The sequence below is a fragment of the Zosterops lateralis genome (assembly GCF_965231275.1).
Source record: "Zosterops lateralis genome assembly, chromosome: 1".
NCBI lineage: Eukaryota > Metazoa > Chordata > Aves > Passeriformes > Zosteropidae > Zosterops > Zosterops lateralis.
The window spans coordinates 26,722,531-26,978,734 of record NC_139762.1 but is presented as its reverse complement, the minus strand read 5'-3'; the positions used below and the strand labels follow the sequence as shown (position 1 = coordinate 26,978,734).

At 38.1% G+C, this 256,204-nt stretch overlaps 6 protein-coding genes and 1 long non-coding RNA gene across 17 annotated transcripts; 3 read left to right on the top strand and 4 right to left on the bottom strand.

Moving 5' to 3' along the window:
- Positions 1-30,449: 30,449 nt before the first annotated feature.
- Positions 30,450-108,376, bottom strand: UMAD1 (UBAP1-MVB12-associated (UMA) domain containing 1). 5 transcript variants are annotated; one of them, XM_083871933.1, is made up of 5 exons: positions 108,323-108,366; positions 105,429-105,480; positions 101,219-101,337; positions 49,034-49,119; positions 30,450-32,210 (listed from the first exon to the last, which is right to left on the bottom strand). In XM_083871933.1, the coding sequence occupies exons 3-5, from the start codon at positions 101,298-101,300 to the stop codon at positions 31,953-31,955; spliced, it is 426 nt and encodes a 141-aa protein (XP_083728059.1). In that variant the 5' UTR covers positions 101,301-101,337; positions 105,429-105,480; positions 108,323-108,366; the 3' UTR covers positions 30,450-31,952. The 5 variants fall into 5 exon arrangements, with proteins under 5 accessions (XP_083728059.1, XP_083728062.1, XP_083728061.1 ...); XM_083871936.1 differs by having other exon boundaries at positions 108,327-108,347; XM_083871935.1 differs by lacking the exon at positions 108,323-108,366 and adding an exon at positions 107,838-108,219.
- A 30-nt stretch (positions 108,377-108,406) lies between these two features.
- Positions 108,407-111,823, top strand: RPA3 (replication protein A3). Its single transcript, XM_083871922.1, has 4 exons — positions 108,407-108,540; positions 108,755-108,829; positions 110,271-110,379; positions 111,271-111,823. Exons 1-4 carry the CDS (start codon positions 108,442-108,444, stop codon positions 111,351-111,353), a joined length of 366 nt encoding a protein of 121 aa, XP_083728048.1. The 5' UTR covers positions 108,407-108,441; the 3' UTR covers positions 111,354-111,823.
- Positions 111,824-113,847: 2,024 nt separating this feature from the next.
- Positions 113,848-127,143, bottom strand: MIOS (meiosis regulator for oocyte development). Of its 2 annotated transcripts, XM_083875236.1 has the most exons (12): positions 127,044-127,112; positions 126,394-126,474; positions 124,750-126,116; positions 124,455-124,553; positions 123,303-123,560; positions 122,314-122,483; positions 120,512-120,577; positions 119,751-119,909; positions 118,825-118,977; positions 117,441-117,645; positions 116,239-116,368; positions 113,848-115,998 (listed from the first exon to the last, which is right to left on the bottom strand). In XM_083875236.1, exons 3-12 carry the CDS (start codon positions 126,044-126,046, stop codon positions 115,902-115,904), a joined length of 2,634 nt encoding a protein of 877 aa, XP_083731362.1. In that variant the 5' UTR covers positions 126,047-126,116; positions 126,394-126,474; positions 127,044-127,112; the 3' UTR covers positions 113,848-115,901. The 2 variants fall into 2 exon arrangements, with proteins under 2 accessions (XP_083731362.1, XP_083731363.1); XM_083875237.1 differs by lacking the exon at positions 126,394-126,474 and having other exon boundaries at positions 127,044-127,143.
- Positions 127,144-137,875: 10,732 nt separating this feature from the next.
- On the top strand, positions 137,876-194,285 carry COL28A1 (collagen type XXVIII alpha 1 chain). 2 transcript variants are annotated; one of them, XM_083873922.1, is made up of 36 exons: positions 137,876-138,079; positions 138,787-138,939; positions 139,430-139,989; positions 140,626-140,646; positions 141,305-141,361; positions 142,608-142,661; positions 143,181-143,222; positions 143,869-143,895; positions 144,956-145,000; positions 146,599-146,643; positions 146,945-146,998; positions 155,077-155,145; positions 156,604-156,672; positions 157,105-157,173; positions 158,115-158,183; positions 158,972-159,040; positions 159,656-159,724; positions 161,022-161,090; positions 162,045-162,116; positions 162,556-162,624; positions 163,192-163,263; positions 163,900-163,968; positions 166,766-166,834; positions 170,155-170,226; positions 171,820-171,888; positions 177,945-178,013; positions 180,127-180,195; positions 184,978-185,046; positions 186,969-187,049; positions 187,140-187,175; positions 187,356-187,392; positions 187,694-188,248; positions 189,484-189,671; positions 191,612-191,828; positions 192,279-192,451; positions 193,064-194,285. In XM_083873922.1, exons 2-35 carry the CDS (start codon positions 138,807-138,809, stop codon positions 192,449-192,451), a joined length of 3,507 nt encoding a protein of 1,168 aa, XP_083730048.1. In that variant the 5' UTR covers positions 137,876-138,079; positions 138,787-138,806; the 3' UTR covers positions 193,064-194,285. The 2 variants fall into 2 exon arrangements, with proteins under 2 accessions (XP_083730048.1, XP_083730047.1); XM_083873921.1 differs by lacking the exons at positions 189,484-189,671; positions 191,612-191,828; positions 192,279-192,451; positions 193,064-194,285 and having other exon boundaries at positions 187,140-187,183; positions 187,373-187,392; positions 187,694-189,313.
- On the bottom strand, positions 189,570-199,454 carry LOC310916413. 3 transcript variants are annotated; one of them, XR_014591294.1, is made up of 5 exons: positions 199,205-199,454; positions 194,334-194,421; positions 193,654-193,713; positions 191,950-192,169; positions 189,570-190,994 (listed from the first exon to the last, which is right to left on the bottom strand). It is a non-coding gene; the product is annotated as an uncharacterized lncRNA (long non-coding RNA). The 3 variants fall into 3 exon arrangements; XR_014591295.1 differs by lacking the exon at positions 193,654-193,713; XR_014591296.1 differs by lacking the exons at positions 193,654-193,713; positions 194,334-194,421.
- Positions 199,455-205,706: 6,252 nt separating this feature from the next.
- Positions 205,707-220,054, bottom strand: C1GALT1 (core 1 synthase, glycoprotein-N-acetylgalactosamine 3-beta-galactosyltransferase 1). Of its 2 annotated transcripts, none has more exons than XM_083869835.1 (4): positions 219,978-220,054; positions 213,656-213,895; positions 211,302-211,969; positions 205,707-210,096 (listed from the first exon to the last, which is right to left on the bottom strand). In XM_083869835.1, the coding sequence occupies exons 2-4, from the start codon at positions 213,876-213,878 to the stop codon at positions 209,887-209,889; spliced, it is 1,101 nt and encodes a 366-aa protein (XP_083725961.1). In that variant the 5' UTR covers positions 213,879-213,895; positions 219,978-220,054; the 3' UTR covers positions 205,707-209,886. The 2 variants fall into 2 exon arrangements, with proteins under 2 accessions (XP_083725961.1, XP_083725960.1); XM_083869834.1 differs by lacking the exon at positions 219,978-220,054 and adding an exon at positions 219,475-219,598.
- An 11,754-nt stretch (positions 220,055-231,808) lies between these two features.
- Positions 231,809-248,847, top strand: ASNS (asparagine synthetase (glutamine-hydrolyzing)). 2 transcript variants are annotated; one of them, XM_083878685.1, is made up of 12 exons: positions 231,809-231,875; positions 233,507-233,789; positions 236,901-237,138; positions 238,605-238,790; positions 239,102-239,203; positions 241,260-241,387; positions 242,112-242,238; positions 243,596-243,702; positions 244,040-244,140; positions 245,578-245,659; positions 245,925-246,080; positions 247,376-248,847. In XM_083878685.1, exons 2-12 carry the CDS (start codon positions 233,541-233,543, stop codon positions 247,583-247,585), a joined length of 1,686 nt encoding a protein of 561 aa, XP_083734811.1. In that variant the 5' UTR covers positions 231,809-231,875; positions 233,507-233,540; the 3' UTR covers positions 247,586-248,847. The 2 variants fall into 2 exon arrangements, with proteins under 2 accessions (XP_083734811.1, XP_083734812.1); XM_083878686.1 differs by having other exon boundaries at positions 231,809-231,905.
- The last annotated feature ends 7,357 nt before the right edge of the window (positions 248,848-256,204 follow it).

Sequence of the window (256,204 nt, the reverse complement as noted above, 5' to 3'; positions counted from 1 at the left end):
ACGACGAGGGGACACGCAGCCGGAGCGGGAAGGGGGGAAGGCGCTCGCAGCCAGCTCTCGCTCCAGCTCCTGCCCCCGCCGGCGCCCGGGAGCCGCTGCCAGCACCATCCGCTCCCCACGCCGTCCGCCCTCCGAATGGCACCGCGCAGCCCCGGCACCCGGCCGCGACGGGCAGGGGTGGTGGGCGCGCGAGCCCATTGGGCGCCGCCGCGGCACCAGCGCGGGCTCTATTGGCCAGGGGCCCCGTCTCTCGTCGCTCTCAGCCAATGGGTGCGGGCGGCGCGGCGGGGGCGTGGCCGGCGGCGGAGGGGCGGGCCGGGGGAAGTGGGATGTGGCGGCGGCGGGAGGGGCGGGCACGGCCGGGCCGGGATGGGCGGCCCCGGGGGCGGTGCGTGAGGTGCGGGACGCGCTTCTGAGGGCGAGGTGGGCTTTACCGGGTGCCGGCTGAACAGTGACTTGAGAGAGCCGGTGCTCTGGACCAAATCTTGCGCTGTTCCCATTCCCAGAGGACTGTCGGCCTCTTCCCACTTACTCCACTCTCATGCACGGAAGGCTCAGAAACAGCCAGAATTTCTCACAACAACATCTGTTCACGTCCATCAAACCTTGACAATATTTTTTACTTTCGTTTAAAAATCAAGATGTTCTTCAAAGTCTAAATAAGTGTGGTTTCACGTTTCCTATAAGTGTATGTAGAATACACATTTTTTTCTAGTGCACATCCAAAAACACTTCTCAGAGAATGTCAAGAGGAAAATAAAAGGTTTTATAGTGATATTTTTAGAAAGTGCCTTTGTTCTTGGAAAAAGAGCTTCCATTAGATGAATTGATAACCTGAGACAATGAGAAACAAAATGAAGCTAAGAAAATAAATGGCTGTAAGATCAGAAAGATAAGTTGAGCTGAGTCCATCAAGAAAACAGTGCTTATCCTGGATCTGATGCGAATATGATGGGGAAGGGAAAATGAAGGGAGCCTTGCTGTGTGGAGGAAGTCAGCTCAGGGATGGCCTCTCAGATTCAAACATTAGGAGAACAAAAAGGACGTGGAATATACATAGAAGTAGAATGTTTAATAAGATATACTCTCTTATTTTAGATACTGCCTACCAATCAGTAATCAATTAAAAGTGTCACAGAATTAACTATATCCCTTGTACCATTTTTTGATTATGTAACAAACACTCATTTTTGTTTTGCACACTTCAGATTGCTGCACTTACATACTTCCAAAGCCGTCCTTATCCCTTGGTAGCACAGGAACCAGTCAACAGTCCCAATGAGAAACCGTATTCTCAGAAAATGCTTCTATTCATGGACTGTTAGTGAGACTTTGTTTGCACTAGCACCATGTGACACAGTCACCGTGGTTATGTTACAGAAAGGGTTGGAATAATACACCACACATCCACGTGAACATGTGCTCAGCCAACAAAGCCACTCATATAAATTAATTCTAAGAAAAATCAGCCCCCATGTATTTTTCCATTAGTCCTGTCCTTTTGTTTTCTGCTTGCATGAGCCAATTTTTTTTGTAAAAATGGGCTGTAGAGACTTTTCCCCCCAAGGATTTTGCACTGAGTTTAATCACAGCTATGAAGTCCATCTAGTTTATTTTTTTCTGCTTCACTGCATTGGGCTCAAAATGACTGGAAAGCATTCACCTGTGGTAGTCATCTGCCAAACAGTAATATCAGTAGTGTTTTAAACAGTAAGCACGTTTTCCTATATCTGTACCTTTGCCAGATAACATTGCTGATACAGTAGTGTCTTCCAGATCTGGTGTCAGCTGAGAAAGAAAGTACACCTTTGACTAACAAGAGTTGACACATTCCAGCCATTGCTAAGGGTTATGTCAGACTAAAATAAGGATGAACTAGTATAACTCTTGAATTTGTCTGTTTTGATACTATTTTACAATAGCTGAATTTTACAATTTCCTTGTCTTTGCACATCAAACAAGCAAGGCAGGAAGAATAGATGTGTAAAGACAAGGTAAATGTCTGACGAAGAAAATCCCACTACTCCAAAGCAAGAACATCCACATGCACCCCAAACCACAGGGCATGTCAGTGTAAAACATCAGCAGCAAGTCTTCCTTTCCAAACAAGCTGAGGACCATGCCACAGCCTTACAGTCAGAACTGAACCACCACTTCACTCACCTTCACAGCAACCAGAGAAGAAAAGATCCACTGGAACTCCTTGTGGCCAAACTGTTACCAGGCACATCAACAGCTGTACTGGGAGATTTCACTCCCCAAAAGTTATCTCCATCCAAATTCCTTCTAAACTACAGTTTGAATACATATTACAACACCATGCCATGCACTTAGAAAACAGTGATTTCAGAAAAGATGAAGAGAATATTCTTCTGTATTTTAAAGTGGGATACCAACTGATGAATTTTTCACTGTTTTTCATCTAGATTCCAAAGCAGTTCCCTCAGGGAATATCATTGCTCTATAATATCAAGAAGATGTTTCAGAGAAAGTGAAGTAAAAACTGAGCTCCTATCAGAATCTTCATATCTTTCAAAAACCCATATTTGCCTTAAATACCCTTTTCACCTTTTCAAAAGTCACATTAAAGGCATTTCTTGCTTCTCTTTTCCACTGTAAGGAACTACCTTGTCATCTGGCATGTGCTTAAGGGAGTTTTTACTGGAGGTAACAGGTATTTCTGACTCTTAAATCCTTCTGGGAGACAAGGACATCCTTAACACAGCTTCTGGAAGAGGCATCTTGAGAGCAGTGGAAGTTATATATCACAGCAAGGGAGTGAACTCAAGGAGTGGGGCAGTAACAAGAGTGAAGCAAAGTTACTCACATCTCTCCTACTATTATCAATTTATAATGGGTTCATCTCTTGAGGTCAGAAATAAATTTACATGAGTGCCATGAGCCATGGAAACTGAGAAGTTTTAAGCAGTCATTAGACACTACGCAATCCTAATCCTTATTTTTTTCCTACTTGAAGGTTTTAGAGAGAGCAAACTTCAAATCTGGATATACCTTTTGTTTCTAGGCTCTTACTAGGGCATAAGGCCGTCAATACTCTGCTCCCAGTGTATCTACCTGCTTGTCTCATTGTTTTTATGTCTCTCTTATCTCCCTCTGTCTATGTTTTCTTTGCTGCCCTTTCCCCATTCCACTTAGAATCAAGTCCTTTGTGACTGTCTCTGAGGTATTCACACAGCATCTAAAACAACACAGTAATGAGAAAGGGTGCATTGATCTTCCCGTTTGTTCAGGTCCATTCCCTGTGTTTCACTTATTTGTAATGAAGGTACAGTTGGGAATATTACGTTTGGGAAGAGAGAAATAACAAGAAGTATTTACACCACAGTAATATTCTGAAAGAGATGATGACCAGAAAGCATTATCTGTGGCCAAAAACTAGAACAACCCCTAATAACCTAAACTGCAGCTCTCAAATGACAAAACTGAGGCTAAAATAGGCTTGCCTATGTGGACTTGGAGCATCCCTAGGCAGGAATGGGAATGTCACCTGTAGTAAGGGCCTCCATGTGAAATGCAACTGCTATCTGGAATTGAGCAGCTCTGCTGTAGCAGCAGTGGTCCATTTTCCTAGAAAATATCTGTCTCAAGCTGTGGAGATGTTGGTTTAGGTTTTGGCCTGTTTTGCTTTCAAACAAAGTTCTAGCTAGAATAAGACAGTAACGAGGAAAAAATATACATGGAATTATTTTTACTACAAGGATTTTTGACAGACAGATACTGCCTTCATCAGCCATACCCCATCTTCTCACAGCTCCCAAATGTTCAGTGGCATAGATATGTTCTCCTCAGATCAGCCAAGCAGTCTCTATTCCCAAGCCTCTTGGGATTTACCTTGCATTCAAGCCCTTGAATTCTCCAGGGATGCTGATACAACATCATTATCCCCGTTGCTGGCTTTGTTGACACCTTGCCAGGGAAGGAACTTCCAACTTATAACCCCTTTAAGTCTCTACATGTTCAAGTTATCTTCCACCAAAAAAAGGAAACCCACTACTGAGGACTTACCTTAACACTGCTGATCATCCAGTTTAGAGTCAGGCATGTGATCAAGTGTTAGATTTCTTTTTCTCGTGTCCTTTTTTCCCAGACATGGGGAAAATGCATTAGGTAAAGGGCTGTTAGACCCATGGTCCAATAGTATTTATACTAGGTCAAATTTAGTATTTCTGAATACTCACAAACTGGAAAATTTCAGAATCAAGTTTACAATCGAATTTCAGCCAGAAGGTATTATGGTACTTTCTTTTTTGTCAAATGCTATTGTTAACATTATTTCATTCAGTGCAAAGGATTGTCACTAGGAGTGAGGACTGCATAATGAACAAGCCAGGAAACTACAGAATAAGAGCCAGCTGTAAGATTTTCCCTTAAGAAAATTGAATACCATTTTGGATAATTGTCTTTTTTTTCCCCTATCTGTCAGAAGTCTTTTTGTGATACTGAATAACTCACTTAAACCAGAACCTGCCCATTAACATTACCTTTGTTATAACAAAGTCTTATCTCATCTGGAATCAGACCTAGTGCTACATTCTCTTCTCTTCTTCAGGAAAATAGGCCAACCACTTTGGACTTTTGAATTATGTATTCCTTAGGCATCTGCTTTAACATAAAGGCAAACATTCAACACACAGCTAAAATCACCAAACCTTCCTTCCAGCTCTGCATTTAGTCTGAAGGTTTTTTTCTATTCATTGGTACAGGTAATTCCATTCAACACTTTCCTTTAGCTAGCAAGTTAACCATGTCAGACCATATCCCATGGGAAGCTGAGTTTTCTCCAGGCAGCAATCCTGCCCTACATTACTATTCAGAGTTTGGTTACTTGACTCAACCACCATCTTCATCTCCCCCCCCCCCCAGTTCATCATCTGGAAAAAAAGTCTGATTTGCACAGCTGGGACTAAGCCCAAGTTCTTTCAAATGACAAGTGAGGGATTTTGCAGGTTTATTTTCCCTCTTTTCCATTTTTGGGCATTTGGTATGAGGACACTTTTGGACAAGTATGTGTGGTTGCTATTCTCTGAAGTGAAAGTGATTGAAACACAGGTAAAATGGCTGGTATTTTGATAACCTGCTATGTTAAATGTAATGGACACTTCTAGCAGTTCTTTACTATAATTTCTCTTGACAGTCTCTTATCTAAAAGAGATCAATAATAACAGCAAAATAATGCAACACTTCATGTTGACATAATAAAAGTAATTATTGCTTAAAATAGCTTCATGCTATATCATAGAACCATCTGTGAGGCAAAAAAATGCTTTCAAAGTACTTAGGTAGTGTATATTATTCATAGCAATAGTATCTTTAATGGAAAAGGTAGAAACAGTAAGCAAATGCCACTAGCAATTTGCATATAATGATATTGTTATATCTATTGCCATTTACACCAATAAAATAAAAGAAAGGAGAAACACCATTTCATGTGAGGAGTTACCTTGCTAAGGATATTAGGAAAGCACAAATGTACTGTATAGTACTTTGATTTATATGACATTTAACTTTTTAAATAAGCAGCATCCCCTTAACGAGGTAGATTTTAAGCCATTATGATCCATTAAAACAGTAATAAGTGTCTGATAGTACAGTCCCTGACATCTTTCTATTAAAATTTCTTGATTTGGTCTGTATCTGGTTTTATGGGTTTTTTTGAATTGCATTAAGCATGAATGCCCCTACCACACCAGTGCCCTAGCTGTCAGATTTGTGCTGGTGTTAATAAGGGTATATTTTGACAATACTGGTTTAAAAGGCAGATCTGAGGGTTAGGGAACTTCGACCTTCATTTCAGAGAGTCCTTTCCTGGGTTACTTCTACCCTTCTAGTTTTCCTACTTCACTCTTTCTGACAAATAGAGCCTTGTTCACCACGACATTTCTTTCCAGGCACAACAAACAGCACTAAATTTTATTTGAAACTTATCATCACTGTTCCTTTACCAGGCAAATGGGATGCTGTTGAGTGATATGGTGCACTCCACAACTACTGCTGGGAGGTAAACATGTTGGGAATCTTCAAAGCAGGTAAATATTCTCTTTTTAAATAGATTTTCCTGTCTGGTAAGAATAATAACAATAAAATGCATTAGAGAGACACATTTAAAGAACTTTAGGGTATGCTGCTCTATAAGCAAAGTATTCTTTGTAAGAATGTTCCATTCTGTGCATACAACAGGTTCTGGGGCTAGAGCAGAGTCACAGCACTGAATCAAGATGCTGGAAATAATTATTATTTTCAAGTAGGTAATATACTCGCCTGTAGAAACAAATATTTATTTGTAAATGTGGTTTGTTGGTGTGACAGCTATAAAACAGGCTTTAAGAGTTTGCCTAATGCTAATTTACATACAACAAAAGTGCATTTACATAACAGTTAGGAACAAACTTGTAAAAACAAGGAAGTGTGCAGTTAGCTTAAAAGTCTTCCTTTGTGGTGGCATGGTATTTAAGTGAAAAATATGATGCATTTCTGTTTTAACTGCATGTTTTCTTGGATTTCTGAGTCCATATCAACAGCTTTAATTGCATTTTAAAGCAAGTTTGGGGATATGAATTTCCCTTGTCTCTTTTACATCCCAAACTAAAATAGAATACAAAACTTCAGCATCATTAAAAGAGAAAAAAAAAAAAAAAGAAAGGGAGCTGATAGTAGGTTCTCAGCAGCTGGAATAATCTCCCACGGGGAGAGGTGGAAACCTTATTCCATGAGTCATTTAATACCAAATAAACAAAGCACTGGAGAATAAATTGTAAGGCATGATTTTCTTTTTATTGTTCATTGACAGAGGGAGGGCTATTTGACTTAATGGAGCGTTTCCTTTTTTAAAATTCTTTAGTAATAGAAAGTGTGGACAATGTTACAGATACAGTTTATTTCCCATTGTCACTTTGGTCCTTACTGTCAGTGTAATAAAGGCACCAGTAACTTTAGCCCCTGCACACTATGAAGTATGCAAGATCAAGTCCTCAAGAGCTGCTGAAATTGAGGATCCTCTTAGGCAGTGCCCCTCACTGATGTAGTTACACAGTGGCTAAATTACAGTTCCATTAAAGGTTTTGCACACCTGACTGTCACAGGTCCTGCTATTAAATGCTATGCTTTAGTGACAAAGCTCTGAGGAAGGCAGCTGAGTAAGCTGTGTATGCTGGCACAGCCTGCTCTTGGTCTCCACTGGAATCCAGGACTGATAGAAGGCAACAAATAACCTCCTTGCATTGCACAGAGCCTGTCTGTAATCAAATATAATTAAGGAATCACTACCAGTCAGAGCTGTTATAGTCTTGCCTGTAATCAAGAACAGCATTATTGCAACATTTATTACTCTCAAAAGTACTTTGAGATTTATGGGTCCTTGGAAAGAAAAGCATTGTTTGGCAAATCTATCTATAAGCATTATTTGGCCATAAAGAGGGTTCTTTCTCTGAGAGATCAGAGCAGTTCCACTGAAGCACATCTATCTGATAATTTATTCAGATTCTTTTTAGTCTTAAATGACAAAAAGCACTCACATTACTTGAAGAAATTCTACTTGCCAGCCAAGTAGATGTAGACATGTATTATTTCCTTGATGCTTGAGATACAATGTAACCACTACTGGTGGAGATAGGACATTCCAATTAACAGTGGGAATCAGTGTCACCATGCAGAAACTGAACTCTTTGATGTAATTGCTAAGTTATTATAAGCCCATGATGAAAGGTCTCAAGGGGAAGACCTTCCCTGATAGTACTGAGTTATGGCTTTGGCTCTACAAATAGACAGGAATGTTAAATAGAAATGTATCTGGAAAAATGATGACATGTCACATAATTCATAAGGAGTCTAAAAAAAGGGAGCAATAGATGCAGTTGATCATGCAAGGGTAGAAGAAGCAGTATCTCTTAATTTTGAAAAGAAAAGCAAAAAAGAAGATTTTTTTGGTGACGTCTTAGCTCACAAGGAGACAGAAAAAAGCTGTAGATTCAGAAGTGGATGTGGGTGGGAAAACAATGGGTGAAGAAAAAGCTTGTTATCTTGAAAATGTTACCTGAAGAGGTTTGGAAAGCCATTAATAAAACCACCTCAAAGCTCCCCAAGGAAACAGTGTTTTCTTCTCCAAGTTACATAGGTGATCTGTGAGTTGATCTGGAGGGCACAGGAGCTGATGCAGACTCCTCCCCATACCAAGCCTCTGAGGTTAGGAGAGTCAGCTCCTCTGTTTGTGTGTGTGGTGACAGTTCTGCCAAATACTTTTCAGATACAGCAGCTTTATCAGTGAGAAGGATCTGGGCTGCCCTGCAAAGATAATCCTCCCAGTGGTGTGTCAGCCTCAAAGAAGGGTGTGATTATCATTCCAAAGGAGTGTAATGTGAACCTGTGCCTCCCATTCAGCCAAGTGATGGCTAGATCAAGGAGGCTTCTGCTCTTTGCTCACTCTTTCTTTTGTTTTTTCTCTTTCTTTCTTTTTTTTTTTTTTTTTTCTTCCAGCAAACAATTTCTCTTCATATTAACTTCTTTTATTATGTACGTTTAAGATGTCCAAAGAGTGAGCCAATGTCCCAAGGCACAGTGGTCCTTAGAAACAGATCTCCTGCTGGACCATCAGCAGAGTACTAGGTGGATGAGTTTCTCATCGTGGGATGCTTGGAAATTTGCTGGCTCTGATTAGCATTTTACAAAGATAGTGTTTCTCTGCAGTCTAGTGGAGTCTTTCACTGTACTTGCAGCTCTCCTAAATCTGGTGTTTCAAGATTTTGCTACCAGCTCTGCCCTGGGACACACAAAGCTCCAGGCCCCATGTAAGGGTGACTCAGCCCTTTGATTGAACAGGTCTTAGAGATGGATGTTGTCTCTTCTGTCACTTCAAGACAGAAGGTCTTCATATAGTGAAATCAGGTGTCTGATCTCCCAGGTCTCCTGAACATGTGTGTTCATCTGTTGCTGGTTTTTTTTTTTTTTTTTTTTTTTTTTTTTTTTTTTTTTTTTTTTTTTTTTTTTTTTTTTCCCACAGGAAGGACAAGCACATCAAACAGCAGATGGGAGAACAGCCATCCTCTAACCATATTGAGTGATGTTTATTCATGGGTCACAACCCAAAACCAAATTATTTGTGCTTTTCTGGGGTTTTGTTCTGGTATTGCAGCAATGATTGAGTTCAGCTTGGAATTTAATACACAAAAAATACAGAAAAGTAAGGCTGACGAAACTCAAGATTAAACAAATAACTAATGCATGACAACAGCAAGTGAGTTTGATCTTTAAAACCAGAAAATTTTCTGTACCAAAGTGCCTTTTCTCACTGCAGTCTGCATAAAGGAAGGAGCAGAGGCAGCTGCAACCACACCTCAGCTTCAGAGATGGAGCTCCCAGTAGTCAGCCTGCAAGAAAACACCTGGCTGGCCTTAACGAACATTATTTTCTAGAATGTTCCCAGAGCTCTGCTGGCAGGGAAATATACCTGCCTTGTAATGGAGAACATAAAGAGGCAGTTCTCCAACAGCACATGGTTTGACTTATAAAAGCTTTCCTTACGGGCAGAATTAATTATATATCATAAAGATCTGTTATATATTCTGTTTATACAATTATAAAGCATTATGGTTAATTAGTTGTGGTGCAGACTCCCAAAGCAGAATCTGGTTAGAGAATAAACAAAACGCTCAGTCAGCTGTGACGGTGGTTAACAACTCGCACTTTCATATCACCTTTTACACTTAACTCTCTTGAAGTGATTTATAAGTTATGCAATCCAGTGGGCTTGAGCTTTGTGTATTTGGTAATTTTTTGGTTTATGTAAAATTAGAATATGCTGATCAGAAATGGTCTGAGATTCTCACACCTTTAAGAAATTAAATTTAAAATATTTGCTAACCAACTCTATTTCAGCTGTTTTCTTACCTATTATTTACTTGTGATCCTATTATGTCTGGCATTGTATATACACAGAAAATAAATACTTCTCTATCCCCTTTTTCTGTCCTGATATAGACAGTTCTGACTGGCAGCAATGTGAATCCCTATCTACATCACCTACATTTCAAATAGGGGTGAAATCCTGATTGTGAAAGGATATTTATAGAAGTGTGCAATACAGCAAATATTTGTTTTCAAGCTACATTTTTACTGTATTTCAATGCTTTGAAATGACTTAACAGTATTGATGTATCAAACCATCTGACATCTTTGAACTTTATTACTTTTTTGCCATCACATAATTTAGCACTGAGTCTTATTGTTGTGCATGTGGCACTACAGGTATCTGGACAGAGTAAGTGCTTTTTGAAACCTCATCAGTGTCATGTGAGTAGAACAAAAAAAATTAAGTTAATATTATTTGTCATGTCACGGGATACTGTACTGGTTACTGTGCATGCCCAGAAAGCACTTCTTACAGCAAAAAAAGCTTGCAATACTGATAAGAGAAACTGAAGAAAAAAGCCCACAAGATGGGAGAAAGAGAGGAAGAGTATGCATTTAGTATAGTCTAGGTATTTATAAAATGTAGCATACAGTATTTTCAAAAATCTGCAAATAAATTAAAACAAGCAGTCCACACTGAAAATGCCATAGCCTGGTATCAATCCTGTTTCCTGAATGCATCATGAAAGTAGTGGGATTTGAGATAACTTTGAAGGAAGGCCTCATAGTCTTTTTTTAAGTCTATTTTGGGCATAGTTTTCTAGAAGAAAGCCTGAAATATATATATAGGAAAGAATTTCTGAGAGACAAAGATGTATGGGCGAATAAAAATGGCATTGTCAGCTTGGAACAACAAACTGCACAGTAATATATGAGGTAAGATTATAGATGAGTACCCAATGGATGCTCCTAACTTCTATTCAAAATGGCACTGAAGGGGAATGAGTGCCAGGAAAAGATACAGAGAGAGGCAGATAAAATCAGAGAGAACATTGGGAAAGGTGTCTTGACTCCAGCGTTTTAGGCTCAAGGGGAAATCCAGTATGGGTAATGAAAAGTGGAGAAGTTGCATTCTAGATATTACAGTTGCGTTGATGAAATTGGAAGAAATCATCTAGAAAAACACACAAGCAGAATAATAAGAAGCAAAAAAAAGAGCCTGGTAAAGTATCTGTTGAAATTCAGGATGGAGATCTCCCACAGCTAAAAGAAAGGTTAAGGCATTGGCAATAATTTGAAAAGAAAACAAGAAAAGGGAAAAAAAACCCCCACCCTTTCTATCTTTTCACTAGTGAGTCAAGAGAGGACAATATTTCTGAGTCACAGTATGATCAATAACATCACAGGCCGTGGTGGTGGACGGAGTCCTGAGATTTGGTCACATCACTAATAGTGACCTCAAAAGAGCTGAGTGGGGTGTACACAGCTGAAATTAAAGACAGCTTGGGAAAAGGTGAAGTTGGCAGAAAGCCATCTGAGGTCATAGTTTCAGGCAATGTATTATTTTATTTTAAAACTTATAGACAGGAGGAAAACTCAGCAGAAATATGAGAGGAAAATTAGGTCAAATGTAAGATTTAAAAAATATGGATGAGACAGATATCATCCCATGTACACTGGGATGTTTGTGAAGAGTTACAAGAAACAAAGAACAAGGAAAAGAAACCCTACAAATAGAAAATTACAGGATTACTGGTAAAGGAGGGATAAAATTAAAATCTGATAAGAATTGCCAGGAAAAGGGATTGGGAGTGAGAGAAGAGAGTGGGAGAGTGAATGAAAGGAGAAAGAACATGGATTTGTTAATTAGATCTTCTCTTGAAAAAGAAAAAACTGATAAAATGGATAAGAAGAGGCAGAGATGTGTGAAGCTGATTTCAGGATAGTATTATTTGAATTAAATGTTTGTATTTATAAATTAAACATATTTTTAGGTTTTAAACATGTAGAAACTATTACAAAATTTGAATCAATATGACAGATATGTAAAATTCTTTTATGTCATTTGAATGAATGTGACAGTTATGTAAAAATTTTGAAAGTGTTTTCAGTCTCATGTCCAAATAATACTTAGATCTTTGGACAGTGACAAAATATTTAAATATTACCTTGGATTTGTGTAGAGACTGATTAGTTTTCAAGCAACTTTCACAGAGCCAGTTTTAGTCTTCTGCCGCTCAAAAAATGTGAGTCTGTGTAGATGAAAGCAAGATGACATTTTCAAAATTGTTGCTCCCTGTCAATAGTAATAATTGAGTTTACACAAAGAGATTTTGAAAATAAATTAAGAAGTCCTATTCCTGTGCTTTATGGAAGTGGAAGTCCACCTTTACTGTTAACGTTTTGCCAGCTCCCAGGCATTTCCCCATTCCCTCAATATGGATAAACAACATGGAATCCCTGTGAATAAACAGCCCATAACTGTTGTGTAAATGTCATTATCTGCTTATCATTCTTACATTACTATAAATTAAGCTTCTTGCTGCCTAATTTTAGCAGTGGCATGATCAAACACATGGAATAGGGAAGGTTTAGTAGCTCACCTTATCCATCCAACAGTCCGAAAATCTGGAACATATCATCCAGTGGACGTCTAAGTTCCCAGATGAAACAGCTTTCCTTCTTTCAAGCAGCAAGCTTTCCAAGGAAGAATTTTCATTAACAAATTCTCCTCAAACAGTTAATTACATTTAAATTCCTTTATTTTGTTGCTATTTGCCATATATATAAGCCAGCTATGCTAAACAACACTAAAGATATCCCACTTTACTATATGCAAATAAAGAATTTTAATTGGTATTTGTCTCATAGAAACTCTCAAGAACTTAAATAGCTGTACAGGAGGGACTTTGCCACTATGTAAAAATGACCATAAAGTTTATGAGAGCAAAGATCCCATTGGTTGGGCTTTTGGAATAGTAATGTATTTAGAAACAGTAATCCATACAGGAGTGGGATCACTTTGGTCCTTTGATACAGGCATTGGATTCCATGCATGGAATGGACATTGCTGTGACATCCAAGCACCACATTAATACACACCTCTCACTTTTAAATGTTTACGTTAGGCAGGTAGGCTTTTAGTATTTGTGTATTGGCTTTGAGTGTGCAAATAGTCCAACACCATCTCTCTGAGGATACCTTAGTGTTTGGAAAATCCCTGCTTTGCCCACAGCTAGCATAGCCCTTGGCAGCCGAGCTCAATCCCCCAGCTTGCGTGGGCTCATGGAGCCTCTGGCACGCAGCTTGGCAGCCACAGAAGTAAAAATAACTTTGCTTCCCTCCCACCGCCTTTCCACCCCAGTGCAGAGTGAAGGAAAGGATATTTAGTGCTGAAACTACAGAGAGTTCAGGTAATAATAGCATCTGAGGAATAAATTATGAAGATATGCATATTTCAGGCAGTTCCAACCTGCCCCTAAATTACAGCCTGTAGTGCATCACTCCCCTTCACACTTGGTAGAAAAGTACTGGGCTGAACCTACACATAAACTAAAATTCAACATGTTCAAAAGCAGCATAAATTAAAAGTACAGAAAAGCTGCTATAAGACATTTAGGTTTATCTTGAAACCACCATTTTCTTTCAAGATGTGTAGCATACTCACAAGCATACACCAGCAGCTCCAAAAAACATCATCCTCCAACATTCCAGTGTTTATGGGTGTGCCTTAATTAAAAGTATTCTGCCAAACAAAGTATTCTAACATTCAAGGAAACCTAAATCTTTAGGAGAAAAACATTGATTATATAAGGACACTATTATGAATTCATACGGATTCAGGAGACAAAAGGACTTGCTTATTGTATTTACATGACAGGTTTTTAAGAAACACAAGGAAGTTAGTTGATGTGCCAATTTCTGTTATATATCAGCATATATATCTTTGGAAAGAGAAACCTTGATTTCAATCTACTGCTATCCTACAAATAATAGTGGTACATCAAAAGTCTGGTGTCACCCATGGCTTATTTGAGAAACAGCCTTCCACAAGAAATTAATTGGATGAGAGTCAGAATTATGAGTTAATTTTTGTATCCACATATCTTCTCTTCCTGAGTTGTTGAGCATGTGACATACATAGAGAAAACGTGTAGCTATTCACAATAAAACATGGCAATGGATTTTCTATGAGATGCTTTTTCATGTTTCCTAAATCAATCCTAAATGGTTCAAAATATATATGATTTCTTAGAAGATGTCTGGTTATAGTGGTACTGGTATGTTTACTCTGGAAAGACAAGGAAGTCCCACCTAAGGCAATTCTGTCCTTTTGAAGTGTTTATTTTTGCATATACTTATTGCTCATAGTACATACTCTATAGTGGTCCCAGTGCCTTTTTTTTTTTTTTTTTTTTTTTTTTTTCTGAACAGATATTTCCTGTCTCTCAGACAATATATTGAGATTATTTTGCACTTTTTGTGCAAGACAAATACTGCTCTACACACAGTGGGCTAGCATGGATTTTCAATGGGAACAGAGTGTTTGCTGTATCTTAAAGTAAGTCATCTCTCTCTTCATTGGTCTTTTTATAATCACATCTAGAAGATCAGAGAGAGCTTTATCATGGTCCCTTCCTTGCTTTGGAAAAAATCCTTCAAAGGTCCACCCACCTGGCCTCACTCCTATACTACCTGTCCTGGAACAACGTTTCAGTCTTGAAATAAAACACTTTGCATGAAATTATTTGCTTAAAACTATATGACATATGTGGTTGACACATGTGGATCCACAGCTGCAAGATAAGGTTAGACCTCACTCCACAGAAACTATCAAGGTTGATTTCAGAGGAGTGTTGCAAGAGACAAAAGTTTGCTTTTCTAACGTAGGAAAATCAGAATAAAATTCATCTTTGCACTGGGGCATACTCCATAAATACTTGCTAATATTGAGATGGCCTTTTTCTAATGATTTTCTTGATGAAAAGAAAAATTTTGTCTCCTTTTCACAATTAACTCTCAAATAAGTCAGATCATAAATACAGAATCTACACATTGTAAGCAAAAAAATTATCTGTGACACTACCTGAATAACACAGTGGAACTGAAGGATTAACCTGCTCCATGTTTTTTGGGAAATATATCACTGACATGAAATTCAAGCACAGCACAAGCCCTTTGCACAGCACAGCTGTGGTCAGCTCACAGCTCCAGCACTGCAATGCATTCCTGGAGGACAAGCACAGGGAGCAAGTGCTTGGGCTTCTCTCTCCCCACTGCAGGATGGGGTTCCCCCTCACCAACCAAAGAATGGTCTGGGCTGGCACGTGAGGACACACCACCATAGAAAGGACCATTTCTGGAAAGAGTAGGGAGTCAGAAAGTATTCCTCCAAGCAGCACAGCTCATCCAGCTGATGCAGCACTTTTGCAATGGAAATGAATCTAAAAATTCTTTCTTACCTCTCTGGCAGCAGCTTTTACCCTGATAAGAGCAGCTGCATGTCACCTGTTATCAAGAGAGTGGTTGCTAGCCAGAAGACATGTGTACTTCTTTCTGGTTTTAAGTTTTAATTTTCACCTGCCGTGGAGAGATAAAATGAATTCCAGTTTAGCTTGACAATCCTGCCTGCACAGGTGTGCTGTAAGAATACCAGTGTGGTGTTCAGCTGGGTGAATGTTTCAGATGACTACAGTAATTATCACAAGTACTGGGTTTAGTTTCCCCCCACTTTAATCTGCATCAGATTTGCCAAATAGTTTCAGCTGGCTTTTTTACCTAGATAAATAAAGCTGGAGGAGGAAACAAAAGGACTTGTGCCTCCTTTGATGCGATAACATGAATAATGCAGAATTTGGGACCTGTATAGCCAAGACCTTCTTCATGAGATTATTTGAACTTTTTTATTTCCTGCTGAAATCAGTCCTTTAATTACCATGTTATATTCCTTTCTGAGGTGAGGTCCCCAGTCCCTACTCCTGATACTGGTGTATTTTTAATGCTTGTGAGTAAACATCAGGCTGGAGCAGCACCTCTAAGGGCAGGGCACAGGAAGGGGGAGGAGGAGCTCAAGGTCATCACCCTGAAAGTGTCCAGCTGCATAGTCCTCTTCAGACTGGGAAGAGAGGCAAGAGCTAGTGCCTCTTCTTCTCTGCCATCATTCTTTCCATCTCTTTGATCCTTTGGCAGTGGGAAAAAAATAATGAAGACCAGAAGTAAGGAGTTTTTGTCTTAAGGGATGGGCTCTAACCTAATATTTATTATGCATCTTATATAGAGGGAGGATGGAAGAGTAATAGCAGGAGAGACTGAGGGAGACTCAGCTCTGAATATCCTGGTCCTTGAGGTTGAAGGATCCCTCCAAATTTAACCCAGTTTTTTGCATCTCAGTGAGTGAAGCAGCATAACCCATGCAGGTGTTCAGCAGGGGGTACCCCAACTCCAAATGTTTGTGAACTGAGTGCTTTGATTCCTCTTGTTCTACTTACTTCTCAATAAAACAAGCAATTTCCTGTCAAAAGTAACAACTTATTTGAATTGGAACTTCTGCAGTTTTTCTGTTCTTAGTGAAAAAAAAAAGAAAAAAATATTTTGGGTCAGTCTAAACAAAATATCTCCTAATCAATATAAATTAATTTGCACCCTAGAATTAGTACAGAAAAAAACCTAGGATACAAAAGTATACCCAGATGATTTCTCTCTTAGTACCAGCTGTGTCAGTCAAGTTAGGCCATCTGTAACATCCTTGTAACCTACAATTTCTAAATTCCCATCCAGCTACACCTATGCCACTCCTTTGTTTCCAGTAGCATTAGATGGGATTAACTGAAGAAGGAATTAAGCCTCCAAAGTTAATTAAAACATTGTTGATGATGACCAGGAAGGCATACTTTGCAGCTGTAGGTGGAGAGATATAAGTGCTCAACAAGGGGCAGTTTTGCCCTGTCTTTAAAGCTCTTGGTCTGAGAAATTAAAATGCCTCTGGCTTCTCGTGGCAGTGTGAGCTAAACACAGAGTTAAACATAGAGTGAAGTGTAGCTGCTTCAGCTTCTCCCAGAGGCTCCCATCTTCTCCTTCCTCTGGAGGCTCCATCTTCTCAGTCTGGTGCTGTTACATCTTTAATAAGATCAATAATCTTTCTTGACTTCAGCAGCTTCATGAATTCTGATTAAGCTCCAGGACAGCGGCTGTGTATTAAGAGTAATAGGCAAGAAGAAGACTTTAGTGTCTCAGTCCATGAAGCATGATAGTTTTTTTCTTTAGGCAAACTGATATTGATTTGATTTTGGGTTTTCTTAGTGTGGCCTCTGCAAATAAAGTGCCAGCACACAGTACACTCACTGTTCAGCTCCTCTTCTCTGCAGACCAGTTCTTTCTGTGGAAGACTTACATTAATTGTTCCATGACTACTAATGTGTTTAATTAAGGCTCACGTGGTTAAGTCTTCGGTGAGAAAATTAGACATGCTTACAAGAATTAATATAGTAAGAAATCACAAAGGTACAATCAGGAACAAAAAAACTGGAATGGTCTCTACCACTGCCTTTCAACAAAGCACTGGTGTGTGAGATTCTGCACGTCATTAAAATTCAATTAAGTATTTTGGGAAAAAAAGCCTGGCACTGACAGGATACGTCATCTGACCACAGGAAGCTGTGCTGACAAAAATTCATAAAGTGGAAATTGGAAACCCATACTCTGAAGCTTTCCAGGATTAACAGTTTAATGTCCAACTATGTAATATATAATTTATGAGAATTCTATAATGTGATCTAGCCTTGCATCTTTTGCAATTTATTATTCTTATTTAGGAAGGAGTGAAGACAAAACTAGTCTTTCTGATTTCTAGAGCCATTTTTTATCATTTCTAAGATATACATTTTGTGGTAATTTTCCCAAGACCTGACCAATTTTTAGTTCTCACTAGTGGGTTCATTTCAGCTTGATTCTTGGTCACTGTTTTTCTTCTGAAGATGGAATTTTTCAGGAAATTAGACATCTTGGGCAGGGAATGATGCAATTATACAGAAACATATATAGAAGTATATATTATATATAGAAGTATATAGAAGTATATATTGCTTCACTGTTTTTCATGGAAGTGTCATTTAATGGCAGTTCTGGAATTACTCCTGTAGTCAACTTTTGAGATTTCCTGTAGCTGGAAACAGCCACAAATCCTCTTTCCATCTGCTGAATGATTTGTTTTCTATAGTTTTGTATATACTTTGTGTTCCAAAAGTGGATCTTTTTATTGCTTATGGTCCTTCCGTGGCTACAGTAGTACCTAAGCATTGTGGTTTAACAACTTTATGGCTCTCATGTATTTAAATGCTTTCATTTCTGCTACTTTTTCTGAAATACATTATGTGGAAGAACATTCTTTGTAAATCCCATTTTTGTTTTTAATATCTACTCCTAGTTGTAAGTATCCACTGCACTAGGAGCCCTGAGAGATACAACACATGCCAAAAATACCATATTTGGGAGTAAACTTACAGTGGAAAAAGAATAAAAAAATCATTAACATACTTTATTTGGGAAGGAATCTTAAAAGTGCCTTTTAATAAATAGACAGAGAGGAAAGTGGCCAGAGAGTATTAAAATATTGACTAGGCTAACAGGCAGTACCTTACTGTTTAAAAAAATATGCAGGAATGCAAGGAGAAAGAGCAGTCAGTGAGCCCTCTGGTAGCTGCCATGGAAAAGGTGACCATGTCCTTCAGGGCAGTTACCTCTGCAGCTAGATTGGAAAGCAGATAATCCACAGCCTTGGGGAATAGCTTGTGGCAGGATAAATATTCCACAAAGATGAGGCATGGGGAAATTGAATTCAGAAATAGGAAAACTAAAAGTAAATGGAAAAGAACCTGATAAGAAAAAGTCAAAGAATAATCAGTGTGTGGGGACTAAGAGAGGTATTTTTCTTCTAAGTTATTTCAATAAAGAGGCAAAAACTTTCTCCACTAATTTCTGATTGCATTTTAAAGCAGTTAGAGAGCTTGGACTCGAGCTATCCAGAAGAGGACTAACCTGCTTTTGGTTGGTTCAAAGGTGACATAGAAAGATATAAAAAACATTTTTGTTTAAAAAGTAAACTCCACTAAAGTTTGCTTTAAAATTTCCCACACTGTTGCTCCAAGAACTGTCTGAGGTTACTGTAACTGAAAAACAGAGATAATGGTGTGGGAAAGCTGAATTTTAGGGTACTTAGTATTATATGTGTAGGTATTTTTATGCTTTATTTTTAAATAATTATAATAACAATAACATTCCTGTAGGTTGTCTGGGTCTTCCATACAGCAAGAAGAAAACAAAATGTTTAAAAACTTAACTATACAAGGCTGAGTACTTACCACTACTTCAAAGTGCCATTATAAGGGAGTGACTCTCAAGCTGGTGATATTCTCACAGCTCCCAGTATGACAACAAGTGAAAAGTTCCAGAAAGGTCTATAACAACACCATGGACAAAGATCAGAATCTAAATCTGACCAGCACACCATGAACTTCAGTGCACTCTTACTTGCAAGAACCTGGTTTATGGGGTTTGAGTACAACATTGCTTTTTTCTCACTCACTCCTCATGTGAAGACGAAAAAGCTTTGCCACTTATGCCAATGTGTAAAATAAAGGATAATTATCCTTCTTTGTCTTTTATAATGATTCCCACATTTCCATCCTACTCTGGCTTATGCTGCTTTACACATGCAACTGGAGGATTTCAGTAACCATGGAGATTAGGGATCAATAATATAATACTATTTGTTTATAAATTATCTATAGCCTAAATATCCTTCTGTAAAAGGGAAATAGGCAAGTGAGATCCAGGCAGCACGCTCAGTTCATTGGTCTTTTCTAAAATAAAATGTGATTATACTTTCTGTGGGTGACTACCTTCCCGTTAATAATGTTATTTTCAAATTGTTCCATACAGTATGGATTAGGGGAGATGACTGTTTACAGGAGAAATACAAAGTTCCTCAATATAGAAGCCAAATAAGTATGGGAGTCATATAAAGCTGCATATATTAATATCGGAGTCCAAAAAGCCACATCTGAAGGCTGTATAACAAAAATTGCTTCTTCTTTGAACCAAAACCCTTAGTAGGCACTACCGGGCTGTGCTACATCTCATGGTGTGATTAGGAAAAAGTAATAAAAGCATGGGTATCATACACAAAACACAATTTACATTCTAATTCTTTTTTTCAGTTAAAAAATCCCCGTCACAAAGCTCCCAAATGGTGGCAGTCATAATTAGAAGATTATCTCAGATAGTGAGGGTGAAGAACCTGGAGGAGGTTTTAAAAGTTTGTAGTTGCTTTTCCTTTTGGATAGCTAAGACATTTTCCAACGAAATATTGCTTATCTTCCTGCTTGCTTTTAAAGAAGCAACTAGTCGGTTTTACTGAGAATATTTTCCACTGGAAAGTCAATAGTCATCAAAATTTAAACTCTTCATGTGCTTTACTATTCTGATAACTTTCAACTTGTAAGGAAAAGAGTAGTTTGTCATTTAAAAAAACTTTAAATGTTTTGGTTTATTTTCAAAATTACTTTGCCAAAACCCAATATTAAAAGTGGAAAAGACATGTTACATTATTTTACAGTTTTAAGTAATGTAAACCTAGAAGTGACCTGTTTTATGTTTCACTCCATGTTGAGTTTGTTTCCTTTCTGTTTGGAATAGTAATTTTAAAAAATTGTCGAAAAATCCAACATCTGTCTCCACAACATTTACTTGTATAAAAGGCAAAGTATGAAGAAATAAGAGCAATTTCAAAGTAACTTGTTGTAGAGTTTCATTATATCCAGAGAATGAATTAATGTAGGAAACCAGATAATATTCTTGAATAAAATCATTGTTATCTGATCTGCATCGAGAAGCTAAGAGGATAACTGATTTTATGACAAATCTCACTTTTGTAGCAATTACATAATTATTATGTTATTGCCATAATAAATCCCTGGTTTATGATTTCACAAGAACAACTTCAGCATCTCCTGAGCTCGAGTCTGAGCTTGCTGAGCTCTTGCAGGGAAGTCCTGTTAAAACATAAGGGATGTGTACATGTCAGCAATTCCGCTTGGGACTTCGTCTCCAGAAAATTCCAACTCACCAGGTTTCCATTTCAATCACAAAGTCATCTCAGAGCAGGAAAGCTGGTTTCCCTTTGGGTGAAACTAAACCAAATTATGTGATGTGGAATCCAGAGGACATTCAGCTTACAGGGCAAGAGCAACAGCAGTCTAAGCTAGAAATATGTGTAAGAGTGGATGTTAAGCCTTCAGCCTTGGGTTTTTTACTGTACAGATCCACTCCCCTTGGGCAGCATTACTTGCTGTAACATGAACATGGCTAGTAAGAAGCATTACTACTCTAAATAATTGCAAAGTGTGGTACCCTGAGTGTCGTCCTAAACTGACCTCTATTTAAGAGGATGGATAGGGCTCCAAATTTTCTGAAATCATCCAAGGATGCAAGCCTCCTGTGTGAATTTCAAAGCCAGCTATTCCATTACTTGCTGCTCCCACTGCATCCTTGCTCCACAGGTTAAGAAACTGCCATTACACCACATCCACCCAGAGACAGCTTACAAACTCCCCTAGTGAGCAGCAGATTGAGCTAAGTTTACTCTGCTGGCTATCCAAGTGCCCAAAGGCACTGGTCCTGGTGGGATGTGAACTCTTGCCAAGCACCTCTGCCCCAGGAGCGGCACTTCCACTCCATGTGGGGATTGCTCTGGTCTGCCTGAGGCACGGAGGGAGCCGCAGGGTTGCTGTGGTGAACCCAAGCGTGTAGAACTTGTTTGCCCATGCCATCAGGCTTACTTCATCCTTCACTCCGAGCAACACCTGGAAACATTTGTTTTCTAATGGTATTTGGCTATGAACAGACTGTACTCAAATGATCTTTCTCAAGTTGTTTTTCTTAAACCCTTCATTTTTTTATAACCAGTTATATAAAGGTTGAACACATATCCATCTATTTAACAGGAGGAGGAAGGTGAGGATTTAACCCTGAGGATGAAGAGCCCCTCACTGAAAGCCATCAGACTGCCACTGAGTGTAACTTTGGGAAGGGATGCTCTGGGATACAGGAAGCTGTGTCCTAAGGCCTGGACCTCTGATGGTTCAGGTGGGGATTTGATGAAATGCAGAACAACTCCTCCTCTAGCTGCACACACTCCTTCCAAACAAAGGCAAAGTAGGGAAAAAAACAGCAGATGCCACAGCCTTGTCTTGTTGTGCACCCAGGATACAATTTGGGTGTGTGTCTCAGGAAAGAAGGAAGGCTTTCTGCCCCTGATTAAGATGCATAATTACTAGCAATTTTGAGGTAGGAGTCTGTCCATGAGAAGCAGAGTTCAGATCCAGCAGGAGCTTGGAAATGGGACACAGTCATGGGAGCAAAATTTTGCCTTAGTAATCAAAAAAACTTCCTGGTTCCCAATTGATCTCCTTGCTTCCACTGAGATCAATGATCACTCTGTCTGCAGGATCAGCAGGTGAACCCAGTGAGGGGCTGCAGGCTCCAATCTGTGGCAGTGAAGCTGGCAATTAGCAGAATGTGCTGGCCTACAAAGCACAGCTCCTGCACTGGATGCCTTTTAGGAACCCCAGGTAACAGCCACTTTGCTGAGCTTCTGGAAATACTCCACATGGAGAATATTCTCCCACAGAGCAGCAGAACTCCTATGCTATGCTTAGCATTGCAATATTCATGCTCTTTTAGATTAGAATGAAATGGCTTTAATGGTCTACATTTAAAAAAGAAAATCAAGCTCAGGACAACACGAATCCAGCTCTTGCCCCAAAATCCATCTCATTGGCTCCCAGTGCCAGCCCACCTGGGCTATCAACAGCACTGGGGCTCAGCTGTCCCAGCAGCCTGACAGTTGAAACCAGTATGAAAAAGGCACAGATGACTGTGCTGATGAAATTCTCAGATATTTGCTAAGAGCAGAGAAAAGGTGAGATGTAGTTGCCCGAAAATGGAGATGAGATGCAACTGAAGGGCGTGCACTGTTGACTGGAACACACAAGATGCAGACAGACTCCTTGGCAGGCATTGCACACACAAACAGCACATTTTTAAAAAGCATGGAAGGCAGCCATGTTTTAATAGACTTTCTCCTTGTCCTTTTTTTAATCTTACTTCAAAGAAGAGGTCAGCACAATTCCTTTCCCCCAAGCCTTGCACTTGAAAATATCTAAGTCATTTAGACTAAAGAAAATAAAAAGGAAAATGTAGACTACAAAAAAAGAGTTGGACGTGATCCTCTACCAAGAGGGATCACTGTTCTTGACCAGATTCAGCCAACAATTTCATAGCGAGGATTTTCTCCACATATGACGCTTAGTCAACCATGGGGAAAGGGATAGAGAAGGGGAATGAAGAGAAGGCAGCAAAATAATACATTATTTGGTGCCTGCTTGAGAATGATTTTGACTTTAAATGACAAGAAAAAAATAGTAATGTGTTTTCACATTAGGTCAGTATTGACATTTTAAGAAAGCTTTAAAGCATACAACCAGGTTTTGTAGTTAAGATGGGAAAATATTTTAAATTGGAAATGTGAATTTAATCCCCTCAATTAAATATAAAATATTTAGATACTTAACCTGATTGCTGCCAACTGCAATTTCCTATAATAAGGAATTATGAGGATAGAGAGCAGTTCTTAAAGGCACATGGTTCACACAGAATGAGCAAAGATTCAGGTCTGGAAACTGCATCTTTGTCGGTGTAAATAGTCCATTTGCCCCTTCACAGAAATTATAACTGCGAAAATTTCAAGTACTATTTTTTATGTAGCATTAAAAAAAAAACAAAAACAAACAAAAAACCCCCAACCTTGTATTTTTTTTCATGTAGACTGTCTGGTAACTGTTATTAATAGAAGATATGGCAAAATAACACAGGCTTTCAAGCCATGTGAGTCCTCTGACATCTGAATTAAAGTACATACAAAAAGTTTTCTGGAGAAACTTAGTTTCACTCAATGCGTAATTCACTCTTTGTGAACAATCACCTTGTATATCTATTCATACCTACATATATAGACAAATACATAACATATATCTACATTCTCTGTATATATATATGTACCCTTTACATTAATTTTGCTGTGATCTTTAGGACAAATCCTGTTCTTATTCATGATGGTGTAAAATATAACTTTGCTGAAATACAAGTTCATATAAAAATCTCTTTTCCTTTCTAGAACTGCTTTTTTTTGTCTGTGCATAAAATATCACTGTGCTGAGGGCAAGATGTAGGCACCAACTGGCAACTGAGCAGTTATGTGAACCCACAAGGCTGTTTTTTCACACATTTGGAGGAAGCAGCAGATTGAAAAACTCTGATTGCTGGCCTACAACTAAGCAATATGTTCTGAAATCCACCTCAATCCATTTTAGGATGTGGTCATTATAAATTAACTTCCTCTACATCTCCCTTCTCTGAACTGCAGTTCAATTCATGAGTAAAACTGTATCTACAGAATTAAGTTTTATTTTTATCTGACTTTTTCCTTAAATGCTGCATATTCTAATTTCCTCCTCCTCCCTCCTCCATGGCTGGCAACAGACCAGCTCTTTCATTATATTTGGAGCAAAGAAACAGCCCACTGAATCTTCCCTAGACCACATCATCAGGTCTTAAACACTTTGAACAAATCAAAATACTTATTTAAAAGTGAATTAATTCCTATTTATAATACAGCCTTCCACTGCTAGTGACAGTTCTGAACTCTGCAGACATAATTCATAGGGAGAGAAGAAGGACAAAATAGCTGAGATAGATAACTTTATCCTGTTCAAGGCGTGCTGCTGGAGCTGTCTCTGGCAGCAGCTGGCTCCCTGCATAGACAGCCAAAGGAAGAGAGGACAAGCCAGAGGGTTATTCTCATCTTAATTGTGGACAAAGAGCTCCTCTTTCCCGTCCCTCCTCTCAGCAGATGGAAACTAGGATGACTGGGATTGTAATTAAGCACATCAGCATGGAGGAAGCAGAGAAGAGAGAAGATTTGTGTCTGAAAAATTCCCTGCTCAGACTTTCTGGCCTGGCCTGAGCCAGTACACCATCAGGCACTTAGGAAAGGCACCTCTACAGCCACTTTCGATGTATCTGGGACAAAAGGCTCAGGGGAGGAAATCCTCAGATAAGAATCATTCCTCTTCTTTGTTTACCTCAAATTTCATCATCTTAATAATGCAATAAACACTGTGGAAGAGGCTTTCTCTAGGCCAGAGGAGTTTTATGATCAATAGATACATACAAGAGGAAAAGGTAAATAGAGCAAGCCAAGAATTGCTTTGTTACTGTGTTCTTAAAAGCATTTCTGTCAGCTATTGCAAAGTAGACTCTCGATACTTTTAAATATAAAAGCAGACTGCCAAATTGTCATCTCTTTTTTTTTTTTTTTTCTTCTCCCTGATCAAAAGCTTAGGATATTCCAATTTTTAATGTCACCAGTGCTCTACACTAAATCTCACTGTGGGGACGCCTTCTCTCCTCTTGTGTTGCTCTGGCAATGCCTACACTGATCCAGTTTGCTGAGATTGTTCTGCACACATTACCTGTTTTAGTATCAATTTCAGTGTAAATCCTAAAAGAGACAAATTACTGGGTCATGATCTCCAGACTACAGTGATATTATCAGAAGTGATCTCCAGGCTACAGTGATATATCAGAAATGGATGATGTTTCAAAGGAGAAACTTTTTCACGTTATCTTCATCATTTCTTTGGGGGAGCAGAATATTAATTTGTGCACAAGCCAGAATCAACTCTTTGAAACAAGATGAGGCAGAACGTGCCAGGAAGGCCTTGTTCAGTTAATTGCAATTTATCTAAAACCAGAATAACCTACTTGCAAATTTCCAAGTAAGATTTTATCCTTCAGTTGTATTACCTCATACATTTAAGAAGGGTGTAGTAGGTGATTTTTATTCTTCCTAACTATATAGGAGAAAATAATCTTTGTAGAACTAAACTGCTGTTGCCAAGGTCACACTGGGAACACTTTTCTTGCTCTGTGCCATGAAGACTATAAAACCCAATCTAATAGCAAAAAGTAATGTTTTGAGACACTGTGCATGTAGTCTTATGAACAGTCAGAGACTTCCATTGCTACAGGAGATCCTGCAGAGCAAGTCCTAGCTGACTTCATTTTGATATCTATGGTGAACAGATCAGTCTTGGGATAACTTCCTGTTCTAGCATCATGTCTGAGATCTCCCCTTCTGGTTTAGGCAGAGTGAAATGGCACAGGCAAACTGCTAAGACTGGCAGATCACCAGAAGATGAATTTGCTTGGTTGAAAAAAAGGCAAACTGTTTTCCAAGAAGACAGAGTTTGACTTCAGCAGCACCTCTCATGCTTAGAGGAGCTGTGTCAACTATCTGTGATCACGTGGCTGGTCATGTAGGAGACAGGAGTGGAAGTTGGTCAGGTCTGCATTGCTTTTACCTGCAGGGTATCTGTGTACAGCATCCTTTTCTTTAAGGAGTACCATCCCGAAGTTGTCTGTCCACCATTTCTCATGATGGAAATCATCTGTCAGTCTCAGCTGGATGGAGCAGACTATCTCTCAGGTCCTGATGTTTCTAAAATAGAGTGTAGTTTTCTTCAGAAGAAGAGACAGTCATCGGAGGTGGTGGTGAAATCTCTGAGTTTGAGAAGACTCAGAAGTCTTAAAAATGAAGGTGAACAGTTTTGGACAAAACCTGGAAATTGCTTTATTCCTATAGTTTCTCTCAGATTTGTACAAATCAATAGCTATAACAACAGTGTTACACAAAATTTCTTATGGGAATAACTGCAACATGAAATAATTTAGCTAGCTAGCCTCTAAGTAAACAAAAATATGTCAGCCATCTTCATTCATTCACTGACTCCATTTTTTACAGTGGTCCTAGGATTAAAATTTGTCTTCAGTGTATGATATTAAGATTCAAGATGAATTGTAACATCATACATGGATATAATACTGACTCGCACTGTAAAGCATTTGAGAGATCTACAGCAAAACACTACATTTCCATTTCTCAATCAATGGCCTCTTAATCAATGGCATTTAACAACAGGATGGCAACTTCTAGTTTTGAAGTAATTGTTTTAACTTGATCATTGGTTAGGTGCATATACTGCAAACTACATCTGGTAAAAAGGAAGTTTTAAATTCCTCTATTAACTCAGTATCAATTGCCATTACAACACCTTCCTACTTTGCCCCCAAAACAGAAGTTAAATTACAACATGAACTACATTAAAAGATAGAGAACATTAACCCCATGTGTCCACTTTTAGCCATACTTATACTATGATTAATATGTAATACCTGCAAGTACTGTACTATTACTTGAAATAATATTTGGCAGTCCTTTCTGGGATAAATTTAATGCCTATGTTCTATTCCACCCTGACAAATAGAGGGAGAAGTGTAAATGTATTTTATTTGAGAGACAACTGAAGGAGAACTAGCCAAACTGCAGAAGACATAAAAGTCAAATAATAACAACAAAAAGATCATTTGAATAAATTGATAAGACAAATATTAAGTCTTCAACATAAGCCTTATCTAAACATAACATAGACAAACTCAGAGGAATCTAAAGGAACAAAATGCAGGAATCTAAAAGCATCTTTAAGAGCAGAATAAGCCAAGCAGATGCACCAGTAGTTTTTAAAAACAGCTGAAAAATGAAATTATACTACAGCTCACAATATGTCACATGTTGCTTCATTTTCTTAAGGAAAACAGACAAATAGCAGAAAGGCTCTTCACAAAACGGCTGACGGAAGGTCAGACTAAAGTTCTACTAGTATCAGTTGCTTTAAATAAGTAATTCCCATCTCTCTGTCATGGGCTATTCCACCTGGGGCTTTGTTTTTGGAGCCCATCTGCTTCTTTTCCAGTGAGATTGAGATGGATGCTCAAAGCTGACCTCCCAGAACACTTACATGAACATTTGGACGTGAGAGGCTACTCTAACCATAATGCTGATAGCCACAAAGAGTTGGATGAAGGATGTTTATAATCAAGGCTCATCTTTTCTTTTTTTTTTTTTTGTTTGCTTGTGAGCAGTTTCTTTCATGTTCTGTTATTGAAGTACATGTGTCAACTGACTTGAGAGGACAGCCTTGTAAATTAGATCTTTGATCTCAAGAGTTTATTTTATCTTTGCAGCAAGGAAAAGTGAACTGAATTGGCTAGCAGAACTAAGCCCTCTCTTGTCTCTGGTCTACAGCTGCTGCATCATTCTGGGGTCACCATAACTTCCACTTCCATCACTAGATACTCTTTTTTGCTACAGAACTAACAAAAGGCTTCTCTAACATCTCATCATAACCTGCTGAAAGCTTTACAACTTCTGGTTCATTTTATGAACCATACAGCCAGACTTTTGCTTCCGTAGAAGGGAGAAAACACTGAGCTGTGATACAACAAAGCTCTTTGAGCTGATACTCTGATACTTCATCAGAAAGTAAACTTAAATTAATATCCACTGACTTTTTTGGAGTAAAACACAATTTAGAAAGAATACCACGTGGAAGGCTACAGACTAAAATGAAGTATCTGTTCCAAAATGTTCAATGAATATGTGATCACTGTTAACCTCCCACTACTTATGTTAATGTACAGAGGCATTAGGCACTACTGTGCTGTCTACTACATGTGCACAGAAAGGACTATAGAACATGATATTGATTTATGTCCTGAGTCAGATCACCAGTATGATAGTGTCATCATGTTCTTACCATCTGCACTTCATTCATGTTTCCATGGCTGTGATTCAGGCAGGACAGCTATGAAAGGGTCTGTGGGAACTCATCTCTCAGAAGGACATTGAAAAGAAGAGGTAGTAGTTCTCTAGGAGACTCAAAGTACATAAATATCTACTGCTAAAGAAAGAACACGGTTTCATTGGAGGATACAACGAGTTAATTTTTTTTTTCTTAGTTTAAGGAATTTGACATTTGACAGGAATAAGTCAGGCCTAACACACATGCTTTCTAATTTTGTGAGCTCGTTACAGAAAGCCAGGTTTAATGTTGATGAAAAGCTGCAGCCCAGCAGGGTAGGCTGAATGAACTCAGCTTGGCTTACTAAACCTTTGTCTTCCTACAGCACCAAACAGGAGTCTACCTTAGGAATTTAAGGAGGATATTCTGCCTCTTTGTTGTTGTACAGTCTCTGGCTTCAAAAAGAAATCTGGTAAATCTGGAATTGCCCTGTCATCAGTAGAAGAGTTGCAGTTACTCAGGAAGGGAAGGAGTTACCCCTAGGAGTTGCACTTCTGGTTCCTCTCCCTAGCCACTAGGCTGAGCAGAGAAAACCCAAAGCAAGATGAATTATCATGTCATAACAAAAGGGTGGTTGTGGGGATGAGGGCAGTTTCTCAAGCTCCAGTTTTAAGCTATTGTTCAGAACAACCCGCTCATCTTGCCCAGGAGGCTACTTCAGTGCTTTTGTGAACATAACAGGTTCTCCAGCTAAAAATGCAACAAACTGTGTGTTATTTTGGGATACTGTAATTGCTGTGGTGAATATGCTCTTTGAATATCTCCTTTAGGTGCTTTAGGGTGAAACCCTCTCCTCTGTGACCACACAAGTGTATACTTGCTGACTGTCATATCAGGGTTTGGATCACACTTTACAGAAACAGCAGAAACTGGATCTTTAAGCACTACCTTGACTGACCTTCTGGACACAACACTGTCTGGTTCCATTTCTGACTCTGTCACCAGGGAGTTGTCTGTAGGGACCATCTCCTAGTCAGCCTTCTGTCAGGCTGCTTTGGAGGCACTTGTTCTTTGATTTACCTTTGAACGTGTGCCATAAGGCATCAATCCAATTTTAGGGATGATCTCAACCAAGGTAGAGGTTTGAGCCCCAGCTTTTGCTAAAGGGAGGGCAGTCAGGAGACACATTCCCAGTACCCTTGCTCATTAGTGGTACTTTGCTGGGTGTAAATTTTACCCTTCACAGGAGACAATTAAGAATGAAGACCAAATGTTTAATCCTACTATCCACATTTCTCATTGTAGTGAATACAACCTCCTCCCTACTCTCCTTTGCTGCTCCTTTCCTTTTGAAAGGACACCTGTGAGTGCAGCAGAGCTCAAATCTGACAAGATGTAATTATTTTAGATAAATTGTCTAACTTTAGGCAAAAGATTATTGCAAAAAATTACATGCCAAGTCAGCTAGCAAAGGAAGAACCAGTATTGTGAGTTTGTTTGGTCTTCTTTACAGCTCTGCTTCTAGACCAGCTGAACTGCAGAAACATTTCAGATTCAAAATGGACAGCCTGAATGGAAACATGCTATTTGTAGAATGATCAAATTTTTAACTGCTGGATATAATATAATAATGAAAATTATTTTAGTGCTTTGAGTATGTGTTAATTAAAAACTCTGAAAACAAAACAGTTCTGAACAACTTCAAAAAATTAATTCTTCCTTCTAGGAGGCCTGAGTACTTCCCAGTTTCCAGCCACACTATTCTCCAAGCAGTGTCATGGATGCCACCTAAACCACTGCAAGTCACCAACACAGCACACAGAATCCATCAGATGAGACTGTGGTATATTTTATTAGAAGGACACTAATTTTTAAATGACACTGAAAAGATTTTCAAACTGAATTTCCAAGTTTGAGTTCCCATGAAAGCTGAATGGTCAGAGCTGTAGTAAACAATATCGGTGAAACCACATAAAAACTCTCACATATAAAAAATAACTCATTATTACTTGGCTTCATTTTATTGGATGCAGCACAGATACTCCCCTTGAAACAATAACTTCAAAACATTTAAGAACACAGCTGTCAAAAATACTAAATATGCACATTTAAAAATATCTAAACCATGAGTATTTAACAACCTACGACATATTCACAACGTAATTTCTTCATCATTTTACAGTATTTATCTCAAATACTGTAAGAGGATCCAAGTCTGAAAATATATGCACTTTAAGCAACCACAAGAGTGTAGGAGCATAAAAATATAAGAAAATATCCACCAACATTTAGCACAATATATGTATTGCACCCCAAGAGAGAAAACAAGTGTGTGCCTCAGATCATTATTCATCACAAATCGTGATGTGACATCAGAAAGCTGTTGCTGGTGGAACAGCAGCTCTGGTCTTAGTTGGCAAAAACATGCTCAAAGCTTGTGAGCAGGGACACAGTGGTCTGTGAGAACGCATGTTTAGGTATTTAGCAGTTTAATTTAGTTGGATAAGAAACAATGTAATGTTTTCCTGTTGTTAAACATTGCCATCTGTACCTCTGGCACACAAATTAAAAAAAGAAGGGTGTGACCATTAAAAGTACGTGTCCTGAGATTTCCTTCTTCAGGGGGCAAAGAGGTTAAAATGGAAAAGCTGATCTGTATATAAATCAGGAACACATGTGGTAATGAGAACAAACAGCAGCCAACAGGCAGGCGGGGATAACTTCTCCAGGCAGGCACAAAATGAGACAGACAAAATACCATCTACTGGAAAAGGGAAGGAAACAACTGATTTTCACTTTGAAATTGGTAAGTTTAACTAATTCTATTAAGTCTTAATGATTACTTAAGGGTTTGTAATTAACTCTGAGTTTTAAAACTTGGTTTCACTGAAAAGCTCTCTGCCCAGTAGTGCAGAGCAGAATTGCTTTAGCATTAATATTGGTTTCTATCTGTACAAAATCAAGAGGTGATCTTAATATGTGTAACAGGATCTATGTGTTTTGTAACTAATTGAAATAACAAAACAGCTGAGACATAGACTTCCTCTCCAAGTCATGAAATGTTTGTGTCTGCAGCCTACCTGCTGGAAGTAGATACCAGCAGCCAGTCTCCTACAGAGGGTGAAACACTTTTGCTTGATTTCTTTGGAAATAAATGGAATATTTAATGTACTAAGTTATAGTTCACTTAAAGCTAAGAAATGTATCACAGTTGTGAAAAGTTATCCATTTGATATACCAACGGCAGGCCTCCAAAATATTAAGTCAATTAAAGTAAGTCTTTATCTTCACATTAAGACTTGTTTCTTGACAGAGGCAGAAAAAATAAAGAGAACATTACGGATCACAAAGCACTGAATTTTCAAGCGTAAAGTCATACCAAAATCTTGATAAATTATCGTTGATGTCGTAGGTGAGCAGCCGGTCAGGAACGTCACTGTGGGTGCCCTGCACCGCTAACACATGTGGTGCGAGGGCAAAGGGGACGTCGCTCAGGAGGTCTGACATGAAAGGGCTGCTTTCCAAAGCCTGACTCCTTTGATTTCCCATCTCTGTGCTTGATACAGTCAACTGTGACCGGTGCCCTGTATTTATCTAAAGAGAACAGAACAACAGAAATTTACACACTACAAATCAGGCAGCTATGGCTTTGTACTTAGAACCACAAGGACCTACTAATAAAGGGAGACAAAAAAATCCAAAGAAATAAATAAAAGCAGTTTCAGAGTTCAGTTTAGGTAGATCTAAAATAGAAGTTTTTAATACATGTTGATATAATTCTTTGCCTCAGTCAACCAGAATTAAGGCTAAAACAAAAAAAAAAAGACTCTTTGTAATGATTACTGAGATCATAGAAACACAGAATATGCTGAATTGGAAGGGAAATTAGGATCTTTGAGTCCAACTCCTGGCCCTGCACAGAACACCCCAAGAGTCACACCATCTGCCTGAAAGTGTTGTCCAAACACTTCTTGAACTCAGACAGGCTACCCAACATTACTCTACATTTATGAAACCCATAAGGCTCATGGGACTTTTTGTCATTATGTTCAGTCTTGTTTAGGGGAAATTACTTCATACAATTCGTTTCATAAACTGATGAAGCTCCATCTTTTGTTCTCCTGTGCCTTTCCAGAAGTTGTCCAAGAAAAGCATGACTTTCATCATAAAGAACTGTCCTATCCCAGTTATTTCAAGGATTAATGATGTTGCTTTCCGGTGTGAAATAGAATTGCATGACTGGCTGGTAAGCGCTATTACAGGGAAATATATGCAGTACCAAACATGTTCTTTATAGAAAAACACAGTTAAAACTTAAAAAAACCACCAACAACCCAAGAACCAAAACCAACAAGGAAATAAAAAACTTGCCATACAGAAGTAGTCAACACAATTTAGAGAATAATGTTGAACCCAATCGACTTGCAAGCTTTGATCCTGACCTACCAATATGACCTTACTAAGTATTTATCCTGATACTTTTGCTGGTTTAAGAACAAAGAAAATACTACTTACTTTACCTCTAGAACTCAAATTAATTTATTTTACTATTTATAGCAATAAAATCCTATACAAAGTGATACCTCTCATTAGGAACATAATAATGTTCCTGATAACAGGCTCTGAGCAATCTGGTCTAGTGGAAGGTGTCCCCGGTAATGGCAAGGGAGTTGGAATGAGATAATCTTTAAGGTTCCTTCCAACCCAAAACACTCAATGATTCTGCAGTCTCTAGGAAGGAGATGTTAGTTATGAGGATTTCTACTTTGTATCAGCACACATACAGACATATTCAGTAGGATGTTGGAAAGTGCTTAACAAGTCATGTCAGAGCCATGAACACGGATAGGAATTTCTGACTTTGATGAAGTCCTGACTTCTTCCTTTTAATCTCCCATATTCAACATGCAGCCAGAAAACCCCAAAGCTTACACAGCTATTAAGGAAGGAAGAGCACTGAAAGCTTTAAACACTACTTTGGTGTTCACCTGATCCTGAATGAAATGGGAGACTGATTGCATCCATGATTTTTAGGGGTGTTGTGCTGCTCAAGACCTGACCTGAAGTCAAATATCACAGATCATGATGTCCCAGAGAACCTGAGGGTCTTGCCGTCTGACAGAACAGTTTGGGTGGTGGGGTGGGGGTGAGTGCTTTGTTTTCTTGCCCAGAGTATTTAGCCAGGGAAAAAATATGCCATCTTCTTCCCAAAGGAAGGACTGGCTTTGCCTGGAACAACAAGTGCAACCTGAGCACTAGTCATTCCTTACACAACCCAACATTTCATCTGGTAGGACAGATAAACTGATGCTAAACCTTCAATTAACCTGCCAACAATGAGTCAAAAATGACACAAATAATCTCGCCAGTCTGTGTCACAGCCAGTACCTGCCTTGGGTGGCAGAGGACACGTGCTCCTCCACAGCCTGCTGGGACACAAGGGTTAGTGGTGCTGCACACTCTGAAAGGGATCCTCACTGGGAAGCTTTTGTTTGTACTCACATTGATTTGAAACCTAAGGCTTAAGATAAACTTCCCAAGATGTGTTACTATCATGTCGCAGGATAATAATCTAAAATTTCTGAAGGTTAAGTTTATTAAAAGGAATGACTGATGCATACAGTTACTAACCTTACTGGTTATGATCCAATACACAAGAGAAGCAATATTCCCCATGCTACTGTAATACTGGTATGTCTGTTACTACAAAATTCCTGCAGCTACAGTTTACAGATATTTCTTTATTTTCCCTGGCTTTCCTTTTCTCAGTTCTTCATCTTTAGATGTAGTTAACAACTCTTCAGAATGCTACATGCAACAGCAAAGGCAAGAGATGATAGAGAAGATTTCTTTTGGCTTTTCTTACTGATTCCGGTACCTTTAGAGGACAAGGAAAATAGGAAAGCTAGCAGAAAAGTCAGGACAATAGCCTGTGTAGTTCTCCTATTCCAGCTTACCAAGCTGTGAGCAAAAAAACATGGGCAATAGTACTGTAAGTCTATAAGTTCAGGAAAACACTAAAACACCTTGTACTTTCCTAATTAGCATAGTTATCTCCAAGATGAAGACCATCAGCTCTCACTTTAAGAGGTATTAGCTTCTATGGCTGCTCATTGCTAACACTTTGAGAGAAGTCTTCCTTCTTGCCAGGGCCCAAGGTATGTATCAGAACAAAAGTCATAAACATCTTCTGGTACAGACATATTCTCTTGCTAAGAACACTGCCAAAGAGACAGAACATTTATTTATGTTAATATTTATCTGAAAGAACACCCCACAACACTTCAGGTGTGTCCTTACATTTGTTGCTGCTGTAAACTTTAAAACTTCTCTTAATTTCTACTCTGCATGAATTTATTACATTCCCTCTTGAAAGAAAGAACTTGTGGATCATTTATTGAGGTGCTGGTATTTGGTTGTCTTTCATTATTCCATATTCTGAAGGGAAGCCAGAAAGCCCCAGCTCAAAAACCGGGTTACACCTAGGAATCAATTAAACTAGATCTTCGAAGACCTGTCTGCCTCTCTCCTCTCCCACATTTCAGGGAAAAATAATCCCTCAATCACTGTACTCTTCCCACCATTCAGATGATAATCAGAAATCCCTAGGGTCTAATGTTTATTTTGATTGGCAAATTATAGTTTTATGAACACCTGTTTATATCTTAATTGTCCCCCAAGCTGGGTGAACACAATTTACAACACAAATTAGAGCATCACGTGGCAAAGCTAACTTCAAAAAGGGAAAAAAAGTCAGAGCGAGAACAAAGCATCTTGGATCTTTTTTCCTCCATAAACCTTACATTTGTTAGAACGGTGCTAAATGGGCAGACCCAGAAATTAAAACCCTTTCTGTACACAGCAGATACCATGTACTGACAGTAATGGAGCAAGGACCAGCTTTGCTAACTCCCAAGTCCTACTCCATAGTTGAAAGCAAGAATCCAGTTAGGAAGGATGACTTACATAAAAATTATTTTACTGTGAAAGCATCATTTTACCAAACCCAATCACTGTGTACTGTCAGTGAAGTTCTTAACAGTCTAATAGGTTATGATACTATTTGACTAGTCAAAACAGTATCATAAGGAAAGCCCAAAATGGTTGACATAAACATAGTACTGGTGAGTCTGAAACAAAGGAAAGTGTCAGGTCAGTTTAACAAATGCCATGATCTTATCTTAATTCCAGTGGTCTTCAGGTCTCAGTTTACTCAACCCCTCATGAAAAGGTCCTGGGCCTAATATGACAAGATGAATTCACAACATAAATGTAAAAGGAGTCTAGATTTTCTATTTCAGTTTCACATTTAATCCACTACTATTACTCCCACAAAAACAGTTATTTTTAATTATCTTTAAAAGTTCGCATTCTTTTCTGTTTATAACAAGTCATATTTTATATTACTTATTTATATGAAGAAAAATGTTTCTGTCCTGAAGAATTCAGGTAACAAGTAATTTTTCAGTTCTGCCTAGAGCAGTCATCACAGGCAGTCACTGCCCTTTGCTATGCAGAGCTGTTTCTGAGCATTCCTGTAGTGATAATTAGATATTGGCCTCCTGTGCAAGACCCTTTCAAACTAGACATGCTTCTATGCTTCCAAAACATGAAGATATCCTTTAAATGGGCTAACATGTATTTCATGCCTATGCTGAAGAGCCCACAAGAGTGAAAAGGCCTTGCTGAAGCCAACCTCCCCAGCAGGTTTTCAGGTAGTGTGATGAAGAACTGGGCACTCTGGCAGAGAACATCAGTCACCCATCAGTGCCGAGGTCACCCGCGCTGCTTCCAGTGCAAGCACCAGCACAAAATGATGTGATGCAACCGAGGTCAAGGTTATGAAATGGCTTCTGCTTTATGCATGCATTCTTCAAGCATATATAGAACTGCAAGTCCTAGAGAATTTGATATTGCACATTAGTCACACTGGTTTCTACTTAAATGCCTAACTTACTTAGCCAGAATACAATCCATTCAGAGCATATTATCTGGACATTAGCTAAACTAAGCACTGCCAAATGCTATGACACACAATCCTGTTATGAGAAATATTAATTGAATGGACCAAGAAGATCACTGATTTACATTTAACCATACACCAAAGAGTCAAAAAAATTTGTAAAAATTACATAAATTATGACAATAAAATTTAATTCAAATAAGCCAGGTGTCTTCTGTATTCTTGGTTTGCAATCCAAAAGAACAGAAGAAACACTATGTAAATATATATAGTAGCTGGCCACCAGATACTAATCATGCTCTGAAAACAGTATGTTATTTTGAAACTAACAAAATATAAAACTACTGTCTAAAGTAAATTATTCCTTTTTTCTCTTTGTTAAAAGATGTTTCTCAGCTGTTTTAAAAAACATCTTACTTGCTGTATGTCTTTGTATTAACCATAAAGTTTGCCAAGAGTCTCATAAGGAAGAAAAATACACATTTTACAATGTACTGGGAAGCTAGATTTACAGTGCTCTGAAGGAGAATCAAAGATTAATGCCAGCGTTATTATCATCCAAGCCCTTGAACAAAGTTTTCTATCAAAAATGATTAATTTTTAAAAATTTACACTTTCTGTAAAAAAGAGGGCTTTTTCCAGAAACAGACCTATTTTTCTTTAGAAAAAACCAGTATCTTCAGTGTTCCAGAATATTTAGTAAATATCCAGCAATATAATACATATGACAGACACCTGCTATGTGACTGCTGGTAAAGAATTATCTTTATTTCACACAACTTTGTGGTATTACAGGAAATAGTGAATCATAAGGTATCTAGAATTTATTTAGCACTGTGCAGTAATTACTGATTTATCTAGAAATGGAAATTATCATATGGGAATGTTTCTCCAATGTGTTTTGGTTGATGCTTTAAGGTACTCACTGGACCTCCCTAGAAAATTTGTAGAAATTCTGGAATGAGTATCTCCATTGATGACAACAATTCAGTTTTCAAATAAAAATGGTAATTGCAAAGATGAACGGAGGAGGAAAGAAAAATTACTCACAAGGTTTGCATTCAAAATTTTAACCTATGAGAACAGAATCACAGAATCAATTAGGTTGGAAAAGACCTCTGTGATCAGTGATTCCAACCTATGGCCAAACACCACCACGTCAACCAGACCATGGCAGGGAGTGCCACGTCCAAGCTTTCCTTGAATACCTCCAGGGATCATGACTCCCTGGGCAGTCCATTCCAATTTTAACAACCCTTTCTGTGAAGAAATTCTTTCTGATGTCCAGACAGGATCAGTAGAACCTTGCTGATGGGGGGGAAAGTGCACAACATGATAATTTTCAAGTATCACAAAACCCCCAACCTAAACCATTAACAAAAAACACTGAAACACACCAGTAAGTATGTGATCTGCATCCTTACAAAACTCTAAGAAAGGAACAAACCCACCTGGACAAGTACAATACAGATGCCCTGTGGTTTCAGAAAACCACATGTGAATAATCAGAGCTGCTATTCTCTCATGGTTCACTTGAAATTTTAATCAGCCTTCCCCTCCAGAGACACAAGAGAAAAGCTACTCCTAGCTGGGGGAGCAAAATTAGATATAAGAAGTGCTGGAGACCCTGAAGTAGCTTGTTGCTATATCCAAATTTCTTCTGGTTGCTTGCTTGCTTTCTTATCAGAGAAACAGTGTCTGGGATTGTAGCAGTGCCCAAGGATTGGTGTTCTCAGGGGTTGCAGTAGGGCAGACCTACAGGCTGAAAGGTTTGGGTTAACACTGAGTCCTTGGAGAGGCTTTTAAAAGCAAGAATGGTTCTCAGTGGAAATCAGCTTCCCCATTTGCTTTGGGCTCTTGTTTCCAAGCTTCTTATAACTCTAATTTTGTAATACAGCAGTAATTTGTCTTTCTTAAAGAGCTCCTGCTAGCTGTACAAGTTTATCAATATTGCTATTCAGAGTAAAATAGAACTAATTTTTTTAAAATAAGAGTTTAAGAATATTTTTAGTTATTTTTTTACATACATTTTAGGTATTTTTCTTTCTCCTCTAAAGCATGCTTTTCAGCTGTTTCTAAACTAGAATGGAATCAAGGTCAGGTTAATGCCACTGAAATCTTAAAGAAAAAAATCCTAAAGAAACAATGAAAAGAGGTTCTGACATTATATAGTTTTTCTTTATTACAGCAAAGCTCCTCATGGAGTATCTTGGCCTGGAAAGACCAGGAGGGAAATCTTTGCTAAACCACACTTTCAGTATCAATAGTGATGTACATTTCTGAATCCTTATTGGCATTAAAGCAACTGGAAAAGTGTAATTACTAGAACAATTCTATAGTGTAAATGCAGAATAAACTTGCTGTAATTAGATGTGATTCTTGCCCTCTCAAACAGCCATAAAACTGTTAACCCCTGCAGAGGGGGAGAACTGCAAGGTTGCCATTTGAACTCTGGATACTCTGAACATTCCACAGTTAAAGTGTGTTAATTTAAAAAAATTTACACTTTCTGTAAAAAAGAGGATTTTTCCCAGAAACAGACCTATTTTTCTTAATTATTCTAGTAAATACTAGAGATGCCTGTGAGTTTTATTTATGAGATACTTATAGGATGCAATTCTACCATGAAAAGTATTCTAAAGTACCGCAAAAGACTTCAAATCTAGTGTATAAACCAATTACCTTGTTTTGTCATCCTAGAAGAAAAAAACTTATTTTCTTTGTTACCAATTTTGCAAACTCAAACTAGTACAAGATGAAGGATCTGTTTTTACTCAATCCCCTATAACAATACATCACGGGAAATATTTTGAGGAGGGTTAGTGATAAATTTAGCAAATATATTGAATTTAATATAACCAAAATTGTATAAGGATATTTTTATTTCTAATTCCTACTTTTATTCCTTTATTCCTAACTCCTATTCAGTAATTGTTTGAAGAGAGAGAACCAAAACATCACAAATGTGGGCATCTATAATGAGAAACTATGAAATTGTGAACAAACAGGGATAAGATACAACATGAAAAGAAGACTGCAAACCTAAATAAAAGCAGGAATAAGAAGGAAGCAGAAAAGATTCAAAAACTTTATTAAAAATTATAAGGCTTAATTTCCCACCATTAAGTAAAGTAATTATGCTCTTATCTTTCCTTCTGTCCCAACCTATTTCACCATTCTTGGGTCTGATAACTGAAGACCTGTATCAACACTTATGCCCCCTCAATAGCAGGATTCCTTTTCTTGCTGCCTCCCCATCCCTCTCTGGAGGCCCATAAGTTTTTGGGCACCATCTTTACAGTGCATTCCCTTCTGTGACATAATTATTGTGATAAAAATTATCTTAGAAGAATGACAGGGGTGTGGGTTCAACAAGGAACAGTTTATCTAGATCTCCTGTTCCTTCAAAGTACTATGCAAGCTATTCATAGCAAAGATCTCAAAATAATAAGCAACATGAACAATATTTAACATATTGTGCTTCTGCCACTGCCAGGAAATGTTATTAACTAGGCCAGATTTTTTTTTCCCTTTTTCCTGTAGCATGTATGCTGGAAAATTAAAAAGTTAATAAAAATTACTATAGTAAGTGAACTGCAAGCCAGACTGTAATTGAATATGCACACAGCTCTAGACATCCAGCACTGTGTTCCACCACCACAAATCAGAAGTGAAGGACAAGTCAATATATTGCAAAATGAACAGGCAAGTCTGATAAATGCTGATAATGGATTTGTTTTGTAACTTCAATATCATCCAGAAGCAAAAAGCCTTTACATTTATTTGGCTGCTACCTTCATTCATGATGTAATTCAAAACTCAGATAACTAACTTTAAACGTAGTTGGAGAATATACTAAGACATTAATTTAATATAAAACTTTACCAGCATAATTAAAAAAAATTAAAATTAAAACCAGCATTTAAATAATCTGTTCTAATTTAGCAGCTACATTTGGTGGATGTACTTAGTCACAACAAGGTATGGTATTTTCTCTACTGCTTCAAGCAAAAAAAAAATCCTAAACACTTTTGGGAGGTTGATCTCCTGAACAGCAGAAGCTTAGACTAACTGGGTCTTTGCATTCATACCTCCGACCTCTTGTTCCCAACCTCTGCTACTGTAGAAGCTCCAACAGGGTAACAGGAAAAAGATGACAGCTTCTCTGAGATGGTAGATGCCCATGGAACAGAACCTCTGAAATGAGGGCTAATATTGCATTCTCTCATAATGTACTAATCGTGTGAAAATCCAAGGATCTGAATGCAACAAAAAGCTGTCCACCAAAAACAAAGGAACTTTGGCAATTAAACATAAAAAATAGTAAAAAAATATTTAGCAAACATAGTTGCACACAAAAATAAAGCCAGTACATTTTCCAGCAAATTAGAGCAACTGTGGAAAGTGTAGATCAGAAGGCTGTTTTGTTGCTGGTCTGGGGTTTTTTTAAGAGGAAAGGAAATCTCTCCTTGAGTAACATGAGAGAGTCAGCAATATCAATGAAATATCTCCCTAGAATGTCAATATCAATCAGAGAAAAAAGACAGAGGAATAACAATTTCTATCAGAGGAAAGGAAAAGAACATTATCTTGGATTTGGTTTTCAGAAAAGAAGGTAAGTAGAGGGAACAGCAAAGAATTACTAGTCTGAACTCAGGTCAGTCTTCCTGCAGCAGTACCTTGGAGCAACGTCCTCAGCTGTGCTTTCAAGAGTTTTGTTTAGTAACTGAAGCCCTGGATCTTAAAAGGATTCTCACACAGATGCATGAATAAAAATTGCTGTACTAAGTGCTATGTTCTGAGGATTTTTTCATGCTGCCTAAATTCCAAGCATGTGGCAAGACTAGCAATATGTCCTGTTTACAAACTTAAAATATTTTAATGCTGAAAAAAAAAAAAGAATTAAGCAAGTATCTTTCACATAGCTTTCCACCTGTGCTCTCCATAGAGATTTGAGTCAGTAAAAGAAAGGAAGGATGGGTATTTGACTTTAATTTCCTCCATAAACAGTCTGTAACTGGAGCACTTGTCAACACCACCTTCAGTAAACAGGTTACCAGGAGCCAGTTTGTAAAAGCTTCAGTCTACAAACAGCAACAAGACTGAGCTGTCCTCAGCAAGTATTGATCAGGCTTTTCAGATTCAGGAATGAAAGTGTCATGACTCTTAGAGCAGCAAAAGGCAAAATAATTAATTATTTAAATAAGAAGGAACTAATACTGGTCCACTTCTTTTAAATAAGGTGGCCTCTTTGACCCTCCTTGTTCTCTATGGATGGAAAATAATTGGATTGCAATGAAAAGGAAGACGGGTACCTTTTTTAAAAGATCTGGTTTTATCTAGCAGTATTGCTAATCACATTAAAACAGTAGAAACACATTCTTAAAATTTGCAGTACTATGGAAGCAAAGAAAAGAAAATTGTAAAGAAATAATTTACATTTTATTTTGTATTTTTAAAAAGTGCTTTAGAACAAAATTTGAATATTTGCTCCCCAGAGCACAGTCTCACAAGAAGGACAGGAGCTGTGAAGTTCTGTTTTGGTTTTGGTTTTTTTTTTTAGGCAAAAAATTACAGCAGAAGTACAGTGCACCAAAAGGATCAAACAACACTGATGGAAGATACAGAGAAATATATTCCTATTTTTCCAGTATTAGCATTCTGGGCTGAAATGGGACAATTTTCATGTCATGTTTTCTTTCCATTAAAATGGACTGCCCACTGCCATTTGTGTTGAGTTTTATATTTGGTTATTTTTTTTCCCTCTGAAAGTGGCAGTGCAACTAAGCTAAAGACATTGGGTTTTTTCCTTACTTGCTGTTTAGAGTGGTTGTTAACAAGCTGCCCTATGCTACAGGACCTCTTTCACCCACCATTTTGTGCTAATGCATCACGTTGTAAATATCACTGTACCATATTTGTGCACAGTCTCATCAAGTGATGTATGAGCTACACTGCATTTTAGATCAATGTTAATATTGGGAAAGCCCAGAAGGTTTGCTCTGAGAGGCAGGATGACTAACTGATCAATTTGTTGACAGCAGCAAAGTGAACCAGTATTACTGCCTTTTAGTCAAACCACATGTATTTGGGGAAGAGATAAAGGATAAACAGTAGTTTTTCTGGGATTAAGCTAGTCAGAAGATCCCAAAATTAGAGAAAAGCTGAAAAATGTGATGGGAACATCTGAGCACCTAGTCTGAGCATCTCTTGCTACAAATAACCAATCAATGTAACTGAATAAGCAGGCAATTAAATCAAACATACAGGAGTCTTTGCCCAAACTACATAGAGAGTGTGCTCCTGTATACATGTGCCTTGATTACCATTTGGTGCATATGTCCCTTTTAGTAAAGCCTCGTTCTTAAAGTGAAGAGGCTGCAAATCAGGCCAATTACACTATTTTATGAACTTTTTACATGAGGGTACATACTTTGCTATCTATAGGCAAAGAATTATGAAAATATACCATGCCTGTGTGTCACTCTTTCCCTACAGGATGTCATTTTGTCTTCTGCTGCTCAAACAACACAAATTGTGCAATCTGACTGCAGCACTGACTCCACAGGCAGGGCTGTGGGAGAGGGGGCTGCTCCAATCCATTTGTTGTGTTTACATGTATTTACTGGCCAGACAGAAAATTCATGTCCCACCTTGGAAGGCTGTAAGGCTTCCTCAGTCCTTGTACTGAAATCTCAGCTGAAATTACACAAAGGGTTTAACAGTATTTCACACTTGCAAAGTGCCATAGAAAAGTGTAAGACAGCAATGCATTGCGTTTTTTTAAAACAAACTGTTTTCTAAGTTCAGAGAGGAAGTTGGTGACAACCACGTCAATTCACATCTCTCAATTCCCACTCAAGTTCCCTATATCTAAAACTATAATGCTTTCCTTTTAAAAAAAAGACAATGGACATAGTATTAATGATGTTACTGTGATTACTAAGTATCTGAATAACTCCAGTTGTGTATCATGTTACACAAACAAGTCCAGCTATTCACTTTAGAACTGAGAAAAACTCTACAAGGTGATAGTCTTTCAAGACACCCTGGGTTTTACTGGTTGACTCTGGGTCAATAGCTTGCACAAGCTGCAGTTTATTAAATGTTGTTTGTGAGGCTACTACAAGTAATCCTTTATGACATGAGGAGCAGATTTTCTCATACATGTATATATACCTAATGTATTTATACATAATATGTATATAAACCCTCCCCTGAGTTGTCCAGCTGATGTCCAGTAAGGGCAGACAGAAGCTAACTGGTCTACATGTTCTGGCAATCTTCCTAGAATGAAAAGACTTCCTAAATATTTTGGTAAATTATGTAACAGATAGCAATATGAACAATACAATATAATGAAGCTTTACAAAGTAAATATGTTATTGCACAATAATAGCTGAAATATCTAATAGTTGTAACATGTAATAGATGTAATATACAATATTTGATTTTTTTTTTTTAGCTGAAAGAGCTATTTACTGCCATTTTCAGTAAGATCACAAGCATATACTGTGCCTTTCTTATCATATGCCAGCTCTACTTCATATGTACTTTCCATCTGTGGCTGCACATGGACTTCCTAATGAAGTCCCAGCTATTTACTACACACAAAGGATGAAGGAAGATAAGAAAGGTGATGTCCATTGCAGCTGCTAAGGCTGAACAACAGTCATTCTTATTTAAAGGTAATGTTAAAACTTCACTTCTTACAGCTTATGATCATGCATGATAGTTGAGTTAAACATAAGATCTTTCTTCTGATGGTACATGCTTGATGACTTGCTGCAGACAGTCTTATTCCAGTCCCTTCTAAGAGTGGATAATTTCATTAAGTGATTATTGCTTACATACGCAATTAAGAGAGAAAATATGGACCAACACGCTTTAAGGGTTTAATATATAAAAAAGAAGATCTTAGAGTTAATATGACATATGACAAGCAATTAGTCTAACCAGGCCATGAGTAGAATTCTACCTTATGAGAACTTAAAAAAAAAAAGGCAAAAAAGCACCAAGCTAAGCAACAACATTTTTGATAGATACTGGATTTTGTCAAAAGAGAGCAAACTAATCACAAATAATGTGATTAAAATAATTTTGAAATATAAACCACTTTCTCTAAAGTAAATGTAGGGAATTTAAACTGATACAACAAATATAGCTCAGAATACCCTTGTTAAGATTTTAAATATGGGACCCCCTGAACCATAAGCCAAGAGTCAATAAGTGAACAGAGACATAATCGGTAATAACTCCTTTTCCAGTAACTTGTAAAATAATCCAGACAGACAAACTTAAGGAAAAAAAAAAAAAACAGCCAATAATAGGTCTGATAGAAGCAATGAATTTTAATTAAAAAAAAAAAAAAAAGGAAAAAAAGATAACAGTATTATTATTATTCATGCCTTGGAGTTATATCAGCTGAACTGCTCTACAGGATATCCTTAAAGTCTATCAACTTCAGCAATACTTGTTAATTTCACTAGAAGGGTAAAAAAAAATTAAATTTTTTCCCCCCTACTCTGTGGATTCTCAACTCCCATTATCTCTTCCTTGATATTTTATATTTCCTAGTATTTCTGTCTTTTCAATTGACTCATATGTCCTCATACCAGATGTCTAGGAAACTGTTATTTACATCCAAGCAGAATCCTTACACAGAAGCTGTATAAAGGATGACTTTAATGAGTGAATGCCAATTCAGACATTAAAAAAAAAAATCCCAATTTATTTAGATACTTGCCTAAAATGGTGCATACCTGTTTCTATATGCTTAAAATCATAGATAATTTGAAATTTACTTCAGGAACCGTGGGGTTTCTATCTGCTATGTTCTCAGCTTTTAACAGCAAATTATGAAAAGAAAGGTTACAAGAATCATAGCAGAACTATTACAATTCATAAAGAAAACTAAGTCCTAAGATGATAAGAATCACAGCAAGGTATATAATTAGAGTGGCTGTAACAACAACATATAAATTAGATAATTATGGATTAAGCAATCCCTTGGGGATTCTCTCTTGCCCTAGAAAACGTATAACAAGCTCCTTAGATAGAAGGCAATAACTATTAAGTGTTTAAGGGAGAAGTAGGACTATAAGGAAAAACAAAAAAAAAAAAAAGAAGACACAGCAAGATAAAAATCCTAATTTAAAATCTAAAGATGGCTTTCATTTTTGGTAGTTTATTTTAATACACTTACTGATCCAGTTTTCCCCCATTAAATCTGCTGACATCTGTTGGCTAAAGAGCGCATGTCAGATTATCCAGAAGTGCAAGATCAAATAAACATGAACTGCTTCTTAAGGTGACAGTAGGGAGATACAAAACACTGTAGCGATTACCAGAAATGCAATTTTTTTTGTTGTTGCTTCTTACATCAATGTAATAATCCCAGGTGTCCTGGACACCAGACATACAATAATCTTCATAAATCCTAATTCAAAGCCATACCATCTGTCAAAAATATTTTTTATGTCTCCTAATAGATATGCTACATAATTGCTCTCACAGTAGGGCAAAAATACATGGTTGTACTAATTTGCTTTACCAATGGAATAGCTCATTATCAAAAATAACCCCAACACATTACGGGGGTTTCTAGTATTGTTCATATATCAAAACTAACCTTTCCATTATGCTATTTTCTATAACCTCAAATTCCCAATGAAAGCAGATAAAGACTGAATTATCTGGAAATTGTACGGTAATAATGGAAAAATCACAAGCATAAAAAAATAAAACCAGTGTCTCTTTCTATTTTGATTGTGTTGCAGTTAAAATTAGCTTTGTATTTCATGGCACTAATTTACTAATTTAGTCACTAACAAGACTAATCTAAGTTCTCAGCCCTGCAGAGCACTAACCATTTTGGACCCAATCCAGAAAAGCACTTAAATGTGTGTGTGACTTTTAGTTCATGAGCCTGAAGCAACTTCAGAGGGATCAGACATGCCTGATTAGGCTCAGAGCACTCATTACCCTGCTGGACAACACGTCCCCCTAGGACGGACCAGCATCAGGAGATGACCCTCCCAAATCACTGTCCATCCTCGTGGAGATGGAGAGGACACTCCCTATGGGATTGTTCAAAGCAGGACCTTCTGACTGAAGCAGAAGACAAAATGTTTGGGTTAAAGTTGGCCTTTGAGAACAGCCTTCCTCCAAGGAGTTTTTAACTACCTGCAATTCCCCTACCATGCGTGCAATATCCAAACAGCTGAAAACAACACTGTGGTATGGGGGGTTGCAAGGGCAGAGGGTGCAAGAGGTTCTGTTACATGTTCTTAGTTGCACCAAGACGATCTTGATGCAAACTTTTATTTGTGTATTAGTTTAAATAATTTATACAAGATTATACAAATATATGCACTTGACAAGTCAGTGGTTGTACAGCAAACCAATCCAATAGTACCTAAGAAAGTGGGAAATTCCAAAGATGATAGCCATTACCAAAAAATACCCCAGAAGATAATTTCTTCAAAAAATCAAACTCTCATTTCCCCTTTGAAAATCCACGAACCAAGTATTACTTCATTCTTCTTTAAATCACATTTTCAAAAGCACTTTTCATGTTCTTCGAAGTTTATATCTAATAAGTAGTGAAAAAGTTTATGTTTAAAAATAAAAGCACATTTCCAGCAACTAAAATGATGAACTAGTGGATAAAATAAATCCCCTCTTGTTCAGTTCTGCATGACAAATATCAGGTGCCACTCTGCAGTAACAACTATATTTTAGCATACTGTTCTATGTTTATCAAGAATTTGTGTTTTTATACTAACAAGGTTATTATTTCAATTGATGTTCTATGTCTCTGTGACATGTTGAATATGTAATACAATGCTTTTCAAGTTTCTCTAAATTGGTAAAGTTCTCCCACGAATTTACAAAAATATACTCACCACTGCAAGGAGGAATATTACTTTCTTAATGGCCAGAATTATCCATTTAATTTCTGTGAATCGCAATTATTCTACCTAATTTGAGAACTTGAGAATTCCTTTGAGTAACTATGAAGTCCACTGGAATGAATTGCCTAAATACATCCAAGTGCTGGATCTTCATTTAACTGATTCTGTCACAAGCCAGTTCATATGAGTATTTATGTGACATATAACTATTTTAATAGAAAGGTAAAAATAAATCTTTGCTTCATTTTCACTGTAATATCTGCTATTTTATTTTGAAAACTTTGTTTCTTCTCTCTAACTCATAAACTTAAAATCTATACCAGTTTCTGTTTTCCTGAAATTCTACAGAATGGAACAAACCACTGAGGCTGCAGTAACTTGCAGTTCTCCATCCCCAGAAAGAACATCACATTAAGGGAAACTACTTTTGTCCAGTAGGTAATTACGACATCAATTCATTATACTTCCCAGATCTGCAGGACTTCAGTTGCAAAACACGCTGGCTCAGATGTGCATGGATTTAAATGTCAGACTAAAACTTTGTAATTGGTTGGAAAAAAATCATACTTTCACATTATCAGAAGGCAAACTACTCATTACTTAGGATGAATTAAAGATTTCTGTATAGGACAGAGTTTTAATTTTTAAATTAAAAAAGAAGACTACAGGCCACACATACACACAGACCACTCTTTGAGACAGAAAAATTGTCATGCACACACACTATACCGAGGGACTTAGCAATAATATTGAAATGGCATTGAAAAGACATAGACAGATAGACAGTTAGTACAAAGGTGAGATATGGAAAAAAGAGACAAGATAGAATAAGCAAAAAAAATGAACCACCACAAAAGCACAAGAAATATCTAAGCCAAACATCTTCAGTCACCTTGCAAATGTCTAAAACTGTATGGCAATGGAAAACAGGCTCATATTTGGTACAAAAACATTTTCACAGTACATGGAGAAGGAGATATATGTACATCATATGCAGAAATATTCTGAAAACCCCTTACCTGTAAACATGTATCAAATATCAAATAAAACAAAGAGAAAGAAGTTCAGACTTACAGCCAGGCAGTAGAGAAACAGAAAGGGAACATACAATAAAGGCAGTCTATTATACTCACACATTTACATGTTACCCATAATGGTAGTTGTGGAAATTGATGACTTATGTAAATGTGTGACATTTGCTGTCGCTACTCACCACACTAATGCTTCTATGCAATTCATTAACATTCTACCTACAGCTTCATGCTTGCACAACTCAAGTATAAAAATAAGATATTCAGTAATACCATACAGCCCAGCCTTCTACTATTTCCTTTTCAAATCCACAGCAGTGGGCTTGGTATTATTGCCATCTAATTAATAGCAGTGCTGCTTTTATGACAGATGACAAGGAAGGCTGAGAGTCATTCAGCCAGTGGAAGATGTGAATGTGGTGAAACCAGCTTCTGCAGGACATTCACGCTTCTTAAAAAAGCTGCTATGAAAGTTTCATCATGTGTGCATAAAGAAAAGTCTCCTACCTGTGGAGGTTGACTGTACATTGGTCTGGTCTCTGGAAATGAAGTTTTATCCTTTGAGTTTCTACTTTGATCATCAGCTGTGTCACCTACCAGAGTAAAAAAAAACCCTTTTAAATCACTGAAATCCTTCATATTTTACAAAGAATAAGAAAACCTCTTCAGTTTTCCTAAAATCAAATTATACCCTGAGAAAAGGGAAGTCTGTTGCCACACTTATATTTACAATTTTGAATATAATAGAAAATGAGAGAACTGAGAAATTTTGAACATAAAGAGAAAAAGTTGAGAAGTGATCTGCAAAATCCAGGACCAAATCTCTATCAGTTATTTAAAGGAAAAAATTCTTGGGGAAAAAAGGGAGAAAAGAAAAAAGCAGGGCCCCTATTTTTGCATACTTTGGGACCATTAAGTATTAGTAATTAGCAAGGGGTACATAGCAGTGTGACTGTGTATGCAAAGGCGATACCAGGCGCGCATCTATCACATCACAATCCAATGTCGGGCTAGAAGCATTGTTACTCTATCCTCATTCGTAGTCTCATTTCCACACAGTTGGTATCTGTGCATGAGTGCAGAAAGAGACACAAAGCATTCTGAGAAATGGCCTGGTTTTGACTGTATGGGGACAAAGGCTGCTTGGCAGGCTGAGCACTAATCTCTTCCTATTGCATACACGGGGCTACCTCTGCCCAGGATTTTACCGAGAAGACACAATTCAGTTTATCCCAAAAGCTACATCTGGTACTGATCTAAAGATGGGCAGATCATAGCAATAAGCTAGAGACAAGATTATTTTCACATTAATTTTTAAGAAGGTACATTATCAATTTTATTAAAACGTAGAGGTGGTAAAAAATCCCCCCAAATCAGAATTTGTTTCTCAGATGTTGCAAAAAAACCATCCACCTATCCCATCTTCTCCAATTTTCTTTGTCAATGAAAAACTGTACCAGAAGTTGTAAAGATTTTGCAGATTATCTCCTTCTGCTGTTAGTATTAGTCAGTAAACAGTTTGTAAGAGCAGGCAACTGAAAAAGATTAAAGTATGAATTACATAATTTTGGTTTTATTTTTATTTGAATTCATACTGCCTTCTGTAATGGCATATTTTGGAAGTCCACATCTTTAAAAGCCCTGCAGCAACAATTCAAAATGAAAGGGTTCAAGTTACAGTAGTTTAACTTCTTTGCTAAACCAGTGGCTCTGGCTCCCCTGTTCCATTTTCTCCAGAGGTTTACTCAGAGCTAGCGCACCAGGCAGAAGCCTTTGGAAATGGCAGCCAGCTTCTGCCTGTGCTCAGTTAGGCTGAAAAGCCAATGACACCCAGGTCCATGCATGTTTGCTCCATGTGGTCATGGCCTCTCAGGTCTGACTGGTCAGATCCCTCAAGTACAATGCAATATTTGGTAAAGTTTCTTAATGAAAACAAGCACTAATATCTAGGTTTTGTGTCTGCTTTTAATACCCAAGTATTTTTCCTAGCATTGTATGCAAATTATCATTGTCTTTCTCATGGGTCTTTGATGGCTATTAATTTCATTAATGTCTACACTTTCCAAGATCTTTTCTGGAGTTGAAAGATGCTTCTCAGTAAACTAGTAATTCTCTGCATAAAATACTCCAAAGCACTTGTATTCACGAGAGCATTAAAAAAAAAAAAAAAAAGGGTGTGGGAGAATAAAGGAAATGGAGATTCAATTAATCTTCCATTTCACTCCCAGTACCTTGAAAAACACAATTTGTAAGCATCTATAAGATAACGAGGTAAATAACAGTCATGAAAATCACTAATGTTAAACAATTAGTTTACATTTGTAATGAAGTAGAGGCCTGCAAACAAAAATTATTACTAGCCTTGTAAATGCACCCTGCCTCAGGGAGATGTAAAAATGGTTAACAGATACAAGAAGAGGGCACTAAGGCATATTATTGGTACACTGGCTGTGGATGAGACCACAAACAGATTTAAATTGTACCAACTTTAGGCTAGATCCGTTTCTCCAGGAGTAAGGCTACTAAAGCACTTTAAACAATCTAACAAAGTGGTTTCTCTTAACAGTGGTTAATCTCCAAAAGGACTTCAGAGATAGGCTGAAGAAACATCTGTTGTGAATGGTTTCAATCATGCCAAGTCAAGGAAGATGAATGACCTTTTTGTGTTCCACTCCAGTCCTACATTCCATGATCAGTGCAGGAGAAAAGACTCCCCAGGATACCCTTTCCCAGCATCAGGGAGCTCAGCTGTTTGATGGGGACTTGTGAAGGTGCTAGGAGACTGCAGTGAGTTGGGAAATGACTCACCAAGTGTGTAAGGGCAGAGCTGTGTGGGCAGTCAGTACCAATGGGACATATTGGGTGAAGTTGAGTGTTTGCATAAACATACTGAAAAAAGTTACAGCAGGGATTCAATAAACACAGGAACCAATGTTCCACTTCGTGTCCTTAGAAACCATTCCACCATTCCTGAGAAAGCATTCAGAAGTTTTTTTTAATGAAAAAAACACAAAGAAAACACAATTCATGTATGTTAATGCTATCTAGAATATACTTTCCCCCTGTGGTTAGTTTTCTCTAAGATGAAAAGAGTCTTCATTTGTAACCAGGACCAAAAGGTCAAAAATTATCACAAGAGAGGAAGAATAAGAGTAACTCATTTAGAGAGAAATGAATTTTTTTACTTAGAACTTTGTCATCCAGCTCCCAAAATTCACAAATTCTTATAGAAGCCAAATATAGGAATACCTGTCAACTGAAATTCATCAGAACTACAAATATGTCCATGGATAAGGGCAGAAGGACCATGGTTATCACCTAGCCTAAACTCCTGTAAAAATATAGGCCATAAGATTTCTTGAATTAATTTGTTTGAACTAGGGCAACTTTAAAGCTGTATTTTAATCAGGAGATAAAAGACGAAATTATTTATTTTAAAAAACACTTAGATTCTGGCTCGTATATTACTTGGTTTAAGTATTGTGCAAATTTCAGTCATAAAACTTCTCTTAAAAATGAATCTAAGTCATATATCAAAAAGATGACATATACTGTTTAAAGTCTGTAAGAATTAGAAAGGAAGGGCATTTCATGCAATGTAATATGGTTTAAATATCAGCAGCATAATCTGTAATATGCAGTACATTGCTGGGAAAATTTATCAGGAAAAAAATAATCATGCTCATTGCTGTAAAATATTACCTTCCTTACCATTGAGAAAATATTTAAAGTTTGAAGAGAAAGTAGTAAGCGTATTTATCCTACTGTCCAGATAAGCTTGTATTTCAGATCCTCAGTCTTGGGAGGCTGTTTTTAAGTTATATTAAGCCTTTTCCAGGCCCAAATAATCAGTGTTGCACTGAAAGGTCAGACATACGTTTCTCCTTTTGCTAAGCTGGTGCTGGATTTACACCAACATTCTCCAAGTTCCACTGGTATCTTTTTCCAAGAACTGCAGCCAGGTGTTCCATAGGAAAGAAATACCTAGCCCAGTCCTCAGGATGTACTATGTATATCCTCCCTCAGAACTCAGAGTTTTTGGTGTCCTCAGGAATCTGCTTTCAGCTGCCTATCTGGACCTCAGTGAACTCTCATATAGAAAGGTTCACCCACAAGTTTGGCTTCTACTCAACAAGGAAGTGGTGTTTCTATTTATACTCTTTCCTCTTCCAGCATTTTGTTAACCTCAAGCTGTGTAGTCTCTTGATCAACAGACAGCATTTAAAAGCCTAGCCCACCCTCAGTTTAATAAATTAAAACCAATTGTAAATGTATTTTAGAGTCTTCTATAATATTGACTGCCATTTGGCCTGGTCTGTGCAAAATTCCTGTGAGACGCTGAAGCATGTACAACACAGCAAGCAGTAACTAGCTACTGAATACATGGATTTTCAAATGTCACCTTCAGCTTCAAAACGAAGACAGCTATTTTCCATTATACTTTGGTTAGTTGCTTAACTCTTTGTCACCTGTGATTATCTTCTATATCCTGCATAGAGGTGGCAAGAACTAAGAATATTCTGGCTTCTACTTGGCAGAAAGAAGACAAAAAGTTTTAAGAGAGGATTAGTAACATCTGAAAACAGGAGACGATTGACTCTGTGGAAGCATCAAGGTTTTACTACAGTTTTTTTTCCCTCTTTTTTACTCATAAATCTTCTCCTCTCTCCCTGAGATAAGGAAGAAAGGTCAGACACAGCAATTTTAAGTTACCCTGCTCCAGGATAAACTAGCAGAACCTCAGTCCATCAATACTAACAGTGTTTTCAATCTCAGGAGGTATTTGAGAAGTGTTGTAATTCCCTCTGAACATCTGCAATTTGGGAGTTCCTGTGATCACACTTCCATGCAAAGGGGTTTGATAGCACCACTTTTTCAAGTCCTGCTCTCCTCTCAACCTCCAGGTCTTCCACCAGGGATGAAATGTGTTTCTGCTCAGTCTCTTCCAGCCCTGCTTGCTTCTCTGCACTCACTTCCAGGGTCTCACAGCTTCCACTTACCAGCCAGTTTTTACCCAGTGAGTGAGCTGGGGACTGCACGGGGTGGTCCCAGGGAACCTTGATGGCAGTACCATAAACACAGAACTGTACTGATTTTATGGGATCAAGACAACTAACAGGAGACAGGGAAGACAGAGGGAAGATCCTTAGAAATTTTTGCTAATGAGCACAGAAACACTGAATAGTTTTGGTTGGAAAGGAACTTTAAAAATCATCTATTCCATCCGCCCTGAATGGATTGTACACAATAAGCTGTAAGTAATTTAACAGTTTCCATTGGTGATCAACAGATCGTTCAGTGATCCATCTGAACCAAATAAGGCACTGGCCAGTGCTGTCCTCTTCAATGACACAGATGGGGACATTGATGAATAAATAGTTGGTTCCTCCATTTTCTTAAAAGTGGGACTATCACTCTGTCTAGTATTAGTGCTATAAAACTACATATTAATCTTCATTATCTTCCACATGTACATGGCCAAGACATAATAGCCTTATAAGAATATATATAGTTGGCAAAACAATGAAGTCATTCTAGTTTCAGGTCACCTCATCCTGGTTTCATATTAAAGCTTTTCATATCAACAGCAGTTTCATTTCAACAAGCTAATAATATCCCCTAAAAAAACCCAACATATCAGCAGAAAGATTCTCCACAGCTGCAACTTCCAGCAAAACAAGAGTTTAAGAGTTTATGCTGCATAAGGGTGAGTGAGAAGGAAGTCTGTGTAAGTCCATGCTATGGCAGAAGTCTGGTAAATGTTTGGCAGTCTTACACTGAGTTTCAATAGTGCTTTAAGAGGTCCTACAAATAAATCCTTGATTGAGAGTAGAACTTAAACAGTATCTTCTCTAATTCTCCTGATGAACCACGAGAAAAATCTATATAAACCCCACAAGGAGAATCCTTAAACTGATTTCTTCACACTTGTAAAAGGCAGGGGGGAAACTGTAACAAGGTAAACATTACCCTGAATGGTTTTGCATTTGCAGACATGAAGCAACAAGGTTCAGTCCTTTCCCAATTAAGAAGAATAGCAAATCCAGCTACAGCACATGCCATTGAAGATTATGGGAGTGGCACCCCACATTGCTTCCCAGTCTGATTTTGGTATCCCATCCTTCTCCAGGCAATCTTTATGTAGAATCTCCATTTTCCTAAACAATTCTGTCAGGGTCTTCTCAACTTGCATCCCATTGTCAAGATCACAGTGAAACCATAGATTAAAAACTTCCCTATGAAAAATTTTGTCTCCCCAAACAAAAACTTCTCAGAAGACAGCCATAGAAAAACAATATGAGAGGATTAGAGGGTCCTATAGAGTTTCCATATCTCAGATCTACATATTTTTAAGTTTGCAAAAAGTGTTTTATTTCTGTGCTTTTCTATATTTCCAATTTCTTGAAAGTTTCACTTCTTTCAAAGCTTTCCTGAATACAAAAGCAAAGGACCCTTAGAGTTCAGATCTAACTCTATCTCCAACTACTCCACTGTAGAATTCCAATTCCTCTGACCTCCATTGAAAAAGCTCTCTTTTAAGAGGTGCCCAACTCTTTCAGAAAGCTGATGAAGCCGAAGTTTCATGGCAAAATTTTGGCTGGAAGACATTCTGGAGATCACACCAGTCCAACCTCCAGTTCAGTGCATGGCTAACTTCAAAGGGAAAGAAACTACTGTTACCTCCAAGTTCATAGTCACATTCAAAGCAAGCTGTAGAATTCATGTGTCCATGAGCCACAATCCCCATGATGAAATGTTATTTTATTTTGGTTTTAAGTTATGAGACTTTTATGGCAAACACAAAGAAATGCCAGGAATTGAATTAATCTCACTTGGATTTTCTCATGTGATGCATCCATGCAATACTTTTCATCCCTTTTATGTGCATGCCAGTCTTTCTCAGTAGTCCACCACAAGACTGAACCCCCCACCACAGCATATCTTTCCAGAGATCTCATTTTTCCATTTTGCTATTTGGAAATTCTGTTCTAGAGTTCATTATCTTAGATGCTGCCACACCTTTCTTATCAAGTTGTATTATCAGAGTGAGCAAGTGATGTGACTTACCAGCTACTCAATACAACCTTAGGACTGAAGCATCAACAATATAGATCCAAGTAAGGGCTTATGACATGTTCAGTCATTTTATAAGGAACAAGTTGAAAGAAAAAGCTAAACAAGAGAAATGTATATCTTCTAAGACTTCTGACCAAAGATTTGTGCTTATCTGAGTGTGTGTGTGCCAGTGCCTCAGGGAAACCCCAGAACTATTCACTGCTCTTCCGATGTTCAACTGATACTGTGTGGATAAGCCCCCAGCATATCTATTGTATGTTGGTATTTATCATGAACATTGGCCCTAAAATAAAAAAAAATCAGCAAATCTGCCTAGAAGGCATAGATGAGATGCCATAGGCCAGTCTGTTCATGCTTTAGTCACAGTTCTTGACATTCCTAGAGAACCTTTAAATCTTCCTGTTATTCAGTTCATCTGTTAGTTAAGCCACTCCTCTTCACATCAAAACAAATGTAACCTTCCAAGGCCAAGTGAATCACACTCTTCTGGGGAAGCAAACCATTTAATCTACTTTCTTGAAAAGAAAAGTTTTATAAACTGTTTTGCTCTATTCTTATTTTAGACATAATCACTCAGTGATACCGGATTGTCACAGTCATCTAGACCAGCTCAATCAACCCACAGAACAAGTACACTGTTCTAAGACTAGGAATAAATCAGAAAGTCTCTTAAAATTTTAGATACTTAGAACAGTTTAATATTAATTTATATAATCCATACTTTGCTCTCAAATCTGCAGTGGAAGATGTCTACACTTCATATAATCCAACTTTGCTGTATCAATAGGCTGGTATGCAATGAGTGCAAAAGAAGCCTCAGTTTGCAAGCTTAATTTTCTTCCAGGATTACAATCTCCCACTAGATCCTATTTGCTTTTCCAAGGGAGGGAGATAAAGACAACATTGTTTCCCTTTATTTGTTCTGTTTCTCTTGCCTAACTTTCTCTCGTTTACTTCTGAGAGAACGAGACAGTCACTATCTTCACAATCCTTCCTGAGTTTTCTTATTTTGCTTGTCAGCATGATAAAAAGTTTAATCTCAAAACAATAGAAGTCTTTACCTCTTCAGTTCCTGATGAACGGTAAAAGGCTTTGGGGAAACATCAGTAATAACAACAAACTCATAGGAAGACAATAGCATAGCTCACATAGAGTAGTACTGGCAAGCAACCTTCCCTTGAACATGTTTTAGCAGCATCATTTCCTTGTCACTAGTTAATCCAACCTATAAGACCTATCTCAGATGACAGGCTCAGTTGTTTTTCAAAGGTAAATATATATTATAATATTCCACTTCTCACTATGAAATTAACATTATTTTAGCATCCTCACTTAACTGTAACATTAGAACTCCCTTCCTCCTGTTTCATTCATGATGTGGTTCTAAAGGCAATCCTGTCCAGAAAGCAAACAGCACATGTTGGAGCCCATTTTGATGAGGACAGAGATTTTCCTAGCACTTAAAAAAACCTGCTGCATGGTTTGCCTGTTCAGTGTCTTGGTTACAGTGTGCATCTTGCATTTCAGTGGGTCCAATATGCATTAAAATTATTTGCCTGTCAAAAACTGAGGTGCTGATAGCCTGATATTTGCATATAAAGCTTGCTACATAAATGTAAATTATGTTAGAAAACAAACAATGCAAATTTAAGCTGGTTTCCTATGGAATTATATTTACATGACCAATCTTCTGTCCTCGATAATGTAGGAAAATGTTGTCAAATGTGGTTGAAACTGGCACAGACAGAGAAGATCTGGAGATATTTAGCATTTACAGAATATAACCATTTGCAGCTGGGTAGTAAAAAGAGACAAGGAGGAAGTTCCCCAGCTGAAGGAAAAGCCCATTGCTCTGTTATTATCCTTGGCCTGCTGGTCAATTGGCAAATACTGCTGTGGTTGGTCACTGGGAATGAAGGGAAGACAAGGGAGGCCACTGTAACAATGCAGGAAAATGCTCAGGCTGCTCTAGCAGGGTAGAAGAACTAGGAAATCCTCAAGGAGATACTTGATAAACTATTCCAGGGAACACTGTGTTTTATTTTCTTGATAGTATTTCCGGTATTTGAAACAAGAAATATTTTTTTAATAAAGAGGAAGAGGGGAAAAATCCCACCTAAAAATTTCCAAATTGATCATTCAGTCGACTCATATTAGGGCCACTTTTATCTTTGTCCCACAATGCGCTGAGATGAATCCATGATCACATACAGCCTCATCCCAATAACCACCCTTCAAGTGAGCAGCTGCCTACAACATTCATCTTAGTTATGAATTTCTTGTCATGTCTTCTAGAAACTCTGAAAATACCAGAAAGTTAAGTTAATACTTTGTGGGAGAAGAATTGATAATAGGACAGAACACTCATTTAAGGTAACTTTTATGTAGAATGGCTATGAGAAATCTCCGAAGTAATAATCATTTCATACCCAAGTGCTACTATCCTCTCAGAGGCATGGAAACCCCACTAATTCTGAAACAAAGTTAAGCAGAATTAATTTAAAACATAAAGACCACACACCAAGTTATATAGATACCCTGGAACACACTTATGTCTGCATGGCATACAGACACAATACAACCGATGGAGAAAGCTAAATCACAGTACCTAAGATTCCATTAGAAGGCTTACAAATACTGTGGTTCAAAAAATATTCCTTCCCCACTTTTTTTTTTTTCCAAGTTATTTTCTAGACAGCAGCCTAGAAATCTTATGTCACTGTGACTATATAATGTCGATTTTGAGCAAAAACCTTACAGTACATCCACTGCTGCTTCTGCCTTTCTGAGACATGCTTGCAGACTATTTCTGAACAGCGTGGGTTTTTTTCTCTAAAAAGTATAAATTCACTGCGTTCTTTCTAGTGACAAGCACAACTTTATAAGCATACCTAAAATTGGTACAAAGAGGCTTTGAGTATTTTTAAAAAGGAAAACCTACATCCAAAATAACAAATAACAATAACAAAGTATTTCTGCTTCTATAACTCCTTGAAAAACCACTTTTGACTTACACTGTTAATTCTGTTATATTAGTACCATCTTCTGATCTCAGACTTACAAAGGGATCTAAAACTAATCAACCAAGTCTCCTCACAAACTAAAACATAAATCCATTTAACGTGTCCTCAGAAAGGACAAAAACCTGCATAGAGGCTGAATTTTGGATCGTCCCTCTATCATGAATAACCAGCTCCACACTGATGATTAAAGGACTACCTAATTTTATTTATTTAGAGCACATGGGTGAATAATGTGGATTAACTAGGATTAAAGTGTTATTTTCTGATTATTTTTGTGCTTTAAGCTGGTTTAGTATTTCTAGGAACTTTATTCTAAAGCTAGCTTTGTAGAAGAAACTACACCACAGAACTTCGGGATTACTCTTGACTTGTGTGTAAACAAAATGGAAATGTTCATTTCAACATATTACTGCTAGATTCCTTGGTTTTAAAGGAAACAACATAAATACTATTAAATATTTACAGATATTTAGTATGTCTGGCTTCATTACTTTAAAATCTTTCTAACTATTCAACTGCATTTTTGCATTACACAAACGTAGTAGTACAGATCTGTTAGGAAAAGAAATTAATTATCAGCACAAAAAAGAACTAGAATAATTCTTTAAAAGTATCCAAAGAGCACAGCAGAAGTCATTTAAGGGAGGAGAAACAGAGATGAATAAGAATTCCTGAACAAAGGAAGTTGCTTTACAAAGTCTAAAAAAGCCCAACCACATTAAAATATCCACTTACAAAGACACAAGAGCAACAGATGTAAAAGTCCAGCTGATAAGTTTTTGGCTGTATCATTCAGTGAAATGCTCAAATGTTTGCATGTGGACCAAAAAGTGACATTAACACTGCCCACAGAGCGAAGAGGAAAAAACCATAATTGTGCATAGTAATTCTTGATTAATTCTTGAATAATTGAATAATTACTTGAATAATTGATTTACTTGAATAATTCATTTTAAAGAAAAATCTGTCAGGACTTTGTACCATATTCTTTTTACTTGCAGAGAAAATGAAGAAAGGCCAGAGCAGCTGTAAGTTTTTTTATCAGCTGTTCATGGTGTGAAACTGAGGGCTATGAACACTTATGCTACGTTATGCCTACAGTGTAAATCAGTGCCTTCCCTAAACCCTGCATTGCAATGGAATTTTCCAGCTGAATATTAAACATTTCAATTTGTAAAAAAAGCAAAGCCAAAACCCATGTAGGACATGTCAGCTTCAAGAGCACAAAGGCAGATGGGCTGTTTGCAAAAAAAAGCACTTCTTTTTTCCTGAGATGGCAAGCATCCCCCCACTTCTGCAGAGACCCTGGGGAGCCGAAGGCGTGAGCCACAGTGGATTTCAAACTCTGCAGCCAAGGTTTCAGTGGAACTCCAGGCTTACAGGCACTTAAGAACCATGGTGATGTGTAAACTACATTAACAGGGGCTACCAGATCTTCTGATTAAAACTTCACAATGTTCAAAGATGAAGGTCCACACTTTGACTCTGGCTTTTAAGCTTGCAACACTCAGTAGACTAGAAGTACAAGGGTTTCTGAATGCCTCCAAATGCAACAGGCAAATTGTCCCAGAAACTAAAGTACAAAATTTCCCAGGTTCTGTGGCTCCTTATCCACTTGCTCAACATCAAGTTCCCAGACAGGTCCGCCCTGCACATGTAATTTTTCTGCAGAACTTTTTCATGCAATAACACGATTAGAATAGAATAAGTATCTGTTTCAAAACACAGCACACTGAAAACAGACAAGGCCACCCTACAAAAACAAACTGCGTACAGCTGGTAACTCCCTTCTGGCTACTATTTGAAGAACTGTCAGTCAGCCTGTAGTGTGAACATTATTACCTAAGGGTGAGCTTTCACAACATGGCTGAGTCAGGCTAACAGCTCAGTGCTGCCAAAAGGAGCAGTCCTGCTTCTCTTCTCATGCTCTTTCCTTTGCGCTGGCCCCCAGATTCTCCCATGTGCTTGTGAGCCACCTGAGCTCACTGAACTGGCTAACATAAACATAAATACATACTCCCTATGTTGCTGGGGTAGTTTTCTGCTAGTTTCATGAGCTAAATCAGAGACATCAAATGAGCTGGCAGAGCTGGCACACAGGTGATGGAAAGTAATCCTGCTTCCAGGAGCAAGAAGCATGGTGACCCTCTCTTCAGACAGTTAAGCTGCTCTGCAGAAGCATACTCTATCATACAATCAAGTTTTGCTCTCCACCATGAAAAAGCAAGAGGCAATATTTCAGATCTAAATGTAGTCTTCTCTCCAGACATAAGATAAATCATCATTGAAAGTTTCAAAGGTGTGCTAGACCTCGCTAGACAGAAGCTCTTAAACACAGGGAAAAAACCAAACAAGTTATTATATTAGGAAATGCTCATTTTTGTTATTACCTGTAGGCTGAAGGAAACTAAGTATTAATATGTATTCTTAGTTTTCCTTCTTCCTAAGGGTTCAACAGTACAACTTTTTGTCTTTTGCTTTCTCCTCATGAAAAAGCTGCATTCATTTTCATCCCATCAGCCCAAGGAAATCAGACAAGTGAGCACTTACTACACAGTGCTGCACTGCTGTGTTGAAGGAGCCTTCTGTGGATGCAAACAGTATTAGTCTGGATGACAGCTCTTTTGGGACTTTCACAGACTGGCTTGAAAAAATACCATGGATAAAGTGATTTTATGAAAAATCTAAAATCTGGCTTGGTCAGTGCAAAGAATCCATCCAAGTATTTCAATTTCTTACATATTAAAAAAGTAGATGACATAATACAATTTTTGTAAATTCTGTTTAAGATGCACTGACCTGAACGCTAAACATGAAGATGAGACCTGAAACAATCATATTACTATTCTTTCCCATTCCTAGCCATGCTCCTTATCACCTCCTGCTTGAACTCAGTACTCAGAGAAAAGCACAGACCAACAATGTCACCCTGATGTCCCCCTACAAAACAAGCCACTGAACCAACCCATCCTATGCACAAAGGGCTGTGCTACCACATACTGATTCAACTGGCTGCAAATTGGCAGATGAAATTCTAGGTCACAAAGACCTGTGCTCCTGTATCTGATAGGCAGCTGCTATGGCACATTAATGATTTTTCACAAAACAAGAGAGAATTAAGTTTCCATGATGCAGTTACGGCTTCGTGTGTGCTCTACTCCAGAACGTGTCCTAAATTCAGATCACACTGTAATTTGCCCACAATCATCATGCAGCCTGATATGCAGAAAAAACTAGAAGGAAAAAAATCCAGGGCTATAAACAACATGGCACCCTTTTCTTCTCCAAAGATACAGCTTCTGTCTGGAAGACAACTGATTTCATATCTTCTTCTGTATCTCCTTCATACCTTCTTTAAGGTGAGGACAACAGATTTAGGGCCTGGAGTTTTATACACACAAACACTGCAACAGGGCAGAAAATGTACATAGATGCCAAATGCTGCCAAAATTAGTCACCTGTCCTTCTTCTTCACTCTGAGCTGTTTGCTCTTGCCATTCCCCTCATCCATTCTGAGGGCAGTCTGGCTCCTTAGGGTGTCCATTCCACTCTCTAAACCACAAGAACCATAGCTGCTGGCTGAATTTGCTCACACCTCAGTCCTGGTTCCAGACCTGGCTCCCTATCAGATATCTGGGGACAAGACATTCAGAGCCAACTGAGCAGCACCAATGATCAAGGAAGCATTTCCATTCATACCTTCCACTTCTGCCTTCCCTCTTGCCATATCTGCTCCATCATTCAAGCCCTTCAGACCAATTCACCTTACTAGAACAGCATAACACTAACCCAGAATAAAGTTGCAGGAAAGTTAAATTAAAAAGGACTGGTCCTCCTTCAGGGTGACAAAAGATCAGCACAGCTACATACAGAGCTAGCCCAAGACAGTGATTTTCTCAACAGAGCAACTATTTTTGCATGCAATATGATCAGTCATGTTTAATTGTTGCCTGAATAAAGGTGATGTTGTGTTAGACCACAAGAGCTCATCTAATCACTCACCACCTCTAAGAAAGGGAATTTCTGTTCCACTCACTCAAAGGCCCTTCCCTTGCACTGACTCTGACAAAAACAGCATGAACTTTCTGCTTATTAACCCATATTTCTCTGGGAACTGAGCCAATTGACAAAGTCCAGCAAACACCAGAGCTGGAGCAAAGTAAGATTCACTGAGGTGGAGGAAAGTAGCACCGTTGCTTTTGGGTGGTGGTGAGCTGATAAAATCTAGATTATCCTCACTTGCAAAACCACTACTGGCCAAAAAACTCTTAAGTGAGTAAGATCAGAAATGGGAGAAGACAGTGTACAGGATTTTGCCCTTGAGATATCCCACACTTCTTTACTTTAAAACTTAGTGGTTAGAAAAAACTCTTTTGCATTACTGTTCTGCCCCAAAGGGATTAAATAGGAACAAAGGCCTGAAAAACAACCAGTCTCAAACTTTCTAAGCAACTTGGAGGTTAAAAGACTGTGCCTGTTGTTTGTCAAAATGCAGGTGTAGTGTACAAATGTAGAGAACGTTTTGGGGATAACTTGTTGTGAAAGGGGAATAGCTGCAACATAGATCTCTTATTTAGGAGATCAGGCTCCCCACAAAGGTATTGCTAACAGGCTTTTCCAAAAGGTGCCCAGGAGGCACCTATGTTAAACACCTGCTCTGTATGCAGGGAAGCATCTTTCATCCAGTAAGTAAATTGGAAGAATTGCTCTCAGATGAAGACATTTGAAGTCAAACACTCCTATAAACAGCCTAATCCATGATTTCTACACCATCCTCCAACACAAAGAGTACACTAGACCTAGGCAGCTGTTCTGAAAGGTTGCCATTAGAAGAAAAGCTCTGCTACAATATGAAGTTTCAGATATGGGATGTGAGCATGCCTCTAAGAGCACCCCAGCAACTCCAGAGATTTGGGAAGGAAGAAAAAGCTCTGGCACCTGTTGAAAGAAGGTCTAAGAGAAGTATTTTGAGTTTGTCTTGCTGGAATTTGTTTCTAAATTAATAAAAAACATTGTAAAAAAGTAATTGGACTGCAAGTGTATCCTGAAGGATAATATCCTTTTCCCTACCTGCTTCTATAATCAATTTACAGATGTAGTTGAATTAGTGTACCCTTATTACTGTTCCAGAATCTCAAATTAAAAGTTCAGGACGGACCACAGAAACATTATCACTGTATAAATAGTCAATCAAACCTTTTCAAAACTTTGTCACAAGAGTTCTGGCATTTAAGAAAGGGGCTCTCAGTTGCACAGGCATGCCTATAATTACTTTCTTTCACCATCTCACTTCTAATGTTTGGGTGTCAGGTGAATATCTCCAAAGCTCAAATCCCCAGCAGCATACCAGAGAATGGAGCTCAGACAACCTGACTGCCTTTTGATCTATCACGTGTAAGCGTAAAACATCCCTACCATCACTCTCGGTGTTCTCGGGGGTCCAGTAGGACAACAGGATTATTTCTGGTCTCAGCTCACATGGCATGGATTTATCTACCTGTACTAACCTGAGACCAGGCTGTTCTCCTCTGAGGTCTGCATTACTTACAATCCTCATAGCTTGCTTCCCACAAAACTAAGTGTCATTTGTGCTAATCGCTGCTAAGTGAACCAGAAATGAGAGAATGGCAGGGATCCAGCTGACTCATTAATACCAGTGTAACGGATTAACCCTTTTACATTGTCTTCCCACTCCCCCCAATTAGTCAGCATCAAAGAGGTCTGAGACTGCACACACTGGAAACATAAAATGGGACAAAGTGTTTGAAAACAAAGGAGGACATCTAGGAGCAACATCATATTCTACCTCAAGACCCCTTATTTTCATATTACTTGGGAATAGGGTTTTTTTTAAAGTTAAGCCAAGCTTTACTTTAAAAGCAGCAAGGAAATGAAATAGCCTGTCTGAAGAAAGTGAAACATTCTGATATGTATAATAAATCCATAACAAACTTGTCATGTAAATGAAAAGTGTATAGTTCAGTACAAAACATACAACTACCCACTCCAAATTCAAAACAGTTATTAACTATGACTATAAAATTACTACAAAATGTTAAAACTTTTTTTTTTAACATATGGGCAGCACTTTTTGATTTGTGATGTGAAACAAGATATTTTTGAGTTAGTCAAACTGCTGTTTAGAAAAATCCCTTCTAAAACAAACTGTCAGTCTGAGGTTTTACATGGAACACTTATTTTCACAATACTTACCTGCTTGAACAAGTTTTTCTAAATGTGTAACTGCCACCAAAGATTAATGACTCCTCTCTGTGCCTCCAGTGGCTTCCTATTCCATTTGATAAAATACAAGCATCTTTATTTCTTATAATAAGCATCTGTATGAATGTGTGATATGCATATCTGCATTCTGACAAACAACACATCCCAGACAAATTTAAGAAAGAGACCTCAACTACATTTGCAATGATGTTTTCAGAAAATTGTGGCATTTCTCATTATGCAGCTATATACACACTTCACCAAAACTTGGATTACTGCACTGTATAACTTGAATGCTAATGCTGAAGATTTAAACTCTGGTTTATGCAATATATGCAACAATATCACTATACACAAAATGTTTCATCATGTAGTAAATTCTTGCCTGTATAAAAGCTTCTCATCCTTTTAAAAATTCAGTTACAGTTTAGTGAATATGCTGCTTTTAAGACATCCATCCAGCATTTATATTTGCTTCACATAGTCTGTCTCAATTATACTACAGCTGTCTCTCAGGGCAGAGCTGGCCATCTCCATCATGAACAACCACCACAGAATCTGAAGTTCTTGATTAAAAAGCAAATGGTTTTGTGAGCCAAGCTAAAACTACCGCAGCTGCTCCATTTCACAAACCAGGCGCCATTCAGCTGGGAAGAATGGCACCGACTCTGAATTGTTCTTCCTGAGAGTTTTCACAATAAAAACAAACCACACTACGTCCAAATTTTAAAAGACTGGAAGGAAAAAAAAAAAAAAAGTCTTCACTATTCTGGAAACAAGTGTTTTCTTTTTACTTAGAGCTTTTGATTTCTACATCAATGTTCCTCTAAGAATAAAAAACGAAAACTTAAGCCAACCCCTCCCCCAGGCATGCACACACCAAACGGCTTCCTGGAGATGCTTTTAATGACCATCTACAGCAAGTCTGCAGATGTATTAAATAGAAATTGCAATGCTTAACTTTAAAAAAACTCCCAACAACCCAAGTTACTACTCACTGACTGATCACTACTCATGCTGTAAAATATCATATTCACTGACAGGAAAAGGAATGAAAATAATAGTAACAATGATAACAACAACAACAACAATAATTTTTTTTATACACATTAACGCAATTATAAAAAATTGTAATTTCTTTCATCACGACGAAGTATCAATCAACTCCTGATCACTTCCTCTCCAAGAATATATATTTCTCTACAAAAAATGAAATAAAACAATCTTATTCCAGTGAAGGTGCAGCAAATGAAGTTGCAATATATATTTTGAATGAAAGCTGTGTTTAGTACAACTTATGATGCGCAACCTCTGTATGTGTCACCTCATTTCTTAAGTAACCACAAAAAAATATAAGTGTTGATAACAAAAAAAAAGCAATAAGACACTCAAAACATATTTACAGAAATGCTGAAGCAGAATTTTTTCTTCTGTATTGAAACCACTCTAATGAAAATATCAGAACCAAAACCATTACATAGTTTTCCTACAATATCCTAATAACACTTTCTTGGTGGTCAGGCCAGGAAACACTTTGCACCTCAGTTAAATTTTATACTTCAGGGATAGTGAATGTTTAGTCAGGTTTTTCGGGCTTAGTTATTTGGCTACATTAAAGTTATTTGATGTCCTGGCCAGAAATAAATTGGATGTAGCTAAAAAGAGCTCAAATTTTATTAAAATGAAAATATTTGGTAGTTTTCCTCAAGCTAATGTTGACTGGCTGATGCAAAAATGAGAACCAACTCCTTCAAGTTGTTTATATTCACTCATTTCCCAGTAATGGAAAAATAAATCTGAGTTGCTTTAAGAATTTTTCTTTAAAATATTGCCTGTTGCTTTCCTATGACTATTTCATATATTTTGCCTTTATCCATATTGTATTTGAGCCAGATTAGAAACACCAGGTTAAGGACATACCAGACAATACACAAGGCTTCACTATATTACAATTTTTAGCATATAAAAAGAGTAAAACCCCAAAACTTAGTCTACCTATTCATTCTACTTTTAGAAGCTGGAAAAGATTTGATTTTGTGTTGCAAACTAATGAGGGCTTTAAGGTTAATGAGTGTTTTATGCTGCACATATCACTGCAACATTTAGAATGATTACAAGCAAATTTTACACATTTGTAGGATTTTTTAAATGAAGTCTGAAAGTAATAACTAAGAGTAACGATTTAACAAGACTGAATAACTTTTGAGTATATCTTTAAAATCTATCAGTATTTTAAGAACTTGATAGATTTGACTTTACAAGTCAAGACATTCTATATGAAATGGTTAACAGATTTGTAAATTATTTTTACAGGATTTTTTTAAAGTTGGTTCTGTAAACAAAAAAAAAAAGGCGTCCTTAAAGATGAGACCAAGTAAATGTTTATCTGCAAATTAAAGTTACTGATTTCAATGGGAATACTACTTTCACTTTCAAACCTTACATTTCACAGTACAGAATGATTTGTTTGGGGCTTTTTTGACTGCTTGTGGTTTTGTTTGTTTTGTTTATTTATTTTTGTTTTGTTTTCTTGAGACAAGTCCTGGTTCCTGTCACGAAGTTACTGTATTGCTTCCAAGCTGTCTGGCTTTTGGGTTTGTTTTGTTTCCTTTTTTTCAAGTCTTCGAGGCAGTTGAATTCAGCACAACTCTCCAGCTTCTTGAAGCAAAATGATTTGTTTCATTTTGTAGATTACTCCTTAGTACCTGACCAGCTTATGTTCACTTTGGTAAGATTGCATCTAAGATAGCATAAGTATTGAAAATTCATACTTCTAGGAGCAAAAGTTAACAGCTTGAATCTAGATTTGATTTTTGCCATGCTTCCAGCTTTCAATTTTGCTACTTAAGAACAGAGAAGCCACAGGCTGTCTGGAAGACCCAAAAAATGGCAAGGAAAAGTCTGCAAATTGTTACTGCACCTATCAAATTCAGGTCAATGGATCTGATACACTGGTGTTCCCCAGCCCTTCCTCTGACATGAAAATGTTTCTGGAATTCAGGTGTTTGTAGAGTTATATGTACTTTGTTAAACACTAGCCCAGTTAAGAGATAGTATTTAAAACTTCTCTCAGTTTCCTGCAATTTTCAGGCCAGATTAAGAATGAGAAAAGTGAACCAAACCAGATTCAACAACACAACATCCCCTCTTTCAGGCTGGTCTTCTAAAAGGAGCAACCATCATATTTCAAACAAATGACTCAAGGATAGAAGTCTAAAATATTATTACACCTTCAGAGACCTCATGAACAAGGCAATGGTGCAGACAAGAATTAATGTTCTGACCAAAGGAAAACTTTCAGGCAGATTTTGCAATAAATCATAAGAAAAAATCCCTAGAAATCAGGGCTACAATAATTCCAGCCCTCTCAGAAACAGCTGTGTAGTTCCTACTCTCAGTAACTTTTTTTGTGTGTTCATTTTTAAGAATAACTAACATCCAAGGAACAGGAGGGGATTTTTTAAAATTTCTTAATAGTTTCTTACTGCACTAGATCGCTTAATAATGCTTACTTGAAAAAGTTCTAGGATCCTTGCCTCCTCCAAGCCCTCCAGTAATTTTACAGAGACAAAGTTACTTATTTGCTGGCTGTTCCCCTGTTTTGAATCCCTTTTTTCAATCAAGTAAGGGCCTAGACCTTGTGTGGGCATGAAAAAGACTCACATGAATTCATCAGGGAAGAGGGTGGGGGGGAGTAAACCATTACAAATTTTTAATGAAAAAGTCTTCAGATGGAAGACTTGCTACTCCAGCAATGTTAGTAAGATAGATCGGGTGACATTCTTTAAGAGCTCAAAGAAAGCTAGTTATGGCCTCATAAACTAAAGTCAAAAATCTAAGTGAAACTTCAAAACCCTGTTGAGGCAACATTTTCAAATATATATGCTTCATAATAGTTGCATACAAGGAAGCAAACATAGACATTTAGATGTGCAAAGTAAAAACTAACCCCAGTCAATATACTTTCAGAAACATCAAAATGCATTCTGCATATACAGCAGTCATTGTTAGGCATTTAGCAGGTCTGAAAGGTTGTACTGGGCAGCACAAGGACATAAAATACCTGCTTTGAAATGTCAGCTATTCAGGATTGACAGGGATTTTGTGACAAAGTGCAAGGCAGAACCTGCAAAGTCTGAATCAAAAATAAGATCAGAATCAAAAATACACAGTCCTAGCAGTATTTCAAGAGGCAAACAGTATTTCAAGAAGAAAACAGAAGTGTTTGGATCCAATTTCCACTTTGATAAAATACCCTGGTATTAATAGAATCAACTGGATACTATCATAACCTTTGTTAAGAAGTAAATCTAGATAAACGTTTTTAAAAAGTTAGATACATTATCATTTACTATGAAAAGCAGTAAAATTTCCAGCATTTTCCTCCCACTTGGTATTACTGTATTTTAAGGTCTACTTCTGACTGAATAATCCAGGACTAAAACCACCGAAATCACATGAGCTCTTTGTTCTCAGTCATCTACACTTCCATTAATTTGAAAGTGGCAGTGCTGATACTGATATTTGAAAGAGTATAATACCATCAGATTCAAAGGCTACAACACGGTTTTCCATTACAAGCCTCTTACAAAAAAGTCCTTTTCAGTATGGACAACTGAAAGAAAGAGGTAATTTCAAGAGGCAATAGATAAGCTTCAGTAGTACAACACTAATGTTATCAATAAGTGGATACACGTAAAAAAGGATCACCAGTTTCTTCTTAGTGCAATGGAACGTTTTCCACACTGCTTAATGGTAAGGTGATGGAGTTGGGTGGGTTTTTTCCACACAGTATTTACAGACATTTGTTCTGAAATAGGTGAGTAAGTCTAGAAATATGCCCTGCAAGTGGCAAGCTGAAGAGCTGGAAGACAAGACCGAGAGGCTGAACTCACTGACATACCAGGGAAGCAGAGGAAAGCAGAAACATAGTGCCTTTGCAAGACAGCTTGCATGTGAAAACTTTGTCTGTGTTATGTGAGTCACCATCCTGGACAGGTTTCCACTTCCAAATTTCACAGACACTCATCACCTGGTTTGAACAGTGACCTCCCTTCTCAAGCATTAGATTGGTGGCCACTTGGCTTCTGCACACTTTCATATACATTTCTCACTAAATTTGCAGCATTTCACAGAACTGGCAAGGGCTGGTCTTACCACACATACGTTTTAGACATTAGAGAAGTGAAGTAACTAGTCCACAGAATCAGCAAAGCACTGCCTGCAAGCTCCCATTTAACTAATAAAACATTTGTTCAGTGATCAGTTTATGGTTTAAGTCTCCTCAGTTAAATGAGGCAATGCAAATATGAGGCTGCCATATTTGAAAGGGCTAAATGCTTTTAAAAAATGCTTCTATAGTAATGGTACAGCAGAAGAATGTACAACATTTCTGCTTGGTCCCATGTAAAAGTTAAGGCCAATGGGAACCAACATTTGGGGAGATCATATTCCTTTAGACTATGAGATACAGCTTAAATAGGCTTCTCTTAAGGGAAATATTTGTCTTTGATGGCTATTTTAAGTATGACAAAAAGCCAAAGCCCTCCTTTCATTCAATGCCTTCTGTCTTCTTTTGCTTTTAACTGATCCCTTCTATGCATTTTTATCTTCCAGTTATGCCACTTCTCTTTTGCGCTCTCATTAGTACTTTCCATCTTTATTCAAATATTTGTTCAACAGCATTAGAAAATCTTTGTGTTTTTACTGCAAGTCAACACAAAGTCTGAATGGCATCTTCAGCTGGTTTTACACAGTATTTATCTAAGTAACATAATTCAGTTTCTTATAAATTATGTACCATGCAGTCATTTGTAGGCTGTAGTTTTAAGACAGCTAAGCCACAGTAACATTTCACTGAGGGAGCTGGTCCTTCAAACTGCCTGTTCTGTTCATCTGACACTTCAGTGAGACAGTTCAGATTATTAAGCAGGCAGGAAACCCCAAAGCATGTGTGTGGGTGGGTGACTTGTTTTTCACCAGCTTAGTGAAATGAATCAAATCACCAAGAAATCAGACAAATGGCTAGACTGAGTCAGGTGCAGGAGAGAAGCAGCCAGCTTCTTGCAGTGGCAGTGATATGTTAAATGAACTTGTCAGTCCTATCTGCACCTTAAGTGGAAGCCTCTTGGGCAAAGCCCCATGAGATTATTCTCCCATTAAACATAAATTTACTCTCCTGGTTTTTTAAACAGAAGGATGTTATAAGAATGGCCCTTGAAGCCAGTGCTAGACTGTGCCTCAGGGCGGGGGTGTGTGAACACTGATGGACATTTATTGCACATCAGCTAAAAATCAGCAATTCACTGAACTCTAAAATTTCATCACTTATCACACAGAATGCAGCAATGTTTATTGCATAAAGTTTTAATATGCAAACATACCAATCAAGAAGCACCATGTCTTTGGAAGTTGAAGTCAGCTACATTATATTAAATATTTGTGATGGTTATCTCCAGGGGCATATATGAAGGTTTGTTTTAAAATTTTTCCTCTGGTTTTGAAATTATCCACAGATAGAATGTTTCTTTAAAATTCTCTGCAGTAGAATCTATTGGCATTTTAAAGCTGCCATGGCAGAGTGAAAAAAAAACCAAAACAAGCAAAAAAACAACTATTAGAACTCAGCTGAAAGTAGAGAAATTTAAAAAAAAAAAATCCAAACACTCTATTCCTGTCCAATAGAATCCAAATTACTTTTCCAAATTGCAGTCTGGGATTTAGTACAAAATGCCACATTGTGTATACCCTAAATTTCATTTGCCTTTGACTCTATAGTGTCTCAAGATACCAGTACTTTTTCAGCCTTTTATTACCAAGTGTTTTGGGGCATGCACAATTTCCAAGATATTGCCACTGACTTTCTTTATTACATTTAAAGTACTTCTACAGTGGACAAATGTCTTAAAACACTGCAGAAAAAAAAAATAAACAAAACACACTTGGAAACATGCAAACCAAAGGCAAAGTAGTGAAGTTAAACATTAACTGTTGGACAACATCTGCATGCATGTATCGGGCTGCAGCAGCACCACATCAAGCACATTACACTCCGTGTATGACTGCTGGATTGCATTGCTGTGTCTCATGAACACTGTGTTGCTGCACTGGCCCAGAAGCAAATATAAAAATCATTGAAAAAAAAAACCACCTACTCAGACAGATTTATTTTATTTTTTTTGTGGTCTGAGTAGGATCACTTTATTTATTTTCCAGCAAGTCCATATTCCTGTTGGCAACATTCCTCTGTGGGGAAAAGAGGCAAAGCAGAGTCAAGTTGTGTTCCCCCTCTCCCTGTTCCCTCCTTATCCACTGTTTCTGGAATTGATTTACATTAGCCTTCTTCTCTCTGTTTTAAATGAGGTTAAATATTTTCCTTCCTTCCCTCCCCCCCCCCCCCCAGCCTTTTTTTATTTGGGTGGTGAGAGAGAACAGGGAAGGAATTGAGGGGTTTTCTCCAAATAACCAAGGGAGTAACACCAGGTTAAATACGCTTTGTAATAAGGTATTCAAAATACTAAGTAAACAAGAGTAAAAGCAGCACAATCAAAATCCATGGCATCACTAGCCAACTTAGCACAGCTATTAAAAATCTACTGGATATCTATTTGGCATCTCAAAATAACCCCAATTCAAAAAAATTGCTAAGCAAATCCCTGCATGCTCTGGGGAACTAAATGGAAAATTGTACCTTTCTCAACTGCCCTGACACGTGATGTTTGGAAAAGCTTCAGAGAAGTAAGCCAGAAATTCCAGATAACAGAACATTTCCAGATAATGTTATTTCTTCCCTTAATTGTGTTACCCTTGAAATATCCTTGTATCCTCTCACGGGGCTTGATTCTGGTCCTAAGAAAAGTAATAACCTTTTGTATGCAAGATCATACTATAGGAGGAGAAAGCTTCTACTGTTTATATACTGAAAACCAGCTTATTACAGACATCCAGATGATGCAATACAAGAAATTCAATGCAAGGACCTGAATTGGAGCCTGGTGCATTTACATGGTCACCAAAGCTTTCTGGGGGCAATTCAAGATATTTAAGCAGATATGTTAAATTTTTCAGTGTAAGTTTCATCTCTATTACAAGAGTTTGAGCTCTTGATTTGCTTATAACTACTTTCTCTTTTCATCTAACACAATGCTGCTGTGCCTCTCTGTTTATCCATCTTAGATCACTTCCATTATTCTGGTACTGAGGAAAAGGAAGGAAAGAAACATTAATCATATCCTTACTAGCTAACTTTGAACTGATAATCTGAGTTTTCTACAGTTAGTTTGAGTAATGATGGCTATGCCTCGGTTATCAAGCCTACAATTACCTCCTACATATTATTTACCACAACATACATCCCCAGCCATGCTTTTTATGTGTGCTTCTTTTATATAAATTGCTATCATTCATATTCTATACAAAAAAATTAAGTCTATTAATTATTGCAATATACAGAGATAGATTTATTTGCAAAGAAATACAAAGTCAGTCCTCTCTGGTTTTTTAACTTATGACTTTTGATCTATTAATTGCCTCAGTTTTGTGATTCTTTGTAGAGACTTTATGCTGTAGAGAGAGAGATGATGTGTCTTTGTTAAATGCTTTGCTGTTTCCTGTTGTGAGAACTTAATTGACTGTTACTATTCAAGTCCTAACAAAACAGCATTTCTACTGTCCTTTGCTAATTATGCCTTGCCTGCATTTTCCCTAGCATTTCACACTACATTTGTTTTTCCACTTTATATTTTAGGGCAGCTTATTTGTAAGAATGTGCATTTATGTTCATATTATCTTGACCTAACAGACCAGATCTGATTGCTTTTTAAACGTATGCAAATAATTGGCCTGGAAGCAGCACAGAAATACAAGTGCTGCATTTAGTGTGAGTGCAAGGAAAGTTAAATTTGGCTGGCACTTTAAATAAGTTCAACTTGCCACTGTAAGGGCACATTTTGCTTTGGGGCCAGTACTACAATGGGCCCATCTTTGGGATAATAACAATTATGTCTATCTCACAAAAATAAGGAGCCTAACCTGGTGGAGAACCCAAACAGTAGATTGTGTTAAATGTAAAATGATGGTTAGGAAAGAATAAAGGGGGAAATATCCAAGGTGCCTTCTTGATATTCCCACACATGGTGTCAGACAACTACCAGAATAGTCTAGTTTGTCTAATGATACTCATGTTTAGTAGGAGATATTACCTCTGCCTATAAAAGTTGTTCTGCCTAAAGGCATTTTACCAAACAAGCATACAAAATAAGTAAAACAAAACATACATGAATAAAATTCAAAAATTCTGAAAGACAAACTCTATACCAGTTTCTGAGATCAAGTTACCTCAGAGTAACAACTGTTCAACATTTCCTTTGAGAAGCAGAGAAGGAATACAGAAGCTTTCAATATAATATGTAAGTACGTTCTCGTGTACTGTTTAGCAACAGAAATCTGAACTAAAAATTCAAAGGCTAATCTGCTTTTCAAACACATGGTAAATTCAATTAAATTTCTGCAATTTTAAGTTCAAAGACATTAAAGCGAAGAATCCATAGCATAAGGCAAAGATAATTTTTAAGCACAGAAAACAAAGTACAGTCACATCTTAGCCCTTCCTATTTTTAAAAAGGCTGTTGTCATTAATTACAGCTGTTAATACGATGAGTATGGATAAACAGTTAACACAGTGTAATCAAGCCTTAACTTCTGTATTTCCTGAGGTCACTTCTTGGTTCCATAACTGACACCATCTGGTCAAAACCTCAAACAGAGTCCTGCATATTATTGCAGTAAGGGTATGTGACACCAGCAGTCCCCTTCCCTACTGCTGCTGGTCATCAATCCTAAGGAAGAGCCAGCAGAAGAGACACTACTGATGTTCTTTATCTCTTTTCAAAGCAAAATGTTAGGCCTATTTGCACTAGAAAATACTGTGACTATGACTTGCAGGAAAATTAGTAATAATTAGTCATGTGTGGGAAAAAATTCCAAAAAAACTCTTTAGAATTTTCAAGACAATTCCCATAATTCTGCTCTCTGCAGCATGTACACCAGTTGCCATTTAGCAACAACCACACAATTTTTTTTTTTTGAAAAGAAAAAAACCTACAAAATCTTTCATATTTTTCTTGATTTGTGCAATTCTTAACCTGTCAGATGACAAATATTGGCACAGGGACACTTTCTATAATAACTGCATTGTAAAGTTGGCTACCTGACAAAACCAAGTTATTACCAAACAGTTATTACTACTATGCAATGATATTGTTTAAATCAGAGGTGAAATTTTATCACAAAGACTAAAGGGATGGGATGAAAAAGAAGATTAAGTAACTGCAGCTGCAAGTTTCTGAAGGCCATGTACAACTAATTTGATATCATTCCTAAAGTGAAAAATGTCTTGCTTTGGCCTTCAACATGTTCATGTCTAAAGGAGGAATTACACCAGTTTATTGCCTTGTATTTCCTTTTAATGGAATGTTTCTTTTCAAGCTTTAGTTTTAGTCCCTGCACAAATCCTCATCCCCCTCTCACCCAAAAAAACCCGCATTTTGCTTCAGCAGGGACTTCAAAACTAGATGCGCTGAAAATAATCCAATGTCCCTTCCTCTGATGACTAGCCAGGAGTGCTCAAGCACAATGTAATCACTCCTCCACTATACCCAGCAATATTGCATTAAACTGTAATTTAGTTGATCTACTTCTGGGAGTCATTTATTACATTCCAAGTCCTGTGGATAGTGATAAGGCCAAAAATAGAGCTATAAAAATCAAACTCTTATCAGCTGGACATCTATTTCTACTACACAAAAGTTTGGTAAATACAAAGATTTATGACTTGAGCAATGCTCTATGAGAACATTGTTTATTCAGTAAAGTGGAGGTGATTTTTCTTTCATTCTGCAGTTTCCTTCATTTGCTACTTGCACACTGCTTGAAAGTGGTTACAGACTTCTAATGTACATGTATTTCTCAAAGTGAAATTTCATTCTTGACAAACTGATACAGTTTTTTAAGGCATGTCTGTACAAGATTAAAATTACAGTGTCCGTATCTGCATGGTTTCTTTAGGTTGGGGAGCAGTGACAAGTGAGAAATGCTATCTGCCATGCACCTAGTCCCCTATTCTCTGATCAGAGCTTTGTGAATGCTGACATTCACAAAGCTAGGTCAGGTTAGATCAAAGCTCAAATCTTTATATTAGAGATATATTTAAAGTTATATTAAAACTCTACATTCTATATGTGTCAAATAGTTAGAAAAAAAAAAGCTGCTTTTTCCGTTTTAAGGACTAAATTATTTTTGTTGCGTTTAAAAGAACTTTTTGGCAAAAACAGATTTGGAAACAATCTGTCATTTAGCAGGAAGTTGCAATCAACTAACTAGACAAGTGAGACAGTATTCTTCAATTTAAAAAAATCCCAAAATATTTATTTTACATTCTTCAAAACATCCCCACTGTCACTGTAAACAAAAGTATACTACTGTGCATATAAAAAGTGTATTAGTACATACATCTTCATTGACATTTAAGAATCTGCTCCATTTTTGTGATACTAAACAAAGCTGAGAAGTACAAATATATGATTAGGAAATGTGCACGAAATTGATTTAATGCAGTAAATTTTAAAAGTAGAAAATAATAATAATAAAAAAATTAATTCCTCCACTAGTACCATAGAGCAGCAGCTCTTACAGTTGGGATGGGGATGACCCTCCTGCATGCAGACAGGGAAGTGTACATAAATCCTATACCTGCACTACTTTTGGTTACCTTGAAATATGTTGTACACCACTGAAGCATGATGTAAGCAAGCAGGCAGTTTTAATTAGGGCTTTCCTATATATATACACATACATATATCATGTGTACATATATATACACACACATATATCCTTAATTTTGCAAGACTTACTATGAAGCAGTATTGTCCCAGTTTTAAACTGTTCACTGTAACTGCTTGAAATCTTTACAGTTAACCAGCATAGAAGAAAAACAGTTCAGAAGGATAAGAATGTACTAATCTTTGCCCAGTTTAGTGATACCCTAATGCAACATTAAAAGACAAATTAAAAAACAAAATAAAACCAACAAAACCAAACAAAAAACCCACATACACGCACACACACACACAAACACACACACACACACAAAAACCCCCAACAACAACAACAAAAAAAAAAACAAACCAAGAAAAGATACTGCAGGAAAAACACCATTACTTAAGCATCCATAAATTGGCAAAGTGAACTATAAATTAATGACTTTGGACATTTCAGTTGGTATGACTTTTTTTACGGAAGAAAAACTTCTGGTTTCCTACCAAGAATTTTGCAGCTGCTTAAAATATGCTCCTTACTAAGAAACCAGGGTTCATATTTGTCTTAACCCACGCCTGGAGAGAATTTTGCATCTACTAAAAATTCTGAAATCTCCACCTCTTCAGTGATTTAACCTGACACTTATAGTTGGGTAATACCAAAACAAAGCAATTCAGTAAGAGCAGCAAGCCACATAACGGAGTCAACTACTGAATAACTATGTTAGTGAAATCAACACAGTTACGATACACTAGCTTAAACTGATTTTTCATTTATTTTGAGTATATTGTCCACTTAATTCTATGGTATGTTGCTAATTATTTTTAAAATGTTTTTTTTAAAAAGTGATCAGTTTACAGAAAAAGGACTACTACTGAAAACAACTCTTCCTCGCATTGTGGCCTACACACATTTTCTGATTCATGCTTGTGAAAAAAAGCAACTTGTACTGTGAATATTCATACAACTCTATTAATTATTTTATTTGAAACACTGGATTTTCTTCATTCCATGTTTGTTTATAAAAATGTAGTAAGGACACACATGTTCTATAGGGCTGATTTCACAATTTAACTGACATTAAGTGCAAGCTACAGCTGAAATCCCCTCTCCTCTGCACCCGGATCCCATCCCAGCCAGGCTGCATCATCACCCTCAGGCCAGACACTCAGTGTGTACCTGATTAATTGATCAGTTCCCAGATCCAACTTGTGTGCAACCACATCAGCAATACTGGCACATGAAATCCATGAGCTGCCACTTTCCAGAGGATACACATACAGACATCCATGGAACTGTGGACTGAAAAAAACCTATCTGCCTGCTTATCCCAAAATAACATGCGAGACAGCAAATATCATAGAAAATATCAAATGATATCTATAAATTTATATAAATTGTCATATATGCTATTTGGAAAATACTATATTGATTTTCTTTATATAACTTATCAGCCCTACAAGCCTTTTACAGAAAGTTTGACATTGCATGGACAAAAATCTTACGAAAAAAACCCCACATGTCTTATGACAGGAGTCTCATTTGCTTCCTTTGAATTTAATTAGAAGTCTAGTGAATGTGTCCCTTATTATCACACAACAATGAAAATTCCTGTTTAGTCTATTACAGAGTCTGTATAGCGTCACTTAAGCTACCTGTGTTATTGCTAATATAAGTGTTGAACTTCTACTGCAATACAAATGCACTGTAGCTGACTACTGATATCTTCAGTCAACAGACAGATACTAAGTTTAGTATTTTACAGAGATCTGGACTTCATTAAATTGCTACAAAAGAAATCAGAATTTTCAACATTAAATTACTTGTTTTCAAGAGTATACCACATGGATGTATGATTAAAAGCCAAAATAGAGCTTAATCATATAGCAACACACTACAATGACTCATTGCATATAAATGTCAACAGACGACCTCAGTAACGTTAGTTTATTTTTAGTATGTTATTCAGGAGCAGCTGAACACAAAAGTGAAAGAGAAAGATCAAGGATGAGGATCTTTGCTAGCTAAACGTACTTATCACAGGCTATAAAAACTAACGTGGTTTACTATATAAATTTATAATTTAAAAAACCCCAAACATAAAACTCACTAATTGGGATATAAGTCTAAGAGAGAAACAAATGGTGGTGAGAGCCTGAATTCTCCCACACCTTCCAAACTACTAAACGTGGTCCTTGACATCAAATAAATAGTAAAGAATCAAGATATTTAGCACACCCAAGCTTCAAAATTACAGATAAACTGGAGTAGATCCATGCTCTTTGTTAAAGAATATATCTCTTGGGCAAACTAAGAAAAAAAATTCAAACCCCAAATAAGTCTTTCAAAATATTCCACATCTGCATTTTTAGTGGTTCTCCTAAAGTCAGCAGCTGACCAGAAATGCTATGGCGAAAATCAAATGTAAATACACCTGACAACTATTTACAACATGTTGTATACAATTTAATTATTTTATCTTTAAAGTTGATATCTACAGGACTTGCCACTTAATGGAAAACTTCTCATAAGATTTCTTCATCAAGCCCTGCTAACCTGGCTAATTTTGCTTAGCTACGTTAAACACAATCATGTTAAACATAATTTTTTTTCCTGTTAGTTATTAATACGAAACACCTTTAGACCAAGATAAAATGGAAATTACTTTCTTTTAATGTTAACAGTGTTAAAATAAATGTTAAAGAACATGACAGCATCTGTGGCAAAATATTCCAATTTTGAACACCATGGTCACATCTGTCTAAACTGAACATAGTTGTACCCTGGTATCAGAATCATACAGCAGGAGAAGCCCAATCTTTTCCAGTTCTCTCAATCAAGGCAGTTTCCATATACATTATATTCAGCTATAAAACCTGTGATTTTTTTTTTTTTTTAAGGAAGTGCTGAACATATCCTCAAACAAAAATCAACAATTCATTTCATTGGGAAGTCTGTACATCATCAGATATTAATTTCTCTCCTATTCTGGACAATCTATAGATCTGAAGATTGGGCCAGAACTGTTGACAATGTTAAAATAAAACTAGAAGATTCCAGGTAAAAAAAAAAATGGGGAAAGACACAGATACTCAACTGTTCAAGACACTGTGGTGTGCCTGGATAATGTGCAGGATCTGCCTTTAAAAATAGAGATTATAATGAGCTGTAGTCTACATCTAAGTAGTTTCTTCTCATTTCTTCTGTTTACTAATGCATAGGAAGAAATGGTAAATACTAAAAATTAAATTCTGTGTTCTAGTCATTTGATTAATTCTAAGATGCAATAAAACAATTTAAAAACCACTCAAAAAGCACAACTCTGCTTTCAGATTCTAAAGATGGAACACATAACTGAAGAAAGGAAGTTTGTCATGACATGTGCCACTTAAGAAAGACAAACTCTTAAAAGTGTTTTAATTAGATCCTAAACTTTAAGGAAAACTCCCAATTTCAATTAAAAGGATTGACTAAAATTATAATTTTGGAGAAAATTATACCAGTGGACAAGAGATTTAAGAGAACTTACTAAGCTAACAGGTTTAGAACAAGACCGATGCCCAAAAAAGGCATTTAATAGGACTTCCTTTTCATAAACATGCTCAAAAGACTTAAGACATATGATCTCAGTTGAAATACAGCCTCTTTGTGTTACATTTTACTGGACTGACACTGTAAAGAAAGTTACAGTATAATATTTGCAGCAGACACTAGTCAAAAATAATTTTTTTTCACTTCCATTTGGCTCTTGAACCTAAAGAACCACCTAATCTCAAGAGTCTTTTAAATCAATCAGTTTCCAGACAGGAATGAGTAACACATTTGCCCTTGAGACTGAGGATGTGCTGATATAGCTCCATGCTGACAAACAAACTCCTGTGCCAACCCTTGTGCACTGGCAGGAGTCGCGGCAGCTCCAGCCCAGACAATGGAGCTCCATTACCGTGTCACTCACGTCAAGGCAACCAGACCTTTCCTCCCAGCTAGCTCAGCAGCTCAGGCACAGCTCAACACTGCTGCATATTAAAAAGTACAAAAGTCCCAAGTCCAGACAGCCTACCAAATTCAGGCAAAACGAACCAGGAATCTGTCTGGACTCATACATACAGATAGACCAGACACACTGAGGATATACCTAAAGTTAAATCAATTGCAAAGTCCAAAGGCCAGCCAGGCAGAAAGGTTTAAGAAAACCCATAAGAATATCACTACCATACTCTTTCCTACAAGGTTTTACTAAGGCAATGGTATAGCAGCAAAAAGTTAAAAATACAGTGATGGCCTTGATCTCCACTCAGGAGTACAAGAAACCACCCACCACTCCAGTCTTGATTCTGACACACAAAGGTGTCAACATCATATTGTACTCTCTAGGTGCAAGAGACTGGCCTAGGCAACCTTCTGCTGGCACAAACCGCTTCTTTTCCTGCAAACTCTGGTGTTCATCTCCCTCTGGTGGACTGTGTACACAGAAGGGAAACTGCTCCACCTAGAACAGCTCCACCTAGAACTTCACCCTCTAGGATACCAACACAACTCCATTTGTCTTCCAGTTATTAGGAAAATCCTCGCCTGAGATGCACCAGCAGGCAAAACCAGCATGATGGCTCAGAGTGGGCTCTGAGACACCAGCGTGGCCAGCATGTGGCCAAGTAGGGAAGTGTGGCTCTCTTGCTCTGCAACTCGCTGAACACTTAAAAACTCCAACTATTTTACTTCATATACACAGATGTCTTCTACTTACCTGCTGTGCAACAGAAAACAGAATGAGAGTTCATTTTGTACTCAAGCAGGATGAAATGGAACATTTCATAAAAGGAAATGGTATGAAAGACTATCTGTAATTATTAGAGACCTATAATGTGTAATCCAGCTCAGTAACACATAAGAGTGTAGAGACCCAGAATGCCCAAGAGACTTTCTCATATTCTTGAAAGATGCCAAACACCATACTATCACCATTGCCCAAATCAACTGAAGTGCAAAACCAAAGGGAAAGACAAGTCAATCAACCTTTTCTCAGCTGACTCTAAAATTAAGCTTCAGTCAGCAGAGCCAACAGAAGCTCTCAATGCCAGACCTACACTCAAACTTCTAGACCCATTCAACACAATCCATCTCACGAATTATTGCAGCTCCCTCATTTTTATACTGAGCATTTCCTTGAATTGCTCTGCCTCCAAATTCTGTACAAAGATTTCGGGAAATGGGCAATTGTTTGGCATCTACTCTGCCCTCAGTCAATTATTCTATTCTATTATTTTCTAGGTCCCCCAAAATTTAGCACAGTTTACACAATAAAAAGAATACAGAAATATAGACAAAGTACATGGATGAACTATTTTGATATCAAACCAGTTCTACCAACTGCACTGTTTCATTCTCGCAAGTCACTATTATGAACAGAAACTGAAAGGAAGGTCTTTTTTCCCCAGTCAGTTAGTACAAGCTAAAACTTGCCACTGTAAAAATTCAAGGTGACAACTGCTTTGTTCACCACTTGGAAATTCTTAAATACTTATATTTTACTAAAAATAAATTTGAAGGTACTGTATATTTGAAATATTAACCACCTTATCTCAATGCGTCAAGTGTACAGAATTGTTTCACATTCTAAAAACCACTTAATCATATTAGACTTTGCAATTCTTAGGGAAAGCTGTGTTGTTCAACAGCGAAAGAGAAAAAAGACAAGTCTGCACATGGAGTAGGAATACAGATGATGACTACTCTTTTTGGAGACTAACAGGGTTTTTTTGCAGACTTACAAAGTTCCAACTTCACCTGAGTCTGCTGATAACCAGACATTTTTCATGCTAGCATTGGAGTAAGTTTTCCAACTTCCCCCAACCTGAATTCATTGTGGGATGCAGTACTAAATTAATTGTGGAAAAATTCATCTTTATATTTAAAGGCATTATGTCAGTATTTTCTCCAACAATGTCCATGGACTAAGGGATCTACTTTCTTTAAATGACACTTAGCTTTAAAGCTAGATGGCTCTGAGGCTATCAAGCAATACCTCTGCAGACTTGACTTCTATGTATCACACTTCATCCATCCATCCTCAATCACCCTCACTAAAATCCTAGGTGGGAACTTTTGATCTTGGGAAAAATGCAGTGACATCTTCCTCATAATTTATAGGATTTTTAAAAACCATTATTTTTTGTTTGGTTTTGGGATTTTTAAAAAATGTTTCTCTTGTATACTTGCCTTTCCTTCTGTTGAAAGGACTCCATTTGAGCTATCAAACCATTCAGGTTTCTAGGTAGTGTAAATATTTACAAAAGCAAACAACTCTTTTTTATTATTATTATTTCCTCTGTGTTTTTTTGGGTTGTGTTGTTTTGTCTTTGTTTTGGGTTTGTGGGTTTGGGGTTTTTTTGGTTTTGTGGGGGTTTTGTTGTTTTTTGGTTTGGTTTGGTTTTGTGTTTGGCTTGTTTTTTATGGAAAGATATATCCATGAAACATCATTGGTTCATCATACTCTTAGGTCAGCTCTCAGACAGGTCTACTATAGCTGTTTCTACTCAAATAAGTAAGCTCACTAGTGACAGGCTTTGAATTCACCTAATAATGTGATTTTAGAGACAGCAAAGTTCCCAGCTTTATTTCAGCAGAAAGTCAACCTGATCAATCTACATTCCAGCGTATTTATTTCAGGGCCTACCCTCTTGTTCCATTGTTCTCAATGTCTTGCACACATTCTCATCTACTCTGAATTTCAGGATTGCAGCAAGTTGCACAACAGGAAGACACACCCCTTAACATCCAGCTTTTTTATGGCTAGATGGCTTGTCATCTTCCCCTGGCACAGGCACAAATGATGGAAAACTTACTTGTCATGTAAAATACTGAGAATCAAGTCCCTGGGAACAATCAGTGCTAATGTTTTCCACAAAATCCATGCTAATGTTTTCCACAAAATAACCTTTTTGCAGCTCTCCTGAAAGTTACTTTCTTAGTAATACAGAGGCAATTATAGACTTGACTACTCTTTATAAAACCAAGCAGTACACAACTAAAATATCTTTTTTTTTTTTTTTAAGGCTTTTTAGTTAGATGGCCTACATGTTTCCCTTTGTTATCCATAAATAACTTTTGTGATCATTGGCCTGTGCCAATTAAGCTTCAACCAGGTTCCTAAACCAGAGCTGCTAAGCCAGATCAGCTAAACCAAAGGTTAGAGGGCTGTGAGCAGCCTCTGGAGTCAGCTGCTACCCATCAGAGCCAGCGCCAAATGCTGCATTAGGTTCATCTGAGGGTGGCACCATCCTGCGTGCTGGACCAGCAGGCCAGCTAGTCCTGGAAATGCCATTCCTTGCCAAACCATGAAAGGAGAGATCTGTGGGAGAAGGGATGGGACTGAAGGAAGATGAGGGAGTAGGGCTAAGGGGAGTGAGCAGTAAAGCCATGGGAAGAGCAGGCTCTGGAAGATTTGCTCATAATGGAATGAGTACTTTTGGAAGGTGCTTTTCCTTTCAGACATGTCATGCATGGCGTGTTACTGCAGCCTGTGCTTCTCTGACTAATAAAATGCATAATTTTCATACCTAGTTAGAAGAGAGCAAATCACATAGTTTAGCAGATGATGATACATAGAAAGCATTACCACCCTCTTTAAAGCTTTTCACCTAAAAAAAATTAAGTTAGAACTATTGTAAAATAATTTTTATGTAATTAGCTTCCACTAGAAGGACAAAAATGAGGACTGAAATCCTTTATTTTTTCCTACTAATGCAGAAATGTATCGCTTAGTTCCCAAAATAACTTTTTATGGTTTTAGCACAAAAATAGATTGCATTCTTGCTTTCATCACAATCATCTGCAATTATTAAATTCCTTACCTCCCTAAAACAAAAGAGTAAAACATGCCCAAAATATTTTCATAAGGTGCCTCTATTTCACAGTTCTGTTTCTCAAATATAGATACCACTATGTGTTTTAACCTTACATTTTTAAAATAAAAATATAACACTCCACTTTTGGTTACATCATGTGTTACAGTAAGTAAGGCATATGACAAAAATAAATGTGGAGAGGAAATGAAGGTATTTTCTAGACCTATTTATAGTAATCCAGTCATGCTGAACTGATTGTATTTCCTCCTATATTGAAAATGCACAGACAGCTGCACATAAAATACATGTCATCAACTTTCAGCTTTCATCCAATGAAAAAAGAACAAACAGGTAAACATCTTCCTAAGTAGACTATCATTGTTTTCAGTTTATACACAGAAAGAAAACTTTGCTGTGGTCAAATCTTGAAATTAAGGTTTTGAACACATAATCATATATCTCTGTGAAATGCATTCACATGAAAGAACTCTTAAAGATTAGGCTCACTTTCTAAAGAACTAAATTTTCACATTGATACAATATTTGTTTTCATGAAAACACTTAAGACACAAGTAAATTGTGGTCAACAAGTTGTTTCTAATTTTTTTTAATTAAAAGAAGCTGTAAAGCATAATTATAACCTAAAGGTTCCCCCACGTGTCTGGAAACTGGCCAAAAGCTATTGGTTTCCATGAGATGCAACTCTTATGAACAACAGAAGCTGAATTTTGACCAGGGATAGCTAATACTTTCTACCATGTCTTAATAAGATATTTTCTATGTGTCTACCTCTTCATTTTAGAATTTGTTACCTTTGGGGCCAAAAGAGCACTCTAATTTACATGAACAAATGAACCTACTAGACAGGCCACCTGAAATCAGTTAGCTCAAAGGTAAATCAAAGACATATTTGGTGCCTCTCCCATTTCCTCTCATGTTCTAAGCCATTAATAGCGGATTTAGTTGCAGTGGTTCCATCAAACGCAATGTTTAACATCCTGAAATTCCCCTCTGTCAAGAGAACATGATCATGGAAGATGCTGACACACCTGACTCTATCCTGGTATTTTCTCATTGAAGAAGAATAGCAGGCTACAAGAGCTAAATGATGCTGTGAGACCAAACCAGTTTTTCAGTCTTTTTTTTCCACCGTTTTCCTGTTATTTGACTGCTTGAGAACCCTCCACTTAGAAGATATCACAGGAGGAAGTCAAGAACTCTGGAGCTCCTCTCCATTTATTAACTCCACATTTATCTTTGAATCTTTTCCACTTTAATATTACACTGAAATTATTTCCACTGCACACACTTATTTTAATTGAAGCTATTCTTTCAGTTCACTGTTCAGAAAGCAATTAATTGGCAATAGAAAAGAATATACGTATGGATTGCTAGAAATAGTTTGTTCAGAAGCAGGTGGTGTACATGCAGTAAAGTTTTAGTAGTGCTCCATAAAAATCAATTCCACTGTCTAGTGTTTATGCTCCATTGTGTAAGCAGGGAAGAAAAAGCCAACAGATGACCTTCCCCTGCTAAAATACAGATGGAACTTACAAGGGAAAAAATGGTAACCAGACATTCCGTTTACAATAAGGTAAAATATAACAAAGCCTCCCCCATCTGCAATGCTGTTCCTTCAAACTGTATCAGTTTGATCTATCTACAAAATTTACATCTAAAACATCCAAACACTTTCACCCTGACTGTAGCATGAATTATGTTCACTAGCAAGAGAAGCTCAGGTTTATCAACAAAAATAACCGTACCTAAATTTCACTTTGAAAAAGTAGGAAGGCCACAGACACAGCCCCAAGTAAACTCATCCTAAAAGTTTAATGGGAATCTACAAACCATTCCGGAGCTGCTTCACTGCATCTCTTACAAAGACTCCACCACGGTTATCTTCAGGATGTGTAGTAATGCGTACAAATAAGATGTTTTCATTTAAGAACTAAAAAACTTTTTACTAGAATATGGGGAGTTAAGAATATAGAAGGCTTTTGGATACCTCTTTCTCCATCAAGTGTACAAGCTGAAACTCTTCTGTCATTTGATAATAAGTATGTCAGAAGGAAGAAATATCTAAAGGTAGACAGGATTTTAACAAATGGCCAAAGTAAATACACTTCAGGGCATTTCTGCTTCTGCTTGACTAGCATTTCAGCATGTTTCTAAAGCAAGTGAGGTCACATTACTTATCCTGTTTACCTGCACGTTGTACTTCATAACACATCATTCGATTCATAATTCAGAATATGAGCTCTAGTTGGAAGCTGTTGTCTTGAAGGGAAGAAAGAAGGACAAGGACCCTGTAAACATTTTGTTTTGACCTTCAAATGATTTCTGGAGGCAGTTCATATAGCATTTATCTATTTAGTTATCTTAAATAATACACTTAAAATCCTGACCTCAGAAAATGTCAGCTTTTTTCAACACTGGCTCTGTTCTTTTGGGTGGTTTCACGGCAATAAAAAGCCTACCAGACATAAAGCAAAAACAAAAGCCAAAGAATATCCTCACAGTACATCAGCTATCACCATCTGCTTGCAGCATGTCAGTGTAGTATATGGTTCAGTCCTCTCAAAAGGGCAGAATATACAGGGCTCCTGAAACACTACATCAATCAGCTGGTCCTTAACACTGCAGGTATCACATCAGAGCACTTATGCCACTTAAAGTCACACAGACAGATAACAAAATTAAGTGCTGGTCACTGTGCAGTTGGCAAAAGTAAGAGGGTCTACATGAACAAAGTCATCAGTAGTAGAATGGAAATAGGAGGACTAGAATAGAAATAGATTTAAAGCAAGAGCCTCTTAGAGTTTGTTCATTTGTACCCTGTGTTAAGCCAGATCTCCAGAGTCAAGATCAAAAGTGCCTAGACATGTTCTCACCAGAAATGTCTTAACTTCATAATTCATTCCCTGCACAAGAAGTTCATTGACTTTAGCTACAGAATGTAAGCAAACAGATGGCTTATACTGCCAGGAATGTGCTGAAGACTTAAAGAAATATAAACCCAGAGGATTCAGAAGTTTCACTGGACCCAAAGAAAAGGGTAGGAAAAAAGAGAAGGAAGTAGTAGACAAGACCACTTACAGATATCACACTTTCTGAAATACGAACACAAAAGAAAACACAGACATCCTTCGATTTACATCTGATTGATCAAATAGAAAACATTTCTTGCTCAAGAGTATCTGTTACAAAGGTCAGTATGCAAGATGTGCGGCTGAAAGATAACTGCTGACATTAAGCAGGTATGAGCCTGTACTGCTCAACCAGTAAATGATATAATGAAAAATTGGGGGGGAGGGAAGTTGTTAAAAGAGAAAATAAAAAGCTTGGCCTTTTTGTTTTAAAACAGAAGATGGCAAAAAACCCCAAACATTGCAAGACAAATTAGCTCAGGAGTGTGTAAGCATAAAGACAAGACAAACACTACTGGACTATGGCCCTGAACAAATTTAAAGCAACTTCCACAGCAATTCTGAGTGCTACAGGTTTAAAAAAAAGCAAGATGCAGGTAAATAAAATTTTAAGAACATTTAATCTGAAGTTCTTAATAACTTCTTATAATCAAACTTGAAATCACAATATGCTGGACAGCTTTTACCGTACTATAAAGCTTTACTTTACCTAGTTGATCAAGGGAAGCCAGTTGATGTAGTCTTTTTGGATTTCAGAAAAGCTTTCAATACTGTCTCTCAGAGGATCCTTCTGGAGAAAATGTCCAGCATTAAGCTGGATAAACACATCATATGATGTGTGAGCAGGTAGCTCAGGGGTCGGGCACAAAGGGTGACAGTGAACGGGGTGACCTGTCACTAGTGGGATTCTGCAAGCTCCATCCTCAGCCCTGTGCTCTTCAGCATCTTTATTAAAGACTTGGACACAAGACTTGAAAGGATACTAAGCAAGTTTGCAGATGATACAAAACTGGGAGTAGCTGTTGATCTCTCAAAGGCAGGGAGACCCTGCAGAAAGACTTCAATAAATTACAGAACAGGGCAATCACCAACTGTATGAAATTTAACAAGGGAAGGTGTCAGATTCTGCACCTGGGGTGGGGCAACCCTGGATGTACAAACAGACTGGGGAATGAGAGGCTGAAAAGCAGTGCCACAGAAAGGGACCTGGGGGTCCTGGTTGACAGAAAATTAAATACAAGTCAGCAGGGCCCTGGCAGCTAGGAGGGCCACCCATGTCCTAGGGGCATCAGGCACAGCATCACCAGCTGGGCAAGGAAGGGGATTGTCCTGCTCTGCTCTGCACTAGGGCAGCCTCACCTTGAATATTGTGTGCAGCTTTGGGTGCCACAATATAAAAATGACATTAAACTATTAGAGAATGTCCAAAGGAGGGCAACAAAGATTGTGAAAGGCCTTGAGGGGAAGCTGTGTGAGGAGTGCCTGAGGTCACTTGGTCTGTTCAGTCTGGAGGAGACTGAGGAGAGACCTCACTGCAGTTACAACTTCCTCATTAGGGGAAAAGAAGGGGCAGATACTGATCTCTTCTCTAGGTGACCAATGCCAGAACTGGAGGGAATGGTCTGAACTTGTCAGGGGTGGTTTAGGTTGGATATTAGACAAAGATTCTTCACCTGCAGAATGGCTGGGCTCTGGAACAGGCTCCCCAGGGAAGTGGTCACAGCACCATTGCTTATAGAGTTCAAGAAGTGTTTGGACAATGCTCTCAGGCACATGGTGCAACTCTGTGCACGACCAGGAGTTGGACTTGATCTTTGAAGCTCTCTTCTAACTCAGCATATCTGTGATACTATTATTTTACACAGAACAAGATTCCATTTCTTCTACCAGCCAGCACTGTCGGCCCCCCAGGAGGGCCAGGAGCCCCTGCCCAGTGAATCACAAAGCCAGCAGAAGGAATATGCACAAACAAAATGCACCCTCTTCCGCCAAACAGCTGTGCCTGCAACACACTGTTCAGCAACAAAGTAGGGCTTTTTAAAATCAGATTTTGACAGCTAATGAATGCATTCATGGCTGTGACAAGTTGAATATCACCTAAAAGTATGATGCTCAATTATTGTGCTCCCTTCTTTTTAAAAGTTTCTTAATACTCCTAAAAAGGAACTATAGTGCAATAGCAAGGACTTGCAAGTATAGTATTTAACTGCTGTTAATGCTACTTTAAATGAAAAGCATATTATAACAAAGCACAACTCATTATCTTCACACAGTACACATATTTTGCTATCAACAAGATTACAATTGGTAGGAGGCCTACAAAGGGATACTTGAAACAATAATCTGAGAAAGCAGCTGTCCTAGAAGCCACAAAATGCATTAGGAATCTAAATTCATTAGCTGTCACTTCTGCACCAGTGTCCTGGATCTGATCGGGAAGCAGCTTAACTCATGTCTCCCCTCACATTTCCCACTGCATGTTTCAGGCATAATGGGCACATTCTCCTTGTTTTAATTTCCAGGGAAAAGGAGAGCAGATCCTGCTTTTACCCTCACCCTCTAAACCAGCCCATTCAAGAAACAATGGATCTGAAATCTGGTCCCTGTAGTCTGACGATATTCAGATTCCTGGCTCCCACAGGGAGCTCTCTCTGTCAACTAAACTTTGCTTGGAAACCTTTCTCCCCTTCCTTTTGAAGCTGGACCTGCTTCACCCAAAAAGGAAAAGTTGCCTGGGACAAAAGTAAAACAGAACAAGTCTGAGCCTGATGCCTAGAAGTTGGCAACACATTCTGTCTCTTTGTGCTGTTTTGTTTTTTAAAAGCTTTAGTCATTTCATTTTAAGAAATAAAAAAGGCACAAATCCACCACACATGTGGGCTAGGGAGCAGAGATCAATATTCCCATTTACTTGCTCACAGGCCACTGAAGTTCAATGACTCATGCAGTATCAGAGAAGCTCCTATGTCTTGCATTATTGAAGTAGAGTCACTGTGCAGCCAGTATAAACACTGGGAGTCCTCTCACTGGACTTTTAGACTTTGATGCTGGAAGATGTGAATCGGACAGCACTAAGCCTATGCAGAACTCGAGTTGAGGTCTCCTGCTTCTCAGATGAATGCTTGAATAAGCACAAATATGCACAAAACATATTTCAAGAAGAACATGCTGTAACTTCGGCTTTTGGTTTTGAATCAAGTGGACAGATGTGCCTCAGGTATGGTGCTTTGATTCAGACACTTCAGCTCCAGAGCGTACCAAGAATTCAAGCTTATTGCTGGTCTCTGCTTTTTCCAGTTGGTCATTTTAGACAAATATGCTCTAAACAGATTTTGTAAACTAAATTTCAGAGATGCTTAATTCTACATCTTGGTTCGCTCTTTCCTATTTTTAAAAAACACAATACATGAGTTGAAAACTACTACTTGTTCTTTACTGAGTCTCATCTTTGAGTTGCTCAGCGGTAAAGCAGAAGTATATTTTCATAAGAGCCAGTATATCCAACTGAAGTTTATATTCAACTGGAATCAGTATTTAGACCTAATGAAAGGTCTTGGTGCATCTTTATATAAGAGTGTTGACATAACTTGGGGGTTAGTAAAAGAAAACAGTTCCAACCAAAAAAAATCCTCTCTACAAGTTTGTCTCCTAATGAAGGGTGCATTGGTATGTATATTTAATAGCCATCTTTTAAAGATAATATTGGCTGCTTTCTGCTACAATAGCTTTTCCAGTGTTTTTGTAAATTGAATCTTCTCTTGTCCTGCCCTTCTGCAAGACCTATGGATGAAATAATTCAGAAGAAATCAGGTAGGCAAGTTCCCAATGAAAAATAAAATGGCAAAAAAATAGCCATAAAGTTCCATTCCATCCCTCTCAAAACACTGAAGTTTCATACTAACTGAAATAAGGACAAAAATTAATCTCAGGTTTTAAATTGTTGTTCTCCCTTATTCACGCAGGAGTACAGAAACTACGAGCTTAAATCCTGAACAGCTACAGTATACTGCTGGTCCAGACAGATCTCAGCAAAGAGAGATTTTAAATTATACAGTCTAACAGCAAGAATCTTTTTTTGTTTGCGTTTTGTTCCAGGAAAGGTCTGTGACTTTGGATCATTTTAAGGAATCTTTCCCAATTTAACTGAAAAAAAACCCCATATACTGCACATGGCAGTTTCATGTTCAACAACCTCATCTTTAATCTAGGGGTAACTGAAAGAGAAAAATAAACAAAACCCATTAAAAACCCCACAACAAGCCAAAGCACCAAGACAAATGAGCCTCACCACGGACAATAAGCCTCACCACTGACAACTCAATGCTCCCAGTTGTGAGATTTCCCTATAGTTTGTAGTTGTTTTCTTATAGACAAAATATCAAACCCATATCCACCTAATCCATGTTCCCCTAACTTTACCTAGACACCCTGGCAAAAACAAGAAGGAAATGAAGAGACTGTATTCATCTGCTGAATGAATTTGAAGTCCCACATTTATCTCAACTGCTGGGAAGAAGAAAGAAACACATTGTACCAATATTATGAGTTAGATCAACTTAAGTTTTTGAATGATTTTCTGTCCATTAAAATTTTTGCCCTATACACAGTTTTCATAGCAAATAACCATGTATAAATTGAAGAAAGAATATACAGAATTAAGGGATTATATCCTGTAGTGTAGATGGGTAACTACAACTGAATGGATAAATCCCTTATATCCTTTAATTTATTTGTCTTGACACAAATCTATTCAACTAATATAGGAGGAAGGAGCAGCTAAAGAAAAACACATCTTTATGGACAAGGCGACAAGCCACCATTCATTTTATAAGGAAAACCCTTACATTTATGTACTATTTCACATTGAGGCCCATGACATGACTGATTTGTAGCACTTCTAAAACACAGAACAAAACCTTCCTGAGTTTGTTTATAATGTCTAATTAAAAATAAAGAAGACAGTGTATCTTTGGAAAAGTAATTTTTCTTCTTCCACTGAAAAAAAAAAGAACAAAAACATTTATTTACGAGAGATAGCGAGGAGTGACTGTAAAATCAGTTCCACCTAACATTTCCTTCCAAGAAAATTAACACTGATTAACATCTGTAGAAGTCTAAATGACTCCAACCAGACAGGCAGTGATTGCATGTACTGATGACTAGGGCTCTCTTTGCAAGGAATGATCATCTAACTATGCTGTAAATTGTTAAAAGAGGGACTTCAACTTGAATTTATCACTTGCCAGAACACAAACTTGTGCTCCTGTAACACGTTTTTCACCTCCTTTTTTTCAGTTAGCTCTACCTGTAAGTCCACTGTATACAGACAAATCAGACTTGGCCTGAAAATATGTTCTCATACCCTGAACTATTTTGTTTGCATCATAAAGCAAAGAAACTTTTAATTCTAAAAGTGATTTAATTACTAGCATGTTCTGGGAAACAAAGTTTACAAACAGCATTTCAAAATCCATACCTTTATACTATATTTTGCTATTTTTACTGTTTTATAAAAAGCAATAGGTATTTTCCTTCCGTATATTTCAACTTTGAATTGCTTTAAGAATGTTATATAGGCCAACAGACTATGGCATTGCTACTAGAGAGTGAACTTCTACATATGGGAGCAAAACTGTCAGAAGCCAGGTGACAAAAGTGATCACCCTACTATAAGAAAGGTTAAAGAATACAATCTCAACTACGTAAAGGCATCATTGTAAACCAGTCATGCCCAAAAAACATCTTCATCTTTTCTAAGAAAAATTTTCTAGAAAAAAAACGGATTTTCTTGTTTAAGCATATTCTACTTCCATCAGTATTTGCAAAAATTAAAATCAGTAGGACCAAACCTCTGAGGAGCACTTTGGAGACCCGGATTGTAGAAAGTGACTATTATACATCAAGTTTGAAGGCAGTTAATATGAAAAACAGGAGTGCAACTCCAACCAATATTTTCTTAGAGGGCTGGCAGCAAACTGCCAGATGCATGTGTGACCTCAAAACAACCTTTTGCCAGATGCCTCTTTAACCTCCTACAATTACATCAACTTCTAAAAAGACTGCTACATTTTACCATTTTCTTCCTTTGGTTATGCAAATTAAGAAGATGTACTTAATAGACGGAATGGCAGTGTTTGGTTCTGTGCATTTTTGTCTCTTAAAGCCCCAAAATAAAGCTGTTTCATACAGCAGCACATAATTCTTTCTAGGCAGCATTAAAACAAGTTAAACAAGAAGTCTTCATCTTCTTTCTTTTATCCTCTCTTGAGTCCATGGTCAAAACCAGGTACTTTTAAAGATAGTTGTAAGTTAAGGCCCAAGACAATATATAGCCAAAGCAAAGAATAAATCCCTTTTGATACTATTTACCATTTTTAAGTAAATTACCTTTTCTTTGATAAAAAGTATGCTATGAATCTTATGTTACAATCAACAGAAGCCAACACAACCATTCACAATATTCAGATTTCAAACTGGCTGGTATGCTAATATTTCGAGAAGGGCATTTTCTGCAAATTTAAAAATAATAAATTCATAGCAGGAAAGCATCATGAGTATGTTCCAGGGGCTCAAGCTCTAGAAAGCAAAGGGAAGAGAAATTAGTGGAATGAAAAGTAAGTAGGTCACGTATACTAAAGTGCTAAATATACTAACATCTGATTTGTGGCTGGGAGAACTGTTTTTAAAATCTAGAGATGTACAAATAAATGAAGAAATAAATGCACAGTCATTTGTCAGCAAAAACATTCTTTCATAATGCATTAAAGAGAAAGATTCCTTCTACTATATAGAATCCAAGAGGGAAAAAAAGCACTTCCTTTAAGAAATATACCTCCTTATACAGCAAAACAATGAATTTCAGTTGTTCTGTAACCCAGATCCTTTAATCTGCATAAGAGATGCTGACTGAGTTCACTCAACCAAATCACTACTGGCTTTCAGAATACAATCAACACATGCTTTTCAACAGTATTAATATAGCATGAAGCTTGTGCTCCTAATTATTCATGTTTTTTGCATTCTGTTTTTTCCCCCTGCTGTAAAATATGCAAATTTACTTCTTTGTGTTATTTAGGTCCCACATGGGCCTCAACAGATCTGTTTGGAACAAATTACAAGCCAACATCTAGATACGTGCTGTCAACATTTCAAGCTTCATTGTTTTTATTATGTTGGAATGTCATTATAGATTTGATATTAGGCTTTAAAAAGCTTTTTATAAATCTCTTGAAAGCCTACAGTCTAATCAAATGGTGCACTGATAATTACCACTACTGCACTTTTGTGTGAAAGGGAGAGAGCAAAGCCCTCCGAGCCCTGAATCCGAGGGAAATCCCCATCTAGCGGCACCACTGAAAACCACAGGTTGTTTTTGTGCAAAATTAGTCCCAAAGAGGATTAGTTTGACTTCATCACTGAATGAAGGGAAGACATCACCTCCTTATGCAACTAAGAACCGGTAACAGGAGAGGACTCTTTCTTCTGAATGCCTCCTCCTCCCTTTTCAATCAACTGTGGCTGCAAAATTCAATGCCCAGATGAGCAACTGTGGTTTTTAAGTATAAAAACCATAAAGCTGCACCTCAGGAAAGAGGTTACTTTAAATACTGTAACTTCTTAGTGTCCATCAAAAGTGTTCACTTAGAGTGGCATAGGCTGATATGCATAAAATATTCTTTAGATAAAAATATTAATAAATATCCCCAAATCTCAGATTACTATAAAGTTAGTATTAAATATTTTAACCTCAAAACCCATAAAGAAACAGTATCTTGGTTATTCAAAAACTATAAGGTTGGAAATAACTACACAAACTTCCTATAAACTATATAACTTCCTGTTATATAAAAAAATAGGTAATGTAAGTCCATTGATGCAGAAAATGAAAGGACATTGAGACACTGCTTTTTTCTAACTGGCACAATGCCTTGTACATTTCTTTAATGTAAGAGTATATTTTAAAACACTGCAGCAGCCCAACCTTCCTTACTAGCACCACTAAAAGCTCCTTAAATATTAATGAAAAAGCAATGTAGACATTTTCAGGGACTTATTACACATTACTACTAACTCCTAGAAAACAAACAACAGCAGTAACACCAAGACTTTACAAATCTCTTGATGCATTTAATCTTTGAGGTGTGTATGCAGAGGGAAGAAAGCAAGAAAGTATTTGATTTGCAACAATGAACTAGTATGGGGGTAGTCCTTTGTTTCAGGAGCATCAGTATATTGAATTTCCCTTTCATAAGAGATTCACTTCAGAAGATTTATAAATATATACATTTCTCTCAGATGCAAACATTTAAGAAGCTCTTAAAAACAGAAGTAGAGATCTATTCTACTAAGATCAATATGGAAACAGTAAGGATCCTATTGTAAGGCCTTTTTATATGTTGGGCAACAGTGAGGATGTCCCTTAATTCAAATATGCACTTTATTCAAAGTACTCCAAAAAACTATCTGCATGCTGAATAAATTCTTGGCAAAACAGAAACTGCAATTTGGAGAAGAACAAGTATATGTAAAATTGTTCTTTGGAAAAACAGCCCAGATTTTCAGAACCAAATGCTGACTTGGGTTGATTGTTTTACTTTTTTGTATCTTCAGTACAGAAGATTTCCCATTTGTTAAGGATATTCTTCTGCAATATAACTGCAGTTGACAAAGGGAAGCTTTCATCTGGACATAAATCATATTTTTCACAGTTTCACAGACGAGTGAGGATACTCCTGCCTACAGATGAGGATGATCCCATAAGAAGGAATTATAATACTGATTTAACTCAACAATATAGATACTGAATACATCAGAGGAAGGTTTGAAATAAGAAGCTCGTTTGAAATAAGCCAAAGTTCAAATGCCTTGCTGAGATTAATGTAAAAGAGTAAGTCATACCTGCCCACCAAAATTTTAAGATAAGAATATCTGCTATCATCCACCATAATTTATGAGACTCCTGTGTATTCTTTTTGCAGCCCATTATGTTCCTGACTTTGTCACAGCAGGTTGTAATGATGACATCAAAAACATCTTTTATCACAAAAAGTTCCTAAAATTTCTACCTGTCAACAGGTATTAGTACCAGTTCTTTTCTATATTTTTAATAAGGAAGAAATTATTGCCTTTTACTGTATTTCATCTCACAGGATGAAAAACAGTAGTTCCCACCTCCTTCTCTGTGATATTTTAGATGCTGATGCAAGCCTGAACACATTTGCTCTGTAGAGTTTCTTCTCCTCAGACATCATCATTGAAACAGAACGGATACTAGTTAATTGAACAAATCCAAGACTCATTTAAATACCACAGATCCTTCTATTTATTTGGAAGAGATTTTGAAACACTTAATTTCTCATGTCTATGGCAATTTTCTATTGAGAGGAAATTTGCTAGGCAAAAATCATTCTTATTCCAATAGTGATAAATACTAACAAATAAGCGTTAATCTAAAATTTGCTCATAAATTCTAGATGGCCTTCCTAGATGGGCATAGGAAAGCACGGTAGGAAGAATGGAGGTTCACAGTCCAAAACTGTATATTCAGTACAAAATTCCTGACAGATTTTATTTTCATGGCCACAGCCTCCCTGAGGCTGTGACAGTCACTCTACTCTGATGAGAATCCTGTGCCTATTCATTTTTCCTATGTATTTGTTGAAAAGCTTTATAATGAAATTGCTGAATCTCTTCAGGTTGAAAACAACCTTCAGGTGACACTTCAGTGCTCCCTGTAAGTACCAAGGTCTTATTAAGAGGTCTGCTCCTGAGGCTGACAGTAGAGCTCTGAAATGACAGCCATTGACCAGTATTGAAAACCCATGTTAATTTACACCTTTAAAAATGAAAGAGAAAGCTGTTATAAGTTCAGGGAAGAAACAGAAGTTAAATATGTTCAAAAATCAAGTTTTCCAGCACCTGCAACTGAGCTGCTTCTCCACACCATTTGCTCCACTCCAATACACAACATAAAAATATCCCTGAGAGAAAACCAAACAAAACACAACAACTCTTAAATCCATGGAATGGATTTCCCTTTAAATCACAAGTCAAAAGTAAACAAAGCCTTGAATTCAGGCATGGTCAAAGGATCAGATCAAGAGTTCTTCAGAGAACTGTGCTACCTCCAGACACAGTGAGAGACGACACAACCCTCCTGGCTGTCCAGCCCTGAGCACACCACCAGGCTCAGCAGCCCCTTGCCAGCACCAGGGCTTTGGCTCTGTGCCCATGGCCAGCACAGACATGGCACAGCTTCAGCACTTCCATGAGGGCCAGGCAAAGAGCTGTGAGAGAAGCCTCATTTCTTGGTCCTTGCCAAAAGCACCCTGCAGGGCTGCCTGGGAACCTGGGTGACCACAATCCTCTGACCTGACTTCCTGGCCTGGCCTCAGATGTGCCTAATTCCTGCAGACATGTCCAGCACTCACGGTCTCAGCTGGCCCTGGTCACTGTCCCCAGAGCTGTGCTGTCCCCATTCAGGGAGTGTGGGACTGCCCTGCTCCTCAGCGAGGTCTCTGCCCGAGCCCCTGCGCTCTCAGCACCCTCGTTCACCTGCCTGGTGGAGCCGCCAGCATTTGCTGCTCCCTCGCTCTGGTTTACTGCAATTTTATCTGGAAAAGTAACAAGATCCTGCACATCAGGCTCTTAAACTAAATCTGAAAACAAAATTAACTTCTCTCGGTCCTTTTGAAAGAGGACGCAAAGAACAATACTATAATTGATTTTAGATATTTATATTATTTTTTTAATGATGAGGGTGATGAGACTGGAATAGGCTGCCCAGAAAAGTAACGTTCCAAGTCAGGCTGCCTTTGTCAGAGTTCTGCCAAAGTCAGAGCTTTGAACAACAAGATTTATTGAAAGATGTTCATGCCCATGGAGGCAGGTTGGACTAAATGATCTGCCTTCCAAGCCAAAACATTCTGTGATTCCATGATCTTCCAGTTGCTTCAAGCAAAAACACTCACCATCCACCCCAGTTGCACCATCAGCACCATGGGGATTTTCCAGTGTTTCTGACTATCTTGCCAAACACATATGGGAAGCAGCATTGCTGTCTCCATTTTTCAGTTCCTGATTTTAGACTGAGATTAGGACTACAAGACACTTGGATCTTCGAGACTGATGGGAAATTTTTAGCTGCATGCCAAACCAAAATGCTAGCATTAAACCTGTATTTTTCTCTACGGCTAGCAACAGTAGAAATGAATGGTAGGTTGGAATTTATTTTATATTATGAAAACCACAAAACATGAGAAACTCCTAAACAACTACTACTCTCCAAGAATCCCAAGCTAACTGAAAATTACTTGTTTTCTTAAATCTGGCTTTCAGAATGTTAACATTAAAAACAATTGTGATGATCAGGAAAGCCTCCGAAACATTTTTTCTATTTCTGCATTTGATTCACTCAATCAAAACCAACTGCATGTGTTATGCCTATTTCATAAGCCTCTTTTCCCTTTTAAGTGTAATAGTTCTGCTTGCTACAGAACAAGCACCATTTTTACAGCTTCATGAAGAGATGAGATGATTAGTATCCAGAAAATAAGTGAACTGGTAGTTAGACATAAAAATGTTTTTGTCTCTGGTAGGAAATGATATTTTATATTTATTTTGTAGGGAAGGAATTACAAGTTATTTTTGCTTGACTCCCACACATGCAATATTTACCTCAAAAGCTAAAAATAAGAGAATTTCTTTCAGCTGCTAGGCTGCAAAGTTGATTTTCTTGATTCTGCTGTTTTTATGAGTCACCTTTCTAGTCAGACATTGAATTCCCAAATGCATTGATACTTTACAAGGAAAGGTAGATTTCAAATATAGTAATTTATAAAAGGACTTGGAGAAGTTTTGATAAGAAAAGAAAAAAATCATCCTCAGGATTTGACAGAGAAATAGCTGTGATGGAGCTTTCTCAGTAAAGCACTGAATTTTCTTCTCAAATATCTCTCCTTTTCAAATATCAACCAATACAAAAGAATTCCTCCCATGTCCACAGGATATTGGTGAACTAGACTTTTTTTTAATGCCCTGAATGAAAGACTGGGTTTAAGAACCAACTTAAAATGTAAGAAATTAAATTTCACTCCCTCCAAGTGTTCACTGCCTACAGTAGTATCCACACTAATGATCCTAGAAATCTGCTACGGAGATGTGTTAAAGATATTTACTATTGGATTTCCAGAATATTTTACACCAGTTTAGAAAAGCTTCAGAACATTCCATCTGAGTAACAAAATAATAAGTAACAGAATGGTTATGTGTTGCGGTTTGGGCTTTTTTTTCCCACTGCCACTATTCCTAGACAAAAAAAAATCTCTTCCAGATAAATATCTACTCAAGTCCTGACCCATAATTTTGCAACTACATTTGTCTTGCAAGCCAGTGATATGCTTCACTGATAAGGCTGATGGCAGCTCTTCTGCCCAGTTCTAGTGACCATTTCATTGCAGACAGCTAAATTAACTGCTGAGAAAAAAAAAATTAAAAAGAGAAGACTCAAATAAAATTGATCATTCTTAAGTTTATACTTAACAGATTAATTTTATGTGAATTTATGTGAACAAAGTTTAAATAGTCTCTGACAGCATTTCAGGGAAAAAGAATAAAGCTAAACTGAATGCAAAATCAGGACCAGCAACTGTGGGACATAGCAACATTTGGGTGCAGAATTCTGCCTATTACAGAAACTGAAATGCTAAATGGTCTCCAGACTTTTTGAGGATGATGGTGTCTCCTTTGACCCTTCCACAGTGCAAATGCTGGAGTGACTTCATGTAGCCATCAAAACTGCTGCAGGTGAACAAAATCTAGTGGAAGGCAGCCATTAAGCATGACAACACAGACACAGATGTGAAACAGATTTGTTTTAATGGAGAACTTTTGCCAAAGACCTAAGTTTTCAGAAAGGGTTCCAATAGTCTCTCCTACTATTACACTTCAATATTCTAGAAGCTTTTGTGACTTGAAAATGCTCAAGAAGAAATAACACTTAAACAGAGAAACACTGTAAGATTCCTGATAAGAATGAGTCAGCAAATCAGAGCGGCAGAAGCTGAATATTGATAACAGATTCACAAGGAGGAAAACAAATTGTCAAAAGAGAAAAAAAATAAAAGGATCAGTTTCAACATAACAGCAATTTTTTTTTATTTTCTGCACACTTAAGCCAACCTGCAAAACTGTGAAAGAGCTCCAAATTTAGCCAATTCACAGGTGTGTGTATTTCAGATTAGTTTTTGAACAACAAGAAGACTAAAACCCTAAACTGCTTAATTTTTATCAAACAAAGAGTCAGGTTCTGAGACAGAGCACCTACATTCACCATGACCAGAAATACATAGGCACTTCTTGGCTTCTAATACAAAAAGTCTGGGGGTAAAATGAAAAGGAAGGAACCTGAATAAAAGGCAGTCCTTTAAAAACTGCAGTAAGATATTCCCTTCCTACAATTCCAGTCATAAAGGTAGAAGTCTGAACTTTGACCTTTTCTGTTTTGTAAGGGTGTAACTTCTCCCCACTCAGAGCATGAAAGGAAAACAAGAAACTACATTTTCAGTGCTCCTGAATATGAGTTCAAACCTGTGTAAATAAAACTTCAGCTATTTAGTCCAAATAAGCAGACTAGGAAAATTAACTTTGTCAGGAAAGTAAGAATACTGAACAATTTTTATCATGGCTTCTCTTAACATTTCATTTAGTCTAAGCATCTCAAAGAAACTTCAAGATCAAAATTTCAAAGATGAAAGAATCACTTTATACAGAAGCACCACTCACCCACAATAACAAATCCATCTGCTTCTCTCTCTGGAGCTGTAACCTTCTTTGAATCTTGACTTTTTCGGAAGAAGCTGAACATAGTCTTTCTGTGTTCTTTTTGTCTTCTAAGGTGTTATCTAAAATGAAGACAAAACATGTCAAATAAACATATGATAACAGAACTTATTGTAAGTTCACATAACAGACCATAGGTATGTAGTAAGGCCACATACCTAATCTTTATTACCCAATTTGAAATATCAGGCATTTGTGTGTCAGACATTACCTGCTCATGTAGCAATTTACTTCAACAGGCAAGAGAAGAGTGAAGTACAAAAGGCTTTTATACAAAGTTACCAATGGAGTAGAATCAAAAAACCAAAACAACAACAAAAACCCCAACAGACAAAATTTCAACTTTCTCAATGAAAATTAAAGACGGAAACTCCTTTCAGCATTTATCCAGCAAGTTTTCATAATTTTCTGCTACTTCATATTGTTATTAGACAAGCTTTCTCATCAGACAGTGGTAACTATTTTCAGTTTCCCAGTTTGCAGTCTTAAAGATAGCCTAACAGTTGAGTATATTTGATTAACAGTTACCAATAATTTCCCTAAAAGAAAAAGCAGCAAAATCATCTGTAGCAATTTTTTTGCAACAATAATTCTTCGAAAGAATCTTCCAAGATAGCTAAGAACTCCATTGCTAGAACAAAACATTGAAACAACTGAGATAAAAACATGGACTGCAAAAGAAAATGCTCAGTATCCCCTCCTCAGGACTGGAAGATTACATTGAAGAAATTCTGAGTAGCTTAAATAGGACAAAAAAAGCCATGAAGGGACCCATGAGGGTCCCTCTAAGGCTGAATTTGGACCCCTGGACACTAAACTATGGAGCAGCCTGTGGTCTGGCTGAAACACATTCTATCCTGGACACAAAGAGGAAGGCTTAAGTAAAGGCATGCAAAGATCTCCCCTACTAAAATACCCATATAAAATTGGGAAAAGTGGAATAATGTTATTTCAGCTTTGAGGCAGAGTTTGAGGAGCAGAATCCTGATTTTTTTTGCAGACATCAACATGTTAAGGAGAAGGGACTGACAAACCAACAGCAACATCTAATATACACCTCCAACAGAGGAAAGGACTCCAGGGTAAAGAATTAAAGAGGTATACAGGGTCAAGTTTCAGTAACATTATTTCACACTAAATTTAACAAAGAAAAAATATTAGAATGTGGGAAAGAGTGAAGAGTGGTACTGTGAAATGCGCAGATTAAAAAAAATTAAAATATTTTTAAAAAATTAAAATCCTGGATTAACTATTTGCTGGAATTCTTCATTCCCCACCCAAATATTCATGATACAATAAACAAGACGGTTTTTTGCCCTGGCCAGGAACCTGTGGCAACTCAGTACTGACTATTCATATAAACTGCCCAAAATTCTGCTGTTACAAGTGATCACACACTGCAGAAAGTCCGGTGTGAAGTGCAAGCACTGGCTTGGAACAGTGTATAAATAGATCTTGGCAAAAGCAGCAATTATACAAACTGTGGCCTGATACCTGAGACTTGAAGACTGAATACCCCACAGCCTGGCCAGCTACTGCTTGCTTATGCTGACACAGTACAACTTCTAGCCACCAAATAAACTACATTAATGGGCACAAGAACAGAACAAACCATTCTGTGATCCAATCCCAGGAATACAGTTATTTTAAAAAAATGTTAGTTAACAGCACTTTATTCCTTTTTGCTTGTTTTCCTACCTTAGCAAGAGAAATACTGATATTTCCAGTTCCATGGAGATTACACAGTAGAAACTCCTAATTATCTCATTTATTCCTTACCTCCCCCCACACCCAGGCTCAACACATGGCGCCAGCAGCATATTCCTTTTTCAGCCCTCAGGGAATCAGTCTTCTCCTGCTACCAATTAGGGTTGTCAGTCCCATAGCTCAAGTGGTAAAAACCTGTGCTGTAATGCTCAAGAGTCAGGTTTCTGCTCCAATGATGTATGAAGGAGAGGCAGTTGTGGAACAGTTTAAAATGCAATTTTACCTTCATCCTAAGTGTGCAACAACAAGAAGCAAAATCAACTTGATGTGCAAAATCTTAAAAGATAGCTTTGGTAAAGGCTCAGATTCCAGTCAGTCACTTGAGGTGCCATAGCTGCAGTTGCTCCAATCACACTTTTTTCTCTTTTGATCTGCATTATTGTACAGTTTTCAGCTCTATCACATAATGTCCCCCCCTTCCCTTCTTTCTCACACAAAGAAAAGCATCTTAATCAGTATATACACGGCACAAAAGACTTGTATAGGGAACCGTGCACTTTTAGTTTTTTAAATCCTGCACACTTAACATACCTAAACTTCACTGCTTAAAAGACAACAGGCATTTAAATTCAGAGTAGATTAGAAATCAGGACAATTTGATCTAGCTAAATTAATGTTACAAGCACTTTCACATACTAGATTTTTTACTTTTGTTGACAGTATCCCATATTTTTCTAAAACCCATAAGAATTCATCTTATCCACATACGTAAGTGTTGATTGTTATTTTGGATTTTTCTGTTTTTGAAGTAGCTAAATTCCACTGCCAGCAGTAATTCTCGAACAGAAAACAAAACAAAAAACCAAAATCAAACCAAATCAAAACCCACATATAGGTTTGCTTGAAGCAGAAAAGCAAACAAAATTAACAAAAGTACATCTCAGCTCAGGCCTCGAGTCCTTATGGTGTTAAAATCACCAGCCCAGCCCTGAGAAAATAGTACCTGCCGTATTTTGTGACTGTGAATGTGGGGAGGTGGTATAAAAACTGCATACTAAAAAGACTAACATGTTTAGTGTTTCCATCTCTAGGACCCTCTTAGAAACAAAAGTCATGCTAGTAGATCTCAGGTCTTTGTAAGGTATGCAAAAGGAAGAGTTCAACAACTACTACTTTCAGCATTTCGGTAGCTTTGTTGAACACGCTATTAAGTATTAACTAAAAAACAAAGGATCACTAAAAAAAAAAAGAGGGGGGCACAGAAACAAAAACTAGAGCTATATACAGTATAGCATGGGTAAGGGAAAGACTGTAGGCAGGCAATGCATTTGTGATGCTCTTTTAAGAATCCTATTAACTGTGCTACTTCAAAAGTAAACATAAATCTCCCCAGCAACGGGAAATGCAACCACTAAATTTCCTGAATCACATGTTAAAAACAGAACAAAGCCCCTATCCAACAAAGAAACACAGAGCTGAATGGAAACACTCGTGCTCTTGAAGATAAGGACACAGTTTAAGCACTTGCAGAATCAGGCTGCAGTTTTACTACTTGTAGATAAGATGAGGTTTCAGGTAATGAAAGTTCAGAACAACCGGTTTCATACAAGTTTCATTTCAGAGCAAAAATTAAATTTGAAGTTTTGGGACCTGGATGTATGGTCACACAGACTTGAGAAAAAAAGCACTTAGTTGTGGGTTTTTTTTAAAGCTGTCAGCACAAAATTACAGAAAATACACCCACCATTCAGAGATAGTACCACATTCCTGCAGTCATTTCTCCTATATAGCATAGCACTTTTCCCTTCCAGATGGGATTAATTTTATTTCTATAGGAGACCTGAAATTGAATTCACTGCCTAAAGATAAAAATCTCCCTTGGTAGGAATATGCAATTCCCTTCCTCCTCATGTTTCTCTCTCACCAAAAAAAAAAAAAAAAAAAAAAAAAAGTGAACACAATCGCTGATAGTTAAGAATAATGCTTTTGGCATGGCTTCAGTCATTAGCAAATAATAAGCTCTGAGCTACAGCAATTCTGTGAGGCTGCAAAAAATATTTTGTCTTTCTGTGAGGCTCTGAGAACATACGTGGCACTGGACAAAGATGAGTTACAGAGCTGCACAAAGGGGTTAATTTATTCCTCCTGCATTTTGTCAGTCTCTTTTGACAAGAACTATAGGTGACCTTTGAGCCAAACCAATATGTTAAATCCAATAAATTTTTTTTCTGTACAACAAAGATTTTAGTATATTTACCATTAGTTTTCAGCCTTTTCTGAATGTTCACAGTACTTGAGGAAAATCATAATTTAATGTAGAAAACACCAAAGATGCAGACTAAGATGAAGAGACAATGCCCAGTAATACAGCAAAGCAGAATTGTAGTGGCACTGCCAGTAATTACATAAATGATGAAATGAGGACAGAAGAAGACACAAAACTGACCTTAAAGAAAGAACTGGAATAGTTTCACAGCTAGCAGCTTAAGATATACAATCTATGGAAAAAGAAAACAGAGAGCATCAGAGTAGTTCTCACTTCCATACTACCATCTGCTGTGATTCACCAATAAAGCAGCAATCAGAAAAAGAGCAAGATGTTTACAGCCCTGTGCAATCCTTCTTATTATGAAAACAACGAATTTAAGAGTCAAGAATAAGCATGTTTAAAATATTTCTCTGTGACACCAAAAGAACAGTTTAAAAGCTTTTGGCCTAGCCTAAGTTACTACGTGAAGAAGGAAAAAAAAAGGCATATAATTTCTTTTCTCTGGCATTAACATTAGTCATGGTTCTTTAGTTTGTATTTCTTGAAAACAGAAGAATGGAAACTATCCCAAATTTAAAAAAAAAAAATATGGATATATGTATAATGTAACATTAACAAAGTTTTTTTCTGTATTACCTAAAATGTTAGTATTTATTTTTAATGTTTTTTATAAAATTTAATAAAAGCAGAAATACAAGAACTATACAACCCAAATTACCACAGTATAAAAACACTTGAAGAGGCTGAATCATAAAAAATCAGCCACAACCAAGTCAGACAATAAAAGCACAGGTGACATAAACAAAGCCAGGAGTGAAATAGCAGCACTTAAACTGATGTAAACATTCAAAACCCTGAAGACAGGAAATGCAAAAAGAGAAAGGTAGGTGTTAATAAAATACAATACTCGACAGGCTGAAGCCTACTGTCTTCCCCTCCAACAATTTTCTTTTGAATGCAAGCCTTCAACAGCTGCTAAGTGTGATAAAGACATGCATTTGTAAGAACTTGTACAAAATGTTTTTCTAGCCGCTGACCCCTCAAACTCTTCAGCCCTGGAAGGGCCACTGTGCAGCAGCCGGCTGCACCTTGCTCCAGCAGCCACAGTGATTTACAGTCTCCCTGCAAATCTCTGAAGATATGCTATGGAGATGAGGATATTCTCTTGCAAATAAAATACTGAACAGGCGAATGCCACGGTGACACTGAGGGGATGACAAGCAGCTAAATCTCATATGGGATTTAACTCCAGTGCACTCCCTGGTCACATGCTGGTTCTGCACAGTGCCTGGCAGGAGCTTGTTTCCTTGGCAAGCTGACACAAGCTACTGCTGTATAACAACACTACCCCAGCCAACTAACAAAAACCACTTGGTACTGGTTAGCAAGGTGGACTGGCCCGTAGCTGGATAGAAGAGACAGTCGGCACATGGGCGTTTTTGCTATTGCCCTTTTAAACCAGAGCAGAGTTAGATTTTCCCAAGTATTTCCTGAAACTCCACTCCTAGAAAAGAAAAGGAAATCACAGCCACAGAATGGCCACAGTTGGAAAGGACCTTGAGAGGCAACCTGGTCCAACCCCCTGCTTAAGGAGAACCATCTGGTTGTTCAGGACCGTATCCAGGTGGCTTTTCACTATCTCCAAGGATGGAGATCCCACAACCTCTCTGGGCAACCTGTACCAGTGCTTGGTCACTCTCATGGTGACAAAATTGTTTCCTGATGTCCCCTGAGAAACCTCCTGTGTTTCAGTTTGTACCTTTTGCCTCTGTTCCTTTCACTGGGCACCACTGAAGAGAGCCTGACTGTCCTCTTCGCACCCTTCCTTCAGGTATTTATATTCATTAATAAGAGTGCTCTGAGCCTTCTCTTCTCTTCTCTAGGCTAAACAGTTGCAGCTGTCTCAGTCTTTCCTATTCCATAAATAAGATGGTCCATTCCCATACTCGTTGTTTGCCTTCTTTGGCCCCTTGCCAGTACATCCACACGTGCCCTGGCACCGGCACTCCAGGTGTCCCCCCAGGGCATGGCAGAGGGGAAGCAGCAGCTCCCTCAGCCTGCTGGCAACACCCTGTCAAATGCAGAATGGGATATGTGAGTTCCCTTTGCCACAAGAGCAATTGGGAGGAACCTCTCCATGCCAGGGATTGATTGGGAAAACACATGGAAAAAGGCGGGATAGTGGCAAGTGTCATGTCCAGATGGTGTATCTGTCTGACATCCATCAGTTGTTCTAAACCTGGAGACTGAGCACCACCTCAATTTCAACAGTGAAATAAAATTAACAGAACAGAATAGCTCAGATGGAATCTACAACGGAATCAAATAATCTATAATGATCATGTGGTCCAACTGCCTGACCACTTCAGGGAGGATCAGAAGCTAAAGCATATTATTAAGGACATTGTCCAAATGCCTCTTAAACGCTGACAGGCTTGACACCTCTCTAGAAAGCCTGTTCCAGTGTTTGATTACCCTCTCGGAAAAGAAATGCTTCCTAATGTTCAGTCTAAAACTCTTGTGGTGCAGCTTTGGATCACTCCCGTGTACCCTGGGACACCCACTGAACACCAGGGAGATCCGCACCTGCCTCCACGTCCCCTCCTCAGGGAGCCGTAGAGGGGACGAGGCCATCCCTCAGCCTCCCCTTCTCCAAGCCAGGCAAACCCCAAGTCCTCAGCCCTGTTTCTCACAGGACACCGCCTTCACCAGCTCTGACTCCCTCCTCTGGATGTAGCTGAAGAGCCCAAAAGTACACAATATTCAGGTGAGGCCACACGGCGCTGACTACAGCGGGACAATCACCTCTGTTTGCACTGCGCTTGACGCATCCCAGGACGCCTTTTGCCCTCCTGGTTGCCGGGGCACGCTGCCAAACTACACCTGAGCGGGACCAGCAGCTGAAGGGAGAGGGAAAACGCAGGGGAGGGGAAATACGGGGCGATTTAAAAGGATGAAATGACAGGACAAGCTGAGGGTCGGCCTCCCCGGGACCCGGCCCCGCCGCCCTCCCCGCCCGGCGGCATCAGCAGCCGCCCCTCCGCCCCACACCCTCCCGCCGCCGCTCTCACCGACCGCCGCCTCCGCTTCCGGGTGGCCTCGGGCGGAGGGGAAGTCCCGCCCCCCCGCGCCGTTCCCGGCCCGCCCTCCCCCCGCGGCGGAAGGCGGGAAGCGGGAAGCGGCGCCGGCCATGGGTGACATCCACGAGGTGCCGCGGCCGCGCATCGCCACCGGGCAGCTGGCGCAGCACATCGGGCAGCCCGTCTGCTTCGTGGGGCGCGTCGAGAAGGTCCGCGGGGCGCTGGGCGGCTCCGGCAGCGGGGACGGGAGAGGCGGCGGCGGCCTGGGGCGGCCCTGGGGCTGCAGGCGGCCTGGGAGCGGGGCGGGGGGCGGACGGATACTGCGGGAAAGAACTGGCTGAGGCGCCAGAGCTGTGGCGCTTCCAGGTGCCTTTGGAGCGCACAGGCCGAGTATCCTTTTTAGACCTAAGTGTTCTTTTGTAGATTCATCCCAGCGGGAAGTTTATCGTGCTCACGGATGGACTCGGAAAGCATACGACCGTGGAGCTGAGCGAGCCTGTAAGTTAAGGAATGCTTTGGAAACACTTGATGTCGCCTCATGGATTTCGGAGGTTTTGTCCCTTCTGAAACCTGTACATGCCTTCCATGTTTGGAGCTTTTCCACCTATATTTCATTGTCTCTCTTTCTTGCCTCTTTCAGCTAACTTGTAGGCCTCTTACCCATGAGCTGCTTTGGTCTTCATCAATTTTCAGCTGGTGTTAAGAGACAGAACTCATTCCTTGTCAGACACATCCCTGTCTGCCTATTTTGTCTTAATCTATTAGTTATTCAGAGTCTAATATATTCCACTATGTTTATTAGCTTTATTTAAATTTCAGTCTTTCCTCCCATTTTCTTATTGCTTCTATAATCAAAAAGAACATGGTGTTTTCAAGAGTTTTTTAAGTTAATATTGCTACATCCTCTTAGAACACTTGTCATAGTGTTTCAGTAAACTCCATAGTTCGCTTGAAGCATTTTTTCTTTAAAAAACCCAAGCAATGAATGCAATGGGTATAACATGTAATTAGAACTACGAAACAAAAATACTGCTTCCTTTGTTATCACCTACCACTGAAGAAATAACATTTCAACATTGTCCTCTGATTCATCTCTCTAATTCACTCAATGTCAGTGGGGAAACGAATTGATTTGCTAATCAAAATGCTTTCTAAGTTTTTTCCTTTTCAATATATTTCACTCTGTATGTGTAGTTCCCTCTTTCAACAAGACCCCAAAATTATGGGGATGGAATTATTCTAGAAGATTTAATAGAAAGTAAAAATAAGACTTAGGTATTGGAAGAGCATCACCAAAATAGTACTGCACTGTTAAAATTTGTATCTTAAAAAACAAACATTCAAGCTGTATTATTTTGGCGTAAGATATCATTTTTAGCCTTTTTTTCCTTTGTTCAACCAAAGGCTTATTAGTGACAATTTTGTATTCTAAATACTTACTGACAGATTACTTAAGAAATGATTTCCAGATATACCTCCTGAATGTGGAACACTGGAACTGCTCTCTGGAATGTGTGATACCTCCTTAACTCTTAGAGAGTTCTATAATTGACACAGGTTTGAATGCAGTGCCTTAAAATCAGAATTGTTCTCTCTCCATGTCCTAGATTAGTCTCTGTTCAGTGATTAAATGGCACAGTTTTATATACTTATGAACCAGTATCTTTCCTTTGATGTGTCTTAATTTTTTTGTTGTTGTTGGTATTGAATTGGCTATTACAAAACCTGTAAATTTCTAAGTGGATCAAGGTTTTTGTGGGTTGTGTTTTTTTTTTTTTTTTTAGTGGGGGGGGAAGGTGACAAGGCTGTTCAGAAGTACTATATTTTTTGATGTGGAACAGAATCTGAACATACTATCAGTTGTGGAGAGTTCCTAGCTGTGCAGTAAAGACAGCAGCTAATTTAATGTTAGTAATTTCATCTTTGGTGTATTTCTTAGCTGGATGAGGAAATTTCAGGAGTTATTGAAGTGGTGGGAAGAGTAACAAATCAAGCAACCATCATGTGTGCATCATTTGTCCAGTTCAGAGAAGATAAAAGTGCATTTGGTAAGTAAGAATATACATTATGGCAAATTCATTTTGAGTTCTGGCCTTATCTGCAGTAAATGAGAAGGGAAAGCCTAGTTACCTTTTTTTACGGACAAGGTCTTCAACCTGCCAGATACAGAGCAGGGTATGCAGGGGGAAAATGGGGTACTGAAATAAATGAATCAATATGATTCCAACAGAAGCCATTTATTCTTTACATAAAGCCACAGTTATAGTTTCTAGCACTGCTGTCCATGCCTGCAGGAGTCTCTCAATGGGCTAAGTCATTTGTCCATCAGACAGGTACACATCCTTCAGGGCACCTAATTTGTCAAGTATCCATCACCATGCTGTATGTCTTCTGAGTTTTGCATTTCTTGTAGACACTTTCCCAGGCTCTTGCTCATTATTTTTAGACCTGTTGTTGTTCCCGTAGCCTTGACAAATCCTTGAAAATTCTAAAAAACAAGACTGCAGGTGCCTTCTTATCTACAGACAATTTGGCTGCTACAGGGAATGGCCTAAGTTGTTCAGATAAATTGCTACAAGGATGTAGAAAAGGAGTGTCATGAAAAAACTTCTGTACCAAATATAGTGGTTTATGGTTAAACTGTAGGAAGTGACTCAGTGCTGGAGCCAGTCTAGATCATTGCTGTGGCCTGATTGTTCTCCCACTCATGACCACGTGGTTCTCACCTTGCCCTGGACCTTTCCTGGTTGTGCAGCTAGCAGGCCTTAAAGTAACTCTCCAGTAACCCATGAGTGTTCCTCCCAGGGGAAAATGGGAGCTTGAGGGAGACTGGCATCACTCAGCAGTACTGCTTTAAAATAAGCAGTACTTGAATCTTGTCAGTAACTTGTGGGGAATTGAGCTTATGCATTATAATCATTTCCTTTGCTGTTTTTCAGATCTGGAACTCTACAATGAAGCACTAAAAATTATTCATGAATTCCATGAATACTTCCCGTTTGGTACTGGGATGAACACTTGATTTTTTTATTAGCATGTATTTAGAGCTTCAGAGGGGACAACAGTACTGTGGTTTCTTGCCTGACAGCATGGTAACAGTTGCATTTATTTTCAACAGATATACTGAAAAGACACTGTTACATGTGCTAAGTACTGCCTATGAAGAGTATTTTCTTTGAAAATGCATTTATTCAGCAAGGAGAACAAATGTGAAAGTCTCACTTGCTGTATGTATTTAATCCTTTTGCATCTATGAGGAGTGTTCTATTGCAAGATCAGACTTGTTGAAACTGAAATTTTGTAAGCATCCTTTTCTAGTTGGTAGAGGTTCAAGGATACATTACTGGAAACTTGTATGGAAAAAAATTTGGTGGGAGTTTCAATATAAAGATTTTTGATTTAATTTGCTTTGATTTAAATTTATTGAATGGGAGGGTATTTTGCATCTTGAAAATGGTATCTTCTCCAATAAAAAAGATTCCCTACATTTAACCATTCATGTCAGCATTAAATGTTAGAGGGCTATTTTCAGTGATACGTAGCGACTCCTGTTCTAATTTACCTGACACAGTTAAATTTAACAAAGTGGAATACAAAGTTCTGGCCTTTGCACTGATATTAAACACTTGGAATGTGTCTAATTAGGCTTGGGGACTTCAAGCACAGTTGAAGTCCCATCACAGCCTTCATTCTCGGCTGGAGTCTAAGCAGCAGTACCAGGATTCAGCCAGCTTGTCACGGTGACCAACCATAGGAACTTCCAACAGTCCCCAATTTTGTTACTATCCAGGCTACTTAAAATACTTAGCAAAATTTTTGTATCACTTGAGGTAACACATATAAAGTAAAATTGAACTTTGAAAATAGTCTCTGGGAACTAATAAAGTATTTCAAAGTATTTAAAATAAACTGTAGCTATGTTCATTAAACATTTGTACAAACAGGTTTTAAGTTTAGTAGTTTGATTTAGTGCCTTAATAAGACTGCTAGCTTTGTGCTTATTTATAGCTATCTCTTTTTTTCAGTCAAGGAATATGTTTCAAAAACTTACACTTAAAACTCAGTACAACCTGGAGGGGATGATCAAGTTAAGAGAGGATCTGTTTCTTTCTCCCTCCCCACCTAGAAGACAGATAGTGACATAGTTTTCTCACTGGGAAGGAGGTCTTCTGAGGTAGGAAGCAGTCTTATACAGCAAAAAGGACACAAGTCCATGTGGCACAATGGTCCATGCCCTATCACCACTCTGTTTAAGTGCTCAGTAGAATCAAATGTAATTCTTAATAACTGCATGCATGTTTTCCTAGCATTTATTTTATTCTATTCTGCTTTAGAAAATTGGTATTTTGTGTGCGTACATATACTCTGTAAAATATTATGTACAGTTACCCAGACCACCCAGGCCCAGTGGAGCAGGCTGCCACTAGATGGCTTTAGCACTTCAGAGACCAGCCTGGGGTTTGAGGTTTTGTGAGGGAAAGTTTGAACACACTAAGTGGGAAATGCTGGTTTCTCTTTGTCAAGACTCTTGTTCATGCAGTCCTGCAGCAGCGAAAGGTGGCTGGGCAAGCTGTACACACGTAAAAATTTCCCTTACACACTTTTCATTTGTCTGCTTCTCTACAGACTATTAGGCTGTGTGAATAAATGGCCTACCCTGGCTACAGGGCTGTACAAACCAGACAGCAATGCAAGGAACTGTAAAATGTTCTTGGTATTAGAGAAGTGCTCAGGTCATATATGCATTTATCAGCATCATTTCCTACATTACCATGCAGAAAACTGCCAGCCATTACAGATACCAAGGGAAAGACACAGCCAGGGGCCTGCTGCTAGGCCTGATGGTTAGCAGGACCCAAGCACCACACACACAGTGAAAGGTGAGAAACTGCCAGACCTCACAGATAACAAAATGGGAAGTAGGGGCTTTGTGGGACACTGACCAAAGGGGAGCCACCAGGGCAACTGAATCATAAACACCAGAAAGGGATGTCACCAATGGAAGGCATGAAGAGAGCTGGTGTCTTCTTTGGGAGGACAGGAGGCTGGTGAATGGTGGGAACCTGGGAGAGGAGAAGGAGCATATGAAGTGAATGCTGTCTCATTGGAGCAGGCTTCTAGAAGTTCATGCTATTTAGAACAGGACTGCTCCCACTAGACTTATGACTGACTTCTTAGACTTGATACCTTTTTGCTGGGCTCCTGGCTGACCCTGCCTGCCTGCTGTGCTGTCCTGGCTTGGGCATGGTCTTGTGCACAACTTGTGTGGTGCTCATGAGCAAGGAACCTGTGTGTGTGATGGAAAGTACTTGTGCTTAATCAAGGAAGGGCTGCAAGGCTGGAGCATCTAAGGAAATGACAACAAATAAATGTAATCAGCATGGTGCCACAGGATCAAAACATGCAAGGAGACCATCAGCAGCGCTGAGCGGAGATTTACCAGGCAATAGTAAACAAAAAAATAACTGCAGCTAATAAAATGGGTGTAGCTATACTTTGTGTTAGAAAACAAAAAATAACCCCCTAAATGACATTTTTATTAATTTAAAAACGAAACAAGGAAAAAAATCTGGTAATTAAAAAACATACAGCTCTTGCTTTGTAAATTTTGCAAATGGTGTAACTACTGACCTGAAATCCTGATTACAAATTTCAACAGCCAAAACTCACAGGGCCAGAATATGCACATTCATAATCCACAACATTGCAAAGATACGAGTATTAAAGTGAGCATGTAATTTAACTTAGTGATAGAATTTGACACACACAGTTATGGTTGAGGTGAAAATGTTACAGATGAATTTTCTTTACATGAGAAAACAAGCCACTGTATGTTGGTAGTTGCATTCACCTCAAAATGGAAATTATCAGGAAAATTTACTACATGAGACTAAAAAACAAACACTTGACACTTACCAATCCTCATTTACATAAACAAAAACCTTTATTGCCTGTATTTATATAAATAGGGTATCATACAGTAAGCCCAAGTTTACACTTATAAATGGAGAACATTTTGAAGAGCTCTTCAACAGCAATGTGAAGTGTGCAAAAATACTAGAAAGAGAAATAAATATTCTAAAAAAGAAAAAACAAGGAACTGCTCTCCCATGCCTAGAATTATCAAGTACCTCTTAGATTTTTAACTTAAAAGATGATCTTTGCCAATTTTAGATCAAAATAAATCCAGCAGATGTATTACATTATTGATAACTCAGAAAATATAACCCAAAGTCCTGGATGTAATCTTCTACATCCACAGAATTTCCACATTTTATCTTATTGAAACTACACTACAGCACATAGAACTAGTGGCATATTACAATATATTCTCTTTAAAACAACAATTTTCACAGTCCTGGAAACAGTACCAGTTTATTGCTAGCATTCCATTTAGTATTTCATAGCACACAAGTGTTGAGTAACTCATATACTGTAAATAAACACACCAAGTAAACTGATGTTATTATCACATACCTTAAAACAGGTTTGGTTTTTTCCCTAATTTGTGTGAATTTTGTTGCCTACAAAGTCAAGGACAACAATACCAATTAGCTCCTAGCACAGGATTAGCAAAATATCATTGATGCTCTCTCAAGTTAATAAATAATTTTAATTCCAGCTGGTAACACATCTAGAAGTACTCTGATCAATTACTTAAAATTGGGAGCAGATGGGTGTCCACTACTGACCAGAAGCAGGATTTATACAGGTTGATTCCACGCTTCCCAGTATATTTCAAAAGTACAGGGAAATGCTGATTATCTCAAAGTCTTCAAACATTTTTGTAGTCAAAACTCTGCACATAGTTTAAAACTTATGTATTTACAAGTCTCCAGTCCTTGAGATTCCAGATCTTCACAGTACTAAGTTAAAAATTGATCAGATATAACCTCCCGTAGTTTACCTGCACTCTGCACTGAAACAGTCACATGACTTCTTGGGGATACAGTCATCACTAGGAGAGAAAACCCCAAACTCTTTAGCATTAAAATCTGCATCAGCTAGATATGTAGTCTAGTGAAGTAAGAACTTGAATTGCAAAGACATTTCTTTACTATCAACAAAACCTGGGAAATGAAAGAAAGGGATTTTTCTTCAAAATAAAAATTATTACAAGACAGTTAGCAGTGGCACTTTGAATAAACTTACAAGGAAACAAACGGTCATTTGCATACAAGAGAGCGATCAAACAATGAACAGAAGAATCCACAGCATCACTTTGCCATCTTCTTTTCAAGTGTTTATTTTGAAGGTCTGCTTTCACAGCATATAAACTCAGCTTTGGGACCAATCAGCCATTATCCTGAAAACTTTTTAAATAAAGGTCTTCTTTGGATTTTAGCAAATCCAAGGAGTCCAGAATTCCAGGAGTGCTTTTCTTCAGTCCTGTACCTAGAGGCTCACTTCAGGAATAGCTGTTTCTACCAAGCACAGTCATACACACATCATTTTACTACTTCAATAGCAATTTATTTTTTCACAGTAAGTCACAAATTACCTTTGTCTAAAATATCTGCTTGGACTATGAAGGACATCCATTAGAGAGCCACACATTTTCTAACAGTATTTATGCCTGGACAGTCTCTGCTGGAATGAGATTTCCTGTTGTATCCAGCTGCATACACTTACAAGAGCAGGCAGAAACTGGGCACTCAGTATGGTCCCTAAATACCAACAGCCAAAAAAAAAGACAAAACAGGTTAAATAATTTTGCAATTATTTATTAAAATTATATACTTAACTATGTGCAGAGGTGTATATAGAAAAACTCAGTATCGTAGTTAAGTTTGATTATTTAAACTTTATAATGATAGATAGGGAACTTTATAATGATAGGGAAGGAGACATGTTCTACTCAGTGCAGAACACACATGTGAAATAACAAAATTTTAACATCAGCTTACCTGAACCAACTGAGCATATGACCAGCATGTCCACCATGTCTACAGTTGTGACACCAAGTAAACCAGTTGTTGAACTGGGCTAACTTCTTGTCTTTGCTAAGATCCACTTTTTCATCTGACTTGGATCCTCCTGTCCAGAGGCAAACCCATCCCCACAAATATGGCTGTAAATCATTATACTCCATTTATATTTCAGTCCCAGCAACACCATTAAAATAATTTTGAAATTAAGAACATTACGTGAAAAAAGCATCCTGATTTTAAAAGAGAAGTCAGTAAAAATCTTAAGACCTGGAAGAACGCCAGAAAAGAATTAGACTGCTAAGCTGTTGCTTCACATCTTGTCAATACGCTGAACTTGCCTATTAAACAAGTTTTACAGACAGAATCTCCTTCAATGGTGATTTATGACTTATTGATTTATATTCCAGTAAATTATGGCCCTGTTCTGCTGCATATGAAATCTTTTTCTTTAGAAAAAAAAAAATCAACAAAATCTAAGTTATGAATTGGAACAAGTACAATATAGAAGTCATAACAAAGATCAGTGAAAGAATGAGAAGAGGTAAATAAACATGACAACTGTACAGCTACTCATGGTTCTGTAATAAGACTAACTTAAAAATATGGTCAAAATCCTTTTCATTTAGACCTTATGTAATGCTGAGCCAAAGGCATTTAGAACCAAACGATTCTAGTCATAATACTCTTAGCTATGACAGCATGACTCATGCTTTCTTTCATATTTAGTAACAGAAAGTACACCACACCCTTCTTCCTCTTCCAGCTAAAAATTAATTCATTTACGTTCAAAGATTTGTGCATCATGCCTACAGTTAATCTCAAGAAAACTCTCCATTTCTTTCAGTCATAAAGCTCAAAATACTGATCCCCACAGTACTTGGATCTTTACCTCTGTCTAACCATGGAATTGACAACCTCACGGAAAACTGCCAGAACCAAGTAACTATGCATAGTGCCTGACCATTAAGAATTGAAACAAAGGTTTCATCACAAAATTAGATGGGATGTAAGCAAGTTCTCAGTTATGGTCCTTCTCCCTTCAAAATGATGAGTACGAATATTTACAATATAAGCACAAATAGAAAAAGTAAGTGCAACAGTAGATCTTTCAATAGGAACTGCTAATTTGGCCTCTAACTAGGACTGTAGCTGAATCACTAAAACTCACTGTGCCATACCTGGACAGCTGGAAACTGGTGTTCCCATATTTATCAAGCAAAGCGCACAGCGGGGCAGGGGCTTACGGCAGCCAGGACAGCTCGTAACTTTTGACTTGGTTGGAGAACCACTGACTCCATATTGGCTAAAACCTCGCCCCTGATGAGGAATAGCTGAGCAGCTGTAAGAGATTGATTTCCCACAGAAATTGCAACTCACAAACACCTAAAGAGAACAAATGCCCATTAATTTTTTGGCTTGGTTCCACTTTTGCTATACCCGTGAGTGAATCCATTCAAGCTAATTAACATTTATTTACCAGATATTCTAGAGAGTGCCCTGGAAAGCCAAGGCTACTTGTGAAGGAGCTCTTAACATCTTGGCTCATAGATGAGGCACACAGCCCTGAGAAGTAGGCCTTAATTTTGAAGTAGGCCTTCAAAAGCACATAGAAACATGCACAATTACTAAAACTTTGAGAGATATTATTTAAGATAGTAAAAGCTGTATCTCCCGTAATGGAAGAAATTAGTTTTATTTTACTTACTATATAAAGTCTGGTCTCTCCCTCTTTATAGTCAGATGACTCACACTACAATTCCCAACAAAAGGATTATCTTAATATTATTTATCTCCATCTCTCATGTCACAAGTTGTGACTTGATACCAAGGAGCACATATTTTAAATTCTTTAGGGCTATTTATGTAAACAATAAAAAGAAGGAGCAGTAAACTCCACTCCCTCCCACTTGGGACAATTCTGCTTAAATAGCTGTGACTGATAAATGAATTCAAAACCAGCTTTCCTCACAAACTCTCAGGCCCTAAAGCTCATAATGAACATACTTAACAAATGAGAGTAAAAGGTGCCATGGTAAGACCATGTTGGCTGAAACTACCACCAGATGTTAAGAAGATAGCATTTGGGCAGGGCACTAGTTTTTGAGTCAGTGGATGTTCAGAACTGATAATGAAAGTTGCTGCTGTTCACTTTAGTTTCAGGTTCAAGGGCTTCAAAACAGCATTGAGGGTTTTGTTCAATTAAAAAGAAGCAATGTGAACTAGTTCATGGTTTCAGCGTCAGTCTCACCCTGACACTGAATTCAGCCAGGTGATACATCTCTGATTTCATTTTTCAGCATGTGAGAGAAAAAAATCAAATAAGTTTCCAGTTTCCCCAGAATAAAAGTGTTGATAGGTTAAAGTTTATGAAAGACCTGCTATTTGAAAAAAAAAAAATAGTGGCACCTCCTTTTTTTTTTTAGGGCAGGCTAAGTTGAAGTCTTTCTTTTGCACATAAATCCTCATGAAAACCAAGATATGGCCAGCAAGGTTTTTTTAATAGAAGTACCATGCCACATTTCTTTCTGGACTGATCATATTTCATGTAAGATTTATATTTACCTGGGCTAAAGGCTTTGAGCTGGGATCCAGCTTACTCCTGTGGATATCAAATTCTGCACGTTTATGCCAAAACCTCCAAGCGTCTAAAAGATTCCTGTAGTTCTCAATCCAGTACTGAACCCTTTCATCCTTAAGTACATCTGACGGAGAACCCTAAAGTAGGCAGGAAAAAGTTTCAGACATACGTTAAAGACACACGATACATATTACTCACTTTCTCAAAAGGCTTTACAAAGTGTACTACAAGATATAAGAAATAATACAGTGTCATTTATTCTGAAGAAGATTAATTTTCTGTTAAATTGTACTCTGAGTTTGATAAATGTTTTCTTCAGTTTCTCTCTGGTTGAAAATACTTGTGCTGCCATGCCCTTCTAAGAAGTCATGTCTGTGAGATGAAGGATTTGAAAGTTCTGTCACGTATCACAATCTGTATCACTGTCATGATTGCACCTGCAGTTAAATACACCGCTGGCAATAGCTGCCTCTGTGTAAGGGCCAAGATAACTCCATTATTAGAATAAAAACAAACCCAAAGCCTACAAACAAAAACCCTCACTTTTGTTCTCTACCAAAATCCTGAAAGCACAAAAAAAAGAAATTAAAATGTCAGGAAATACACCAGCAATAAGCAGATAAATGGGTATTCCCAGTTCAGCTAGTGAAAAGGATTACGACTTTTAGTATCTTTCCCCTACTATCCCTCCTCAAGCTACCTCAACCAGAGAGTGTGAAGACACATAATTACCAGAGAACATGGAGTTTCAGATGATTCCACAAAAAAACCAAAAAAATAAAAACAAACAACTACTTGTCCCAATTTAATACAGAAAGTATTTTTCAGTTCACAAGATTCAACATTATCCTGATAAAGAAACTACGTTTAGTTTTCCTCCATAAAATTTATTTTGGAATGACATACTAACCTGTAGCATGCAATAGCTTGCTGTCTGGACATCTCCAGTTCTGTCAACATAGCTTTCCATCAAGTCAACTCCATCTTTTGTCAGCCCTGTTAACAGTATTCCTTCCAAATTCCCAGCCTCTTTCATTTCATTTGTCAGCTTTTCAATAAACCTGTTGAGCTATAAAAAATACAGATGAAGAAATATATAAATACATATAAAAACAGCATCTGCTGCTAACAGTATGTGTTGCTTGCTGGATGTTATGCAGAAAAAATGAAATTACTACATCGTATGACACTGCATGAAACCAAGTGTTTATAAACAAACTTTAAGCTTCCTGATAGAAACTGGAAGGAGAGAGGTTATGTATTCTTACAATCCTTTAGTGAATTTAAAATAGAACATTTCTGTCGCAAAACCAAACCATAGTTTGAGAGAATATTAACACTTGGAAATAAGTACTGAATAAATGGAAATACTCTCCAGTAAAACAGGTCTACAGTTAACTGCATTTGAACTGCCATGTAATGAATACTCACAAAAACCTACAAAAGCAATAAAGCCCCCAAACCAACCAACCAAAAACCAAATCAAAAACTAAACTGTAAGTACAAACTAAAAACTAGATTATACCATGCCTTGTATACTACTGTGAGAAGAAAAAACAAATCACTAATGACTCATTATTTCCACTGTTCACCCCTCTACCCCAGAGTTTCTTCTGCCTCTGAATAAAGGTCAGTTTAAAAGTTTGTTTAAATGTACAGCCACAAACTTACCTGAGCATCATTGAGGAACTTGCAAGCAAATGCCACTCTGTCTCGTACAGCTACGTTATTTTCATACTTTAGAGAGAAAAATAGGAATGCTAACATCAGATACATATTTCTATTTTTCCAATGCATTGTAAAAACCAAAACAGTTGCACTACTGTCTAACTGATATAATGAAATTGATTGTAAAGAAAGAGTAACTTAGAGTTACTCTAAGATTGTAACTTAGAGTTAGCCTTCTCCAGATGTCACAAAGAAAATGTGACATCTGGAGAAGGCTAACTCTAAGCATCAGCTTACTTGTTTGTACTCAGATACACGAGAGGAAGACTGCAGATATGGGAACAATCTACCAGGAAAGCCTGGTACAACATATCCTACACCGTTTATGAAACTCTACAAAAAAAGAAACTTTGCAAGTGCTGTAAGGACTTAGTGCTTCAGTATGTGTAGGCAGGAGTCCCACTACGTCACAGGTAGAAGAAAAACAAACCAAGTTTCCTTTACTATATTTACAAAATAACTAGCCTAACCACTCCATTCCTTCCTTAAATTGCAAACAAAAGTTAACAAAGAAAAAAAGAGAAAAAAAAAAAAAAAAAAAAAAAAAAAAAAAAAAAAAAAAAAAAAAAAAAATAATCCCAAGCCAAAAAACCTAAACATCCAGAACTAATTTCTCTCAAGTATATTAACTCTTGAGATCCAGCAGTGTATCAATACTTACTTTCAGGTTTTTAACCATTTTACTAGATGTGACACTGAAGAAAAAAAAACCTTCTCTATATTAATTCTCATACTTAGCTATGCCCATATTTTTCCCTCTGATATTCTCAGATTAGAAATTGTGACTGACATTGCCAAAACAAGATGTGCTTGGCAAAATATTTCATGCAGACTTCAACAGGTCTCACTGAAGGAAAAATTAAAATTAAAACAAAACAAACAGCACCTTATCATGTGAGAGTTGCCAGTTCATCAATAACCAATCTATGAAATTATGACTCAGCATACAGAGAACAACAATACTCTCTCTCAAAGACAGACAGAACAAAAAAAAGAAATTCATGTTTCTCCCCTCTGGGATTCTGAACTTTTTTATTTTTCATTACCCTAAGAGCATCAAATTATGTCAACTTCACTTTCAACAGCTTTGGGCCAATTACTCTGCTGCATTAGAGGAGTCCTCTCCTAGGCTAAATAATTCTTACTGAATCAAGTATTTCCACTATTCTCTAAGCAAGAACTCCTCCAAAGGCTCAAAGCATTTCATTATTAAAGATTTAGTTTGCCCTTCAAATGGCATTTCCATTTCATCAGTTTCAGAAGCCCTGGAACTACTCTATTTACTGTTTCAACAAAATGAATATATTAAACAAATAAGCAAGGGAAAATAAAATACAATTCAATGCAAATGTTGCTTGATGAAGGTTCTGCAAACTCCCTTGCATTTAGTCTGCTTTTTGAAATTCCATTATTAATCTTTCTTCTGTTTCTTCCCACTGCTTACATTATTTTGATAATGCAATTCTAGAGCTTTAATAACTCCATGTTAAAGATAAAATTCCTCTAAAAAAAGTGTTAACTATAATCGATATTTTGGCTGTTTATGCATGACTTATTCACTAACATAACATTCACTGATATGTCTCTTTTGCAGAAAGAAATGCTATTTGCCAGCACCAGGATAAAATAATAGGTTTAAATTTTATTAATTCTTGGTGTTTATAGGACTCCTCCTACATATGTGCACATATCTATATGTTCCTATTGCATAAAGAAATTTTATCCTAACACAGAAATTTACTCACCAAAACACCATCATATGAACCAGACTCACTCGTCAGGAAAGCAAACATAGCACACAGGTAGGGATTGTTCAACTGCAGTCTCAGAGTACTGCACATTTCTCTCCAAAGTGAGTTCTTCTCATCTGTGTAGCCTGACAGAGCCATTGCTACTACATTTAGGTTCAGATCACCTGGTTTATGAAAATAAATCAGTGAAACAAGATTATTTGAGTTAAGGACTTAAAAAAAAAATCCAGTTAAAACCATAAATAAAGCATCCATTTGAAACAGTAATTTGTCAAGATGCAACACAAAATGCAGTAGAATTAACATAACCTAAATTAATGTGCAGACATTATCATGTATAATAGATTTTGCTTTAAATGTGTCTGTTCAGGTAAGTTAGCATCTACATGCATGACAGCCTCTTTAAATGTCACACTACTTGTGGTATTTTGAAATAGCTATCATAAAAGATTGTCATCATCATAATTCATATCCACAAAAAGTGAAAAGACAGGATTGTATATCCAGCCTTTGTTTAACAGACCTAGGGGGAGAATGACAATTTTATACAAAAGTTTCTAGCTAAGAAGTTTCCTAAAAACATGAAAACTACTTAATCTAAATATTCATTCTGTCAGAAAGTTCAATTTTATTCTTGAATTTGAAAATAGCATGTCTTCACTCTGAATCCTCACTGTGGAAAGCACAGACACTCTTTTCCCCCAGCAATTCCATTAAAATAAAAAGAATCCCACTAGTTCTGAACACATGTCTTTCTGGGGCTTTTATCAGTAGGAAATTCTGAAACATATGATCTATTTTAAATAGACAGTATGACATATGGTGGTCTGATGAGTGAAATATCAGGATTCAACAAGTGTTTCAAGTAACAATTTTACAATACAACAGGCATCTCTTCCATACTATCTTCCATAATTCTGTTAACAGAAAAAATCTACTGACATGATACAGTGCCAAAATAAAAGAGTAAACACAATACACACCTTTTCCTGAGGAAGCCCCTTTATTCAGAATTTGTATGGCTCGCCGTATGTCCAAGTTGAAAAGTGCTACAGCAGCAGCTCGCTCCCAGTCTCCTTCCTGTTCCAATGAATTTAGGAAAGGTTCCACATCTAAGTCTGTTCCCTTCTTTATCCACCCACAGAGCTGCAAAGCCAAAGATCTCTCCTCACTCAGATATTGAATAATATCTGCCTGTCTATCAGATCCACTCCTGCTCTGCCTGAGGTTCTCTGTTGTTCCTAGAAATGGGAAATAAATTATGCTTAAATCACAGCTTTAATTGCAATCACAACACAAGGCTTTGACTTCAATCACTAAGCAGGGTACAAAAGCTGGGTATCATGTTTTAGTATTTTAACACTGCTTATGACTCCATGGTAAGGAGCAGCATGCACAAAATTATTGCAATTTGCTAAAAATTATGCACCTAAGCTTGACACATATTCCTCAGTCTTTTTTCTTTCTTTTATCACTTGTTACATTTGACAGTAGTTCTCAGTTTGTTCAAATTCAAAATACATAATACACAAGAACCTGCTCTACCAGTTCTCAGCCGGCATCAATGTGTTAGAAGCTTTCCCACCACTGAACTCATTTTGTGCTCCAAGAAGCATAGTTATTAATAATACATATATGTAAGAGAGAAAGAAATATTCAAATAATAAATTATACTAAAAAAAATCTGCAGTGAGCATGAGAGGCAGAATGTGATGAACCAGGAGCAATCACCACTTCAGAACAGGTCAGCTTATTTAAATGTAGTTAGTTGTACAAATGTGTTTAATGCATCAGCAGTGCCTGCAGCAAAGTCACCTTTCTAGAAGTACACCCTGATGTGGAGCTTTGAAAAATGGAATAGTTATGCAGGGAGCAAGAATTCTTAGTGCCATAGTCAAAACTCAAATGTTTGAAATAATTGAAAGATTTACTTCTGAGGATACTATGCTTCTACAATTACTGACTTTCCAAGAATGCTGAAAACTCTGCTAACTTATATTATTAAAACACGAACAGAAATACTTTGGTTTGATACTCTAAATAGCCTCTTTGAACAATTGCCAAAGACAAACCCATGAGTGCATCATTCTGCAAACATACTACAACAACACTTAGCAAAGTTGTAACATTCTTACCCAAAGATGACTTCACAATTGATTTAATGCCAGCGTAAACTAAGGGACCTTTGTTTCCTGTAAGTTTTTGATCCATATCTTCAGTATACTGCTTCATAAGTATTTTCATGTATAGGAAGCTTATTTTTTCCCAAAAAAGTTTTTAAAAATTTAAAGTCACATCGTGTTAACATATACAAGATAGTTACAGGATGTTACACTGTAATTAAAGATTGCAATGCATTTTATGTAAGTCGTTTTCATATAAAGGTATATTACTTCCTTAGGACAAAAACTACAATAAAATAAAGGATATAATGCAGAGTGTACCAAAGTGATTTCAGCTGAGGATCTTCATTTCCAGCTAGGAGGTGATTCCTCCAAACTTGTTCAGTATCAAGACCATACCTTGACAGAGCTCTGAGGCGCATTTTGGTTGCTATGTCTTTTTCCAAGGAACTAGCCTTTCCCTCTTCTGTACACTCATACAAGTGTCGTCCACAAGCCCACATCAAGGATGTCACTGGGCTCCATGCAAGTGAAATTCTTTCAAAAACTGTGAAGTCAGACATAGTCCTGTTGGGAGTCACTACTACCATTCGATTTTGACTCGTGGGATGCCAGGCAAATGAAGCAATGTAATTTTCACATGGTTGGACACTTCTTTCAATTATTGTCGGCTCAGTTTCATCTCCAATAGGGGTGGGGGTATGCTGCATGTCATACAGTCTAATGATGTTACTATCCCTTGTCAAAGTAGCTAACAGTCCAGTCCTTGTTGGACACCATGCAACTTTTGTTAAGGGTTTTGGTTGCTCTGTCAGGGTCAAAACAGGCTTTTCAAACTTTCTTAAATCCCATATGGCAACCTGACCTTCATAGAAGGAAGCAACACGATCATGGAAATAGGGATCAACAGTCACTCCTTGGACAGCCTTGGTGTTTACAAATATTTTTTGGCTTGTGTTCCTAAGATCAAAGATAGCCAGATTTCGATGCATTCCAGCTAACAGCAGCTTCTGATCCCGTGGAAGCCAACAGAGAGAGAGACAAGCATCATTCTGTCCTAATTCATACAGTGGTTTTGTTACTACCAGGCCTGCTTCCACATCTCCTGCTGAAAGCCTTACTTTCTCTGTGGCAACTGCAGTCTCTGGGGCATATTTGCTGCTGATATCCCAGATCAGCACTGAGAAGTCGGCCCGATGTTTATCTAAGCCAGCAGCAAGCCAATTGCTATCCAATGGGTTCCATGCCAGGGTGTTGCACTGCCGAGCGTGTTTGGGAACAAACTCTTTGCCGATGAGATCTTTAGATTTTGAGTTGTGATCTTGCCCGAGGCTGGTGAGTACCACTCGGCCATTGGCCTGCCCAACAGCAAGGAGACATTCGGGATCATACTTGGGATACCAAGCCACACATTTCATGTAGGGTGTATCCGAATTTATTGACAGCAGTGTAGCTGTAGTTTCCTCCGACAGCCGCAAGGACCCTGCCTTGAGTTCTGAACTCACAGCAGAGTCAATGTGATAAAGGCTCAGCTCTGAATCGCACACAACAAATCTGTCAACGTGGTGTGGGGCCCACAGGATATCAGGTTTGGAGCCACTCATGGCTAGGGTAAGTTGACACACAATTTAAGCTCTGCTAAGAAGATTCAGGTGATATCCATGCATACGGAAACTGTTGAGAAAATAATTTGTAAGAATGTTATCAAAACCCAAGTTCTTTTTCAATCTGAAATCAACATCAAACAAACAAAACCAAATTATTTTTAGCCCAAGAGTTTAATACGTAACACATTTCAGGCCAAATCATTAAGCATTCTCCTTACAGTACATGCTGTCTCTGCTGGTATGTTTGTACTGAGACAGAGCCAACAGAGCCACCTACAAAGTGATGACAACAAGATTTGCTGTGTTTACAAACTCCACACCAGTATTAAGCAAGAAGACATTACCCAAGATGCGCTGTGGCAGGATACGTGGGTGTGCCGCTAGGAAAGAGCCACTCCCTCAAACACAGAAGAGAAATTCTCTCCCTAATTAAAAAGCATTAAGTGACAAAAATTAGAGTCTGTCAGTTTTGTCAACTGACAGAGTTGTCAACAATGCCAACTCCACAGGCTAGAAAGGCTTCCTCTCTTGGACAATTTCAACAGAAATTCAAATTGTCATTTTATTGTACCGCTCCTAATCCCACCACCTACCCCAATGCTACCTTGTCTCCGTTCGTATTGTGGTCCAGTAACATTCAAACAGGCACATTACTGTCAATACTCCGTTTGCAGTTTGGGTAGCTGCATGCCCAGAATCACTACACGCGCCTATGTGCAAACAGACCCCACGGATCCTTTACACCTCTGCTATTATTGTAGAAAAGGACATGAAAGATCGGGAGGTATGAAAACCCAGCATGATTTACTCCACTTGGGCCGCCTCCGTGTGCTGGCAGATCACCCCCCTCACCCGCCCCCGAGGGGGCGCAGGGCCCCCGGCCGCATCCCGTTCCCGGCAGGAGACGCGAAGCCGGAGGCGGCCGCAAGAGCGGACTCGAGCCGGGACACCGCCACCCTCCCCCTCTCCGTTCCCGGGAGCAGCAGGCGCTCACCCAGCCCGCGGGAGGCTCCAGCCCGGCCGCTGCAGCGGCGCCGCCGCCCGGGCAGGGCTCCGGGAAGCGCACGAGGGCTCCGCGCTGCGGCGGCGCTTCCGGCGCGCCGGGGAAGGGGAAGCGGAAGCGTCGCGCGCGGGGGGCGCTTCCGCTGGGCGAGGCCGCCCGCGCGCGCTTCCGGTCCCGGCCGCGCTCCTCCCTCCCATTGGCGCGCGGGGGTCACGTGCCCCGCCCGCCCCGCGCGCCGCCGGCACCTCAGCGCCCCCTAGCGGGGAGAGCCCTGGGCGGGAGGGGCCGGGGAGGGAGCGGGGACAGCCCTGGGCTGGGGGGGGCCGGGGAGAGAGCGGAGAGAGCCCTGGGACAGCCCTGGGACAGCCCTGGGACAGCCCTGGGCTGGGGGGGGCCGGGGAGGGAGCGGGGAGAGAGCGGAGAGAGCCCTGGGACAGCCCTGGGACAGCCCTGGGACAGCCCTGGGCTGGGGGGGGCCGGGAGCTCTCGGGATGCGCTCCCGGGAATGGGCTCCAGGATGGCCCTGCTGGAGCACCCACTGCGGCCCCTTCCAGCCGAAACATCCTGTGACCACAAAAAGCATCTAATTCGGATGCGTTTTGGGACTGCCTGAAAACAGAGGCCAGACAAAATTAAGATAATAAAAAGCGGTTATAGTTATTGAAGGGCCTCCAGGTACATTTAGGGCAGACGAAGCTTCCCCCCAGGGGCTACACCCAAAAATGGACCAGGGGTCACGGGTTTTCATATTTTCCTGAGTTTGGTCCCTTTGCGTATTGGGAGTTAATCTTCCAATTACAGCGTCAGGTAATGAAATCATTACCCAAGTTTGTTTCCCCCCTGCCCAGCTCGGTTTTGTTTACATTTCTCAGGGCCTGAAACAGTAAGGTGTCCTTGATTCCCAGACCTAGAGAGGAATTGTTTTGTCTGAGCAAAATGGTAAACCTGTTGCTCACGCCCTATATGGAATTCAGAGTAATACACTGAAGAATTGCAGGATTACAAATATATGAAAAATACAGAAGCTAAAATCCTAAGGTATCAATTCCAACACCCCTGCCAAGGACACTTCCCAGTGTACCACCTTGCTCAGGGCCCTGTCCAGCCTGGCCTCGAACACTTCCAGGGATGGGACATTGCAGCTTCTCTGGGCAGCCTGTGCCAGGGCCTCACCAAACTCCAGTAAAGAATTCCTCCCTCATACCAGTCTTACTCTGTCCCTCTTTCTGGGCCCCTACTCAAAGCCAAAGCACAGGGGGGTTGGGACAATGTACCATCTCTGGGCAACTTTTCCCATTATTTGATGGCACACTGAGAAAGTTGTCTTACATGTGAATTACCTGGATAAAAAAATTACACATATTTCCTCACTCCTCTGTGATTAGAATTTTACAACCTGCAAAGCCATGGAGATGTGGACTTTTACCTTTTCCTTTTGTTTTCAATGCTCTTTAAAATACTCTGTAATAAAAATTATAAACTGAAGTACTAATTGGACAATTTCAGATTCTCTCAGAATAACTTCCTTCATATAGTAACAGTGATATTTGGCCTGGAAATATTTAAATTCACATATTTAAATCACATTTTTAAAGTTTTCTTCATCTCTGTTAGAGGCAGGACATTAGTTCCTTACTTTAACTGCTTCTCGTACTTCCTTTTTCATGAAAGAAAGGAAATGCATATACTTTGGCTTCCTCAGTAAATATTTTCTAGCTTTCTTGTTTGAATTACAGCACATAATTTTTAATGACCTTTCCAATGGTTTTATAACTTAGCAGAACACTTTTAAGAACATGTATGATAAGTCATTCATCCATCTTTTCAATAATCTGCATATATTTAGACCCTTTATTTTAAAAATGTATATGGAGTGGCTTTGAACATCATTTGTGTTAATGTCTGTTGTCTTCTTTCTTGTCTCTAAGCATAGTGGAGAATACATGTTAAATTTTCTCAGGGTTCATTCATTAATTTAAGCCATAAATGTCATTTAGTGCTGCAACGACTAATTGTCTTAGATTTTTTGTAATATTCCTTTCATTTGAAAAGCATTTTTCCTTATATTTTCCTTTTTTTTTTCTTTCCTTATATGTTTTTTTCCCTTAATAGCAGAAATATTTAAGAGCTCAGCAGTTGTTTTGATAAATAAAATAGACCAAAGTGTGTGGAAAAATAAAAAAGTAATTCAGATTAAGTAGTCTATCATGTATCAAAGAACCAAAATTGGCAGCCTGGATTTTCATGCTTATCTATTTTGTTTTCATCATTCCATTTCCTCTGCTGCTGTTGAAGTGGAACCTAGTGACTTTTTTACATCTGTTTCCAATAATTACCTGGTGATTCTTTTTGTGACAAAGATGAAATTCGGTTTGTGTATTCCTAACATTTTTCCATGGGAAAGTATGGGAGTTCCTTTTATAAATGTGTGTAATACTTGCAATAATCACACTATCTAACTTTGATTCTAAGAGTAGGTTTTTCAGGTACCAGGGAATCAGCAGCTTAACTATCTGCCATCTTACTTATTTCTTGTGCCCCACTGATGGTCCGAATACACTACTAGCAAATGCACAAGCTGCAGAAGAGCTGTCTCCTGTGTTTTTGGCACAAGAGAGATTATGGGAAAATTAATAATGAAAGACAGTATTTTGAAGCAATAGATGCCGCTACTGCAATGACAGGTACAAAGTAAATAGAAACATAAGAGCTGTTCGTGGTTTCAGAATGCGAAAGAATGTTACCAGCTGAGAGACCATGGTGTCACAGTTACTTGAAATGTTACATGACCTGTTGGGACATAGATTTTTCATATTTGATTATTCCACACACAGAAATTATATTTCCCATGTTGATCTCAAAATAAGTACTGCAGCAGTATTTCATTAGTGAGGTTGTGAATTCCTTTAATGTTTCTGAACCTTTTAATCTCTTGAATCTTTGCTTCTGCTTTCCGTGCTCTGATTTACCCTTTTAGTTTGCATGTAGCTGTCTCCACATTTGCATATTTGTCCAGTAGCAGCATCTTTGTTTGCAAATAATGCAGAATATTTGCTTAGTTTTGAGGCTATACCTAGGTGATTATTAATCTCTTCATCACCATTGAATAACAAGTGATTTTTATATTTCATTGTTTCTTGTAATTGATATTGTTTGACATTTAAACTCCCAAATCATTAAGGATCTAATTCAGCTTGACTTTCATCAAGTCTCATTTTAATCCTGCATTTTTTGGTCTCTCAGACATTGCCTGCACTTGTGAGAAGTCCCTGTTATATTCCTTGTAAGATTTGCTTATTTCTAATGTAAATTTCTAATGTAAATTTACATGTAATAATTGCTTTCATGCCATTGTATCTCAAACTATTTTCAGGAATTTCTCTTCATGGATAATGTAGAAATTATTTTCTTTCCTCTGACTGCAGAGTATTCCAAGTTTGCTCTATGTACAAATCTCTGGGTTCTTTAAGAATTTTTAATCATTTGAAGAGTTTGTACAGTGAAGGCTCCATTTTGAACTTATTTTCTTGTTTAAAGATAATTAAATTTAAAATTCCTAAGAGATCAAGTTATACCAAGGTTAGTTAATATCTTTTTAGATATTTACTGGAAGCTCTTTTTTTCCCTACAACTTTGTTATGCTTTTTCATATTTGATTCTGGAAGGCTGAGTTTTTGTTTAGTTTATGTTATTCTCTGAGATTTGTTGTGCTTGTGTCATGTCTGGCCAAGGGGAACTAGGCAAAGTAGCTAAATCCTTTGGGGAATACAGAAATACCTAAATACTGCTGGGGCTTTGTATACTGCAATGTGATATTAACACTGGGTTTAAAGGCATGTCAATTTTTAATTTAGTTATCTAAGTCTATTGCTGCTCCTCACTTTATAGAAAAAGAAAAAGTATATATTCTGTCATTGCTATTTTTAACATTACTACTGGTTTGGGTTTGGGTTATGATTACCTAAACTTGCAGAAGCTTGATGGAGCCTAGCAGCCTGTTTCAGATGTAGTGTTGTACTTCTCCATGCCATGATACATACCTGGTAGCATTGCTTTATCTGATTTTTGGTGAGAGAAAAAACTATTCATTACACAAGGAGTTTGAAGCTGGAATTCAGACCTCTCAGTCTATATAAAATGTATGTCTCTTTATAAAAAGATTCCAAATTATATGGATTCAGCAGCGTGATTGCCAAAGTCATAGGCATGAGTTGCAAGACTGTTTCCTCCAGGCTTTAGTGTTCTACTGAAAATTCTTCTGTTTGCACAGGTCATACTTTTGTTATGTATATATGTTGGGATTATCACTTAATTTTATACAATTTCATGTTAAAAACATAATGCAAGTTACTTTATTCAAATGTCATATATTTTCAGGGTGACAAAGGTTCAGAGGATCCAGTAGGTCCAGTTGGCCCACCACCAGGTCTTTCACCTTGGTCATTCATTAATTGAGATATTCAAAATAAAAAGCCTTTTAAGTAAGGAAGGTGACTTTTTTTGATGCCAGAATGGCCTTTGTCAACTGCACAGGCTTGGATAAGAGTGAAAAACTCTCGGCTGCACTTACTGCATTAATGTTAGTGGTGGTTGCTGTACTTATTATTCAGTGGGATGCCTAGAAATGTGAGCAACAGGAATAAATACAGCAAGAATTTCACAGGTACATTGTTTTTCTTTTGAAGATAACTACTGCATTTTATTAATTGAAAAACCGATTGGTGGACGTTTAGAGATTAGTGTCCTAGCTAATCTTTTTAGGGTATCCAGGCTCCTGAAAGAGTACCTGGATCACAAAGTTTGAGTGTTCAAAGTCCAAAGGTAACCCATGAAAAAAAATCCTGATTTTAAAAGGACAGAGCAGGGGATATATGTGACAGAGAACAAGGCTTTTTATAAATTAGGACTCATATTCTTCTAGGAAAATTCATGAAATAAAAGTAAAAATAAATAGCTCTTCAGTTTTGATAACTGTATGCTCTTAGAGAGAGAACCCCCCTTGAGCATTATCATATGTTATGATGAGCAGAAACATAGAGGATTTACAAAGGTTGTTTAAAGAATTTGAAAATGAAATTTTCTGGTTTTTAACAATATTCCATGTTGCTGAGCCTGACCAAATCCCTTATTCGAACTGACAATTTCTTGTAGCCACAAAATGGCTACACAGTGGATGCTGTAATGGCTACATATTTGGCCATCTTTGCTTTAAGCTGTTAGTGAAGTAAAACATTTACAGAAATAATTCTAAATTGGAGTTTGGGATTTTTTTTCTCTTGTGGTTTTTTGTGGGTTTTGGTTTGGTGTTGGTTTGTTGTTGTTGGGTTTTTTCTTCTTTTTACCTTTTTTTGGGGGTGAGGGGTATGTGTTTGTCTTTTTTTTAGGGACAACAAAGTGAGCCTGGTCCAAATGGAAACTGTGGTATTTCAGGAATGGGACTGCCAGGAGGTAAGTCCTTGCTCTGTTTTCTTACAAATATAAATAATAATTTACCTTACTACTAATGAAAAACACTTCTCAGGCCAGTGCTATGCAAATGACACAAGACTGTCATTTCACTTCTCTGATAACCTAGAACTCTACTTACTTCCACAGCTCATACTGCTTTGCCAACACATTCACTTTTAGCTTTCATTAACTTTGCAGTACTCGGAAGGTCCATGTGATGTACTGATGCTCTTAATCTGGGTATCTAAAAGAGAGGAATGTGTGAAATGGGTATTTAGAATCTCAGGATCAGTAAGAACTAAGGAGTAAAACCAGTTCTTCCAAGACATATCATACCTCCTCAATGTGTTGCATTTTAGTCTTTTGATGTCTTATTCTGTAGCTTCCACCTTCTACTACAAGGGCACAAATGTTTTGCCCAGACAGTAGCCTCCTTTACCAGGTGTGTATAAATGATTAAATGCTGAATGAGTCACCCGGTATGAAGTACTATCACTACTATCATTATGCATTATCATGTAGATACACCAGAGGGCAGGATTTAAATAGCATAAATATCTTCATAGCTTAAATATTCAGCAACTAAGTGATCCTTTTGATACTCTTACTGCAATCTGGTTTTAAGAAGGCAAGTAATCACAACTTAGCTTGCACAGTGTATGGATAGCAATGACACTGAATCAAGATATATCTAGTACTAGGAACAGTGATTTTAAAATATTTATTTCAAACTGCACTTACTAGTGATGTCTCCTAGCCAGAAAACAAAATATCTACTATTCTTTATAGTAATAATTGTCATTCTTTTTGAGTGAAGAGCACACCAGGGCAAAAAAATATAAATTTAAGGCAATGAGTTTTGATTGAGCCTATTAAACGAACTGACCCATATTTCAAATCCTCTGATATTTTACATTCATGTACTCTGGAATACTCACGTTCTTTCATACTTGTATAGACTGTATCACATTGGCATTCAGTTGTGGCTTTTCAAGCAATAGAATCATAATTTACTTTGTCTTCATACAGAAGCTCTCTCTTATCTTTGTCAACTCTCTCTTTTTTTTTATTCTTTATCATCTTTGAATTTCAGTAATGAGAATAGCAGGAAGTATTCAAGGAGGGCAGGTATGTACCAGGAACAAAAGCTATGCATTGCTTTTTCCAGTAGAAGATATGACTTAGCATGTATGCAGGAACTAAAGGCTGTTTAACTTGAAATTCACTGGTAGCATAAAATAAGTTTTACAGGTAAAACTTTGTATTACAGGCTAGAGCTTCAGTATGGTCGTGTAATGGGTGCATTTGGACAGATTCAGTAGAATCTGGCAGCTGAATATGTGGAGCATTTAGTTCAGAACATGTGGTTCAGGGCAGCCACAGGACCACTGAAAAGCTTTGCAGGAAGTATTAATGTTAAAACAGTGCTGTAAATCTGGAGTCATTCCTTCCATCCAAAATTTGATTTCTAAATGAATACAAAGCCATGAAAATATATACTAAAAAGACTAGGAAAAAAAAAAAAAAAAGGCCTGAATTGTAAATCAACAATCTCATGTGGAACTGTCAAGATTCTTACTGTACTTCGAAAATACAGTAAGAAGTGAAGAAGAGCTTAGGCTGTTCCCAGAGACCAGTTACAGACCAACATGTAACAGATTTACAGATGTTCTAGGCAGAGAAATACAACCAAACTTTACCCCATTATTGTCCAAATACAGCATGTGCCTCAGAACTATCAGGATACGTGTATATTTGACTAGTCAAATTGTTATGTCTAAAAATCATAGGTGTTAACATTTTCTAATTTCTGCCAGATGAGAGGCATGTTTGCACGTCCCCAAAATAAGTGAGAAATCTTTGAACACATCTGGAAGTCCATTCATTAAATTCTGTTTTTCCACATAGTGCAAATAAAACTTGCCAACTGCTGGAAAAAAGCAGAGGTTTTTTCCATAGCTCTTGATGCCATAGGCTTTTTGCAGTCTTGATCTGAGTAGGCATAAGGGTAAGAATAAGTATGTAAACAGTATGAGTGATCTGTGTGACTAATTTGTTGCTGATGAAATGTTTGATCATCATCAGTGTCTCTAATGCAACAGATGCTGGGTGCTAACAAAAAATATCATTTGTAGCACTACCAGATATTTAGTGTAAAATATTGTATTCCATTGATATTCTTTGTTTTCGATGTGTGTAGTGAAGACAACATTAACTTAATGAAGTCAATTAGCATCAATAAAGATGACACATATTTGACAGGAGACCATGTAGAGGTTTCTAAGAAGGAAGCCCTTTAGGATGAGGCTGCAGCTGCTGGGCCAGCAAATCCTTCATCACTTGAACTGGGCGAAAAGTGTGAGCAGTGGTGGTGGGTAGAATTTTTTCCTGTTACCAGCATGTTCCTTCAGTACATTTCATGTTAACAGAGCATGAACAGACTGACAAATCTGTGTAGGAATGGTACTGTGTACAGTCATAGGGCAAAAGGTACAGCTCTCACATGCAACCTGTCATGGCTTAACCCCAGCCAGCAGCTAAGCCCTGCACAGCCTCTTGCTTACTCTGCACCCTCATCAGGATAGGAAGAATGGAATTGGAAGGGTAAAAATAAGAAAACACATGGGTTGAGAGAAGAACAGTTTATTAATTTTTTTCAACCAATTAACCTACTAATTTTTTAAACCAATGACAATAATATTGCAATGAAAATAGCAAAGAGAAACAAAACCCAAGAAAAAAAAGTGCTGCAAATGGAAACAGTTGCTCACCACCAGCTGGCCTATGCCCAGCCAGCCCCTGAGCCGTGGCCCCCCCAAACAAGCTCCCTCCAGTTTTATATCCTGATAGTGATAGCATATAGTCTGGGATATCCCTTGGGTCAGCTGGGGTCAGCTGTCCTGGGCTGTCCTGTGGATGCAACTCCATGTGCATCCACAGCCCACTCCCTGCTGGGGTGAGATGAGGAGCAGAAAAGGCCTTGACCCTGTGTAAGCACTGCTCAGCAGCAGCTGAAATATCCCTGAATTATCAGCATTGCTTCCAGCACAAATCCAAAACAGCACCATACCAGCTACTGTGGAGAAAATTAACTCTACCCCAGCCAAAACCAGCAACAGAAACAGTTTACTGTTGTCTCCATCTTTGCTAAGAGCTAAGATCTCTTTGAATTCCTTAGTATTTGTGTCACCCTTTAATTTAGGTTACATACAATATCATACTCATCACAACACACACAAATAGATGATGGTGTTTGCAAAGGTGTATTTCTAGCTGAATGTCTCTATAAAGGGATTTACCCTTGGAGAAGCAGAAAGTGAGTGCTTAAGGAAGTGTTTAGTCTATCACTAGAGAGACCTTGCACCCAGGCTACATGAAGGATGTTTCTACTGACCTTAATGAAGATAGATACTGTATGTTCATTGGTCAGTTATGCCTTATTCTTTTCCCCCTTATTCTTTCCCTTTCACTGACATTTTAATGAAGTCAGCAGGAAATGTCATCTACTTACTTAAAAGCTTAATATGCTTGGCTTACTTACAAGCTCCTAGTCAGCATATCTGAGCCAACTCTGAACTAGTGTGGTATTTGCTGCAGCTGGATTCTGTAGGGCCTGGTGGGATTCATCCCAGGATACTCAAAGGGATGATGTTATTGTGAGACCTTACTCAATGATTTTTCAATGGTCTTGGGAATCCGGAGAGGTTTACATTATCTGAAAGCTGGCAAATGTTGGCCAAATTTTCAAGAAGGGCTAGATGATGACTCTGGTAGCTACAGATCTGTCAGTCTCACATCATTGCCTTGTAAAATTATGGATAAGATTATTCTGGGAAGTAGTGAAAAACTCCTGAAGGACAACACAGTCATCATCAGTCACAGCCAGCATGCCTTCATGAGGGAAATATCCTGCTTGTCAAAGTTAATTTCCTTTTATGACAAGGTAACCCACCTAGTTGATCAAAGGAAGCCAGTTGATACCATCTTTTTGGATTTCAGTGAAGTTGTTTATACTTTGTATTTTTTATGTCCCTCACAGGATCCTTTTGGACAAAATGCCAATCACACAGCTGGATAAACATATCATGTGATGGGTGAGCAACTGCCTCAGGGGTCAGGCACAGGGTTATAGTGAATGAGGTAACATCAGACTGTCACTAGTGGGGTTCTTCAGGCTCCATCTTCAGCCCTGTGCTCTTCAACATCTTCATAAATTATAGGGACACAGGTCTATAAGGAATACTATGTAAATTTGCTGATGATACTAAATTGGGAGGAGCTGTTGACTCCGTCAGACAGGCCCTGCAGAGAGACCTTGGCAAATTAGAGGGCTCAGCAATACCCATTTGTATAAAGTATAACATAAGCAAGTCCCAGATTCAGCACTTGGGACAGGATAGCCTTGGATGTAAGGACAGACTGGGGAACAAGAGGCTGGAAAGGGCCTGGAGGTCCTGTTTGATGGCAAGGTGAACATGAGTTGACAGTGCACCCTGGCAGCCAGGAGCAGGCACTGAACAGGCTCTCCAGGAAAGTGGTCACACCCAAGTAATTGTTCAAGAAACATTTTAACAACTCCTTCAGCACACGGTGTGATTTTTGATGTTGGCCTGTGCAGGGCTAGGAGTTGGACTACATTCTTGTGAGTCCTAACGAGTCGGGATATTCTGTAATTTTGCCCTGTGACCAAGGTGCTGAGGGATCTCTTACCTGGTAGCCAGTGCCTGTATAGAGGATGTCTGCTACCTTCTGCTAAGCATTTGCACTTAATTCCCTCAGGACGTGTTATGATTCCTTGAGGCTTATCATTGGCATGCTTTCTCTCACCCCATTTTTTTACTTAACACTGTGATAACACAATTTTACTCTGAGGTCTGCCAGTAGATAGAGCAATTATAATTTCCATTCAACATTCTGAAAGCTGCCTTCATATCCACCTTTTAGATGTCCTGTCTGTGTCTGATCCCTCAGAGGATTTAAAAAGCAGGAAGAATTTCTGAGGAAACCAGCTCAAGAATAATTTTTTATTTTTTATTTTTTTTATTGTTGTCTTTTATTATTGTAGCTGCTAATGCAGTTACCACCTTTGAGTCCTGCAGTCTTTGCAGACTCTCAAACCATCAGGTCAGACTTCAGTTCTAGTCTGCAAGTGATATTGCACTGCTTTCACATTTGTGATCTTGCCAGTGCTGCAACATTAACACATTAGGCTGAAGACATGATTGGCAGAGATGTAGGTTGTCTAAAAGTGGGGGTTTTTAATGGAAAAGTACAGTTACTTTAAGTGGGAAACACTTGTGCTCCCAGACACTGTCCCTTTAATAAAATGGCTTGGTCTCTCGCCCAGCCCTGGACAAGTGCCCAATTGTCTTCATTTAAACTTTGGCCAACTAAACAGCAGCAATAAATGATAAAATATCTATATTCAAGGTAGAGCCATTTACAAGTGGATAGGCTAATAATTTGTAGATTGCTATATTTTGGTAAACAAAACATATTTTCCAGTATGACCTACAGAACATATTTTCTACACTGAAAACTTTTTTAATCCACAATTTACTTCCTGGATGCCTTCAGAGGTAAGGGACTTTGTTACTTCCTCTCTAGTTTTAGAGGACTGCACTTACAGTTTGTGTATATGTAACTGCTTGATGGACTTGAAAATAAGATTTAGGAATTATTTTATATTTAAAATATATTAAAATATATTTATATTTATATTGTCTTCATTATTAATGATATTTAAAATAAACTTTTGTAAATCATAGGCTTTTTTGTGAAAATCAGTTTTAGTTCACTATTTAATTTAGTTCAGTATTCTCTAAAAATATGCTGAATAGCTCATTTAAACATTCTAATTTTTATTTTATCTGCATATTGTCAATCTAATATAATATTGTCTTAATGAAAAATACTGCACATATTCTGTAATATCCATGTAATATTAATAATATAATCATGTATTGAATTTTGTTAGTAAGCCACTGTTTCTTAGAAGAATAAGGTGTTCATACTGATTCTCCAGACCTTTTGTTAAGAAAGAAAAGGCAGTGTTATACTCCGCATATTTCTTCTGTAATAAACAAGTTCTACTATCCATGTGAGTTACAGTTGAGGTGGGGCTGGTTACTGTGCTTAAATTACCTACACAGTGACTTTTTATGATCATTTTAAAATATATTTTCTCTAGAACTAAGCTTCCCACAAGTATGTATTTTAAGTATCTGTATTTATTTATTTGCTTCTATTAATGAGATATTCACAGGTGGCTTTTTACTTTTAACAGGAAGGAAAAGTATTTTTGGGATGAAAGTCACTATGAGGAAAAACTTATTTTTCTTTTGCTTTATACTTCTGGCTGTGTTAACAAACCAAATAATACATGGGCAAAACAGAAGGAAAGGAGCAAATATTTACACTCCTATACCAAAAGATGAAGGTAAAACCATTTTCTTAAAACTTCTGATTGACTGTGTTGCATGTATCCATGCTTTTTAGCATAATTATTTAGTAATTAACACGTAAAATGTGATTTGTTTTGAGAGCTGGAAAATACTTTTTGACTACTTGGACATGGATTCCAATTTGACCAGTGATTTTTATGGACATGCTTATCTGTTAAGAGAAATTATAAGAAACCTGATTTTTTGTTTGAAATTTCATGTGGTAAATTTTCTATACAAAATCAACTAAAATACTAAAATAATCCCATCAAGATTGGGGGAAAATACAAAACAATCCCAAACAAGACCCTAAGTTGACAGTTTTCATTAGAATTTATTGGATTTTTACAGTGAAATTTATCCTTAGAATTTTTAATGGGAAGAGAGAGGAATTTTTGGGAAAATTATTTTTGCAGAGAATTATCTAAAATCTATTGTGCAGGTGTTCCCATCATTCATAGATTTAACTTTCTTGTTCCCTTACAGGTGATATGTGTCTCATTGATATACTCTTTATCTTGGACAGTTCAGAAAGTGCCAAAAATCAGTTGTTTGATTTACAGAAGAATTTTGTTCAAAACATAACTGACAGCATTTTCCAGATGAAGCCAGTCAAGTCTCACATGTATAGTGTCAAACTAGCAAGTATGCAGTTCAGCAGCACAGTCAGCATTGATCATCCCTTTACAGCCTGGAAAAATGTCCAGAATTTTAAGCAGAAAATCAATTCTCTGGGCTTTATTGGCCACGGCACCTATTCCTATTATGCAATTTCAAATGCCACTCAGCTGTTTAAGACTGAAAGTCGTAAGAGAAGTGTAAAAGTGGCTTTTTTGATGACGGATGGTGTGGATCATCCGAACAGCCCTAATGTCCAGGGTATAGCCACAACAGCTAGAAGTCTTGGAATACATTTTATTACCATTGGCCTTTCTAAAAAAGCAGTCCAAGAAGAAAAATTACGCATGATATCTGGTGATTCATCCTCTAAACATGTCCTATGCCTGGATGATCAGAACCTGGTAGTTGATATTGCATTGGAACTGGTAAGTTATGCTGATGTTAATCTTGTCACCTATCTATCCTTGGCAGATTTCATTTAATTTTGATTTGGTAAGCCCTGAAGACAGAGGGTTTTGTGGTGCCTTCTCTGCCACAGCAGGAGTCAGGGCAGATGGAGCTTCCTTATGCCAGCCACTCTCAAGGAGTTGTGTGCTTGGATAATAGTAGTTCAGCTGAACTGACCACATTTCCCAGCACACAGAGTGTGTCTTCGAACATATGAAAATATCTTAGATGTTAGCTTGATCTCATGCATAATCATTGAGTCCTTCTCCTATATATTCTGATTGTAGGGCCTTCCAAAGGAGGCCCTACTTACTGATTAGTAAGTCTTTTCACAGTCCCTGTTGTTAGCACTGTGCCTTAACACTGTCTGTTTAGCTATCCCATTAATTCTCATATGTGTCACATGGAATGACCCTCTCTCCCCACCAAGAACTCTTTTCTGTACGAGTAGTTCCATAGACTGGTTCTTCCCCTTTGAGGAAAGAATGAAGGATGAAGGTATTTATCATCTCTACCATTCGCCTTAGAGATTCTATAAACTAGAGAGAAAAAATAAGTAATCTGTTAAATTAAATCATATCTATATGAAAGTAATATTTTTGTTTTATTTTCAGGAAGCCTTGCTACAGAAGCAGGTATGGTTTTTGAGTTTTGTGTTTGATTACTGTTACTGACACTAGACTTCCCAAAGTCTGCTTCTTCTCTAATGCAACAATACTTGAGGATTATTCAACCTTTCATCTCTTGTTAAATTTTCTGACCATGATTTTAACTTTCTTGCCTTTCTTCTGTCCTTTCTCCTGAGAAATCTATGCTATTAGCTCATTAGTGAGTAGGATAAACAGTAAGACATAAAAAAATTCCTCCTACAGGAGCGGAATAGGTGTAATGCAAGATATGCAAATTCATTTGTTGTCTTGTTAGATAACAATAACAGTGTTAAAATCGTTGAAAATTTATGTAAAGTTTTACAGTACTGTATACTATGTATATGCTATCTTAAACATTTGTAATAATTACAGTGACTGCAGTCATTACAGTAAGGCATTTATTTTTGTTATAAATAAATATATAAATATATAATTTATTTTGTTATAAATAAATGGTTGCTCTGTGTGGAAGTTTAATGCTGATTACATGAGAAATAAATATATTAGAGCATCATTAATGTCATATTATTTCACTATTACGTTATTTAATCTGTGGCTAGACAAAGCCAAAATTTTTTCCTTTAAATATTTGAAATTATATATTTGGAAAACATTCTCCTTTATCTTTCTATTAAACTTGTAGTGTAAGCCGAAGATCTGCACTTGTGAAAAGGGAGTAAAAGGAGACAGAGGTGATTCAGTAAGTATGAATTTCTTTAAATAGGCTCAAGAATTTGAATTTTAATCAAGATCAGTACTGGACAGTACTTTAATTGGTTACTATGTGAACTGTGTAAAAAACAAGACATTAGCTGTGCACGTACTGAAAAAATATTTATTTAGTCTAGCATATCATGGTGGTGAAAGGCCACTCTTAAAAGAGCTCAGAAAAAAATCTATCCATAGTCAGGTACTATCTTGAAAATATACTTCTATTATTGGGTAATAAAACACTGGATGAATAGATGATTTTGGACCCCAAATAAAAAAGTTATTCTTGAATCTTGCAATGGGGAGGGCACGGTCCATTAGACAAAGGTTTTCACCCACCACTAACTTCTATTTTTGTAAGGGGTAAAGGTTCAAAAGTCTGAGGGTAATGGATATATGAGCAAAGGTATAAAACTCTGCCTCCAACACTCTCTTTTTTCTTGTGACACTTCAGCACATATTTCTTGGCTCTAGTAGGGAACAGAAAAGTGTGAGTTCAGACAGTGGGTGACCTCTCTGATCATTTTTCTGTTTTTAATAGCTCCCCCAGAGACAAGCAAGGTACATTCAGAGGTTTTTGTCTTTCTCCCTAGACTCTAAGGGGTCAACCATACCATTAGCAGGTTATGACACCAGGGCTTATCATTCAATCCTTGTGGATAATGTGCATCTGGATAATGTGCACCAGAACTTCTGTTTGCAATTTCAAATTTTAGATCCAAGAAATTTTGAGTTATTTTATCCAAAATTATTAGATGTAGCCAGTTATACAGATGTGTATACACCAAACTTTCTAGTCCCCACTATCATGATCCTCCAAAGAGTAATAAAAAAATGGTGCAGTTATTTTTTTCCTTAGGGCTGCTGAATATTGACCCTAAACTCTTCTGTACAGTTTTTTTCTATGTAGAGAAGATGAGACAGTGGAGGTTAATTGAGAAATGGGAAGGAAGAACTGTGTTTGTTTTCTGTAATGCCTTCCTGATTAGATTTTTCAGATGCTCTGTAGAAAATTTATTTATTATTGAATATTGTTTAAAAATTTTTTTGTAGATACCTTATAATAACAGAGTGAGTTTAACTTAATGAATATTGTATCACATGTACCATACTTGAATCAGTGGGGGTTTCTACCAAAGCATATTCCAGAATGATTTTGGACTAAAATGTAATCTTAGACAAGCTGGAAAATTTTATCTTCACAATGATAATCACATTTTCCTGCTTTGTTTCAGGGCAGTTCTGGCAGCAAAGGGGAGAAAGGTGACCCAGGACCAAAAGGAAACAAGGTAATATGAATTTAAAATAAATAAAGCAAATTTTTATCCAGTTATTAAAACCATAGATGTGAATATAGCAAAGGAAAAGTACGTTAAAATAAGTTCTAAATGTTGAGGTTTGCTAGTTTGTAGTTAGTTGCTTTAGACGTGCGAGACAAAAATTTAAAACTAAACTGCTATCAAGTTAGCACTCCTATCATTCCAGTTTTTCTCTGACAGCAGAGGTCTCTGAATATAGCTGAAGGCTCTTTAGCTTCCACAGAGCTTTCTAACAGTACACAGATCCCTTGATCAGAGTGCTTCACTCTAGTAACTAAGATTTCAGTCATCTAATGACAATAGTTGAGTTTTCTATGTTAATGATCAGGAAATATGTATCCTTTATTGTGGAAGGAGGAAGTATGAAGCATTTACATTAGTAAATAGGAAAAACAGTTCTGCTTTATAACAGTGTTCTTGGTTTTTAGTGCAATAGGGATAAATGAAAGTGCAATACATATTTCAGTTGTATTCCTTTGCTTCCAATAGGGTGATGCTCAAAAAGGAGATCATGGAGAGAAAGGTGAAGGGGTATGTGACTACTACAATGCTAACTCAAATTCTGTCTTTTCACATTTTCTCAACTAAAAATGTTATTTTCATTTCTTATGTGTCTACTTTATTCAATGATTTAAAGCAGCTACACTAAGGTCTGGTTTACAGAAGCATGTATACTGACAGAAAGCAGTCTAACCATGTGCAGAGATGAGATGCTGCTGGGAGGAGGAACTTCTGAAGCTGTGTGATTTTGAATTGATTTGCATTAGATTTATCCCAAAGACAGACCTGATAAAAGCACTATATAGTCCTTTAGTGGCTTCTAACAACTGATAATTCTCAGAATTCTTGTTGATTCACTGGAGAATGATTAACACTACTCACTGTGTAAGAACAACTCAGTTTAAAAGTTACATTTAAATGGCAGCATGTATCTACTAGGAGGCTGGCAAACTGAGTGACATATTTACAGCTAATATATAAGTTAAAAATACACATCTAGATTTGCAGAGAATTATATGTTAAACAATTTCAGAAATATATTTTATTGTTATGAATTGTTAAACTTCTGAAATGTTGTTCTTTACTGGGGAGGTTGGGGCTTTTTCTACCTAAATTAGCAGTATGTTAGGCCTTTGCTTTCTCTTATGATTTTTTCCTTCTTTCAATTTTTGAATAGGGCGCTCCTGGCTACAAGGGAGACAAGGTAAGTTTTTTGTAGAATAGAAGTAGTCTGAAAATAAATTGTCACTTGCTGACAGTGTATGTGAAAGAATGGAAAAAGACTCTGTCTTTTCTTTTTGTCATAAAAGCTCCTAATGCAATCCCTAGAAGTAATTTCAAAATATATCTAAATGCTTACAGACTGGATTGCTGGAAATAAAACAAAAACCCCCACAAAATCAGGGAATGTAATCAAATATAAAAAAAGAAAAGTATCAATGACCAAAAATACAATTTTTGCAAGGAAAAGAAAGTTAGGGGTTGAATAAGAGGTTAAGTGGAAAGAAAGAGAAAATGTTTACTACAAACATAATGTGGCAATCAACAGCTTTTGAAAAACTTACCATGAGGAAGTTTACTTTCAAACTATTTATAACTTGCAAGAGCTAATGCTTGATCAGGAAAAATTTCAACATAATCTCTCTAAGAAGATAAAAAAACTATGCATTTCAGTGACTTGCAGGATTCTAGACATGAATTGCAAAGTGGACTATCATAGTCAGAAATGAAACAGAGACAATACCATTTTGATTTTTCTTGGTTTGACACATCTCTCTACATTGTTAATAAAAGCAGTGCCTCTATGAATCTTTGTATTCATTAGTAAAATGCTTCAGTCAATTTTGTGGTAAGATTTAATGAAGATGGGAACAGTAGACTCATAGGTCTACTTTTGATGTGTGTATTGAGGTGTTAAATCATCAGTGAAACACTTAATTCTCTCTTCATTCCATATGTGCAATCTCACAATTGTTATGGAAAGGATCTCTGGAGACAGTGCAGTGAGGTGGAAAACTGCAGGAAAACTTATCAGATATTAAATGTATTATCTTCTGATATAAGTTGGACATTTTGCAGACATTTTCAGAAATAACCTATCTTGAATAGAGCAGATCTTATCTTCTACAGACCATATATGATGATGCCACTTCCAGGTCCTCAGAGTCAACTAAACCTCTTGCTACTGCTTGCAGAGTCTTTAATGCATGTAGTGTAGTCAAATCATTTTGTTTAGCCGTGAACCCTTTGATTTTGTTATAAAGGGTGAAAGAGGAGAATGTGGACCCCCAGGAACAAAAGGAGAAATAGTAAGTATAATTTTTATTTGAGCTGTTTCATGTTAATGAAGATACTAGCAAATCATGTAACATTCATAAAAACATCTTGAAATGTCACATATGACGTTATGTGAATGTCTACTAAGCTAAAAAGAAGCTGTTCAGAAGCTGGCGAAGAACATTATCAAAGCAGCCAAGAAATCTGGATATAGAAAACATGCCGGGGCTGCCAGCAATCTGCTTGCTTAGTTTCTTTTGAGGACAGTGATGAAAAAAAACCTTTGTCTTCTGCAGGGGATAAGTCAGTTCCAGAATTCCCACCTTCACATTCACAAATCCTGAAGACATAACAGTTATGGCTTTATTTTTAAAGAAAACATTCTAGGCTAGACAAAATCAGACACAAGACACATATAGCCAATTCAGCAAATTCAATGTTTAACTGGGGTGATGGATATTGAAGCATGATTGGGAGTCCAATTTGAAAATGTTGCACTTATCCAGTAGTTTTGGTGCTGTATATCAGAGCTTTTTCAAATGCTATTCAAGCTTGAAATTCAGGCAGTTTCTGTTTGGCTTTGAAATCAGAAGTGATTCAAGTCATACATTGTATGCTACCAAAAGTGGCCATCATTGTGTCAGCATGTCACTGTTTGTACTGTCCATTGCTTGTGTAGTTGGGCTGGAAATGGGCTGGAATTGAGTGGTGTTATCTCTCTTTCTGGGGGCTGATGCTTGGCCTGAGAGCAAATGCCAGGGAGCAGAGAACTGTTAAAAATTTCTGACTCTTAGTCTCTAGGGGGGGAAGCCAATGGTGTGTTTGCATAGGTATCACTGCTAAATTTGTCAAGGTTATTAGAAGTTCAAAATGTGACACATGTCTTGAAAAATGCAGCAGTCTGCCAGTGCCTTTGCCTGTAGAGATTTTACTAATAAAAGAGAAGATAAATTAAATAAATAAATAAATAAATAAATTTGCTTGAAACTATTTTTGCTTTAGAAATAAATTATAACTCAAGTGGAAGTGAAATTCTATAGAATATACATTATGGTGACTAAACAAAAAACATTGAAGCAGAAAGATTCTTGAATATCTGCACTGGTGATGACTGGTAAGAACTCATTAAATGGAGAAATCGCAGCTAGTGGAACAAAAAAGCATGGCATTTTAATTTTTTTGGATGAATTTTTAATGGATTTTGTGAACTATTAGTGTGATTCTATCAGGCTGCTGATCAGCAGTTTGAATTAGTGAGCCAAAGTTAGCTGAAGTTATTCTGGTATAGACACTGCAGCATTTTTATTAAGAATTCTGTATCTAATATCCTTCTAGGAAATAAATTTAAAACCTTGTAGCAAATAAGAACTTCTTAATCAAATAGCTAAGAAGTTAAGTATTGATTCACTATGCCTGTTGTGTATGAAAAGTGTTTTAACCAAATATTGAGGGTGGAATGTAACACGCAATTACTGAATACAGTATGAGAGCAGCAGTACTCTGGTGAGAGAATAAAGTCTCTAGAAAATGCCTGAACTGAGATTTGAGACATTACATGTATGTGTCAAGTGCTTGGCATTTGAATGCAGATTGAAATTTCCTCTGATAATTGAATCTAATTTTTCCTCAGGGTTTGCTGGGCCCTGTGGGCCCTACAGGACCTCGGGGACCTCAGGTAAGGGAACTAAAAGCTATCAAATAAAAAGGGAAGATTGCATTCTGTAGGTTTCTTTTGCACACAACCTGTAAATTCTGTGAAAAACAGCCATGTTTTTCTGCCAGCACTGGCTTTTGAATATTAACGATATTTAATGTGTTGGGCCCTTTGCAGAGTATGAGGCAGAAAACTCTTGTCCTTTAGAGCTTAGAATTGTCCTATAGAATTGTCCTACTGTACCCCATTCAGGGGAAATAAACCCCCCAAATTTATATGTGTCTTCAAAGGCAGCTCATTCTTAGCTTTGACTTCTTTGTAGGGTATCAGGGGAGATCCAGGTCAGCAAGGCCCAAAAGGCACTCAAGGAAACAAGGTAAGATGTAGTTGTATATGTGTAGTTGAATATGTTATTTATATAGGGAAAGAGGATGCAGAAACTCTGTAGAAACTTTATACTCTACCATCCTTTTTTGTCAGTAGTTATTTTAATTAGCAGTGTTATTTGCACAGCAATAATGTCCCCACCTGGGTGGTGCACCATCATGTGATGAAGGCTTGGTCTTGTTGGCACATGTACCCGCTTTCTTATCTGGGTCTCCAAGAATATTTGGAAGTGTCACAATGGGATGCAACCAAGGACCTCCCTAGAGCCATAGCACTTATGTCAGAATTTCATGTGTCTTAACTTTTGCCATCGTTTGGAAAGCTTTTTTTCTAGAATATTTTTGCCTACAATGCCTGTGTTTGAAGATTTTAAGTATTTCTACATGAAAGTTAAAATCTTCAGTCTGAGTATTTATGATAATTTTTAATTGCTTGTGTACTGTAAAAACTCATGACAACTTTGGAATTGGTTGAGGTATGAGATTTTATGACAATTAATGCCTTAGGAATATTTAAAATAGATAATTTAGAGTTCATGACTGCACCTGGACAAGCAAAATCAGTTGAATAAAGTGTGTGATTAATTTAGGAAGTTTTCTGGTTTGCAAAACTTTGGGAAATTGTTTTATGTGAATATGGTTGTCTTGCTTATGGGAGAGTTATTAACATCAGTGTTTGGTACAGAAGGATCTTTCATTTATCAGTTTGATACAAAGACTTTCTACAACAGGATCATTGATAGCCTGGCTAATCTAAGTTATATATAACAAGTTTGTACAAAGATGCTTTGTAAAAGATGCACTATATAAACACTCATATTTTGTTTCTTAGGCAACAATTTAATTAGAAAATTCACAGAAATAAATTTAAATATGGGAAAGATTTATTATAAAAAGTTTGGAATATTGCCATCCATCATGATTTTCCTCCTCCTGAAAAATGCTTTTTCATTCTTCTCCTTTCTTCATCTTCTCAACAAAATGCTTGATTGGGAAAGCTGCTGCAGAGTACTTCAGAAGTGGAAAAAGAAATAGGATGATGAGTTTGAAAGAAGCTATTCATACATGTGGTGGAAAAATCCTGTCTATCTTTAACTTCAGCACAGCAAATGACAGTAATTTTTATTTGTCATTTCACACTGAGGAGTCCAAAACAGTAGAACCAGATACTTCTATTATATACAAAACCATATTTGTTGACTCTTGGATGTTCTCCTGTCAGTCTCTTCACATGTTTTTATGGCTGTAAAATACAAACATCTTTCTCTTGAATCCATCTACATGGATACAAAATTTATGGTCTGTTGTTGGGCTTTAGCTGCCGATTTTCACTAAGAATAAGAAACTTCCCTCTTTTGTCAACTTTCAACTCCCCAGGCTGCTGTTTAAAGTCTATGGTCAAGATTTTTCCATGCTCAAACATCTATAATAATAAAAATACTGCCAGACAAGTTTAGCTATTACACTTAGATAATTATACTTAAGGAGTATAGAAGAAACATAGGTATGTTTAAGGGTTATCTCATGTCCATACCTAATGCCAAAGCTAACCTTTGGCATTTTGGAGCTTATTTGAGATGAGTGAAAAATCTTCTGATGATCAGTACAGATAATCAGTGGTTGTTTTCAGATTAATAAACAGCCATTCAGCTAGTAAAGGTCAAGGCCTTTTGGTTCAGACATATAGCAGTCTTTCCAATATCTTTTGTCCTCAGAGAAGGATTATTAAATTGCTCTTTTAAAATTAGTTTTCATGACACATAATACAATATCTCTGAAAAGTGGCAGTTATTTATAATAGCCTTGGATAAAATAAATAAGTCTATTCTTCGTGCAATTTCTTGGCCTTTCCATTCTAATACTTTCTGCTTTTTGAACTGGTGACTTCATCTTGGTGTCATTGGTACCGGTGTGACATAACACAGAGCAACACTGCTGGACTTTTATTCTTTGTTACTGGGCCATGCTGAGGTTTGAAGGAGTAGATTCAGTTCCTTGAAATACAAACTCCAGACCAAGCTCAGCCTACAGATGGTTTGGGTCTCAGTTGTGGAGTTTACAGTGCACCCATCTGTTTGGCTGGCTCAGTGCATCCCGCCCCTCTGTAATGCAGGTTACGGGTACAGATGCATCCTTTCACTTTGCAGTGCCAGGTGGCAGACACAGGTAGGGACAGTGTCATCTGGGTGCTGTCTGGGTGCCACTGGCTCTGGAAGCCACCAGCAGGAGAGGCTTGGTGGCATTTCACCTTCAACTAATTCAATTTGACTTGTCTGAAGCAAGGTACAATGGTGTCCAGAAATATTATCCAAGAAATTACTTAAAGAAACTTTTCATTCTTTACTTCTATTTTTCATATGCATTTTCTTATTCTCAAGCTGCTGGCTAATCTCTCCGTGTGAAGTTTCACTGACTGCACAATACTTTCTGTCTGATGATACTGCTTTATTGTATTGCCAGTAGTGAGTTGAAGCTCTGTAAGTCCCACTGCCTGCACTGAACAGCCTTCCACAGATGGGAACTCTGCCAAGCTCTTTCCATGTAGACATGAAAGTTCGGGAGCGATCATATGGAGCTGAATCACATCCTTAACCTCTTATTCTTTCTAATGCACTTCATAATCAGTCCTTATCTTTAATGACCTCTTTAATTACAAGCAAATTTCATCACTTTACTTCCACCCTCTTTTCAAACTGTGTGAATATGTTAAACAGCTTATATCCTGCCCAGAAGGCAGCTCAGTGTAGCATTAAACAGAACCAGGTTTTGCCATTATTCAAATTTTTAATTTTTTTTTCTTATTTGCAATTATATGAAGTTCTAACATCTCAAAAACACCTAAATAATCTTATTACCATATAGAAAAACCTCCATAAAGAGGCCAAGGTATTTCAAATGGGACATTTTAGCTCCATTTTTATTTAAAAAGCCATAAAGCATGTTTATTATTGTTGTTGTTGTTGTTGTTATTAATTTACCTGAGTAAATATATTTCCATTTAACCAAATACTGAACTGTTCACAGTTAACATGCTAACAGTAAACTTACAGCACAGTATATAATGACTTTAAGAGAAAAACATTAGAGGGTTACAGGGCACTTCACTCAAACAGAGTTAGGAGTAGGGAACTGGCAATTTTCACTGTGTTATCTCCTGAAGACAGGTCTTCTGAACTAGACAACTTGTTCCTGTTTCTAGAGCAAATCCTGAGCAGAGGACAGAGATTCTTCTGCTTGTTTCCTGGTTTACTGACTTTCTATTGCCCATTGACAAGTTTCATACAAAGATGTTAAATTTATCAAAGAAAACAATTTTAAAAGCCAAATTCTATGCTATTTTGTCTGTTTCACTAACTTGAAATACCAAAAGAAATATTATTCACACCTGTGCTTTTTATTTTCTTAGACATTTGCTTCACTTTAAGGCACTCTTCAATCTCATCAGCCATCACATATTATCTATATTGTAACATATAATAAAAACTTGGATCAAAGTGTATCTCATTCAGCTGTAAAATGTAAAAAAAATTACAAGGAAAACCAATGGGAAAAAAAATTCACACAGATTTACTTAATTGAATTTGCAGTACACCAATTTATAGCCCTGGGTCTAAGGCAGAGACATTCAATTCTTGTCATACTGAAGCTTATAGGAGAAGGAACTCAGATTTTGTGTTCCTTGTCTTACTAACAACTCAAGGATGGCCCATGATACGATTTTTCCAGATGATTCAACAGTTTCCAAAACACAGAAGACACTATTTCACTTAGTAAAATACTAAAAGTAAAAGAAACAGAAAGCTGGCAAAGAGAAAAGCCATGCCACACTTGGTTCTGCTCTGTAAATGTAATATAGTTTATCATAAGCAATAATGACCGTGAACATTGTTCAGTGAGAATCCTATCTATTGTCTGATATTCCCAGTAACCTGATTTCTTTAATTCTCCTACTTAGGTTCTACATATCTGTTAACTCAGTTGGTTAATACAGTTTAAAAGTATCTGAACTGGTTACTTCATGTCTTTTGCTGGAATTACTAACATATTGTGTTGTTGTGTTCTCATTAGAAGACAGCTTTGCCCTTCAGTAGCAATACAGCCCTGGAAATATCCAACATTGTAACACAAAAGGGCTTAATTCATCTTGGTTCCTTCTTCTCCAGGAAGGAAACAGAATCACCAAGATTCTTCTGGAAAACAGACTTCTAGTAATAGATATAGCACTTTTGCAAAGCTAAATTGGGGTCCCTAGTACTCTAAGTGTTGGATAAAAAAATATTTTAAGCATGCATATATCTATTGATTTACTCAGAGTAGTTGGCATTATTTTGTCTGGTTTTAGTTTATTTTCAGATGCTTAACTAATATTTATTTTAAAAAACCAAAACCAATAACAATGCATTCTATGCTATATCCCCAGTAAGGTTCCATAAGAGTATATTAAAGGCAATTTTTGAAAATGTGTTTTTTAGTGAGGACAATGATAGTGACTATTCGCAAATTTCTGTGAATAATTTACAAACTGAGTTATATGGTTACAGATCATAGAAGTGAGGAATGAAAACCAGGTATGACCTGTGTTCCACTCATAAAAAAGTGATGAGTAGGGAGTACTTGTGGTTATCATTTCAGGGGTTTATTTGACCTCTTTAACCAGCTACTATATATAAAGTACATATTTCTAGGAATCACAATATATTCGTGGAAAGGCTGAGATTGACATTCTTAAAATCCACTGCTGTAGTAAGGAGCCTCCCTGGAAAATTTGAGTTGTGTTATAGGATTTTCAATTAAAGGCTAAAGTTCTATTAATAGACATGTATTCAAACTTCTAAGGAAAAGGTTAAGTTTGAATGAGGATATTTAAAGCAGTTATTCCCATAAAATCATCCTGGGACAATTCTGTGAAAAATTTATTGTTGCATATTTTCCTGAATACTTGTCCCAGAACAAACTGATGACATATGAATTCTTTTCTCACTTATGTGGTGAGTTACAACTTTCCCAGGAGACTGAAAAAATCCAATTTTCCTGTAAACAAGTTTAGTTCCTAGAAATTTCAGCTTACTTAGAAATACAAAATATCAATAACATCTGTTAAAATATCTAAATTTGTTTGCATTGTTGTTGCCAGTGTTTACTTTAAAGATAAAATCATTACATTTGAAAGATTTTTTTAACTGTAGCTTAATCACTATCACATTGTAGACTGAAATACAGAGTGTTTGTGTTTCTTATAATATATATGAGCTTTCTGAAAAGGAAAGAATTTATTTTGGCACTAACTGGAACTCATCCAAACATAATGAACAATTTGGAGGGGGCATATGGTGGGTTTTTTGGGTTAGACTGTTAGGTATGTTCCGGGCTTAAAATGGTACAATTTCAATATGTAAAAACATTAAGCTCAGCTCAAGTGTAATTTTCCTTCCCATTGCTCCAGATGATATTACATGCCACCTGAAGGAAAATCTTAATAAGGAGAGAAAAATGAATGTGAGCAAAGTGTTAAACAAAGAAAATTATTGCCAAAAAGCTTTTTGGAAAAGCAGACTTTTCTCTTTACATGTAGACAATGTGATATTAGTGCAAGAATTTAATGGTTTTCATAAATTCCACATTACCTGTAGCACCAAGACCACAGAAGATAAAACCCAGATTTGTTAATAACCATTTGAAGTTTGAAACACTCAGTCTTTAAAATAGACTGAATCATTTAAGTTTTCAAGTTTTGTATGCAGTTAAGTAGAAGGTTGAGTTCCGTTCTCTATTAACATTCAGGCATCCTCTTCTATCCAGAAAAAAAGTGTTTCAGAGAACCACATTTTCATACTCCCCTACATGACTTTTATCACAAGGGGTTCTTACACTCCCTACCCCAGCACCTGCCAGTACCATACCTACAGCAGCAGCCCTTGCAAGACGCATGACACCAGTTATTGGAAAGAAAACTGTGTAATGTTTTTATCACAGTTAAAAAATACAGCTTTTGGAAAAATACTAACTTCAGCAGGACTCCCATCTGCATTCAAGGCATGACTCTATCATCAGGGATGAATTGTTTGTGATAGGAAGCATCCCTTAGAGTTACTGTCTTTGGGAAATTCTGTCAGAAGCTGTCAACGTAGACAGGAAACAGAATGTCCATTTGGATGACAGGAAAAAAAATTGGAGAGCATTTTCGAACTATGATAAAGGGTGTTGGCTTATTGTTGCAGCTGAGAAATGAGCCTGTATTTATCAAATACCATTTTTCAGCATGCAACAAGTTCCTACACCATTTCAGAGGTTTAGTTTTATCTGCTGGAGGCAGTATGCTGAGTGGCATTTGCTGTGCACAGGGCATAGTGGTGCATTTCATACAGCTGAAATATATTTTACCTGCTAGATTTTTTTTTTTTAATACATTTTGAACTTTGCATGTTTTTTGGATTCATTCTGTAGAGTATGCTCATACATCCTGGCATGACAGAAATCCAATTCTGCCTTCTTTCTCTCTCTGGCACCTCTTGCAGTGGGTATATCCATCCCTATCCATTCTAGACTGTCTTCAGGCTCTGAGGCTGTAAGGGGCTGAACCTGGTAATGTGGCTTGTCAAGTGGAAAGGTGCTGAAGCCAGACTTGGTGCTGATGTAAGGGAGACTATGGGCTGGAAGGCAAAACTTCATGGGCAGCAGAAGCATAGAATATGGTCTGTTCGAGGAATTTTTGTTGTTTGATCAGTTTCAAACAAGCACATTAGGAAACACACAGGTATGAGGAAAACTGGTAAATTTGCAATTTGCTTTATATCAGTAAAATTTACATTGTTTATGATAATCTGTATACAGATGAACTGAATTGTGACTCTGGTCCAAAGGTTTCATGAAAATATTGTTAGGAAACCCAAACAATAAGTCCTACCTAGGAAGACAGTCAACCTTATAGTTGTATGTTCTGTATTTTTGCAATAGTTCACGCACAGAATTCACATTAACATGATATCAATGTTGTTAATTCCTTATCAGTGTCCTGGGTGGAGATAAACTGTTCTGCTGAGTGATAGCAGTTTTTTCTGATTTGTTTCTTTTAAGACATAACTTCTCCTGGTATTGTATTAATTTATTAGATTATGAAGTTGTGCCAGAAAATCTTGCATTTTGAATAAGTTTTAAATTTCATAGCTATTTCCAATATTATATATTATATAAATTTCATAGCTATTTTCCAATTATTATACTGTTCTGTAGTGGAACAAATTTAAGTCTGAGCATCAAGTTCCATATTATTCTAAATTTAAAGCTGCAGCAGAAGCACTACAAGAGCATCGTTATCCGATATTAAGCTTAGTGAATAATCTGTTTATTTACCTGTGCTTTATCTTTCCATTTCTGCATCTTAGCTTCATTCTTTGGCTGATTAAAACCTGACTGGTTTTGTGAGGAAATGTAATTTTTTACATTTCTATTGACTTCTCAAGTGCAAAGTTCTCACTGAAAGGTTGCAGAACTCAGCATATAAAATTTCTAAGTAAATAAAAGTTTCAATCCCAAAAAAATTAACATCTTCCCACAAAATAAACACATTTTGATTTTTAAAAAAATTTAGTAACTATGTGTCTTTGCTGGCATTGTTAGAAACAGTATACAGAAGAGAGGATGAGAATAAGGAGCTGCAGTCAAAGATAGCAGTAGGAACAACAGTCATGCTATGTGTGCATTTGTTGTGATGGCAAAAACCTTGAGTGCAATGTTGGAAGCTTAAGTACTGCTTCATTTCCAAATACCCATCTTTCTATCAATAAAAGTCTGTGGAAGCACCAAAATATTGGATGAAGTCAGGACCAAAGATAGGACAAAAAAATTATTATTTTTAAATCTATAGAATTATTATATTTTGTATGGCCAGGATGTTGGCCCTGCTTCTAACCTAAACATATTTCTTCAAGACAGGTTTTTGTTTTGTTTATTTATTTTTTACTTTAAAAATGTATTTCTCTAGCCCTAAATGAGATTTTGAAAAGACAGTGTCAGAATTTGTTTAAACTTCTATTCACATTAACAGTTTCTTTCTATTTTTCCTCTTTAGGGAGAACAAGGCCCTCCAGGTCCCTATGGTCCTGCAGGACCCCCTGGAATTGGAGAGCCAGGACCCAAGGTAACTCTCAGAAAGATGTTTGTTAAAGTGATAGCTGTGAGCAGTCCTCTTTTTGAATGAAATTTCTCACCTACAGTTTTATCAAAGTCAAACTCTTATCACCTAAATGTAAAACTGATTGACAGGTTTTTGTATTCACATGAGATAGCGATAAAAGACCTACTTTTCCAGCAACTCTTGAATTTTTATGATGATCCTATTGATAGACGTCAGAAATAATGCCATTTAAATGGAGGTTACCTCTATGAGATAATTTTCAAGCTCTAGCAGCTGCTTGCACTAATGGGTAAACCACGCTACAAGGCATAGAAATGCGTCTCAGTCACAGTGATAAATGGTAAAGTGAGAGATTTGCCTTGTCATTCACCAGGGAACAAATACTCTTAATGATTATAAGATTCTCTCATGCAGCATTTAATTCCTCTATCTCATTTTATTGCAAAAGACTAGGAGGTGGAATCCTGTTGTGGAAAAGTCATGTCTGCCTATGCTGGCCAGTCAGATCTCCTTTCAGAAAACTATGAAAGCTTCTGCATAGGAAACATGACTCCTTAGTTTACAAGAGATTTGTCAGAGATCTGCATCTCTGAGTCAGACAAGAAATGTAAATTGAGCAGTACTAGACCTCATTCTAGTTCTGGTGCCAAGTCTCTGGTGTAGCTTTATGCCATCTTATCCCTGTGTTTTGGAGCCAAATGCCACCATCTAATACACTTACACTTTTTTGCTTTTAGTGCTCTATTTTGTACGTTCATTGAATTCCTGCGTATTTCCTGTGCAGTGGGACAGACCCAGGACACAGTGGGGGTTTATGAGCTCAGAAACCAGTATTTTGCCATGTAACAGGAGCAATGCTGCATCATTCCAGAAGAGAAAATAGTTTATATAGAATCAATGTCATCCCCTGTCTCTTTACTACTCTTTAGAAAGATAAAAATCCTCTGTGTCCTTATCCTTGGAGCACATAGTCCTCAGTAAACTGGAGAAATTGTGAAGATTATGGCACCTTGTAAGTAGAAGATAGAGAAACAGCTCCTGGAGTTCTCATGCAATCCCATATTCCACTGAAGCAGGCTTCAATTCCAGTGCCTCTATAGAGGCTACAGTGAGCATCCCTCACACCTGAGCATTCCTGCTTTGATACTGCAGCCAAATTTGGTCTGAGTTAACTTCCTTATCCCTGTCATCTTTTAGACGTTGCAATTTTAAGCAGTTACCCCTATGTCTTGAGGGCTGGAATGCAACCTAGCGTTTCAAGTATTAATTGAAAGGTACTTTCAAATGTTTCTAAAACGTCATGTATGGTGGTTTTTTTCTTTAGGAGAAGTTGTACATTTGATTTCAAGCCTTTTTGGTGATGCCATTAAATCATCTATATGTAAAATCATCTATATGTAAAGCTTGTCGAAAGTACCAGGTTGGAATAGGACTGAATTTTCTAATTTTCTTTTCTACAAGGGTGCTGAAGGTCGAGAAGGTAAAATTGGATTGCCGGGACCTCCTGGAATTGGTGAGCCAGGATTACCTGTAAGTCAGTGATCAAAATTAACATTCTCTAGTGTTGCACATTTAACCTCTCATTATGTATAAAAATATGTTAAAAGTGATGATTTTTATTATGAAAATCATGAAATTATAGGGAATACATTTCACTGTAATACTAATTCTTTTATAAATAAATCTGCAGATTCATTTGAGTTTTAAGAATACAGTCTTTAGACATTAATTATGTAATTCACATCAATTCAGCATTGACTTATTCTATTCTAGATGACCCAACTAACGGTTGCCACAGTCCATTTTAATTGCCTAGGCTCAGTCAAATACTGTGGAAGCATTTTCACTTACCAGTGTCATAAATGTTGCAAAATCCTGTGCTAGCAAATTAGACAGAATTTCTATAAAAATGGAATTGCTGGTATAGTTTGATTTTTTTTTCTTTTTTTTTTTTTCTTTCAGGGACCACCTGGCCCTGCTGGTTCACCGGGTGAGAGAGGTCTGCCAGGAGAGGGCATTCAAGGCCAAAAGGTTGCTTTATGGAAATTACTTCCTTTAAAATTGTGGACCAAATTTGCAGAAGTGTCTAATTTATTTAAGGCCACTGATAATTCCATTGGTATAAAATTCTGGATGATGGATCTTGGCTTTCTGCATCACTAGGCTCTCTGAATATTCCACAGATTTCAGAAACTCTATCCAGATAATTACAAAAAAAAAAAAAAAATTACAGTTCCTCTATCAGTAGTAAGTTAATGATTCTCCTACTTATGTGTTTAGTAAAGATAACTTCTTTTGATATCATTAGTGAGATAAATTGTCTTCCAAGAAACTATTAAGCTATTTATGTTCTATATTGGAAGAAAATAATCAGCAACTGTTTTCATTTTGCCTTGCCATTTTGGGAAACTGAAGCATGGGTTGTATAAGTCTCTGTGGACAATTATCTCATTTAGGGCATTTGCTAGGTTAATATATGTCAACTTTCCTTTTTTAAAAAATAAATACAAACAATCAAAAATTTACAAATAAATCATAACTGGGTTTCTCATCAAAATATATGCTTCTGTTTTAGTGGCTTCAGGATTCTCTAGAGCCTTGAACTACTAAGCAGATTTTTCTTCCTTTTATGGAAAAGGCATCAGTCAAGTCCTTGCACTCAGTTCTGAACTGATCTCTCTGACTAGCGAACATATTGTCATGTTTTCAAAATGTAACTTCCTTCCTCCTAGTACTTAATTTTCTCCTTTTGAAGTCCTATGTTCAAAAACACAATGAATGCAGATGAAGTATGTTATGAATTTTTATCAATTTATTTTCTTTTCTCTAATATTGGTAATTCCATTGATTATTTTTCTAGTTTGTTTGTAAAGGAATGCTTTTTTCCTCATCCACATTGTGACATGTTTGTCTAAGATGGTGTTCTTTTTAAGTTCCCAAATAGCAGTTTCAAAACTGTCATCTATTTCTAGGGTGAAAAAGGCTCTGCAGGTGTAGCTGGTCCCCCTGGACCGAAAGGTGAACAAGTCAAAGGTGACAAGGTGAGGCACAGAGTATTTTTCCAATTGTATCTATACTTAATTGTATTCACAGTTAAATTAAGATTACTTTTATACACTGTATCACAGCTATACAAAGCTATGTTTTACCTGGATCCAAGGAGCTATGTTACACTGTTCCATGCAGCTCCATGGGCTGCATTCATCAATACAAGCAGCTGGGCCTGTTAATGTTAACTTAGAGCACTAGGAACTTATTCTATGCAGCTGGGAGTATGACAGAAGGGATGTACTTTTTTCCTCCTAAAATCATTTTAGGAGAATAGCTATTCTTCTTAAAATAATTTAATTTTCAAATAAATATTAAAATGTAAAAATCCCTGAGTTATCTAATCTAATGGACCTGGAACAGGCGAAGGAACACATCAGATATTTTTAGGTTTTTGATGTATGCCGTAGCTGCTATGTTTGCATTTGCAAGTTTTCTTCTGAGTGTTGTGCAAGAAACTGTTTATGTCTGTACAAGAAAATCTTTAAAATTAATCTCAGTATGTAAAGATGAGGTATGGGTCCTTCTAATAATAAAATTACACCTGTGATCATCTAATGTAATAAACAAGATAGAGTTTGTAGGGAAGAAGGGCTATTATTTTTATTAGATCAGTTGTCATAGACAGATTTCCAAGTATTCCAAACACATTTAATTCAAATAGAAGCAGCAGACTTCAAGATAATACAGTTGATGATTGCTACTCTGTGTTTAGTTTAAATATGTTATTCAGATAGCAGGAACTGTTGCGATTTAGTTCTTGGGAATACTTTTTCTACAGGGTGAACAGGGCCAAGCAGGACCACAGGGCCCACCAGGACCACCAGGAATAGGCAGTCAAGGAAGCCGGGTAAGTCTACATTTTGGATATGTAATGAGCATTTGTATACTGTTTTCATTTTATATTTTATCAGAGCTGTGATTTTGATGTAAAGACATTAAAAACCTCATAGTAATTTTTCATTTTTAAAAGTATCAAACTAGTTTTTAAGTGAAGCTTGGGAATACAACTGATTTTGACTGATTTGAAAGGTCTTAGAATCAAGCAAATGTAAATTTGGTCTAATCTGTGTAATCATTTGCATAGAAAGTAAATCCGATTTGTTTTGATAATATTGTTTTGATTGATTTTGATAATATAGCTTTGATGGTGCTATATTATAAATAAGAATTTTACAAAGCTAAGTACCTACCAATTCTGAATGTCAAGCCCTTTGAAACTTGAACATACCCTTTAGCAGCTGGATAAAGAAAAACTGAAACATTCTAAGATATTTTCTGAGTTCTGTTAATTTTAGAAAGAAGATTTCTTATGAAGGTAAGGTAAGGTAAGGTAAGGTAAGATAAGATAAGATAAGATAAGATAAGATAAGATAAGATAGTTATTAACTGAAAGATGGACATATGGTGATTTTCAGATGTGGAAGAGTGTAAAGCACTAAGACTCATTTATTTTGCTTTGTAGGGTATACAGGGTCCACAAGGAGTCCCTGGGGCAAAAGGCTCTCAAGGTTCTGGTCGGCCAGGGCCAAAGGTAATGGTTCAGACATTGGTTTTTAAAAGCAGCACTGTCACAAAACAGTAAGTGTCTTTGCCAGGCTTTTCAAAAATGTGATGAGATGAAAATGAAACTTCATTGGAGATAACAGTTCCTTTTGAATCTTAGAGAGAAAGCCATCCATGTTATCAAGATCTTCCCCAAATGGAGCATATGGCTTCTGCCTGCTTAGCATCAGCCCTTAACCTTTGTGAATGTGAACTTCTGGTTCTAGTGGAACACATATTTATAAACAGAGAATCTTTGTCCGATGAGTTTGGTGCAATGTGTATGCTGGCCTCAAGTAAATCATTTTACCAAACAGTTTAGCTTTAGTTCAGTGATGATTTTGAGACTTCAGGCTAATCCCACCCCACCTTCAGCCTGACCTTCAGCCTTCAGTGGCCATCATGAGAAAGAACCAAAACCAAAGATGAAAATACTAGGAGAGGAAAAAGAGCTGAAGTGTACTTAGCTGACCCTGCACCACAGAGGGAGGGAAAGTAGGAAGAGAACACAAAAATGAGGAAAACAATTAATGCTGTCAGAGCCCAGGCCTCTAGTGGTACAGTGTCAGGTGAGCACTGTCAGAGGAGGAAAGAAGAATTGCTGAAATATAACAAGAGCAAGTGGAATGAACCATAAATCAGAAGCATGCTTAGTAATCACCTTGATTTATGAAGGGAAGATATTAATCACTGTAGCAAAAGCAGGAAGAGAACCAGTAATTTTCTTCTGGGTGTAGCTTTGGCATGTAAGCAGCAGGTATAGCAGCAATATTTAATATTAATGTACAGAAAAACAGGCACCTGTGAAACATGTTATGTGATAGGCCAGTTCTCTGGAAGTGATGAAGCAAAATTGAAAAATGGAATTCTTATCTAACTGTTTTAAAACTACAGGAAGAAAAGCTAAAACTTTCTCTTAAGCAGGACTTCAGATTTTTGTTTATTTGGACTCACTTTTTATTCAGTGACCAAGAAGGTTTTGATATAGTCCTGTAAATTAAAAAATAAAATGCTTTAAAGTATAAGGAAAAAAGTTGGAGTGATTTCACTTCGACTTTCTGCCCAGTGCAGGGTTAAATAAAATAGATCCTACAAGTTACAGGGGGTTTTAAAGAATAGATTTTTCCATATGAAAACTGCTTGTCTGAAAACTTGACCATTTAGGATCATAGAATTGTAGAATATCATCCCATCCAGCTCTATGTGTAGGCAGCTAATCAAATAGTGCAAGTAGTGAATAAAACTAAATTCTGTTTCTTATTAAACTAAAAACTTCTTGTTGCTAGGGTGAACCAGGTCAACCTGGACAAAAAGGAGAACCAGGACTTCCAGGAACTAGCTCATCAGGACTTAAAGTGAGCCTGCTTTTATTTTTAACTGTTCTTTACATGGTCTTTTAATTCTTCCACTAATTGCTGATAAACCAAGTAAAAGATTTTTTGATATAAATTAACTGTGGTGAAAATAAGAAGGAATTTCAGTGACAGTTGTAAAAGCATCGCCACTACCACAACTGGAACAAATTTTTTCCCTAGTCTTTTCTAAATTAGCAAGATCTTCCCAGGGCCTGTTAGAAAGGCTGTTAACACTGTCCCACTGTTTTTTCTGATTGGAAACAAAAAACCAGTCTGTGTGACAACGGTGATCATACGGCCTATATGTTGGAAGAGACATTAAGCACTTAAAGCTTTGGCTTCAGATGCCATTTTGAAGATTGTAAACTGTATCTTTAATGACTTAAGTGAGGCTTCCAAAATCAGGTAAAGGTGGCACAGATATCTCACTTTTAATGATTTGTTTCTTGGATCATGGAAGAAGTGCTTGGCAGGACTGCTTCCTATGAATTCTTTCAACACTTTCTGGTAAATATTAAAAGTAATGCCTTGGTAAGTTTGTACAAATGGTGAGGAATTAGTGTCCAGTCAATAACACCATTTGGACATTTTTGGCTGACCATCTCATTGTTTGACTTAGCAAGTAAATTACATTCATGTAATATTGGTCTTGTGCACAGAATAACAAACAGCATTCAGTCATGGTTTTATTCACTGAATAAATATAAATTTGTTAAATACAAGTCCAAGATTTAAGATGTAGGTGGGGAACTTGGAGAGAAATTTCAAATACTTATTTTATCGGTGTTAAAATTACTGTCTCCAGAGAATATTTAACTTACTTGAAATAGCAACTTTTATTTGAGGAATAATATTGTTTATCTTTAATTCATATTTTCACAAATTGTTGGATCTATTTTACAGAAGAAACAATTTATTGAAATATGCAGACATAACAATTTTTTCTTCTTTAAGGGAGATGCAGGTCTACCAGGACTCCCAGGAGAGAAGGGCGTGAAGGGAGAGGAGGGGTTGACAGGGAAAAAGGTAAGGAAATATATTTTATCACATGTAAAAGGTGTACAAAAGTGGTGATGAAGGAAGAATAGATTATTTGCAGGTTTGCAGTGGTAAAGAGTTCACCCTTGAGGAAAGCATATGCCAATACTTTTGCCAGGGATAAGGGACTGGGTGAGATGTGTCCAACAAACTCTACTCGGTGGTTACCATCTGAATGGAAAACTGGGCTGCAGGCAGGCAGCCCTGCCTTTTCTGGGCAATTGACTACTGTTAAATTTCACAATCTTCTTGGAGAGCAGGCTTTAAGAGACAGAACACTTTCTTTCTTGTAGGAAAAAAAAATTAACCAGATATTTACTGACATTTTTGGGGAAAGTATTTATGCAAGGATTGTTTCTCCTAAGTCTATCAGTAAAATTAACTACAGGAAAAGTAAATAATCTCTGTTGCATTTAATCTCCATTAGGGGGAAAAGGGAGATCAAGGTCCAAGAGGCCCAGAAGGACTCCCTGGAAAAGGAGACATAGGTCAAAAGGTATGCCTTGATATGCACACTGGGGAAATACTACAGACTTTTATAAGAGTTTGGATTCTGACCTACTTTTTCATTCACTGTATTGTAAGTATCAACTCTATTTTAGCTGATAATTTAAAAGGATTTAAGAGAGAGAGCAATGTGTTCTGTAGCCCAAACAAGTGCAGTAAAATCAGACTCTAAACACAGCCTAAAGTTAACGGAGCAGCAGAGATTTCCTAAAAATTCAGTGCTAAATTTTCATTAAAGTTCAGAGTTAACAGACTAGCTCAGTATGTTGATAGAGAGAGAGAAGCTAAGAGAAATTAGGAGAAGAGTTAGATATCTTAATAGGATGTTAAAAGCCTGGAAAGATGTATTAGTAGACAGACAACTTTTAACTTCCATTTCATATAATTTAGGACATTTGGGGCATATTTTAGAAATTAGCAGGATTTCAGTTGGAGTGAACCATCTAAACATCTCTCTAATTATGGGTTAATAATCATTGTAGTTTTGGTTATTTGTGTAGCTGCAGCTGTGAATGAATCTTGGCTGTGATTGAAAAAAAAAGTTTGTCTTCTTCAGGGTGACCCTGGAGAAAAAGGATCCAAAGGCATGATTGGTCCTAGAGGACCAGAAGGCCCAGCTGGACCAAAAGTAAGCTTGCTCGTCCATGGTAACCTTTCTCTTTGTATTTTATTTTTAAAAAATCTGTGGAGTTTATGCAATGTAAACGTCTCTCAAGCATCTGATGCTTAGAGACTTAACAGAACAAAGGGAAAGCAGAAATATGTCCATCATCTGTCCTAAATGACATAGTAGTGTCAAGGAGAAAAAGAATAGTTAAAGATATAATTACCTATGTTATAGTTATGCATGAGCACTGATATGCTAAACTAAAGTTCTCCAAGTGATTCTAACCATGAGTATTTTGCAAATTTTTACTTTGAATCATTACCTTTCTGTTATGATATTTGTAACTGTTGCTCTGAATGAATTATAAGGAAATTGAAATAATATATGTGTTCTTGTTATTCCATTGAATTGTAAGCCAGACACAAAAAAATAGTTAAAGCTGAAAAAGTCGAATACACAGTTCAACCAATTATTTAAAAAATAATTCAAGCAGGTCTTTAAAATATGAAACTTAGACCAACTTTCATAACAACAGTATGTTGATTTAAGTATTTTTCACAGTATTGGTTGTTGTGCAGGTAGATCTATATTGTAGACAGTTTTAGTTCAGAAAGGCAAACTGTCTGTTTAAGTCTGCATTATACCATTTTGTAACAGGGTGATCCTGGAGAGAAAGGACCTCCTGGTGTAGCTGGATCATCTGTTCGGGGACCTCCTGGACCAAAGGTGACTATCTGTCTGACACATATTTCCTGGAGACCAGAGACTGGAAATTCCTAGTGTACATTTCTGTCAAAATTAAAAGAATCTGATTTGATTCAAATTCCTTGTTGTAGAAACAAAAATCTGTATTTCCAAAGTAGACTAAAAAGTATTAAAAATTAACAGACAGTGCTGGAAGCCAGGCCCTTTAATAGCATTCTGAACTTGGTACATAGTTACTTCCTCCTGAAGCCATTTGTTTTTAAAAAACCCAAAAATTTATTCGATTTCTGTTTTGGTTTGGTCCCTCCTATGAAATTAATCAGTTTGAAGTTGGTTTTTTTCCAAGTTTGCTATGGCTTTTGCTTCTTAAAATATGGCATTAAACCCCTGCAAGAATATGTTTATTTATAGTTCTAGGGTGTTACATGCTGATTTTTTTTTTTGAGATGAGTGTTTGCATGTCACTTCCAAGTGAACAGCTGGCCTGTGGGTACTACTTGAAATGAAATGTCATATATAAGATAGCTAGGGCTACATCCATCTTATTTTCTCTACAGGAAAAATGTACCTGAAATAAGTGGGCCTTGTCCTGCTGAGTAAAATAGGTGGATTCAGCAAAAATAATGGTAACTTTGAAGGTTTTAAAAATATTTGAAAATTCAGTGTTATTTAAATAATAAAGTACTCTTGTTACTTAAATTATTCTTGCTGTAATATGTCAGGTAACTTCAACTTTAATTGACACTTTTCACCTTTGGTGTTAGTTTTTAGAGTGGGGGAATCACTAATGTGTACCATATCATTCTGAAGCAATGTCATCCCCATTTTTCTTCTTCCTTAAAAATATATGTGTCCCACCCCACAAGTACAGGGGGGTATTAGATATACAGTGTACTCATCAGTCTGGCAACAGGACATCACAGAGGGATATGATGTGTTTTGGACTTGCTTGTGCATGGAGGAGACAAAAATACAAAACTCTCAGGGTATACCTGGAGTAAAAATGTAATCACATGGAAGAAAAGAAAGAAAACTGTGAGGTGCTCATATCTCTTATATTGGTTTTAAACCATAATAATGTGACAAACTTTATGTGAGGACAATACAGGTGACATGTTGGATGGCACAACTTGTATGAAGACAGGTTTCATTACATCAGTCTGCCTTCTTTGCTTTTTTCTAGTTACTGTGACATTTTTAAATAGACAAGTAAAGGAGTCAAGGTTGTTCATTAATAAATTCATGCTGAAAAATAACTGTAGACTTCCTTGCCTTTTTCACTATGATTTTATTCTGTTCAGTACAGTTCATACAACTTTCCTAGCAGATGGGCCATTATCCAAAATCCAAGGAAATCCGTAGGAGTCTTTTGAAATTCTTTACTAAATTTTAGAGCAGGGCTTAGATGGGCAGTAGCTGATGAAAAAAACCCAAGTATTTGGGGTAATTATAAAATGCAAGTTGATTTTTAGAAAACATACAAAACTTTTTCTCTTGAGCTCCACCATAACTTCTTTGTTTAAACAAATATCTACTATGTTTTGGACAAGTGATCAATAATGTAATAGGCTACACAGGTCTGTTTTCTCTATTGGCTGTGGAAAGTACAATGCTAACTACTAATTTTGTTCCTAAAACATCCTGGTGTCTGCAGCTGAGAAGACAGACATGATCAATTTCTAATGCAGAGAATGTTTCTCAAAGCTTGGAGTTATGTCTGTGAGTCTGAGGTCTTTTTGGGACATCTTTAAGTATCTGAGATGGTGATGGGTGATTGCTAGAGGTCTCATCTCCTGGGCAGCCATGGTTGTGTCCACTGGGAGTTTATTTATTTTAAGTTCCACCCACGTTTGGGGGCAGGAGTTTTATTCCCTTAACAATCATTATGCTGATACTAATATGAGGACAGTAACATGAAAAAGCTGTTAGAAAGCTGTTTTTTTCTAGTATTTCTTTGTCATGGTTACAGCTGCTCTGTGGTTTTGATAGAGCATTTAATTGCATTCCCTAGTGAATGTTTCCTGAAATACAGCATGTCCTTCTCACTGAGAAATTGCAAATGTTTCATTGCAAATTTAGATTTTTCTTTGTAAGTTTCATAATGTAAAGTTGTTATAAAAGATGTTTTCATAATGAAATATTTTTCATAATGTAAAGTTGTTATAAAAGATCCTTTCATAATGAGACATCTGTTGCCAAAGTTTAAATACTAGACAGAGCTGAATTTTGCTCCGTGAAGGGTTATCATAAGAAACATGAACTCTAAGCCTGATTGCTTTCCAGAAAGCCACTGACCGAGCTGTTACCAAAGAGTTGTGCTCTGTCATATTTATGGAAAACTCAAGTTTCTCCCTGAGACTTCAGACTATGGAACTTGCGATTTTGAAGTGCTGTGCCATTGCATCTACAGGCTTTCTATACTCTGTCTCAGCACTTGTGTTTGAATTTCCTTGCTGTTCTCTATGTGCTCTGGCAGAAAAAAGGTTATGCAGCCTGCTTGTGGGCAAAAGCAGGCTGGAGCCACAGGTGCATTTTGCCTCTCATAGGAAATGATGACATTCAACCTTCATCTGAAAACTAAAACCATCAAGTTATTTCTCAAAGTAGAACAAACTCTTCTACATGGCTGGGAAGAAGCAGAAGTGTAAGAGAGGTCAGAATCACAGTAGTAAAATCTTCCTCGAGAAATAATGATTTCATGTTACCTAGCTCAAAAAATTGTAACTGTAAGAAAGAACTGAATACTTGTTCTGTAAAACTTTCAAAGTTAATACTGAATATAATGAATACCATTCTGAATTTGCTTCTTTTTGGCTAGGGGGATCCAGGAGACAAAGGACCTCCAGGAGATGATGGACTTCCTGGAAATTCAATAATGGGACCAACGGTATGAGTTTTTAGACAAAAGATAGAAAGTAAATAAGCGTGAGACATATGCAAAACTCCAGTAAAAATATAGACACTGCTTGAACCTTTTAAGTAAAGAAATTCACCAATTCTTCAACTTCTCCATCATTCCAGGTTATGTCTATTTTTAAAATAAACTTATTATCTTTACAAAGAAAAACACAAAATTGTATAAATAACTAGTCCAGTGTACCTCACCCTGCAAATTTCCCATAGGAACTCTTCATTCGGAAGGCAGTTCTTCAGATTCACCTGTTCCCCTCTAACACACCTTATATTATATTGTACTTCTGTCACATGTGATCTGGGTTGCAACTTTCTTTAAGACTTCTGACACTTCTGATAAGGAAGTATTTCAGGAAAAGGCACCATTCTTATAATTTCCTTTCCAGATTGAAATTGAGAATCTTCTTCAGAAACATCTTTTTTTTTCTTTCCACTTTACCATGTCTGCACATAAAATATTCCACTCAATTCCATCACTTCACTTTGTGGAAATATAGACAATAGACTCAAATTCAGAAACCAATTAGTTTATGTCTACCTAACAAAATGTAGCTCAAAATATAGCTACTTAATTCAATAGCATTTGCATGATAACATTTTAGGAATACCAGTAATGGCATATATTCCTGACGTGATACAGTTCTACCAACACCCCTACCAGAGGATGCTGAATAGCACATTGAACCATTCAGTAACTTTTATTTCTGATTTTTGAAAACTCTCAATTTCCTTTGTCTATAATCTAGAAATTACTTCACTCTATTATTCTTATAAAAAGAAGTGATGAACATGACTTAATTGTCCAGTCATATCCTTAATCAATTAGGCTTTGATTATGACAGCTGTTTAATTTTCTTTATAATGACCATGGATGCAAGATTTATGTTTATATACATTTTTTGGTTTTGTTTTAAAAATGTGTAGAAGCAACTGTTTTTGTATTACTGCTTTACAAAACTACTTTAGAACCTGCCCTTGAAAGGCTGGAAAAGCAGATTAATTAATTTAGCAGACTGTCTGTGGCATCAGGGGCATTTGCTTTCTTACCAGTACACTGAGGTAGAGTGAGTCATTGATTTTCTCTTGCAGGCTCCGCAAAACTGTGGGAAGCAGTAATCACAGAATTGCTCCTGGGCCATCTCTTCTGTGACTGTTTAAAAAGCCCCAACAAAATAATCTGGACTAGAGAACTGTTTCTTATATAAGATTTGGCTGTAGATTTGACCTAAGTAGATTTATAGCATTTATAGTTATGCTGCTAAGAGCAAACCCAAACACTTGACAAAATCCCAATTCTCACAGAAGAGAATGTGTTTACGTGTATTTGGTATTTACAGCGGCCTGCTAGGATTAAATAAAAACATCTGTTTGGCTGTTTTTACTGTAGTGAGATTAGAAGTAAAAAGAGATATGAACACATGGTCCATGGTTTCCTTTCTTGTTAAATAAAAATGTTATTAAACATTTCTAAAACATTTCTCATTTTATCCAGCATTTAAGAACTATGAGTATTAAGAATCAGGAAGAGGTGAAAATGACTTTCCATTATAAAGCTATTTATGATCTAGAAGCGTGCTGGTTGTTTAAATTTTTACAGAGGTGGATCAGAATTCCATCATTTGAAGATCAGGAGACATGAAGAGACATCTTTGAGAGCTGGCACAGTTTGAATCTGGTGGTCAGGGTCTGTTTAAAGTCTCTCAGTGAAACTGTCCCATTGGATTTAAGAATGGATGCAATTCATACAGAAAGATCTACTATATAAAAGTTACTTAGGCATAAGGCAGGCTTGCATTGCTATCCACATTTCATCTACAGTAATTTCAAGGTTTCATCTTAACCAGAACATTGAGTCTATCTTGTCTTTCTTCATTTACCTACCTGCTAGCCTAAACCTATGATGTGTATCTTTAGGAGACCCAAAGCATCTCTTCCATTTTTCTGATCAGACTTAATTGGTTCATAAGAATAGATTATTTTTGTCTGTGGTAGAGACATTCATGGGACAAGAGATTTTGGCCAAACATTTGTTTTAGTTGTACATCCAGCTAGAGTACAAGATGATTTGTTTTCCACTCATGGACATTGTATTCAGACAGACCAGCTGATGAGGTCTGAGCTGCTAACTGGACTCTCTTTTTGGTTTCTTGAAGTATTACATTATTGCAGAAATTTACAGGCACAATGCACAATGAAACAGCAATTTTCTGCCCCTTGTAGTTTCATTTTCCTTGTTATTTCCTTTTACTAGAGTTAACAGGGAAATATTTGTGTATTTGTATGTGATTTTCTTGAGGATATGTTATATGTATGTACATTGACAACACTCAAGGAGTTGTTGACAGCACTCTACAACACTGTTTCATAGAGTGTATTAATATTTCTTGGTTCTGTGAGACCAAGTGAAGGGCATGCAGTTCTCTGTACAGCCACAACATCCATACCATGCTTGGGAGGGAGGTGGATGTGTGACCTACACACATCCATGAGGATTTCCCATTGCCAGTGCTGTCATGTGAGCATCTACAGTACAGACCAACAGCATACCCTGAGAGATGCCTCAAAGCAGTGTGTTTTCTTTCTGGGTTCGGATTGCAAGCTCAGTTAATTTTCTCATAAAATGTCAGGAAAACTCTCACTGGAGTGAGGGAAGAGGAAAAGTTTGCTATTTGCTTCTTGTCTGGCCATGAAAGGAACCACTGAGGTTTTGCAGATGCACAAACCTTTAGTGGGAGTCAGTGGAAGGATCAACAGAAGGAGTGGTTGTCTCTTGATAAGGCTGATCTTTTTCTTATAATTGTTGTATTTCTTTCTTTTCCTACTTTCACTTGTAGAATGAAGTTTTGCTTTACTGTATGGGAGAACTGATGTGATTACCTGGAAGCGCAAAATGTGCAACATATAACTCAAGGCCGGCATACCTAATTTCAGTTCTCATTGCTCAAACTTACCCCCAAAACTGATAAAAGTTTGTTTTTGAAAATAAATTTAACTTTGTATGGGCTGAATATAAAGTCAAGGCTCTGAAGATTTCTCTCTAGAACTACAAATCCAGAAATAAACAATTTCCTAATAGGAATTCTTATTCTTCTAAAATCTTAATTAATTCAATTGAAACCACAATAAAAAAGCACAGGAATTCCTGATCTTTGTGAACAAATATTAAGAGCTTGTAACTGATGTTCTATATTTCCAAAAAGATTTTAAGTAGCTTTCTTACTTATTTGTTAATATTCTTTACACTGTGATAGTCCAGGTAGTGGCATGATTTCTGACTTCCTATTCTGTGTTTAGGGGGACCGAGGACTACCTGGACCACCTGGACCCCATGGAGCAAAAGGTGACAAAGGTGGCAAAGGTGAAGCTGTAAGTATAATTTTAATTCTGTACTTGGTGTTCAACAACAACAACAAAAAGACCCCCAAACAAACAACAACAACAACAATAACAACAACAACAACAACAAAAAACCAACCAAAAAAAACCCAAGCCAAAAACCCAAAACCAAACACACCACCAGCACCAAAAATTACTATGTGATAACTCAGTATTTAGTTGCTTACATTTAGTTACTTAACTAAGTACAGTTAATCATCCTTAGCTAAATGGTTCATGGATATTTTGAAGCCCTTTCCTAGATACAGCACTAGTTGTACAAGCAGTTGGAACTGATATAAATGGTTCTCATTTCATTGTCATGAAAGGGATACCATGTAATGCCATAAAAATCTTTATGGCTGCTCACACGTTTAAATATAATCACTGCTTTGAATTATTTTTTCTCCCTCCCTTTTCTTTACTCTTCTCTGATCAAGATTTCTAATACCATCTTCTTGACCAAATTTTTCAGTTTCAGCTCCCTGGATTTTCAGTTGGTTTTCATACTGGGCAGTTAAATCCTCTTATTTGAAGATTTTCCACCTCTTGCTTTTCTGATGGTTGGCTTCAGAGGGAATTAATACCTGAGTGCTCCAGATGGCACATCCCATTACAAGGACATATCGTCCTAAATTTTAGTCACCCAAAACCACACAGACATGTTTGACCAGCCTCTCTCTTTTCCACTAGGAATTGGAAATACTGTTACCATCCTTCAACCACCACATGTCAAACTTCCACTAGCACTACTTTCTTTATGCGTCTAGTCCAGCTTTATTTCATACTACAACCATGCAAGCACTCCCAAATGCACTGAGGTGGGACTTGACTGCTTCCAAATTCCTACTCAGCTCCAATTTCCCATCATTCAAACAGATGTGGAGAAGATCTTTTGAGAATGGAATTATTATATAAGGCATTCACTCAGAATTCCTGGTATAATGCCATGTACCTAACACATTTCATGTTGTGTGATGTGCTAAGGTTCTGTTGTGCTGTCTCATGGTGACATCTTTCCCCTGCCATTTCGTGTCCCATGAGCTGAAAAGACCAATTTAATAAAGCACTGTCAGACATGTCATAACAAGATTTATGTAGCTAAGTAGGTAACAGGATGGGTCAAAGCCATCTGCCCTAGGAATGCTGAAAGGGAGCCTGGGAATGCTTCCAATGCCTCAAGTATGAAAGGCAGCTGAAGGGGCAGATGAATTGAGCAGGGAGTTCAGGAGAACAGACTACCAAACACAAATACACACAAGTGTGTTAGGGTCACCTAACCCCTGAATTTAGATGGGTTAGCTCTGGTATTTCAGTTTTCTAATGCTTGCAGCATATGAAGCATGGAGCAATGTCTGCTCTCTCACTGTTTTCTCTGAGCTGAGAACAATGTTCTTAAGTCAAGAGTCATACTTCTTTCCCCCAATCTGTGTCTTTTTAGGTTTCTGCCTGGGACTGAGGATTCCACCTGAGGATGGTTGTTGCTCACTACACATCAGAAATGCGAAGAAATTCTCTTCTTTGTTGAAGAGCACTACTACCTTAGGACAACTACTGACATGCTTTATTCCTCTCCTGTACTAGGGACCTCCAGGACAAGCAGGGCCTCAAGGACCACCAGGACCAAAAGGTGTGGGAGATGCTGGACCAAAGGTATTTGTCCAATGGTAGACCAATGCATCTGACTTGCAAACAAGGTAGACAATGCACCTGACTTTTATCCAATGTGGTTTTTATCCAAAAAACACATTGGATAAAAATGACAAATACGTGACAAAATGCTACATTCTCATCTCCCAGTTTTCATTTCTGTTAGGAGATAAGCTTGTGATAGACTTTCCTGATGTGACAGAAACTAGTTCTCACTTTATCCTCAGACTGGATGCAAATCTGCAGGTTTTCCATGCATCCAAACCCCAGGATGTTTCTAGATGCTGGTTGAAGTCAGGATCCAACACAAGCACAGTATTGCTTAATAATTATGCCCTTCCTTTCTCTGGCAGAAGTGTGAGGGATGACGCCAAAAATTGAGTTAAGGGTTACATGGAACTACTGAGATACCTTTTAAGTTGGATTCCTAACAGAAGAGTATAAACCTTTATCTAAAATTAGTACTTGTTTAGAGGAAAAACTGCCAAAAAACCCCCAAACAAACAAACAAACAAACAAAATAACTGATAAAGGGATTAGAAGTACAATACTGAAACTCTTCCAAGGTTTTTTATAAAACACAGAATAGCTAAAGTCTTACGAAACTATAAGCAGTATGTAACTCACCTAAAAAGTCACATAGTAATTGTTATGTTGTAAAATGTAGGAAATAGAGACTTAAGACTAGAATCATACAACAAATTGCTTTAAAATATCCCAGAGTGGTTTTATTAATGATTTCCTCATTGTATATGTCAAATAAGAAACAGGCCTGTTGCACGAGGAAGCAAAAGAAATATTGCCCAAACAAGTTTTTTTCCCAAACAGAAAGAACTTTCAACTTCAGTTCTCTGAACAGAAGAATTCACATTTAAAATAAACTGCAATAACTTCTCAAAACCATCCACAATAAAAGAAAAATTGAAGCACATTCATTCTTAGAAGACTTGATTTTAGAATTAGCACAGAATGGTCCCAATGGCATTGGGATCTGGGAAACCTGGCTTTATGCTTCTATTCTGAATTGCTGCCAATCAATACAAGGCCTTTCACATCAAGTAATGCAAGAACTAAAGGTTGGCGTTCAGACCTGATGAGCTTAAAGTTCACTTCCAGCTTTGGTGATTCTATGATTCTGTAGTACTTAGAGTTTCCAATTTTGGCTCTAAGTAATGTTAATCACTGCCAGTTGAAGAGAGTTGTTCATAATCCTTTATAAAGATTATCAAATCCTTGTCTATTGGTCCCTTCTCCACCCATGAACAGCATAAAAAGTATCAACATTCCTCAAGATGTGTGGAGTGAATTATATTCATGGTGCTAGTAAAGGGGGTTTATTGGTAGTATCTTTTTTGTGGGGATATGATCTGTGTTGTGTTAGTGGAAATTATAAATTAATAATAAATTTAGCAAAAGGCCTGTTACTGTGACCTAGCTTTGACTAAGCCAAGGTGAAATAGCTGAGACCGGGATGTGAGGTTCTAATGATTTAATTGTAATTTAGTATTACTCATACTACAATGGGATTTTTAGGGATAGATTCTCTTATCCTTATGTTAGGCAAAATCAAACTGATAAATAGTTCTTACTATTCTTGTGTTTCCTGACAATTCCAGCTCAGATCAGGGTTGCCATGCAAATTAAAAGTATCTTATTTCCATCAAGTGTCCATCCATCCATCCATTTCCATCCATCTCCATTGTCACAAAAATTGTCAGAATTGGGTAGTTTGAATCTAAGGTCCAAGTTGTTGAAAAACAGAATAGCTGTCTTTCCAAGTAACACAGCACAATTAGGGGAAATCATGCTTACACCAAATTTTGTATGAAAAGTTTTCATGTATCTACATGTTTTATTTGTGTTACAGTGTGATATTGCCCACCAAACCTACCTTCTCTGAGGAATGTTTATCTAACACTCTGTCAAGATAATAAAAAATACAAGAGATAAAACATCTGGTAAAAAATTTAATTTGTATTTTTTACTTTAAAATAGATAGGTTTCTTTTTGATGATGCACCTAGATTGGTGTATTAGTCATGTTGAGTGAAATGTTGTTTTATGCAGAGTGAGCAGCTATAGCTTTTGCAGTGTATGAGTGGTGCACCAAAGTAAGCATTACCTAACAAGATATGACATGTCTGATTTATTTCTCTTTATCCACACCAGGCATAGTAAAGAGTGCACTGGAAAAAAAGAAGCTAAATATATAGACATCTCTTCTCATTCCCTGATGTTTTTCTTCTGTTTGCCCATATTACATTCTGATTTTTTAATCTTTGCATAACCTCTTGATAGCAAAGGTGACGCAAGGAAAAGGAATTCACTTGAATTGCAAGAATTCCCCCAGAACTTAGTTCATAAAATGGAAAATTTCTGGTTTTTTCTAATGAAATGTGAATGCATTGGCTACCTGTTGTACCTCCCCTCCCTATCAGAAAAAAAAAAAAAAAAAAAAAAAAAAAAAAAGAACAACAATCTCTCAATCTCTGCATATAAAAAAAGAACATTTATTTGATAAAAGGGGCTCATAAATTTACACACTAGTTAATTTGAAATTCCTTTGAGGATCATTATATAGGAATGTTCCACTCATCTGAATCAAAGCTCTGTTCTCTCTGCTTTCAGAAATGGCTCACATATGTGCACACTGCTAGACAGGAATTTTATGTATCAGAGGTCAAATTCACATGAAAACAAAATTGGAACATGTGGGATGCATTCAGTCCCGGCAGAACCCTATTTTCCGTAGCATTAAAACAGAAGCACATAATGTCAGAATATAATAAAAATTTGATTTAAAAGCACTGTTGCCAACTAGGAGGTGAGTTACAGACATTCAAGAGCAAGAGCCCTGCAGCAGACATAAAGCAAGTAACTGGAGAGCAGAAAGATTATTAAAATCCTTAGCACAGTCCCTAGTGCACGAACATTTGGGCTGGATCCAGTTGCAATATAAACAACTTTTGCAGCTTGGGGCTTGCCTATTTGAACTAAAATGTGGAAAGTAGAGATGTAATACGTTTTTTTTAATAATATGATGTTCTCACAAATACTGTTATATCCATTAACTCTCACTAAAGAGAGTATTGCAGTGTCTGCTGTATGTTTCAGTATCAAATACACATACTTCATGGTAAATGAGGGGAAATATTAGGAAATCCAAGATTTACTTTTCAGTTGACCATTAGGTCATTTTTTTTTCCTTGAATAAAAGGTACAGAATAGACGTTGGAATCCCACGCTTTACTGTGTCTTGACTCAGCTTTTTATTTCTTGCTTCAGTGGTTTTTTTCTAGTTCACTGTTTAGCTGATGGTGTCAAGCTTGTCTACAAGCACAGTACAGGAAATAAATTAGACCTCATCAAAGAACAGTATTAATCGTTTTTGAAATGAATTCCCTGAAGGACAGTTTAGTATGACACCTTAGGAAAAAGAACTGCTCCACTTCACAACTCATAAAGCAAAATAAAAGTCTTTTTCCAAGAAATACAGAAACTGTGAGGATTACTATAAAGCTCTACAAAAGAGCTTTTCAATGAGACATCTGGTATTAACTAAGCATGTGAGGCTAAAATTCAATCCTTCACCTGCAACGACCCTGTGGAAGTCTGCATTACCCATGGGAGGAAGAGGCAGACAACCAGGTCACCCTTAGGCTGTTTTTGGTCAGGGCTGGTCCAAGAGCAGGTTGTAGGTGTACAGGGTACCGGGCCATAAGGAATCACTTATGTTTGGTAACCTCCCATTCAGTTTCCATCACAGCAGCTCACAGGCTGTTTCACAGGCCACAGCATTCCAGGATCTCCTAAAAAAAGTATCTTTTAATGCAATATCTGTATCTTAACTCTGGCATCTCTGGCAGATCTCAGAGGGAGGCTTGGACAGAGAAAGCTTTGGCTGCTCTGCACAACTTCTGCTGATGAATGGTTGTCCTGCAAACAGCTTAAGATTGTATTGAGGTTGTGACATTGAGAACAAATAAATATTCCTTTGATAATAGAAGGTACAAGATAAGAAGATGGATACATTGCCAATGTCTTGGCTCTTTGCACTGACAAGGAAGGTCTTAGGTCACCCGAAGGAAAAATTTCCTCCCAATTGAACATGGCATTTAGTCACCAAGTCACCCAACCACCCTGACAGCACTTTAAAGCTAAGAGCATCCATATACCATGCCTATATCCTGGCTCAAACTGGCCAGTCTCCAGTGCTTTGGATAAACCAGGAAATGAAATTCAAAAGCTAAATGTTACATCAGGCAGGAGAGCATTATAAATTTTAGACTAAGCCTTAGCCTTTATAATCAGAATTCCCACCTCTCCAAATCCCTCAAACCTAAGCATAGTTTGGGCCTTAATATGTTAGCTTAGCTAGCAAATATGTTGGGACTTAGCATGAGAGTTTGATAGCCATAGATTAAAAAGCACAGATTGGAGCAATGTCTTGCTAGAGACAGAACGTTGGAAATTTCACCTGAAAGCAGTCACTATAATGACACACATCCTTCCCAGAATGTAAAGAAAATCAGTAGAAGATTCTGATTGCTTTTCCTTTTTAATCTGTTTGATATGTTGTTTCATTTCACCTACCCCAACTCAGTAGCATTTGTGATCTATGATGGGATTTTTTACCTCTCTCCTGGATCAAATGCTCCCTCTGCAGGCACAGCCCTTTCTACAACTTTTCCAAGTGCAAAAATAAGCACGATTAAGAGCTTTTATAATGATTTATTTTTAATTTTGTCAATAAATACCATTTCTTCTGCTCTGTTTTTAATATATTGGATGATCAACAGCTTCTCAGTGTATTTCTTTATTTGAACTTACCTACACAGGAATAAGTTTAGTAATATCAAGCTAAACACAATTCAGAGTATTCTGCATCTCTAACTTATCAGTTATAGATTCTTTTTTCTTTTCAAGGAATAGAATTTTTCTTTTCAAGAACTTTTCTAGTAATGATGTGCTGAATGTGTGCCTGCTCCCTCATTTGTACAATCATGGTGTGAGGAAAATAAAACTGCCTCATCCGTCCCTGGGCATTTCTCCTGTCATTAATGTCCTCTGACTCCTCATCTCCTTTGCTGGGTTTGTCTGCAGCACAAGGGGCGGCACCGGGCTCTGTCACACTCATTTTCCCCTGACCAGACAGTTGCTGCCTTTTCTCTGCCTGGTGGTTAAGGGATGAGTGCCCTGTGAGTTTTCTTTGTTCTCCAGTAAAATTAAAAATTGAATGTCTCTCCATTACCCAACCTCCGACTACCACCAAAACTGTTGAAAATTAATATGGTCAAAGCCTGTACATTTCTGATCAATTTGGCTGAAATCAACTGGTGAGTACAAAATATACTGGAAGGAAAAAAGAGAACCAACACAGACAAGCAGAAGCACAGGCAGAGTATATAATTTAGGCCTCATTTCCTTCTGAAATCAAGGTAAATATATGTACATTAAGGCTTGTTATAAAAACTGGGTGCTGTTCTTTTCATGCATCTACATTGATGCTATTAAAATTCATTTAGTTTTCATAAATGCCTAAATTTGACAGTTCTGGAAACTAAATGTCTCTAGTGTCAGAACAAGCACAGTATCAGTAAAGAGCATCATGATCACAGTTCCACTAGTAAGGTCCCTGTCCATTCTGGTAAACCTCTGCAAAATGTGCTGGGAAAATGGTGGTGTTTCCCAATGTGTTTGACGCTTTTTTTCTTTTTCTTTTTTCTTTTTTGGTAGCTGATAAGCCTGCAAAGTAGAGTCCTAACTCTGTTGATGATTTTGATCACATGGATGTTTGCTTGGGAAATAATGTTCTTCACCTAGAGCTTAAATAGTGTGTGTGCCTGTACTTTGGGCCTTTTTTTTTTTTTCTTTTTTTTTTTTTTTTTTTTTTTTTTTCTTTTTTTTTTTTTTTTTCTTAATACTTATCTATAAAGCAGCTGTTTACTTATGTAGCATTTTTTTTTTGCTTGTTTTGTAAACTCAGTAGTTTGCTTTGTAAGTGAATGGAAGATGTAACATTTACTAGGTGATGACTGACATTTCCGTGGCTATTTTCAGGGAGACCCTGGAATTAGAGGCTATCCTGGGCCGCCGGGGCCTCGAGGATGGGGAAGCATGGGTCCCAAGGTTGGTATGATTGTTGAAATCTTCTGTGCTCTTTTGTGATGCTAGGGGCTAGATCTTGATCTCTCGGATACCAAATGATCTTCATCAGTTATTGATTTACATTGGAGCAGTTTCAGGACAAATCAAGCATGTAAACATGGTCACTAACCATACACTTCTACCAACTACATTAGGAAGAATACTAATGGGATGAAAATTACATTTGCAGCTAAACTTTATGAGATTACATCTGGAGATTGAACAGAGCTATCAGGCTGGTAAATTAGTTAAATGATGCTTTTCTTCTGCTTCTATCTATCTATCCTGTTTCCAAGATATTCTTTTGTGCTGGAAAATATGTTAAATGTGAATTTTATGTTTGCAATTTTTGCTCAATCAACTTAAATCCAATTGATTTTGTTATTAAAACCATTAGGAAAGAAATATGGAAAAAAAAAGAAGTTAATTCTATAAGCAACCAGCAGGCAACATCTGGAAAATTTTTTTCTCCCTCCACTAAAGTGATTTATAATTACAAAAAGACATACTGATAAGAAAAGAAATTCGGTACTTGCCTGGATTTCTTTATTACATGTTTATCCATCAATTATTTTTACAAAGTCAATGAGGAGAAACACTGCATATATTTCTCCACTTTCTGAAAGTTTAAAGATAGTTATATCTTTGTAACTTTTTGTACAATAGCAGAGAGTAACAGAACCCTCCAATGCCAGTTTGTATTAACTAGTATCTAAATGAAGAAACATTGCTATTACAAACTCCAAATATGCAATGAACTACAGGACATGAGAACTTTTTCTGGATGTGTCTGATTTTACCTTGCTTTCTGAAAGCTGCAACAATTTTAGTACCTTGGGAAATCATACTGACACAGCTTGTTTGAAAAGAGTAAATTTGGACTGTATGTCAAAATCCTACAGCAGTGTGACACTTTGTGCTCTTTCCACAAAGCCTTTGAGAACGAAAAATGTGTTCTCTGTAGGGAAACAATATTTTGTTTTCAATTGTGAGGGCCTGTATGTGGTCCCTCTCCTATGAGGAAAGGCTAAGAGAACTGGGATTGTTCAGCCTGGCAAAGAGAAGGCTTTGTGGTTGAGATGATCCACCCTTTTTATATATACATAAACAGTATTTTTTGTAAGCAATTTTGTGAAAACTTGTGACAAATTTTTTGTCTGCAGAGATGATAATGATGAATTTTCAAACATCACTAATATCTAGAAGTTAAACATTTAGAACTATAAATTTGTATTTCATGAGGACTGAGTTTTCTTGTACTTCTGCCTAAATATTCAACATTAACAAAATCTAGGTAATATACATACCACTGAATAATTTCCACTTACTGTACTGGAGCACAGTGATAATTTATTATAAGACAGTAACCAAAAGTCCAACCTGAGCTTAGCAGAAACTTTCATGAAGCTTGATCAAACTTTGAAAACTTTTAAAATTAAAAATATTTTTTTAAAAAGGAAAAATCATTTAGTCTTGATATAATCAAAAAGATATTCTTCACTTTGTCACTTTGAGATGTTAGATTAGCCTGCCTGCAAACACAAGGGTTCCAATTTTGACTGTATTGATATGAATCAGAATGTGCTGCTTTGGCTTTTCTCTTGTCCCTGCCCATGTAGGATTTTCTGAAAGACTAGTGCTCCTAGAGACTGTGGTGCCACAGGGGCTTGGCATATGCCCATAGTGCCCAAGAAATAGCTAAAATGCCTGGCAGGTTTACTTACACTAAGTTTTATTGCTCTGGTCCTTTGTGCCTCTGCTGTTGTGCCTCCCTTTTGTAATTGCACAGAGCTGTTCTGTAAACATGGTTTCTGTTGTCTTCTATGTGGGGAAAAATGAGGAAAATATCACTCTGTGTCATGAGTAAATTCTATTCTTTAATTATTTTCAGGTTAATCATTCCTTTGCTTTCCTGAGAACTTGCCAAGTAATTACTAAGAGCAACAGTGAAAAACCATAAACCAGAGAAGAATCAGAACTAGAGCCTTTGACATGTTCTACTTTTCTTGCTTGCAGTGACTTTGGGATTATTTCCACAGTGTTACCAGGAGTTTACTTCCTCATGCTTCTTTTTTTGCCTCAATGACTGTTACAGGGTATTATGGGACGTAAAGGCTTGCCTGGTCCTCCCGGCCCCCCTGGCATCAGCATACAAGGAGACAAGGTAATCCAGGTTAATGTGGTATCTGTTCAGTTTTTTCTAAAACTGCTTCTTAAAGAGATTCATTATATTCTTTCCATTTTTGCCACTTTTGATCAGTGAACTCCTGCAAATATTAATTTTACACTTAATTTTCATATTAATGAGATATGCAGTGTTTACTTTATTTGCTGCAGTTTCAGTATTGTTTGCACCTAATTGCTCTCCTATTGTTCTTGTCATTAAAAACATATTTAATCTGGAGAAAAATAATCTCTGACACATCTTATTGATTTACTTAGATCCGTAGTTTCCTCTGGACTTGCACTTGTGCTTCCTCCTTGCACTTGTAAAAGGCAAGTAACGGAGATCTACTGTGGCAAAACAAGTTAAACCAGATATGTAGGAATATAAGTGAAATTAGGTGGTCTCCCACATACTCTTTATTGGGTTTTTACTCACGCAGTTCCAGCCACAACTTCTCCCCTTAAAAGGAGAAACACAAACATGACAAATTCTGAGCATTCAGTTGTTAAATTGCCTTGTCATATATGCATGGGAAAATGTACTAAAACTGGAGGCTCCAGTGGAGAACAACCTAAGTTTCTCCTGTTTTCCTTAAATCAGTGTGCTTAAAATTGAGCATATGATTGGATATTTCCCAGGATCAAGAGTATTGAGTTCAGGTCTCCAACTCTAAGTGGTCAACTGCCAGTGATTCAGTAAAAGGGACAACCTTCTAGTTTGGTTAGAAAAATCCATACTGTGATTTTGGCTGTAGATACTAAAACCATCAGGGAATTCACTGGCAAACAGGTCTTCATTGGAAAACAGTGACATTCTGAAACAAACAAATTTATGAAAATGCCTATTGTTTGCAAAATGATGGAGAGGAGAATCTTTCTTTGGTCCATTGTGGAATTATTTCATACAAGTTTTACCAGAAAAGCATAGATTCCTTCAGAATTTATTTTGTTCAGGATTTACTTTGATTACATCTTTAATGTCTTCCATTTTTATATTTGTGTTCCATCATTTCTGGTTTTATTCTGCAGAGGGCTCTCCCTTTTATTTCACTGAGGTCCTTCATAGCATAAAGACATACTTTACTATGTTCTTTCTTTTTTCCTTATTGTATAACTCTCTTTTATGGATTCTGACTTATCCTGTTCCCAGACTTTCTTAGACAGAGATCTCTACATGGTTCAGACCTTTGTTTCTTTTCTGTTTGCAGTTTGGCTCTGTATTAATTGTTATCAGTAATCACAAAGCTAATATGTATTTTAATGTGAGGACATAAAACCCTCTTTATTTTCCTTTCTCTTCTTCCTTTGTTTGTTGAATCTCCACTCTTTGGCTCTTTGCTCTATCTTGTGAAAACCAGAAAAAAATTTGCCATCTCCGTATCACTTTATGATATAGGAAAACTCTTTCTGTCTGCCTTTCATAACAATTCCTGCTGTGGTTTCAGAGTCTAATATTTGGGATATACATTTGTTAGTTCTATGGGTATGTGAGGTTAATTATAAAAGCACAATTGCCATTCTGGACAAAAATGTTTCTGCAATCAAATGCATTTAACAATGCATTAAAAAATATACAGATTTCACAATATTTTTCTGTTCCTGTGAGAAAGGTTAGCCAAAATATGCTCAGCGTGCACATATACACCTCTCTCTCTCTCCTTGTCTCTGTGTCTCTCTATATATTTAGATACACACAGATGTATATCTAGATGTTATGATGGCATTGCTGTGAATAAATATCTAAAGCATGTTTTACTAGTGTAGAGAACTTAGTTTCATTATGAAGCTTTCCTGTGGAAGTACACAGTTCACTGGCACACTATCAAACAAAGGCATGTTTCTAATGCAAGGATGTGGAATTTAGGGGTGTTGGAAAGTAATGTGTCCTGGTTATAAAATGCCTTTGGGTCTGAAAACAAAACTGTAATGATATGGTGGATCAAACTCAGCTGCTGTTGTTTCTGTAGCATTCCATGAATTGTGTAGGTATGATTGGTCTTGCCATTTTTATTTTCCTCCCTTAAAAATTTCTTTCTAAAACGATGACAATTTTTATATAATTCTTTTTTGAAACTGTCTTGCTCTGGTAGTGCCAGTTTCTTCCACCCACTAATGCTTGGTTATCTTCTGTCTATTTTTTCATTCTACCTCTTCACACATCAAACTTCTTTTTTTTGGCCATTTTTCATCAGATTAAAGCTACTTTACTCCTGCATTTGAGCTATCAATATCACTCCAAATATTTTTTTTATATATAGAGAGAGATTTTGGTCTGCATATGGTAAGAATGGAATGCCAAAAATGAGTTGGTTTTCCAGTTACTTTGATAGCTAAATTCACAGATCTTTTTTTTGTGCTTGGTACCCTTTCAAAACCACAGTCTAGACATTCTCAGATCTGCACTCAGTTCATTTTGGTAATGCTGGTAGTCAAGTTGGAATTTAATTACATACATGGATTGAACTGTCAAAGCCATAAATATTTTTAAATTAGTACAGCATATTTGTTGGGTTTTGCTAAATGTACTGTTATGGAATCTATGATAAACTCTTCTAATATTGATTGATACTTTTTGCACAAGTAGGGGAAGCAGGATTTGGTTCTGCAGTTGATGTTTTAAAGGATGAAACTCACATGTGTGTTTGTGAGAAATGTCAGCTATATGGGTATGAATTTACTTAGAACAGTTGGTCTCATTCAGTTTTCATTGCCTGAACAGCATCCTAACAGTGTCAAATGGGCAGTAAAAAATGGCAGCAATAAATCAACCATTTTGTTAGGTCTGACATTTATTACTAGTGAAGGACCACTGGAGCACATCTTGATTTTGGTTCGTATGTATGTGTTCTGCAGACCAGCAGAGGTGTTAACCAGGAAGCTGTGTGATGACCTGTGTGGGAAGGAAAGTCTCTCCCAGTGCTGAACAGCAAGCCTTGAAACAAAACTGGCACACTGTTTCACTGTGTTTAAAAGCCATCTGCATTAATACCTAAATGAGGGTCCCAAGAAGCACAATCCTGCTAAAAAGTGACTTAAAGGAAATTTGATTAAATAGCCACTGTGACCTCCAATAACAGTGCAAAATAAATTGCCTTGTGCATCCCATCACCTGAGGAGTATTTCCTATTTACAGGAATTCCCCACAGTGGATCAGCTATGGAATTTGATACATCCACTGTTTTTCAGTCTCCAGCATCACATAATAGTGTCTGAATTGCTGCTGCTGTAAGAAACTGGGTAGAGAGGAAGTTCTGCTTATAGAAGCAAGAGGCAGGTAGCCTTGGTGGCAAGCAGAGCATTTAATTCCCCAAGCTGAGCCTAGTGGACCAAGAGGTACTCACAGGGTAAGGCTGTTGAAAGCAGTGCTCCAGGAGAGATGTGGATGGTGGAGTGCCTTGGATATCTTTCCCTAGCACAGGGCAAGACCACATTGCACCCATGTGGAAGCTGTCATCTCAGCAGGATCTCAGTCAGATCTGGAATTTGGACAGGAAAAACCATCCATGGACATGACTTGTACGCTGTGTCTTTGAGCAGCTGCATCTCATTACCTAACTCCTGGTGAAATCCCAACTCGTGGAAGCCAGGAGCCCTCAGTACAGGGAAGAGAAGGTTGGCTTAAGTGTGCAGTGTGCAGCTGTTTCTTTGCCTGCAGAAATCTGTAAACCCCTATCCAGCACAGCAGGAATAGTCAGTGATCAGTCCTGCTGCACTGGTGCACCTTAGGTGAAGGCTTGATGAAACTGGAAACACTTTTGTATTTCTCAGTCCATTATGAACAATATGACCCCTTTAGACCCATTTGTGAGCACCAATACAAGCATTAAAAATTGATGCTTTAGTGGGACAGTGAGACTGAAAAATAGAACTGACTTAGGTTGTATTTGCACCTCATAGTTAGGTTTGATACACGTGGTAACTGCTCCTGATCTCATTGATGTTCTCTGGAGCTGGTTTTGGTGTCTGCATCGGTCACTGCTGTTATGTGAATTATGTATGTAATGTGAATTTTGGTGAAGCATTTATGTATCAAGAAATATAATCACTTCTAGTTATGTTTAAAACACATACAGCAGTTGATCTGTAAAAAATATTTGTGTTACCCTATTAAATAAAGCAAGAAAGTTGCTGGAAGCCAGAAGCAATGGAGAATTTTCTGTGTTTATGTAACAGCTGTGCTTTATAACGTTGTGTGCCCACACTGCTAGCAAGAATGTGCTTTTTAAGTCTAAGTACATCCAGCAGGGCATGTGTAGCAATCCTTAGAAACAATTTTGAGCTTCGTGACTGGACTGATACTATCTTTTGAAGTGTCAGCAGAAAGGTGTTCTGCTTTCCACACTGTGAGCAGTAGAGGTGTCTTCTTATTTACCTAAGATCAGAAAAAAATGTCTGCCCAGATAGGTAATGAATGTGTATTTCTAGAGAAATTTTGGGTTGGACCTCATTTTACTGCTTGTAGACAGGATAAATAACTGTCTGAGCCTCTGAGAGGTTATTTTGTCTTTCGTCTCTTTCAGTGGAATGACAAGTTTTCATTTAATTAATCAGAAATAAATTCTTCATAACATACTTTATAAGATTCTCATGTATGTTATGAATAATAGCCAATTGCTTATTTCACCAGCCTTAGACCACTTTTTTTCTTGAAAATCGTATGCTTCATTCCATAGTACAAATATCTGGTTTTCTCTATGATGCAGAGTGTTCTAAAGTGAATAAAAACAGCATAGATTTTACATTAATTTTCAGTTAAACTTAAGTTTCATATTCTGTTCAGGGAGAAAAAGGAAATAAAGGTTTTCCTGGACCAAAGGGATCAATAGGAACTGGCCTTCCTGGACGAAAGGTAAGTCTTAGGTTTGCAGCAAGGAAAAAAACCGGGGGTTTTCTTCCTTTGTTGGTTATTTGGTGTGACAGGTCTTTGAAGAGAAACAGAAGACAAAGTCATTGCCTTATATAGCTAGCAAGGTAAGTACCTACTACTCATTGTCAGTTTTGAAGTCTATGAAAATCCTAATGGTCATTAAGGATCAGATTACAAACTAGAATCTAGAATGAGGTCATACCTGTTAGCAGGAGAATAATTCTAGGTTATTAAAACTAAATATTCAGGGGTTTTTTTATATTTGTCAGGTATTACAAAATGTCCTTTTATTTGCCAGGCTTTGACAAAGAAAGGAATTTCCTTATGATTAATGTAATTTTAGAGCTTTGTTTTATTTGACTTGTTGTTTTCTACAATGATTGAAGCCCAAGGTTGAATCTTTCCTTACTGAATAACTTGCCAATTGTTACAAAAATTGTGAGAATTTCCTACACTTAGCTATTCACATCTAACAGCTTGGGAGCTCTTACGTGAATATCAAGCTCTTTCACGCAGATTCACATTTCTGCCTCCTGGTTCTATTTTCGCTCATATTCCAAATGCCACATACTATAATAATAACTAGCAATATTTTCACTGATCTTCATATTCATCTTGTATGTTGACTAATCTTTGTGATCCAATGTAAATCTCTCCAAATACTCACTTTTCTGTTTGCTGTTACTATAAGCAGACTTGTCACACATGAAAAGGAATTGTTTAGTTCAGCAGGAATTCTGTATATGTACCAAAAAGGTCAGGTTTTGGTATATTTAAGTGTAAGAAAGCAGAAACACCACCACAGTCAGCAAATCATATTTCCTTTCCCATTATTATTAATGCTGACATTAATCTCGATGATGTTGGATTCAATTCATGGACAGGTAATGGAAAATAATATCCTTTGCTGGATATTATGATTTTGTGAAATAGAATAAGAACTGCCTTCCAAGACCTTACTTAGTTGAAACTGGTTTCTTAATACTGTGGAGGAGCTATTTACAATTTTCAGATTTACACCAGTTTGAATAAGATCTGAATCAGACTGAGAAAGTCAAAAAGGTTCTTTAAAACTGATACCAATTACCACAGTGAAGGCTATAACACAGGAGCTGACTGTGATTCTGTTTGCTGGGTAATAAGGAGAAATAATATCAAAATGGACAGTAATCTAGATAAATTCATAACTTTAACATTTCAAGTGAAATGTAAGCTGGTTAGTAATTTCCAGAGAGAAGTAAAAAAACTATCCAATGTAATCATCTTCTTGAAAAAAATGTCTAATTTAGAACCTGAGTCTTATTTAAAATGTTTTATACCTGCATATCTCATAATGTTGAATCCTCTCACTTTTTGGAAGACAAAAGGTCTAGTGAGTTGAGAGAAGAAGTTCAAAATTGCTTCTAAATGTGAAACTTATTTTCCAATGGATTTAACAGGCCAAGCATCCCTCTTCATTTGTCCTTTGAAATCTCACAGGTTTTAATTTGGCTTTTATGCAGAGCTGGTGTGAGTTTCAGCACAGTGGCTGATCTGAGGCAGTTATATTCTCCTTAAGTCTAAATTAGCATAGGTCCAGTAGAAGCATTGTTTTAGACTTCAAGAAAATCGAAGAACAGAAAATATTACATATTCTTAACATTTGTATACAGATGTCTTTACACCCCCACTGGAACTAAGGTAATTTTTCATAGAAATTTCTTGAAGATGCTTTTACTTCCCATTTTGCTTTCTCTGAGCCTGCTTTCAGATATTCTCCTTATAATACATACAAGAGAAACCATTAATAAAAAACCAAAAGAGCTAGAAAATTTATCTTTAAAGCTCAGTGAAGCTTACTTTCAGCTTTGACAATCAACAAAACTGGAGCCATGACTGTATTTAATACAGTTGTTTTAAATTAGGGAGACTATGGAGATAAAGGTGATCCAGGGAGCAAAGGTGCCAAAGGAGAGATTGGAGACCCAGGACCTGAAGGACCAAGGGTAAAACACGTTTTAATATTACATAAATTTACACAGTAGAAACTAGAAAAATTTGGCCTTTGTTACTTATCTCACTCTACATGTTTTCAGGGAACTGGGGGAAGAAAAGGTGAACCTGGTCTTTCGGTAAGTAGGTAAATGAATTATTTGAAGCAATAGTAGTTTATCTGGGGAAAATATTTAAAGGTTATGTGATCTTACACAAGGCTGTTTATGAGATATTTCATTGCCTACCTTTTTATAAATAAATAAATATTTCAGCATTCTTAACACTAGAACACACAACATATTAATATTCTTTTTCAGAGAGAAGATGTTATCAGACTTATCAGTGAAATATGTGGTAAGCATTCCAGTATGGAAAAATAGTGGTTCTGATAAAACCCAGTGAATTTATATTGATTGAGCGGATTTTTCCTCTGCATGTTTTTGTGTCAGTAAGCATTGATATGAAAACAATGCTCACTATGTTACCAGAGCTATACCTAAAATAATTTGGTTGAGCTCCGTTTCTATGATCAGTACCAATAACTAGAAATTAATTAATTTACTGAGTTTTAACTGACTGTAAGTCTGATGTACAAGTTCAATTCATTTTTTGAAGGTGGTTTCTCATAAAATGTCTGAAATGGTTATTCTTCTAGGTTGTGGTATCAAATGTAGAGTAACACCACTGGAACTAGTATTCGTCATTGACAGCTCAGAAAGTGTTGGACCAGAAAACTTCAATATTATCAAAACCTTCATGAAAACATTCATTGACAAGGTGTCAGCTGACCACACTACAACCCGCATTGGCATTATCAACTTCAGCCACAGAGTGGACCTGGTGTCTTCTCTGAAACAATACATGGGCAAAGAGTCCCTGAAATCAGCTGTTGACAAGATGCCCTACTTAGGAGAAGGCACATACACAGCTTCTGCTATCCAAGAAGCCATTCACCTATTCCAGGCAGCACGCCCGGCGGTAAGGAAGGTGGCTGTTGTAATAACGGATGGACAGGCGGACACTCGTGACAAAGTACGGCTGGACACTGTAGTAAGAGAGGCCCATGCTACAAGTATTGAGATATTTGTCATTGGGATTGTACAAAGGGCTGATCCTCATTTTGATGATTTCCTGAAAGAAATGCAGCTCATTGCAACAGACCCTGATGAAGAACATGTTTACCAGATAGACGACTTCATAACGCTTTCAGGTAATAGAAACTATTTCAGTAAGAGGAAACTGGAAATAAGCATGTAAGGGAGTCTGACCTCTCCCATGGCCAGGCAAGCCAGCCTGCTGAGTGGCAGCATTTATTTCTCTTTTGGATAAAGTTCGCTCTATTTTCACATCATCTTTGGCCAAACAAAACCTTTGCCAAATTTTTACCTCTTGCAGAAACAATGAACCACGATGAACATCAGTTTTCTAACCTAGGTCTTCTTTGGGATACTCCTCTTTTTGTGAGAGATTGCATTAGCCTTCCTTCACAGTCCTTTTGTGCTTGGACATAGTTTGATCCTAGAGAGATGCAGATTTCCTTCCACTTTGACATAATATCTCAAGCTCGCTCTCTCTTTCTTTTGGGTCTTGTCAATCTTGGAATCCTTCTGCTCTCTCTTACAAGCATTCTTTCATCTTTTTGTTTTTGTTGGGTCTTTTTTTCCTTCTTTGGGTTTTTTTCTGAAAGCCATAAGGAAACTTATGCTTTCACCCTGATTCCAGGAAAAAAATGTTGGAGCCACAAACAAGGGAATGGGATATGATAGAGATGGTATATTTCAGTGTATGTGTCTTAAAAAATATCTATGGGTGAAATCAGGAGAAAATCCAGAGGAAATCTATAATGACCCATTAAAAAAAAGGTACATGGGTCTAGACTAACTGTAGACCAGCCTATACTTTTCCTGAGTATAAACTTATTTTGCTATGCTGAGATTGTGAATGAAGTTAAGTCTGGATTGAAGGCATTAAGGAAGGATCCAAGGTAAAGTCTGGTTCCTGCTGGGATTAAATTTAAGGCTTTGATTCAGACTCCAGCATTCAACATAAAAATATTCCCAGTCTCTGGTGATTTTTGTTTTTACAAATAAGTAGAAAACTGTTGCCCAGTTTTTCTTTTTTTTTCTTACGTGTAAACACTTTCTTTCCTTCACCCTCATTTTTTTTGACTGTTTGTTTTCTTCTTTGTTATGACTTCTACTTCTGGAGGGACTTGGAATTTTTATCTGTTTCTTAAAAGAACATGGCACTAAAATAAAATAATTCAGAGACTGTGTTACTTTATTATTTATCATTTGCATTTTGATATAACTACAGAAGATGGTCTTTCACAAGTCGCTGTGCTTAAAGGTTTAAGGCTAATACTGCACTAAAAGCTTGTTCTGAATCATTGTGATTTCTTTTCATTACCCTTTAAAAATGTCATTATTTCATTAATCTTTTCAGCTCTTGAAAATAAACTGATCACAAAAATCTGTGATAATGAGTCTGCAGTGTACACCAGAAAATACAATATTTTATCTCCACCTCCAAGTCTGGGATCTGAAATTGCCAGGAAAGATGCTAATAGCCAGTTACCTAAAATGACCACTTCAGAGACTGATATGCTTCCTACAGAAGGAATTAGCTACCCAGTGAGTAAAGAAGTAACAGTTGTCAAATATTTTAAAATATGTGTCTTTATTTTAATTCAAATATTTTACCATCCTTATGTCACCATTCATCTTTTAATATGCAAATAACATGTCATTTAACTAGACCAATGTGTTTGAAAAAAAAATGTAAAGTTAGAGTGAACTTAATTGTTGAGAACAAATGTTTACAAAAGAAATAGGGCCTCTCAGTTGTAATAAATGCTAACAGTCCTCACGTTTTTTGTAGATCTTATTAATCTTTAAAAAAAGTGATTTAAAACTCTTACATATCTGTTGTGGAAGTTGGTAAGACATTTATTTATGTGCAAGCTGATTTTTAGTACAATGCTTCTTGTAATGGTCACGCACTTTCCAGGTTGTTCCCAGCCATATTTCCAACTTTGGGGTTGTTTCACATTGGGCTGTACTTCTAGAACTCCATATTTGTTACTCTTTGTTCTCCAGCTTTAAATTTCTCCTGGCCTGCACTGAGGTTCTGCCCTCCAAACCAGTGCTGCTGCACAGACAGACAGGACCGGGGTAGCTTTAATGCAATAGATAATATTTCCTGCAGGTGTGTATCACCTCAGCTCCCTCATTAGGTCTCTGGTATTTTTCAGCCACTGTCGGAGCATCAGATTAGGATATTTCTCAACTCTTTGGGGCATTTTAATTGCTTTCCCCAAAACAGTCAATGATAAAAATTTTGAGCTTTGCAAAATGAGCTTTGCTTGCCCTTATAACCAGATGGATAAACTGTTTGAAATATATGATATACAAACCTCTGTAGATGCATGGAATGAATATAGCAGACTATGATACTTGTCTGTTAATTGAATATTAATTGAATACAGATTAGAGATAATTAAATATTACTGACTTACTGTGGAGGAGCCAATGGATTATCCACTATTAATCCTTGTAGTATTGTTTATATAATATAATTCATTATTAAATAGTTCACTTTCAGAATCTAGGTTAATTTCCAAGAATGAGAGCTTGTTTGGTAGGTGTGATTGATTTGGGCTTATAATACATCTAGACAGATCTGTGAGACCTTGAGAGTCAGTTTTGACATTCTTTATTATTAAGAAAAATAAATTTAAACCTAGATAGAAGCTGATTTTATTAAATGTGATAAGAATCAGAAATTATTCTTAGGTAGGTTCTTAGATATATCAAATAGGATTAGATGCTCACACACTTGGTTCTGGCTGGCTGTTGTTATGGTTATATCTTCAAACTGTTGGCTTTACATTTTGCCTCGACTGAGTTCCAATCACTCTTAAAGGGTTTTCATAAACTGACTTTGTCAGTGGTGGCCTGTAAATGGGAAGATATTGAATAGTGTCAAATTCCTTTTTGTGCTTAGTAGGTAATCAACATCTGATTAAGGCAGTTACTTGTACTCTACTGTACTAAGGACCTTGCAAATCTTTTTGAATATACTAAAATATTAGGCAAATCTTTATATAATAGTTGCAATTTGAAGAGCAGAGTTGACTGCTTAACACTTCTATTGAGGTAAATTCTGAAATTCTAATGATTACCAACTGTCTATAAGCCAGAAATAGGACAGATTGAAGATGTCAGATCATGCCCAATGAGTGTACTAGATGTTAAGCAGCAGTGATTTACCCAAAAATTCCTCTCATTTTTTGTTTTATTTGTATTGCAGACTAAGTAGACTGGAATTTAGCTTGAATTGAATGAATTTGGCTTAGTGGCTAAACCAAAGGCATTACTTTGCCTTTTCATTATGCTCTCCTTGTCAGAAAATTATGGCTCCATACTGAGTAATCACAGTAACCAACCTGCTGTTAATAGTATTCTTTCACACATTGCTTAGGAAAATTTTCCTGCTTAATTCTATTTTTTTTTTTTTTTGGTCATATCATCTATGCCCAGACAAAATTTTAAGATTTTGACTCCTTTTTCAGCATAGTCCATCACAATCCAGTTACACTGAGCCTCCGCCATCTGCTCAGGACCACACTGTGACCACCTCTGCTCCCAGAGAATCCATACTTCCCCCAGTGTCTAACACATCTGAAATCAGACCCCTGAGTCCAGTTGTCAATCCTTTCTTTGGTGGAACTGCTGCTGAAGATCCCCAGCCAGCTGTGTGGCAAACAAAGGTAGCAACAACCCAAAAAGGTGAGTAATAAATACTGGGTGCAGATACTGGGTAGCAAATCTCTACAAAACAACAACAACAACAACAACAAAACAATCACAAACCTCACTCCCTCTTCCAATATAATTTAAATTTTCTTACTTTTTGTATATCTAGGTGCTCTGTTTACAGATATCACACACAGTCAGAGCCAGATTTTCAGACTCAGGTGATACCCTTGTGTACCAACTGCATGCTTAGGTATTTAAATAGCAGCTTCATTCTTGCATCAGGATTTAGGCAGTCTTGTTTCCAACTCATCCTGTATTTTTTTTAGGCCTGTTCAGATAATTCATTAATGGAAGTGGAATTTGGTCAGGCACTACAAGAAAAGAAAAAAAAAAGGATGCTTTTCTTAGTGAAGGTGGCACTTCTAAGATAACATAACTTATTCCCAGAATCCAAGCTAACTTTTATGAATGCACTTTCAGATCCAAGGTGCTTGGAACCTATGAAACCAGGAGATTGTTGGAACTATGTGGCGAGATGGTTTTATGACAAGAATGGCAATTCTTGTGGCCAGTTCTGGTATGGAGGTTGTAATGGTAGCAACAATAGATTTGAAACAGAAAAAGAATGTCGAGAAACCTGTGTTGATCGATGAGTAAGTAAGTTGACCTCCTTCAATCATCTTTTTTCTCCCTTGTTTTATTTTACATTAATCAAAATTCAGTTTTCCTTTTCAACTCACAGCCTATGCAGTTAATATCACAAAGTCCTTCTGCAATTTCTTGCAGTCCTCCTTTTCTTTACTACTGCTACTTAACTACTTTAGAGGAACACAATATTGTCACCAACTCCAACTCTGTCATCTCCCTATTTATTCCCTTCTCTAGATCACTTATTATCTTAAGTAGGACAGACCGTGGCATCCATCCTTCAGTGACATCTCTCCACTGACTCTTTATCACATTTTTTTGTTATGTTCTTTTCACAACTTACAAGACTGTCCCTCTCAAATCAGTACAACTTTCCTTTGGGGAGGGACCTTACAATTTGGAAATCCAGTCAGACTATACTGGCTTAGATCCATATGCTTAGTGAGCAAGGCATGGCCTTCAGAGAGGTTTCTCATCAGTAGTGAATAACTGCCTTTACAAAATAACTTGCATTAAGTACTCTATTTCAACTTTCAGTACAGGAAAATTTTATTGAACTGTAGATTTTGTTTTCCAAAACTTTTCAGGAAAATTAAACAACTTCTTATTTATTCTAGAAACTACTTCTGTTAGGAACCTTTGAAGCTGGAAGTTCATGTGTACTGAGGAAGAACTGATTGAGAAGAATCCAAAATGATGTGTTAGCTTGAAATTATTACTGCTGTGCTTTACTGCTTTCCCCACTATGGTCTGCACATTAACCAGATTCCTGTATAATGTATGTTAACTGCAACACCATAGCAATAACTTGCAATCACACATACACACAGACAGGGAGATGCCTTTCCCCTTCAAATTTACAGTAACTTGATACTACTGCACATGGCAATAATGAGATTCTATTTTTAGGATTAAAATGTCAAAAGTGTTTACACTTGGTTTTTAATGACCAAGGTCTCTTAGTCTCATGGAAGAATAAAATATGCTGTAGTATTAAACAATAGTAAGTAGTTCCTGAAATTAGCACTTTTAATACAATATTTAGAGACATAAATAAAGATTTCCATTGATTAGAGTTCTTCTTTGGAATCTAAGTAACACAGCTATGGGTAATGAGAGAGGGGTTTTGTCCATTATTAAAGCACACTTGGATTAACATCAATATAATAGTTTCAGTTATAAAGGTTGGACTTTCATTAACAATTACATTAGAAACAGTCCTTCATGTCCTTTAGGCCAGTCAGTACATTTCAATTTCTCAGGGTCCCTGGGTTTAAAAAAAAAAAAAAAAAAAAAAAAAGAGTTATTTCATTCTAATACTCTAATATATGCTACTAAATTAAAAAGGGAAAACACTGAAAGGTGTATATGCTTACTTATATCCTTTCTACTTTTAGACATAACCCTATATGAGCACGTTGTTAAAACTGAAAATGACAAACATGATTAAAATGGGAAGTAATACCTGGTAAAGAGTCAAGCATCATTATTTCTTTGTAAACAAAAGAATAGAATCTACACAGGCAGTATGGATAACTCTTGATATGTTCAAACAATTCTTTGCACAATTTGTAAATAAATGACAGGATGTACTTTGCAAAATGAACTTGTTTGCAGCAAATAGGATGCAAACCTAATTTTGTGGAAAGCTGTTCTTGAAGTAGAGTGTAAAGTTTTTAATTTTTTCCCCAAAAATCTGGCCTTTTAAAATAAGTTTCAAGTTAGAAATTAAAAAAACTGAGAGCAGCCCCAGAAAATATCCTGTTCTTACACTCAGAACTAAAATGATGATAATATACTCATAATAACATAAAGATCACTCAAAAAACCTCCGAGAGCACAATTAATTTCTGTGTGACACGGAACAGTAAAACTGAAAGATATTACCTTGTACTATGCACAGCATGAAGATCCCGTTATTCCTACCAGGAACATTTTACATTTAGCTGCACCTGGAAACTCACAGCAGTAAAGCCTACTGGAATTGCAAAAGAGACTAGGAATCTGCAATATCTTTCAAATCTGTTCTAATCTTGCATGCTTGGGCAGTTGCTTCAGAGATGAGATTAGTTGTGTGTCAGCTCCAGATCTCCAGACAAAGAGATATATCTGTCTAAGAAATACTGGGGATAATGAGTTTGTGAATAAATATGAAGGTGTAGGTTATGGGTTTGCAATATCTTTTATAATGTTTAGTGAAAATCTTTCTGGATAAATAATGTTTAGTGAAAATCTTTCTGGAGAAAGCTGACAAGCTTTAGAAGGTACAAATAATGACATCATTTTTTTACTGAACAAGGTTATAAAACAAGCAGTTACTCTTTAACATGCATACAAGGACTATACAAGGACTCATTTTAATGCAGTTAAACCAGTGTTATACAAAATACCACTGCTTTATTTTCCATTTTCGTATAGAGTTGACTAAACCTTTTGTAGTAAAGAGGGAAAAGTAAAGGCTATAAAGGTTGTTTTAAAAGTTGGGTGCTGTTTAAATTAGATTATCCTGAAATGAGCAACCTTTTCTGTTCAGGTCTTTCTCTGTATCTCCAGACTGCAAACTCTGAATGTATGCTTTGATATTTAGTAAACCATAGAGAAGCACATAAGTCCCTCCTGAAAGGACTCTTCTCTAAATCTGCATCAGCAGTGACAGGCAGCGTTGGCTCCCGTGTCTCCTCACCCAGCTCTGCCTTCTCAAGGGTGTCATGGGGCAGTAAACCAGGAGAGGGCCCTGCTTGCCAAACATCCACTGTTTTATTCCTGACTAGTGTAAAATCGCACAGGATCATTGCTGAGAGCATTACAGTTTTCACTGGCAAACAAACCCTTTATTTTTTTCACGGGCAAATTTTAAAAGCAAAAATACTTTAATCCTTAAATCCTTAAATCTTCTGCTAGACCAAGCCAAATGCTGTAAACCATAAAAGCTAAGAGTAGTGAATAACAGAGACTTTTTAATAGAACTGATCATTGTAAGATAAATTCTTTTTCTGGCATCCTTGATTCTGAGTTCAGATAAAGACTCAGAAAATTAACAGGGAAGTAGTGTTCCATTTGCTCAGCATAGAACAGCAGCAGCTTTTCACCTTGGAAGCTTTACCAGTCTCTTGTTCAGAGCTATCAAATGGAATTCATCTTTTGTCTTAACTCAGTTCACTCACTGTCCCTAGGGCTCCTTCAGACATTGATAACATTGCCTCTGCATTGACCATCCTGCTGTCTGCACTCCTCTGTTCTTTTACATCTTCAAATTTCCTCTGTTACCCTAAATTGACTGAACATATGCAACATTTCCTGCACTGCAGTTTTGAACATCCTTAGAAAACTGATTAACATGTTTCCTCATTTGGAAGTTGCCATCAAAGACATTCCTTGGAGGGAAAATGGAAAGGAAAATAAAAAGAAAGAAGAAGATAAAGATTAATTAAAAATTATGCTATTGATAGCTTGGCTGAGACCTATATCTACATTTGTAAAGAAACATTTTTTGGACAGTACATGTTTAGTGCCACTTTCCCACACTTCTTTTCCTTGGTTGCTTCCTGGACTCTTTTGATACCATCTGTACATACAGAACACCCTTCCCAAGCTTGCAAGGGCATCACAGCCCAGAGTTACAAGCCTGTTCTCACAGGTAACCTGATGATTCTTTTTTATTAACAGAACAAATAACTCCTCCTCCTTCTCCACCCCTCAGTGAAAGGGCCAGAGCATTCATGGGCAGGTGTGTGGCCTGGGACACCCCCAGCTCCACCAGCAAGGAGAGCAATTTTTTTGCTGACAAATGAGAAACTGGTGGTTCAGCACTGAGATTTTAGACATTACTGTTATTCCTTCTGCAGCTTCTTAGCAATCATTCTTTAGAATCATTTTTGTCTCTCTAGGCTGAATTTTTACCTTCTTAGTTGTAGAACTCTTCCAGGTGCTGCTGAAGCCAGTCTGCAGCAAATCAAGATTTTGAAATTCCACAGGCAAATGTAAGCATACATCTAAGCTACCATACTTGGTAGATGGACAACAAAATATGAATTATAAATTATATTTAGTTACTAGATTTTTTTGATTGAGGCTGCCTTAAATATAAGGGTCTTTACTTCCAGGAGAAGTATTATGTCTTTTCATGAGGCAAAATCAGTTCTAGGTTTCAGGGATAAGTGAAACTCAGATTTTGAGCCAAATTCTACTGAAGTGCGGCTTTCTTTCCTAACCAGGAATATGTAGAGATTCAGCCAAATGGGTAAGGATCTAAAATGTAATCCATAAAGATTTTCTATTTTGGCATTCTAATGTAAGACCTATTTTAGAGCAATTTGTAAGACAAAAGAATGAGAGCCCATTGTCCCACTGCCCCTGCTTTTAGCAGCTGTAATCTCCCTGCATGTGGACAGGGAGGGAGAAGAGAGATTTTTTTGCATTTTATTGGTTTAGCAAAAGGGATCACCAATATCTGACATGATTAACCCCAGGGCACAAAGAAACCATTTCTTATTATAAAAAGAGTGGTCAATAAGTGCTTTAACAAGAATAAATCTGGAAAGCACAAGCTCAACATGTGAGTAAAACTCCCAAAGAGTTTTGGATTAGCTCTAAAATATCTCAGCTAATCCCAAATGCTGCTGGAATTGACTGGTGCTCCTGTCTCAGCAGTTTAAAGCTTTCAGGACATTCAAAAAAACCTGCCAGAGCAATAAAGAAACAATTAACAAATCAAAAAGGTCCCTAGGATGTGCCTTCAGTAGCAGGCGTTGGGAAGAGGGGCTGCAGGGGAGAGAGATGCTCAGCACTGGAGAGCATGAATTCAGAGAAGGATTTCAGGGATTTTGGGGCCTAGTTGCTGCCTCCTGCCCTTGGGGTGCCTTGGGCTGGCTGAGCATACAGGCATGGGTGTGGGGATTGAGGCTGGGGACAGATTTTTCCATGGAAAGCAAATAGCTAGTAATTCTTCTGAATTACATTCATGACATAATTGGCAATTTCAGCTGCTTCTGACTTCATTCAGGGCAACTCCCTAGTGCATCATGTTTTCTCAAAGGATACTTTCTATCAGTCTTAACTACATTGTAAATTAATAGGTAAGATATATTTCTGCTGACCAGAGAGGCAGTATTTTCAAATTAATTAACACATAATGAGATTCACATACAAAATCTGGGTTTGAAGATTCATATTTTCGTTTCAAGGTCCCTCAGAGAACTATGATTGGATGTTTTTAGTCTGCACACAACATAACTGAACAGATCATAAGTGACTTGAGGCAAAGGCTGCCAAAATACACAGTATCTGTAATAGCTGGAAAGTATACTGATGAGGGCAGTGCTGGAGGCAGCACCACTTTCTGCCTGAAGGGAACAACCATGTTTCCAAGTAGAAATCTTCCATTCTTTTTCCATATGAACCATAGAAGATAATCAATCAAAATTCACAGTACTTGCTGGGCATTCTAGAAGACACAAGTGAACGTGTCTGAGTGAAAACCATCCTTTGAGCAGAATTGTTGAGAATTTAGCAGTCATATGTCAGAATTTAGCATCATATGTCATACGCTTTTTTGAGTTTTTTTTCTCTCAGTGATGTGTCTGATCAGTTTACAGTTCATAAGCTGGTTGAAGCTCTTTCCTTTTCAAGAGGATAAAATCATCCAACATAGATCCCATCAAATAAGTTATAGGCTTTCCTGGAGCAAGGGGGTTGTACTTGTGCTCAAATCAAGCATAACAGAACTTATTGTGTCAACAAGAAGAGATCTCAGCATCTTAAATGATGCAACTGCAGTACAGGGCCCCAAGGACCACAGTGTTATCCTGCAGTGCCACTAGGAGGAAAACAAAAAAAAAATGCCTCTTTAAAACAAACAGCAAAACATCAACAGGTTTTTAGAAGGAATATCAAAGTAATGGCTTCCAAAACTTGGCTCAGCAGCAGAAGCAGCTTAAATTGCCTCTTAATTCATCTCACAACTTACATTTTCTCTGGCCACTGCAGCTGGTCTTTGGTCCCTTTGACAAATTCATAAGTTTTCTTACAACTGGCTTAACCTGAACATTGTGTAAACAGGATGTTCCACAAACCAGATTCTGATCATTGCAGGGTCAAGGTGTTTACACCAAGCAGGAGCACAGCTGTAAAAAGGGCTTGTATGCACTGTACCATAGTATAAACGCCAAAGAGCAACATATCCCATAATCACGTAGTGAATCCTCTTGCAGAACCTCATTTCACCTCTAACCATTGCAGTACTGCTGAATCTAGCAAATCAAGAAAAAATATCAATCAATCAATCAATAAGAAGTGAAGGGCTCCAGAGCTGGTGTCCAGGAAGGCCCAGGAGGTCTGAGACAGGAGTAAAGATTTCAGTCTTTGCTTTTGGATGGTGCCTGAGGACACCCAGCATGACCCTTCCATGACAGGCTGAACCTGCCCCTCCAGTCAGCTCAAACTAGCCATGGCCCAACACACCCATTCTCTGCAAAGCTTTCTGACCTTACAGCCCTGAGAACAAGGCTTCATTCAGAACATAATTTCACTAAATTCCTCTCTTTTTTTCTTTTTAAATGGTATATTTTGCACAGGGAAATATTTTTACTTTTATTTATCTTAGACTTTTTTTCTATAGCATCCTGTTCTGTAATCGAAGCCTACTCCAGCACTGCCTATTTATCACACAGCTACAGTGGAAGAGGGCAGCATTAATATCAGATCTAGAAGTTATTTGTGATATAAAATTGATTCAAACAGTTGCATCAGGTCATTCTCACCCTCAGGTGTATGTTGACTTTTCACACTCATAGCATGCTAGTAGCATTCCTTGGTCTCCAACTTCTTCGTGAGGCGCAAAGAAGGGGTAGACACTGATCTTCTCTGGGGGAAGCAGTAACAGGACCCAAGGGAGTGGCCTGAAGTTGGGTCGGGGAGGTTTAGGTTGGATATTAGGAAAAGGTTCTTCACACAGAGGGGGGTTGGCTACTGGAACAGCTCCCCAGGGAAGTATCACAGCACCAAGCCTGACAGAGCTCAAGAAGTGTTTGGACAATGCCCTCAGGCACTTGGTGTGACTCTTGGGGCTGGTTCTGCGCAGGATCAGGAGTTGGACTTTGAACTTTGTGGATCCCTGCCAACTCAGGATATTCTATGAATCCACAATCTCCCCCTCCTCTCAGGCACTCTGCTTGACAGCTGGTTACCACAGGGTAGCATTTGTTTGGACATTTCCTTCTGTGGATCTCAACATACAGTTTTTTGATACTGGGTGTGTTTCTTTAACTGTGCTTTCTTTAACCAGCTTGCTTCCTGCTCTAATACTGAGCAGATGTATATGTGAAACAGCAGTGAAATGCTAAATATCAGCATAATGCTGAACTGAACATCAAGAGAAAGTGTTTCCTGCCTTGTTGCATTTATTTCCCGTTTTTTATGCATGTGCTTTTTAAGAATTACAAGTAATTCGTAAGCACTGGGCTTAAGTTATGCACAGGTGCTACAAGCAGCACAGGCCCCACTTAATTACTTCCAAGAAAGAAAAAACATTTTGGATCCTGTTCTCACATTGTCTATAATCATTTTAATAGCAGGTACCTCCTGGCTGTCAGATTAGAGGCTTTTGTTACAGAAAAAGGAATGGAGCCAATACCTGGGTTAACTAAGGAAATGCAAGCTCATCATTCAGCAAGCAATGGGCATGGTGATTGAACAGGGACAGAGAAAGAGACCTTTAGACCCATAAACCCCAGTGTGCATTAATCAGGACACAACATTGGAAGGAGAGCAAACTCATCTTGTAGTTAGTCATGCAATCCAACAGAACAATTCTTTTCCCACATGATGGAAATGGCAAGACACAGAAGATAAGTTTAACCACCCTTCTATAATGTGGGACTATGAAGAAATGCTTTGTGTAGTGCTACTCAGAATGATAAGCAGAACTTTCACAATACCACTGTTCCTGTGGAAGGAAAGGGAGAACCCGAAGACTCATAAAGGGCGAGATGGGCACAATCCAGCACTGCCGATGGTCAGGCAGGGGCTCTGTGGGCTGCAGAAGGGAGCTGAATGCAGAAAAAGCAGCAGGGAGTAACAACACAATGGGGACATGGGGAAGAGCTGAAGGAGGTGCAAAACATGTGCAAAGCTGACCAGACATTTTTAGGATTGTAGGATAATTCAGGTAGGAAAAGACCACAGAAATCATCCAGTCCGTTCAGGATTCCCTTTCAAAGGAGTCAACTACAAGGTCAGGTTGCATTACTCAAGCTTCTATACTCCTGCATACAAGCAAATATCCTAGGGAAGTGAGTCTCATCCTCAAACCTGACCCTCTTGAACAGTCCAAAGCTCCTGAGGGCAGTCAGGGTGACAGGTCAGGCAGGTATTAAATACAGAATGTGCTGACTGGCAGCAGGAACCAAGAAGCACCGCAGCTGTACAGAAAACCCACTGTGAAGGTGTTCCCTTGATGACGTGCTCCTGCTGAAACATTTTGGAGTTCAACCACCCAGGCACATTACAGAAGTGTAAAATCAAAAGGGATTGTCTTCTCTTCGGTCATTTTACAATCTCTCCACTACTGACTGCTTCCTAGCATGGGATATGAGCATCCCTCATGCCAGCGTTTTCTTACTTTATACTCATCCTGGAAACAATACTCCTACATACACAGTTATATATATAAAGTCAAAGGACTAGGTGGTCCAGCTGAACGTGTGTAATTAACCTTTGTTTAACTGCAAAAGCCATAGGAAACCTGCTAAACCTGCTAGTTTTTGGTTCATTTCTATGTTGCAACAGCTTTCTCAGTCTCTCCTGGGCCCAGACATCCAGCCCACAAATATGTGAGGCTAATAGGACTCAGCAAATTTTTTCCAACCATGATTTCATGTTTTGGTTTTTTCCATAATGTGAAACATTTGTAATAGTTTCCTCATTTTGCCCTGATGTGAGGAATAAATTTCCTAGATGCTATATGTAAGAGAAACTCATGCTCCTTCCACTTATTTTAGGTTCACAAGGAGTGAAACTTCAGGGTGGCAGCTCACCACCAGTACCTATGGATCTTTTAGAAAGCTTTTGCTTTGATAATATGTGTAAAGTCTACAACGCTGACTCACGAAATGAAACAAATAAGGAAAAAATAATTCAGCAACACTGAAACTGTTTACTGCAAAGATGAGATCAAACGAGAGAGCCACCACACATCTGTAAGGCTCTGGTTCCAAGTTGCTATTGCTGACACTGGACTGGCATAACTGGAAATTTTGTGTGATTACAATAGTTTTAGATGAAACAATCAAGGCTCTGTGAATCTAACTTATTCTCCTGGAGAAAGTACTACTAGTTGTACAATTACTAATGAGACTGAAATGCTACTTTTGTACAGTTTAAGAACAAGAAGGTAGAGCTGAGGCATGAGAGTACGAATACAGTACAAATTAGTGAATATTCAGGTCTACATTTGACAAGACAACTTCTATGTTTGATAAGACATTTTCTGCATTTAGAAATCATGAAGCTTATCCAAAAAGGGGACATGTCCAGTGCCTTTTGGGAAATATTTCCTTGAATGAGTCTGAACAAGATATAAGAAATGTAGCTTTGGAAGCTAGCAAAGAAAAAGTGCATAGAGCCCAAGCTTGCTGACAGGGAAATAGTTTAAAAGCAGGATGCTGTTGATTAGAATGACAAATGATGTTTTAATCTGGGTAAACAGATACCGCCTATTCTCTGAAAAGAAAACTCTGAGTAACATTGAACAGGAATAGGAACAAAGGCTTCATTGTCCCCAAGGAAGCATTGCCAGCTTCTGAACAGCAGTTTGCTTTTTTAAATTATGTTTGAAAATTTGGTTTAGACATGATTACCCTACCTGTCCTTGAAACACTAACCATATTTCAAATATGATTTCAACAGAGCCTACAGTGGAATATGTGAAACCTGCTGTTTTCAACGGTAAATGGTCAAATGCCGGTGAAGCACTGTGCAGGGAAGAATTTCAGACCCTCAGGTGTGATTTTCATTTGATTTAGGATTAATCCCTGCAGAATGCTCATCTGGATTATAAATCTAGGAAGAATATTGTTGGAGTCCAGGACATCCCCTTGGATGACCTGAGACCTGGGAAAGAGAATTTGAGCCCTGGACAGGGGGGTGTAGAACCGGTCCAGGGGGGTTGGAAACCTTAGCACAGAGCCCAGGAAGACACTGAGTTTGATCTTAGCCCATGGGAAAAACTTCCAGCATTAGGAGAGGAATTGCAAATCACCAGGAAGTGAAAATAGTAGTATAACACAGTAGAACATACAAAATTCAGTAGTTTTAAGATTCTTAGAATAGAGGTAAATGGGGGACAAGATGGTGGAATTTGGGTGGTACCTCGTGTCCCTCTCCTTCTTCCTCGTCCTCCATCTTCTGGGGTGGTGATGAAATAAGATAGTTAGAGTGGATTGGGTCAAAGCAGAAGTGACCCTCTTAGTGTAAGCACTAGGCATTGGTGTGAAATAGTAAATATCCTATACGTAATTATCTGTATAAATGTAAGGTGACGTCCCATCGGTGGGCAGTCGCCTCGTGTCCCAGCCGCTGTCCGGACCTCGGCTGGGAGCGGAGAAAAACTTTGTGATATCAAATAATAAACAACTCGAGAAACCAGAAAGCAAGGCCTTGAAGACTCCGCTTCTTTGTACCAACGGGACTCGGGGCTTTTAGAGGGCCAAGGACTTTAAACAACTTGAATCTCGGGTGAGAAAACCAACCCGAGAAATATAGGCTGTAGTTTACAGCCACATCCTCCACTTAGAAATAGTCAGAGAACAGACATTTAACAGTACTCCCACATTTAGAGTAACAAGATTGAATAAAATGTTCATTTAAAAAAATAATTAGAGACATATCTATTTGTTTTGATTTCTGCCAAGTACTCACTTGGCCTTAAGTTAACATTTATGTTATATCTTATGCTCTCCATCTCCAGGGGCAGGAAGCAGGAAGGCAGCACTTAATAGCACAACATTTGAGTGATTCCCAGTTGAGAACTCATGTGGGACAGTGGGGGAAAAAAAAATCCAAGAAAAATCAAGTCCGAGGTTTTAAAAGTGCAGGGTATTAATGCACATTAATTCCTAAGTCTTTTTTATCAGTTCTTTGACTGAGGAGTAAGAGTCAAAACCTTGACTCCCTGAGACCATGCAGGATCCAGCTCTGTTGGGGAACACTGAAAGCACAGGGTAGAACTGTAAGTAGCAGCACTAGAAGGCTGATATGGTTCTTTAGGTGATTGAAGCTATTGACAAAGCTCCTTTCCTTGCAGACACTTAGAATTTTATCCTAGGAGGGAAAAGGAATGAGAAGGTGCTGAGAAGCTGTTGAAAGCCAGGTTAGAAATTCAAAGAAGCAAACCAGCCCTTTTGCCTTCAAGATGCCAGAGTAATGGGTTCAAATACATCAGTTTGGTGTTGTACAACTGAAGAACAGTACTGCAAACTCACATACCTACTCAAGTAAAGCAGAGTTTAAATGAAATAATGATTAATCCTCCCTGCAACATTCTTTTCACTAACCAGTGACAAGAACATCTTTACAGTTGGTTATTTTGGGGTTTTCTGGCATTTTAAGTCTTGAAGGACTATATTCCAGAAAGCTGGGGAAAAAAATTAAGACCTCAGGCTACATTTCTGAATTAAATAACCACTTTCCCTTTAAAAATGCCAAATATCACCCTAACCTAGAAATGAGATCCCACCATTCATCTGTTTTCCCAAGTCTCTGTTAAATTTCTTTACATGTGGAATAATGAAAATGTTCACTGCTGAGCCCAGATTTTCTCACTTACTCCTCATATTGTCAGAAAAAGCTCCTCACCACCAAATTTCAGGAACCCATGGAAGGGTTTCATTAAGGTGAAACATTGCCAGAAAAGAAGAAAGGCTGCTAAACATTCAGGAGGAAGAGCTGAAATGAGCAGTACAGAGGCTTATCTTCCCTGCAGCTTAGAACAAACTTAGCAGTTCCTGGGTGTAAAATGTTTACTTACTTTTTAGTTGGCTGTAGTGCACAGGGAAGAGCTCTAGGAAAATTCCCTTGAGCCAGTGAAGCTTTCTGAGAACTGGCAATGAGAGTTTACCGTCATTTATAGACATTTCACTGTGCCTACAACTTCTGGTAATCAAATGGGTGAGTCTGTGATATATTTAAAAAAAAACCCAAAAAAACCCCAACCCCCCCCAACCCCAACCCCCCTCCCCCCCAAAAAACCCCAACCAAAACAAACAGCCAAAAAAAAAAACCCCAAAACAAAACAAACAAACAAAACCCCAAGAAACCCAAAACCCCCCACAAAAAGCAAGCAAAGCAAACCCACACTTACAAAACAGTTTTTCTGCAGAGTAGCAGCTGTAGCTTTTGCTTTGCTCCAGCACTTGCACTGCCCTGCAATGTGCCAATTGTAGTCTGATCCTGACAATTTGAAAGTTACAGCAGCACCACCACATAAAAGCATAACCTTCACCTGCAACTTGAGAGGAGCTTTTATGGTCTGTTCAATTGGCTCTTGTTCCCTTACATATCCCAGCTTTTGAGCGCAGTTAAACTGTTTGTCACCCGTTTCCTACACTTTGAAATGAAACAGTTAATTAATCCAGGTTAATAGTATTAGCAGGGTCTATTACAGTACTTAAGGTAATGACACACAGCTGTACTGTGCTTGTGCCAACACCTTGTCCAACAACCAGAGTTCCAGATGTAGACACCTCCCAGCTGCCTAAGTGTCAGCACTTTTACTGCTGAATGCTGTTCTACACAAACATTCAGCTTAGAAAGCATAACTTTTAAATCCTAACAAGTCTTTTTATTCAGAAGTACAAAGTTCAGTGAAAGAATAAATCCTTTTTTTTTTAAAGTGGTCAATTTTGGACAGTTTTGCTTTATTTTTAAGGTATCAGTTGGAGTCAGTTCACTCAGGAATTTGTAATGATGCAGAGACACCGAAGAATCAGGACAATGCAGAAACAGCTGCTTGCTTATGTGAATCTGGTACCAGCACTTACTCATTTTACACTTTAAAAATCTACTATCTTTGTTTTCTGGGTAGCTTGGTATTTTGTTAATAGCATAAATATAGAACTACAGAATCATGACATACAAAAAAAGCTTTTGGAATTTCCTGTACCCACCCTAGAGAAAAAGTAAGAACATTTTTATTAGACTAAACTGTGCTGCTATGCAACACCACTAGCATGCAGGAGGGATAAATGAAGACAGACATGAACTGTGTATGAGATAACTTATTTTATTTATTCAATTCTCAACTTAATTTTGATGCTAAAAATTGGTCAAAGGCACTTCAAAGAAGGTATTTAAGAAACAAATCCTTATGGTGACCATTCCTGACACATCACCAACTTTTATCTGCCATGAGGAACACAACTACCTATAATTGCAAAGTGAAACATTCACAGGTTTTAAGTGGAGCATACTGTCCAGCAGCAATATTCAATTCTTTTAGACTATTAATAACATTTGCGGAGTATTTTAAATACAATATGGTAAAACAAAGCAAATTACACTTTTGGAGTTCCACAGAAGATTTTTTGACAGAAAAAGGACAAAACTGCCTTTCCCAGTGGTCCTGTATTGAGGGGTCTATTTTTATCTGTGCGTGCACTATCAGCATCAGTAGCAGGTACAGCAGAGAAATAACCCAGACTTTTCTGTCATACAAAGACAAAACACCCTGCTCAGATAACAAAGCATTTATAAGAGGTGTATCAGCTACTCACTGAAATTTATACTTCTGCAAGCACAACAGAACAAATGGCAACAGCTGAAGAAAAAGTGATTTTTAATATACACCCCCACAAAAGCAAAACAAAGAAAGTGTCCTTAAAAACAAAAGTACTGTGAAAAGAGCTTCCACAAAATGGGAGATGGTATAAACATCACCAGTGTGTAACCTCTTAAATAACACAAATACAGACTGCAAAAATGAATTGGGAGTGAAAGAAGATTAAAAGTGGTCTATTTCTGCAAACAAGAATTAATACCCTCCTCCAATTAAGTCCAGTGATCAGAAAGTAACTTCTTGCCACTCTCAATCTTTCTGATGTGAAAGCACTTAATACAAGGTTAAAATGTTACACTGTCACACATGGGGACATTCCCACATCCACTGCCTAGTAATTTCAAGAAAATACTTCAAAAATTTTAGATGGATAATTTAAATCACTATGGTGCCAATGAAAGCTTTTAGGTTTTATAGAATTAAGAAACCAAACCACAGAGCAATAATCTGCCTGGCCTAAGTAAGCCCATGTTGCTGTGCTTCAGGAAGTCTCTCCGTCTGAAATACAGTCTCCTTGGGCTGCAAAATTTCTCAAACTCAATAAATACTTTCTCAAAGCACAAAGACCTGAGAGTGAAATAGCAGAGTACTAATATTAGTGTAATACTGTATGTGAAAATTATACTAACCGTTCACATTCCAACCTTGTCCACTGAGGCTTCTGAAGGCAGTGAGATAGAAACCAATTATTCCAGAGGTATCAGGTCATAGTTATGGCAATACAATTCAACAGAGAACAACAGGTCTCTGTTATAATCACAGAATGTAAAACCTGATACTTTTCTAGCTTGTCTGGAAAAAAAAATCTTTGCAGTGCTGTTATAAAGGCAAAAGAAATAGATTCAGAGGCCTATGCACAAGGACACTTTAAAACAAAGAATGGACATTTGAAGAAAAGGCTACTTATTTCTCTGGACAGGCCAACCATTTATCACAAGGTAGTATGTCCTTAGCCTTATTCCCTTCAGAAAGGGAACTTGCTCCTTCGCTTTTCCAGTCTCTCTGAGGTCCTGCACATTTTGTGGAAAGGGATATTCCTGCCCTGCTCTGCTAAACCCACAAGCCTCAGCTGGGCAGCAGATAAGAACTAGAACTGCTGCTGGGAAAGGGCTTCATCCTGAGTTCAGCACTGGTTGCTTTACCTTGTTACCCCAGCAAACAACCTGTGTGGAGCTCAAACATCCTGCTTCCTCCTGTCCACCTGAGACTTATGTTGGATGAAACTAGAAAGCCAGAGACAGGATAGCCAGGACAGTAAGGAACATGAAGAGGAAATGATTTTGCTTCACAGGACAGCACAGGGCAAACATACGACACAAATCTGCAGAGAATATGCAGGATTAGTTCTCCCTGTTGTGGTAGAAAATCTTTAAATCCCCATGGATGAACTGAAGAAAGCAGAAATAAAGGAACCGTACAGATCTTCTACATGGGCTGAATTTACAAAGAGATTAGGTTGAGATCACAATTTCATTTTATAACTTCCTTAATTATTCCTGAATATTTTAGCTGCTTGTTTGAACAATTGGAGTTATCAATTCTATATAGATTTCACAATATGATTGGTTTATACTGCATGTGGGATAAACATTTAGCTCACAGAAGGAAGCACCTTTCAAGATGTTAACATCCACTGTCCTCTGGACAAGCATCCCTCTGACTACAGCAAACTGGAGACCTTTTCCTTTCTTAAACCAATGCAGTTACAATGTTCTACTTTAGACAATTAAGGTAAAATAAAGCTCGTGTCCCTATCAGTACTTCAGAAGCAGTGCTGTTTATAAAGATCAACAGATTTAACCCAGCAGGAACTTTTCAACAATACTTGATAGATGAACTCAGCCTACATTCAGGCAGAGAAGATGTATGCAGCATTTGAACATCATGAGCTATTTTAGTAATTACCACCATGCTACAGAGCAATGGTCAGAAAGAAAGCTATGACTTTATATGACTTTACTGTTGAACAACAGAAAGAACTCCAATCTGCACTAGAACGATCTTTGGAAAAAAAATAAATTCCAGTACCTTATGGTAACATCATCTTCCAGGAACATCCTGAAGTACCAGCAGTAGTAAATAAGGCTGTCTGCTACCACTATATGCCCTTTTCAAAACAATGACTGGAGGTAATTAGGTTATGTCCAAATTCATCAATATGATGAATGTGAAAAATAACAAAAAGATGAAGAAACTCTTGTTCAAGTGTGGAATAAAAACACTACATGTCACACTTAATCCCATTCCCCATACTGCTATTCACTCAATCTGAAAAGGAGAAAAGCAGAAAGTTTTATATTACCTCTATAAAACATACATTTGGCCTCTGAAAAAAAATCAGTAATTAAAACATCTATTTTGTCCCACCCAAAAAAGTGTTTCCAGTTAAAAGGCAGAGATACTTATGAAGTAGTGGAGAAAATTAATGCACTTTGAAAGATTCCTGCATTCAGGCTTGCTTACCTGAATAACTACGTACTTCAGCTCCAAAAACAATGAAAAAAGGGTCATTTAACACCTTGTACTGAAAAAGGTAACAAGACGCAGACACAGAAATTTTTTTTTAAGTGGAAGAAAAAAATGTTCAGAAACATGAAATTAAGTACTTCAACCAAATAAATTGGCTTTGGTGCAGTTTTAAAATAGAACATTACTATATCTGAAAATTTTAACCTCTAGTGAAAATTAAAATGGAAACAAATTATTTATAATCGCAGCTGAAACCAAGTTGTTACAGTATTGTTACATTATTCTTCCTTGTTTATGTGGCAGGTGGGATGGACGACAGACTTCTATTTTCAAAAGCATCTACCTTATGCTGAGAAATGCTAAGACAAATGGTTCTATCCATTTAACCAAAAGGATAAGTTAATAAAAGGGGAGAAAAAAAAACCCAGAGGCAAATATGTAAGCAGCCTGCATCACCTCAGCAATTTAAACAGTAACCATTTCTGAGTTTCTCTCCAGAAGAGTATTCCCCCCCAAAAACTTCATATTGTTTTGCACAACAGATTTTAAAACTTCATAGTAATTCATAGCAGTGAATTTTGTTTCTGAAACAATTCAGATTAATCATGTGGGTGAAATTCTGCCACTCTTGTATTAAGGCAAAGCAGATTGGAGACTCTAATTTTGTGTCTCTGCCTTACTTTTAGGGCAAGGTACACAAAGTAACTTCAAGATGTTGAAAGTACTTCACAAAGCCATTGTGAAGAGTTTGACTGGGCAGCATCCAATTTCTAATATTAGAACTGACTTAATGGAAAGGAAATAGAGGAGAACAGAAAAAGGAACAGAAATACGGTATGGTCATCAGGTGAACCCGTCCACTATGGTTTTTGTACAAAGTCTTCCAGATATTACTGTACCAGACAAACCTCCAATTTCACAGCTTTAGGGCCCCAAATCTTCTTAAGCAGGGCTGCAAGGTCACACTATCCCAAGCAGTCAGAGCAGCACCACTCTGTTGTACACAGGGTGACAAGAAGTGCTGCCAACTTGATTTTTGAAATAAGAATCCCCAGGAGTAATTTCAGTCCACAAGCTTCATGCACAAGTTTGAGGAGACTCTTACTCATTGTACCGGCTTCTTTTGCTTTTTTCAAAGTCCAACTAGCTCTCAGAAATTTTTTGCTTTATCTTTTGATTATCCTCCAGTGCTTCATTTTTGCTCTGCTCTTCTGGATTCTTTGACAAATCAGGATTGTATCTATACAAATACCCATATGGACGAAGATGATAAATCAAATATTCCAAATGATACATAGTCACAGAGTCAACATAGTGGAACGAAACAGCTAGATCAGAGCAGCATCCAGGCCCCTGAAACACAAAACAAAGCAAAACAATCAGCAAGAATTGCAAAGCATGTCCTGGATTAAAGATCCAGGGAGAATTCAAAGAAATACTTGATTTAATGGTAAGAAATTCACTACCATCAGTCATACATATACTTCAAAAGTTAATGTTAGGCAAGCAAAATGTACCAGACAAATCTGCCAAGGCATCTTTCCAAAATAAAGCTGACAAAGTCTTCTGCTTCTGTGATCAAGCCAGTGAAAAACTAGCTACCCTCATTAATGTCAGAGGTTTTCTGCTTTTCCACACTTAATTTTTGATGGTGGTGTTTAAACAGTATCAAGAAGCAGCAAGCAGGCCTAAATGACTTACATTTATATATGAAACAATACATGCCTGTTACTTATGTCAGCATCCAGACAGAATGTATAAGCAAATTGTGTGTGCACCTGCACCTGTGTGTTGACATATACAGTTTGGCAGTATTGTCAGTATCTAACGTGCGACTGATAGAAAGTAGTAACAAGTAATTGCAGAATTTTGTTTTAAATGTCTGGATTTCATTGTCATTATTAAGAGCTATAGGATTGTTGTTAACACATTTGTCACAACTTATATTTTATAGCTCAAATTTGAGAACCTTTTTCTGGAGCATAGTTTTGGGGTTTCTTTTTTCAGCAGCTTTGATTGCAGAGCTACTAATATTTCAAATCCAACTGGAACAAAGATTAAATATTTAAAGCCCCAAAGAGAACAATTGTTATGCAACTGTTGTTCTTTCAATACTTACTCAGTTTCATCAATATAGCTTGATTTTAGATACCAGATGAAAAAGTCTCCATCCAAGCAGAGGTATGACAGGACAGCATCACACAGAGGCAATTTCCATTATGAATTGGCTACAGATGGAGCTGTCCACAGCTCAGCCACCCATGCACTGCAGCCTTAGCTAAAGCTGCTGCCTCCTGACAGACTAAATACAGTATCATACAGCTGGTTTAAGCTTCAGAGATGCTTTAGCTGCTGAATACAAGTATAAAAATAGATTGCTGCTTTACAATGAAAAAAATCTACTGAAGAACTAGACTCTTTTATTCAGCTTTAATATGTAAAAAAATTCCAAATCCTGTTCTTGAATTCCTCCACCTAATGCTAATTCACACATCACATGCTCATGCACATCATAAGATGCACTTGACAAAATGGATACCAAGTTCCTCGGGACTTACCTCTACAGCAGGATAGTAATTGTAATTCCAGTACCAGAATGTTTTTGGTAGGTACCCTCTGATTAAGTGATGCTCTGGAACAAAGGGATGAAAGGTTTCTCTACCACTTGTATCTCTAGAATCTCCTGCTTCCACATTGAGGATCTCCATGCATTTTCCTAGTGCCAGATCTTCAATAGAGGAACTGTGAGTGCATTTGTTAGTTTTAAATGCAGCAACAAATCTCTTCAAAGCTTCTTTGCTCAGAACATACCCTGCTCCTCCACTCATGTAGCCCTGCTTCACATAAGGCTTAAACCTTCTTCCAAAGTATATTGGTTGTTCAGGACTGTATTTTGAAAGGAGCCATCTCAAATTGTCCAATATAACATATGTATCATCGTCTGCTTTCATAAACCAATCAGCATCATCAAAATAATGGTCATGTACATATTGAAAAGCTTTAATAGTCTTCCAGTACAGTTGGTCCCTGCCTTCTTTGGTTTCTAGGCCCACAGTTGGGAAGTCTTTATTTTCCTCAGAGCTCATAAAAAGTACTTTGTTACAGCGTTGGGCCCAAGTGGCCTTAACATGCCTGGCTTTCTTTTCCAGGTTTTGAGGTCCAGTCATGACCCAACACAGTATTTTCACCTTGTGATACAGTCCTTCTGCAATATTTTTATCCTCATCTAAAAAAAGAGGGAAGTTGTAAAACCATATTAGACCATATTGCCAAACAAACTAACAGCAACCTCCCCCCTCCTCAGATATTCTGTTTCTAAATCAGAAAAGACCTGCAGAGAGAGAAGAGGCTTTTGCTTCCAAATGTACCAGTTAATAAACTCCATGCTAGATTCTGGAAGGAAACAAACAAGACTCTCAAAGATTAAAATTCCTAAAGCTATTTCAATTTCACAAGATAAAGGAGAGTATAGGAGTCCTATCTAAATGGGTTTCTGTTCAGGGAAGTGTGGCTTTAGCAAACCTTGATTTGTACATAAAAACTGCTCAGAGCCAACCTCTTTATGGTCCTGGAAGACTAATAAAAATTTAAAAACAGAGTATTTTTGCCATTCATAATGAATATAACTAAATCATTACAACACAGAAAGGCAAAAAAAGCTAAGCTTTTTTCTATAAAAGCTGAGCTTATAAAAGCTAGTATATTCTTTTATATATTTTCATGTTAACTAACAAAACCTAATGAATATTTCTAAAACAGCAAAATATGTTTTAAGAATAAAGCCAATGGTAAACCAGAAATAATTTAACAGATTAAGTAATTTAGGATACTATGTAACTACTATTATTGTTGATAACATGTTTTTATTTCCAGCAATCCAGCAAAATAAACACAGTTATCTGAGGTGAGAAACAATGTTTTTTAAACTACCAAAGTATTCATTGCTCTCAAAGAAACATTTTCACTTGATACATACAGAATGATTCTAACTCATGTAAAAGAATGTTTCATGGACAATGAAATCTGTATAACTGGTACTAAAATATTCTTGCTTACACTTTATGCAACTAGAGATTAGATTTCCCTGTTACAATGTTCTACAATTACATATGAAACACTCTCACACTCATCTTACAAAGTTTGAAGTTTAAATATGTATAAACAACAAATTACTTCAGCAAATGCATTGCAGTGCAATGTTTCTCATCCAAGCTGTCCCTACTCAAACACTCTCTGTATTTGGGATTTTGAATGAACTCATTTAATGAAATATATCAACTGTAAAAGTATTCCTGAAGTATCTGAAGTATCTTCTCTGGAAAAATAAAAATAATCAGAGTGCAAGAGAATTTCTCTGGCTTTGACTGCAAACAGCAATCTGCAACTGGACTGCTGCATAATCAGCTTGGCAAATCATACCCACAGTGACTCTCTTTGCCCCTCCTGTTCCAATTCTGTGTTTTACTAATTGTACAAAAAAAGCAATTTCTTTGAAATTTTATTTTAGTTTTATCTTAGAGGCTAGATCAAAAGTTAGATGTCCAAAATTAGTTTCTTAAGGCTAAAAAGCAATCCAGCTACATCTACAATGCTAGCAAAGATATCTGCTTGGCAAAACTGCCATTTGGTGTCAATAATTCATTTGAGAAGCTCCTGCTCCAAACGAGTCTGGATATAGAAGTTGGACAAACAGCTGGACTCTAAGGAAAAAAAATCACTACTGTAATAAAAATGTAAACAAAGAAAACTATCATTCAGTAGTCCTTAGGAGAAAAAAGTTATTTAGATGTAACCTGAACATGGGGAAAATGAATGAAAATGATTCATATAAATACTTGGCAGTGAAGAAGCAATGTTTTGCAATACATGAAAAGGGAGGACATTTGCTAATCAGCCAGGTGTAACAAAATACCTTTATGCTGTCCAGCATCTGCATTGAAATTCATTTGTCCTTGCAGCTGATTGTTGTCAGTATCTGCTGAGTGTTGAGCATGTGGATCATTGTGAAGAACATGAGGCTGGATCTTGACCTGTTCTTCTAGTACAATGCTAAACAGAAGATAGCAGACGAAAAATCCTATTGCTGAGCCAAAAGTGAAGGTTAGAAGGTTCATCAAGGACTTAGAAGAGGCCATCTCCTGAAGGTGAGACACTGCCAAAAACAAACGAAAAATACATTAACATAGAAATCAAATCCAAAACTACAGGAGAAAATCAAGGACTAAATCTCTGAAAGCAGAGAATGCAGTTCTAGCTAAGTTTCAGCTCCCTTAGGCTTGCAGGGAAACTTAAGTACAAGAGCAATGCAAATATCAATATAAAATTGTACATCCATTGATAGTGGCTGTACATAAAAAACCCTATTAATTATATTTATACAACATTTAAACAAGAATGTATACATTGAAGTGAAGTAGCCTTATAAAACTATAATATTCATAAACTTTTTTATTCTCTTCAGCCTACAAAACTGCACTTTAAAATGCAATACTTAAGTCTTTTATGAAGCTAAAAGATGATGATCAGTGGCAACCTACAGGTCAAGATACAACATGGTTACAAGATGTTCTTAAAACTCCAACCAAATGTATATTACAGGAATTCTTAGCATATGTCAATCACAAGCAGATTTGGAAGAGTTATAAAAGCAAATCTACTCCCAAAGCAGGGCAGTTGTCCTTACACTTTTAGGAATTACTGAGGATTGACTTTCAGAAGAAAGAGTAAGACAACATCTGAATTTTCATATAGAAACACTCATTTTTCAAAGGAAGAGAAGAAAGTACATCAGCCTTGAAGCCTCTTCTACACTTCAAAAATTTTGTATTTCAGTAATAAAAACACCCCTTCCTATCAGCCACACCCTTGCTCCTCAAAAACTAAAGGACTTGGCTGACCATTTTTATTAAACCAAATCAGCAGCTATGCCTGCATAAAGGGATTTTTTTTAATGCATCAAAAATGTGTGTGAATTTTAATTTATTAAACGCTTGAAAACCAATTTCAGGTTGTTGAGGGTTTTTCATCTTAGGAAAGAGTTGAGCTATTTTCTAATAACTCATGACTAAACTACAAAAACATTGACTATTAAATACACACTGAATTCAAGCCAGAGCCTTACAAACAAGTCAATGATGTTCCCCTCCATTAGGATCATTATTAATGACAGTGGGCAGAAGCCAATTTAGTTCATGAGGGAGCCCAAAAAAGAAAATTATGGACTGCACAGAGCGTCGATGAAAACCATCGATCAGAGAAGAGCTGCAGCCACCAAAACAAGTCATTTATCCTGCACCCCTCCTCTCGCTGCCTGGGAAGTGTATTGGAAACAGGCTGTCCCCAGCAAGCTGCATGCAACACATCCCAATTCCAGCTTTCTGTCTGTTCTGCTGCTTCCCTGAAGGGAAAGCAAAGGATGAACCCATGTGTGCATGTTGTTAGGTTGGCACTTTCAAAAATCCACCAGATTTACTGTACACATGCAGATCAAGGCCATTTAAGAGTGAAGCAGCTCTCACATGTGGTAATGCTTTTCTTTCCACACTGCTAGAAAAAGGGAAGAAAATTGAAAACATAACTTGAAGCACAAAATAAAAATCAAGAATTGTACAAGGCATATAAAATTTAAATGATTATAACTGTGGTTGATAAGGAGCTGTAGTTCTTTAGTATGAACAAGCACATTATAAAATTTTTTAATTGCATATTGTCTTCCCTCAGTTCACTACTACATCTTGGTAGAGACAAGTGATTACCTTTAGACATCACATCACAAAGTAAAAAACTGACTGTATTATCATTTATGACCCAGGCCTTGAAAAAAATTACTTGGTTTCCAGCTTTATTTCTAATGCCTTTTTACACCACTAAATTGAGAAGAAAACATGGGTATTCTGATCAGGTGCCAAAAAAAAAAAAAAAGAAAAAAAAAAAAAAGAAAAATTCCCAAAATCTTAATCAAAAAGCCCATGCATGAAAACAGCCTATGACAATGCAAAGGATCTGCTGTGCTAAGATTATTTTTTTGGTTTTGCTTTCCCCATTATCACCACAAAGCCTCCTCAAAATGTGCAATACCCATAGGGAGATGGCCAAATTAAAGCAATGCCTTCTTTTAGTATATTCAAAGTGGGGAAATATACAAACCCATGCATGCCCACAGTGTAGCTAGAAGAAAAGGTCTCCCCTGATCTACTTTTCAATATTAGGTGTCTCTCTGCCATACAGTTTCAGTTATCTGCTCTAACAGCTGTCAAAATTACTCTTGCTTGGAGAGAAAAGAATGAAAAGAGCTTGAAAATAATTGCTGCTCATTTAACTATGAAATTATATACAACTGAATTCTATTTTAAAAAATGAAACATGCTAGAAATGCTGAAAAATGAAAAAAGTGCATTCCTCACATTGGAAATCAGAAGCTGATTTGGCAGTACTTCACACACAAAGAGGATTTCTCAGGTAGTAGCTGTACTTCATATTTGAAGCAAAATGCCTCTAGTTACAGATTTCAATCTAAAATAATCTGCTTATCATTCTATCAATTTTATACCAACAGAAGGGGTCACTAGAAACATGTGTGGGTGTATATCCACATGTTTGTAAACTCCAACAGTAACAGGATAGAAATTTTCATTTTTTAACGATATCTTGATATTTCACATTGAGTCTTTTAACTTGACAGCAAAAATAACTGAATACTACAGCATTACACTAGAAGAAACAGAAAATGCCTAAAAGGAAGGTCAGTTGTCAGATGATAAACATCCCCACTCCTTGCTGATATTTTTTTTTCTACACACAGATTTATTCAGGGGGAAGACATGCAAAACATTTAAGGCTGAGGCTTTGAGCAACCTGATCTAATCAAAGTTGTCCCTGCTCATAGCAGGGGGTTGGACTTCAAAAGAGGTTGGATGATCTTTAAAGATCCCTTCCAACTCAAATAACTTTGTCATGCTACGAGTCTATTCAGAGAAGGAAAAGGTAAGTACAAAACCTCCCAGGTCACTAAAACATCCCCACTTTTATTCACATCTTTATTTTTACTTTTTGAGTTAAAAACATACTATTAAAAAAAAATCTACAATAAAAGGCTAGGTTTGAATTTAATTTATGCTTCACTGCTCTATCATGGAAGCTTAAACAAATACAGATATTTAGATATTCATGTAGATAGCCCTATTCACATCAATCAAACCAACAAATGTTTTCAATTTCTATCACAACATAAAAGTCATTGAAGATTTGGTTCTAAAATTAAGTTTAATGAGTCAACAATATCTACATCTTCAAGCTTACAGAAAAACTAATTTTCCTGTGTTAAGGGCTGCTGGACCTGGCAGCCCACTGACGACAAGGCTGCTGCAACTCCACGTGCCCAGATCCAGCCAGGCTGAGGATGTATTCCCACAGCAGTGCATGCAAAGATGCACATACACGTGCCTGACCATACAGATCAGCACAGACAGAAACAAGTGTTCATGCAGACACAAACATGGCCTGGCTTTATGCTGCTCCTCCCCATAGCTGCCAAGGTCAGCTACTTGGAGGACAAAGGTCTGCTACTGGGGAATATACACACAGCGTGGATCAATCTGTAACTGGTCTCAGACCCTCGACCTGTTCAGGAACCAACCCTGAATCCTCAGACTCCCCAGAGCCCTGCTCTGTTGTCAAACTGATGACCCTCTGATCTCACTAGTACCTGTCCCACACTTAGAGCTGCCTCAAAGCCTGGCTGCCGAGCCTCTTAATCCTCCTCACTGGCTAACCCTGTGTGATACTCACAAGCAACCACACACTGGATCCTTGCCAAGACTGTACTCACACAGTCCACTCTCCCCAGTTATGGGCACTGCAGACACACAAGCCTCTCAGTCCCCTCTCCAGCTGCTGGAAGTTTAGGCCCTCACTCACTCCAGTCCCTCCAGGCACAGAGGTCCCTACAACTTACTGTGCATCTCCAGTCGTTGGCACTCAGTGTGCACACAGGAATAGGACACAGACTCCTCTCACCCAGCAAACAGTTAGAAAGGCAGCTTAATGAGAAAAGAAGACAGGCTGTGGCAATCTGCCCCAGGACACAGTCAAACAGACAGACCAGCCACTTGTCTCTAACTGACCAAGTCCTTTATCTCATCCTTTTCTTTTCCCATACTTGTTCCTCCTCAAACCACCTTCCTTTAGTCCCTCCCAGGAGCACCCCCTAATTTTGTACAGTCACAAGACACTTTTCCATCCCATATGACCCATATTTTCTAGGCAGTTAGCTCCCTCAACCTTGTGGGCTATTCCAGACAGCCCTCCTGGGGACTTCTCTTGCCGCATGTCACACCTGGGCAATGGGACTGGTGCCCTCCCAGTGACAGAACCAGGGGCTGACTCCTCTGATGAGACTGTGCATCCTGCTGGTGAGCCTGTAAAGCCCCTTTTGGGAGGGGGCTTGGAACACAAGCCCTGTGAGGAACGACTGAGGGAGCTGGGGTTGTTTGGCCTGGAGAAAAGGAGACTCAGGGGTGACCTTATCACTCTCTACAGCTTCCTGAGAAGTGGCTGTGGTCAGGTGGGTCAGTCTCTTTCTCCAGGCAGCAACTGACAGAACAAGAGGACACAGTCTCAAGCTGAGCCAAGGGAAATATAGGTTGGATATTCGGAAAAAATTTTTTTACAGAAACAGTGATTATGTACTGGAATGGTCTGCCTGGGGAGATGGTGGAGTCACTGTCCCTGGATGTGTTTAATAAAAGACTGGATGTGGCACTTGGTGCCATGGTTTAGTTGAGGTGTTAGGGCTGGGTTGGACTCAATGATCTTGAAGGTCTCTTCCAACCTAGTGATTCTCTGTGTGATTCTCTGTGTGAACATGTTCATCTAAATTACTGCTCTCATCCTCCTGTTCCAATAAGGGCTTTAAGGTCACTTCCACAAGCCAATGGAAATTTAGGGAAAAACCATGCAATATGAATATACGGCAAGAGTTTGGCCCCACTGCCTAAAGAAAACAACCCAATCACTTTTAAAATTAATGTTTTTACACAAACTCAGGCAAACTTGGACCATGTACAGAGACACATTAAACCAAATTACAAGCAAACAAACCGAAATATCCCAACCTCAAAACAACATAACAACAACAACAAAAAAACCACCAAAAAACCCCTGCAACCATCAAATCTGGGATTTTGAAATTTACAGAATGCAGAACATAGCTCTAATTTTAAACATGTTTATCCCACTATCATTCCATAGTCACTTTATGATTTGATTAAGTTAAACCCACATACAGAGCTGAATCTTTCTTGTATCCCCTACTTAGGAATCAAGGGGGGAGCTCTGAGGGCCCATGATGAAACAATGTAAATGTCCTTTGAGAGCCGCATCATTAGCAATGAAATTGATCTCTACCACCATGTCCTGAACAGTCAAGCAACACATCAGAATTACTTGACCAGAATGTAGAAAAACGCAGTTAGCTGTGCAAACAGGCCTTCTGCTCCTTAAGTCATATTTATTGCTAGTTGCTCTGTATATTTATATGCTTCTGAAATGCAGCTACAGGCACAAGTTGTGCATATATGCACATTTGCTAATTTTGTCTGCATCTAGGATTTCTGTGAGCTTCTGCAGCTTCCTATCGACAAAGCACAGATCGTATCGTTCCACTTTAAATATCTAATGTTGTAAGCATTTCCTTCAAAATAATTCCTGCTTATTCTACCAGAAAATACAAACCATCGAAGGAAAGTACTTCAGTATAGGCCAACAACTGCACTGAAACGAGACGTGTAACAATCCACAGCACCGGCGAGCTGGAAGGAGGATGTGGCTCCTCCTTCCTCATTCCCAAAGCTGACACCTCGTTCGGCAACAAGTGCCGTGCCCGGAGCGCGGCTCGCAGCCCTCCCGCGGCCGCCGCCCGCCCAGGAAGCGCCGCTGCGGAGCGGGAGCGGCGATTCCCGGCTCCCTGCTCCCTCCGCCGGGCTCCCGGGACTCGCGCTGTTCCAAGGAGACCCCCGCCCCGGAGCTTCTCCTTCCCCAGGGCGCAGCCGGGCACCTGCGGTCCCTGCAGCCGCGGGCGCCCTTCTCGCTGCCGGGGAGACGCGCAGCGCCCCGGCCGCCCCCTCCCGCCCGGTCCCGGCGTAGAGGAGGCAGCACCCTGGGCGCCTTCCCGGCCTCGCCCCGCGGGCGGGACGCTGCCCCCCAGGCCCGGCCCCCCCTCACCCCTCACCCCTCACCTCTCGGGCCGGCGGGCCCGGAGCGCGCTCAGCCGCGCGACAGCGCGCGGGCCCCCGCTGTCCGCGCGCAGGGCAGGCCCCGGCCCCGGCCCCCGCGGGCCCCGCCGCCCCGCGCCGCCGCCGGCCCCATCGCGCGCCCGCCCCGCGCCGAGCCGAGCCCCGCCCCGGGGCGGGTCGGGAGCCGCACGGCCCCGCCCCCGCCCGCTCATTGGCCGGCCGCCGGGCCGGGGGCGGGGCTCTCCCGGCACGCGCGGGGTTAACCCTGTTCCCGCCGCGGCGGCGGCTCCGCCGCGTGGCAGCGCGTGCGCCCGCTGCGCTCCCGGCGCGGGAGAAGCGCGGCGCTCCCGCCCCGTCCCGTCCCGTCCCGTCCCGTCCCGCCCCATGCCCCCTGCGCGGCGCCGTCACGGGAACCCGCCCCTCCCTCCCCATCCGCTGGCAGCGCGGCCACGTCGCCGGGCCAGGCCGCGAGCGGCGCCCGCGCCTCCCGGCGTGCGGCGGCGGGCCGGAGACGCATGCCGAGAGCCGTGGCCGCTGGCCGGCCTGTCCGCCCTGCGCGGCGGCTCGGCCCAGAGTGCGAGCGGTGCGGGAAAAAAATGTCCCGAGGGGCAGGGGAGGGTGCGGAGGGACTGAGGGAGCTCCCGGCAGTCGGAAAGCGGCGCGGTGCCTCCCCGGGCACGGCCGGCGGGAAATGCCCGGGCAGCGCCGTCCTCCCGCCCGCCACCGCGTTACCTGCTCTCGCCCGCCTGGGCCCGCCTGGAGGCGGCGGTGCCCGAGCTCAGGCCGGGCTGCGGAGCTCCGCCGCGCTCCAGCCCTGCATTTCCCTCACTTCAGCCCGTCTGGAGCCGCTGCTCTTCCAAAATACCATTAGGCAACTGCAAGGGACGTTGCTAGGATACCGAGCCCTCTGCAATCGCTTCTCATCTCCCTGTGCTAACGCTGCCTACCTTCCCAACAGCTCTTGACGTTTATCTGTCGGTGATTTCCTTAGGAAAAAAACATATTAAATAGGAAGAATTGTAGATTTGGAAGGTGTTTTTCATTACACTATATCTGAAAAATAGCATTTTGCTAGCACTGGGTCGATAATGGAGCTCTGCAGTTAATAGAGGGTTTGCGGTGTGGTGTGTTGGGGTGTGTGTGTGTGTTGTGTGTCAGTACTGGGTGCAGGTACGTGCAGAGAAGAACTGGTCCATGCTGAGGGCCACTAGTGGTTCTGTAAATGGAGGTCACTGCACACACTATTCTTGATTTTCCCTCTCTCCTTTTCCATCTTTCCTCCAGCCTGCCACGGGTTCAGTCCAAACCATAGGTTTCCCTCATCACAGCTGTAGATTGTATTTTCCTCCTGTCTCCCCTCTCCCCAAAACAATTACCTCAGAGGTGTGCCCTTTCATTTCCATTTTCATGTCTGTTTTTTACTTCTTTTTCTCTGGACAACGTGTCACACAGAATTCACAGAACCATTTAGGTTAGAAAAGACCTCCAAGATCACTGAGTCTGACCTATGACCAAACATCACCTTGTCAGCTCGACAGACCATGGCACTAAGTGCCACATCCAGTCATTTCTTGACTCCACTGATTTCAGTGGTGACACCTCCAGTGACAGTGACTCCATACCTCCCTGGCCAGTCCATTCCAATGTTTAACAACTCTTTCCATGAAGAAATTCTGCCCGATGTCCAATCTGAACTTCCCTATGTGCAGCTTGAGGGCGCTTCCTCTTGTCCTGTTGGTGGCTGCCTGGGTGAAGAGCATGGTCCTCTCCTGGCTTCAGTCTCCTTTCAGGCACAGTGATAAGGTCTCCTCTGAGCCTTTTTTCTCCAGGCTAAACACCCCCAGCTCTCTCTGCTGCACCTCGTATGATTTTCTCCAGACTGTTCATCAGCTCTGTTGCTCTTTTCTGGACATGCTCCAGCAGTTCAATGTCTTTCCCAAAGTAAGGGACTCACAGTTGGACGCAGCACTTGAAGTGTGGCCTTGAGTCATTCAGGAGATGCAGAATGTACCAATTTAGGAAGCCCCCACGTCCCACATAACTCCGGGTCATAGTTTATCATTTCTGCCCCATCCCACTCTGCTACACCCTTTAAATAAAAATTACAAGCAACTGGGTGAATAGTATCTTCTTGAACTACTTTCATCAGAAGAAAGAGCAGGCTTCTTGTAGGGCAGGAGTTTGATTAGCATTAAGAAAATCTATAATAAACAAGAACAAAGACAATGGAAATTGCAAATGCTGTAAAACAAACAAACAAAAGAGTATGTGTCTATCTTCTTGTTTCCCTTTTTTCCACCCCCACAAAATTTGGATAGAATTACTGTCTATCCCATGTCCATGCATGCCTTAAATTTCCAGAATAGATTAAATAAAGTTTTCAAACTGTTTTATATTACAGATAATGCAGCAAGTCTGAGTTGAATACAAGATTTCAATTTTGCCTGGTGAACTTTAAAGCTTGGCCTTGCATCACAGGAGTTCTTCTATCAAGGACTGGGGCTACATAAATTACACACCCATAAATTTATGCATGAACTGCTACACTTTTTTCATACTGACATGTTCATTGAGCTGTTTCACTCTGTTAGGGTAGTTTGAAAAGAAAATTTCAGAGAGAAGGTCGAATGTGCTGTAACTTAACAAAAGCCACATCTTGCCTATTAATATTGGTAGTATGCTTTAACAAATGTGCCTGGTTTAGCCATGTTCTAATAGCTGTTTAATATTTTATGAAGATATTTACATACCATTTACATACATTTTGTGGGGTTTTTTTTGTGTTTTTTTTTTTCACTCAGAGAGAGATGAGCTGTCTCTCTTATACCTCTCTAGCAGCAATCTCTTACAGTTCAGCTTCAACTTGACCACAGTCCTTTCTATTTAAATGTACTACTACTGTGGGAAATTCTCCTCAGCTGCTGAGAAAGCCCAGCAGTGTTGGGGGACACAGTCACATCACAGTAATATGGCAAGGAGACTCACACCAATTACCTTCTGGCACATGTGGCTGGGAACAAATGAAAGGGAAATTAAATTTCTAGTATTTTAATTTAAAATGGAATCAATCACTTTGGTCTTCATATTGGTAAATATAAAGAATAAGAACTTTCCCTACCTAGGAGGGCCAGCAATGTTCAACATAAAGACTGTTTTGATCAGGGCAAAAGCAGAGTAGCGGGCCCTTAATCCCTCTGCTCATCAATTTAGAGGTCTCTGTGAGATAATTATCTGGGCATTTCAATGCTTACACCTCTGGAGAGCACTCTGGAGTACAGACCTTCCATGAAAGCCCATTCAGAGATCAGCTACTGCTCTCGGGTCCCTCCATTTCCATGTGGAGCAGTCTGGAAACACAGGTTTCTAGATAGGAAAGCTCACACAAAGTTAAGGCAGAAGGCAAAATGCAACAGCTGCTGTGAGACTCTGCAGTTTGGCAAGTCACTGATTACAGACATATCATTTAAATATGTAATTGGTATCTAATAAATATCTGGGGTAAAACTGATTGCCTTCTGTAGATAGCTTTCTACAAGCTAATTGCTACTAAGGAATGATGTTCTCTTTACACTTTGTTTAATTTTAAATGCTCCTATATTGAGTCCATTTATGCCATTGCTTTTACAGGTCATTGGCAAGACCATGAAAACATATATTATATAAGTAATTTCCATGCATTTTGATTGAAAGCTACTTTTGTGTTTTCTTTTCACTCCTATTTGATCTGACAGCCAGATTAAATTCAATGCCTTACTTGTTTAATATTATTTATGAAAGATCTCACTAACTTGACCATTCAGCTTTAACAAGGCCATTATTCTTTAAAAACATGATTATCCATTCTGTGCCCATTTATGAACCCACGAATTGTAGTTGCAAGCACACTGGACCAGATCAAGTTTAAGAATTACACATACCAACCCTAATTCCTAGAACAGAACAAAGGCCTTTAGAAAAGTGAATGGAGTTTCAATTTACCACCACACCTTTGCCCACTTGACTCGGGGCAGGACGCACTAATTTGGTGCTGGGGTGTCCTGCAACAGTCAGAACCATATATGGAGCTGTAAAAGTAAATTATTTACTACGGTAAGATTACTGTGTGACATAAAGTGTATTTTAATATAATAAAGAAGTACGAGTGTATCACCCCACCTTCCTTTTACAAGTAAGAACACCAGCTGGCTGAAAGTCTGACATCCTGCTTTGATACGGAACTTTACTCATTGTGTTTCTTGCACAAACAATAGTAGAACCCCAGGAGTGGAATAATACACATTACTGACCAGTGAAGTTAGAAATACTGTCTTCATTTAAACAATTGTACAATCTCTACGCTGCTGTTCCTGCTAACCAGATCTCCTTGCACCAAATAATTGACTTAAAACAAGCCATTGTGAACTTCCAGATTAGTACTCAGTGTAGATTAGTATTCAGCATGTGCCAAAAACTCGGGTTGTGTATTTCAAGTGGCAGAATAAGGATTTAATCACTGGATCTTGATAAAAATGTGGAATTCAAAAGAACACTTATACAAAGTTTGAAGTAAAGGGAGTTTATTCATTATCAAAATAAAAAAAAAATAAGTATCTTTGTATTTTCATTGGAAATACCAGATAAAATGTAATGCGCTCTCATTCTGGAGACTCTGCAAGAAAAGCACTTGTCACAGTGTTTCTATCCTGCTAACAAACCTGCCCCAAAGCCCACTTCAAAATGCTCTGGGCTAGGGCTGTGTTTCTATAGGTGAAACAGCACCAGGGACCATCCTTTGACAGAGATATTTCACAATTTTTCAGTTCAAAGTAAATTGAAAGCTGTGTTGTAACCCATCACAAGGATTTTCATATCATGAAACTGAGAAAACAACACTCATTTTTAGGGCTGTGGAACATGATGGGCAGGTCAGGCATAAGGGAGCACTGACTGGTTAGGAAGTCTGCTGGGATTCCCCTGGATGGACCCAAACCTCAGCCTTGTCCATATTGGTCTTTAGAAATAACTCTTGGCAAGCATTACTTTATTACCTTGCCCAGATTTTCTCGAGGAAATACTACCTGGCAGGGACATAAGTCACGCCAATGAGCATGTTAATAATTAGCCTCCCATACTTTATTTTCTGGCCCTGATTTATTTGTAGAAATAGGCCTTGTACAACTTTAAGCACTTAAGAAAAATGTATGTCTCTTTTATTCTTGTTGCTGATATATTTCTGTATAGATAAGTGCTTTCCTATTTATTTTACATATGCACACAACTTAAAAGTTAGCCAGGACAAGTGCAGATATTTTATCTGTCAAATCCTACAACAGAAATAAAATAATACATTCTCTGATAATAAAAGCTCTAATAAGAAATTTCAGACCAGATTGAGGAGTTGCCGACTCTAGCAGACAGACCCTTTCATTTCCCCATCTGGTACCTGGCAAAAGCGAAGAAGTTCTGAGGGTTGCTGTCAACTAAAACAAGATACAAAGTAACGCTGCTTTAAAGTATAATATATTCCTACATAATTCCTATATATATATACATATAATTCCTATATAATTGTATTTCTATGAGAATTGACAGAAGATTTTAGTTGGTTCAGGTTTCTTTGGGAAAAAACGCTTAATAAAAATGTTGGCATTAATACTAGAAAACACATTCTTATCTGGAATCCACAATAAGAGATGAGATATTCAGTAAGAATTAGAATGCAGAACTAACTCTTCTTTGCAGTCATTCATTATTTAATTCTTTTAATCCTTTTGAATGGATACTGCATTTGAGTTCCTTTAGAATTGGTTTTCTTTGGTTTTGAATCAGGAAGACTTCTCTTTCTTCTCTTTATATGTAAAAAGACAAAGCTATTTTTATGAAGTCTTGTTAGTTTCTAGCTAGGGGAGCATTGGGAGGAGAGACACTAGATTTTACTGTTTATATGATAGCAGTGACAACAATAGAAGTTTACTTCTGTACAGAATTGAGAATCAATTCCTAGTAAAAAGTGAGAGTATGTAGCTATAATAACTATATAACCTTTGAAGAGTTCATTGCTGATGATTTAATACAGTTAGTAAGACATACTGTGAACTCTATTTTAGTATGTGCTTCTGTGAGAAAATGGGGGAAATTGCTTTCATTATTAATTTTTTTTCTTTTACAGGAACAATTTATTTAGTGTATGTGGTAGTGCAACGGTTTATTTTCCACACTGCAAAGGTTACATTAGCCAGTCTAATTATTCCACTGCAGACCTTTGTTGTATTTCTTTTACACCTCTATTTCTGGTAACAGTACTAGCATGGCAATGGCTTCTCATTTTGAGGTAATAGCTCGACCTAGTGATGAGAAAGAGCTCCTACAGTCATAGATTTTAGAATAGTTTCTCAGTCTTTTATAAATCTAAGTCCAACTAACTTTCTTTAAAAAATAATTCTCATGCAGTGTCCAATAACTGTTCTCATTCTTCCTTTATTGTTCTTAACTGTACTTAGGAGAACATAATTGTGCCTTTTTAGCACATTTTACTAAGCCCCTGTTTTTTGTCTCCCAGAAACAAATTGCAACATTAAATACACTTTAAAAGACTAAAGCAACACAATGGAGGCTGTCAACATAACTTTCTAATAAAATTATGCCCACTTATTGCAGGTGAAAAATATTTATCAGTGTATTTTAAAACTCAATTATGTATGTTCAATTCATACATATATATATGTATGAATTTAGCTGTCACAGTTTTATAACAGCTAACCATCTCTTACAGCTGAATTTAGCTGTATTCTAGGTGAAAAGAAATCTTGTTTGTATTAAGGAAAACATCTATTGAACAGGGCAAAATTTCACAATGGACAAATTACAATGAAAAAGTGAACTGAAGATTGTAATTTGCAGTTAATCCTGCTGTATTGACTACAAGAGTTGTTTTAAATGCTAATTCAGCTGACACCTAATCTTTACTACTGTATGAAAAAGAACTGGAATTTAAATTAGTTCTACCATTATGGTTCTAAGAACTCTAGAGAATTAAGCTGGTTTATATTGCAGAGTCAATAACAGACAGCTATTTTTTCTTTCTTATTCTGTAAGTGGTTAAAAAAGCACATACATATATATATGTATACATATAGATGTGTGTATATATATGTATGTATATAATGCTTTGGTTTTGTGATTTGTTCCTGTCTCCCCCGCCCCAGGAAGAGAATAAATTACACTGGATTCTTTCTCATTAGCCAAGACCACTATTGAGTTAAAGTCAGCAATGTTTCATTCCTCTGTGGTCCTGGCCTGGACAATAGAGCCATTGGTGTGCCATATGCCATGCCTGCCATGTGCAGTGTATGGCCAACAGCTCTTACAACAACCCTTTCTTGTCTGTGCTAAGAAACACAGGGGATGATGGAAGGGCTGGGATGTTAAAAAAAGGATGCAGCAATGGTGAAAAATGCATAGTCTTTTGTGCAGGCAATAACAAATCACCTCACTTTGTGTTCTCCCTTGCTGCTGCACTAGCCATGCCTTCCTAGTACTTTACTGAAGTCTTGAATGCCCAGGCTCTAGAGAAGATTTTCTTTCAACACTCAGCAGTGCTGTGACCTCTAAGTCCAAGGTCAGAGCAAGTCTTATTTGTTTTGAAGCTTAACATAATTAAGCAGGAAGAAAAGAAAAAGGATTAAATAAGAGAGACTATAGCAATAGGAACTCCCAGTGAGAGAGACAGCTACTTCTTATACTATGAGAAAAAAAGATTTTGTCCAGAGGAGAGACAAGTAGACTGTGTGTCCTTCGAAAAGAAAGGACAGACAAGAAAAGAAGGAAAAATAAATAACTTCAAAAATCATAGTAACAAAGAGCTCTGTTAGGTTGATAAGTTATTTAAAAGCTGCAAGCTTGCTGGCATGTGTCCCTCCGGGTAAAAGCCACACTAAATAATACAAATGGGAGCCTACCTTATTTCAAGCTATGGATCTTCCAACAGCTTTTGAATTTGACAGTTTCTCTTTTAATTTTTTTTTCTCTACTCAGGAATTAAAATATGGTTCTGCCTGAGATTTTGAGTGTAAGCATTCAGACTTTAAGAGCACATAGTGTTACTATCTCTTGGGGAAGGAAAACCAATATAGGCAAAGGCCTCTGCTCTCTGCATGTGCATATCCTTGACATACAAACATGCATTTCAGATGTCAGATGTGTTAGCAGAATACTTGTCACTACAACTACAGCAGAGTGGATGTACCCTTATCCAATAAGCCTCTATACTTATAAGAAAGCCAGGTAAGAGATACGTTCTTTATGTCAACCCATGTGATGTGACTGGGGAGGAGGAACTGATTTCCACCTTTCCCTGAGCCCTGCCCCCCACTGATGTCTCAATGGGCTGCTGTGCCACCATGGTATATGCATCGTTCTGTGTAGCTCCATTAGGAGGAACAACCTTCTGATTTCAAGCTAAGCCCCTGCCCTAGAAAACATTCAGTCACTGAATGCTGAGAAAAGGATAGTTTGAGGCATCTGGAAACTTGGAATTTCCTATTCCCACACCTCCATTACTACACCAGTTAGGAGAAGGAAAATACAAGTCTTGCTATTACAATTTGGGATGTTTTCAAGGCCAGATAAAGAGCAGTTGGTCCAAGCTAAAAATGGATACTGGTTGCAAAGGAAGTCATGAAAGTGTAGACAAGATACATACTTCTCCTTCCCACAGCCAAAATCTTCAAATTTTCAAAACCAGAAAAATTTTCAGCATTATCTTTATTATTCTTCAAATTGCTGGTAGGGTGCAGAATGTCTCTTCTCTAGTAATTTCTGTGCCAAGGGCTGATGTAAGGCTGTGCTGAGACACACAAATAGAATTTCTAGTGGTTTACAGTCCTGCCCATCTTAATAACCCGGTCCTTGAATCCACTTGTGGCAACTTTCACCATCAGCAAAGGGGGTTGAATTCTTGCCTGAGAAACTCCAGAGAACGTGCACTGGATGCTGGCAGAAAAGGGAAAGTCCTTCTCTAATATTGGAGTCTTGCCGTTGTCTCCCACTTCAGATCTTGTTTTCTTGCACAGCTCCAGTGAGAGCAAAAGATGAGACTAGAGAGCTGGGAGAGTCATTATCACAAAATCAGCTGAAATGTGCAAAAAGCCCTCTCATGAGGGCTATCTCCAGGAGACTATGCCCTCTAAAATCCCCTGTACCACAGGTTGTTAATTTGTTAGTCATTGCTGTGAAACCAAAAAACGTTCACCATCTGCCTTTGTTAATCACAGCCTCCACTCCTCCCCCTCAGTTCTCTTTCCTGTGCAAACACATTCCATTAATCTCACAGAACTCAGATATTTCCAGTCTTCCATGCATGCTGGTGGCTCTACATTCAACAGATGCATCAAAGGTACTCATCTTTAATAGGAAAAAATGAGGAACACAGACTTCATTTATGAGCAATGCTCAACTGAGAGCTGAGCTGACAGTGATCAGTTCAGAGTGAGTCAGGAAGCTGCACCAGTTCATTCTACATTGTATTCACTTACCTATTAGCTTTGGGTTAACAGTTAACTGACTTTTTATTCATTCATTTACCTCTTGCCTTCAGAGAAACCTCTTAGCCTTTCATCTCAGCTGATTAGAACAAAACTAATGCAAGGACCTCCTAATTAATTAATCAGGAACTTCCTTACAGGGTTTTTCAGCCATTAGTAAATGGTTTTATTCTGTGGCCAAGCGGTAATTCTCAGGTACGTATCACAAAGCAGAAAGTCTCCTAGCTACTAATGGCACCCAATATTTACACGCAAGCCTGTTCTCTCAACCCAGCTAGAAGCAAGGTAAATTTCTTTCAACAAAAATGTAAGGAAAAATCAACTTTAGAGGAGTAGAGAGGAGAAAACAATGCTTTGGAGAAACTATTACCCATGATGTGTGCAGGAATGAGAAGACTGAGAGGGAAGATGTGACCTGAGAAGAACACAGGTGAGACACTGAGGTGTAATTGTATTCAGTGCTGTCTGCAGATATGGTGAAAGAAAACACTGGATATTGAAGAATGATACTTAATATAAGACTATAATGGGCTGCTTGACAACAGTAGAGAAAAGGCCAAGGACATACCAATTTTTTCTTTTGCTTCTACAACTACCAAACACTAACATTGCTGATATAAAGAAAGAGATCATGGGTAGTATTTCTGCCAATAGTCCCATATATAACACCATCAGCTTCATTAATATTGGGCATTAAACATGCAAGACAGAGTTAAATGCAGCAGTTACCCCCAGTTTTTAGAAGTGATAGTACAGAGTAGGATAAATTACTCAGTGTAGCCTAAGGATGCAGACTTTAATCAGGACTTGAGAGATTTTGCTCTACCCTGGCTGTGCCTATCCAGCCTTACCAAGCCATTTTCTGCAAGTCATTTCTCAGTCTCCCTGCCTCAGTTTCTCCATTAAAAGATTTTTATTGTATCAAGGGGTTTGAAACTATCATAAAGCACTGATGAGATCTAGTTATTAACCAGGACTTCAATAGTTAGGAACCATCAATGAAAGTGCCCAGACAACAATTTGTACATAAGCAGACCCATCAAAAAAATCTCTTCTGCATGGAAGAAAAAAGTAAAGGTGTAAAGTAAGGCTGCTTACAAAAGCTTCTAACAAACAAACAAACAAACAAACACACACACACACACACAAAACCAACCAACCAAACAAACAAAAAAACAAGCCCCCCCAACCAACTAAGCTAGTACAAGGTTTGTCTATTTCTTGTAGCTTTCCAAAATGCAGAGTGACATTTAGATCTCTGGAAAAAAACTCAAGCATTAAGATGTTCCTCACCACAACCATTTCCCTGATGTGAGCAGTGACTCCATGTGCCATTGCACACGCTTTCACCCTGCCTTTCCAGGCAGTGCCCAGCTCTGGGAACTGCACACATGGCACATGCAGGCTGCCTGCCTTCAGGTGAAGCTGTGCTGGACAGAAACATCCTACATCTATTCCTGATCAGCACTGGAGCCCACTTCTCATGCACAGGATGCTTCAACACATTTTTCTTTCTGAGGACTAAAAATATCCTTTTAATGGTTTTCTAAAGGTCCTTTTAGAATTGTACACACAGACCACACTTACTGCTGACAAACTGCATGACCTGCAGAACTTTATGCACAGTATTGTCATTTTACAGTAACTCAACTAAAGCTGGCTATGAAAGCACACTGCATCCAAATTACTAATCGCTCTCTTGAAGTATTCGTTTAGAGAATTAGGTTTTTTATTTAAGATTTCACATCCCAATACGCAGAGCTGAATTTCATTTACTTTAACACTCTCAAAGACAAATAGGCGTAACTGTCCAATAATGAAGTTCAGGTAAGCACCCAAATCGTGTTTACCCATCGTGCCTATGATTCAGAACTTAGTTTTGCACAGAAAAAACTAAACATTCGTCCTCGGCAAATGCTTCCAAAGGTGTGAGCTTCGCATGCGCTCGGCTCCCAAACCAAATAAAGCAACTTTAGGGCAACGCCTCAGCTCTTTTCCCTGGACACCAGGCAAGGCTGGGCTCGGAGCACACCTCCAGGGACTGAATTTCTGATACTGCAAATGGCCCGCCCGAGCTCACGGCACCGGAGCGCCCAGCGGTGCTGCCGAGGCTGGCTCTCCCTACAGCGGCCCGGGGGAGGGGCCGGGCCGGGGCCGCGGGGCCTGCGAGCTCCGGGCCTGCTGCAGACGGGGACACGGGCACGGCCGTGGGCCCGGGCCCACCTTCCGCCACCCGCCGGCGGGCAGGGCAGGGCAGGATGGGGAGGCGCATGATGAAACTTCGCGGCGTGTTTCAACAGCGGCCGGGGCGGGGCCTCCTCCATCCCGCGGCGCGGCGCGGCGTGCACGGCGGGTTTGCGTGCGGCGGCGGCAGCCCCGGGTAAGGCAGCCCCGGGTAAGGCAGCCCCGGGTAAGGCAGCGCGGCGGGGCGGGGGCGGCGCGGGCAGGACCGGGCAGAGCCGGGCCGGGCCGGGCGGAGGAGCTGCCGCCGTGCTCGGGCCCCGCCGCCGGCTGGCGAGGGAGCGGCGGGCCCGGGAGGTGCGGCAGCCGCCGGAGGAGGGGCGGCCGTGTGGAGGGGCCCGAGGGGAGGGAGCGGGTGCGCCCCGGGGAACCTGCCCCCGCTGCCCGCGGTCGCCCAGGGAGCGCGGGTTGCCAGGAGGACGCTCCAGATGGTGGGAAAGCCCGGCCCCGCCGCGCCATGGCTCCTCCAGCCGGGACAGGTGTGGGAGCGGGAGCAGTGTTGTTGCAGGGCCGTGCTCCCCTTGGAGCCTTTTGCATCGCCGGTGTCCCCGCAGCTGCAGGATTTGTGGCGCTCTGAACCTTAACCCCAATGGCCCTGTTGGGCTGCTGTTTCCAGCCACATCGCTTGTTCCGGGGGTCCGCAGCCGCAGCGCACCTGCCCTGTAGGGTTCGGGTTCAGAGAGCTCAGGGCCCGTGTGCATCTCCAAATGTATCTCTAGGGGCTGCGGGGCCGTGCTGGGGAGCCTGGCCCTGCCACAGCCCTGCCCCGCCACCCCTCCGCCCCGGCCCGCCGCCCTGCTGCTGGGGGGAGCGCCAGGCTGACCTCTGCTCCTTGTCCTGTCACTGCAGGTCTTGCTAAAGAGCCTCCCTCTTTGTTATAAACCCCCTTGGAATGTAAAGGCAACAACCTGAAAGGATCTTTAATGTTTCTGTTCACATGGTGTTACTTCAACATACCATACTCTATGACCAGTAACGATTTGTTCTATTTGTGCTCTCTATAAAAACAAGAATCATAGACAGCCTTGCTGTATCTAAAGGTAAAACTTAAACCCAATTTCTTGCAGGCTAAAATTTGCTTATCGTACTTTGAGCAGGCCAGGTTTTATTTCATGTTAGTAAAGTCTGCTTTATCAGGCCTCTTGACAGTTGAGTGATTAACAGTTATCTGTGGTTTTTAGGTGTGTGGTGGGTTGACCTTGGCTGGATGTCAGGTGCTCACCAAGGCACTCTATCACTCCTCTTCAGCAGGATGGACTGAGGGGCAAGAAAATATGATAAAAAAATATAAACCTTATGGGTTGAGGTAGAGGCAGTTTACTTTTAAGGAAAAGTGAAGATTATGCACAAGCAAAAGGAAAAAGCAAAGATTTTATTTTCTCATCCCCATCAGCAAGCAATGTCCAGCCACTTCCTGAGGAGCAGGGCTTCAGCACACATAGTAGCTGCTCTGTCTTTATCCTCCTTCCCCTTACATTTTTTATCTGGGCAGACATCAGATATGGAATATCCCTTTGGATAGTTTAGGTCAGCTGTCCTGGCTATGTTGCCCTCCAAGATCTTTTCTGCTCCCAGCCTTCTGGTTAGGAGGAAATGTTTGCTTGCATTGATGCTGTGTGAGCACTGGTCAGCAGTAGCCAAAATCCTGCTGTGATACCAACGCAAAACACAGGACTATGAAGGCTGCTGAGGGGAGAATGAACTCCCTCTCAGCCAGGCCCAGTGCAAAGTGTCAGCTCTTGCTTACAGTGTTCATTCTCTGTTGAACAGGTTCTCCACGTGCAGGTAGAACAAGAGCCTCACAATGTGTGGCATCTGGGCCCTGTTTGGGAGTGATGAATGCCTTTCTGTGCAATGTCTAAGTGCCATGAAGATAGCACACAGAGGTCCTGATGCATTTCGATTTGAGAACGTCAATGGTTTCACCAACTGTTGTTTTGGTTTCCACCGCCTGGCGGTTGTTGATCAGTTATATGGTATGCAGCCCATCCGGGTGAAGAAATTCCCGTACCTGTGGCTGTGTTACAATGGAGAAATCTACAATTTCAAGCAGGTAAGTGTTACATACATGATAAGGCAATTTTTAATTTTTTTTATTTTTATTTTAAGACTAGTGGATATTCAGAACATCTTTAAAATGTGCTGGACTAGGATATCAGAAAAAAGAGTGAAAGTTAGCAAAGAACTAGTATTTAAAAGGAAGTAAATCATCTCCATGAGCTGTGAATCTGAAGCTTATTTAGCAACATACTTTAATACTGAAAAATCAGTTTTTAATTGACAAGAAGGGCAATAAATATTTGCATCTTCAGGTTTGCTCAGTTGAAAGTTAAGGCACATACTTCATTCTCTGTTGGGGAGAAGAATTCCAAGCCTCTTTCTCCCTTTCTTCTGTCTTCATAATGCAAATGCTTTTAGACTGTCTTGCTCCTCAGTTGTTTTGGGTTGTCATTCTCCCAAGTTGTTGGGTATTAGATTTTTATTACTGCATTTCAATTTAGATGGGATGTGTCACTTAAGTGATAGTGATGCATATTATGCATACTTACATGTTTGTATAAAAGCAAAAAGCCTTAGGGAGATATTTCCAGTATGTCATGGAAATCCTTAGGTATCTGCAGCGGAAGTCAGGTTTTTTGTGGGGTTTTTGAGAGCCACCTGTCTCTTAGGCACAATACAAGCAGCAACTCTGTTTAGTTCCTAAAGTTTCTAAATGTCCCTGATGGATGTGATGCTGATGCTGAACACTGTCAGTGTTCGTCAGTCCCTATGCTAAGATGTCCATGCTGCCTGTTAATAGGCAAGATGATTCAGATCATCCAAATTTGATGTATAAAGCAGCTTAAAACTGTGTCTCATTCTGAATCATGCTGAATGAATGTGTAAAATGTATCACATACCAAGTGTAGTAGCACCAGAAACGTATGAATAATCTGAGATATTATAGCATTTCTAATGCTAATTTTATAACATTTCTGAGGTCACATTTTTTAAGTCAAGTCAGGCTGCTCTCAGTCACATCAGTCACATCGGTAACATCATTGGGAATTTGATGAAATAGGCAGGAAGTTTATTTTTTTTTCCAATCTTCAAGTATCTGGCTGTTTGAAGGGTGAGACTTTGTCCTTCAGTACATGTGAAATGTACTGTACCAACAGTCTGTATTACTTGCAGTGTTTTACACTGTGGTTTTTCTGCTGTTGAAAGCAGTGAGAATTACTCTCAATCATGCTACACACAGTTCTAAGGGGACCTTAACTGCAACACTTGCATTGCCATCTACAGGAATTTGTTTGGTTGTTGTCATTACATTTTGTACCCTCTTTATTTATAATGAGATTTTTCTTTCAAGCTTGTGGCTGAAACCTACCTGAGAAAGGATCATTGGTGAAACAGGTGCCTTCCTCATGGCAATGACTTACTTATTTTAACATTCACTTAACCTGATTTAAGACTGCCCCATAAGTAACAATTAAAACCAAATAAATTATTAAAGCATTGATTTTGTGGGGTTTCTTAGCTTGTTAGAGTTCTAGTGAAACCCTTTCTTTCCCCTGTTTTTATGTATTGAAAGATCTTGTATGAGTAGCACCAGAAGAACATGAAGGATATTTGGTCCGACTTAAGTCTGACAGCTAATCCATTTTATATGCACAGAGTGAAAAGGCTAGTTTGAGGAATGGAGGAAGATTAGGCAGAAGGAAATTCTCTGCATAAAAAAGGCAGAGGAATTGCAGTGAGTGCATAGTAAACCAAAGATTATTTCCAAAGTAATTAACTCTGCAGAGATGTTGCACATTGTCTGTGTGTTTTGAGTTGTTTGGTGGGTTTTTTAAGACAGTGGCCTGCTAGTGCTTCTGAAGACCAGGGTCATGGGTTTGCAGTTTGATGTCCTCAATAGAAGTGAATCCCTGAAAACTTGCCTTAATGTGAAATGCTTAAGACTGCATTGTCAGTCTTGTTGCAGATGGTCCTGGGTAAAATTTTTGTAGTGGGTTCCCCCTGCCTGGATGCCGGGCACCCACCAAAGCTTCCCTCCAACAAATGGACAGGAGAGAGAAAATACAGCTAAAGTTTCATTAGCTGAGATAAGGACTGGGGGAGATCACTCACCAAATACTGTCATGGGTGAAACTGAACTTGGGGAAATTAAATTAAATTGAATTTATTACCAACAAAATCAGAGCTGGGCAATAAGAAGTAAAATAAGCCTTGAAAAAAGAAAGCTTCCCTCTACCCCTTCCTCCTTCCTGAGCTCTATCTTCTCCTCCCCAGCAGTGAAACAGGAAATGGAGATTATGGTCAGTTTATCACACAATGTTCCTGGCACTGCTGAAGGAGATATTTTCCTCTGCTCCAGTGTGGGGTCCCTCCCATGGCAGACAATCCTCCACACACTTCTCCAGCATGAGTCTGTCCCACAGCAACAGTTCTCCACAGACTGCTCCAGTGTGGGTCCCTCTTCTGCAAAGTGCTTTCCTTCAGGCACAGGCTGCTCCAGGATGAGGCCCTCACAGGTCGCAAGTCCTGCCAGGAGCCTGCTCCAGCACGGGTCTCCCATGGGGTTCACAGCCTCCTCTCAGGCATCCACCTTCTCTGGGTTGGGGCTTCTCTAGGGGCTGCAGGTGGATCTCTGCATCCCTGTGATTCTTCAAGGGCTATGGGACGCAGCTGCTTCACCACGGGCTGCACCATGCACTGCAGGGGAATCAGGCTCTGGCACCTGGAGCACCTCCTGCTCCTCCTTCTCCACAGACCTTGGTGTCTGCAGGGCTGTTCCTCTCCATATAGCCTCACCCCATTCTTCTCTGGCCACAGTTACATCTGCACAAAGCTTTTCGTTATTCTTAAATATTAACTTGTCCTTGGCCTGCGACAGGTCTGTCGTGGAGCCACCTGGCTTTGGCTCTGCCAGACATGGAGAAATCTTCTGGCAGCTTCTCAGAGAAGTCACCTCTGTAGTCCCTCTACTACCAAAGCCTGGCCGTACAAACCTGGTAAAACTTTGAACACAAAAGTATAATTTCCTTCTTTGGCAGAAATACTTATATAACTTTTTTTTGTGTGTGTGATTTTACATACAAGGTTATTCTTCTGAAACAATTACTAAGCAGCCAATGTTTGCAAATACTTATTTATGTTTTTCTTTGTATTTTTTCCTTAGCTGCAGAAGCAGTTTGGATTTGACTTTCAGACATTAGTGGATGGTGAGGTTATCCTTCATCTGTACAACAGAGGTGGAATAGAACAAACAGCATCCATGCTAGATGGTGTATTTGCTTTCATCCTTCTGGACACTGCAAACAGAAAAGTGTTTCTGGCAAGAGATACCTATGGAGTCAGACCACTGTTTAAGGTGCTGACTGATGATGGATTTTTGGGTGTCTGTTCTGAGGCAAAAGGTAAAGCCAGTTGTGTTTAGTGCCTAAATAATCTTAGGTATTTTGTTGGAGACTAACTTCTTTGTTGGGCTTTCTTCTTAGTGTGAAGAAAAAAATAAACTGTAAGTTCAGTAATAAGTGAGTTATATTTAGTAATATAAGAGCTACACATCATTAAAATAAAAACATCCAAGATATTTTATTGTCCTTAATATCTCTAAAATAACTTGCTTATTTAACTAGAATTTTTTGTGTGCTGGAGTCATAGCACTATTGAACTCAAGATGTTTTATGTTAGACCAAAGTTAAATGTAGTCTATTGACTTAGACTAGACTTATGCTACAATAAATTATATTAGGATTTGGTTTTGGTGTTATGTAGCAAACTAGGTAATTATACCACAAGAACTGATAATCTGTAAAAGCCAGGAATTTTGAAACCCTACTGAAATTTACTGCAGCATTGGGTAATATCCCAGAATCACATACTTTATTTGATGATGATTTTTTTCCTTTGAGATGACACACAGTGATGTGTCATTATGCTCTCATGACGCTCTCTCTTTTAAAGTAGTTATCTCAACTCTTGGTGCGATCATAAACAAATGCAAACAGTGTCAAAAGAGAGTTTACTGCCTAAAATGCACTTTGGCTAAAATTGCCTTTCATGATTATTTTTCTTCCATTTACTGTATATCTATTTTATTATCAGACTCCAGTGTAGGTTGGCTCTTCTACGAGTACTATGTAGTAATTCTAAGAGCCCTGCACCATTTCTGTTGCTCGTGAAACAAGAAGGGAAGTGAATCTTTTGGTGATTGTGTCCTAGAACAATCACAGTGAATTACTAGTCCCTCTCTAACAGCAATTCAGTGTCCCTTTTGAGGATCACAACCAGCAGGTGCAAAACATCCTCTTTCACATGGGGCCTGGAAATGAGGTTTGGCTACACGTGTTATAGCTGACATTCAATAGCAGTGGAGTAGATCAGTCTAGAACTGATGAGTTTTGAAATCACCAAATATATGTCAATTAAGCAATCACTACAGTGAGGTTGTTTTATTGCAAACTCCTTGTTAGCTTGACTACACTTAATTTTAAACACAAGATTAATAGTTGTCATTCAAATTCTCCTAAGCATATTATACTTTGACCTGGCCATAATGTAGTCAGTTAGCAAAGTGCTCTTCTTAGTGTTCACAGGGATAAATTGCTTCTTGCCATTAGTAAAACTTGCTGGTTTGCTTTCTCTGCTATCTGCCTCAGCTTGAGATGCTTCAGATCTGTGTGTACATCCTGCCAGAAGCAGAATCATGCTCTGGCCAGGACTGATGGTGACTCAAAAGAATATTTTTTTAATACCAGATTTAGGATCTGGAGAAAATATTTGTATATAGTTTTAGTAGAGAGGTTCTTGAGTGAGGTATAACTTAACCATTTTAAGTCAAAAGCTCTGACATTTTTCTTTTTTCCTGTTTTATGTGTAGGACTTCTCAACTTAAAGCATTCAACATCCTTATGTTCTAAAGTGGAACCGTTTCTTCCGGGTCATTATGAAGTGTTGGACTTAAAGCCCTCTGGCAAGGTTGCATCAGTGGAATTAGTAAAATTTCATAGCTGTAAAGATGAACCACTCCATGTTGTATGTGATACAGTGGAAGCTCTGCCTTCAGGTAGTACAGTAAAGATTTTGCTACTTACTTGGATTTAAAAGTGAAAAATAATAATCTTTGGATGTAAAATTTGCGTTGATTTGTTTAAAAAGTACCATTTAAGAAAAAAAAAAAACCAACCCAACCTGTAAGAACCTTTAAAATGTAGGGACTTTAGAAATTTTTTTGTAGGCAGCCTTGTACAAAGATGGACTTGAGTGTCCTTGTTATCAAAGGAGATTCAGACAAATATGTTTCCTAATTAGCATCATGCAGCAAAGTCTAAGTAACACTTTTTGGACATTTTTTGCCCTTTTCTTTTTTCTGAGCAGATTTTGACCTTGAAACAGTGAAAAGCAACATCCGTATTCTCTTTGAAAATGCTGTTAGAAAACGTCTGATGGCTCACAGAAGGATTGGCTGTCTTCTGTCAGGTAAGTAGCAAGAACCACAGTGATTCTGTACCTTCTCTCTTGCCCATCCACTTCTAGTTAAATAAAAATATATTGGCTGTTCTGCTGCAGTGTACCTGGACTGATCTGAATCTTCTTATGCTTTTTAGAACAGGCAACGGGGAGCTTCTTAGTTTGGAATAAAGTTTTCCAGTTTACAAGTATCTTGAAAGTCCTGTGCTTTTAAAGTTTACTCTTGGCTGGGATCTTGACTTACTGAGGCACTGAGGATTTTTAAATAAGACAAATAAATGTAGTATTCCTATTGAAAATCACTCAATGTATTCTTAAATGCATGAGATTTATGCTTAGGTTGGTCTAAAAAGAAAATGTAATTTTTACATTGGCTTTGCGCAGATTGAACCTAGAAGAAAACCTTGGCATGTTTCAGAAGCAGGAGAATTCTTGCTTGCCACCTTTGCTTTAGTCTCCATCCTAAACTTCCTTAATTTACCATATTACAGGAGACCATCTGGACCAAAATTATTTGCAACACTCTTTTGCAGATAAGGTAATAGCTTGTGGTACAGGAAGTTGTTCACTAACTCACCTGATCACTGTTCTGATCTGATGGATCAGTGTTACAGAGGTACTTTACAGATGGGTAAACCCATGTAACCATGGGTTCTGACACCTTATTTCCTGTGTTTGTGTGGCACTTGGTACTTGTGGTTAGAATTCTGGAATGCTTTTCAAGCATTCACTGAGCAACAGTAATTACACTCATTTGTCATGAACCCTATTAAATGTGCATCTGAATGAGAGAGAACTGACCAGGAGATACTGCTGGACCATTTCTTTACGATGCAGTCTTAAAAAGTAGGAAGAAGGTAGATTAAACAGGAAGATACACAGAGTTGCAAGATCTCAGTTTCAGTAAAAATATTCAGTAAGAAAAACCAACCCCAAATTTCAAATATCAAATTAGAAGGCAGTCAGCAGCTCCTCAGATGCACATGCAGACGCAGCAAAACTAAGTGCCTGTGCTGGTATTAATAATACCAGAGTATCTCAGTGCTTCACAATTTTGAGTATTCTGGGAACATCACAGAGAAATGCTTTTGTTTCTTATTACAGATGGAATTCTTCAATGTCACAGTGGAAACCTGGGTTTTATTTTCCTGATTTCTGCATCCTGAGTACTCTGTTTTCTGTGCTTTCCTTTTCTCAGAATTTGCATGTAATTTCAGCAGGAAATACTTTTTTCTACAAGATAGCATGTACACAAAGGGGATCAGGGTGGGAATTGATGCTAATGCAATTAGCTGAAAAAAACATGCTGACTATAGGAAACAAAGAGAAGAGGATTTTGCCTCAAGCTTGCCAGAACTGCAGGCAGATGTGGGCAAACAGGTACTGTGTTCTGCTTAGTACTTTCTAGGAGAGCAGCAAGTAGAACTAGCCAAGGATTAGCAGAACTAGCTCATGATAATAAGAAGGTGGATCCTTGGGAGTACGTTTAGGCAGCTTGTGCATCTCTTGGTTTTATTTTCTGCTTGTTCTCCAAATTGTTCAAATCCTTTCACTCTCCTGAGTGAAAGAAGAGGAGGAAAAAGAATGACTGAAGAAGAGTAGAACCCTTACACTAAGCGTTCTGTTCTTTTACTTATTTCTTTGTTCTTTTACTTACAGCAAACAAACAAACAAAAAATCCATAGTACTATCAGTTGACTATCGAATATATAGGTAAAAGGAAGATGAGGAGTGATTTTAAAATTGATAATAAACCCCCAAAATTGAGAAGGGGCATATTCTCTAGTGGTACAATGTGTTCAGTATATTTTCTGTTTATCTTAAATAAGGAGTTGCACTGATGCTTCTGACACCAAAAGTACTAATAACTATTACTGAAGATGTTCCACTAAAGTTGCCTGGTTCTTTCATTAAGCAGAGGTAAATGTGCTCTTGTATGAGAAGTACCTTGTATTCACACAGCTTAAAAATGAAGCCCACTCATAGGATTCCAGTACCTAGATTCCTTGAGGGGGAAGCAAAACATCATTCAGACACCTAATCAGATAATTTGATTTGTTGGCAGGGGGCTTAGATTCCAGCTTGGTTGCAGCTGTTCTTCTGAAACTGATGAAAGAAATCAACATCAATTATCCATTACAAACCTTTGCAATTGGAATGGAAAACAGTCCTGACTTACTTGCTGCCAGAAAGGTATCTTGAGCATTGCTTTCAGTTTGTTCTGAGCTACTGAATGCTAAACAGTGTATATTAATGGTGCTAACTTCATGGTATGGCATTAATAGCAACACTGAAAAGTTGTTGCTATGACGTAAATCAGTTTGCAGTAAATCATTCACTTGCTGCTCAATCTTACAAAAGAGGCAGCTGGAGCCTTACGTATTTTCTCTTGCATTTGGAAGACTTTCATGGCAGAAGTCCTCTTGCATTGTTGTCAAAAGGGTAGTACTTTGGGCTTGTCTCAGTTCTGCCTCTGGGTTTTAGGGTAGGTCTCCATGTTATGGTTCCTATATTAAGGCATTTTTGTATGTTTCAAGTATTGTAAGTTAATTATCAGTTTGCCAAATTAACAGTTTTGCACCAACCATTTGGCGTCTGGGGTACTATGTGATGCTTTTTCTCCAGAATATTTAGAGCCTCTGCAGATTCTGTTAATGTTTTAGGCAAGCAGCTGGAGGGTCTGTTGCAATCATGATTGAACACTGTAATTAAGAAGACTATGTTCTCTCTGGTGAACATACCACTGCAAGTCACAAAGGTCTGCTAAGTAATGTCTTTTCTTGGCCTAATGTCATAATTTTCATTGTAGTAGAACAGAGCTGGTGCTTTCACTGGATGTGTTTGCTTGAAACACAATGTATGTTTATGAAATGTTTTAGATGAAAAGTGATGCATTATTTTGACGTTTTGCAAACAGGTGGCAGCACATATAGGCAGTGAACATCACGAAGTAATACTTAATACTGAAGAGGGGATTCAGGCAATAGAGGAGGTTATCTTCTCGTTAGAAACCTACGATATAACAACAATAAGAGCTTCTATTGGTAAGACTTTTTAATGGCAATCTTTGGTTTATATCACCCAAAAAAAAATTTATGCAAACTTACATAGTCATCTACTAGCTGTCAAAGAATCTGGGGACTGGGACTCCAAAGTTCTGCTACCCAGACTTCTGTGATACCACACTGAGGCAAAAGCTGTTATTTACAAGTCCCTGACTGCACAAAGCAACTGTCAAGAACTGTTCTTGAAGCTGTGAGATGAAAAGCTTCAAGAACTGTTCTTGAAGTTTTGAGATGAAAAGCAATAGTTACATGAAGAAGAAATGTTAGATCTGCAGGTCTGAGTTTTCAGTTCTAGTAAGTATGAACCTCGGAGGAAGGGGGAAATTCACAGGTTTTCTGAGGTAATGAGTATTATGACAGCAAATCACAGTTACCCTTTTCTTGCATAATTTTGATACTAATGTGAAGTATTTATTATTGCCCTTTAGTAACATGGGTTTACTAACACAGGTTATTATAATGTATACTTGATTCTGAGAAGTGAAGGGAGTCATCAGCAGCTTCTAACAAAGCACTGCCAGCCTGATAAGAGGGGAAAACCCCTAATCCAATGGGACCTTTTGTGTAATACAAGCTACAGCATTTTACCCACTTAATCTTGTGTTGTTGTAAAAGGGTTATGAAGCCAAAGAGGCAATGCAGTTTTAGAAACTGAGCTCTCTGGCTGGAATTTATGAAGATGTGATTTAGCAATGTGAAATAATGAATGCATTTCTTTAAAATTAAAGCCATTCTTCTAAAACTTTTTTCTGTCATTTTCTTTTTGTGATTTACTGCTTAGTATAATAATGAACTGGATCCTTTTCTTTAGATTTGTAATACTTTTCTTATAAAAGTGTCCCATTCAGAAAGATGCACTGAGTGGAAGGCATATTTCTGTTTTATAAATAATACTTCACAAAAAAAAAGTTGAAAAAAGGACTTCATCCAGTTCAACTCAGAGTGGCAGAGAGTTAAACAGCAACTTTTGCTTCCTCAAAGCTAGAAGGTTTCTTCAGCACTGTGACGGAATTAATCATACACTTGATTTCAAATTGAGTCAGAACAACTCCTCTGTTCCCATGGGAATCATCCAGTGTTCCCAGGAACACAAATAAACATCTTTCTGATATTTTCAGGACCAAGTGTAAATACACAGTTTAGATGTATTTGCAGTACCAACTCAGTGTAGCTGTTGGTGGCTTTGAGTAATGAGGTACGACTTTATATCAGCTTTTTGCTACAAAAGGAGGTAGTGTAGGAGACATATTTCTAAAATGCTATATTTTAAACCACTAGCTGTATATAGCATCATGTATGTAGATATACTTTAATAACTTTATACTTCTTTTTTAAGGTATGTATCTTGTCTCCAAGTATATTCGGAAGAAAACAGACAGTGTGGTCATTTTCTCAGGAGAAGGATCAGATGAGCTAACACAAGGATATATATACTTCCATAAGGTAAATATATTCACTATACAGAATGGCCTTGAGCTGCTTGTTCTGCCTTCCAACAGAACATCTCTGATATTTCAAGATGTGATGTTTGAGAGTTTTCATAACCGTATATTTGTTGAGGTTTTCTTCTGGGATAGCATAAAATCCAAGGAATTTAACTACCTAAAAAATAGCTTTCTTCATCCTCAGCAGTTCCTGAGACTGTTATTCCTTGTCTGTAGTTTTTGCTGGTTTTGAGATTGCTTGGTGATCACTACAATTGAAATGCAGGACAGCCAGCAGTGGTTCCCTGAGTGCAGCTGTGTTCCACCTCTGTACTCCATGCTGTGTTTGTTTTCAGGCACCATCTCCTGAGGAAGCTGCAGAAGAGAGTGAGAGACTTCTGAAGGAGCTCTACCTGTTTGATGTACTTCGTGCAGACAGAACCACTGCAGCGCATGGGTAAAATGTATTCCCTTAGATGCTGGGCACTCATAATTTGAAAGCAAAAGATTGGGCAGGAAAAGACTGCTCAGGATTTGTATACCAACATGAAGTTGTAGCCTTAAGGCATTTAAGCAGCATAAAGCACAGTGCCAAATTTAATCTGATCTGTAATTCTAGGGCTCACTGTATTGCCAACAATATTATTTTGTCTAGGACTCTACTGGTCTTTACAGGAGCAGTGAATTAGAAATACAAATATTCAGAGTTAAGGAGGGAAGGCAAAGTTGTATTTGGCTTTGGGGGTCTTTGGAGGTTTAGATAGAGAAATCTTGAATCTGATGATCATCAGAACTAAACATACTGAAAAAGGTATGTGCATTAGGTAGCTGACTGTAATAAAGAGATATTAGGATACAATCTGTGTAACTGATACCTCAAAGAATCTCAAATTGATTGTGCTGATTTTACTAGAGAGAAGCATTTTACTGAAAGAAATACATTAATTAAACTGAGAATAATGTTGGAAAGCTGTCTAGAACTAAGACTAGAGAGGAAAGGATGAAACTACCATTATCAGTGAGGACCAAGAATAATTGTAAGGAAAGACTTGCAGTGCAAATCTTGTTAGTATATGGAGAAACTGAGCCTTGATTACTGAATACTCAGTATTGGGTTCATTTGGGGTTTTTATTGTAAGGTGGGTATTACCTGAAGTAGCTGAAGCTTTTTATCAGAGTATAAACTAAAGAGAAAATTAAATTACTAGGATGCAGTGTAACATTTCCTTTCACTTGTGAAGCTGGAGAGCATAATGGCTCTTGAGTAGACACACCAAGAGGGGTTCTTTCTGCTGAAGATGCAGTTACTGTCATTTTATTTGTTGCTTTCTGTGTCCTTAGAAGCTGTGGCATAAAAAACCAGGAAGGCTTTGTATGTATATCCCCCACTGGTATAGGAGAGAACTTGTGTGAATGCTGTAGGGCTCTTTTGTTGCTTCTTGGAAACACAAATAAATGTGGATTTCAGAAACAATAGCAGAAGTCCTTGCTTGGTTCTATGATATGTTTAAAAATGGTGATCCAAATCCTAGAGAGAAACTTGGTAGTTCTCTGAGAGGAAGAGGATTTTTTAAAATGTGCTTTTGCACACATGTTACGAGGTTGTTGCAGGTCTTACAGGACTGTAGTCAGTAAATTCAGGGCACTGTAAACTGCCCAGCATATGGCATTACAAAACATCGTAGTCTTTAATCTGTGTAGACCATACACCTAACTTTACAAATCGGTGAATTAAATTCAGGTAGTTTAAATATGCAAGTGGAATTTCTTCCAGGTAAAAGCAGAAAACTTGGTTTTATATAAAAGATGGGGAAGGCTTAGCTGCTGTGGAATTTGTAAGTAGATGACTTGTTGGATTAATTCAGTATCTTTTCTGTTTATTCCCCCTGCTTAGCCTTGAACTGAGAGTCCCATTTTTGGATCATCGGTTTACTTCTTATTATTTATCTCTGCCAGCAGAACTGCGAATCCCAAAGGTACATAAAGCTAGGGTTGGATCCAAACGTAAGTTTACAAATTCACTGATACGTGTTCTAAGCATGACCAGATTGCTGAATTCAATGGTTAAGTCCTCCACCCAAAGTCAAGCATGCTTTTAAATATTTTACTGAATTGTTGGGCTACTGAGAGCCCTTTTTTGACCAAAACTTATGAAAGGAAACCATTTCATAAGTGTTTAAATCCAAATCTTTTCACTGCAGTTCCTGAGACTCATGACATTGTTTTTTGTTCTGCAAACAGAATGGAATTGAAAAATACCTTTTAAGATTGTCCTTTGAAGATTCCAATTTACTTCCCAAAGAAATTCTCTGGAGACCCAAAGAAGCTTTCAGTGATGGTATAGCATCAGTAAAGAAATCCTGGTTTTCCATTCTTCAGGACTATATTGATCAACAGGTAGAATACCACTTTTTCCTTTCTCACTTAGGTGTGTTATATATGGTTGCCAGTGGGAGGCAGCTCACATGCTTAATTGAGAGAATAAGTCTGGATATAACAATTAATTTCAGCTTCCTTGTGGAGGAGGAAGATAAACCTTAATCGATGTTCGTCTAGATATTTGAGTTGGTTAAAGGCATTTGTGTTCCTAGTTACAAAGAAATTCTAGACCCTGCCAGAAATGACTGTATAAGGAAATGAACATCATTTAAGTGTCTGGATTGCAAATTAGATTGTGCATCAACAAACACAATTTCTGGGTTACAGGCAAAGCAGCTGCTTCAGCTGAAGGCACTTGCACGAACTTACTCTGCAGCTGAGTAACAACATAATGACTTTATAATGTACTTTCTTGTTTGCGTCATTCGTTTTTCAAAGCCATCCCTAGCTAAGCCTTTTTGCTTTTTAAAGCTTCTGCTTGCATTGTTAGCCAGTGAAGACTTACTGGTTTTGACTCTGTACAAAGGATAATCCTCTCTGGAGTGCAGAGGTAGTTTAATCATGGAGAGGAAGGAATAACACCCTATTTACACCAGAGCTCTGTTACATGGAAATACATGTAGTCAAGCCTCTGGATGGAAGCTTGTCTGTCTTACCACCAACTCTTTCTTCTCCATTTTCTTTCTGTTTCCTCAGGCAAGAAAGTAGTTGGGTCTGAGCCTGTGCTGCTGTAGGAGCAGCAAATCTATTTCACAGACATGAAAAGTTAAACAGCATGATAGCAGCAGAAACTGCTCATTGAAATTGCCTCAACTGATGCAAATATTTATCCTTCCTTTCTCAGCCAACTTAGCAACTGCAGGTGTTTTTGCCTCTGCATCTCAGGTCTTCTGTTGCTGAGAGCATGGTTATTGGTGTTGATTATAACAGCCAACTCTTCTCCAAGCTACAAAAACCTAGGAAGCCACTTACATGGCAAAAAGACTGCTTTGAGATTTTGCACTTGTTTCACAGCAAAGGAAGAGTAGGAAAGAAGTGTCTGTGACCTTACTAACAAAGGTGGTTGTGACCCAGCGAAATGGGCTTCACGTCATGCAGAGAAATACCAACAGTACTGGAAATACATTTACATATTCATAAAGGTCAAGTGAGCCTGTGACAAAGGTGTGACCTGTCAAACCTGGGCCTCTAGAATAGACTTCTTTTTTTTTTTTTTCCCCCAAAACCGGACGTTTAGTGGTTGGTGAATCCTTGTGTGTCTCAAAAAGTTGAAGATATTTGCAGCTTAACTTGAGTTTTGCTTATGTCTGTAGGTTGATGACCTTTTACTGGAGAAGGCAGCAGAGAAATATCCTTTCAATCCTCCTAAAACAAAAGAAAGTTATTACTACCGCCAGATCTTTGAAAAGCACTACTCAGGGCGGAGCAGCTGGCTGCCCCACTACTGGATGCCAAGATGGGTTAAAGCTACTGATCCTTCTGCGCGCACACTGAAACATTACAAGTCGGCTGCCCAAGAATAGACTGTTCAAATAATCCCCAAACAAAAGTGCTGCAAGCATTTTGTGTGCACTCTGCTTTAAGAAAACAAAACACGTTATGCAAACCTAAAGCTTAAATCATCTTTAAGATGTACTTTGACAATGCTATTGGAAATGAAAGCTTTCTGTTGTTAGTGTTCTATTAAAAATTTATGCTGCTGTACCAAAACTTGGTAATTCATGGGAAAATACTTTCTGGACAAGGGACTACTTTATTTGTCTACTTTATTCTGTTCCTTATGTAAACTTGATTGTATTAATTTTTCCTTGAAATCGTTTAATATATTTTAATGTGTGCTCTGTTTTGAGGACTTGAATCGGGCTGAGGGATGCAAACTGCTGCTGACCCTCTGAGCAAAGGGGACTCTCTAGCTATCTGATGATTTGTATTCCTAGCTGAGGGACTTGCATAGTATCTATATTATTCTATTCTGAATGTCCTTCTACACACTCCTGAAAACCTTGGTGTAAGTTTCAAAAAGTATTTAGATATTCATAGCTATGCAGAGATACTTTCTGGAGTTTATTGAGATGGGTTTTAATTAAATGAATGGCAGTCTTTTGTTACTGTGAAGCCACTAGTTGGCTGTTCTGTAAATATACCATCAGTCGAAAGATACTGTGACTTATCAAAGACCAGAATGGATAGGCAAAGCCAAGTTATGTCTTTGTTTCTAGCTCAAGGACTTCAGTTTTCATAAAAGTGTTTATTATTCTTGAAAAATAGTGTTAACTGGGTGATGTGTATCAGTCTGATGGAAATTGCATGAGTAAGTATTTTAAGAAATTATTCATTTATTGTGAGAGTTTTCCCACCTGTATGACTGCGTTGCTGCTGAACTGCATGTGGCCAACTGTGTGGGTGAACAAAATCTATTAAACATAGGTTGTAGTTGGACAAAGCATCACTGACAACAATGGGATCAGATGCCTTGCTTGGAAAAATTGGGAAAAAACTGCTTCAGAAATCACAAGATCTTCTAATACTCTGCTGAAAAAACACCTGAATTTTTACCCAAGATAGCTTTTTATTAACTACTTAGTCATGGGGGTTACTTCTGTGAAGGTAACTTAAGTATAAGGGTGGTCAAGAAATACATATGTGTGTTGCAGATTGACTTGATTACCATCATCCTCTTTATGAAAACAAGTCTTCTTTATTGTCCCTCTTGACTAGGAAACCAAAGCCATTTTTTATTTAAACAATAAAATACAATCTGTTCTGATTTAAAACCTTCACAAAATGACTGGTTGTCTGTTTATTGCTCCACCCTAATCCTGCATTTGAGTCTGTATCCCAGAAAATTTACTGAAACCTTTTGGTGGCACCACAGCACTTGTGAACTGCCTGTAGTATGTTCCTGCAGCCTTCCTTACTTAAGGGCTTGTCTTTTTGGATTTCTTTGAAACAGTTAAGAATATTTTCATTTGAGGGAGGAGTGTAGAGTATGTGGTTAGATACTGATGTATGCAGGTAAGATTTACTGCTCACTGTAAACTGCCAAGTCTGTGATAAGAAAACAGTGTTGAGGAAGATGAATCAGGGAAACCTTATAAATATGATTGCTTAGCAAAAGATTCTGAAAATATGAAACCTATAATCGAAATAGAAATGGAAGCTTACTTTGAGTTGTAGGATGCTGAGTCTTAGTTACTATATAACCTAAAGACAATAGCCTAGCCAGCTGAAGGAGAATCCCTTTTGATTGAACAATACCTTTCTGCTGGCTAAGGGATCCAAAGGTCAATGTAGCAAAACAGAAAAGTCTAAAGAGTAGTTTTTAGAGTTTAAAATATAACACAGTATGGTAATGTAGTAGTTCTTATAGGCTATATGTAGATTCTATAGGATTTTGTGTCTTGTATTGGTTGGTCACTGTAAATTAGAATATTCATCACAAAAAGAGATATAATGTATTGTAACAAAGACTCGCTCTCTTGGTCTGGCTCTCTTAGCTCTCTTCCCCCTACTCTTAGCTCTCTTTTCCCCCTACTCTTTTAGCTCTCTAGCTCTTTTCCCTGCCCTCTTACCTCTGCTCTCTTCCCCCTGCACTCTGACCCCTGCCACCTTGCTCTCTCGCTCCCCTGTTCTTAGCTCTTACCCTGTTGCTCTTTCTCCCTCTCTCTTTGGGACTTCCCTTCAGCTGAGGCTGGTGGCTGAAGACCAGGCCCTTTCTACCCACGACCCTTGCAATAAAACCATGTATTCTAGAATATCTCAGGTCAGCAGAGTTCCTTGTCCTTGTAATCCACGGATGCTCCTACAAAACAGTATTTGCCTAAAGTGAAAATAGGCTAAACATATTTTGGGATCACTGCTCAAATGCACTTTCTGCTGCAACAGTGCAGCATTCAAGGAAATCCAGCTAATTTTTAAAAAATTCCTAGTTCGATGGAGATTTATATATCAGGGCAATATTCTAGGCTGATGATTTAGTTATTACAGCTTTTTACTAATGTGCACAGGAAGAACACAGTGCTTGCTGCCTTGTCAAAGGTCTTGTGAATATAAAACTTTTCATTCCTTCTCCATGTATGGAATTCTACAGCCCTTTTGGTTTCTGTGATGCAATATTTTTTCTTTTTATTTTTTTTCCCTTTCAAATAAAAATTGAGGCAAAAAAAAAAAAAAAAGACAAAACAAAAAAGAAAATTTAAAACAAAAACATCCAGCTACTCTGGATCATTTGATAGCTGCAGCCATGTTTGTAGTTTGTCACAGGAGGGAACAGGATGCAGATCCAGGATGCAGAGCTGTCTTGTCTGATTTTATTCTAGCTTTCTTCCTGCTGTGGTGGTCTCTTTTTCTCACTCTGTTTCTTTTGGGTAAAATTAATCTGGATGGTTCTGACAGTTTGAGTATATTGGTTTGAATATTGTGTCAGGTGGGGATGGGGAATTGAAGTCAGTGGTCCACATAGAGGAGGCAGAGATGAGTATTTGCCTGGCTTGCAGGACTGATGAGGGCTGAGGGAGAACCTATACAGTTCTTGTGAAGTGGCTAGGGTACTAGTGGTAGGGTTCTTTAAATTGATTTGGGCTGGGTTTGTTGGTTTTATTTTAATTTAAATTGGTTAAGTTATTAAATTTTGTTTTCACAGCAATCTTTCCTCCTTTTGAGCAATGAAAAATTACCATTTCCAAAGAGAGCACTGCAGGGTATGAGACCCACCAGGTGCTTAAGGTTGCCTGGTGCCACCCATGCCCTTCATCTTTTTAATAAAGCCTGTACATGCTGGTTTAGCCTCCTGTTGTTGATTGTGTGGAGCCTCCATGACTGTGCCACATCCCAGTGTCCCTGACAGTGGCTTTCTAGAGAAGTTCCCTGGTACAAACCAGCATGTGAGATCCAGAGAGCACTTGGCACTTTACAAACAGTTAGTCCATTGGTCAGTTTTTTAATTTGGGATAGTTTGAAATAATATAAAATCTTTGAAACTCTATTTAAAATCACAGTAAAGTGTAAAAGCAGCCGATTTTAGAGTCTTTGGAGGGGTGGACTTACTTTTTTCTGATAGAGACGTAATTTTTAGTTCCAATTAACAGAAGTTGTGGAAGGAGGATTTGGTACCATGTAAGCCTGTGTCTGAGCTGGCTATTGAACAGTGTCTCCAAAGGAGGGAGGCTGCTTATTTCTGTAACAAGTTCCACTGTGTGTTCCTCGGTGCCTTTCCATGGGATAGCCAAAGCACACACATCACCTGTGCCATGCCTGTCACAGTTCCTCATTTTACAACTTCAGGGCCTATTGATTTTTATTTATGTATTTACATAGACATTGTGGTTGATGGAAAGGCTGCAGTTAGGAAAGTCTTAGTTTTGTGTAAGCTTGTCTCTGGATACAGATGATGCACAGAATTGTAATCGTATTTTTATTTTAATTTAATAATTTCAATTTATTTTCATTTAAAATAGTAATTTTAATTTTTTATTTGCAAAGCTTGTTCCCAGAAAAGGGACAAGGAAGAATGACATAGAGAGGTGGTGTTTGCTGCTGTGCTTCTCTGCAAGTTGGTAGGGGTAGTAGCTAGTGGAGGTGGTACATTAACAGCTGCTTTCTAAGACCTGTTCGTGGTATTTCACCCACACCTCTCTGTAGTGCCACTTTCCATCTCTTTTTTTGCCTGGAATCTCTTTCAACAAGAGAAAACTAGCTGGGCAACTTTTTTTTTTTTTTTTTTTTTTTTTTTTTTTTTTTTTTTTTTTTTTTTTTTTTTTTTTCCCCAGCACTATGCTCTGTTTTGGATCTTTCAATCATCCTATGAGCTACAACAGATGTTGACTACCCTGGAGTCCACCCGGCTTTGTGTTTCTCCCATGCAAGCGAGTCGGGGCTGATTCCGCCCCTTGTTCTGTGTCCCGGGAAGCCAACGGGCAGCCACGTTTCCCCCAGCATGACACAAAGCGTCTGTCAGAATTTGAATTCGGATCGGGAACTTGCTACCCGGACGATTTCCTATTTTTTTTTTTTTTTAAATCTTTTTCTAGCCGGCAGATGGCAGCCGCTAGTTAGCGCGTCCTGCAAAACGCTCCCCATTCCTGGGGAAGATGCTCTCCATCCTGCTCTCCGTCATGCTCTCCTTCTGCTTTTAATATCTTCCTTCACAAACGATTGTCACTGGGGTTTGTGCGTGAGCCTCGTGGAATTTAATAAGTACTTGGTTAGAATAAGGATAAAGCCAAGCATAAAATAAAATGCTTTCAAATTGATCTTGCTCAAAAGATGCTGTACAGAGCTTCTCATGCTGGTGCTGCAGATAAGGCAGCATAAGAGTTGAATTGTATTAGTATTGAAGGCATTAATATTCAATTTAGAAGTAACTCAAAACTAGTTATATTAAAAATCAGTAATGTGAGTTGGAATAGGTATAAAATGTCAGTTCTAGGGAAGATCGAAGACAGTACCAGACTAGGGAATGAGCAATGTTAATTTTACCTCTGAAGTTGTTAGGGTTTTTCATTTTTCCTTTTTCCTTCATGATTAATATTAATCATAGGATTTCAGATAGTCATACAAAGAGAATATTAAGATAGAATCATAGAAAAAATTGGGTTTGAAGGACCTTAGAGATCATCTAGTTCCAACCTCCCTGCCATTGGCAGGGATACCTTTCAGTAGACCAGATTGCTTGAAGTCCCATCCAACCTGGCTTTGAACACTTCCAGACAATTTCTCCAGACAACCTGTCCCCGTATCTAACCATCCTCACAGTAAAGAATTTCTTCCTTATATCTAATCTACATCTACTGTCTTTCTGTTTAAAGCCATTCCCCTTGTTCTGTCACTAGATATCCTTGTAAAACATCCCTCTCCAGCCCTCTTGTAGGCTCCCTTTGAGTACTGGAAGGTGCTGAAAGCTCTTCTCTTTTCCAGGCTGAACAGCCCCAGCACTGTCTGTGTTCATGGAGAGGTACTCCTGTCCTCTGATCATCTTCATGGCATCCTCTAGACTTGCTCCAACTGCTCCATGTCCTTTCTATGCTGAGGGCCCCAGAGCTGGATGCAGCAGTCCAGGTGAGGTTTTGCCAGAGTGGAGTAGAGAGGCAGAATCCCCTCCATCGATCTCCTGGCCACACCTCTTTTGCTGCAACCCAGGCAGCCATCAACTTTCTGGGCTCTGAAAGCCCTCTGAAGGCACACACTGCTGGCTCATGCTTGTCCACCAGCACCCCAAGTTCTTCCCCTCAGAGCTGCTCTCAATCCATCCTCCACCCAGCCTGTATTTATGTTTGGGGTTGCTCTGACCCAGGTGTGAGCCTTGGCCTAGCTGAACTTCATAAACCCACCTCTCAAGGCTGCTAGGAAATTTTTACAGGTGCACATCAGACAGGTTTAGGTACTTGCTATCTCAAAAATATTATTTTAAAAATACAAATGCATTGTGTACACCTGAGCACCTAGACTTGAGCCCTGTCAGGAAAAAAAACATTGGTAGTGTAATAGAAATGTGGAAACATATGCAGCCTTTTGCCTACTCTATGCTCTTAAAGAAGTCTTCTGCTCTGCCCTTTTTTTTTTTTTTTTTTTTTTTTTTTTTTTTTTTTTTTTTTTTGTGTGTGTGTGTGTGTGTGTGTGTGTGTGGTACAATGTGCTTAATTGCTGAATTTTCATCAAGAAGAAGATAGAGTAATTGAGTCCCAAATAGTCCTTTTGAAAATTATAATACTGAGTACTTAAAATTATTTGAACTGACCTCAATTCCTAAACCATAGTCATCTTGCAGAGGCCAAGAGGAGAGTCAGATTACTCTGATTACAAAAGATGCCTCCATTTTTGCTACTATCAAGGATAGGAGTAATTGTCTATATTAATAAGCTGTATTACTTAACATCTCTCACCACTGCTCTTGAAGACTGCCTTTAACACCTGGGGCAAAATGTATATTAATACAAATTACTTTTGATTAAAACCATTATTATTTTAGCACAAAAAGGAAGGGGGTGGTAGAAAGGAACGTTCTCTTTTTAAATATTTAAATACTCATTATACCAAAGTGATACAAATTACTGGCTGACTGACAACTTGCTAATAATAGCTTAAAAATGCAAATAGAGCTATTATCCCAATTGACACTAATTGGAACTGCTTTGGCAGCCTGGGAGAGCAGGACAGGAAGGTTTGATTGTTTCCTCGAGCTGGAATTGGGCTGGTAAGGAAGTGAGGGGAAGATGTTCTGTGGATAAACAGGTTTCCATCTGCAGACATCAGAATTCATTATGCTGTATTTCAAGCAGTGAAGGTGCTGCTCTGAAGTGCTGTCTTGTGCATATGTACAATTTTGGTGAGGTTTGTGGTGCACTGGGCAGGTCTCACTCACTCCCACACAGTGCAGGCTTTATCTGGGCTGAGTTAGCACTGTGGGAATCCAACCTGTACATGCTGAAGTCTCCCAAAACAGCTGTGACATCTTCTGGGTATTGTGAAAATTCACTGTTTTAAAATTCACTGAATTATAATTTTTTAAATGCAGTCTTATAATAACTACACTGTATGTATATATTCCTTCACTCATTATTGTGTATCTTCTCCAAGCAAGTTTTGCTTCTGGAGCATTTTGCTTGAATTTTAATGCTTTGGTACACAGAAACACAATGTGACTATTGTTGTCTGACTGTTATAACAGTGAAAGTTAAATCATTTCTATGTGCCAAAATTGAGTATCTGTGGTTAAAGATGTTCTGTTACTCAGCTAGATGTTTTCAATGCTAACTAGTTCCTGAAAATAAAATGTTGAAGGTGTTTTAATATGTATTGGTGCTGAGGCACTCCAGCTCTGACTGAGAATATAAGGGATGAATTTATGCAGCTCTTTACCTACTTCACGCAGTTCCGCCCTCTCTTGCCTTCGGATGGTGTCTCCATTGTTACATTTGCTTGATTTGATGATCTTAGGGGTCTTTTTCAACCTAAATGCTTCTGTGATATGTTGGTGCAGGTTTATCCTTTAACTCTTTGACAGCTATGCTGCTGAAATAAAAATGCAGGAAATGGTTTAGATAGGAAAAAAAACGGAAAAGGCACTTCTCCCCCCCCCCCCCCCCCCCCCCCGCAAATATTTTCTTAGCATTTAACATTATTCTTCATAATTTGTGAAGTTTCTTTGCACTTAGGTAGCAGAAGTTTCTTCTGCACTTAGGTTGCAGAAATGGCTGGTTAGGTCCATGGTGTGCATTGCATTTCTAGCTCAGCCACTGTTGTTACTTCTGGCCATCTCACCTTGCTGGGCTTCCTCCCTCCAGGCTTCTGGGAGACCATAAAGCACCATGACAGATGAAGTGTTTTGTTGTCTAACAGTCTGTTTACACTTCATTTCTTTCATATGCAGTAAGTGCATTGTTTAATTTGGACATAGAAAACAAGAGGTGATGTTTTCTGCACACATTCTGTATACCTCTCTTTAAAACAGAGTTTCTGAGTTAATTTTTTCTGATAGAAATCAGATATCTATCAGGAATGGTGCAGACATAATTTTTTATGAATATCAAAATGAATTTCACACAGCCTCTCCAGCTGACAAATGTTTCAGTCTCTATCAAAAAAATTTAAAAAATAATGCACAGAGAGTCTTTTTTTCTTCCCTGAAAGATGTAGGTTCGAGGATATTTATTTGCTTGCTAACACCAAAACCAAAAATTTAAAAATCACTATTCTTTTGTCGCAAGAGGACACAAAAAGAACCACACTCACTCGTCAGCATGAGAGTGAGAAAAAGAACTTTATTTTCAGATTCAGGGTTTAAATAGAGTTTGGAGTTTGACCAGCGACTGGGGGTGGGGGGGTGGGGGGGGTGAGGTTGACACCCCTCAGACCCCACTGGTCAAACCAGCAGTCTATCAATTTGTTCTTCTCCTTGGAAGGAATGTATTTACAAAATATCAAGTTTTGTTTTTGTTACAATGCGTGAGAACTTTCCAGCAGGAATAAAGAACAATCAGAAGGCTGAAAAATCAGAGTGACACTCTTTCAGTAACTATCTTCTATAAAGGGAAGTGAGCTCTTCTTCAGATAACATGAGGGCATGTGGCTGTATGTAGCCCTGTGGCTGTATACTGACACAGTACCACTCCAGGGAAGGGACCAGTGGGTGCTCTTGTCCTGTC

Excerpts from the sequence above, each read along its gene's own strand:
- RPA3 (XM_083871922.1), top strand. The coding sequence starts at position 108,442 with ATGGGTGACATCCACGAGGTGCCGCGGCCGCGCATCGCCACCGGGCAG. Across the intron at positions 108,830-110,270 it reads CCGTGGAGCTGAGCGAGCCT|CTGGATGAGGAAATTTCAGG; the intron begins GTAAGTTAAGGA and ends TGTATTTCTTAG. Across the intron at positions 110,380-111,270 it reads AGAAGATAAAAGTGCATTTG|ATCTGGAACTCTACAATGAA; the intron begins GTAAGTAAGAAT and ends GCTGTTTTTCAG.
- C1GALT1 (XM_083869834.1), bottom strand. The coding sequence starts at position 219,583 with ATGAGGAAGGAGGAGCCACATCCTCCTTCCAGCTCGCCGGTGCTGTGG. Across the intron at positions 211,970-213,655 it reads AGATGCTGGACAGCATAAAG|ATGAGGATAAAAATATTGCA; the intron begins GTATTTTGTTAC and ends CTCTTTTTTTAG. Across the intron at positions 210,097-211,301 it reads ATTACTATCCTGCTGTAGAG|GGGCCTGGATGCTGCTCTGA; the intron begins GTAAGTCCCGAG and ends TTTGTGTTTCAG.
- UMAD1 (XM_083871934.1), bottom strand. The coding sequence starts at position 101,300 with ATGTTCAGCTTCTTCCGAAAAAGTCAAGATTCAAAGAAGGTTACAGCT. Across the intron at positions 49,120-101,218 it reads AGATGGATTTGTTATTGTGG|GTGACACAGCTGATGATCAA; the intron begins GTGAGTGGTGCT and ends TTACTCTGGTAG. Across the intron at positions 32,211-49,033 it reads TGTACAGTCAACCTCCACAG|ATAAATACAGGGCACCGGTC; the intron begins GTAGGAGACTTT and ends TGTTCTCTTTAG.
- MIOS (XM_083875237.1), bottom strand. The coding sequence starts at position 126,046 with ATGAGTGGCTCCAAACCTGATATCCTGTGGGCCCCACACCACGTTGAC. Across the intron at positions 124,554-124,749 it reads ACTTTGGTACACTCTGCATT|TTATGAAGCAGTATACTGAA; the intron begins ATATCCTTTATT and ends ACATGAAAATAC. Across the intron at positions 117,646-118,824 it reads GCTCAAAGCCTTTAGCCCAG|GTGTTTGTGAGTTGCAATTT; the intron begins GTAAATATAAAT and ends TGTTCTCTTTAG.
- COL28A1 (XM_083873922.1), top strand. The coding sequence starts at position 138,807 with ATGAAAGTCACTATGAGGAAAAACTTATTTTTCTTTTGCTTTATACTT. Across the intron at positions 159,041-159,655 it reads TAGGCAGTCAAGGAAGCCGG|GGTATACAGGGTCCACAAGG; the intron begins GTAAGTCTACAT and ends TTTGCTTTGTAG. Across the intron at positions 178,014-180,126 it reads GGGGAAGCATGGGTCCCAAG|GGTATTATGGGACGTAAAGG; the intron begins GTTGGTATGATT and ends TGACTGTTACAG.
- ASNS (XM_083878685.1), top strand. The coding sequence starts at position 233,541 with ATGTGTGGCATCTGGGCCCTGTTTGGGAGTGATGAATGCCTTTCTGTG. Across the intron at positions 237,139-238,604 it reads TGTCTGTTCTGAGGCAAAAG|GACTTCTCAACTTAAAGCAT; the intron begins GTAAAGCCAGTT and ends TTTTATGTGTAG. Across the intron at positions 241,388-242,111 it reads ACTTACTTGCTGCCAGAAAG|GTGGCAGCACATATAGGCAG; the intron begins GTATCTTGAGCA and ends TTTTGCAAACAG.